This window comes from Archocentrus centrarchus, chromosome 13, assembly GCF_007364275.1.
Source record: "Archocentrus centrarchus isolate MPI-CPG fArcCen1 chromosome 13, fArcCen1, whole genome shotgun sequence".
In the NCBI taxonomy this organism is placed as follows: domain Eukaryota; kingdom Metazoa; phylum Chordata; class Actinopteri; order Cichliformes; family Cichlidae; genus Archocentrus; species Archocentrus centrarchus.
In genome coordinates, this window is record NC_044358.1 from 42282038 (window position 1) to 42570395 (window position 288358).

A 288358-nucleotide genomic window follows, 5' to 3' on the forward strand; every position below is an offset into this window, starting at 1 on the left:
TGAGCTTCTCCCTGAAGAAAGACAAATTTTTTTGGAAATATCTTAAAAGTAGCTTTGGAAAAAAGAAAAAAACAAAAACAGCTGCACTCTCAGCTGTAAACATTCATCGTGACTTTCCAAAATGGCTCATTGCTATTAACAGTCAGTGTGATTTATGTGTGAGGGTGAGGATAAAAGGTAAAGGTAACAGAGTCCAGGTTGAGAGACTCCTGCAGCCGAACTTTGTCTATTAGCGCCACCTGCAGCTCAGTCTGAATGTTGCGCTTTTGCAGCCATTTGACCAGAAAACTCCTCTGAGCCTGAAAGACACGCAGAGATGTAAAAGCTGTGTTTGTGTCTTTGTCTGTGTGTGGAGTACCTGTACACTCTCTGCTGTGAGTGAACACAGGGCAGAAATGAGCTGGATGAATGACTTTGCTGTTTCACAGGTCTTCTCTGATGATGAGATGTTAGCATGTGAAGAAGAGCATGGAGGGGAATTACACTGCACCATAATTGATTTTGCCAAAGGGGCTCGTGCTACTGCACTGATAAATTCAAATCAATTTTATTTTCTTTTAGCTAAATTGATCTCTAATCACTCATATTTGGGAACCTTTCTAATTTTAAACATTGCAGCAGGGAGAAATTATGGTCTTAAGGACACGTCCACAGACGGTATTAGTGGACGTGTCCTTAAGACCTGCGCTGACCAGCTGGCACCTGTGTTTACACTGATATTCAACCTCTCACTGAAACTGTGTGTGATTCCCACCTGCTTTAAAAAGTCCATCATAGTCCCTGTCCCAAAGAAACCACACCCCAGCAGCCCCAATGACTTCAGGCCCATAGCGCTCACCTCTGTGGTGATGAAGTGTTTTGAGAGACTCATCAAGACATTCATCACCTCCTCACTGCCCACCACCCTCGACCCACTACAGTTTGCATACTGGCCAGACAGATCCACAGATGACGCCATATCCTTCCTCCTCCACAAGACCCTTTCGCACATAGACACTGGTAAGGGGAACTATGTGAGAGTGCTGTTTGTAGATTACAGCTCAGCATTCAACACCATAGTTCCCTCCAGGCTGGTCTCTAAGCTGCTGGACCTGGGCCTGGGCCCATCCCTGTGCAGGTGGGTTCACAACTTCCTGACCAGCAGACCACAGGTGGTACGAGTGGGTCACCTCACCTCATCCTCCCTCACCCTCAACACTGGATCCCCCCAAGGCTGTGTGCTCAGCCCTCTGCTGTACTCACTGTACACCCATGACTGCGAGGCCACGTCAGAGTCCAACGTCATCATCAAGTTTGCTGACGACACTGCTGTTGTGGGACTAATCTCCCACAATGAGGAGACAGCCTACAGGAGAGAGGTCTCCCGCCTGGAGAACTGGTGCCAGGAGAACCACCTCCTGCTCAACGTCAGCAAAACAAAGGAACTGATTGTGGACTTCAGCAGGAAGCAGCAGAGGGACTACCATCCACTTGTCATCAGTGGTGCTGAGGTGGAAAGAGTGGACACTTTCAAATACCTGGGAGTGACCATCTCACGGGACCTGTCCTGGACTCATCACATAAATATCACTGTGAAGAAGGCCAGACAGCGTCTCTACCTCCTCAGGCGGCTGAGAGACTTCAAGCTCCCACTCAAGGTGCTCAGGAACTTTTACACCTGCACCATCGAGAGCATCGTGCGTGGGAGCATCACCACCTGGATGGGAAACTGCACCAAGCAGGACTTCATGGCTCTAAAAAGGGTGATTCGCTCAGCTGAACGGACCATCAGAACCACCCTCCCCAACCTGCAGGACATTTACACCAAGCAGTGCAGGCTGAGGGCCATGAAGATCCTAAAACAGCCCAGCCACCCCGGACACTCTCTCTTCTCCCTGCTCCCATCAGGCCGGCGTTACCGCTGCCTGAGGACCAAGACTGAAAGGTTGAAGAAGAGTTTTTACCCACAAGCCATCCGTCTGCTCAACTCTGAGCCCTAACTGGACCATTATTGCACAATGTAAATAGAAAAAGAAAAGAAAAGAAAGAGCTTTATTTGTCACATACATATACATGCAGTGAAATTCATCCTCTGCATTTAACCCATCACACACAGGGAGTATGTAGTACACACAGCACAGCATGGAGCAGGGGGCAGGGGGCAGCCAAAGGGCGCCCAGGGAGCAATCTGGGGGGGTGGGCTTGCTCAGGGACCCACAGTGATGCCAGCCCGTGGATTCGAACCAGAGTCCTCTCAGTGATGAACCCTCTTCTTCTCCCCTAGGCCACCACTCCAGGCATATTATAATCTATAATTCCATGTAAAAGTGTGTATAGTGTATAGTATATAGAGTATAGTGTATAGTGTGAATTACTTATTTTTATTTTTATTCTTCTTATTTATATGTGTGTGTATATATGGTTGCAGGTACAAAATACATTTCACTGTGCATTGTACTGTGTATAACTGTGCATGTGACAAATAAACACTATGTTATCGATCTTATCTATCTCTTATGTGCTGGACAGGCTGAGGACAATCATCACCATGTATTTTAAAGAGTTTTTTTTTTTTTTAACAACTGAAGGTACTGGAAAAGCTTTTTAAAAATTTAACATTAGCTTTCAGATCTTACATTTGGGTACGATGCCACAACAGCTTCCAGGCATTCCTGTGAGTGATATGTTTAGAATAACACCATTGCCATTAAAAAAAAAAATCTGTGATGATAAAATGGACTTTCATTTGAGACTACAGAGAAGCACATTTGATAAATGCTGGAAAGGATGAATTGGGTTTATTGAACTGCTTAAATCAGACTTCAAGTAAAAACGTAATTGCAGAATATGTACTTCATATCTTGGCTTCACACACTTCATTCTCTGTGTCTGCTTTAGTGTGAAGTGCTTGGATCTGTGAGGTCTAATAGAACTTGTACAATGTTGTATGCATTTTAATGTTGTGCGTTTTTCTCTAATAAAAGGAAAAAAGGAATCCGCTTGGTGTGAATAATTGCTTTTAGTCATAAATCTGTCCATCCATAAATCCAAGCTTGGAAGACTTAATGCAACTGTAAGCCTGTTTGTTCATGAAACCACAGACAGATTAAAGTGGGCAAATATGATATAAAGAAACATGAATTTGGTCATCATAGACCCACCCACCTGCCATTAAATTCTTCTATTTATGAGGGGCAGCGATTCAAAGGAAATGTAACAGCTTGTTTCAGAGGATGAACTGAGGGGCAGCACCAAGCCCCAGAATCAGATAAGTAATAACATTATTATGAACTGTGAATCATGCAAAGCTGCTCTTAACATTTAGGAACTAGAAATGATCATAACAGGTAACGGGTAACGCTGTCGACACGCACAAAAATTACTCACCAAAACATAACTAGTATATGTGTTACCAGCTGCAGCTTTCACACCTTCTGCTTACTTTCAGTTTAGTGTTCAGCTCAGACAGCAGGGAGTCCTTCATAGCTGCAAACAGTGACAGAGCAGAAGATCATAATTCATGCAGCATTTAGGCATCATCTGCAGCAATGTTTCAAAGATTCATTTATACAGTGCACTGCAGTCCTAAAACTACTGAAAATATCATCCATCATAGCTTTTCCCTAAGATACACAACAACATGAAGGCAGGCTTAAAATAATCCTTTGACATTTTGAGGAAATACACTCGTGGGATTTTTGGTCAGCAGTTAGAAAAGTCTCAGCGCAAAACCAAAAGAGCGTCACTGATCTTATTTCAGGGTCAATGGCAGAAATTCATTTGGGCAAATAGAGTGTGTGAACTCGACTAAGGCTTCAGTGTGGAGTGTTCACAACGACGGAAAAAAAAGTTCTGTGTTTGCTGATGTGGAATGCCGGGAAACACAGTAATGCATCTTTCAAAGGTGGAAAAGGTGGCAGGAAACAAAATGAAGACATTTGTGTGCAAACATTTTGTTTAGAAGAAAATTCCACTGAGAATTTTGTGAGTGTTACAGCTTAAAAAAAAAGAAGCTGTCTGATCCTAAATTACCTGCTGTAAGTTTCAGGGATCTGCTCCTGGGTTAAATTTTCCAGGGAAGCCATAATTATTAGAGTTTTTTTGTTTTTTGTTTTTTATTAGAGCCACAATCCAGACTCACAGGCATCCAAAAGCATACAGAAAACCAACCCCCAGCTACACATTTGTTTAATTTTTTAGCTTTTGGAAAGAACTCCATTTTTCTGGTGGCGCTGATACTGAGCCAAAAATGATGAATCAAATGGCACCATTACCAGTAAAAATACAAACAGGAACAGCTCATCCTTTCATTGTGGTATTCAATCACCCCCAGTGACTCCCGCATCCTCTGCGCCTCTGTGTGAGCTTCGTCTCTTGGTGAGCTTCCTGGAGTTTGTTCTGGAGTTTAATTCCCTCCATCCTGGAGGCCCGCTGCTCTTCCTGTCTCTCCTGCATCAGCGCTGCCCGCTGTCATTTCAGATGAGCTGCACAGGGAAAATATAAAAACAGAAAAAATTAAATGAAATACAAATATCTGGTTCAAGCATGAGCTAAATCTCTGCTTTTGTTTGACTTTATAAAAACACCCACCATTGTAACAAATTGGTATATTTTACCTTGCCTCAGATATTTAACAGGATTATCTCCATTACCTGCAGTTTCCTCTCAGGCTCCAGGTGGGAATTGGTGAATTTTAGGATCTGCCAATGTGACACACTTGATTCACTAAACAGCTGAATTTCTGCCACAGCATGCTCCCCTCCCCAAAGTGCTTCTTATGGGCACTGGGTGGGTTGTGTCCTCTTTGGAGATCCCAAGATTTGGTCCCTGGATATTCCCAGTTTGGCCATGTCTCAAATAAGAGCTTCAGCGCCTTCCTCAGGCAACAGCAGTCACAGCTGCAGAACAGCCAGAACATCTGTATTCTGTTTGAATGTGACCATGAAGGCTGACATTTTAACCATCTTCCAATATAAAAACACTTCAAGATACTGTGAACGTCTACTACAGCCAGCCACTGCCTTTAAAGCCAGCCCACACTTTGTTCTGCATTATGTGTGTATGCTGGGTACCACTGTAAGAGAAACTAAGACCCAATTTCAAAATAAAAGCAATCTTTAGGCATATGTGTTTTCAACATTAACCAACACATTTGGTTCTAAAGTCATTAATAATATAATAAATCATGAAATACATAACAGCACATAACTTAGTATGAAAAAATGTAATTACAGGAAACAGAAATATTAAAATATGACAAACTTACTCAGAATTTAAAAGGTGTATATAGACAAATAAACTTGCTGTTCCCACAGAATAATTTCACTCCAGATCAACAGTAAACACTCTGGCAGTGTTTCCCACTCAGTATCAAGTCAGTCTGATTTTGGATTTCAAAATTATAGCAATTTGCTAGTATTTCCTGAGAGAAATCCCAGCAGTTGTGTTTCCTCTCTCGTGCACGAGCAAAACAAAACTTTATAACTTCATTCTGTGTTACAGTTCAGCAAAGAAGCAGATAAAACCTGCTGTTCTCACCATCGACAGCAAAAAACACATAAACCCTTTAACGGTTGATGATGTGGACTGTAGAGACGGTAAGATTACAGAAAGGGAAGTTTTGGAGTTTTTCTCTAATCAATATTCCACTCGTTAATCAAGAGGAGACACAGTGTTGTTGTTTTTGTTTTGATTTGATTTTTGTGCAAATTAAAAACTGTATTCCACCCATTGAGGATACTTTTAAGGGTTTATGTTCTCCATTACTGTTTATAATGCCTGCACGGATGTTTATATTAAAAGCAGTGATATAGAAGGCATCAATGCAAAGGCAACGACTACCCATGACTGTCCTCTGCAGCTTAAAGTAACAGAAGTAAATTTTAAATGAAATTTATCCAGTGAACTATTTTATTAGATTGGCAGAGCCTTCAGGCCCCTCTTCTGTGGAACCAGCTCCCAGCTTGGATTCAGGAGACAGACACCCTCTCTGTTTTTAAGATTAAGATTAAAACTTTCCTTTTTGATCAAGCTTATAGTTAGGGCTGGATCAGGTGACCCTGAACCACCCCTTACTTACACTGCAATAGGCCTAGGCTGCTGAGGGCTTCCCATGATGCACTGAGTGCTTCTTCTTCACTCACCTCTTTTCACTCTCTGTTTATACCCCCCTCTGCATTTAATCACTAGTTATTATTAATCCATGTCTCTCTTCCACAGGATGTCTTTTGTCCTGTCTCTCTCCCCTCACTCCCGACCAGTCACAGCAGATGACTGCCCCTCCCTGGATCTGCTGGAGGTTTATTCCCATTAAAAGGGAGTTTTTCCTTCCCACTGTCGCCAAGTGCTTGATCGAGGGTCATTTTGACTGTTGGGTTTTCTCTGTAATTATTGTAGGGTCTTTACCCGCAATACAAAGCACCTTGAGGCGACTGTTTGTTGTGATTTGTTGTGAAATAAAATTGAACTGAACTGAACTGACTGTGGAAATAGTCAAAAGTGGAATCTGTCCAATGAATAGAAAAGTGGAATTTTAATTTTACTTGGAAATTTCTTTATTCGAGTTTTTCAAAGCTGAGCCCATAAATGATTCTCGGTCATTAATAACTTAATATGACTGCTTGCTCTGACCTCTTTTACTTCATTAAAATTGATTCATTCAAGTTGAATTTGTTGGTTTATATATAGAGACGTTGCACGCTGCCTGCTGCATTCATGAACTACCGGAAATATTGCAATTGCCACCAAGCAACGTGAAGGACAGCGCCATTCATAGGAAAATAACAGACTAAAAATCATATATAATTATTTACTGTAATGGGATATAATTATGTAACAGAATGAGATATTATAATTCACGTGAAAAAAGCATTTTCACAACAAAACAATAAAGTGTAATAAAGTCTGACTGCTCCGTTTACAGTTTGGTGCGGTCACACTCCTGCCGGCACTAAACCGAACATGAAGCAGCCACAGGCTTCATATTCAGACGTATTGGGCGCCCCCCTGTGGCAGCAGTCCACAACAGCAACAGCTGTTTGCAGCGGATGTTTTCACTTTCTGTTTTGGGGAAGCGCAAGTCTGAAAGCTTATCAGACATTTCAGATTCATCTTCTACACTCAGTGGATCATTTTCATGGAAAACAAGGAGGAAACTCGCACCTGCGGCCAGTGGTGAGTTCACTTCATGCGACAGCTTTGTTTGAAGGGGACGCACCAAAGTTCATTTAAGGTCAGCGTGTGATCTTTAATTTGATATCCTGGCAAACGAAAGTAAACCAACATGGGAGGTTGAGAATGTCGGACTCACAATTCGACATTAAGAAAACAGAACGAGTGTCATTCTCACTTGGATGGTAATTATAACAGAAACTAAGTCCTGTTTGGTTCACGTGTGGAAGGTATTTAAATCTGCAGACCAAATATGGTTTCCGTGAATATCAAACTGAAAGGCGATATGAAACTGTTTTAAAATGTTTTAAATATGCTTATCGGAGCTGTTTAAGAATTAGAGATCATTCACAGGAGCTTAAAGTCCACTTTCACCCAGTGCAGTCGAGTGAGCCCTCATATGCAAAGTCATGGTCAAGCCAGCCGCACCTAGCATTTTGTTGCCCCTTTCTTTTATGAAGTACGGTAATTATAATACACGCTCGTCTTTACACACTAAAGGCTGAAGCCCTGGATTTACAGGAGTGCTGTTAGAGCTGACACGACTATTTGAGTAACAGTTTCAACATCGAAGGAAAACAAGATGAAAGATGAACTCCAAATATGTGTTTAATAACAGGAATTATATTGTCTCAGAACTCCCAGATCATGGAAACGTTGATCTTTGACACAAAGGTTCACAGCTTTGAAAAATGAAGGACTGTGGGAAAGCAGAGTCAGAACACTTTTGAAAATGTGGGAATCTGAGACAATATCATTTTTGTTAGTAAACATATTTGAATTTTATCTTTTTTGTTTTCCTCCTATGATGAAATTGTAACTCAAATAGTTGCGTCACCTTGAACAATAGTCCTGTAAATAAAGTATATAAAAAAGGCACTATTAGAAACACAGTTTGAGTGGATTTTGCCTTTATTTATTTTTTCAGAAACTGGACAGCTCAGTGAGATGTAACTCATCTATATGTACATGAGCAGAGAATTAACCTGGACTGACACATGAAACACTTGAATGTAAAAGTGCAGGCACCCATTAAATAATGTCTGTAATGACAGAAATGATGAATAAATAACACATTATAATAATCTAAATTATCAATTAGACTGAGTATTTAGAGGCTTTGCATTGAATTTATGCCTGAAATATGCAGCAATATTACAGGAAAGTAATTGGATAAGGAGTTGGGAGTCAATCTGCACTGAAATCCATTAAAAAGTTTGTGTCACCTCTTCAAGAATTTGTGTAAGTTGTAAACATTTTTTATAGTGTGTAAGGATGATCATAGCAAAACCTCTACTGGACTGTGGAGCTAAATGGTCAAAACTGCAAGACTTGTGATGATGATGATGAGGATGATGATATTTCTGGGTCCTTCCACCTGTACCGTATTCTCTGGAAGAAAAGGGCAGCAAAATGCTCGGTGCGGCTGGCTTGACCGTGACGTCGCACACGAGGATTCACCTGGCACAGCACACTCCTGTGCTTCAGCAGTGTTGGCATGTAGCAGACAGTTGTCGAGCTGTAACAGAGGCAGGGGAAGGCTGTGGATGTGGAGGGCTGTACCTGTCACAGTCGGACTTTCCACAGAGCACAGAGGCGTGAGATGACCCTTTGCTCCTCTCGTTCTTTAAGCCACAAAGAGGTCGCTGAGGCCAACTTCGCTCTGCATGAGACCCACTGCAGCCGCTTCCTGTGTCTCTGTCCTGACTGTAACGAAGCAGTTCCCAGAGATCAGCTAAAGGAGCACAGAGAGGAACAGCATGCAGAGGTATACGCACAATTAAGCAGCCTTTCTCAGCAGTTTGTTCACATACATCAACCTCATGGGGTTCATTTCAGCCATCAGTGCAGAGACACATAAAGAGTGATGTCAAGGGGTTAGTGGGAGGGAAATGCTGTAACATTTTGTACCCGTTTGTGTAGTGGTTTACACATTTGCCTAACAAATGAACAATCCCTGGTTCAATTCTGCGAAGGAGATCCTCCAGTCCTTTAGCGGCTGTCAGGAAGCTACCTGTTGTCTAACAGCATATGATGACAAGCAATTACTTTTCTCATTTATTATCTCTGACTGCACACTTACAGACATGATGTACTCTTTTGTGCTCTTTTGGTTTTGTCTGGCTCCAGACTCAATGTTGCAGTGGACAAGTTGGCAATTCTGTCTAATATCAAGAGAAGTAACCTTAAATGTGCATGTCTCACCTGTTCACATCCATAATTTAATGAGGTTGTTTTGTTTTTTATCTAAGTTATTCCTATGCTTCTTTCGTGTTTTCATAGATGGGCACATATTCAGGGTTACATGTCCCCTGCATCCTCCTGAAACTTCCACCTGTGTGTTATTAAGATGAATTAATTTTCTAGAGACTTGGCCAAACCACAGACAGAAAGAGAGCACTGACCTGTAATCAGTTTTTTCAGCTGCTGAATCTGTGTGATATCAAACAGAGCAAATAGTCCTTAAAGGTAAGAAAGGAGTTTTAGACCAGATGTCCTTCCTGACACAACCTCAAAGGAATTTGTGTCTCCTCCCAGGACTGAACCAAGGATCTTTTGCTTGTCAGGGGACTGTATAAAATGTTACAATTTGGAGCCACTAAATAACCCATAAAGGTATATATATATTTTTTTTTATATACATATATACATTTATCCTTTTCAAATTCTAATTAAAACTTTCACCAGAAAGGGACAGCACCAGTGGGTGTGTTTTTTTGCCTTTTGGTGAAATAATGGTTAGATTGACTCAGTGTAATGCACCATCTTGTGGGTAAAAAACAAAAAGGTATTTCACAGAAGTTCAGCTGGTTTGTTTTCCTCATAAAGGTTATTTTCTGTTAATCATTTTGTTCATAAGTGTCAGCCAATCAGAAGAAAGTTTGCTTTAAAGGATTACTTTGGGCTGGGAACCATACAAGGCTGCTCTAGTTGTCCCAAGAATAAAAATATGGAGCTGTAAATGGATGAGAAAGCTTCCTTTTAAATTAAGTCTTCATATTAAAACTGAATATTAACATTAAAGGGACTCTGATCCCTGAAAGGGAGGTGGTGTTCCTACAGTGTGACTGTACAAACAGATTTAAGAGGGAAAAACATAGATGATGCACAGACACAGCATCATATATTCTATGTAAGTGTGCGACTTTTGTTTGTTTGCAGGTGAGATGCTCCAAGTGTAACAAGAAGATGGAACGCTGTCAGCTAGAGGATCATGAGGTGAGTCCAGAGTACCATTTAGCTTGACATGAGGTGCATTCAGACACATCAGAACATTAGGGAATGGTAAATTGGGGCTTTTAAGGTTTTCTATGAACTGTTCTTGTCCCAGCTTGGAATAATTGTTCAGCATCTTTAATGACTTTAAAAACAAGAACTGGATGCACAAGTTTTAATTTAGTTTGAATTTTCTCTGATTTTTTTATTCCACACAGGGCCAAAAAAAAATACATACACTCTTACTAATATTTGGTTAAATGTCCCTTAGTAAGTTGCACCTCAACCAGATGCTGTTAGTAGCCATTAACAGGCTTCTGGCATAATTCTGGGTGGGTACTTGACCACGATTCTTGGCAGAATAGGTTTGTCCTTTGAGCACAACTGTAGCTTAATGCGAGACAGATGTTGCTGCAACCGGATCCTGGGTTTATTCAAAGTTGGCATAACAAGCTCACTGTTGCTATGATTTTAACCACACTTTAAAAGCATCAGAACACTGAGACCAGATTTGAAGCACTTCTACACTTAAGACTGCCCCAGTTCCCCTATTTAAGCCTGCTTCGTGCTGTCTCCCAGGCTGATGAGTGTGTGGAGCGTCTTCAGAAATGCCAGTTTTGCGACCTAGAGGTGCCGTGTAAGGACCTGGACAAACACTGCCTGGTCTGTGGCAGCCGCACCGAGCTCTGCAGGGACTGTGGCCGTTATGTCACACTGAAAGACCAGCCCGAGCATGGCTTGACCTGCTCAGTCACTGACAACATCACAAGTCCCCCACAAGTGACCAGCAGCACACTCAATGGGGGTAAGAGAATGGAGATTCAGCAAAAATCTCAAGTAAACCTCAGTGTGCTTTTACCTCCTGCTGTTTAACTCTTGTGTTTGTCTCAACAGCAGGAATGACAGTGAACTGTAGACGATGTATGGGATCATTTCCAGCTGATGATATAGACGAGCACGAGGTATTTACAAGCATTATATTAATAATCAACAGGCTTAACATTTGTGCATAGCAGTAAAAGGAGACATTGTGAGTTTTTAAAATATGACCAAGTGGAAGCATATAAACAGAAAATAAAAGAGGGCCAAAAATTTAGCCTTGTGGTACACCACAGGTAATGCAGATAATATATAATTACCAAAAAGATTCTAAAGGGTACAAATGAAACAACCAAGTGCAGCATCCCTGACGCCAACCCATGTGTTTACGTCCCATCTGGGGGGCTGAGACACAACAAGAGATGGACATCTACTTCAACAAGACCCAAGCAGCCACAAAAACAACTCTTCAAAATCAATTGTTGTATTTATTATTCAGCAAATTGACTAATACAGGAGCATTAAATCCTCAGTGTGAGCCGAGGCCAAAACAAACAAACAAAACAGAACTAAGCTTCAACACAACTCCAATAACCTACCAAAAGATAACAAATCAAAACAAAGTTCAAGGAAGCAAATGATCCTCTCAGAGGTGGCCGGCTTGGTTTCTTATAAAGGGCGTGGTCCTCTGACCGGAGCCGCTCAGCTGCAGCCGGGCACCTGCGCAGTCAAATTGGTGTACACACAATATATGGACATCTTCACAAAAACAAAACATGACAGCAGGTGTAACACCCCCTTCCCCAAGAATGAAACATCCTCTATCATGTTTAATTCAAACACCTAAAATAAAGCATCTACAGTCACATATTTGGTGCCTTTTGTTTATGGTTAATTTGCAGGTTAAAATCCTGCAGAAGAAAGGGAAGTACTAATGGACTAAGACAATGAATGAAAATGTCTGCTAGCTAACATAGTAATAGGTGTAAATTGGTCAGGCTCTAGTTCCTGCCATGATGATACTGTTGAGCTGTTAGCGCCTACTTAAATCATGCTAGTCTGGTGAAACTGTTTATATGGATGATTGTTACACCTCTTCTCATTAAGGAAGCTCACTGTACAGTATTTATACTGTAAACCTGCAGTCACTAATAATACCTTTGTAACACCTTTGTCTGTATTCCCCACAAACCAGCTGGAGTGTACTGTAAGACACGTACCGTACTATGACGTGCCAGAGGAAGAGTCCGAGGATGAGGACGATTACTTGACACAGGTGACCAGCACTGACAAGGAATTAACCTTCTCAGGCAGACCCAGCCATGATCCCTGGATTAATGGAGGTGACCCTAACCTAATCAGCACCTGCCCGTACTGCCATCTGGCCCTTCCCTTCTCCACACTGCAGTGGCACAAGGTGACATTTCTGAAGCACAGAGGATTTAAATAAACATTGCTTAAATTTCTAATGTAAGAGGTTCCCCTCCTGTCTTGTGTGTCTTTAGGTGAAGTGCCAACGTAGCAAGCTCTTGAAATAGACGGAGCTCCTCGGAATGGAAAGAGCTTTGATCGACGTGATCAGAACATACGGGCTTTTCAATGCACCTTTGAAGCTGATCTTTAGAGTTTTTTTCTGATGTTTAAATTAATGTTTACATTTTTTTCTTTGTTTTTGTGTTTGAATTAGGGTAGTTCAAATATAATATTTTGCATCTAAGTAAATTTCACACTCCTGCTGCATACAGTCTATTACAAGCACGCCTCTCCATCATCGTCACAATTTCCACTGTAAAACAGATCAGTTGTTGCAAATAAATTCCAATAAGAACTCTTAAAACAAAAATGTTTTCATGTCTAAATCATGTCAGTGCTAATAAATCAGGCGGCGTCTTCTTCATTTTAGGTGTGCGCAAAACAGAGGAGGAAGAATGGCCTGATGGGATACACGTGGTAGAAGCTGTAGAGATCTGTCTGTCAGGAGAGTTAATGTGACTGTGCATCACTAATGCACTTAGACAGCTACTGTGTGATGCATTCACTGACCTTTCCATCCTGATGAATATTTACATTTTTGTTCAGATCGCAAGCTTGAGGACTTTGGGCTGTGTCTTTGAAGCACTGCCTGAATACTGATTGGTGAAATATGTTTGTTGATTAAAAACAAACAGTCCTGTACAAACTCACATAGACGATGTGTCCTTAGACGATATTCTGCTGTGAGATGTTTTACTTTTTTAAACAAAGGTTTAGTATACAGGGTTGCCCAACTAGTGTTGTTTTGGCAAATGCAGATCAAACAGCCAACTCCTGGGACTGCCGCCCAGTCACCGGGCACTTGCTGGTGAACCCCTCCCCCAGGCCCCTCACTAAACCCGTCCTGGGTGAGGTAACATAGTGCCTTGATCGCTTCTTCATGGGGTCTTTTCAATTACTCACTGTGACGTGACCCCTCACACTGGATTACTTCTATGCAACTAGACTTAGTAACTATATAGTTATAGTTTCCCATTAGAATGAATTCATACCTGGAAGCTAAGCATATCTTTGTCATTTAGGGAAACACTACTGACATATGTGGAAATATGGATTCAGCCAATGCACTTCACCTGTCAGTAACTCCCTCTCACCGCAGATCAATCTTCTGAGTTTGTGTTCTTGTTATTTTTAGATCTAATAAATTTATTTTAATTATCACTTGTGTGGGCTTCATTCTTGTCACTTATCTCGGGACAGTTTGCTGCACAATAAAAAAAAAAAAGATTTTGTTGCAGGTCATTTTGTAAATAAAAATAATCAGCTGGGATAGGCTCCAGCCCCCCCGCGACCCTGACCAGGATAAGCGGAAGCGAATGGATGGATGGATGGATGGATCAATATGAAGTCAAATGTAAGCTTTTTATGAGAGTACAACAAAGGCATAGTATTGTGACCTGTATAATTGTTATTAAACATTATAATTAATCATTTTTAGACAGCACAAAAAAAGTCAAACAGCTCTCAAAGAAAAACTGTGAGAACTACAGACAGAGAAACAGCCTGACAGATATTCTAATTTTGTATGACTATTTTGAAATACATTTGAAGTACATATTCCAGTCAGAACATGTGTATCATGATGGGCTCCCTGTGCTGACTGCAGATGACTTCGTCAATGTAGAGAGAGCTGGTCTTCATATCGATGTCTTCCTGCAGCTTTAGCTGGCAGTAGACCAGCGCCCTCTGCTCGTCCTGTGACTGGGCTGCTTCCTCACGCAGTCTGACAGCACAGAGATAAACAGATACCCCATAAGGATGTGCCCTGTGCAGTAATTTCTCCAATTACACACACTCGTGGTTAGAACTGCACATTACATTAAATCTTAAGCATTTTTCTATCTATTTGTTGCAGGAAAGTATGTGCTGGGCCTTACTTGTTGATGTGAGCAGAGAGGTGCTGGATGTCAGCGAGGAGCTGAGCCTGGACTAGATCGTGGCATTGCTCCTTGCCGGGCCTCTGGAGACGCAAGGCTAGCCGGGTCTTAGCCAGGTCCAGGAAGTGCTCATTCTCTGTGATGGCCACTTGGAGATCCTCTCTGAGCCTCTCCTGGCTGGTTATCTCAGACAGAATCTAGAGGGAATACAGGTGTCACACCAGGATTTACACAGGAGCTTTGCAGTGAAATGATTTCAAACTTACTTGATACTATAAAGTGAAATACATGTTGAAAGTCAATGGGAATTTAATTTCACACCTATGGAAAATTTAGAATCACCAATTAACACAACTGTGTTAACCCTGCAACAGGCTGGCGACCAGTACAGGGTGTACCCTGCCTCTCACCCTATGACAACTGGGATAGGCTCCAGCCCCCTGGCGACCCTGAAAAGGATAAGCGGAAGTGGATGGATGGATGGATGGATGGATGGATGGATGGATGGATGGATGGATGGATGGATGGATATTTAAGTTCTGAATGCTATTGTTCTCATTTATGGAAGTCATATTTCTGTTTTTCATTCTGCCAGTTGGGTGAACCAAAATAACATTAATAGTCGGATGACTTGTATCCACCAAAGATGAAGAATGAACCATCCATCAGCACTCTCTCTCTCTCTCTCTCTCTCACACACACACACACACACACAGATACACACACGTCACAGTCCACGGTTCGGTTGATGTGCACTGCTAATCTTTGAACTGCTGGGGGAAAGGTTTGATATGAATCACATCTGGTAGGAGGTCTGTCCAATTATAGCCTGGTCACTCCCTGATACACTCCCTGAGTGCGTATGCATAAACAAAGACAGATACACCTGCTAACTTTGAAGCAGATGAACAGAAAATGATTGGAAGACAGTCATTTCTTCACCAGCACAACCAACACAGCATTACATCTGCTTCCCCATGTCTTACAGCTTATTCTCTCCATCAAACATACAGCCTAACACACCTCCTGCCCTACCTTGGGCAGTTTGTCCTCCATCTGGCTCTTGGCAGACTTGATTTCCTGGATATGCATCTGGAAGGCTTTTGTTGTAGCGTCTAACTGCTTCTGCATGTCAGCAGCTGTCTGCTCCAGAACAGACTCCACCAGGGCCCTCATGGACTGAGAATTGGTCTTCTGCTGCTCTGCTTTAGCTATGTTGATGTCTGCGATGTTCTCCCACTGCTTTGGAGTCACTGCCAAACTAAGAGATGCATAAAACCCTATAAAGCAACATGTCCTGATTTCCCTGATCTTTATAGAAAACTCCCAGCTGCCTTTTACACAACAAGTGAAAAGAATTAAACAAATCCAAGTCTAAAAACTTTCTTTGGAGCTGTTGGAAATGTTGTCTGTGACTGTGGCGCAAACAGGAACATGGAGGTTCACCTGGGCAGACTGCTGTTCTTGTTTGTGGACAGCTGCAGGTTAGTGATGGAATGGGTGGTCATTATGGCACAGGAGTTGTCGATCCACTGGGCCTCAGATTTCTCCTTCAGATCATGCTCTAAATGGTACTTGGCAGATCGGTTCAGTCTGGAACAAAACAGCAGATTTTCACTCGGTTTGCTGATTAGAAAGCCCAAAGGATCTGCATATTTTTATCAAACTCAGCCCCACTTTCTTACCGTATCTGCTCAGTCATCTGCTCCACTATACGCTCCAGGAGGGAAGCAACTCCCTCCAGAACTTCCCTCTCCTTCAGCAGCTCTCTTTCCACGTCGTCCTCCACCCTCTCAGAAGGGGCACGTTTCATCCTGCAGATCATCAGTCTGATATTAGCTTTAGCTGCAGAGTGCATTTTTACACAGAATGAGGGCAAGCCTTATGTGTAATATGTGTAACATGTATGATTTAATAATTTTTGATTTTTTCACTGATTGACACTAATTGGAAGAACATGGATGGATGATGTTAATACACCTTTTCACCCTCTTCCTCACCTCTCCTCCAGACAGAGAACAGTGACTCTCAGAGGCTCTTTGATGCCCTCCAGGGCCTTCAAACCTCTGCTCTGTAATGCTGTAAGAGCATCAGTCTCCAGAATGACCTCCTCTAGCTTTAACTCCAATTCTTTTTTCAGAAACTGGATGTCCCTGGCCCGCTGACCTGGACAGCAGCATTTAAAAAAAAAAAAGAAAAACATTACAATCCATCTCAGTAGTTTTTCATTCTGTGCTAAATGTTCATTTTTGCTAACCGAATCGCTTGCTGTCATCATTTTGCATGCGTCTGCATGCTTTGTCGGCCTCCAGGATCAGCCTTCTGGACTCTGCCCTGAAGAGCTCGGAGTGGTTCAGCATAATCTCCATATTTTTAAGATCGGGTCGCCCACCCTGCTGGGTGCTGTAGTCCGGGACCGACATCGTTCTCCACTTGGCAGCCAGTACAAGGAGGAAAGAGGAAATTTAAGAAGGAAGTGGGAAGAAATGTGGTTGCTGGTTACAGAAATGAAAAACTTAAAACACTCGAATACCAGACGGAAATGCCCACTGATCACCTAACAGAAATATCAGAGAGAAACAGGAACACGTAATCCCACCCCCACACCCCTAATTTATATATATATGTGTATATATATATATATATATATATATATATATGACAGCTGTGTCATGTCATATGTATATATATATGAGGCACGACACTGATTAGGCACCCCTGTGCTGCTTTCCCTCCCCTCCTCCTGCCCCCCCCCCCACACACACACACACACACACACACAAACGCACACACGAACACAAAAGGTGCTCCAGCGCACGCTTTTGAGAACGCGCTTGATCACAAATGTTTTCATTTGTATCAAGAGGAGGCTTTTAAATACTCAGATTAGCTAAAGTTAAAAGTAGTAAAATAACAAGTCGCTGTTCTTCAACTGTGTGCTGTAGTTACAATATAAGTTATATTGAGAGGGTGGGTAGGTAGATTTGGATGGGTGCAGGGGGAGGGGGGTGCCTAAAAATGTGTCTACATACACCTCAGAAAGTATATAGCTACGCTCCTGCATCTAGCTGCCCAGATGACTGAGAAACTTCATTAAAGCAACCCTACGAAAAGCAAACTCATGCATAAAGAAATGAATAAGCTAAAGAAATGGATCATTTTGTGATGGCTCAAACTCTGCCTCATGGACGAGCTCCTGGATTTTAGTTCTTATCCATGACTGCTTTGGTGGAGCAAACTCCTCGTGACTGGAGCTAATCTGAGCAAGAAGTGTGTTGTGTCATCCCTCCTGGCTCCCTCCTTCTCTCTCTCTACCTCCCTGACTTCCTTCCTCTTCAAATACTCCTCCATCATCTCATCACTACTCTTCCTCTGTGCCTTGCCTCATCTGGGGGTCACTGCAGTCCCCTCTCCTGCACTCTCTGCCTGATCAGATAGCTCCCCTGCTGCTTCTGCCTCTGTCTCCTCCTCATCCTGGCCATGTGGATTGCTCTGTGTGGCCAGGATGAGGAGGAGACATGATCTTTCTCACTGTAGCGTGATGGACCGCAGAGCAGCTAACTGCCAAAACATCTACTTTCATAGGGCTGCTCACGACTTCTGGTGAGCAATTCATCAAGTGTATTTGATTATCAGCTCCTGACTGTCACTTTCCCACTTAATTGCCATGGAAAAATTAAGGCTAGACTTATTATGACTCTGCATTTTAGCTTTGTTTACTAAATAATGACACAGTCTAATGTCAGGCTGTTAATTTGAAGAAGAAGAAGAAACAGCCTTTATTGTCCCACAGAGGGGAAATTTGGGTGTAACAGCAGCCGCAGTTATTATAAATATAAATAAAGATATAATAATTCACACTATTAAGAAAAGAATATATATAAAATCAACAAACAATATTAACCTTAATACTACTAATAATAACACTATATACAATGTACATGATGTGCCTGTGTGTTGAACCTTAACAGGCCGGACTATTTACAGTATATTATATATTATCCTACATTGTGTAGGCTATTGTGGTTTTTGTTGGGAGCAGTGATGATTATAAAGTCTTACAGCTGCTGGGAGGAAGGATCTACGGTAACGCTCCTTTGTGCATTTAGGATGCAGCAGTCTGTCACTGAAGGAGCTCTCCAGCTCAGCAACAGTTTCATGCATGGGATGGGAGACCTTGTCCATCAGTGATGTTATTTTGGTCAGAGTCCTTCTGTCTCCCACCACCTGCACTGAGTCGAGAGGACATCCTAGGACAGAGCTGGCTTTCCTGATGAGCTTGTCTATCCTCTTCCTCTCAGCTGTAGACAAGCTGCTGCTCCAACATACTGCTGCATAGAAGATGGCTGATGCCACTACAGAGTCATAGAAGGTCTTCAGGAGTGTCCCCTGCACTCCAAAAGACCTCAGCCTTCTCAGCAGGTAGAGTCTGCTCTGACCCTTCCTGTAGAGCGCATCAGTGTTATGAGTCCAGTCCAGTTTATTGTTTAGGTGAACACCCAGGTACTTATAAGAGTCCACTATCTCAATGTCCACTCCCTGGATGTTCACCGGTGTCCGTGTGGTGGGTCTGCGCCTGCGGAAATCCACCACCAGCTCCTTGGTTTTAGCGGCGTTGATCAGGAGGTGGTTCCGCTGGCACCAGTCCACAAAGTCCTGAGTCCACTGTCTGTACTCTGAGTCATCCTCACCTGTGATGAGGCCAACTATGGCAGAGTCGTCAGAGAACTTCTGCAGATGGCAGCGTGGGGAGTTGATGGAGAAGTCTGCAGTGTAGAGGGTGAAGAGGAACGGTGCCAGCACAGTTCCCTGTGGGGCCCCCGTACTGCAGACCAGCCTGTCAGAGACACAGCCCTGTGTCCTCACGTACTGTGGGCGGTCAGTGAGTTAGTCCAGTATCCACTCGGAGATGTGGTGGTCCACTCCTGACAGTTCCAGCTTGTCTCTCAGAAGTCCTGGCTGGATGGTGTTAAAAGCACTGGAGAAATCAAAGAACATGATCCTCACAGTGCTTCCAGGCTTCTCCAGGTGGGTCAGAGCTCGGTGCAGGAGGTAGATGATGGCGTCATCCACCCCGATGCCAGGCCGGTAGGCGAACTGCAGCGGGTCCAACGAAGACGACACCATGAGGCGTAGATGGTTGAGGACCAGCCTCCCGAGGGTCTTCATTAGATGCGATGTCAGGGCTACCGGCCTGTAGCTGCTAAGATCCTTTGGATGTTTGGTCTTTGGTACCGGTACCACACAGGAGGTCTTCCACAGTTGTGGTACTTTCCCCAGCTTCAAGCTCAGGTTGAACATGTATCCCATGATGCCACACAGCTGATCTGCGCAGCACCTCAGGAGCCTGGAGCTGATGCCATCTGGACCAGCAGCCTTTCGCACCTTGATCTTACGTAGCTCCTTCCTCACATGATGAGTTGAGAGGGACAAGATGGAGGTGGGGGATGGGGGTTGTGAGATGGAGTCCTCAGAAGTGAAGGGGGTGGGTGATGCCTGAGAGCTGAGAGGTGTGAGGTCCCAAGAAGAAGAAAGGTTGGCAGTCATTAAAGATGGTGGGGCTGACAGCAGGGGGGACTGGGCTGGGGGAGGGGTGGGGTGGGTGGCTGGTCAAACCTGTTAAAGAACTGGTTCAGGTTGTTCACCCACTCTAAGTCTCCCACAACCCTAGGGCTTGGTTTGTGGCCTGAAATTGAGTTCAAACTCCTCCAAACCCCACTGATGTTGCTCTGCTGTAGCTGGTCCTCCATCTTCTTCCTGTAGATGTTTTTTCCATCCCTGATTTTCCTTCTCAGATCCTTCTGCACGGCTCTCAGCTCCTCCTTATTTCCTGATCTAAAGGCTCTCTTCTTCTCCTTCAGGAGAGCCTTTATTTCAGAGTTGATCCAGGGTTTGTTGTTTGAAAAACACCGTACCCTCCTGGTGGGCACAGTGTTTTCCACGCAGAAATTGATGTAATCAGTGATGCAGTCCGTGATGCTGTCGATGTCCTCCCCATGAGGGGCACAAAGCTCTTCCCACACAGTGGAGCTAAAGCAGTCTCTCAGAGCTTCTTCAGTCTCCTCAGACCATTTCTTCACTGTGTGTGTCACAACTGGTTCTCTGTGTACCAAGGGTTTGTACACAGGCTGGAGATGAACCAGGTTGTGATCTGAGCCCCCCAGGGGAGGCAGAGGTGATGATCTGTATGCCTCCTTGATGTTGGCATACAGTAGATCCAGTGTGTTGGTATTCCTGGTGTGGCAGGTGACATACTGGGTGAAGGTGGGGAGAGTGGAGGACAGGGAGACGTGGTTAAAGTCCCCTGAGATCAGAAAGAGGGCCTGTGGGTGCTGTGTTTGGAGTCTGCTGGTAGTAGCATGGAGGACATCGCAGGCTGCAGCAGCGTTAGCAGAGGGCGGCACATACACAGTTATCACAATAACATGTGAAAACTCCCGAGGAAGATAGTGCGGTCTCATACTAACAGCGAGCAGTTCAATGTCCTTACTGCAGAGCGTCTCTTTGATGGTTAGATGTCTGGAGTTGCACCATCTATCGTTCACAAACACAGCCAGACCCCCGCCCCTCTTCTTACCACTCTCCTTGGTTCTGTCGGCACGGATCAAATGAAAGCCGTCCATGTTTATGTGTGAGTCCGGGGTTAGCTCGGTTAGCCACGTCTCCGTCAGGCACATGAGGCTGCTCTCCCGGTAGCTCCTTTGATGTCGCGTTAGCGCCGCCAGCTCGTCCACTTTGTTGGGAAGAGATCTCACGTTTCCCATGATGATGGACGGGATGACGGGCCTGTACCTTCTCCCCTGGCAACGACGACCTATGCCCGCACGTCTCCCGCGTCTCTTCCTTCTCAGTTCGCGGGGAATATCGAGTCGTTCTGCAGGAGTAGGCACAGCGGAGCTCCCGATGGAGATCAGCTGGTCCCGAGAGTAAACAATAGGAGCGTGGCCACTCTCGCAGTCTCCAAACATAAACACCATAAATAGGGTAAAAAACAATAACAAAGTTTTCCAGAAAAAAGTCTGCTCCATCATGAGGAAAAAGAGCAGAAGATACAGAAACACAAAAACACATCTAATACTAAACAAAATGAGAAAAAACACGGAATTAGTGCGGAGCTGCTGAAACTGGCTGCCTGCTCGCGCGGCGCCGGAAGTAGAAAATTTGTACTTGGATCTAAAGAAGTTTACAACCTGAAAAAGACCAGAGGATTTTTTTTAGAATATACTGACATGTAAAACCTTTGAATTGAAAGAGGACGTTTTTCTTATTTCACATGAGTATCTGTGGCAGCATCGAGCTTCAGCACTGCATCGATCCAGCTTTGTTTTGTGTTTGTTTTCTGGCTGCAGAAAGGATCATGCCCGTCCACAGTGAACACCTGATGGTTAACACGGGTCTGCAAGCTGAACTGGTGACCACACGCGGTTTAAGTTCCAGCTTCATGAACATCATGTCCATGTGTGACTCCATCACATCCTGAGTACACTCTGCAGTCATACCTGGACTCTGACACTCTTGATCAGCCAGGCAAGTGGCTACTTTTTTCCTGTTTGTTCAATGCACCATGGATTTTATTCATATTTATGTGGACACAAACTGTTTTACAGAAGTCTCAACACTGCCGTACCTTCATACTGGACGAGTGATTGGATCAGTTAAATGTTTTTCACAAAAAGGTTTTTGAAAGTTTAACAGTGTGTCTTTGTGTGCACTGGGCTTTATCTGTTATTTTCTTCTTAATTAACCAGAAGCAGTTGTTGATTGTAAAATGTAAGCAAGCCAGCTGTCATTTCTCATGTGTTGTACCATATTTTTTACAGTGAAGTTCTGGCAACCACAGCTGCCAGTATTTTACCATAAAACAGTATATGCAGTATATATGAAAACATTCTCACAGATACTTTGATTTTCTTTTTTTTTTTTTTTTTTATTAAATTTGGTCTCAGGGTCCTAAAAGTCATATTTATAAACAACCAAACGTGACTCAGCAAAGATGTTTTAAATGGATGATTCCTGACATCATGACAGTGTAATGTCATGATTGTGAGGAATCATCCGTTTACATATTTGCTGAGTCTGAAATTTAATGCCAGTGAATTGATCAGTGGTTGGTTTAAAGAGCCCCCCCAACAATCAGAAGATCCCCTCTGAGCAAGCCCTTGGCAACAGTGGGGAGGAAAAACTCCCTTTAATAGGAAGAAACCTCCGGCAGAACCAGGCTCGTGAAGGGGCAGCCATCTGCCGCGGCCGGTTGGGGTGGGCGTGATGGAAAAAAAGGAATGATTTGTTACCTTACCACTGAGAAGTTCACTGACATATTGAGTTATGTATAAATGTGATTTTTAGGACAAAAAATCCGATTTTTAGGACTTGTTTCTGCTGAATAGCCGAAGCAGCCAATTACGCTTCTTCTTCTTCGGTTTGGGTTGTTCCTCAAGGTTCTCCAGCTTGGTGATGAGGATGTTCTCATTTCCTTGTTTTGTTTTCAAAGACTCCTGCAAGGATCTCACAGTTTCCAGCAGTGAGTCCACTTTTCCTGCCTTTTCTTGCTCCATGCCTTGCTTCTCTTCAGCAGGCTCCTGCAGAGACAAGGAAGTCTGCGGCACCAAGTCCACTTTTCCTTCCTTTTCTTGCTCCCTGCCTTGCTTCTCTTCAGCAGGCTCCTGCAGAGACAAGGAAGTCTGCGGCACCAAGTCCACTTTTCCTTCCTTTTCTTGCTCCGTGCCTTGCTTCTCTTCAGCAGGCTCCTGCAGAGACAAGGAAGTCTGCGGCACCAAGTCCACTTTTCCTTCCTTTTCTTGCTCCGTGCCTTGCTTCTCTTCAGCAGGCTCCTGCAGAGACAAGGAAGTCTGCGGCACCAAGTCCACTTTTCCTTCCTTTTCTTGCTCCGTGCCTTGCTTCTCTTCAGCAGGCTCCTGCAGAGACAAGGAAGTCTGCGGCACCAAGTCCACTTTTCCTTCCTTTTCTTGCTCCGTGCCTTGCTTCTCTTCAGCAGGCTCCTGCAGAGACAAGGAAATCTGCGGCACCAAGTCCACTTTTCCTTCCTTTCCTTGCTCCATGCCTTGCTCTTTCAGCAGAGGCTCCACAGTCTGCGGCAGTGATTCCTTCTCTGCCTCTGCTTTTTCCAGTTGAGTTCCCATGCTGCTCTTTTCTTCCTTCTCCTCCATCATCACTTTAATGTAGGAAGCATTAAGGTCCTTGTAGTTAGCGAGCAGGGATTTTACCTCATTCATTTCAGACTGGAATTTCTCTCTCTCCTGTCTGTGTTGGATTGCCTGCTCCTCCAGTTGACTCTGAGATTCCTGGAGCTGCTGCTGGAGCTGTTGGATCTGCGCTTGTTGTTTTTCACACTTGAGCTCAAGGTCAGCCTCTTTGGCAGATCGGAAGTCAGTCTGTGAAGCCTTCGTGGCTTGGTGAGAAGGCTCTGCACTCAGTTCTGCAGCAGGTTGGCTACTTTGTGCCTGCAGGTTTTGTGGTAAACGAGCCTCTTCCAGCTGTTTCTTCAGGTCATTAATGGTGCTCTCTGAATTCATTTTGTTTGTGTAGAATTTCTTTGCAAGCGTATGATGTTCTTCTGTCCAATCATGAATGTTTTTCTCTAAAATTGTTTTGTTGGCTTCGAGCTCCTTTATCTTCTTCTTAGATTCGGCCAGTTGGTTTATCAGATTGTCCGTGTTCTCTGAGTTATTGGCGCCAAAGTAACAAGTCTGAAGTTCTTTTAACTTAGTCTCAGTATTCTTCAGTTTCTTTGTGAGACTGGTAATTTGTGCCTTTGTTGCTGTTGTGTAGTTTCTGTGAGTATAGTACAGATCACTGTACTTCGACTGGGAATTGGCTACATTTTTAATGGAATCGCTCCATTTATTGTCAAGATATTCAGCCCTTTTCTGAGATTCCAGCAGCTGCTGCTTCAGAGCTGCGATCTCCTCCCTTGCATTATCGTTTTCATGCGTCTGCATGTTGCCTTTCTTTGGTCTTTGTGCATCTGACATCGTAGGTGCTTCAGAGTTCTTCCCTCTCAGGTTTGCTTCTGTGTTTTTAAGCGTCTGATTGCTTTGGCTCTGACAACCTTCTTGTTTTGTGTTGCGCCGACGATCACTAACTTTGTCTGAATGTTAAGCCTATTTATACCTTCTAAGATCAAAGACATCATCTCTTTATGCCTTTGATGTACTCTGGAATGTATCTTTTTGATGTGATTCTTTATTCATTTCAAAACAAAACACCCACAGACCACAGAATCTTCTGATTCTGACCTACTGTAAGGAAGGGCCTTTATTTTGTAGTATATGCTGAATTGCCACTATGAAAACCCCTCTACCAGAATTATAGTAAAAAACAAAATCAAACCATAACACTCAATAATTGGTTCTTAAACAAGCCTAACCACAGTAGAAGAAGAGTGTTTAGTGGGGAAAAAAAAGAAATCAAGATTAGGGTTGCCACCCGTCCCGTAAAATACGGAATCGTCCTTTATTTGCAATTAAATGTCCAATACTCGTGTCTGTCACACACAAATCAACACTAAATGTAACAATTAAGTACAGAACAAAATACAGCAAAACTGTCGTGGATCCTCTTAGGACCCCCAGCCTACTACTGACCGGTGTTGCCAGCTGGCGCTGCCATAGACAAATGTCTATGGGCGCTGCTGTCACCGTTTCCTAGCGACAGACGCCACACACCCGCAATGTCCGCTACTACACCCGACACTCCACCACGTCCCCAGAAACGAGAACGTATGCAGAGATACAGACATGAGTGTGAAGACGCACATCCATGGCTGAACAGCGTCAGTGGGGATGAGTTTAAGGCAGACTGTAACATTTGTCGGCGAGTATGTTGAGTGCGCACGGCGGGCTGTCTGATATAAGGCTGCGTGGATCAGGAGAGCAACACGCTCAGAAACATAAAGGCCCAGAAAAGCCAGGCATCAGTGTCGCAGTTCTTTATACTGCAGTCATCTCCGGACACTGATATGGTACAGGACATTGTTATTATTGATTCCGTTTCCTATTGTGCTTTGGCAGACTATCGTAGTTTGATTGATTGTTTAGGGTGTTGAGCCTGAATGATCATAATTGAATATACAGTAGTATTAGTATACATATATATGGCCATTGAAAGAACAAATCATGCCAATAGATTAACAGTAAACCTCTGATTCTTGAGACTTTGCAAAATCATATCCCACCAAATTGTCACCACGTCACGACATGGTGACAATTTTAACAAATATGTAAAAAGCAAACATATTTTTTATAAAAGTTACATGCTGCAGCTCTAAGAGTTACATTAATTTCTCAACTTGTTTAGTTCATTAGTGCACACGCTACACAAACAGATCAGATTAGGTGCTACTGTCATGTGGCAGATCATACAGTATTTCATTTACTAGGTAAATTGTGCAATAACTTGTGCATAAGTTGTGTTTCATTGCACTTTGTTATATATTTGCATGTAATGTAGCCTTATTTAACAGCACTTTATATGCAACAATCTTTCACAATAAAGTCTTCATTGCTAAAAAAAAAAAAGTATTTAATTTTATGTATGTTAATTGCTTATTTTCATTTGTGAAAGGTGGCAACCCTAATCAAGATTCAGACATCAGAGAGAATCCTACTCATAATAAGTCCTATCACAATATAACCTAGGAAACAGAGGCACGGATTAGGGGCTGCTGTGCTCCTTCACCTCCCCTCCTCATGTCGCTGCCCCCTCCCCACCACCACACACACACACACACACACACACACACACACACACACACACACACACACACACACACACACAAAAGCCCGCTCCAGCACGCGCTTTCGAGAACACGCTCGATCACGACTATTTTATTTGAATCATCTCTAGCTACCTAGAGATGGTTCAACAGGTAGATGGGTAGCTAGAGATGGAGAGGCAAAAAGAAAGGGCACAAATCAGAAAATGGAAGAGGGAGAGGAATAAAAACGTTGTTGAGATGACAAAAAGCTTTTCAAAGTGGTTTACAGACAGTCGGTATGTTATGTCAGTGTATCAAGAGGAGGCTTTTAAACAGTGCCGGCTCCATAAATATTTTTCTGCAGGTGTTAGGGGGGGCAATCATTCTACTGAGGGTGCTATGAAGGATCATTTGTCATTTCAGTTCTCAACAAGCTATATTCTTGGGAGTGCTATGACTTTTCCAGGGGGAGCTATAGCACCCCCTAGCGCCACCACCACCACCACTACTTTTAAATACTCAGTTTAGCTAAAGTTACTAGTAGTAAAATAACAGGTCACTGTTCTGCAATTGTGTGCTGTAGTTACAATATAACAGATCAAAACAAGAAAAATAAAATAAAATAAATAAAAAAGACTGTGTGTGTGTGTGTGTGTGTGTGTGTGTGTGTGTGTGTGTGTGTGTGTGTGTGTGTGTTCGGGGGGGCACCTAAAAATGTGTCCGCATACACCTCAGAAAGTATATAGCTGCGCCCCTGTTTGTTAGTCATTCATGTTCACTGAATGACTAAAACTTTCACTTCTTTAACGGATATTTCAAAGTTCCAGTGAGAAATTCCTCAAGCCACCTACACAGGCCATTATTTTAAAGCATCGCCTAAGTAACTTTAATTTTCACGGTCAGCACCACATAAAAACTACATGTATAGAACCACCAGTCAAAAAGATAATATACTAATTAAATAAGGAAAGTAAAAATGTTTGCTGACTTTGCCTCAAAATAAGCTTGTTTTAAACACTTCTAACTCCATCTTTTAAATCTTCCCACATTTCAGCTCAGGGTTCTCTGAGTGCCTCTACTGATGTCTCAGCTGTGGGGGGCGAAAGCGCAAAATGACAGGTCGCGTTTCATTTGGAGCAACACAGGCTTAAAAACTCCTCATTAGCAAACGCTGGTGTCAGCCCCAAAGATCGCTTGGACGCTGCTGAAACTTCATACCGACATTGCACAACAGTTTTGTTCCTCTCAGGTTAAGCTGCATGCACAGCGGGATTTTGACTTATACCTTCTCTGGCGCCGCGGAAACCCACCAAGAAACTCCGTGTCGATGTCCTCTGGGATGGAGTTACGATGTAGCAACACAAATGGTTCCTGTAGCAACGGCCAGTGACACGTCACGCGTCAAACCGTGAGCGCTCAAGCTACACGAATGAGCGCGCGCTTCGTGGTTACACATGCTTTTCTGGAGCAACCCTCAGGATTCAATTCAGTTTTATTTATATAGCGCCAAAATCACAACAGTCGCCTCAGGGCGCTTTAATAATAAGAATGACTGAGCCTAATCTCTTATTCTGTATCCTTGTATCTTATTTGTTAAGCTTTTTAATTTGGAAAATCCATAAAGCTGAAAACTTTAATTCACTCAATAAACTGTATATGAAACCTGGACGTAGCCACTGTGACATCATCCAAAGGTTCTGGACTCAGCCTCTATAGTGTTTTGGTCTTTTTGAGGTTTTGGAGGTTCAATTCAATTCAATTCAATTCAATTCAATTTTATTTATATAGCGCCAAATCACAACAAACTGTCGCCTCAAGGTGCTTTGTATTGTGGGTAAAGACCCTACAATAATACAGAGAAAACCCAACAGTCAAAACGACCCCCTATGAGCAGCACTTGGTGACAGTGGAAAGGAAAAACTCCCTTTTAACAGGAAGAAACCTGCAGCAGAACCAGGCTCAGGGAGGGGCAGTCATCTGCCGCGACCGGTTGGGCTGAGGGGAGAGAAAGACATGCTGTGGAAGAGAGCCAGAGATTAATATCAATTAATGATTAAATGCAGAGTGGAGTATAAACAAAGTAAATAAGGTGAATGAGAAACAGTGCATTATGTGAACCCCCCAGCAGACTAGGCCTATAGCAGCATAACTAAGGGATGGTTCAGGGTCACCTGATCCAGCCCTAACTATAAGCTTTATCATAAAGGAAAGTTTTAAGCCTAATCTTAAAAATAGAGAGGGTGTCTGTCTCCCGAATCCAAGCTGGAAGCTGGTTCCACAGAAGAGGGGCCTGAAAGCTGAAGGCTCTGCCTCCCATTCTACTCTTAAGTATCCTAGGAACCACAAGTAAGCCAGCAGTCTGAGAGCGAAGTGCTCTGTTGGGGTGATATGGGACTATGAGGTCTTTGAGATAAGATGGTGCCTGATTATTCAAGACCTTGTATGTGAGGAGAAGGATTTTAAATTCTATTCTAGATTTAACAGGGAGCCAATGAAGAGAAGCCAATATGGGAGAAATATGCTCTCTCTTTCTAGTCCCTGTCAGTACTCTAGCTGCAGCATTTTGGATCAGCTGAAGGCTTTTCAGGAAGCTTTTAGGACAGCCTGATAATAATGAATTACAATAATCCAGCCTAGAAGTAATAAATGCATGAATGAGCTTTTCAGCATCACTCTGAGAAAGGATGTTTCTAATTTTAGAAATATTGTGCAAATGCAAAAAAGCTGTCCTACATATTTGTTTAATATGTGCATTGAAGGACATATCCTGGTCAAAAATGATTCCTAGATTTCTCACAGTGTTACTGGAGGCCAAAGTAATGCCATCCAGAGTAAGTATCTGGTTAGACACCATGTTTCTAAGATTTGTGGGGCCAAGTACAAGAATTTCAGTTTTATCTGAATTTAGAAGCAGGAAATTAGAGGTCATCCAGGCCTTAATGTCTTTAAGACATTCCTGCAGTTTAATTAATTGATGTGTGTCATCTGGCTTCATTGATAGGTAAAGCTGAGTATCATCTGCATAACAATGAAAATTGATGCAGTGCTTTCTAATAATACTGCCTAAGGGAAGCATGTATAATGTAAATAAAATTGGTCCTAGCACAGAACCCTGTGGAACTCCATAATTAACCTTAGTGTGTGAAGAAGACTCCCCATTTACATGAACAAATTGGAGTCTATGAGATAAATATGATTCAAACCACTGCAGCGCAGTACCTTTAACACCTATAGTATGCTCTAATCTCTGTAATAAAATGTTATGTCAACAGTATCAAAAGCTGCACTGAGGTCCAACAGGACAAGTACAGAGATGAGTCCACTGTCAGAGGCTCTAAGAAGATCATTGGTAACCTTCACTAATGCTGTTTCTGTACTGTGATGAATTCTGAAACCTGACTGAAACTCTTCAAATAAACCGTTCCTCTGCAGATGATCAGTTAGCTGTTTTACAACTACTCTTTCAAGAATCTTTGAGAGAAAAGGAAGGTTGGAGATTGGCCTATAATTAGCTAAGACAGCTGGGTCAAGTGATGGCTTTTTAAGCAGAGGTTTAATTACAGCCACCTTGAAGGTCTGTGGTACATAGCCAACTAATAAAGACTGATTGATCATTTTTAAGATTGAAGCATCAATAATTGGAAAGACTTCTTTGAACAGTCTAGTAGGAATGGGATCTAATAAACATGTTGCTGGTTTGGAGGAAGTAACTATTGAAGTTAACTCTGAAAGATCAACTGGAGCAAAAGAGTCAAAACAAATACCAGCAGTGCTGAAAGCAGCCGAACATGAAGAATAATCTTTGAGATGGTTATGAATAATTTTTTCTCGAATGTCTAAAATTTTATTTGTAAAGAAATCCATGAAGTCACTACTAGTTAACGTGAAAGGAATACTCGGCTCTACAGAGCTCTGTCTCTTTGTCAGCCTGGCTACAGTGCTGAAAAGAAACCTGGGGTTGTTCTTATTTTCTTCAATTAATGATGAATAGTAAGATGTCCTAGCTTTACGGAGGGCTTTTTTATAGAGCAACAAACTCTTTTTCCAGGCTAAATGAGCATCTTCTAATTTAGTGAGACGCCATTCCCTCTCCAGCTTTCGGGTTATCTGCTTTAAGCTGTGCGTTTGTGAATTATACCACGGAGTCAGGCACTTCTGATTTGAAGCTTTCCTTTTCAGAGGAGCCACAGTATCCAAAGTTATACGCAGTGAGGATGTAAAACTATTGACGAGATAATCAACCTCACTGGGAGCAGAGTTTAGGTAGCTGCTTTGCACTGTGTTGGCACATGGCACTGAAGAACATAACAATGAAGGAATTAGATCCTTAAACTTAGTTACAGCACTTTCAGAAAGACTTCTAGTGTAATAAAACTTATTCCCCACTGCTGTGTAATCCATTAAAGTAAATGTAAATGTTACTAAGAAATGATCAGACAGGAGGGGGCTTTCAGGGAATACTGTTAAGTCTTCAGTTTCTATGCCATATGTCAGGACAAGATCCAGAGTATGATTAAAGTGGTGGGTGGGCTCCTTTACATTTTGAGAGAAGCCAATTGAATCTAATAATATATTAAATGCAGTGTTGAGGCTGTCATTCTCAGCATCTACATGGATGTTAAAATCACCCACTATAATTATTTTATCTGAACTGAGCACTAAATCAGATAAAAAGTCTGAGAAATCAGACAGAAACTCTGAGTAAGGACCAGGTGGATGATCAATAATAACAAATAAAACAGGTTTTTGAATTTCCCAATTGGATGGACAAGACTAAGAGTCAGGCTTTCAAAAGAATGAAAACTTTGTCTGGGTCTTTGATTAATTAATAAGCTGGAATTGAAGATTGCAGCTAATCCTCCTCCTCGACCTGTGCTTCGAGCATTCTGACAGTTACTGTGACTCGGGGGTGTTGATTCATTTAAACTAACATATTCATCCTGCTGTAACCAGGTTTCTGTAAGGCAGAATAAATCAATACGTTGATCAATTATTAAATCATTTACTAATAGGGACTTGGAAGAGAGAGACCTAATGTTTAACAATCCACATTTAATTGTTTTATTTTTTGGTGCAGTTGATGAAGCTGTATTATTTATTGTTTTTGAATTTTTATGCTTAAATAGTTTTTTGCTGATTTTAGCTTTGGTTTTTGGTGGTCTGGGAGCAGGCACCGACTCTATGGGGATGGGGTTTTGGGGGGATGGCGGGAGGAGAGAAGCTGCAGAGAGGCGTGTAAGACTGCAGGTTGCGGTTACTGTATTTAGATGAGTGGGTGAAAGTGCTAGAAAGCTTCGTTAGCAAGCAAACTATACATGTCCAGGGCACAGACACACAGATTTGGTAATTAGCACTAAGTAAGGGACAAACAAAATACTTGCAAAAACTGAAGACCAAACTTCAATTCTCCATCCATCCATCCAACCCTTTTTTTTTTTATCACCCACATCCAACACTTATCTGGGGCCAGGTCACAGGGGCAGCAGCCGAAGCAGAGAAGACTAGACCTCCCTCTCCCCAGCCTAGTGTTGTAGTCAAGACCACCTAACCCGAGGCCGAGACAAGACCAAGACCAGAGTGTATCGAGACCGAGACAAGACCAAGACTTTTAGGGCCCAAGACCAGTCGAGACCAAGACCGAGGGAGGGCGAGACCGAGACAAGACCAAGACCAGTGCCTGACGCTACGTGACCCAATAAAATGTGAAACATGATCAAAATCACTTCTCAAATTGATCTGAAAGATCCACATTCCCATAAAATCATCCTGATATTAAACACTCACAGCTCAAATAAATATAACCATCGTTATTAATACTCCTGGGTGACTTCCATCATTTATCACAGAATGTAAAACAATTATTCATAGTTCATCACAATAGTCTTAACTTTTCTCTGCCTTTCATAAACAATGCATAAAGTTGTGCTGTGTTTAAACCAACAATCTTTGTAAAAATGGGTGCTTTTTCAAAACCACATAGCTAAATGTGTAAAACTGAAAAAATGGCAAACACTCATCGACAGTAAGAACTAAAGCCCTTAATCTTATACAGATTAAAGCTGCAGGATGTAACTTTTATAAAATATCTGGTTTTTACATATTTGTTAAAACTGTCACCATGTCACGACAGTATGAGACAGATAATCTGCGAAAAAAAATGGAGCTCCTCCACCTCCTCCCTGAACCGCTCCCAGTCAAAAACAACCAATCAGAGCCAGGAGGAGGGTCTTAGCACTGTCCGTCACTCCTCGTGTATGCTGCTCAATGTAGTTGTGTGAGACACTTCAAGATTTGGTATCGATCCTATGCCAAGTAAACACAGGGCCATTATCACCGATACTGATACCAATACTTTTTAATAATGATGAAGAATTTCCATGAAGTTTAACTGGTTTGAGATTTTTTTCCTTAAAACCCAGGATAGAATTGGGCAAAGTTTATATATAAGTAGACAATACTTTATCAAAAAAAAAGTTATTGTTCTGAAACAATAGAATATTAACAAAACAATTTTCCCCATACATGTCTGGAATTTTTTTTTTCATAAATTAAGTGTACAAAATCATCACTCAAGAACAAATGCAAACTTTTTTCCAGGTAGATCATTCAGAAAGTATTATAAAAACTTTAATAAAAAATGTTCCTTCATTCACTAATTTTCTACAAATTTAAATTTAAATTTGCTTTAAATGTTTCATAGCAAAATCCTTTTTTTTTTTCCAAATAAAATATGTTATGCGTCACATGACATTATAACAAAACACTGTGGGGAGGGGAGGAGCAAAGTGCTCTGTGCTGTGACAGGAGCCACACTTAGACAGTCAGCTCGCATCATTAATGAAACCGCAGCACTGCATACAGGAGAGAAACTGAAGCCAAAGTATCGATCTCATTACACTGATACTGATCAATACCAATACCAACGTTTGCATCCATATTATCGATATTAGGATCGATCTGCCCACCACTAGCTCAGTGTACTAATGGCAGAGAAACAACTTACTTACTTCTCTGCCGTTAGCAAGAAATATTTCTCACCCCAGCGTTAACGCTAATGCTAATTAGTAAGCTAATGCTAACAGCTAAATGCTGCTCCCACTTGTTAATTGAGTGATGGGGCCTAAGATGTAACTGGAAAGCAGTAATCAGTGTTTTTGGACGTGTAGTTACATTTCTCGAGGTGCATGTCAGGTTAGGTTCAGAGAGGATTTTCAGTTATACACAAAGGATCAATGCAGAACTCTAAATCAGGTCTTATTACATCGATAGAATGATCATTTTTGCATATAATCCAGAAAAGTTACATTTATATATCAAGCATTTAATGTGTCCCAGAGTGCCGTTTCCTTCCACTAATGTGTTTGCAGAAATCACATAAAAAAATACAAAACAAAAACATAATCCAGATTCCTCAGCTGCTAAAAGCATTTCCTACATTTGAATATCAGCCACAATATTGTGAGCATAAACTATCACGTTTTTAATGCAACAATAGGAAGTGACATCATCTTGCTGGGAACTGTAGTTATTTTATTCTTATAGGCCTCTCTACTGGTGCTGAAAACTCATGTTTGACTATGGCTTTCTGAATACAAGTAGGGCTGCAACTATCAATTATTTTAGTAATCAAGTATTCAATTGATTACTCCGTCAATTAATCAAGTAATTGGATAAGAAATAATTTTTCATTTTAACAATTCATCAGCATATTTTAACTTCCGTACTGCAGATGTTTCTCTGTGTGAAACAAACAGGGTGGATGGAGCAGCTACAAAGTTCTCTTTTCTTCATGTTGCTGATCAGGTGGATGATAAAAAACATTTTGACGGATCCCCTCTGTACTGAAGGGGGGGGGGGGGGGGGGGGGGGGGGGGGCACCTAACAATTGCTAGTGCTAATGGCAGCCCCCCTTTCCCCAGTACACTGTGGTTATAGATCTGTTCTGTGGCTACAGCTGACATACAGAAAAAATAACAGTTGACATCCTCTGCACGACATGTGCGCACATTCAAACATGCGCACTCACAGCACAGAGAAGTGGGGGCGTGAAAAAACATCTCAGCGATCCACTCGTGTTAAAGGGTCGTTTTTGTTTTTTTGTTTGTTTTTTCCAAATGACGGAAATCTGTTACAGCGATGGAGAACTAATGTGGAGTTAATGCTCCGCTTACACGGAGACACCTGAGCTGCAGAGTTGAAACAAAACATCAAGCAACAAATTTGTGTCGAGGATTTTTAATAATCGAATTGCGTTACTCCAAGAATCGTTGCAGCCCTAAAACTTGCATTAAATTTTCAGTTTGTGTATCAAAATACATGAAGGTTGGTAGACCTACAGCACAAACACAGGGGGGGGGGGGGGGGGGGGGCGTCCAGTTCAGCAACGGTGAGGCCTTGCAGGCAGCTGTCAGCTAGCATGTCAGTCAAAGCAGCCCAGCTTCTAAGATATTCAGAACCATCCATCCATCCACCCATCCATCCATCCAGCCATCCATCCATCCATCCATCCAGTCTATTTCAGGGTTGCAGGTGGGTGGGTGGAGCCTATCCCAGCTAACACAGGGCGAGAGGCAGGGTACAGTATAATAAGGACAGTAAGGCTTATTTTAATCTGTGCATCATGCTAAACTACCAGAATCCAAGAATAAAAATATGCAGCTGGAAATGAGCACAATGGATGCAATTTGAAAGTGAAAAGACCCAACAAACCACACAAGGATAAAGGTACTTATTTAATACTGCATTTACAAAGCTATACATTTGTTCACATTCTGTTACAGTAGGTTTCATTGCTATTTCAGAACATAAGTCACCCTTCAGTTAAACAAAGCATATATTTATGTGTGTGTGTGTAGTCTTAATATAACTGATTCCAAGAAGTCAGTAACAGCAACGTTGCAAACAAACGTTTGCGTAGCTCAAAGTTTAGAACAGCAATATTTAAAGGGACCCTCTAAAAATCAAATGTGCATATTTAGACATATTTCCTCTGGTGTGAGTGGCCTAGTTTCACAGATGAGAAGCTATTGAGTTTCCTGCCTGCTGTTAAATACAATGGAACTGGCCTCATGGTGGTCAAAAAAATTCACTGTGATATTATAACTCAGCAGCAACATCTCCTTCCAGGAATTATGACCTGGTTGGTTAAAACAATCCCCAAACCTCACTGTGAACAGTTCCACGAAGGAACTATTTTCTTTCTACCGTCTACATCCGCCAACTAAAAAGAAGAGCGCTGCTAGCTAACACTGCTGCTCTGCTGAGACACCATTAATGCCCATATGCTGTTACACTGTTAGAAACCCTAATCATGACTCATTTGCAGAGTGATACATTTGGTAGAAATAAGATGGTTCCTACATGAAACTGCTCAAGATTTGTGGATATTTTCAAGAAACTGGGTCATAATTTATAGAGAGACATCGTTGCTGAGTTTTTCTAATCTATGTATGCATGTATTTGCTCATTTATTAAATATCTTTTTGTTTTAGGTTTTCCCGGTGCTTTGAGAATCACAAGTGTCATTTTGTTCATTTGAATCCACGAGGAAGCAGACATTTCCACAGCTCATATCTGCAAAGCTTCAAACCAAAGTAATCTAGATCAGTACATAGAACCACAGGCCAAAGCAAAATATGTATTTTTAATTCTGAGGTAAGCTGTTGCTTTAAAATCAGAAAGATCTCCAACAGGGCACCAACATTTTGCTATGTTATAAATAATCAAATCAATACGACGATACATGTATCAAAGTTAAGCAGCACAGTACAGTAAATGTAAAGCGGCGTGTCAGAGGCACTTGCTGAATCCACAGAGTTCATCCATCCATCCATTCTCTTCTGCTCATCCTGTCCAGGGTTGTGGTGGTGGGGGGTGGGGGGCTGGAGCCTATCCCAGCATCATGGGGCGAGAGGGAGGGTACACCCTGTACAGGTCGCCAGCCTGTCGCAGGGCTAACACAGAGAGACAAACAACCTTTCACACATTTGGGCAATTTAGAGTCACCAATTAATTAATGTAACCCCAGTCACTGCATGTCTGTGGACTGTGGGAGGAAACCAGAGTATCCAGAGGAAACCCACGCAGACATGAGGAGAACATGCAAACTCCACACAGAGAGGCCTGAGCCAAGGTGGAGTCGAACCCAGACCTTCTAGATGTCCTTCTAGCTGTGAGGCAGCAGTGCTAACCACCTCCACAGAGTTCAATAAAAACTAAATATTTAGATATATTTGATCACACTAACAATATTGTGAGAGCCTATAATCACTTTACAGTGCAACATTTCTTTAAGGTCTGCATTTCACTTTGATGCCACAATCAACCCTAAAAGGAATCACTTTTTTTTTTTTTTTTTTTAACTGTGACCTTCCAGAAGGCAGAAAACTGAAAATGAGCCACAGCTAACTCACTCAAAAGAAGGTACTGTATATTATACAGCTATGTTTTCAAGTCTTCACGAGCAACTGAAGTTCATTAAAACACTACAAAGCTACAAAATCATCTCATCTTTCACAGGATATTCCATGAGCCCTGGTAATACTTTAAATAACTTTAAATAACCACGACTAAATCCAGCTTACAGACCACAGCGATGCTTTCAGGACAGTACAGACTAAGATCAGCCCCTCACAGCTAACAATTCTGTGTATATTTCAAAACTGCTATAAAGATAAGTGGAAAGGAGTTCAGTTTGGTGGTCCTGCAGACTTCTACAGAGTGACACTTACAGTGACTGCAGAAGCAGGGCTTGTCCTTCTGACTACTGCCTCCTGAGGGTTTGCTGAAGTCAGACTGACACGATCACATAGAAAATGCAGCTATTATCTAACTATAAATTAAGACATTAAGCGTGTAAGCTCCAGCATCACACTGGCTTTGCCATTAATGTGACCATGATGCCTTGTAAAACAAAAACGGCCACTGGGCTTTGCTAACTTATTCCCTTTTCCTTTTCTGTACAGTAGCAGTAAAGTGAAGCTAGACTTGAGCCTATTCTTCAAAGTAGGTATAAGGATTTTGCCTCACGCCGGCGTTATGGTGTGTTCAGACCAAGGATGAAGCAAAGGTTTCATGTGCCAACATTTAGTCCATGCAAGGACCTAAACTGATGCCAATTTGATGTGTAAAATATTTTCATTTCAGTGAAAAGTTCTCGACGTCGACACTTTATCGCAAAAGCCAGTCAGCTGAGATCCGCCCGGAGACTCTTGACAGCACCCACAATCAGGAATCGACAACAAGCTTATTGTTGCAGTCCGTCAGCAGCCAGAGCGGTGTGATTAACCGATTCTACGCCTCCTCCTCCTTTTGAATGTCACAATATTTGTGTGGTGCATGACAGTTCAAAAACAGTGGCATGATGTGAAACTTTGCTTCACAATGGCTCTGAACAAACACCATCATAGTTTTTACGAGTATGCAAGCGGTCCACCTGGGTCAGTGATGTAAATTTGGAGAAAAAAAAAAGTACAACTAATTGTCCATTGGTTGTATCTACAGTGGGGATAATTCTGACCTTTGCTACTTCCTTCCATATCCTTCCTGATCACAGAAAGCAGCAGGCTTGTACACACCCTAAAATATTCTTCACTTTCATTTATCAATTGATCCAACCTATTCATCATGAAACAAACATATACAATAAAATCTAGGCACAGCACTCCATCTTATTTCACTTTACTTTTTTTTTTTTTTTATAAAGAGTAAAATAAAACATTTCTTTGCTTATTATAAAGCCAATTTAAATGTGAGCATCCATTCTAATACCTTCATGCTATTTTGCCCATTCTGAGTTTACAGGTCAAACAGAACACGTACTGACTGCTGAGCAGTAACAGTCCCTCAGAGAGGTCAGTGCTGCAGCTGTGGGAAAGGAAGAACAGGCGCAGGTCCCTGACCTGCTCTTTCAGCAGCATGTTAAGAAACCCAGCAAAAAAAAAACAATTTGGAGTTCAGGCTTTTCACTCCTAAATCTATGATGTTTGACTCATCAGTTCCAAAAGTCATCACCAGATACAGCTTTGTCAAGTCCATTGATCCTTTCAGGCAGCATGCCTTCCTCAATGGCCACCTTGGACGCCTGGACCTGAAAGACAGCAGGTAACACTGGCACTTACTTACATCCCCAAGAACCTTACTGCATAAAACCAAATTAAAGAAAATAATATCTTGTCATGCATTATTTTTGATTAATTACCTGGAATGGTTCACTTATTCCAATGATGCACTTCAGAGCATTACAGTAGTAGCACAGTACACAATCCCCTCCCTGCACGGGGATTTCCTCCTTACTTACATACACCTACAAAAATGAAAAAAAGATTTCAATCACCTGTGGATTACATGTACTTTTACTTTGGCACGTGTTAAAACTGCAGTCCTGCAGAGACTCGAGTTACTACCTGTATGATCTCCTCATTGAAGGCCACCTCATCGTCTTTGACCCACGTGTAGGTGATGTAGTCTAACACGCTGCTGAATCCAACCTGAAATTCACACAAACATGAAGACTCTCAACTAGCACATTACAAAAGCCAGTGGTAAAACAGACGCTGTTGGGCCCACCTTGTAGAGGCCAATCCAGTCCCAAGTACTGGAGGGGAATGGCTGCAGAGGGCTGTAGACCACCATGGCATCAATGTCTGCACTCCAGTCACCCTCTGCCTGCAGACGCACTAGAGGAGTCTCGTACATTTTCCTCAGCTGGAGGCGTGCAGAAATCAACAGTACAATATGAGTCAGCTCTTATTTTAAGACAAAACACACACACACACACACACGCAAAATGCCCTCTCTGGTGGCAGTGTTGGATTTGCTTGTATTGAGCTAATATAGAAACCACACTCTGTGCACAAGAGGACCCACACCTATGGAGACTTTCAGATGGGGGATAAAAGACTCACCCTAACATAACAAAAACAACAATGCATAGTTACAGGAGATTGTAACAGACTGTATATAAAATGCAACTTCTAGGTCAGAAAAGTGAAGCCAGTGTTAAAGTGTCTTAAGCCTGTTTTCCATGTAATGGCCAGCAGGGGGCAACTCCTCTGGATGCAAAAAGAAGTTCAGTTGTATAGGTCACTGGTCCTCATTGACCTCACGCAGGATGGTTCATTGGTTTCTTTTTATCTATAAATCTGTTTTTGGTTTAGTCCCTTCCTATTTATCAGACTACATGTTATGTAAACAAAATAGTCACAATCTACGTTCCCAGAAAATTATTACCTTCATTGTTCCATCAGTTCGTACAGAGCTTGGAAAAAAGGCTTTCTCCTTTTCTGCTCCATCTTCATGGAACACTCTACAGAAGGACCTGCAGCTCTCAGAAATGATCTCACCCACTGACTTCAAAATACTTGTAAATGATTTTGTCACATTATCACTGGAACCATGTTCTTGTTTTGTATGACTATGTAAACATTTGGCATTTTTATTTACTATTTATTGAATTATTTTATTATTGTAAATTTAGTATGTTTGGAAACAGGTCTCTCTTGCAAATGAGACACTGAGTCTCAATGGGACTACCTGTATAAATAAAGGTTAAATTAAAAAAAAAAAATAGAAGTCTATGGGAAAATGACCCCTCAGCTTCCTTGGCTATGAGTACTGTTAAGACTTTTCTGATGAGTTTATAGTCACAAGTGTTATCGTCATCATTAGACCCCCCCCAAAAATGAGCATAAAGCATATTATGCTTTAGGGTGGGCATGATTTATGACTAACAAGTCACTGCCATATGAGTAGGGCTGCAATTATTCATCGAGTAACTTGAATAATTCGATTATAAAAAATTCTCGACACAAATTTGCTGCTTCGTTTAAACTCTGCAGAGCTCAGGTATCTCCGTGTAAATGGAGCGTTTCACCCACAACAGCACCATTACAGCTTTCCGTAGTTGTCGTCTTTTTCTTCTTGTGGACAAACCAGCTTAGAGCTGCATTACCGCCACCTACTGATCTGGAGTGTGTATCAGGCGTTTAAAAAAAAAAACCCTTAGATTCTAAAAACAAAAACTCAGTCGCTGTGACAGATTCCCTTTGACACTTCATGTGGATCATCACTAACATGTTTTTCCACTCCTCCACCGCTCTCTAGTGTTTGTGTGTTGCGCTCGCTGTGCTGAGAATTTCAGCTGTTATTTTTTTTCTCTACTTCAGCTTCCAGTTTAACCGCAGTTTACTAGCAAGTGCCGCCATTAGCACTAGTGATCGTCCGGTACCGGAAGGACCCCTTCCCCGTCAAAATATTTTTTATACTTTAATCCCTGAATAGTGACTAAATATAGACCTGCAGTAGAAACGTGTTTAGGATAATGCTTGTTAATACAAAGCATTAAAACAATGCGCTCTTGCAGCCCCCAGTTTTTCAACATAAACACTGATAATGCAACAACAGCAGTCAGCTGTTCTAGCTGTTTTCTGCTAGTAGACCCTCCCCTAAATAAACACACTGGCCCTTTAAAAGAGACAGAACAGGTTCTCAAAACTTATTTGCACATTTTAAAATGTCATGCATGCACAGTGTGACCCCGTCATAAAGTGATTTACATCATCTGCATGTGTTGGTATCTACAATAAATATGTAATGCAGTCAACTCACAACAAGAATAATAGTGTTACAGTCATATATGAGAGATCATTTAGGTCAAAAATGAACGACTGAAAGATGACTGCATCTGCACAGACACATTTTCCAGTTTCTCACCTCTAGTGTGAAGACACCAATGACAGGCTTGTGGTCACTGATGCTGTACTCCATGATGCTGGTGTACAGGTCCTGTCTGATCTTCAGGGGGTACTCCACATCCTCTTCCAGCTGCTTCAGCCTCTTTGCATCCAGTCCAACGTTATTTTCGTTTTCCTCATCTGGGGGCAGGAGTTTGGGTCGGATTCGCCACAGAATCCTGTCGGTCCAGGCAGGTTTACGCTTCTTACCGCTGGACGGGTAGTTACAGATGATGGATGGACAGAGAGCAGAAGCAGGTTTAAGTTGCCAGACAAGGTCAAGCATTTAAAGCAAGAACCAGCTGCTGGTATAAGGCTCATGACTGCGTGATGCATCTTATGCCAACATGATGTGGGGCTGGGCAGATAAAATGGCAGTGTGTGACATGCCAGGGCCTCAATGATGGGGCAACTGGAAAGCACTTTGCAGGTACAAGAATACTGGCACACCAATCTGTACTTTTTGTAAAGACTATGACTCTATGACTAAATGCTGCAAAGTTGAGCACTTTATCATGGAAGTCTATGGAGATTGACTCTTTTTTTGGAGTCAGCTTCAAGTGGCCATTAGAGGAACTGCAGTTTTTAGCACTGGAAGTTGCCCCTTGTGCACTCAGTTTTGCAATATTTTGCCTTCACGTTTGTGCACATACATGAAATTTAGTCTAGATGCCAAGGTTGTAAATTACATGAAACCCACCACCCAATCTGCCTCACTCATGTTCTCCATTAAACTGTTCTTCACACGTGGAAACAAATCTTCAGTTTGTTTCCATCTGTCTTGATTGCACTTGTCTTCATCCATCCTTTGTGTCACATTAAAGGAACCTCCCAGTACCTTTAATTTACACTACAATGCAGTGTTTAAGGCCACCCTACTTTTTTTTAGTGGTAAATATCTTTACTGGAAGCTTTCAGAAAACAGTCATTGTTAAATGGAGCAAAAAACATGTTTCCAGACCAAACATCAGCCTGCAGCTATCAGCCAGAAACCCCCATCATGCAGACTGAGTGAAACCACATTATAATCAAACATACTACTATCCACACACAGTGTCTGTATTACTAAGAAATGCATTTTTAGCCATGCATGTTAGACGACTCATAGGTTAAACACACTCATATTTATATAAAAATGTTATAAAAGCATTAGAATGATTTTAATAGTGTAGATTAAATGTGGATCAATGCAGACACAACATTTAAAGGTACCCTGTGGACAGTTCATGTTTTTTACAAACTCGTTTTCAGTGCATGCTTGAAGCCTTACAAGCAGAATGTTATTTCTTTATAAATACTTTCTAAAGCTTATCTTTGAAATACATTAATTTTTTCTCATTAAAACACTTGTTATTGTCAGCTTTCACCTCCACTGTGCTAAGTTGGTTGGGTCATTATTACAATCAACTGCCATTTACTGGAATAGCAATCACCTGTCAGCAGAAATATGTATTCTTGGGGGCATGTAATGCAAAAATATAAACTTTCCTCTATAGCGCCACATCCACAGGGTACCTTTAACAGCTGCAGTAATGAACAAGCATTTTAGTCTTTTCTTTGCAGAAACAAACCCGATGTTTGTCTTGCCAAGACTGTTAAGCCCATTTCAGACATGGGATATGCCACATTCCTGGCTAATCAACTTTAATGTTACTCACTGTATTCAAGCGGTCTAATAACACTGTATTCAAGCGGTCTAATCAAACTGCTGATGTACTATATCCAAGATTTCACAGTACATCACAGAAATCATGCATTAGGTCAGCAACTTCTGATTATGGTGCTCACATTTTGACGGACACTTTGACAATTATACCACGTTTCCACTGACAAGGAACTGGTGAACCGCTTAAGAACAGGCCTGTGTTTCCACCGCGCTTTGCGAGCTGATCCTTTACATATGAATGTGGGCAGTTCCTCGTCTGGAAACGGAAGCCAAAAAGCACAAATGTGGCAGAACATGCTCCCCTTTTGGAAACTTTATTTCTTGTGCTGCGAGCATATTTTACAGTTTTATTTTACAAAACTACTGCAGCATCTGTGTGCGGTACAAGGTGTGCACAGACAGCGATTTACGAGCAAGACAACAAGTACGCACTTCGCTTCCTTTTATCTGTTATGAACTGATACAAAGCAGAAAGTTCAGCCTTAGGACTGAACCTAATTCACGGCCGTGAAAATCGCATCGCTTTTCTTGTGTAATACACACCTTGCAGTGAAATGGTGGTGGAAAAAACTTTACGTCAAGATGGCAGAGTCACGCCCTTATGCCGCTTGCATCATGGGTTCCTTGGTTCTAGACCAGCTAGTTTACGAGGCTGGAACGGAACCCATTTTTCTGCCGAGCACCGCGTGAGTTCGCAGTGGAAAAAGTGCTGAACGGTTCAAGCACTTGGTACGTATCAGTGGAAAAGGGGCTTTAGAGATGTCACATCCTACATGTAGTTTTAAGAACTAATCTATGCTTACTTATTAAAATCTAAAAAGACAGCTAAAGTGTAACTGAAGTACATAGTATTTACTGTTAATCCTGGAGATAATTTGTTAATACTACTTAATAAAGAGCTGCCTGTGTAGATACATTCAACTCTTCTGCTTTGGAGAAGCTTGCAATGGTTTGTGCTGCTGTCCACGATGCAGGTATGTGATAAAAATCAGAAGAAAGACTCCCAGGATTAGCTGAAACCAACAGCTAAAAGATTATGCACAGTTTTAATCTCACAAACTTAGTCATAGTAAAGACGTTCCCAGTGTATTTTATCTGTAATGAATGCAAAAATATAGAGCAAAATAAACGAGGGGAAACTGAATGGACGTAAAATGTGTGTTTTTTGAGAGAGGCACACTAACTGTTGTTAATCGGACTTGCACTTGAAATGTTTAAAATGTTTATCGTGTATTGCTGTTTTTACATAAAGGAGTGTATTTAAGCCTTCTGCGATATTAGTTTGGCCAAAGATCATGAGTCAGAGGCTAAGAGCAGGTGTGCCAAACCATTTTTTCCTCATGCTGTTGCCATTAAGGAACCGGAGGTGCAGGAGAAACACGCACAGCAGACATTTATTTGCAAGTCTCTTCAGCCAGTGTGACTGCATGCACGTGCCGTGTTGAAAGTTATACATAAATCTTATCAGAACTGAGAAAGCAAGACTGCCGTCACAACTTTTAGGAAAAACAGGGTGTTCTTTCAGACGTGAAGCCGACACATTCCGATGCCAGGAAAGGAGTGCGTGTCCGAGAGGAGCTTAAGTACCCCTGCGTGTTTGTTTAACGTGCAGCATGTTACACATGGATATAATCCTCAGTAAGCCTTTAAAGCATGAGTAGCATTTTAAGTTACTGCATTAAAAAAAAGACTTTTACTGCCTTGTTAAAAGTAGCGTGTATACACACAGTGAAGTTCAGTTAGGTGAACTACATTCTGTATACTAGTGTATATTAAGAGGAAAGAGGGAAATGTGGACACAAATGTATTTTGAACTCTTACTTAAAGCCAAACCATGTCTTGTAGAGCCTGTAAAGTTGAAAAAAGGTACAGATAAAAAACATACAACATACTGCAAGCAAAGAAAAGTGTGAATATGATTAACTGGGACTGTTCATGGTGGTATTTTCTTAGGTTTTACCTGCTGTCGTAAGTATCAGAGTTAAGGTCAAATTTGTATGTGGGCTGAAAGTCCAGCGGCCCTTCCTCAAACTCCTGCAGCAGCTGCTCCTTCTGCTTCATCATGGTCAACTGAAAATGACACCACACACATTTCACGGCCTTGGTCAGATCACTGATCACTGTTGTGTGGCACAGGGAACAGGAGCTGTGAGACTCTTTAAGGGTCACACCTGGTCTTTGCTCCACAGAAGGTCGTAGGTCTGCTTGTTGATACAGTTGCGGACAAAGTGCATTCCGTGGTCCTGAATTCGAAAGTTGAGATCTCCAAACCAGAAAACTAATCTAGACCAGGAGAGGAACAGAAGAGAGAGGGAGAACAGTGAGAGGACGTGGACGACAAAATGAAAAATAAGAAGTAAACCAAATGAAGGAGTGATTTTCTGTGAGATAAATGAAGCTTCAACATTATTATTTTATTACAAACGGTCAGGTAAATTAGAGTTTGTATCCTGTGCACCTTCTCACCTGTGGTCAAGAATAGCTGGAGCTTTTTTACAGTCAAAAGTCTGCGTGTCTGTGATGTACTCAAACTCATCCACTCTCTCTGAGGCGTAGTTCATATGAGCAGCCAAGTGGCAGTTAAGAAAGCAGAGCGTGTGGCCACAGAAAGATAATCGGATGGAGACGCCGCCTTTATTACCCTGAGGGACAAACAGGATTGAGAGAGATGAAAACCAGCAAATCTGTTGAACTGCCCCTCTGCACTCTTTATTCACTTTTTAAGCTATGTGAGAGACACAACTCAGCTCGATCAGCTGCCGACCCCAACATAAATTCAGAAAACATTTTGACATGTTGAAAACCAGAAAAAAATATTTCACTTCAGTAAGTGCAAGGTTTACTCCATTCCTCATTTCAAGGGGAAGTGTGCAAATTTTACACATCAGAGGCAGTGAAACCTTTCACAAAGCCTAGGGAAGTCCACGAAGGAGCCAAAATGTGTTTTGGTGAAGATTAATTCTCCTGAATGTGTGAGCTTTACTCTGCTTAATGATTTGTGTGTGCAGAGATCAAACTCATCAGCTGAAAGCAGACTGTTCCTCTGAGCTGACCACAGATCTGCGTTAAAGGGTAAAATCTGGGGGCAGGATTTGTGACGCCAGGATGAGCTGTGATTCATTTAGGCTCCCACTCAACAGGCATCACACAGGAACAGGAAGGAACAGGAGCAGGAAACCTGATGCCTGCATTGCTCACAGTGAGGACAGACTCACAGAAGAAAACTTACATCCAGTAATTAAACCTTTGGATTGAAATACAATTTGCATAGTAATAAACTGAATATTTCAAACAAGGCAGAAGTTTGGGAAAAAATTATTTTGCTTTGAATAATAATTTAAATACACATTTAAACAAAGAACCAAACAGAACTGAGTTGCGGATTGATTTAAAGTCTATTACTTAAAGTAAGAGTAAAATAATTAAGGGTCAAAGTTTATCCTTATGGAACTGGGCCATAATCTCTGACCGAGGCTAGACTTGTGGCCTCTACTAACACAGCTGATTGAGCTGCCTTGATTTAGATTCTTTTTTTTTACTTTGATTTTGTCTAGCAGGGCTTTACTTAGATCAGCTAATAATCTCTATGTTTGTGTACATTTGCATTTCTCACCCAGTAACCATAAAGGCCTGTGCGTGTGTACGTAGCCTGGATGTCTCTGATGAAGGGGACGTGCTCCAGCTTGGAGAAGAAAAGCAGCAGCAGGCCCTGCATTCTCATGGACGACACCTGAGAGACACACACACACACACACACACACACACACACACACGTGCGCACACAGAGCAAATCCGGCTCAATATAATACAGTAACAGACTGAATCAGAAGCAGTTTTCTTTTTTTACTATCAGCTGTAATTATGTGTTTGAGGATGTTTTGAGAACATTTTGTACCTTGATGTATTTCCGTGGCGCTAAGGTCGACATAAACAGATGACTCCAAGGGTCATCGAACACAACGTCTGACACAAATCTCAAGGGCCCAGAGTACACTTCCTGCAGACTAACACACAGTTTTGATTGTAAGCTGGCCCCTGTGTCAGTTATACAAATGGATTACTGACACAGCCACTGCATATCACCTACCCAATGACATAGAGATCAGGGCTCTTTGGGGAGTTCAGGTGGAGAAGTGAGGTCACATCATCTGGAGGATCAGCTGTAGCCACGTTCCATGTCACCATGTGCAGCCTATGGGCACAAAAAAAATAATAAAATAAAATAGTCTGAACTGAAGAGGTGTGAACTCTTTCGTCATTATTTTATAGTCTCAAGCGCAAATTTTACATTTTTAACCCAAAATTATGTTCATTTTGTAAATCGTCCACCCCATTAAGAGTCACTAAAACCTACCATGTGAACGGCAAGTTGCTACAATAAAACGTGCCACTAGATGATACAAATGCTTTGTCTGTTCAGTGAGCAAGAATCAACAGTGTCTTTTGTTGGCCTCTAGTTGTTGCCTGAATACACACAACCACAGGTCATGTACCGATGGGATCACACCAGCCGCGATGCGACCAATGAGCTCTCAGTTTTGCTTACTGCTTTATTAAAATCCGTTCACAGTAACAGAAAATGTCCTCTGTGGTATTTCAAGCATTAAAGGCAACCAAAGAATCCTGAACTGAAATGTAAGGGAGAGCTCTGCTGCAGTAAAGATGGTGGTAGAAGTAGCAGCTTTTTAAAACTCTATTTGGTGGCAAATCAGATTTGACTATTGATTTCCTATGTGCAGTTCTCATATGCCAGGGACCACTGAAATTTACATAATTTAAAGTTAACTGCTCAAATAAAACCATGGAGGCATTTCAAGATGACGGCCAAGTGACAAGACATGAGGAGGTAGCATCAGTGTCCACCTGAAGCGGTCCTTTTTCGGCTTGTTGGCTCTCTTGCCGCAGACGAGGAAGGCGTTATCCAGGGTCTTGACCACCTTCTTGTGTAGCTCGTCTCTGGGGTTTAAGTCTTCGACACAGGTCATCAGCTGGTGAAGCCGATGGAGCAGGGCCAGTTTGCTGCCTGTTGACTGCGTGGAAACACTTTCAGTGCGCGTGCGCTCTATGGTGCCCAAAAGCCGACTGATTTCATCCATCCTGCTCCGAGTCCGTTCAGGTCGTCTGCCGGCTTGAATGTGGAGGTGTCGGAAGTAACGAAACAGAAAAGTAAAAGGGAATCAAAGGAGTCACGGTCCTTACTTCTGCAAAATCAAACCACTGAGTGAAGTGAGTAAAGTCCCGGCTCGAGGATTTAGGCACTCCACAGTTGAACAGACTGATTAGAGAACTGGTTCATTTTCCTACAATTTGTCTTTGTGTTCTAAAAACTGTTTCTAATCTCATTGTTGAATGTCTACAGATTAGACTTATTAAAAATTGAGAAACCAACTTGTATGGGTGATTGAAGAAAATCAGTTTCCCTTTTGCAACCTGTTGGTCACCCAGCTTTTTCAAATCCGCATTAGGTGTGTATTGTTGGGCAACCTAATCCACTTGCGAGAACACAGTCACATTTGTAGACTGGCAAACAGTGCACTAGTCTTGGAGCACAATTAACCCACAATGAGACAAATAAACTATGTGCTTCTGTTCTGAGACCAGCCCCAGGCAGCAAGTCAAATTCTATTACTTGAACCCTTTAGCAAAGAGCAAAACAAAAATATTAGTTATTGTGGGAATGTATCATGCAGTATGAAGGAGAGAGTACAGAATAATCATGAAATTCTGAAGTCTTGACCAGCTTTACCACTAAACTTGGCAATGTCCAAAAAAGGAGACGTTAAACTGGCTAAAACACCACAACACACAATAAGTATTTGGTGTAAACACCAATAAGAAGACGAGTAAAGAAAAGCTCTGAGCAAACCGCTAACATCAAAGTAAACTGAAGTCACAATATTAAGATGCAACAGGAGCAAAGAAGCATTTATGAAGCACAACTGTGAGCCAAACAACTGTGGCACTAATCAGCATATCATCACATCCCATCAGACTGACTCACTTTTGGAGCCAGGATCTTCACTTTTTGTACAGCTTTGGACTTCATTTGTGCATCAACAGTGGTATGCAAAGGTTTTGGTTCAAATTACAGTTAATGTGAACAGCTGAGCAAGTCTAAGATGAAATGAACTGCAAGAGGCATGAAGTAAATTAAAGATTTTAAGCAATACAAGCATATTATTTTGGTTTTGTACAATTTTAGAGTGAATTAAAGGAAAAGAATAACTTACTGAAAGATGAAAATAAAATGTTTACTTAAAATATAAAAGGGAACGCTTTGGGAGATAATGTCATCTTCAGGAGAGTTTAAGTTTCTGGAGCTTTTTAATGGACTTATTTGATAAATAATAAAATCTTCTGTGAAGTACACAATTCAATGCATTCAATTTTATTTATATAGCGTTAAATCCAAACTGTTGCCTCAAGGCGATTTATGATAAAGACCCTACTATAATTACACACAGTCCAAGAAGTCTGTGCTCCATTATGGTGAGTGACCTAATGTTTTATAACTGTATTATTTTGCACTAATTAGTATGTACCCTAATACTTTATGAAAGCAGACTGCCAATCAAGCTTACTAGTTACCTTATAACTTACCATCGTGCTAATAAAGACACTTCTGGCTCCCAAAACAAAAAGTTGGGCCAAGCCAAAACTAACACTGCGTCCATGCATCAAAGAGACTGCAATAATGATTACAACAGGAGAGTCTAACCTGAAGCTTTCCTCCTCGGAGTCCCCCTTCTTCTCTCTGGGGTCTGACTGCTGGGTGTCCGACGGCTCCTCGCTGTCCTCCATCGTCTCGACACCTGGCAGGCAAGGAGGCAAATTCGCGGTAACTTCATCAAACTCAAAGATCGCCACGAAATGAAAAGACGAACCAATGTAACTGTTAGCTGACACTAACTTACCAACTCAAGTAGGACTAAGGTTTAACTACCCTGAGTATGGAACACTTTTGCCCCCCTGGCTTGTTTCTACCAGGCTGGTAGCATTTATTTACATTCAGCTAACCACTGCGCATCCTGAAAACACAGCGCTAGCTGCAGTGCGCAGTTAGCTAAAGCGTTTTTTTCATTCAGCACCGAGCACTTCACTGAACAAGTACGACAGATACTATCGTATACTACCTGATATGCTTACTTGTGAACGTTGTTTTATCTGCTGGCAGAGAAGCGTACAGTGTATCAATAACCCCAGCCCCCGGGTGTACGGCAGTTACAGTTTCTCCCTCATATGCGGAAGACCAATACTTTCAAAATAAAAGCATGTATGAGCCGTTATAAACGAGATCAGATCCATCATTATGTTTTCGGTCATGCCTGTCCGACTTTTAGCACGATAACTCGGAAAACAAATTTCTATGAAAATCTCTGGAGTTGGTACAAGAAACAATTGATTAAATTTCGGTGGTGATCCAGATCACCATTTGTATTCAGGAACTTTTGAAAGGACTCTTTACTATTGTGAGATAGGGACAATATTCACATTTGTGCGATCTCAAAATGTTTTGAAGCAAAATTTATGTTTTGTGGAAACATTCCTTACGAATCCAGGAATATATTATTTTATTTTCAAGCTCAATGTTCTAAAATGTAAAAAATACCAATGAATTTTTCATCTATCACAATGAAATGTGGTACTCAGGTATGAACAATTACTATGTCTTTTTCTATTTAAAATCAAAATACTTACAACGAAGTAAAGTCAACTACAAACCACAAAAATCACATTAACATATAGTTACTGACGCCACAAATGTTTGCCTCAATTTAATTTTTTAGAGGATGCTATTAGGATCGATAAACTATATATAGCCAGACTATATATCCCATTAACTGTTCATGTGGACCTCACTTTTACATAAAAATATAAAATAATTTTACTTACTGTGTTTAATTTATGATGGAGTATGATAACATTGGGTGGTATCGATTGCAGCACAGAAAATTTGGGCTGGAGGAATTACGGGCTCTACTGAGGGTCCTTCTAGTTACCCCCCCCCCCAACCTCATGAGCTTGAAAAAAGGTGACTGGACTTTAAGTTTTTTTGAAAACATCTGCACCTAAAGGATAACGGACACTCTTTCAAGGATACCAGTGTTCACCTTTGGGACCGGGATAGCAGATGGTTTGAAAGGAGTTAAAGAAGCCAGTGGTTGTATGCCCCACACCCACACCCACACACACACCTGAGTGTAATGACCCACACCTTTTTCACTAATACTCATGTGATTATGCACATGAATAGTGGGTCAGTGATCACCTCCAGGGGACCACCCCCACATACCTGGGACTCTCTAGAAGCCTTTCGCATGAAAGGCAAAACATCTTCAAGAAAGAAGTCCAGCCGCTTCTTTTTAAGCTCCAGAGACACTATTAGTAATGTTAAAGTGAGGGCAGAATGGGGTGGGAAGCATTCTCACAGACTGCAAACTAAATATTGAGTGCCTCATGAGTTAACGCTTGTGGCTGTGCTTTTATTCTGAAGGTTTCAGGTGTAAATGGATTAGTGACAGACTTACAGCAGAGGTAAAATGTACAAATGCACCAAAAAAAAAAAAAAAAAAGAATTTCAGTGAATAATGGCATTGCCTTTAATGTACACTAAATCATAATTCATATTTATATCCAGTTCAGTACAGTACAAGACTTATAGACATCTGAACAACCATCAAGGCAGAACTGCTGGTAGTGTCAATCATTTTGAAATCTACTTCGAATTCTTCTTGCATGTTATCACAACACTCAAATTGCCATCCCAATAAAATAATTGAAAGGAATTTTTTTTAAAAAATCCCTCAATATTAAATGCCCTGACTCATTATGTAAACCATTAGCCATGTTTCTAGTGTCTCCAGCCATCCTGGCATGATTGATCATTTGAGGAAACTTTCAGCACAGGAAGGTGGAGGATCATCCACCCTGACCTCTTTGTGAAATCAAGAAATTAACAGAGGTTTTTTTTGTCTTGTTTTTTAAAAGAACTGGTGTCCACTTGATTTATAGTCAACAAGAAACAAGACAATTTATAGATAAGAAAAATATAAAATCACATTAACACTGGAGATCTTGCACTTAAACACTGGTGACTTACTGTTTGTGTAAGTCACTGAGAAAGTAAGAATGAATCTGGACTGTTGCTTCAGAGACAAACCCCCCCCCCCCCCCCCCCCCCCCCCCCCCCCAATGACCAGAAGCATAAAGAAATTCTCCCTCAACCTGCAACCCACCTGTTTAAAAGCACTAAAACCTCCTGTAATTGTACTTCAGCATACATAACTGTCTACATAAATACACAACAGCTTTACAACAATGACATCTTATTAACAGTGTTTTTATTGGGATGTAAATGGTTCCAGCAGTGCCAGCCAGTCCAGGGAATGGAGCCGAGTGAGCTGAAGAGGATAACACAATAAATACATTTAAAGAGAAACTGAATAATAATGGCATTTCTCAGTACAGCAGTTTAATACTCACCTAGTTACTCCTCAGTAGTTGTACTGCCTTTAGCTGGACCTTTGTCCCTCATCTGTGACATGGAGACACGTTATTTAGAAGTGTACAAAACTGCATTAGTGGACTGAAAAAGGTGACGTGAAATGCTGCTCAATTCCCAGTTCTTGTTTTAGAAAGATCATTTTTGCATTGTATCAAAATAATTAAATGATCTTTTGTCAAACGTATAAGCAGTGTTTAGGGTCAATGATGCCAAAAGTAGGTATGCACTATATGCAATGCGCCGCACAAAAAAAAAAAAAGGGGGGGGGGGGAGGGGGGCTCCAAAGCGATGCAGGGAAATTATTTCTCTGGTCGGCATTTTCTGTATTTAACAGCTGTGCATGTATGATCAATAACCGAGGCATGACGCTGATTAGGCGCCCCTGTTGAGCTGATCATCTGCTGTAATATGTGACGTAAAATAAAAGCCTAAGAAGGGTCTCCCGACTACTCCTGCGACCCAAGCCCAGATAAATAATGGAAAATAAAAGCCTGTAATAGAAGTCTGGTATTTTCTAAGTCCATGAATAAGTGAGATCTGCACACATGAACACAGTAACCCTTGAGAGGGTGCGGTGTGTGTGCGCGCACGGGGGGCGTCGGGGGCACCTAAAAATGTGTTTGCATACACCTCAGAAAGTACATAACTGCGCTCCTGTTCAGGGTTATTCTTTTTTTTTTCCCCCCCCTGATTGTTTTCAAGCAGAAAGAGAGGGAGCTACTCAGTTCAGTGGCATACACCATGTAATGGGTTAGAGCAGGGGTGTTAATAGAGAGGCAAGGGAGTAGGGCTAATTCTGGGGGGGCACGACGCTACCAAGATGATTTATCGGTCGGGATACAGGAAAAAGAGGAGACTCAATTCTTCCAGTTGCTGGCCTGCATTCCAGTGGTGTTTATTGATATCTGAGCAGTTAGTCTGTAACAAGTAATCATAATTAAATACCACTGTTCTAAAAGAAAAGGACATAAACTAACGTAAATCACAACTAATGTAAGAATAACCTAAGTTCCATGCATATATCTGCCTATTTAGCAAGGAACAAACTTAAATTAAAGCCACAAGCAGCGATGATCGGGCCCTCGCACCCGGGTGCGCGTCGAGCAGTGCCACACTCGGAGGTTGGCGCAGTCAGGAGCATGGCGGGCTCACCCAGGTGCTGTCAGTCCTGTAGGCCACTTGTACCTTCTATCTTTCGGCCGCTGAACGTCTCCCGCGTCCACACTAGGTGGCACCAGCAAGTACCCACTAATAACACCTGCTACCATCAATGAAAATGTAATGCTTGTGGGATGATTATTATCAGTGTACTACTGATTTCCTGTCTCCACTTGGTGGTGCTATGAGTGCGATGCAAAGCTGGTAAATGTGTGTGTCCAGACTCACTCACACTCTCAAAGCATTTTAAGATTTGGACAGATTGGACAATGTATATTTGAGATGTGGCAATTTGGTGTCCTGTGGTATATGCTTTAAATCCCAAAATCAAAGTGCTGCTACGGCAGCAGCGTTTGAGATGTTATAAAACCTTGGATAACTTTGAATAGGCTACTTGTAAAGATGATTTGGAGCAATTTTGGTCTCACTGGGTGAAATGCCCTAGTAGGAGTTAATTCAAATAGAGAATGGCCAAAAAAAGAAATTACACCTTAAACAGAAGATGGCTGACTTCCTGTTGGGTTTCAGGTATGGCTCCAAGAGACTCTTTGCACATCTCAGGATCAGTGATGGCATAGTTACCTTGAAAATCCGATTACTGATTACTTAATTTTAGAAATAACTAAGTTAGATTACAAGTTACTTTATTAGTTACATTCAACAGCTGCCAGTGTTGTGCCAAAAAGTGATCCATAAAGTGATTACAATGTTTCTATGTGCTTTTATGTGTAATGTCTTTGCTTATATTGGTAAATAGAGTGCAGTCAACATGATTTATGAAGGGCTTATATTGCAGTGCAGCTTTTGATACTGTTGAGCATAACATTTTATTACAGAGATTAGAACTTGCTATAGGTATTAAAGGTACTGCACTGCAGTGGTTTGAATCATATTTATCTAATTATGGAGTTCCACAGGGTTCTGTGCTAGGACCAATTCTATTTACATTATACATGCTTCCCTTAGGCCAGTGGTTCTCAAATCCAGGCCTCGTGGCCCACTGTCCTGCAGGTTTTAGATGTGTCTCTGCTTCAATACACCTGAGTCAAATATAGAAGTCATTAGCAGGACTCTGGAGAACTTGATTGCATACTGAGGAGGTAATTCAGCCATTTGATTCATGTGTGTTGGATCAGGGACACATCTAAAACCTGCAAGACACTGGGCCACGAGGCCTGGATTTGAGAACCACTGCCTTAGGCAGTATTATTAGAAAACATTGCATCAATTTTCATTGTTATGGAGATGATACTCAGCTTTACCTATCAATGAAGCCAGATGACACATCAATTAGTTAAACTGCAGGAATGTCTTAAAGATATTAAGGCCTGGATGACCTCTAATTTCCTGCTTCTAAATTCAGATAAAACTGAAGTTCTTGTACTCGGCCCCACAAATCTTAGAAACATGGTGTCAAACCAGATACTTACTCTGGATGGCATTACTTTGGCCTCCAGTAACACTAAGAAATCTTGGAGTCATTTTTGACCAGGATATGTCCTTCAATATGCATATTAAATAAATAAGTAGGACCGCTTTTTTGCATTTGTGCAATATTTCTAAAATTAGAAACATCCTTTCTCAGGGCGATGCTGAAAAGCTAATTTAGTACTTCTAGGCTGGACTATTGTAATTATTATTATCAGGCTGTCCTAAAAGCTCCCTGAAAAGCCTTCAGCTGATCCAAAATGCTGCAGCTAGAGTACTGACAGGGACTAGAAAGAGAGAGCAGATTTCTCCCATATTGGCTTCTCTTCATTGGCTCCCTGTTAAATCTAGAGTAGAATTTAAAATCCTTCTCCTCAATACAAGGTCTTGAATAATCAGGCCCCATCTTATCTCAAAGACCTTATAGTACCGTATCATCCCAACAGAGCACTTCGCTCTCAGACTGCTGGCTTACTTGTGGTTCCTCGGATACTTAAGAGTAGAATGGGAGGCAGAGCCTTCAGCTTTCAGGCCCCTCTTCTGTGGAACCAGCTTCCAGCTTGGATTCAGGAGACAGACACCCTCTCTATTTTTAAGATTAGGCTTAAAACTTTCCTTTATGATAAAGCTTATAGTTAGGGCTGGATCAGGTGACATTGAACCATCCCTTAGTTATGCTGCTATAGGTCTAGGCTGCTGGGGGGTTCCCATAATGCACTGTTTCATTTCATTCACCTTATTTACTTTGTTTATATTCCACTCTGCATTTAATCATTAATTGTTATGCTGTGGAAGAGAGCCAGAGATTAATGTCTTTTTCTCTCCCCTCAGCCCAGCCGGTCACAGCAGATGACCCCCCCTCCCTGAGCCTGGTTCTGCTGCAGGTTTCTTCCTGTTAAAAGGGAGTTTTTCCTTCCCACTGTCACCAAGAGCTGCTCATAGGGGGTCGTTTTGACTGTTGGGTTTTCTCTGTATTATTGTAGGGTCTTTACCCACAATACAAAGCGCCTTGAGGCGACTGTTGTGATTTGGCGCTATATAAATAAAATTGAATTATATATAAAATGAAGAAATAACCTGTTTTTCAAGAATCTTTTGAGTCTGTGTTATTGTACCTACATTATAATCAATCCAAAGCTTTTTGATGTTATATTTGTTGCAATTTCTGCAGCCTTCTGAGCCAGATTTCTGTTTAAGACATTTTTAATGTCAATGACAGTTTTTACCTTGATTAAAATATATAAAATATATAAAAGTATATAAAAGTCACTTGCCAAAAACTGATTGCAGCGTCTACCTTGTGATAGAAATGCTGTTTCTCTCTCAAAATGACCTGATATCATTAATGAGAGATATATTTGACATGTTTCACAGATTTTAGGTCAACAAGTAATTTACAGCCGTTTAAATACAGGCAATCATTTTTTTGGCAAATACTGAAAATCGCTTTTTGACAGACGGTCGCTTTTTGGCACAACGCCTGCAGCCACATTAAAATTGCGAAATGAGGGTGAGTCAACTGTGTTTAAGGGCAGCATTTCCTCTACTACATACTGTCCGACCAACTTCTTCAACTCTCCCCCACTTACTGGTTTTGCACCGAAGTCCAGCTTTTGCTGTTTGGGTGCTGGGGGGCCTCCTGCATTAGCAGCAAAATTCACCGTGGTGTCACGGCCATGCCCCCTGGTGAAAACTCATCAGTTTTTAGATTTCGATTCCCCCTGGTGTGTAGATTACACTGATCAAATATAAAGTTGATAACATCCAAAACCTATGAGTTATTAGAGAAAGTATGAGGGCAGGAAATCACTAAAATTGCCCATTTAATTAAAAATGGCAGACTTCGTGTTGGGTTTAGGGCATTGGACCCAGTGGTCTTTTTTGTTCCTCTGGACATGTTACATATGTGTACCAAATTTCATACATGTATGTGAAACACAGCAGTGGGAATTGAACTAAAGGTGGCACTGTAGAGCCATTTTGAAAGAGCCATGCCTGAAATACGTAAATTTTTCATCAGACCTGACGTGTGCAAAATTTCATGACTTTTTGAACATGTTTAGGCCCTCAAAAATTATTTGCCTAAATAATCAAAAGCAGATACAATATGGCCTTCACACAGGTTGTGCTCGGGCCCTAATAATCTATTTACTGCACTGGCGGTCACATACAGTGTGTATCACGTCACGTGGAACTGAGCTGAGCATATAATGGACATTAAATATTACAGCATACAATGTAAACATGGCACAGTTTTCTGTGTGATGCAAACTAAACTTGAGCGTACCCGCAATGCTCGAATGGGGAAATTTAAAGTGAGAGTGAAGCGCAGTTTAGGTTAGGGCCTTTTCACTGAATTTTAGATCACACTGTGTTACCAGTCACTGAACTGTTCATTTCACCTAATCCATTCATTTTACTGACAAAGACAACACAAATGGGCTGCTGTAACACACCAGGGTGAGGAGGTAAAGCCAATGAGCTATGCTGACACGTCTTTGACAGTGAATGTGCGACTGGAGTTTTGTCGTCATGAACAAAAATTCAGATATTTAGATTGCCTTGTTTCTTCTAAAGATGTCTCAGGCTGTTCCTCTTTTATAAATGCTTCTCTGATTCAATTAATGTGAATGGCAACAAAGAAAAACTGCACCACCCTGCAGCAGAGCTGCAATATACAGTCCTTAGTCACCTCATTAAGCTCCTTCTGTGTCTCCTCCTCCATGCGTCGTATGTCATCCATCGTCAGATCAATCCATTTGTCTATCCAGCAGAACAGCTGTCTGTGGAATTTGGTGAACAAACGCTTCTCTTGCTGGACAGAGGAGACATGTGAAAGACCGTGAGGACAACACCAGAGAGTTTGTTGCTTTTTGGGCAAAAATGTGTACAGTAGAAGGCGATACACATAAAAATAAATGCAAGAAAACAGAGCACAAAAAGCATGTATTTTATACCTTATGAATAAAGTTTTCTACTTTGTTCTGCAGTCCAAACCACTTAAAGTTAATAGTGACTAGCTTGTAGGCACACATGTGTGGACAGTCACTTTTGTCTGGGAGTTCTTTCTGCAAACACACAGAGGCACAGACAACAAACCATAAACATAAACCCCATCAGTTCATATCTTTAATGAAGTGAGCCACAGCGAAGAACAACAGGAGGGGGGTGTACCTGCCACTGAGGTCCCAGAGGCCCTCTGCCCGTCTTTACTGACTTAAACTTGGCTGGATCCTCGTCTTCCTTGTAATCCTAAAATAAATGCAAGCAATACAATGTAACTTGTAACAGGCCACAGTATACATTCATTAATTACAGTTCTCTATATAGCACAACAGAGCAAATGTTTAAACATTTTACTGACTTTTTACATGGAGACATTAAAATGTTTCATAAGTGCAAAATAAGCCAAAAACTTTTTTTTTTTTTTGAGAGTCTAATTTTAAACCGGCCCATAGTCGGTCATTTTTAAAAAGTGACACCCCCCAGTACAAATCAAGTTGCACATCTGTGATGTAGAGTGTGGCAAACAGCAAAAGCAATGTACTGAATGTTTAGGAGGGCATGTGTGATAATTCCAATCAGTTTCTGATGGAGGGGAAAAGATCACATCTAAAACTTGTTTTCCTTAAAATGCACATTTGTTCACGTACCTTTGAGTCTATTTGACTTCTGTCAGCAATGTCAATGTAAACAACTTCAACATTCTTCCATGTTTCTTTGTCTAGTCCATGTACCTGTTGGGGGGGGGATCATATCTTCAAGTTAGGCTGGGTGCTCGGTAAAGGCAAGGAACAAAAAAAATAAAATAAACCTGTGCTTTATCATCTAAGACAGCATCAGCGGCACAGTTTTCCCCCCTGCCATGTAAGGTAACTTCTTTGACACAAGGATAAAATAAATATGTGGCATATGAAACGCTGTTAAAAATGGCCTGTTGGTTAATGACAAAGAAACAATCACTGGCCGGTAATGCAAAGATATAAAAGTGCAGTAGAGCCTCAGCTGTCCTCTCATAACACTAGGTAACAAATTTCCACTTTTGTCTTGTCTTTTGGTTTAAACTATGTTTTTCTAGATCTGTACATATAAAACTAAAATATATATGTTTTTGATCCCAAAAGTTTATTTTTGATGTTCAGACAGTGATTTTACAAATTTGTCATTTTCCCATATAATGCCAGGTACCAGTGGTTTTCATTTAGATTTTAACCTTTTTTCAAGCTGTTTTCTCTTCAAAAATTTCCTATAAAAAAATGGTAGAAATGTTCAACTAAAAGAAAAATTAATAAATTTAGGTAACAAAAATTTAATTTGATCAAATCTTTCTGTAACTGTTCAGATCGGACACAAAATTTCTAAAGTTTAGAAGAATTTGCTGTGGTTCCAAGTATCTTCTCAAAATATTGCACAATTTTCAACCAAAAATTAAATGAGAAATTTAGGGTTAAAAAAAAAAAAAAAAAGTGGGACAAGGGTGTAAAGTGAGTGCCCTTTGCCCAGCCCCCTTAGCTTAGACAGACTGCCCATGTCTGTATAAGATTTGATGACCAAGCCATCCACCAGTTTCTGTTATCTTTTGGTCATGACCGAAGTGAAGAGTGTAGACTGATTGAGGCCAGGATTATACCAGTTTGTGGAGAAGCCCAGACAGCTGTGAACACCACGGTAGTCCTTCCTATTGTACTTTTTTCAAGTGTATTTGAAACATGGATGCATTTTTGTTGCATTGCAGTCTGTCAATTCTGAGTGGTGACACTCATCCTGCAGCGTCGGCTGCAGGATGAGTTAAGGGGGGGTGCACCTGCTGTCACTTTCTTTTACACAAAAGCAGGTGAAATTGAAACACAATGGTTTATGCTTTCTAACTGATAACCCTGAAGTTTAATTGACTTTGTGTTATACTGTGATGATCGAGTGCCCCATTAATTTTTTTGGAATAATGCAAAACATTCAATATTATGTACGCTGCCCTGCTCCAAATCTGTGAGGAGATCTCCCAGGACACCATCCACGTTCTCCTCAGGAGCATGCCCAGAAGGTGCCGGGAGTGGATACAGTGTGATTCTGAATACAGCCCTCATTTTGTTTAATTTTGTTATCAGTATATTTTCAACTTGAATATTTCATTCATCAAGATCTGATGTAATTGTGAGCATGTGTGGCAGATAAAGTGTGACTAAGTGGTTAGTACTGTTTGTACTTACATTCTCCTGCTGCCCCATATCAGGCTTGTGCCACGTCTCGATCTTAATCATGAAATTGTCTTTCATGTATTCATTCTGTAAGAACGGGTGAGGTATGATCAGGTCAGTTAATCATGTTTGGCACTGCAGTTCCTGTACAGTTTAATTTAAACTCTTATCTACAAAGTCCAGAATAAAATAATACGTACAGTGAGGACTGGATGAGACATGGCAGACCGTGTTGGGAACAGAATGCAGACAGAGGGAAAGGTTATAAACAAGTCAGATTTGAGGAATCACATTTTTTTCCATTTGTGTAATTTCACAACACATTTTAGTGTGCCATGTGAGCATGAGGCACCGGCTGTCAGTGAATGTGTGTGTGTTTAAATGCACGCTTTAGGACTCACTGGTTCGACAGTATGGATATGCATTCCAGGCCTTCTCATGAATAGTTAGAGAACCTTTCGGAGCAATTTTAGCGACGAAACCTGAAACTTTACTGCAGAGACAAACAGACAAGTGCTGATGTAGTCACATAATAACAAAATTATTTGTAAAGTGTCCAGTTTGACAGTTTCATTACATCACACTCTGTTTTTTGGGAAAACATTTTCATTACAGAGTAACAAACAGGGGGAGGAATCATTCCTGTCTCTGTTATGCTGAACAAAGCAGGTAATGTCAATGTTGGAGCCTCTACAAGGCAAAAGTGTTTCCAATGCTCCCTAGAAATTGATCTGAGATTAGGGAAAATAATAAAAGTGTTCCGACGACTTTGTGTAGTACTTCTACTATATTCTCTGTAAATCAGTGTAAACTGTGCTGAGCTGCTTACGTCTGCAGGTGGTAGATCTTATGGGTGTACTGTCCCTTCTCTCCATCTTTTTCATAGGGCTCGTTCTTCAGCACCTCCACACCATCCCCTCCACCCGTCTCATTCTTACTAGCCTCTGCTACTGCGTAGAGCTGGCCCACTTGGTACTGGAAGGACAAAAGTAGAAAGAATGGTTATAGCTGTTTATAGAGGCATTTTAATGAAAGAGCATCACTTGTGAAATCTAGGTCTGAGTCCAGAAGAGTGATACTCAGAGCATGCTCATCACCATCTCAATATTTACAGAGTTGGGAACTATGAACTGATCCCCCAGGGGCAAGACTGTCAGCGAAGACTTCTACCATAACTTCCTGAGGTTTCTGAGGGAGAACAGTCATCAGACATGGCAAACTCTAGAGCATGCCACAGTGGCATCACGTGCCAGCACAACAGTGCATTGAGAACTTGGGAGTTTTTGGCCACACAACATAATTGTTGTTCACCACCTGCCCTGTTTGCCTCCTTATAAATGTGTCCACTTCCCAGAGATAAAAATTAAAGTTGACACTGTAGATTCAGAGCCCAATGCAAAGATACAAGTGCAAGGAGACTTGCAGAGATATGCAAACAATCCACTAGTAAATGAGATGATGTAGTGTGGGAGATCAGCCAAATTTAAGTCAAGTAAGGTGTTTTATTTCATGCAGCACAGTGTGAAAAACCACAGAAAAAGAAAGAGTGAAAAGATGAGTTTAAAAACCTCTGTTTTGAATCCTATCGTGACCAGAGTTATACATTTATGTAATATGACCGTGAGTTAACAGTTCTCCAATATGTCCTCACACACAGACTTCAATGTAAAACAGTAGAGTAATCCTTTTCATGACTCACTCTCCCTCACCCTTCTTGAGTCAGGCAAATGTGTGTGACTCACTTCACTGGGGGTGTCAGCCACACGCAGTGCTAACACACAGAAAACCTTTTTGACAACCAAATCATCCAAAGCTGGAAGCTGTGGTTCACTGAGGTGACTGCTGGATGTTTTTCATGTTTGCCTCTTCCTATAGTTTGTGGATTTGGGTTACAGTTTCAGACGTGTTCCCACGCCTGCTGCCTCCTGCAGACTAATTCAATCTAGCCATGCCCTCCACTCCTTAGACCAAACAAGTTAGTAACTCTTTATTTTTGGTACGGATACTCAGCCTTGCTACTGTGAGCAGGAACTCAGGAATGTGGTTTGCCATGTGTAACCAGTGCGCCTCGTCACTGTTATTGATGCAATACAGGCTTTCACAAGAAGCCAGGGGGCAGGAACAATGTTAGCTGCAACCAGCAATCAAACTGGAAAACAAGTTCAGGCAAAGTGCTCAAATTGGAAGGTTAGACAGGGGAAAAAAAATGAACCTGCCAGCTTGCATCATGCCATTTGTTACCAAGAACAAGGCGCAGACTATGACTAAACAGTTTACGGCTTTAATGAGAACAGGAATCCCGGGATTAAAGTCTTATTCAGCGTTCAGTTAAGTGAACAGTTGTGAGAATGGCTCGACCGGTTGCTCATTAAAACAATCAGGACATATTGAGCTTTGTAATTTAAAATGTATAATCTGATTGTAAATTAAAATGAAAAAGTAAATGACTAAGCAATTTTCCATTAGCAAACTTTTGTGATTCTGAAAATATATTTCAGCATTTCCCCATTTTCTTTTTTTTTTTTATAAAGGTGACATTTCCTCAAATTGAAAAGGAATACATCAAGTTCAGTATCCTCATCACAAGTACATGAGTATTGCTCAAAGAGATTCAGCCTCACATCAAGAAATATCAATGGACTGAATGGAGAGAACCAGTCTCTGTCTATGAGGCGACACAGAAGTCCTCCCCCAGGTCCAGCACATCAGTGCAGAGTTGTTCTGTTGTGTTGCCACACCAACACAATCCTGCACTCACACCCAAATCTGCCTCCCTGACACTCGGCATAATCTCCTAATTTTACAATCACACCTTGTAATAAGTGAAAGGATACACATACCTCTCATGTTTCAACTTAGACAAAAACACCACACAAGAAAGAGACGGAAATAACAGAAAACACTAACGAGTAATCCCATAGCACAACTGTAGTTTACAACCTGTAACCCACCCGACATTACTCCTAAATAGTATAGCAGCCTCATATATGACAGCACAAGTGGCTCAGCTACACAGAACAGAGAAGACTCACTGCAGTTACACCTGAGCAAACTATACAGCGACTGTCACACACACAAACACACATTACTCAACCAACATCGCAGAGGAAATTGAGCACTAAACCTGCAAAGTTTCACACTGAAAGGGATCACAGACCAAGCCGGTTATACAGCTGTGATTATGTATGTGGCTTAGTGAAATACTGGCTTCTGCTTTCCATAAAGAAAAAGAAAAACAAAGCACTCTGTGTTCTATGAAACATGTGGATTAAAACATAGAATGAGCCAGTTGCAAAAGCAAGGCTTAAGAGTAAGTGTATAAAGGTGGCTGGGTTCATAAAGTGAAAATCTGTTGAGGTAGATATGTAGTTACTGGAGATATTCGGGGGGGGGGTTCATATCCTGGACCTGCTATGAACTGTTTCAAGTGCAAGGACATCTAAGCTAGAGTCCTGAGAGTGGCAGCCACTTAGTTTAGTATGTGAAGAGTTGTGCCTTTAATAAAGTCCATGCATCAGTAAATAACATTTACTGATCAGCAGCCTGGAGAATTTTAAAAAGCATCTCAAAACTGAAGAATAGCTGCAGTTGCTGAGCAGTGACAGCTGTCACCACAGAAGGGAAACTGTAGTTAGTAAATGAAGTGCATAAAACAGTTCTGTCAAATATTTAAAGTTTAATTACTTAAAATATTTATGTTTCGAAGATAAATAAAGTAGATATTCCAGGTAGTCATTTTCAGCTGTGTGAGTCATCACAGGAGTGTAGTGTTGATCACATACGGTCACTGACAAGATTCGAGTGAGTGAGTGAGTGAATCCTTACCTCCTCCACTGAAATGGGCAGGATTACCCGGCTACAAGAGAGAAAAAACAGATCCCAGTCAGAAACCACAACAATGAAAGCATAGTGTTTACCTGCCTCTGTGATTAATCAAACATCAGATTCCTCTTTACATAAAGTCAGCTTATCAATGAACTGATCCAAAACTGCTTCCAGAGCAAGTGGCAACCTCCAGGGCAGAAAAATGAAGCCAACACAAGGAGGAGACCAAAAAGCTCAATTCAGTTCACTTTTGTTTACATAGTATTAAACCACAGTCACCTTAAGGCACTTTATATTGTAAGGTAAAGACCCTCTGTCCAAATGAGTGCAGTGGTAGGAACGTTTCAGCATGGAATCAGTTAAACTCCTGGCATATTGATCTGGTCAGCTAAGTAGCAGAGGGGGTTGTTAATCAGTTTCAGCTCCTTTGGTGTTAATGAAATTAACAAGCAGTAGAGGGGCAACTCAATTTCAATTTTATTTTCATAGCATCAAATCACAACAAGACACCTCAAGGTGCTTTATATTGTGAGGTAAAAGACCCTACAATTTCTTTTGAGTGCCACCTCTGTGGTAACATCATGGTGGCTACACCTTTGTTTCTTGGACTTGCCAAGTGACTTCCTTGAATGCCTGTGGAGTGTTCCTATAATGGAGAGCTGAGGAACAGTGGTAGTTCCCGTGTCCATCAGCTGGCTGTAAAGCTCACACTGACAGGAAATTTAGATATGGCAGTTCAGCAGAGAACTAACAAAGTCTGAACACTCAGTACCTGGAGGTGCAGCCATAAAGACAGCAAACATATCATACAATGTTCCCTCTCACGGAGGCTCCAATGTGCTCAAACCCTGCACAACAACATGATTTACAGGGATGCATCATTATCATATAGGAAGTAACGTGGCAGTCAGTTCTGCCCCATCATAGGAACTCAGACATGAGGAAGAGGAAATTATGAGGCCGTATTCAAGACCGCTGCTGTGTGTATCCTCCTCTGGTGTGTCACGGCAACCTGTTGCCAGATCAGCAAAGTCTGAACACTTCGAGCCGTGAACGTGACTAAGTGTGATAGACAAATATCAATGTTTGCGTACGTTTCTGGGAAGATAAACTGAAAGAAAAAGCGGCACTGGCCAATCCTCTTTAACACCTGAGCCTCTGGCTGTACTTTGCACCGCGGTCAAGTGACGGCCAGCTCGGAGCTGTCATGCCAGCCATGATGGGCACATGATATTACAGCTATAAAACCACCCGGCAGCTGATACTGAACAAGCCCGGTTCTTGATAAATGTCCCCAAACTCCACCCAATCTAAATGGTTTTCCTGTAAGTTCGAGGCTAAGTATGAAGGACCACATTTTACATTCAGAACATCTTGCTTAAGTTTTACACTTCGGCTTGTATAACTTTTAAAAGTAGTTTCGCGGCACTCCCTCTTCCTACTGAACTGCACTGTAATGTCAGCACTTCATTCTCCCGGCTGGGAACGCCTAGTATAACCCAAGATGTGACGCTGGACGGAGAGCTTCAAACCCTGTGACCAAATTATTTCCACAGCGGCCCCAAAGCTCCCTACTTTGTACTCCTACCAACTCCCAAACAAAACTTTAAACTGCCAACAAGTCCAGTAAAATTCGCACACACAGCCCAGTACAGGAGGCCACCAGAGTCCAAATAAACCCTCCCATGCATACATGTTGAAAAAGCCTAGCATCGTTCTGTAAAGGTTAATATTCCGACAACAGTTTGTGTTGATAAATGAAGCGTCGCTACAAAAGTTAAGATACTCACAACTCTTTAATCAGCATGTTGATTGTGGGTCCGTGCAGACAGCAGCATATGAGAGGGAAAACCCTGGAAAGCGTCCTTAAATGTGACAGGAGTGGCTCATTTACCGCCCGCCGCCGCGCTCCACTCCGGGAAACTCCGGGTTTCCTTCCTGCGTGCGCGAGCGAAGGGAGGGGCGTGGCGCAAAAAGAGGCGGAGGAGGCGCGCACCTTTAGTTCAGGTGCCTCCACGTGACGTTCGCGTGCAGTCGTTACATCTTCATCCAATATGCCAATATGAGCCTTTAAGTGACTTTTTCTGTACTCTCTCACAGTGTCATTAAATTTTGTCGTAACTAGTCGTTTGTTGCCAGTGTTTCTGTTCTCATACTAAAACCCGTCAAATGATAATCATGATTTGGTGAGAATAACAATAATTGTCTAGATTTAACAGCTGTGGTGGAAAGCAGAGACCACAAAGTCTAAATTTTTATACATTTTGCATCTCACATGACACCATCTTTTACACAGTCTGCGCACGATACAGATTTTTGTGAACTTCACACACGTGACCACATGTGTTAAACAGACTGTGCATGAATTTAAATTTGGTAGTGAGTCTCATGGTTGCCCGCATATTTATTTATCCCACATCAAACTGGTGATCCCAGCTCAGTGAGTAGCGGTTGGTCCACATAATAATGTACATTTCTGTGTCTTCTTAGTGGGTGGAGTGCCTGCCAACGCCTGGTGTGGTCTAACCAGTACAGGAGAAACGGTTAACTCAGGTTGGACCTGTTGTGAGATGACCCTGCTTATGTCTTCCTTTGTTACTATTCACTGCTGCTGCTGCTCAACAGGTTTCAGACTTGGCTCTGTGTTCTGTTACTTGTGAACTGGGCAGTTTCATGTTTACTAGCTGCAGATACCAACAGCTTCCTTAATATAGTAAGACTCTGACCCCTGCAGCTCTTGTTTTTCCCTCTACTAGCTCCACCTGTACATCTCTGCCATTAGAAATAAGACACACAGCAGTACAAATTATTGTTTATTTTGTTTCATATATTGATTTTTTTTTTTTCAGTTGAAACAGCATGTCTTGAAAAGTCAAAGACAATGGCTATACTGTGGTACAAGACAAAAGAAAAACAAATGGACATTGTTGGACAGTACAGACATTCTTGTAAACATGAGAGGCAAAGAAGCTTAATAAAAGACAACAAAACTAAAGTGAAAAATGGTAGGTAGATTAAAAAAAATGGCGGGTCAAGGTCTGGGTGTTTCATCTCAAATCTACATTTCCTATCAATACACAGTGCCATAAAAACACAACACAAGCAAATGCTGGGGTTTAATTGTGAGAAAGAAAAAAAACAGTTCATCAATACATCAATCAATAAACCAATTCCAAATACTGGCGATTTGGGTTAAGTTGGGAAGGTGAGGATGCTGGGATGGCACTGAGGACAGGGTGAGGCGTTTAAGGTACACCAGTGAAGGAAAGTGCTGACTGGGTCACAGTTTGGAAGGAACAAACACTCATTCACTCACCAAAGTGTCTGTTTTCTCATGACATTCCATGTGACATCAGTCCTACACAAACAAGCTTGTACTTAGCATTACGACTGTGAGTTCAGGCTACAAACAATCGATGTCCATCTTCACTCACATTCACTGCGCAGCATCTGCAGCAGACGCTTCTTTTAGTTACAGGAAACACGCGCACGCTACCAGAGGCTCCCTATGGGGTTCAGTTAGTGCCTTAATTATATGAAGAACAACTGTACCAAAAACAAAAGGTGTACATTTGTAAGTGAAGATTTGAGCACTGAATTAGATTTTACATTTCTTAAAAAAAAAAACAAAAAAAAAAAAACAAACCCTCCATTGTATTGTATACCACAAGCACAAAACAGTTATTAAGAGATAATCTTGTAGCCATGCAGTGGGTTCTTAGTATGAGAATTTCCCTGGTTGTCTTTTTTTGGGTTCGACGAGATACGTGGATGCATAAACTAAGATCTGCATCTACAGAAATGCAGTCAGGACTGTAATACTGTAATCATGACCAAAAACAGCCATAAACACTATGCAACATTCAATTAGATAAAGGAAGAGCTGCAAAAATCTGCTGTTACAAATGTACACTTTCCCCCCACAATGCTTCATTACATTTGTCACCCAACTGAACACATTTAAATAATCTTTTCTGCACCAGTTTTAATCCACAGTTTTAATCCACACCATCGTCTCTTGCTTCTTCAAACCTGTGTTAGTTAATCAAGTATGATATTGCTGTGATTGTGAGGTTCCTGAAGTGAGAGACAAGACTCTGCCACACTGTCCAAGCACATAAAGACAATAAAAGGGACACCTGTAGCATTCATTTTTTTTCTGATTATACAAAAATAACTCAGTCGTGAATTACAAATCTATATTTTAAGCTCAGAGTCTACATTCTTTGCATCACTCACCACCAGTAAGCAGCCATGCACTGTGTGTATGATACGTGGGCAGCAGGTCCATTTTAGAGGGTCTAAAGTGCATCGTGTGCCGTTCTTGTCTTAATTAAATCATTCGCTGGGAGCGCGTGGCAGCAGCAGAGGCTCGTCTCTCAGTTCTGTCAACAATGAACATTTCAAGGTGTGCTTGAGGCCAGTGGGGTGGATGAAAGGATGGGTAGATGGAGGAAGAGCGGGACTAAATCCTACCCAGATCCACTCCTCCCATCACAGTGAGGCACTCTGAGGGTCACGGCAGTCTTTGGAGGTGCCTCTGTCACCTTACTGCATGGCGGGGAACACAAATTAATCAGAGGAGCTTCACTGTGTGGCATTTAACACAGCAGACTGAATTATTATCTCCCAGCATCACTGTCTACACACTCCACGCTTCTGTTTCAAAGACAAAGACTCCTTTATTGTCTGTTCTTGGTCTAATAATGCTGGTGTCTTCTCTCAGAAGCTGGAAGAGTGCGCCTTTTCAACTCTGCTACCTTCCAAGCAAAATCTCCCTTTGTCTGTAAGAGGTGAATTGAAGAATCCCAGAGTTTGTGTGACAGAGCAAAATCACCATAGAAGTGATAACAAAACATAATCTGACTGGTTCTTTGGAACATATGTTGTTCAGAAAAACTCTTGTTATTATCTGATGACCGCAATAGTGCCTTAAAGCAAATGCAAATGACACATTTCTGTGATTAAACTAGCACCTTTTTGTGATTTGGAAATACAGTCCATTAAATGTACTGCCTGTCTGTGTCAGCGTGTTATACCTCGCTGAAGACTTATTGCTACAACCAATCAGGACTCTAAAATTCACGTAGCATCCACTCCAACCTTTGAAAACACGCTATGTCTAACATCATTTCCACCTTGACATCTTGAGAACATGCAAAAGAAACAAACGTTTAACACATCTGAGATCATATTGCAACTAAATATAAAAAAAAGGATAAGTATTTCAAATATATGGACAAACAAACAAACAAAGATGGCGAGCTGAGTGACTGAGTGAAACAGTTATAAGGGACCAGCACCATCACTGGCATCATGCAGTGTCTGTCTAACCCCGCAGACTGATCCAGTCACTGCATCATGGCACACAATCGTGTACTGAGCTCAAAGTTTTCATCTAAACTGCTACCAGTGCTGCTGTCTGTGGGTTCTTAGTGAGTTAATGCCCTTGAGCACAAGTAAGTGTGTGTGTGTGTGTGTGTGTGTGTGTGTGTGTGTGTGTGTGTGTGTGTGTGTGTTTTCCTCACAGAAACAGAGAGGTAAGAATTGATTGGGTAACACAGAGAGGTAAGAATTGATTGGGTAAGACAAACCTGGGCAATCAGAAAGCAAATGTCTAAAATTTTTTACCACACTAACACTGTCATTGGGATTTTTTTTTTTTTTTTTTTGGCATCTTCTCCTGTGCTTCAGATGCAACAGCATGAAATGAAAATGTCGAACGTGAAGAAAAAAGTAAAAGAGGAGCCTTTGGGGAGATTTGAGCGGCTGCTTCTTTTCTCTCCCTTTAGTCAGTTTTGTCCTCAGCTCAGAGGTGCAGTCGAAGGACCATAAGCTCCCCGTGTGGACCGTGTCTGTGTGAGCTTCTTCACAGCGCGTACTGTGAGAGAGGGTGAAGGTGGGTGTCACAGTGGTGTTCAGTCACGTATGGGTATCAGTATGATGGTGGAAGTGTGTGTGTGTGTTCATGGGGAATGTAAGATCTGTGAGTCTGAGGTGTAGCAGCCTCAGAGTGAATTCATTCATCACATGTCCCACAGGCAAGTGACCTCAGCCACCTCCCTCTTTAGTGTAGCTCATCCTGTTGTGTAAAAACTCTTCTTCCTCCTGGTCTAGACGCAGGCCTCCGGGTTGCTGCCGTTGCTCATCTTAACGTAGATCTTGGGGTCCTCGTCACGTTCGTCTTTGAGGCGCTGGAGTTGGCGGCTGTGGTGGAGCAGGTAGAAAGGCAGGCAGAATCCCAGCATGCTGAGCACCAGCAGACCCACATTCACCTGGATGCAGCAGGTAGATATGATATGCTGAACAGTTATATTACACTCTTTAAAGCTGGAACCTATATATTTGCATCATCTTACCCATAGGGGGTCGCCCTCCAGAGGTCCCACCATGGCCATAAAGAGAGGCTGCTGGAGCAGGGCGAAAAGAGCGCTGATCAGAGACTGCATGCCTGTCAGGCTGCCAAACTGAGAGGATGGGTACCTGCAGGGGAAAACAGCATGAGTCACATGGGAAATTACTGCACTTACTGGTATGCCATCATCTTTTAACCATATCAGAAACTTACACAGCAGCATAGAGCCCTCCAACTGCAGAGTGGATGAAGCCTCTCACAATAGTGTGCAGGATGAAGGAGACAACCTGAAAGTGAAAGAGAAAAGGAAGGTGGGGGGGGGGGGGGGTTCCAGTAAATAAATGGTCAGGTCACACCTGCTTGGTCATCACTGAAAAAAAAAAAAAAAAGGTTTTGCTTTTGATAAATGAGAAAAAATAAACTGCAACAAAATCTTTGTCCAGTAGGTGGCTCCAGAGTACTGAGAAATATCAGGAGCTGCATTGCCTGGTGTTTGAACATCATGTACATCTCTCTCTCTCTCACTGCAGTGTTAAGTCTCCCTCTAGGGGAGACCTACAGCAGCAGCACATGCAGAGGAGCGTGAACTCCCACCTCCTAAAAACCTTTTAATAAAATGGCTCCCCCAACAAACGCGCATGTCTGCATACCTGAAGTGGCAGGTTGGGCACAATGCAGGTGACTCCAAAGCCAACCAGGAGTATGTTGGTGAAGATAAAAGCTCTGGTGGCATTGATAATCTTCTGGATCCGTTTGCTGGGGCGACGAGGCTGACCAGGCTCTCTAACAGAACAAAACACAAGAGAAAAAATAAGGATTTATATTCTTTTTTTTTTTTTTAATTTATTTCTTCCCAGGCATGCAGCCTCACCTCTTGGTGCTCTTGTCATTTTCATCCTCACAGTCTTTAAGCTTCCAGTCCATGACATAGCCAATCACAGGGGAGGTGACCAGACACAGAAGCTGGAGCACGCCAAAGATGGAGGTGTACAGGCTCACTGAGAGACAAACAACAGCAGAGGCAGGCTTATTATGGTTTCAGGGTTTACATACACAGAACAGTATGAAGAGCTCAGAGGGTGGTGCACACTGACAGGAATGGAAAAACAGTTTGTCCATGTAGTGAAGCTTTTTTTTGGTGGTGGTGTGGGGAGGTGGGGGGGACTTCATGCTCTAGACAAAACAGCTAAAGTGGACAAAGAGTTGAGGGTGGGGAGGGGGTAAGGGGTTGCCTCAGATCTCTTACCCACTTCCATCCTCTCCACTGCAACAGCAGCAGGAAGCCAGCATGACAGAGATGTCAGAGAGGTGTTAAAGATAAAAAAGCAACCACTCTCAGAACATGTACAGTTTGAGACATGAACTTGATGCAACCACACACACACACACCTGTGCTGAGGTCTCCTTCTGTTAGGGACTCCAGGATGGTGTTCATGGCTCCCATGTAGAAGATGAGGCGCAGCTGAGTCACACACATGGTGATAAGGCTCAACAGGAAGATGGGACTAAAGATACTCTTCATGAAAGTCTGAGCTGCAGAGGAAATGAAAGAAGTCTGGGTGAGATCACATCAGTGTATTAATATATCACAAAGATATTAACCAAAAATATTGGTTAGGGAGATCCCCCCCCCCCCCCCCCCCCCCCCCCCCATGCATGGTTATATGAAATCTATTCAGGGTATTATTCAGTATCTGAGAGTGAAAAGTTAGGTTACTTTGCTCTTCTGCGCTCCATCAGTGATTCAGTTACAGAGCTGCACAGCACTCAAGGGAAACACCCGAATCCTGTTTACCTGTTATCCAACAGAAATGTCTATCATCTGTTTTCATGACCTCACAGATACAAGCTGTCAGCAGCAGAAGATGCAAAATCAACTGTATGTGTGCACGCTGTAGGGAACGCTAAGAGCAAAAAATCCAATGCATGTGCCAAGATCAGCTGTAGACCATTATCAGTTACTATTTGATCAATATCAGGTAGTAAGTACACTGCTGCTTCCCCGAGTGTTAGCATTCAAATATTTGCTGATCAAACCAGAACACAGCTGAGGCTGATGGGATTGCCATTAGATTTGCCTATACTGGACTTGCTGAAATGTTGCCCTGCTGATGGCACTGCATGGAAAGTTAATGGATTACCATTTGCTTGCTATGGTGAAAGGATGAGATTGTCATCTAAATATTACCAGTGGCCCCCAGATGCCATGGTAACATCTTCATCTGAATGACCTGCAGGGTGTCTGCAGGATTCAGAGAAAAGTGGGTTCTAGGAAAAGTTGATCATTAATGGATGCTGTGAACAGAAGTGGAAAATGGAAAGAGCTGTCCATATGGAGAAGCTCTGGACTGACCAATTAATGATGGGTGCACAGATGGCGCAGATAGGTTTATTGTCTTGAATAACAGGTGTCTATCCTGGACTTGATTAAGGGAATTGCTTAGTAATGCTCATAAGGCATGGAAATAATTCATAAGAGAATAAAAAATAGTTTATAGTTAATTAAATTCTTCAACCTTTATTCTCTATCTACAGTATTGATAAAAAAAAAATGTACTTAACATACCAAACAAGTACTGAATGTGCCAGCCCAGACACACGATTTAAGGGCATTCCCAACAGAAAATACAAACATTTGAATCAGACCTTCATCTTCATATCTGAGGAGGCAGGATGAAGAAGCCAAGATCTAAGATACAAGGACTCGGCAACCTTCACAGCCGCCTTCAACTTACAGCAAATAGAGGGGAACGATTTTGTGCGTGAGGGAGTAATATGGGTCTCTAAATGTCCTGACATGCCCAGCTGTTATGAAACCAGCCATGGGCATCCTGAATGCACTCCAAACACACACAGACAGAAACACATTCTAACGGGCTGATACTTCACTCCACAACAATGCTTCTCTAGAGCTCCCTGACAGCGCGACACACACCTGCCGAGCGGATTTCTAAGAACAGGGTCCGAACCGATTCCACGGTCCATTTGGTACCAAAGAGACCGAGAGAGGTGTGACAAGACTCACCCACTGGGAGTGCCTGACCCTGGTGGGAAAAGCCAAGAGGGCCTGAAGAGGCCTGAAGGCACAGGGGTAACTGAGGTTAGCTTAGCTTGGATGTGGGGCAGGGATAAAGGAGCAGTGAGGGAAGGCCTGCTGGTTGGGGCCAGTTGGGGGGAAAGCTAACCTAAAACACGACATACAGTGTTATCACATTTTAAGGTGTAAAAAAAAAAACCCCAAACAGTTTATTTACACAATTTGCAGATACTTTGAAGTTACATTTATGGTTCTCTGCAGGTTTTAAATCTAATATCCACTCCTTTTCTGCCCCGTTTTATCCTCAACTGACTTCAGAATACACAAACTACATCTCTTTAGCTGCTAAATGCTCCACCACGTGCAGCCAGTACCAGATAACTTTGCAATTTTTAAGTATGCAGGTAGTTGGAGTGTGTTTACACTTAAAAAAAAAAGAATCTGCACAAAAAAACTGCTTTTTGATGCTGGAAAAAAAATTATAGTATAGTATAGTATAGTAAAACAGTAACTGAAATGATGCTAACACGCTAAAAGAGATTTAGCATTTTTCTTATCAAATTTCTGGCAACCAGACAAAATATTTCATTTCAATCAGGCATGTTTTTTCATTCCCTAATAAATGTTGTGTAAGTATATATTGTCTACATGGAGGGTTTAAGGACTGCATTTTGACTTGGATTTATGATTCAAAGTACACAGCAAGTACACTGATGACAAGGTTTTTTGTGGACATATATAAACGCTGTTCTTATGTACAGCAGAATTCAAGTCTTTACTTTTCATATCAGTGTGATTATTTTCGTATGTGGGATTCCACCTGACACCTTTCCATTCAAAGAGAAAGATTTACACGTATGACTTGATTTCTGAGAAACCAAACATACGGAGCAGCTCTTTTTCTCAGTTCATTCTTGAGTCCAACTGCACCAGCTGACTGACTTTTCAGTTGTAAGTACTACCTCCATAAGCTAGAATCTCCTCAAGACTGACTCATTTGATCACAAGGAACACTTATGCTGACTTCTGTGTTTTTTTTTTTCCTTCTCTCTCTCAGACAGCAGCCACAGTCTGTCAGCAGCTTGCTGGGAATTCCAGTTTTGATGAGCAGATGGCAAAGAAAGCCATGGCTAAAAGCTGTGAACAAGTCTCTCAAGAAGCGTAAATTCTGTTACACTTCAACTTTCAGGAGTAGTTTCTATTTTTAATTTCCATTACATCTTCCTTACATAACAGAATCTAGATGTTAGAGCTCATTCAGACTTACTCTTCTCCTGGGTCTTGCAATTGACCTCCAGCTCAACGGTGGACAGGCACAGCTTGTTGGCCTCCTGCGTGGACAGCTCTTTGGACGGTGGCTGCTGCTGCTTTATGGCGTGGCCTACGCTCAGACGGCGTCCCACTGTGGTCACCTGCTGATAAAACTGCTTCCCAGTGATCTTATGGTCAAAGCCCAGCCAGCTGAACTTGATCTTCACCCTGAGAGAACAGAGGAAATAAAGGGAAAATTGAGGATAAAAAAAACACTGACAGGAAAATAAGAAAGAAGGGAAAATGGCAACAGACACAGAAAGGAGGAGGGAAAAGACTATGGGAAACATAAAAAGATCCAGGTGACTGAGAGCAAAGCAGGCCGATCATTCGGTTTTATGGTCTTTCCCCTTCAGGGCTCACTTGATCGCTGCTACATTATATTTGGGATTTACTGCCCGTAAGTTTGTGGGCTTGTACGTGTATGCAATCTTGCGATGTGTATGTGGTAAAGCATGGATCTCTGCAGTCTGCCTAGGCTCAGTCAGAATCAATTTAGAGCGGGTATAACCTGAACTTAGCTAATAACATTGCAATGGCTTCTTAAAAACAATAGCTGGAAGCTACGCAGATGTTTATGGGGCTTTGTGTGCATGCCAGACAAAGTGTGCCTATTTGTCTTACGTGAAGTCCATGTCTTCTGGGCCAGGGAAGGGCTCCAGAGGCCAGTTGACGAAGCAGTTCAAGAAGACGAGGCAGGCACAGCCGGCCCAAACCAGAAGGATGGAGATGAATGTGGCACCCAGTTCATAGATCACCTACAGGCAGGAGGACATGACCCACACAAAACATCATAATGAAGAATCAATAATGCATTCTCCAGTCCTAGTGTTATTCTTTCTGAGTTAACGTTGGCCTTTAGGAAGAATCCTTTAGTCGTCATTGATTACAGATGGATGTTTGTGGGTAAATGAAGTAAGGGATTATATGTTACCTTGATGCCAGGGAAAGTAACAGCAGAGGAAGCATAGGATCCAATCATCAGGGCGATGAAGGTCGACCTCAGGTCTCCAAACATGTTGGGCAGCTGTGAAGAGAGAGAAATACTTATGTAGTAAAAGATTAACCTGTGGGGGAAAGGGGTCTTTGAAGTTTATTTTGGAACTGTTGAAGCACTCTTAAAATAATATTTGATTTGTCAAGTTTATACATCCCAGTGACCAAGATAGTCAGCTAGTGCTAGTTTTAATTATACACATGTACAGTACCAGTCAAAGATTTGGACACTCTCCCATTCATATGAATGGGAGCAAACTGGTACTATACATATATATATATATATCATAGATGTTAATATATTTCTGTAGAGCCTGTGCTCAGCTCTATCATCCTGGATCAGTTTGAAAAGACCAATGGTTAAAATCCCAAACTCAAGGCTTAAACTGTAGTCCACAATGGGAGGGCTGTTCATGTGTTCTCCTACAAATGAAGTCGTAACAGCACACCCTCAATCAATTAATACACTCTGGAGTTCTCTTGCTACAGCCTTATTTGTCCTACTATGACCAATATTAGCACATGTTGTACATAATGCTGCATTTGCTGCTTTATCCTTTAATTGCTGCCTGGGGAAACAGTCAGTGCTGTTTAGGAAAAGTTGTAGCATTAAACCTTATTCACATGTGTCAAAGCCTGTTAACCTACAGCAGTCAAGCTGCTGCAGCCAAAAATTACATCTATTATCCTTCTGTAATTGGATTACGTTCATTTCTGCTCTGTGGACAGCATATTAGGTTGCAGACTAATTTTTGTTGTCATATTTTAGACCTGCAAATGTCCACTTAGTGTGAAAGAATGTAGCATACTGCATACATATGGTAAATTGTTTACCCTGCAGTTCACATTATTGACTACTGGTAATCTTGTCACCACCAAGTATTTCTACACCCTGTGTTTTTGTTCCAGGATCTGAAGATGAGCAGTGACAAAAAAAAAACCCCAGTCTTGCACAATGACACTCAACTCTTAATATGAGACAAGTGCACACACTGTTCCTTTACTAGGCAACTTCGGAGTGTAAACAGACATCTTCAGGAAGTGAAAAACAGAATGAAAAATGAGAGCAACATGCAGCTGACAGGTTTGATGTCTCCAATGTAGGTCAGGGTTCATTTGTGCCATCTGGATTCAAAGTGTTATATAAGAAGAGAGGAAATCAAACTCAACAGCGTAGAGGAAGCTCCCCGGTGAAAGGCAGGGGCAGGGAGTTCAAAACTGGACTGTAACTCCCCACTGAAAGCATTATTATGGGTCATAAATAGCAGAGGTGATCTGAGAATTCCCTTCAGTCCCCCTCTCATTGTCCTCATCTGTCCATCCACCCATCCATCCAGACGCTGTGTTCGCCACAGGGGTGAAGCTTGTTAGCCAGCTGCTTGAACCTCTTCACCCCATATGGACGTCACTCAATGGACTAATTGGAGCAAAGGTGAGCCACAAAAAAAAAAAAAAAAAGAAGAATCACTACACCCCAGCCAGGTCATCCAAAACAACAAGGTCCCCCCGAATTCCTCCACTCCAAGAGAGCAAGTTGGCTGACCTTTGGCCCGGGTGGTGAAGAGGAACTAGAGGAGACGCTGATCCTCGTCTCAGATTCTGTGTCATGATGACGGAGGACCGCTTGCTAAATCTATGCAGTCAACAGGTTCAGATTTCCCTGCTGACGCTGCAGCACTTCCTCACCCTCTATCCTGTGATGATGGTCTTTTTATGCCCAGCTCTGCAGGAGCTCTATTATTATATTGTAAATCATGGGAAGAGCTTCAATGCAAGCAACTCAATGGGAATTATTAAGGAAAAACATTCATTGTAATCCTCCCTTATTTCATTACAAGCAGGGTGTTTACAGACAATATAGATCACTCTGGGGAGGCGTTTCTAAATCCCCATTAGAAATGAACAGGTTACCATTCAGTTACCAAATATTCAGTACAGTTAAATGAGGAACAAGGCCACTGCAGCATTGATAATTCAGTCCCTAATCTCGCTGTCATTCACCTTCCTGTCTCTCAGGTTGATAATCAGCACTGGCAATCATTTCTGTGAACACACTGGCGAATGGGAGGAAAACAACAAAAATCACATGAGTGAACAGTAGCATGCCTGAAGCAGAGGGGGGGGAAAAGAGAGAGAGAGAGGAATCTAGTGCTTGTGATACTGCTGAACAAAACAAGCTTACGTCACACTGGGAGTTTCTCTGAGCAACTCTAGCTCTTAGTCAGAATGAGCTGCTGAGACCACTGTTTCCCAAAACCATGTCACAAACCGGTTTGGTCCGCTAATCATGAAAGGAGAAGTAGGGATTAATGCGTTCAGCAGCGTGAGGCTAAAATGTGGGCGGGCGTGCGGATGGGAGAGGCGGCTGTCGGGAGGAGAGGGCAGAGTCAATAACACGTCAGTCAGGTGGTCAGGTGACCGTTAAGCAACAAAGAATCACCTGTGGCTTCAGGTGCTGACAGACACACTGTAAGCAGCTGTGACTGTAAACGGCCCCCAAACAATAGACATAATTATGCTACTATGATCAAATATTTATGAAATGTGGTATAAACTGCACATTTATCCCAAAGGTGACTCACTGAGTCTGTAAACATGAGTCAACTCTCAACTGAGTACCTTAAAATACGACTCTTCATCCAGGCTGACAGCTCTGTGACGCTGCGCTCCAGCACCGCTGTGACTGAAGTACATCCAAAGATGTTGCAAATAGTCATAACAATGCTAACATGGTAAGAAAGGGTAACACCTTGTATTTTGTACTTTTGTGTGCGTAAGTGTTTTGTGTCTACCTGCCAATTTAAATGAGCTACTAGCTGCAACTAGTACATCTCTCTCCTTCAGATTAATGTTTTCATACACGGTACACCTCATAAATATGACATGACCACACCATATCTTTTAGATTTTAGCCCATTTCTGGCTGAGTTAGGCCAAGTCTTTCCTTTATTTGCAGGCTCATATGTTTTCCCCAGATTTATATGGCACATAATGGGAACCTGACAGCTCTAGGGGGTGGATGCACTGGTGGAGAGACTAGAGCAATGTGGTGACCAAAGGTTTTGGTCAGTCTCAATGAAGCCACATTGGCAATTATGGGTTGACTAACACTCGACTATGCAAAGTCAGTGTTGGAATAACAAAGACTTGATGACTTGCATGCTCTAGTTTTGTCGGATGAAGAGCGGTGGTCTTGCAATGCCATGTTCATCCTCATGCAACAAATAGGCCAATCTGAAAGCCCACAGCGTGACTGCTGTCAAATCTTTTCTCCTGTCCCACCCCCACCTCCACCTCCCAAATGTGACTATGACTCATAATTGCAACTTGGATGTTGACATTTATACATAATAACTTGGAAACCGTATTTATACTCTCCTAAGCTTGAGCAAAGAGATATCTGCCCAACACTTGGCAATCCATCCATTAGATGTTTGTTAAGCTAGCTAAAAATCTGTGTGTGTTTTCTGTTCCAGACCCCGTAAATCTGACTTCAGAGAGCAGCAGCTTGTTTTGGTGATTTTTCTAATCATCAAAGGAATGTGTTCCCCGTGTTTCTCAGCCTTCAAGCCACAGTATGTAATCACGTAATTCCAGATCCAGTTCATTCCCAGTATTTGTTCTGGAAATTTCGCCTCTTTCCTCACCTTTCTGCTTCACTAAATACAGGCTTTGCTAATCCTTTACTACTTCTGTGAGTTTTCTAATCTCCACATCATCACAAATGTCAGACTCGCTGTGTTCATTTCCAGTGGGAATGGTGAAGTGACAGACTGAAAGCAGCATTATACCGCTTCAAAATAATAACACCCATCACCAGCCACTCTTGTTGCTTATTCCCTGAAAGGACCTTTTGTTAGCTCTATGGTCACAGTGTATCCATGCACAAAGTACACACATAGATGGGCCCTGTATTTGAACAGCCACTGAAGGTCTGTTTTAACTTCAGAGCAGTGACCTGGAGATAAGAGATCAGGGATTGGTGACGGGGTTCAGCGGGTGTATGTGCCGACTTTTTTATGGAAATGCAAATGCTTGCTAAATGATATAAATGTAAAGATAATAATATTAATAATTTGTCAATATAGTATCAAAAAGTATAAAAGAGCAGCTTTAAAAAGGACTTTACAGAAAACAGAAGTGCAGTGAAGGAGGCTAACCTCGTAGCATCCAGCAGGCCACTGCCATCCCATCTAGAGTTATGGTTAGATTAGAGAGGTCTCCAGAACCAATACTTTGGAGACAATACTTGTTATTTTTAGTTCAGTAGTTACATAATTAAGTGTTTTAGTCTCTCCTTGCATCCTGAAGAAGGAGGAGAAGAAAAATACCCACAAGTACAGCAAAAACTCCACATGGAAGATGGCAACTTGTACAGCGGCCACGTTAGCTTCGCACCATTTTGTTGATAAGAAAGGCAGAATCAGTTTGGAAGTACTTTATTTTGAGGCAGATGACCAAGGAGTGCTAATTGATTTTAAAAAAGCAGTATGCAAACAATGTTATTGAGCTTTTCAGAACAAGGGAGCAGATATTTCCAGTTTAGCGAAACACCTAAAGACCAGCAAGCACATCGGTTCAAAGAATTCAAGTTGAATGAGTTTGCAACAGTTAATATAACAGTTATATAAATGCTTAAGCTAATGGAAGCTAATGCAATGCAACTAACACTGTACCTCACAGTATAGTCAGAAAGCTACATTTAAGTCTGTGTGCTGTCAAAAAATATATGTAATTTTAACATTTAAAATAAACAATCTGGAGCATATCCCAGCTGTCATAGGGTGAGAGGCAGGGTACACCCTGTACAGGTCACCAGCCTCAACACAGAGAGACAGACAACCATTCACAAACATTCAAACCTATGAGCAATTTAGAATCATCGGTTAACCAAACCCCACTAACTGCATGTCTTTGGACTGGGAGAGGAAACTGGAATACCCGGAGAAAAGCCACGCAGACTCGGGGAGAACATGCAAACGCCGCTGAGAAAGGCCAAGGAGGATTCAAACCTAGGACTTTCTTGCTATGAGGCAGCAGTGCTAACCACCACGCCACTGTGCTGCCCTCAGCAAATATTATTTTAATAAATTGGCTGACACTAGCATTTAGCTCTACCTGACAAGAACACAACAGAGCTGCTAGCATACCTGGGGGCTTTAGTCAATACTGTAATACTAATACTTACTTCAAACAGTCGCACAGCAGTTGAAACCCGGTGCAATGTAACTCACCATTATTTGGTGACAGTCCTGAATGTAATGAGTGCAAACAGAGAAGATGTGACCTACTTACACACATGGTAAGTATATGTGTTTGCTGATGATATATCAGAATGGTTTCAGGCAGGATTGACTCAGACAAGGGATAAGACAACAGTCTGCATCTACTGTCTTACTGCTTATCTCTAGACTGTGCACATGTTCTGTGGCTGCGACTTTGTGGCCATCACGTGCTTTTGCACGTAGGTTATAAAGTCACCCTGGATAAGAGCGTGTCTGTGTTTGCTGAGTGTTGAAAAATGTAATGGAAAAGGCAGAGCGTGAGGTGACAGAGACCTGGGGAGTGGGAAAATGCTGAGTCTTTCGAGCAAAAAAAAAAAAAAAAAAGAAAAAGAAAAAGAGGAAACTGGATTCAGCCTTCTGAGAGGAAAGAACAGAGAAATGAAAGGAGGAAGAGGGTTTTGCTGCAGCAAGTGGAAACTTCAGCAGCCTGATGGTGCTTGACCATTGAGAACCAGCTCTGACTGGTCCCGTCTAGACGCACGGGATAGGACTGTCATACAGAGCAGCCAAATGATCCGTAAGCTCAGCAAACACCAGCTGACGAACACCACAAGGCATACCTCCAGTAACCCGACGTCATCTTGTTTTCTCTCATTAGAAGCGGATTTCTTTCTAAATATATTATGGATTGAAAACAGCGGACAAAAATAACCCATCTGTGTTTCTGCCAGAAATACAATCTTGAAAGGGTGGAAATGTCTCTGGGCTCACATTAAGATCCTTCTCTGTCTGGCATTTACAGTCATTCCAGCTGCTCTGAACTAGATCCCACAGCTCCATCAGGCCAACTTGCATCTCACATTACTGAATAACTCCTGACCTTTGGCATTCACTCAACCTTTTTCCCCCCTACTTGTCGTGCTGTAAACAGCACATACATATACTGTAGCTCCTCCATCTCACTCCAGCCTGGTCACAGTGCTTTTTGTTTCAATGCTCATCCCTTTGGTGGGTGGAATGGAGTGCTGTGTTTGCACTTTATACATTGTCCAGCTGACAATCTCCTTCAGCCGTAACTCAAAGTCAGAAAGTTATTCAGTGAAAAGAACATTTGAATTTTTCTTCTAAAAGTTGCATCAATGACCAGTTTGTCAGGCGAAGGATCAGCAAGTCAGCAAGCTAGTGTAAGAGCGTTCCCAGATAGTGGAAACATTCTGTACATTACATGGCATCAGACAACAAGCAGATTAGGGCCGTGAGCAGAGCTTCAAATTCAAACCCAGGAAGCAGGGTGGGCTACAACACGTGCCACCGACCAGACAAACAAGACAAGAGGAGGAGCTCCATGTGCGCCTGTGGGTGTGGATATCCTGTATGTATATGTGTATGTAGAGGGGCTCTGTAACATGAAGTTCCTTACAAGTCAAGACTGCGAGGAATGAAGAGCAGAGAGATAGGCATTATTAACCACAGCTACCTCCCTCGTTTCTGCCTTCCTATTCTCATCCTTCACTCTCTGTTTTCCACCAACAGCTAGAGACAAAGAGTTTGGGTAGAATGTTGGGATGGGTCACTGTGACCTGAGAAGTTTCAGTGACCTGTGATACTCGAGATGCAGCTTTAGAGCGTTCCACACCCTGAAAAATAAAGGTTCAGGCTTTTTCTTTTTCAGAAAAAGTTGTTTGCCTCTCACAATCATTGACAGAGTTTCAGGAAAAGGCAAAGGAAAGGGAAGAGCCAGAGAAAAACATCCTCACAACAGCACTTTTTGTTTGTCCCTTCCACAGTTTCTGCAGTGTTTGCTAAATTTCAATTCGAATTTTAATGATTATGTTATTTTTCAATGCTTCCTAAGAGGATAGAACAAAAAAAAAAAAAAAAAGGTTAAACTGAAACTTTGAAAAACCTTCTACAACTTTTCAAGACCTGCAAATACCCTCACACACATACACAAAGACACACTGAGGCAACTGCATAACTGAAAAGTTTGTCTGGACCTGCAGGGAGCAGTAACTCAGCTTAAACACAGCTAAAATAATATACACACACACACACATACACTCACACACAGTTTTGACGGTTGTGTGAGAGCAGCTGAAACTGGAGAAGATGAAAACAACCGAGCTCAGACTGAAAACTGGTGGGAGGAGTGCAGCGCGATATAACCAGCTGAACAACTAGTGTATGTATCTGGGTCTGTCAGTCAGGATCTGAGTGCTGCAGCCTGAAAAGGAAAGGCAAAGCATGGGTGGGGAAGCACACACACACACACACAGCCCTCCTGCTGCTACTTCCTGTTTGTGTCTTTTGAGAAAGTCCATCTCTGCTGCTCTAAAGTAACAGTATGTTCAAGCTGCAAGTGACACTTAGAAAATAAATACTGTAGCTACTGGCAACAAAGTGACACACACACACACACACACACACACAAAACAGTGATCCATGTGTCCTTGTATGGATGAAATAGTAATGAGGAGAGGTCTTTATTTGGCTCCCAGCCAAAGCAGCAGAGCAGGAATGAATAATAGATCACTACTCTGTCTTGTAACGGCTCTTGCTCACGTGTCCTCTCCTGTGATGCAGCACTTTCTCTGACTGATGAGGTCATCCTGACCACTGGCCTTTCTCAGCTGCTCCATCCCTTCTCCTGTCTGCACACCACCTCTCATCCCTTTCCTCCAAGCAGCCTCTTGTCAGCTGCCCAGTTGTCTCTCTCACTCTGTCTCCTCCTTCAGCCATCCTTTCAAATGTTCTCTCTGTCTGCTACTTCCATCTTTCTGCCCCTCACTTCTTCTTTGCACCAGCGTCTGAAGTCATCACTCCACCATACTCTAATTTTTCTGCCTTTGAAATCTTCCCTTCCTTTTTATATGCTTTCATTTCTCCAGATATCGCGCTGCTCTCTTTCGCTGGTATTTTATTAGAAGCTGTCATTCAGAGATGAAATAAACTACATACATGTAAATGCCAGCAAAGTGGAGGATTTTAGTGTTGGGTTGTAGAGAAGCTGGCAGCACCGCATTTACTTGAAGAATGAGATTGTTGTCCTAATAACTGAAAAGCAGTGAGCCATTCCAAAATACTATATTTCACAAGACTAAAGGAATTCTTCAGTGAGCTATGACGTTATCTTGATAATATGACTGCAGGTTTCATCTTTCAAACTTTGTACACTGTTCAAATCATAAAATAGATACTGTTTCCAGGGTTTGTCTCACCTTAAAACAACACTTTTGTGGAGAAGTAGAAATGAACTAGTGATATATCTGCTATAAATGGACAAAAGGTAAGTATCCCCGAGATCGTGACCTTCGTAAAGCGTCTCTTACCGTCAGAGAGGTGAAGGTCATGCACATGCCTCCAAACCCATTCATTGCCAGTGCAAAGAAGATCAGGATTGATAGCTCTACAGGAGAGAGTAACACAAAGAGCTGTTGTTACTAAGCTGACACAAGACAACAATCACATACTGCACCTGAATGATTAGCATCAATACACCATATGAGCCTGTGCAAATGGCAACATGACACTGCTCATCTGGAGAAGCAGCATGACTGAGTAACAGAACCTTTAATGTGATGCATGTGACATGAGCAGAGCTACATACTATTGGGATTGCTGGCGCCGTAGGCGATGAGGAGACAGGAGAAGGCAAAGCAGCCACTGGAACGACAAAGCAATGATTATGAAAAAGAGGAAGAAAAAGGCTATAAAAGAATAAGATAATCACATCCAACAGACAGCAGGTTTTACAGTCTGCAATTTTACACTCTCACCTGCCCAACAGTCGCAGCTTCCGCGGCCCATATTTGTCCATGATAATACCCAGGGGCAGAGTTATGGCTGATAGCAAGAAGGAACCCACAGTAAAGGCCAGGTTCAGCATCTCATCCTGGTCTTTGCAGATGGGCCAGTTGTTCATCTCCAAGTACTCTTCTTCCACGTCGTCTGCCACAGAGGTGGATGTGTTGGAGAGGTTGTAGCTGGAGCTGTTGTCTGGATGGAAATAATAGGAGAAAGACCTTTATGTGCACTATATTGCCAAAACAAATATTGACCCACCCATCCAAATCACTGAATTCCAGTATTCCAGTCACTTCCATGATCACAGGTGTATAAAACCAAGCACCTAGGCATGCAGACTGCTTCTAGAAACATTTGTGAAAGAATGGGTCGCTCTCAGGAGTTTAGTGAATTCCACCGTGGTACTGTGATGGGGTGACACCTGTGCAACAAGTCCAGTCATGAAATATCCTCGCTACTTCCACAGTCAACTGTTAGTGTTATTATAACAAAGTAGAAGTGACTGGGAACGAAAGCAACTTAGCTCCAAAGTGGTAGGCCATGTAAAAATCACAGAGCGTGGTCAGCAGATGCTGAAGCGCATAGTCCACAGAGGTCACCAACTTTCTGCAGTCAGTCACTGCCAACCTCCAAACATCATGTGGCCTTCAGATCAGCTCAAGAACAGTGCTTAGAGAGCTTCATGGGATGGGTTTCCATGGCCAAGCAGCTGCATCCAAGCCTTAATTCGCCAAGCGGAATGCTAACACATCAGATGCAGTGGTATTTACACACTGCCACTGGACTCTAGAGCAGTGGAGACATGGAAATCATGCTTCTCCATATGCCAATCTGATGGGCAAGTCTGGGTTTGGTGGTTACCAGAACAGTACTTGTCTGACTGCATTGTGCCAAGTGTAAAATTTGGTGGAGGGGGGGATTGTGTGGGGGGGTGTTTTCAGGAGTTGGGCTCGGCTCCTTAGTTCCAGTGAAAGGAACTCTTAATGGTTCAGCATACCAAGACATTTGGACATTTTCATGCTCCCCACTTTGTGGGAACAGTTTGGGGATGGCCCCTTCCTGTTCCAGCATGACTGCGCACCAGTGCACAAAGCAGGTCCATAAAGACATGGATGAGTGAGTTTGGTGTGGAACAACTTGACTGGTCTGCACAGAGTCCTGACCTCAACCTGATAGAACACCTTTGGGATGAACAGTGGAGACTGTGAGTAAGGCATTCTCATCCAACATCAGAATGGTCAAAAAATCCCATAAACACTCCTAAACCTTGTGGAAAGCCTTCCTAGAAGAGTAGAAGCTGTTATAGCTGCAAAGGGTGGACCAGCATCATATTAAACCCTGTGGGCTAAGAATGGGATGTCACTTAAGTCCATATGCGTGTGAAGGCAGATGAGTGAATTCTATAGTGTAGCTGTTTTTTTAGACACTATTTCCATGTTCTAACATAATACTAATAATGCAGTAGGATCCCTATTGTGCTTCAAAGTCCTGGTGACATAGTCTTGGTAGATATTTCTAGAGGTGTGATCTGAAATTAATACGTCCTTGCTTTTTCAACAGATCTCATTTCTGATATTGCTCTGGGAATACTGAGCTTCTGCAGGTACCCCTCCCCTCTCAGAGCTGAGCTGCTGAATAAAAAGCCAGCAAACTCATTCAAGGGTCAAGTAAACAACCCAATACAGGGTAAACAAGTACCGGAAATAGTCACAAACTGAACCCCCCGTGTGGTGGAGGGGGAACTCTCTGCAACAGTTTTAATCAGTCTGCCTCCTCTGCAGAATGGACTGGTAAACACAGTCCACTGAGTTCATGTGGAGTCTATTTTTGTCCTTGTGCTCGATAAGACTGTTGCTGCTGGATAAACCCTGCTGGTATCAGACAGAGGACAAAGAGGAGCAACGATTGAGGGGAAACAACTTGTTTTTGATTAAGCTAGGAAAACAAAGAAGCCAAATCAGCAGTTACCACATACTTCACATGTGGAGGAGGGAGCTATAAACTACTTAGTCATCTGAGTGGTTTCTTCATTTGAGTCCTGGGGGCAAGCTGTCAACAGCAGCTAAAGTCTCTGCAAGCTTGGTGTAAACAGAACTGGAAATCTGCGTCCCTCTTGAAGGCTGTGATGCTGGGTTCTACCTCTACTGATGCAGCTCAAGGGAAAGGGGGGCCAGGGGGGATATGTTCTAGGTCTCACAGCTATGGGGTCAGTGGTCTGAAGAAGGACAGGAAGCTGTTATTTGATATTAAAGGCAGACTGGTGCAGAAAACTGATGTGCCCTGTGATGGATGTAGGTGAAGGGTAACATGGCTTAATGAATATCTGATGACTGCAGTGTTGTTCTAATGCTGGTGCATCAATTCACTGAGGGAAGTGAGGACACTTGAGGTCCGGAGGCTGCTTTTAACCGAACAGATGCAGAAGAGCTTGATTATACATGAGGACACACATATGTAATGATCTGTGGGATGCTAATAAATGCCCTCCACCTCTAACGTGATGCATTTCATTCAAGTGCATCCTCAAAATAATCAGACTTATGAACCCAGTGGTCACCACAGTCAATAGAGTCTTTTATATGAACCAGAAATTAATTTTTGGTACAGGCCTAAAAGTTAGTGGCCCTTTTGTCTGAGTTTATTGTCAATTGTAGATTATGTGCTCTCCCTCCAGACTGGTATTCATCATGGACTGGAGCATTAAGTGCTGACTGTAACAGAAGACAGCAGCGTCTGTGACGCGGTAGGCTGACTGCTGACTAATCAAATGGCCACAGCAAACACGAGTCAATAACAGAAGAACCCTGTCCTGCTGAACTCATAGGAAAACTCTGTCTTGACATGTCATTTTGTTTAATACGTTTCTCCTATGGATATAAATCACTGAATACATAATCACTCAATCAGCAACAGTAGTTGTTCTAGCAAAATTTGACACCTTGATGTCAACTAACTGAAAAAGTTGAAGCCAACACAACCTCTGCTGTCGGTTTGTAGCATTCTATCATCCTATTCTCCACTTGATGCTAATTAGCACAGTCCTTAATCATCTTTGAAGACATTTAAATCTAACAGCGTGATGCAGACATCTCCACTGCACTACCCTGACACACAAACACACTGACTACATTGTGAGTAACACATACACAATGACTGTGTATGCTGCCCCATTTGCACCTCTTTACACTCATTACAGACTTCTCACAGCTAAAATAAATTTTTTTAAAAATGTTGCTTTAACACTGCCCAACACAAAAAAGTGGAGTTGTTAAGAGTGCGGACCTGCAGTGATACGGCAGAGGTCGGGTCACTGTGGAAGGAGCTGCGCCAACAGCGAGAGATACCTGAACCTAATCAGAACTAAACATACAGATAAGGAAATGAACTGAATGAAAGAGAATTAAGAGAGCTGAATTGGATTAAAAAGGCTTTCTATGCACAAATTAACCGTGCGAGGCTTTCATGGCTGCTCCTTTGTAGGCTACAAAGAGAGAAATACACAGGCTGAGATACAATCAGAGGATCAAAGAGACAGACAGAAAGCAGTCTGATGATCACTGCAGAGAATGAAGGGATGAATGGTCTCATTCACAAGCAGGCTGCAATGGATAAAAACTCAAATCCTGATGAAGATGAAGCAGCCCCTTCTTTTTGGGATGTTGTTACATTTTACTTGGCCTACATTGCTGCTGCTAAGAGCACTGATTACAAAACGCAAGCAAGGAGGAAACGGTGTCCTCATCTGGATTCTTTTCAGACAGGGAAATCTTCCACAGCCCTCTGAGCACAGCTGCTCACTGCATCACCTTTGATCGCTGAGAGCAGAAGACAGAGTAACAGCAAAATGACCCCGTGTGATGAATCTGTTGCTTTGTTGTGTAGGAGCACTTTATGGTTGCTTTTAAAGCTTGTTTAGGGACCACCAACTGCTGGGATATTGACTTGTTTTCCACAAGGAAATCCCAGCTGTTGGATCAATAAGAATCCTTTTTGCCGCTTCTCTCAAAGATCGCTACTCTTGCTGAGGAGGTTACACAGTGTGCTGAGGAGGAGGCGGCAAAGTAAGATAAAACCTGTACGGTTTTGGGGGGAAAAAAAAGTTTGCACAGTGATTTGCATGTTCATAAATCTTCATAATTATCGTCACACACAACTTTGGATTTAGAAAGAAGTGACTACTTCTACTATCAGACATCTGGATCAGCCTTAAAAGCTCCCCCATGGAGTCATGTTGTGAATAATGTTGAAAGGAAGAGGAATGTATTTAATAAATAATAATAAGATTTGTCAAAAGGCCCTGAGCAGATATTCATCCACTGAAGTACGAGCACCTGAACCCACATACAGTAAAGTAGACCCACCTCGTCCTTTGCACAGGTAAGAGTAGAAGCCCTCTGACTTGAGCATGATGAGCAGGGACGACCAGCCAAGCAGCACAGCAGAGAAAAGCAGGTTCTCGATTACTGCTGTGACTGCCATCCACCAGCGGCGGGAGAAGGCAGTGGTCAGGGTGGGAGCCATTTTGGATGGATCAGAGGTAGCAGTGGACTAGACCTGACTGTATATGAGGAAGGCTGTTTGAGCCTGGAAGACAAGAAAGGGACAACAGTGACAAGATGATAACCAGAAATTATACTCATAGTGAGGTTCTCCTTGCTTGGTTTATTTATAATTACTTTGATTAGTTCATTTTTTCATCATTATGAAATGTTTGAACAATATGATCTCCTGGATGGGTGATTCTTGGAGCCATACACGGTACAGGTCTTTGTTCTAACCTGCTGATGCTGATGATGATTGTGGTCTACAAGACTATCACAAACTGAAAACAGCTGAGGCATCTGAGGCACAAACCCCTCCTTTAAATATTAAACATTCAGCCCCCTGACATACAGTGTCTGATTGGTTCCAGGGCTGAACAGGTCTCCTGTTATTGGCTGATTGTGTAGCAGCTACACTTGGGTTGATGTATTCCACCCCCATAGGAGACTGCAGAGGGTGTTTACAGGCTTGAAAAATGTTGTTTGACTTAGCTTTGAGATAAAAAAAACAAAAAAAAACAACTTTTTTTTATCCCCCCATCAGATTGATTAGCTACAGCTTTTAACATTTTTGATTAAATTAAAAATGAGCTCATATCTTAATGTTGCGTTTTAAAAAGGGGGGGAAAGAATTACGTCTGTATTTTTCCACGTGAGGTATTTTTGTGGCGCAAGAACCCCACACTTCTGTCAAAAATAATAATAGTGAGCGCTACCCGAAAATCCCACTTCACCTGAATGCAGCGTGAGCTCGAGCCGGTTCGAACCAGCGCGGCGCGAGACTCCCGCGAGCGCTTCATAACAAAACCTGGGTGCGCTACCTGCAGAGTGCACCGTTACAGCGGCTGATTTCAAAACGCATACACATAAAATACACATATATAAAAATGTATTTATAGCCCACATTTAACCATCAATACTGAGGGACATGAATGTTTAACGGTTCTTTAACCTCCGGTAAAAACAGGGGTTGGCTGTCTGGGATACACAATCGCATTTGTTTCTTCCGCTTTGTTAATTTTAGACATTCCCCTTTGAAAGAATTAACGTTTCACAGCTACTGTCCGTGTTTTTGTCTGAACATGAACTTTAAGTAGCCCAACTCGACGCCCCCGCACTGATTACCGTGAAAATGAGCTGCACAGCCTAAAATAACACACGGTGACCAGACTCCATTTGAAGTTTGTGTACTTTTAAGCGGCGGCTCCGCTTCTTCATCGCACCGGACAATAAGACAAAGAGTACTGCGGTGGATGAGGAGAAGCCTTAGAACTGGTCTGAACTGGACTAAAAGCATCCGCACAAACCCCCCCCCCCCCCCCCCCCCCCCCAACCACCACCTCCACCCCCCCAGTCTGCATCTCTAGCCCTCTCACGCTAAACAAAACTAAATATTCCTGTTCCGGTTGAGAATTTCAAAATAAAACGTTAGCGCGAGTACTCTCAGCACTCGATGCAGTCTTGCTGCTTTTATTTTTGACCACCGCTTCGCTTCGTTTCCGGAATTGTGTGGCATCTTGACGCAGAGCTCAGCCAGAAGCTCTCAGCTGTTTCAGTGTCAACAACAGTGCAGTACCACCATCCTGCCCAGACAAAGACAGTTAACTACACACCGCAGGCGCCCAAAGCAAAGTGTCTCTACCCTCATTCTGCTTTATGACAGCAGCTCCTGTCAAATTATTTAGTTTAGAAATCAAACCATTACTTCAAAGCAGCGCTGAATAACCATTTGGCAGCAAAATGAAAGGAGGAAGATGAAGTGAGGGGTCCCTGAAAGGAAAGAAAACGTTGTAAATATGGACTGGGCTCTGAGAGTTTGCTGAAAATGCACAGAAATAACTGCCAGCGGGCGGAAAATGACATGAAAATGACACACACTGAAAGGCTGAAGTTGGTAACAGTGTGACAGGCGGCTGGAGCCTGAGCTTCCACTCAGCAGCTTTAAAACAAAGGGAAACAGTGCGAGACTCAGAGTGCAAAAATGCTGCCCGTGACAGATCCCGTCCCACAGACTCTTCTCAGAATATGAGTCAGCCTCTCCTCCGGGTGAGCAGCGTCTGCGGAGCATCCTCACCTGAGCGTGTGGATCCTGGGAGGAGGGAGACCCGACAGAGCAGCTCCGTCCTCGAGTCAGTTCAGCCTCTGAGGGTGCGAGCGTCCTTCGGTGGAAAAGACGCCGGGCAACGGTGAAAATTCACACCCGGGGTGCCAGCTGGCTTTCTTTTAGTCACAGTTTGTCCTCTCATGTCTCATTGCTGCCGTTTTATAGAAGCGCAGCAGCGGCACACAAACAACAGCGCCTCCCTATTGGCCCATGGCTGAGCTAGAGACCAGCCACAGCCAATCAGAGCGCTCTGATGTTACACATGTGTGCTGTTTCACAATATATTAAGAAAACTATTCTGAGGCGTATTTGCACACAGATTTGAACAGCTGGTGATGATGTAGCTTTTATTATGAAACAAAAACAGTCATAAAGGGGACAACAGGCCTTTGTCCATCAGGATCAACAGTGTGACTACCTGTTGTGACTTGACGGTGAACTGGTTGCTCACCTTTTGAAAATCCCTGTTTTTTGTTTTGTTTTTGTTTTTTGTTTTCTTGCGTGTCTGCAGGGCTAATGTAAGCGCTGCTACAAGCCATAAATCCACCAGAATATGAGGTGACACCCTGTATTTGTTCTGGAAATTTCGCCTCTTTCCTCACCTTTCTGCTTCACTAAATACAGGCTTTGCTAATCCTTTACTACTTCTGTGAGTTTTCTAATCTCCACATCATCACAAATGTCAGACTCGCTGTGTTCATTTCCAGTGGGAATGGTGAAGTGACAGACTGAAAGCAGCATTATACCGCTTCAAAATAATAACACCCATCACCAGCCACTCTTGTTGCTTATTCCCTGAAAGGACCTTTTGTTAGCTCTATGGTCACAGTGTATCCATGCACAAAGTACACACATAGATGGGCCCTGTATTTGAACAGCCACTGAAGGTCTGTTTTAACTTCAGAGCAGTGACCTGGAGATAAGAGATCAGGGATTGGTGACGGGGTTCAGCGGGTGTATGTGCCGACTTTTTTATGGAAATGCAAATGCTTGCTAAATGATATAAATGTAAAGATAATAATATTAATAATTTGTCAATATAGTATCAAAAAGTATAAAAGAGCAGCTTTAAAAAGGACTTTACAGAAAACAGAAGTGCAGTGAAGGAGGCTAACCTCGTAGCATCCAGCAGGCCACTGCCATCCCATCTAGAGTTATGGTTAGATTAGAGAGGTCTCCAGAACCAATACTTTGGAGACAATACTTGTTATTTTTAGTTCAGTAGTTACATAATTAAGTGTTTTAGTCTCTCCTTGCATCCTGAAGAAGGAGGAGAAGAAAAATACCCACAAGTACAGCAAAAACTCCACATGGAAGATGGCAACTTGTACAGCGGCCACGTTAGCTTCGCACCATTTTGTTGATAAGAAAGGCAGAATCAGTTTGGAAGTACTTTATTTTGAGGCAGATGACCAAGGAGTGCTAATTGATTTTAAAAAAGCAGTATGCAAACAATGTTATTGAGCTTTTCAGAACAAGGGAGCAGATATTTCCAGTTTAGCGAAACACCTAAAGACCAGCAAGCACATCGGTTCAAAGAATTCAAGTTGAATGAGTTTGCAACAGTTAATATAACAGTTATATAAATGCTTAAGCTAATGGAAGCTAATGCAATGCAACTAACACTGTACCTCACAGTATAGTCAGAAAGCTACATTTAAGTCTGTGTGCTGTCAAAAAAATATATGTAATTTTAACATTTAAAATAAACAATCTGGAGCATATCCCAGCTGTCATAGGGTGAGAGGCAGGGTACACCCTGTACAGGTCACCAGCCTCAACACAGAGAGACAGACAACCATTCACAAACATTCAAACCTATGAGCAATTTAGAATCATCGGTTAACCAAACCCCACTAACTGCATGTCTTTGGACTGGGAGAGGAAACTGGAATACCCGGAGAAAAGCCACGCAGACTCGGGGAGAACATGCAAACGCCGCTGAGAAAGGCCAAGGAGGATTCAAACCTAGGACTTTCTTGCTATGAGGCAGCAGTGCTAACCACCACGCCACTGTGCTGCCCTCAGCAAATATTATTTTAATAAATTGGCTGACACTAGCATTTAGCTCTACCTGACAAGAACACAACAGAGCTGCTAGCATACCTGGGGGCTTTAGTCAATACTGTAATACTAATACTTACTTCAAACAGTCGCACAGCAGTTGAAACCCGGTGCAATGTAACTCACCATTATTTGGTGACAGTCCTGAATGTAATGAGTGCAAACAGAGAAGATGTGACCTACTTACACACATGGTAAGTATATGTGTTTGCTGATGATATATCAGAATGGTTTCAGGCAGGATTGACTCAGACAAGGGATAAGACAACAGTCTGCATCTACTGTCTTACTGCTTATCTCTAGACTGTGCACATGTTCTGTGGCTGCGACTTTGTGGCCATCACGTGCTTTTGCACGTAGGTTATAAAGTCACCCTGGATAAGAGCGTGTCTGTGTTTGCTGAGTGTTGAAAAATGTAATGGAAAAGGCAGAGCGTGAGGTGACAGAGACCTGGGGAGTGGGAAAATGCTGAGTCTTTCGAGCAAAAAAAAAAAAAAAAAAGAAAAAGAAAAAGAGGAAACTGGATTCAGCCTTCTGAGAGGAAAGAACAGAGAAATGAAAGGAGGAAGAGGGTTTTGCTGCAGCAAGTGGAAACTTCAGCAGCCTGATGGTGCTTGACCATTGAGAACCAGCTCTGACTGGTCCCGTCTAGACGCACGGGATAGGACTGTCATACAGAGCAGCCAAATGATCCGTAAGCTCAGCAAACACCAGCTGACGAACACCACAAGGCATACCTCCAGTAACCCGACGTCATCTTGTTTTCTCTCATTAGAAGCGGATTTCTTTCTAAATATATTATGGATTGAAAACAGCGGACAAAAATAACCCATCTGTGTTTCTGCCAGAAATACAATCTTGAAAGGGTGGAAATGTCTCTGGGCTCACATTAAGATCCTTCTCTGTCTGGCATTTACAGTCATTCCAGCTGCTCTGAACTAGATCCCACAGCTCCATCAGGCCAACTTGCATCTCACATTACTGAATAACTCCTGACCTTTGGCATTCACTCAACCTTTTTCCCCCCTACTTGTCGTGCTGTAAACAGCACATACATATACTGTAGCTCCTCCATCTCACTCCAGCCTGGTCACAGTGCTTTTTGTTTCAATGCTCATCCCTTTGGTGGGTGGAATGGAGTGCTGTGTTTGCACTTTATACATTGTCCAGCTGACAATCTCCTTCAGCCGTAACTCAAAGTCAGAAAGTTATTCAGTGAAAAGAACATTTGAATTTTTCTTCTAAAAGTTGCATCAATGACCAGTTTGTCAGGCGAAGGATCAGCAAGTCAGCAAGCTAGTGTAAGAGCGTTCCCAGATAGTGGAAACATTCTGTACATTACATGGCATCAGACAACAAGCAGATTAGGGCCGTGAGCAGAGCTTCAAATTCAAACCCAGGAAGCAGGGTGGGCTACAACACGTGCCACCGACCAGACAAACAAGACAAGAGGAGGAGCTCCATGTGCGCCTGTGGGTGTGGATATCCTGTATGTATATGTGTATGTAGAGGGGCTCTGTAACATGAAGTTCCTTACAAGTCAAGACTGCGAGGAATGAAGAGCAGAGAGATAGGCATTATTAACCACAGCTACCTCCCTCGTTTCTGCCTTCCTATTCTCATCCTTCACTCTCTGTTTTCCACCAACAGCTAGAGACAAAGAGTTTGGGTAGAATGTTGGGATGGGTCACTGTGACCTGAGAAGTTTCAGTGACCTGTGATACTCGAGATGCAGCTTTAGAGCGTTCCACACCCTGAAAAATAAAGGTTCAGGCTTTTTCTTTTTCAGAAAAAGTTGTTTGCCTCTCACAATCATTGACAGAGTTTCAGGAAAAGGCAAAGGAAAGGGAAGAGCCAGAGAAAAACATCCTCACAACAGCACTTTTTGTTTGTCCCTTCCACAGTTTCTGCAGTGTTTGCTAAATTTCAATTCGAATTTTAATGATTATGTTATTTTTCAATGCTTCCTAAGAGGATAGAACAAAAAAAAAAAAAAAAAAGGTTAAACTGAAACTTTGAAAAACCTTCTACAACTTTTCAAGACCTGCAAATACCCTCACACACATACACAAAGACACACTGAGGCAACTGCATAACTGAAAAGTTTGTCTGGACCTGCAGGGAGCAGTAACTCAGCTTAAACACAGCTAAAATAATATACACACACACACACATACACTCACACACAGTTTTGACGGTTGTGTGAGAGCAGCTGAAACTGGAGAAGATGAAAACAACCGAGCTCAGACTGAAAACTGGTGGGAGGAGTGCAGCGCGATATAACCAGCTGAACAACTAGTGTATGTATCTGGGTCTGTCAGTCAGGATCTGAGTGCTGCAGCCTGAAAAGGAAAGGCAAAGCATGGGTGGGGAAGCACACACACACACACACAGCCCTCCTGCTGCTACTTCCTGTTTGTGTCTTTTGAGAAAGTCCATCTCTGCTGCTCTAAAGTAACAGTATGTTCAAGCTGCAAGTGACACTTAGAAAATAAATACTGTAGCTACTGGCAACAAAGTGACACACACACACACACACACACACACAAAACAGTGATCCATGTGTCCTTGTATGGATGAAATAGTAATGAGGAGAGGTCTTTATTTGGCTCCCAGCCAAAGCAGCAGAGCAGGAATGAATAATAGATCACTACTCTGTCTTGTAACGGCTCTTGCTCACGTGTCCTCTCCTGTGATGCAGCACTTTCTCTGACTGATGAGGTCATCCTGACCACTGGCCTTTCTCAGCTGCTCCATCCCTTCTCCTGTCTGCACACCACCTCTCATCCCTTTCCTCCAAGCAGCCTCTTGTCAGCTGCCCAGTTGTCTCTCTCACTCTGTCTCCTCCTTCAGCCATCCTTTCAAATGTTCTCTCTGTCTGCTACTTCCATCTTTCTGCCCCTCACTTCTTCTTTGCACCAGCGTCTGAAGTCATCACTCCACCATACTCTAATTTTTCTGCCTTTGAAATCTTCCCTTCCTTTTTATATGCTTTCATTTCTCCAGATATCGCGCTGCTCTCTTTCGCTGGTATTTTATTAGAAGCTGTCATTCAGAGATGAAATAAACTACATACATGTAAATGCCAGCAAAGTGGAGGATTTTAGTGTTGGGTTGTAGAGAAGCTGGCAGCACCGCATTTACTTGAAGAATGAGATTGTTGTCCTAATAACTGAAAAGCAGTGAGCCATTCCAAAATACTATATTTCACAAGACTAAAGGAATTCTTCAGTGAGCTATGACGTTATCTTGATAATATGACTGCAGGTTTCATCTTTCAAACTTTGTACACTGTTCAAATCATAAAATAGATACTGTTTCCAGGGTTTGTCTCACCTTAAAACAACACTTTTGTGGAGAAGTAGAAATGAACTAGTGATATATCTGCTATAAATGGACAAAAGGTAAGTATCCCCGAGATCGTGACCTTCGTAAAGCGTCTCTTACCGTCAGAGAGGTGAAGGTCATGCACATGCCTCCAAACCCATTCATTGCCAGTGCAAAGAAGATCAGGATTGATAGCTCTACAGGAGAGAGTAACACAAAGAGCTGTTGTTACTAAGCTGACACAAGACAACAATCACATACTGCACCTGAATGATTAGCATCAATACACCATATGAGCCTGTGCAAATGGCAACATGACACTGCTCATCTGGAGAAGCAGCATGACTGAGTAACAGAACCTTTAATGTGATGCATGTGACATGAGCAGAGCTACATACTATTGGGATTGCTGGCGCCGTAGGCGATGAGGAGACAGGAGAAGGCAAAGCAGCCACTGGAACGACAAAGCAATGATTATGAAAAAGAGGAAGAAAAAGGCTATAAAAGAATAAGATAATCACATCCAACAGACAGCAGGTTTTACAGTCTGCAATTTTACACTCTCACCTGCCCAACAGTCGCAGCTTCCGCGGCCCATATTTGTCCATGATAATACCCAGGGGCAGAGTTATGGCTGATAGCAAGAAGGAACCCACAGTAAAGGCCAGGTTCAGCATCTCATCCTGGTCTTTGCAGATGGGCCAGTTGTTCATCTCCAAGTACTCTTCTTCCACGTCGTCTGCCACAGAGGTGGATGTGTTGGAGAGGTTGTAGCTGGAGCTGTTGTCTGGATGGAAATAATAGGAGAAAGACCTTTATGTGCACTATATTGCCAAAACAAATATTGACCCACCCAACCAAATCACTGAATTCCAGTATTCCAGTCACTTCCATGATCACAGGTGTATAAAACCAAGCACCTAGGCATGCAGACTGCTTCTAGAAACATTTGTGAAAGAATGGGTCGCTCTCAGGAGTTTAGTGAATTCCACCGTGGTACTGTGATGGGGTGACACCTGTGCAACAAGTCCAGTCATGAAATATCCTCGCTACTTCCACAGTCAACTGTTAGTGTTATTATAACAAAGTAGAAGTGACTGGGAACGAAAGCAACTTAGCTCCAAAGTGGTAGGCCATGTAAAAATCACAGAGCGTGGTCAGCAGATGCTGAAGCGCATAGTCCACAGAGGTCACCAACTTTCTGCAGTCAGTCACTGCCAACCTCCAAACATCATGTGGCCTTCAGATCAGCTCAAGAACAGTGCTTAGAGAGCTTCATGGGATGGGTTTCCATGGCCAAGCAGCTGCATCCAAGCCTTAATTCGCCAAGCGGAATGCTAACACATCAGATGCAGTGGTATTTACACACTGCCACTGGACTCTAGAGCAGTGGAGACATGGAAATCATGCTTCTCCATATGCCAATCTGATGGGCAAGTCTGGGTTTGGTGGTTACCAGAACAGTACTTGTCTGACTGCATTGTGCCAAGTGTAAAATTTGGTGGAGGGGGGGATTGTGTGGGGGGGTGTTTTCAGGAGTTGGGCTCGGCTCCTTAGTTCCAGTGAAAGGAACTCTTAATGGTTCAGCATACCAAGACATTTGGACATTTTCATGCTCCCCACTTTGTGGGAACAGTTTGGGGATGGCCCCTTCCTGTTCCAGCATGACTGCGCACCAGTGCACAAAGCAGGTCCATAAAGACATGGATGAGTGAGTTTGGTGTGGAACAACTTGACTGGTCTGCACAGAGTCCTGACCTCAACCTGATAGAACACCTTTGGGATGAACAGTGGAGACTGTGAGTAAGGCATTCTCATCCAACATCAGAATGGTCAAAAAATCCCATAAACACTCCTAAACCTTGTGGAAAGCCTTCCTAGAAGAGTAGAAGCTGTTATAGCTGCAAAGGGTGGACCAGCATCATATTAAACCCTGTGGGCTAAGAATGGGATGTCACTTAAGTCCATATGCGTGTGAAGGCAGATGAGTGAATTCTATAGTGTAGCTGTTTTTTTAGACACTATTTCCATGTTCTAACATAATACTAATAATGCAGTAGGATCCCTATTGTGCTTCAAAGTCCTGGTGACATAGTCTTGGTAGATATTTCTAGAGGTGTGATCTGAAATTAATACGTCCTTGCTTTTTCAACAGATCTCATTTCTGATATTGCTCTGGGAATACTGAGCTTCTGCAGGTACCCCTCCCCTCTCAGAGCTGAGCTGCTGAATAAAAAGCCAGCAAACTCATTCAAGGGTCAAGTAAACAACCCAATACAGGGTAAACAAGTACCGGAAATAGTCACAAACTGAACCCCCCGTGTGGTGGAGGGGGAACTCTCTGCAACAGTTTTAATCAGTCTGCCTCCTCTGCAGAATGGACTGGTAAACACAGTCCACTGAGTTCATGTGGAGTCTATTTTTGTCCTTGTGCTCGATAAGACTGTTGCTGCTGGATAAACCCTGCTGGTATCAGACAGAGGACAAAGAGGAGCAACGATTGAGGGGAAACAACTTGTTTTTGATTAAGCTAGGAAAACAAAGAAGCCAAATCAGCAGTTACCACATACTTCACATGTGGAGGAGGGAGCTATAAACTACTTAGTCATCTGAGTGGTTTCTTCATTTGAGTCCTGGGGGCAAGCTGTCAACAGCAGCTAAAGTCTCTGCAAGCTTGGTGTAAACAGAACTGGAAATCTGCGTCCCTCTTGAAGGCTGTGATGCTGGGTTCTACCTCTACTGATGCAGCTCAAGGGAAAGGGGGGCCAGGGGGGATATGTTCTAGGTCTCACAGCTATGGGGTCAGTGGTCTGAAGAAGGACAGGAAGCTGTTATTTGATATTAAAGGCAGACTGGTGCAGAAAACTGATGTGCCCTGTGATGGATGTAGGTGAAGGGTAACATGGCTTAATGAATATCTGATGACTGCAGTGTTGTTCTAATGCTGGTGCATCAATTCACTGAGGGAAGTGAGGACACTTGAGGTCCGGAGGCTGCTTTTAACCGAACAGATGCAGAAGAGCTTGATTATACATGAGGACACACATATGTAATGATCTGTGGGATGCTAATAAATGCCCTCCACCTCTAACGTGATGCATTTCATTCAAGTGCATCCTCAAAATAATCAGACTTATGAACCCAGTGGTCACCACAGTCAATAGAGTCTTTTATATGAACCAGAAATTAATTTTTGGTACAGGCCTAAAAGTTAGTGGCCCTTTTGTCTGAGTTTATTGTCAATTGTAGATTATGTGCTCTCCCTCCAGACTGGTATTCATCATGGACTGGAGCATTAAGTGCTGACTGTAACAGAAGACAGCAGCGTCTGTGACGCGGTAGGCTGACTGCTGACTAATCAAATGGCCACAGCAAACACGAGTCAATAACAGAAGAACCCTGTCCTGCTGAACTCATAGGAAAACTCTGTCTTGACATGTCATTTTGTTTAATACGTTTCTCCTATGGATATAAATCACTGAATACATAATCACTCAATCAGCAACAGTAGTTGTTCTAGCAAAATTTGACACCTTGATGTCAACTAACTGAAAAAGTTGAAGCCAACACAACCTCTGCTGTCGGTTTGTAGCATTCTATCATCCTATTCTCCACTTGATGCTAATTAGCACAGTCCTTAATCATCTTTGAAGACATTTAAATCTAACAGCGTGATGCAGACATCTCCACTGCACTACCCTGACACACAAACACACTGACTACATTGTGAGTAACACATACACAATGACTGTGTATGCTGCCCCATTTGCACCTCTTTACACTCATTACAGACTTCTCACAGCTAAAATAAATTTTTTTTAAAAATGTTGCTTTAACACTGCCCAACACAAAAAAGTGGAGTTGTTAAGAGTGCGGACCTGCAGTGATACGGCAGAGGTCGGGTCACTGTGGAAGGAGCTGCGCCAACAGCGAGAGATACCTGAACCTAATCAGAACTAAACATACAGATAAGGAAATGAACTGAATGAAAGAGAATTAAGAGAGCTGAATTGGATTAAAAAGGCTTTCTATGCACAAATTAACCGTGCGAGGCTTTCATGGCTGCTCCTTTGTAGGCTACAAAGAGAGAAATACACAGGCTGAGATACAATCAGAGGATCAAAGAGACAGACAGAAAGCAGTCTGATGATCACTGCAGAGAATGAAGGGATGAATGGTCTCATTCACAAGCAGGCTGCAATGGATAAAAACTCAAATCCTGATGAAGATGAAGCAGCCCCTTCTTTTTGGGATGTTGTTACATTTTACTTGGCCTACATTGCTGCTGCTAAGAGCACTGATTACAAAACGCAAGCAAGGAGGAAACGGTGTCCTCATCTGGATTCTTTTCAGACAGGGAAATCTTCCACAGCCCTCTGAGCACAGCTGCTCACTGCATCACCTTTGATCGCTGAGAGCAGAAGACAGAGTAACAGCAAAATGACCCCGTGTGATGAATCTGTTGCTTTGTTGTGTAGGAGCACTTTATGGTTGCTTTTAAAGCTTGTTTAGGGACCACCAACTGCTGGGATATTGACTTGTTTTCCACAAGGAAATCCCAGCTGTTGGATCAATAAGAATCCTTTTTGCCGCTTCTCTCAAAGATCGCTACTCTTGCTGAGGAGGTTACACAGTGTGCTGAGGAGGAGGCGGCAAAGTAAGATAAAACCTGTACGGTTTTGGGGGGAAAAAAAAGTTTGCACAGTGATTTGCATGTTCATAAATCTTCATAATTATCGTCACACACAACTTTGGATTTAGAAAGAAGTGACTACTTCTACTATCAGACATCTGGATCAGCCTTAAAAGCTCCCCCATGGAGTCATGTTGTGAATAATGTTGAAAGGAAGAGGAATGTATTTAATAAATAATAATAAGATTTGTCAAAAGGCCCTGAGCAGATATTCATCCACTGAAGTACGAGCACCTGAACCCACATACAGTAAAGTAGACCCACCTCGTCCTTTGCACAGGTAAGAGTAGAAGCCCTCTGACTTGAGCATGATGAGCAGGGACGACCAGCCAAGCAGCACAGCAGAGAAAAGCAGGTTCTCGATTACTGCTGTGACTGCCATCCACCAGCGGCGGGAGAAGGCAGTGGTCAGGGTGGGAGCCATTTTGGATGGATCAGAGGTAGCAGTGGACTAGACCTGACTGTATATGAGGAAGGCTGTTTGAGCCTGGAAGACAAGAAAGGGACAACAGTGACAAGATGATAACCAGAAATTATACTCATAGTGAGGTTCTCCTTGCTTGGTTTATTTATAATTACTTTGATTAGTTCATTTTTTCATCATTATGAAATGTTTGAACAATATGATCTCCTGGATGGGTGATTCTTGGAGCCATACACGGTACAGGTCTTTGTTCTAACCTGCTGATGCTGATGATGATTGTGGTCTACAAGACTATCACAAACTGAAAACAGCTGAGGCATCTGAGGCACAAACCCCTCCTTTAAATATTAAACATTCAGCCCCCTGACATACAGTGTCTGATTGGTTCCAGGGCTGAACAGGTCTCCTGTTATTGGCTGATTGTGTAGCAGCTACACTTGGGTTGATGTATTCCACCCCCATAGGAGACTGCAGAGGGTGTTTACAGGCTTGAAAAATGTTGTTTGACTTAGCTTTGAGATAAAAAAAACAAAAAAAAACAACTTTTTTTTATCCCCCCATCAGATTGATTAGCTACAGCTTTTAACATTTTTGATTAAATTAAAAATGAGCTCATATCTTAATGTTGCGTTTTAAAAAGGGGGGGAAAGAATTACGTCTGTATTTTTCCACGTGAGGTATTTTTGTGGCGCAAGAACCCCACACTTCTGTCAAAAATAATAATAGTGAGCGCTACCCGAAAATCCCACTTCACCTGAATGCAGCGTGAGCTCGAGCCGGTTCGAACCAGCGCGGCGCGAGACTCCCGCGAGCGCTTCATAACAAAACCTGGGTGCGCTACCTGCAGAGTGCACCGTTACAGCGGCTGATTTCAAAACGCATACACATAAAATACACATATATAAAAATGTATTTATAGCCCACATTTAACCATCAATACTGAGGGACATGAATGTTTAACGGTTCTTTAACCTCCGGTAAAAACAGGGGTTGGCTGTCTGGGATACACAATCGCATTTGTTTCTTCCGCTTTGTTAATTTTAGACATTCCCCTTTGAAAGAATTAACGTTTCACAGCTACTGTCCGTGTTTTTGTCTGAACATGAACTTTAAGTAGCCCAACTCGACGCCCCCGCACTGATTACCGTGAAAATGAGCTGCACAGCCTAAATAACACACGGTGACCAGACTCCATTTGAAGTTTGTGTACTTTTAAGCGGCGGCTCCGCTTCTTCATCGCACCGGACAATAAGACAAAGAGTACTGCGGTGGATGAGGAGAAGCCTTAGAACTGGTCTGAACTGGACTAAAAGCATCCGCACAAACCCCCCCCCCCCCCCCCCCCAACCACCACCTCCACCCCCCCAGTCTGCATCTCTAGCCCTCTCACGCTAAACAAAACTAAATATTCCTGTTCCGGTTGAGAATTTCAAAATAAAACGTTAGCGCGAGTACTCTCAGCACTCGATGCAGTCTTGCTGCTTTTATTTTTGACCACCGCTTCGCTTCGTTTCCGGAATTGTGTGGCATCTTGACGCAGAGCTCAGCCAGAAGCTCTCAGCTGTTTCAGTGTCAACAACAGTGCAGTACCACCATCCTGCCCAGACAAAGACAGTTAACTACACACCGCAGGCGCCCAAAGCAAAGTGTCTCTACCCTCATTCTGCTTTATGACAGCAGCTCCTGTCAAATTATTTAGTTTAGAAATCAAACCATTACTTCAAAGCAGCGCTGAATAACCATTTGGCAGCAAAATGAAAGGAGGAAGATGAAGTGAGGGGTCCCTGAAAGGAAAGAAAACGTTGTAAATATGGACTGGGCTCTGAGAGTTTGCTGAAAATGCACAGAAATAACTGCCAGCGGGCGGAAAATGACATGAAAATGACACACACTGAAAGGCTGAAGTTGGTAACAGTGTGACAGGCGGCTGGAGCCTGAGCTTCCACTCAGCAGCTTTAAAACAAAGGGAAACAGTGCGAGACTCAGAGTGCAAAAATGCTGCCCGTGACAGATCCCGTCCCACAGACTCTTCTCAGAATATGAGTCAGCCTCTCCTCCGGGTGAGCAGCGTCTGCGGAGCATCCTCACCTGAGCGTGTGGATCCTGGGAGGAGGGAGACCCGACAGAGCAGCTCCGTCCTCGAGTCAGTTCAGCCTCTGAGGGTGCGAGCGTCCTTCGGTGGAAAAGACGCCGGGCAACGGTGAAAATTCACACCCGGGGTGCCAGCTGGCTTTCTTTTAGTCACAGTTTGTCCTCTCATGTCTCATTGCTGCCGTTTTATAGAAGCGCAGCAGCGGCACACAAACAACAGCGCCTCCCTATTGGCCCATGGCTGAGCTAGAGACCAGCCACAGCCAATCAGAGCGCTCTGATGTTACACATGTGTGCTGTTTCACAATATATTAAGAAAACTATTCTGAGGCGTATTTGCACACAGATTTGAACAGCTGGTGATGATGTAGCTTTTATTATGAAACAAAAACAGTCATAAAGGGGACAACAGGCCTTTGTCCATCAGGATCAACAGTGTGACTACCTGTTGTGACTTGACGGTGAACTGGTTGCTCACCTTTTGAAAATCCCTGTTTTTTGTTTTGTTTTTGTTTTTTGTTTTCTTGCGTGTCTGCAGGGCTAATGTAAGCGCTGCTACAAGCCATAAATCCACCAGAATATGAGGTGACACCCTGTTTACTTTCAGCTTCATGGCAAATGTATGATTCCTCGGAATACAGGAGAGGAGGGTTCACATGGTCCAGAGGAAAAGGCCAGCTGAGAACTGGGGAGGGATAACACCAAGGGCTGGCGAGGGCGACACCTGGTGGCTGCTTCAAGCCACGACACTGATGGCACAGGTGCTGCATGTGAATAACTTATTTTAATACATCACTGTTCAGAGAAAAGGCCCATATCCTCTATTAAAGCTGGTTACTTTCATGGGTGAATATCAGTGCAGTACAGAGATCATACAGTAAGAGAACCGATACTCACTAAACAGTTTGATAGCAAACTCGCAGGATGAGGATCCACACGGCCAGCTTTAAAGGAGGCTGTTGAATCTGACTGCTTTTTTTTTAACATCTGGCCATCAGATAATTGTATCCCTGTTTCACCTTCTCACATTGTGCTGTCCATCAGAAGAATATCAGCAGATTTCAAAATGGTGCTAATGGTTTTCACTCCATGTTTCACGTATTCTGTATATACGTATACTGACTCAACAGCTCCTAATTTCTTTATGAGGTACTATGGATCAGATCTGACTCCTGTGAAGCTCCATCAGTCTTGTTGTCTAAATGAAGACTATGACGAGCTGTTGTGGCTCTGTCGGCTCACTCCCTGTGGGGTTTAACAATTGATCCAGACTGTCGGGGGTGAACCTTTTCGGGAAGGCCGTGCCAGATCGTGAGGCTCAACGTGCACACTTCATTTTGCATAAACTGAAACATGAATTGAAAACTTTGCAGTTTCTGTTTATGAGGTAACAGAAACCTTTAGAAGCCACAGTGTTACCTGAACTCTTCTTTCCTGTCCTGCTACACGACAACATCTGTTTAACAAAACGATTAGGAGGGTCTTTAAAAAGAGAAAACATGTGACCCAATATCTACTGAGTGTGTTTGCACAGCATATACACTTAAACCATGAAGTGCATGCAGTATAAGCAGTAAAAGGAAGTATAAGCTGTGCTGTTTCCTTTTTATTACTTGTCAAACAGTTCCTCCTAGCAGTGTGTTTAATTTAGCCTCATTTCACCCCCAGCATGAGCATCACACCTATGGTGTAGTTCCTAATAAACAGATTAAGCAGGGAGGTAGCAGGCAGGGAGTGTAATGGAAAAAATAATATCTGCACTGTTAACCACCAATTCTTTAAAGTGAGGGCGCTACTCACACAGCGACAGCCTGTAGATTATAAAACGGCGTCCTAGCAGCCTGAACTAGTTGGCACTCATGAGGTTTGTAACTTTCCAGGCTCCTGTTGCTGTAGGACCTCTGTGCATCGTTGGTCCTCTTCATAACAAAGCGGTGCAAAGAAGGGAACCATTAAATATGAAAACACCGTTTTCCTTCTCAGACTCCTTCAGTGGCATTTTTAAAACACTGCGACCTTTCTTCACTCCATAGACTGAGTCACCTATACCAGTGACTCTGGATACACCCACATCACTCTCCATAAAGGATAATCAGCAAAGCCCTCTGCGACTTTAAACAGATCAAACAAAAGTCATTCATACGCTTTGTTTCTATTATTTTTGATTTTGAATTTCTTTGTTTTTGAGACATTTGTGCAATTTTAACAACCATTTCCACCTCTTTACCATTTTTGTTGATCTCAGAGTAGCTTTCCGTGTTTCACAGTTCAATAGTGGGCCTTGGCGCAGTTCCTCAATTGAAAGAACTCATTTTAGCTTTCTCCTGATTTCTGCTGTCAGCTACAGGAAACTCACACAGGCTCTTCAAAGATGCACAGATCCAGTCTGCTTTACATCAGTGGTTCAGGCTGCTGGTAGTTCAATTATGTGGGAGATGTTTTGTTGGCACACTTTGTGCGCCTTAGCACCGAGCATCATTTAAACACCACAGCCTACCCGAGTGTTGTTGCTGACCATGACCATCCCTTTATGACCACGGTGTACCCATCTTCTGATGGCTGCATCCAGCAGGATAACAGCCCGTGTCACAAAGCATAAATCATCTCAAACTTGCTTCTTGAACATGACAGTGAGTTCACTGCACTCAGATGGCCTCCACGGTCACCAGATCTCGATCCAGTAGAGCATCTTTGGGATGTGGTGGAACAGGAGATTCACATCATGGACGTGACAGCATCACACAATTGTTGCCCATTAATATGGACCAAAGTCCACCAAGTATGCCACAAATAATGAAGGCAGTTCTGAAGGCAAAAGGAGTCTAACCGTGTACTAGCACCTGACCAGAAATATCACAGGGATAAATATAACAGGTTAACTTGCTTCCTGTTTAGCTACAAGTGCTAACTGTTTATGTGAATATGAATGTTCTCTTGAAAAGGAGGTCTCAATCTCAGTGACAATCCTTAACTCAGTAGATATACATGTATTTTGCCTTATTTACATTAACACACACACACACACACACACACACACAAACAACAAGTAGCAGCTAGTTTGTATTTATTTTTCAAATGTATTTATTCTTCAAATCCTAGGTATCTCATTGTTTAGTGTGTTGGCATAATTATACATGGGTTTGGTGGATACAGTAAGTCAGGACTGAAAACAGGAGTGCATCTGATGATCAACAGACTTGGTTTACATGAAGCTTATACAGAGAGAGGGAACACCCCCCCTGGCAGTCAAACTCTTCCCCTCTTTCCTCTTCCCACACAGATCTTATATTGCTATTTTAACAAAGGCACATGAACAAGTTTGCGTTAACACTAAAATGCGTCTTCTCCCCGAACGTTTCACATCATCAAACCTCACTTGGCTTGAGTCACTCATTTAAAACAAAAACAAAAACATGTACATTTACACCTCCTAAATCATTAATAACACAATCATGTCATATTAATCATACAACAGAATCACTAGAAATCAACAGGGCCTTTGGCTAATACTCGCAGCAGCAGCAGCAGCAGCAGCAGCGTCCTGCTGCACCCACCTCACCACCCAGAGCCACGCACAGAAAAGTTCTGATATCAAACAAACATTTTGGAGCTCCTCTCAAAAGTTTTTGATAGCACAACTTTTCCTCCATTAGTTTTTGGTCTCAGCTTCAGGGGTCAAAGGTCAGAGTTAGGGCTAAACAGACGTCTAAACTGAACTACAGGATTATTAAATTTGAACAACTTTTGCTGTGAGAATTTGTGTCAGACGACATTTTCTTAGAATTTCAGATGAATTCTTGCTCAGAAAAGTTTACCTGTTTTTGTGTGTGTATGTGTGTGTGTATAGGGGGGGGGGGGGGGGCATGTGTGATTACATTATGAAGCTACAGTAAGGAAGCAGCTTGATTTCACCTATTAGCCAAAATCTAGCCATTCAACAGGCATTATTGGAATGTAAACATATATACATGCCTATCAGCATTTCTAAAGCTCAAAGTTTCATTTTAATTTTCATTTCATTAACTTTTATAAAACCAAGTCATGAAGAAGGATTTAAACAACAACAACAACTTCTGGATGCAGGTTTCCTAGAAATTTCTCATAAATCAAACAAAAAGTCTTTCCCACAAATCAAGCGATTCATTTCTCCTAAGCCTGCAAATTTATTCATTTATTTTTTTGCAACTCAAGCTAGCTGCTTCCTGAATGTAGCTTCATATGTCCTATTAAAGTGTAAGAGCCTTCTCCACAATGCCAACACCCAGCCATTAACAGCTTAACCCAACATTAAAGTACAGCTGCTACAGCACCAAATACAGTTTTAAAATGTTTAGTTTGACACAACGTTTTGAATTTAGGCCTACAGTTATTAAAAAAAAAAAAATACAACATGCTTTTGGCTATCAGGACTGGTGAAGCTCTGATCAGCTGTGAGACCTGTGTAGTTCAGTCTAAGAGGCGGTGAGGAGGCAGGGCAGATGGCACAGAGAAAGAAGGCGGGACCCTGCGGTTGTGAACCAGTGAAGTGTGCTGTAGGTGCAGCTGCTGCTGCCGCCGGTCCAACATTCATTCAGAGGATGGTGGGTTTCTATCTGCACTTAACTCGACTTGTTTGAGCCTCGCGGTTCTCACGTGTCGGCGAAGAGCTCTCGAACTGTTGTAAATAAATAGTCAAGGAGAAAGGCACAAGCACCGAGCGTCAAGGCGAACCACCACTGCGTTCTCGCGCCTCTCTTTTTATCTTTCTCTTGCCTTTACCACAAGCCCGTCTCACTTACTTTGTTCTTTTCTTGCAGCATTTACAGTATATGCCGTGGTGAGTCTCTCACGTTTAGCTCTCTTCTTCCTCAAACACTGTACAAATTTCTTTGAACGTATATTCAGTAGTAAATTCAACTATTTATTCAGATATTTTCAGCCACAGTCTGACACTTCCGGCCTCTTTGGCGTCAAATCTTTACTGTATGATTGAAAAGTTGCTGTTCCTCATCCTCAAACCTCTCAACAGCCGTCCTACATGCTGTCAATCCTTGTTCTTAACACTCCGCAAGAAGCCGCCTGCCCCAGTTAAAGTAGTGTCAGGAAGACAAACGAGCAAAAAAAAAGTAAACAGGGGGAAAAAAAAAAAAAATAAGAGGCAACAGCTAACCCTGACTTTCATCAACAACAGTCCCCTTCTAACTTGTCCCTCATTGTTTTCTTGGTCATGTTCCCATATAAAGCACAATAAACACCGCTGGTGCAAGAAAATTGCACCAAATATATTTGTTATCCCTTGGCCTCATATATAAAAATCAGAATATTTAAACAGCAATGTATTAATCCCAAAAAATATTATATATAAACATAAATATATCAATTAGTTTAGCTGGATTTTTATAGTTTTGTTTGTTTAAATCGGAAATGCATGCCACCCATGTACTGACAGCTTGCATCTGATTGGCTTAAGCAGAGCCGAGTCTGCAGTCATGTGATTGGTGGATGGCAGAGGTCAGGAGTACATGGGTCCTGGTGTGCGTGGTCAGCATGGCCATCATCTGGAGTTCAGTCTGGGAGCCGTCTGAATGGAAGCCAGAGGTAAAATGTATCAGCACAGTATTTTTTTTTTTTTTTTTTTTGGTCAAACCATGATACAAAATGGTCTTAAATGCTATCCAACAATTTTTAATAAATTAATAGCCTGGATCAATAAATAGATTTGAATCAGTCAGTAAAACTGTAAAGCTATTAAAGCTGCAGTAACTTTACTTTTGGCCACTTGGGGACAGTGTGGGGAGCAGGACTCTAGACACTGACACATTTGACCACGAAGTTTTTAAAACTAAAAATTACTGGTGTAAATGTTTAGGAGCGCAGAGGTGGAGCAGTATTAGCAATTATTATTGGCATTCTAAAAAAAGTTTTAAAGTGGGCCTCTTATACTCTTAATTCATTTCTATTGTACTGTTGAAATGGTTCGTGCTCATATTAAATATGGATAAAGTTTCAAAGACTAAGGTCAGTGTATGTACAAGTAATGCATATGAGCCAAAATCCCAGGTTTCAGACTGAACACCAGATCTTTGGATCTTTTCACATCTTTTGTTGGGAAGCCAATCAAAAGAAAGTTGATGAACTAAAACAGCTTGTTTTGAATTGATTTTGCACAATCACGTGACTCATGCATAGCTAGTCTGTTACAGTCCAAGAATAATTAAAAAAAAAAAATGAGTAAGGAAAAAAAAAAAAGTATCAAAAGCCCCCTTTAAAGCTCATTAATGCAGCTTGAAAAAAAAAATCTATGCCAATATAAATGTATATAAACAACTACTGCATTATCCTGTCAGTTTGGGTTAAAAAACAAAAACATCAGTAACCACTTAATTGGGAAAACATATGACTGATAATGACGCTGAAGATGATGCCTAGCACACTCACCACAGACAAGTGTCCATTCTTTGCTTTGGCCACCAGTAATTCTGATCCAGGTGTGAAGTCTATGATCCCCTCCTTCCCCTGACCCAGAGCAAACTTTATACTGCAGGAGCAACAGAGGGACAGTTAGACTCATAAAAGCAGGAGAGCTGCTTTGTCCTCTTTGCACACTACAAGTACGCTTTAAACTTCGGGACGAGCTACCTGAGAAGAACCAGAGGCTATCAGTGCAGACTTTGCACAGTTTTGTGTCTGTGTTTCTGCCTCTCACCTGCCCTGGTTGATGTTGATGCTGTTGATTTTGTCAGCGCAGATGGCGAGCTTCGTCAAGGTCTCGATAACGTGGTCGCTCTGCAGAACCACATCTCCCTGCGAGGAAACACAGGCAGATGTGAATGAGTTTTCACTGTGGGACTTTTTACGGTAGCAAAACAGTTACGTGTCCTCATCTTCACCTTCTGCTTGTTGTCGTCACTGGGCACGTGCAGGACAAATAAGCCGTCACTGAGGGAGCTGACTGAGATGCCTGCAGGGCAATGGCAGCATTACAAGAAAAATCGGGTTTGTTTTTCTACTGACAACCACTCAAACAATTCCAAATCATGTCATAAACAACTGCTAAAAGCCAGGAAGACATGACTGCTTATTTTTGACCTCTGACCTTTCAGAGCTCCGTAGTCAATGCGCTGCTTGAGCTTGCCCTCCTCTGCGATAACGGCACTGTTGGCAGTGAGCAGCAGCTGCCGGTGGCGGGGTTTGTAACCCCTCCTGTCGTACTTGGTGACTGGGACTGCATACTAGAGACAGAAGGGGAGGAAGATCAGCGCATGCTAATGTTGAACCTGCAGCCTCAAACTGCTTAAAGCTTCACTAACCTTCATCTTCTCACTGCCCAGGGCCTGCACCACTTTGGGGTTGAGGTCCTCACCGTCTGAAAAAGAGCAGACATGCTAACTTATCGCAAAGCAAACAATTTCTAGCTCCTTTGTTGGGGAAGGAAAAAACGCCTTACTGAGCCTCGTGCTGACAAACAGCTTGGGCACGCTCTGTGGGTAGTTGTCCTTCTTGTCCTTGAAGATCTCACTGGCGATCATCTTCTGCTCCATCTATCGATTTAAGGAGAGTGAGGAGAATGAAGGAAGCAGCAAACAAGAAAACTGACAGTCTGATTACAGAGAGCGTGAGCTGCCTGGTGGTGGGGCGGTTCTCACCTGATGTTTCCACTCAGGACTGATCTTCTTGCAGTAACTCCAAACCATGTTCTGCATGCACATCTTACGTAAATGCTCAGACGCCTACCGACACAGAGGGGATTTCACAATACTTTAGGCCTTACTGGACCGCATTTGCAGGTAAGTGTTACAGAATATTTACAGTTTTCAATTAAATCTGAATTCTCACCTCAGTGAGAGCAGCTGGAGGTGTGGGCCAGCTCTTGTCCAGGACGTTTTTGGGCAGGTTTTTGTGGAGCTTCATGAGGAAAGAGTAGCGCACATAATCCAGGAAATACTCGTTCTCTGGACAGCGCTCCTTGTGACGGTAGATGAAGCCTTTGATGAACCTGAGGGAGAGACAAGAAAGGAAAGGCATTAAAAAAATGCATCGCACTCAGGTGGAATCAGCAACTTCAGGCTGGCTCCAAAAGTGAGTCAGTTATGAAAACAAAAACGTCCGCAGCCCAGTACACAAAAACTCTTTTGGTCTCTCTGGATAAATGCTCTAGAAACCAGTGGGTGACGTGATGCTGTTACATCCATCTATATTGCACACTGGTTGTCACATGCTGGTGTTTTAATTAGTGTATTGCACCATCTGCTGGTCGACTCCTGTACCTGCGGATGGTATTTGCTGCCTGTCGCCTACGCTGAGCCCTCCTTCTGGCCAGGATCCCCCTCCACCATGCCTGGATCGCAATAGCTGCCGGGGACAGCAAAAGGCACACAAACAAATTAGGTTGATTCTAAATATGAGTTATACATGTGGGCAATTGTGCATGTATAACTGCATATGCAACCTCCCTACCTGAGGTTCTGAGTTTTTGGTATTTGCACTTCTGGCTGTAGCCTCTCCATCCTGCCTGCAGCTTGGTGGCTGTGTGGAAACAAAGAACAAGTTCAAACCTGCAGCGCATTTGTCAACAATATAATGGCACAAAACACGCGTCATGTCAAGACTCGCTGACTCTTACAGAGACTGTGTTTCCTGGTCTCCAGTGCATCCTCAGTGGCAAACAAGGTCTTTGGAAAGCGGATGAAGATTTTGGATCTATAAGGTAACGAAAGAAATCAAATTAAAGACATGATAATTAAGTCAAAAATGTTTTTTAAAATAAATAAAGGACAGCCCTCCTTATACTAAATGATCTGTGACATCTATCAGATATGACAGGGTACATTTTGACACCTTCAGTTGACAGTGCTGTGCTGCTGACCTGCCCATTTTGTACTCCTCAGGCTTGTACCCCAAGTGTTTGACCAGAGTGGAAACTCCATCCGAAAGCTTCCCATTCCAGTTGGGCCACGTCTCTGGACACAGGGACTTGTATCTAAACAGAAAAAGGACAAGAATAAAGTAATCATTTGAACTATGTCCAAAAAAAAGTGTCTTACGGGCTGAGGAGATCATCAACATCATCTAACTAAAAAGGCCTGGCTTAACATCCCCAACACCTTAATGGATTTTCTCAAATAGTGTGGGCCAGTCTTTACCTCTACTCTACAAAGGCGAAAGACCTTTATTCCAAGCAGGCGTCTAACAGAGTAACCATTGCTGAATTTTTAGAATTAATGTGGAAGAAATGTACATCATGTTTTACTGTCACATACTTTTCCTACAGTTTGTATCTGGTGGCTGGCCGGGATACCGGATTCATTTAAAGATAGACAGCAGTTCAGTGATGACCCTGAGACAGGGATATTTAAACTAAGATAGAGTCCTGGAAAGCAAATGTCTCAGGCTGAGCACAAACTACCAATCAGAGAAGCAATGTGCAATACTCCAATAAGTTTTCTATGATTTATCTGTAGCAGGGTTATTATAGTTAATGAAAACGAACGAAATAATGAAAACTGAAATTGAAAAAAACATTGTTAACTGAAATAAATAAAAACTATAATTAAAAGGAAAAAATGATAACTAATTAAAACTGAATTGTGAGTTTACAAAACTAACTAAAACTAACTGAAATTATCGATAAACTGACTTTCATTTACTTGTTTGTTTTTTTTTAAGCCTTGTGGATTGATATGAAATCATTTTTTCCGCTCTCCGAGTTTAAGCTGGGAGCACCATAGGACAACTGTGCGAGTGCGTGCGCATGTGCGTGAGTAATGGCTGCGGTCTGCCGAGAAAGCGGCAGAGTCCCGTATGGAGGTTCTTTGAGTACAAGAGCACAGATAGAATCGAAAGTCTTGTTGTGGATGATGAAAAATGTGTGGAACATTTCTCAGTCAGGAAAAACCAGCAACATCAAAGTCCAACTGAGAAGCGCACAACAGAAACCGCTCTGATCCTACCAGGTAACCTGGCCTGCGCCTCTGAGAAACGGGACTACTTGTCGGGTCCATGCAGCCCAGAACGTTGTGACTAAACTGTTTAGTTCTTGTGCGTTTCCGGCTACTTTATCAGTGAGAGAATAACAATCAGGAATAATAATCAAAGCATCAATATAAGGACTCACAACTGTCAGCAAATTCCTGGTAGGAGACGGCTGAAACTGTCAGGATGGACGTGAAGGAATGAAGAAAGTGGAAAAAAACAGGGACAAATATGTTTGCAGCCAAAAAACTGAGCACAAAGAGCGAGGACCAAAAAAGAAGTCCCAGCCTGCGCCGCATATAAAACACCTGCACACGACCACAAGGTAATTAACACACACAATCCAGCTAAACAAGCATAAATGCGGACATGAGGTCGGCAACTTCCGTAGGTTATGTACAGAGGCTGCAAAGACCCTGCAAGTTTAATTAGCGAGCATCTAACCAAGCTAGCTCCAAAACAGAAGCAGCATCAGGTGGTGAGAACATCAGGATGCAGCTGGATTTGAGCTTTGACTCCTTCAAAGAGTTTGTTTTTGTTTAACACCACATGTAGGCGTTATTAATCTGCTGCACTGATGCTGAACTTTATTGTGGAGTTTATTGTAGAATTTATTGAGTTTGGGAGTTCATGTTTTTCTTTGTTTCTCCCTGTTGATGTTCATGTGTGGCCTTAATATTACACACATTTGTCTTGTGAACAGTTGGTTGTTGAATATATTTCTTTAAAGGGTATCTTTTGGCAAGTTTTCATTAGACAATAGTCACTTTTGCGCCTTGAATCTTGCACCTGATTAGGTATGAAAATACTAAAACTAATACTGAAACTAACTAAAACTAAGCATGAAACCAAATATAAGAACTAATAAAAATGAGAAAAACCACTCTGAAAACTAATTAAAACTAACTGAATTAGAGAAAAAAAAAGTAAAAACTAACTAAAACTAAACTATAATGTAAAATCCAAAACTATTATAACCCTAATCTGTAGCCAAACTGCCCAAAACAATCCCTGACTGTGAACTTGGTGCTGTTGTCTAAGGTCACACCAAGTATTTATTTTTAGACTTGGTCTGTTCCTCAGACACAACAAGGAATTTTTTGTTTTCCCTTTTGGCTTCAGGAAACTGTGAGGGGGCTTTTCTTCACTCTTCATCCCACATTTAGAAACAAGCGACCTGTTGGCCGACTGAACTCCACTGTCAAATGTTTTACTTGTACTATATGTGATATACTGGAACAGAAAATAATTGGGCTGTAGGTTATTGAGCTGATATTTTTTGAAATTATTTATTTTTCACAAGAAATAAAAACTGTCTAAAACAAACAAGACAAAAAAATAAATAAATAAATAAATCATAAAGAAAAAGAAAACCTGTCTCCCCTATTTTGTAGAGCCTTACCCAAAGAGTTTGTGTCAAGTTTAGAAGCTTAATGACCGAGGAGTAGCGAATTTAGCAAAAAGTTGACAAGACGCCGGGCGGCTCACCGGATCCGCTCACTGTTGTCAACAGCAGAGCTAATAAATCTCAGAGCATTTAGCATTAGCATTGTTGATAGCAGGTTAGTGTCTGACTCAGGACCCTTTGGCACAAAAGGTTGCTCACTTGTTCCTGTTGCATTTGAAAGAACAATAATATCACTGCAGCAGAATGTGTTTTTAAGATTTTAGGGGTTCATTCACTCCTACAGAGTTTAAATATCTCCACAGCTTTACACATCTTCGCATTTTCTCAGTCAGTTTTATGAGGCAGTCACCTGGACTGGCTTTCAGTAACAGCTGTGGCTTGTCGAGAGTTAATTTAATTTGCCCTCTTAATGTGTTTGAGACCATGAGTTGTGTTGTGAAGAGGCAGAGTTGGTGAATAGCTCTATATGAGTGGATAGCTCTATATGAGTAATGTTCTGATCCATATTATGGCAAAAACCACTCAGCTAAGTAAAGAAAAACGACAGTCTGTCATTACTTTAACAAATGCAGGTCAGTCAATCCAAAAAAAAAAAATTCAAGAACTAAGTGCAGTCACAAAGACCATCAAATGTTATGATGAAACTGGCTCTCATCAGGACCGCCCCGGGAAAGGAAGAGTTCCCCCTGCTGCACAGGATCAGTTCATCAGCGTTACCAGCCTCAGAAACCTCAAGTTAACAGCACAGATAAGAGCCCACCTAAATGCTTCACAGAGTTAAAGTAGCACACACATCTCAACATCAACTGTTAAGAGAAGACTCCATGAATCTGGACTTTATGGTTGAATTGCTGCAAAGAAGCCACTTCTAAGGAAGGACAACAAGAGGAAGAAACTGACTTGGGCCGAGGAACATGAGGAATGACATTAGACCAGTGGAAATCTGTCCTCTGGTCTGATGACTGGTACTGTCATAATGCTTGTGACTGATAGCTGTGATAAGCCAAGGTGTATGTATTGTGGAATTATGTTACTGTAGAAGGAAAAAAATAAATAAATAAATAAAGACGTGGCAGATCACCTCTGCAGGAAGACTTCATAGCGGCGTCTGTAGGCAAAGCCAGCCCTCCTCACCCTCAGATTCTCCATCAGTCCCAGATACTTGACCTGATGACGGATCAATACCTCATCAAATCGACCTGGGAGTGGAGAGCAGATGCAGAGCAGGGTCAGTGAGAAAAATGTGAAAGACAGCAGAGCAAAATGAACCAGAGAAAACCAGTAAATGCTAAGCAGCAGGAGTAGGAGTGACACGGGACAGAGAAACAGTGTGGAACGAACAAAAGGGCGACTGTGGAGAGAAACAAAGGGCCGGTCCGATATACTGACCGCCACACGGAGAGCTCCACTGCAGCTACTGATGAAGCAAAAAATAAAAAACCCACCCAAACTGCTTTGGTTGGAATTAGTGGAAGAGCAGGATAATTGTGGGGTTTGTGGGGAAATTATTAGCTTGTTGAAGCCACTAAGCTGCTTTTACAAGAAGTATTACACAAAGCTGGCTTAGATCCTGTGTGAAATACTAACAGTCAGTGCAATGTGAATCAAACTGTGAATCCTAACATTTACAGCAAATAACTGATTTAAAATGCCACATTTCTTTGACAGAAATTTGGACTTTTTACTTTAATACTGTGATATTTACATTTTTAATCAGTTAAAAGAAGTATTAGGGAAAAAAGTCACTGCTCCCCTTTCAATTCTCTCTACAACCTCTCTCCAAATATCCAGTAAGTTTGTTTTTGGTCTTAGTTTTAACAGGATAATGTGTTCTGTGAAATGTTTAAACTGTGGTAGATTTAGATTCTCCCAAAGGACTCTGATTAAAAAGCTCACATCTGTCCACTGTTTTTACTGCTGTCACTTAGAGCAGTGATGGAGGTGGAGCCACTGCCAGCAATAAAAGCAAAAATACCATTATTATTAGTTTTTACAGGGAGTAATTGGTAACAACATATGGGGGAGAGTCAGGTATATGCAGGGGCACACACACGCGCGCACACACACACACACACACACACACACACACACACACACACACACACACACACATCCAATTTACTCAACATCTGACACCTAACATCACCTTGCCTTCTTCCTGTTGTGTCCTGCATTTGTTATTTCTGTTTTGCTTGGGAGCAAAGTCTTGTTAATGTTCTGACTTTTACTTTTACGATGAAAAAATTAAGAACTTAAAAGAAAATATTGATGATGAAATGAAATTCTGAGGTTAAGTTATTAAAATAAGTTCTGCCTGTAACTGAACAACATTTGATAGAATGCCCTCCATCATGTTCTGCACTATATAAACAAACAAACAAATAAAAAAACAGGACTTGAAGTCATACCTGATTGCTTGGAGTCATTGGGCTTGATGCAGCGCACGTACGACGGCTCCTTGGACATGAGGATCTCCATGAGTTTCGCCAGACTGGATTTGAATTGGGTGGCTGCCTGGAGGGGCAGACACAGAGATGCGATGGATGAAAGGAGGTTAACGAGGGATGGAGAGATGAAGGGAAGAGGACGGCAAAGGTTTTTAAGAAGGTAAAAACTGAAGAGGAGAAGAGCAAACTAAAGCCTGCAGACAGGGAGGATGAGCTAAGAAAAGCGACGTAAGCCGAGGGGTGGCTGGTGTGACTGGCAGTCCAGCTGACACTGAACACTGGGCCCAGTGTGGAGGACTGAGACTCTTAACCCGCCAGCCTGTGACAGGTCCTGTGTGAGTGAGCGTGCATGGAGGGCATACAAGTGTCAGGGCATTCCTGAGGGAGTGGGCAGCTGCAGAGAATCCCCATCAGACTGCCCACTCAGCACTGGAGAGGGGGAACACACCACTGTTTGTGTTGCTGTGGGAAAGCATGCTCGGACGCATGAGGGAGAAAACAAAAAAACAAAAAACAGCAGACCTCAGAAAACCTCAGAATATAAGGAGGGAGAATGAAGGCATCGCGGTATCTCACCGTATCAGGGCGCTTCTTGTCACTCAGCTCTTCCCGGTCAAAGCACTGCGTCAGGATCTTGTTCTCTGACATACACATAACCTGCAGACGTACACAGAGGGCACATTTAACCTCAGAGCCAACACCGGGAAAGAAAACACTGTTCATCTAAACTCGGTCTCACCTCTTTTAGGTTCCTGAACAGCAGGTCGTTGTTCTTGTCCAAAAATCCTGAGTGAGAGGAGGACGAGTTTAATTTGAAAATACAAAAATGCAGTACTTCACAACAACACTTTCTGTTATATAAAATACTGTTACAATAATAATACTGTTACAGACACCACTGACTGACAGCCCATGTATGAGCATTAATGTGAACTGTGAATCATGCAAAGCTACTGATTTAGAGTTTAAGAATAAAAATATGAAGCTGGAAATTAGCAGAACAATTAACAGCAGCAGCGCACGTAGACCACATCACTGCTAATGGCTGCAAAGGCTAAAGCTAACAGGCCTGATCAATGTGTCATGTGAAGTATTAGAGTTTATGCAAGTCTGCTCAAAGTTTCCCCCCTCTGCTGGGAGTATTATCAACAGTATGTTATTTAGTACTGGACAGGAGTCTGGCATGCCTCACTGCTATGCCAGAGACGTGAGGTCACACTGCCCTTGGCTGCAACGTTTTATCTGTTTGTTTCCACTTACCAAAAAAAAAAAAAAAGCAGCACTATTTTGATGTTGACACTGTTCACAACAGTGTACACACAAACCCACACAGACACATATACACACCATTGACATTGTAGTTGACCTCTCCTGCGTAATGCAGCAGTCTGAATTCATCACGGCCCATTACCTTCCGGGTCTTTGCATCGGCCAGTTTGTGACTGCAGGGAAACAAACACACGTGCGCGCGCACACACACACACACACACACACACACAATATGAAATTACCAGGAAATGGCCTGGATCCATTTAACAGTTCAAAGTCTGGTACAACAAGAAACAGCTGAAGTTGAAGTCGGTTCAAACTGGGATTGTACAAGCTGCAGATGAGGAGAGTGAATATCAAACTAACGTGACAAAGTGTGGGTGTCCTCCCACTGTGTCCTCCAGCTTCTCTAGGAAGGTGAAATCACTGGCATCCCCAGGCCTCAGACACTCCTCATCCTGTGACACATGAACAGAAAGGGCAGCAGTCAGCCATAGCCATAAAATACAAATAATTTGATAAACTGACTAAATTATGTGCATTCAGAGTTAGCATGTGTGGCTTTCACAGTTGCCTGTTCTGTCCTGTGTATTAAAAGTTCTAGTACAACTTGCTTGTCTAACAGAGGTAAACTTAACAGTTATTGGTCCCATGGGGTGGCACAGGGGTTAGCAGCACTCGTCCCGCAGCAAGTGGTTTATGGGTTTATATGTGCTGGTTTTATGCAGTAAAGCTGCTTTCACACTTAAACCAAATTCACATTACTTTTACTAGATGGATTTTCAGTGTTGTTTAGACGTCCGGCCCAGTCGTCTCTCAGCTTAGTATGAGCTCCTTAATATGTAGGAAAATGTCAAGTAGCAGTTTTCCAGGTTATGTGTTGGACTGTTTCTGGGCTGGTCACAGTGACATGCTGGAGTCGTCACTGTTTGTCTGTCTCCCTCTGAAAATGTGTAACTATTCTTTGCAATACGCCACCTGACCTTACCATACATCCTTCAAATATTTTCTGGTCCTCATGAGCAATGAGGGAGAATGAGCATAGCATCATCTCCTCACCAGAATGGAGATGATGCCTTTAAACTTCTCCTCCACCAGGTCACAGATGATTTTGTTGTTGAAGTACTGCACCGGCTCCCACTGGAAAAATACAAACATTATTATGGTTAGGAGCTCATTTAGAGAAAAAAAAGACACTGATTGCTGAAGAGGTCAAAGATGTGCTGGGCAGACAGGAAAAATAAACAATTAAATAGATTTTTCTCACTAAAAATCTGACCTGCCATCAGTGGATGAAGGACTTATCAATTTCTGAATGACTAATAGAAACAAAAACAACCTGAAACCACAAGAATTAAAACAGTCATCCCAGGAATCCTGGCAATCCCTCTTCTGTTTCCACCACAGGCTTTAGGTAACATTAGCTCTCAGCATGGTCAAAAAAAACATCCACTGAGACGACAGAGCGAGGGGACAGCCCAAAGTCCTGATATCAGATGAGAATGGGCTCTTTGAGAAGACAAGCCAAGTTTCTCCCACAACCTGTTTGCTCTCTGACCAAATGCATATTTACATTAGACTGAAAACAAGAGGCTCTTGTTCTGAAAGGGCCAAACAAACGAAGAAGGCACTGAATACAAATGGGGTTTCATTTCAGTGCAGACCTGTTTTGACTCGTAATCTTCTTAAGAGGTTGAAATTTTTAATCCGTGAATAAAAAGAGTGACCTTGCAAAGTCCACTAACAATCCATTTTGTTATATATATATATATATATATATATCTCCAGACGTTTGATGTAAATAATAGGGGGGGAGGTGGTGGAGGAAGGTTGGGGTATACGGGCCCTGAGATAGGAAGCAGCGTCTGACCGTGATGCCTTCGGCCTCGTACTCGTCCTGCTCAGACTTCAGGGTGAGCTCAATGAAAAGCTGCTGCAGCTTCTCGTTACAGTAGTTGATGCAGAACTGCTCAAAGCTGAAATGACACAAATAAGAAAGCGAGGTCACATGTTGATTCTGGTTTATGAGGTCACATTGTTCACAGAGTGGATGACTCCAAATAGCAGGTACTGTAATATCTTAGAAATATTTAATAAGGGGAGTAGAACACATCCAAATGAGTGACCTTGTTCATGTAATTTGTTTGGCAGAGGGGGGAAAATGGTTGTTGATTTGTGTGTAGTTATGTTTGTACCTGTTGTGCTGGAAGACCTCAAAGCCATAGATGTCCAGCAGGCCGATGACAGAGTAATTCTTGTAAGAGTCTCCCTGTTAAACAGGAAAAACAAACTTATCTGTAGATATATGGAAATGGAAAAACTTGTTATACATGAATGAATAACATGTAATTTATTGAAAAAATAGATTATATATTAATTCAATTATTTCATATAATTGGTATGAATATGAAAAAAAGGTGTATATGCATAAGAAAATGTGAAAATAAAGACATGAGAAATCACTCAGTGTATATGTGCACTGTCAAACATATTATTCTGTGTTTATGTTATTAATGTGTTTTTTGATATGACTTGAAACAGGAACACCTTTTTTCTTTAATTTTACACAGTTAAAGTAAGAGCAGTTTTGAAAAAACAATTATCAAATTTAATAATATACATTTTATTTAAAAAAAAAAAATCACAAGTTGAGTATTAAATCGATAAATTAAAGTCTCACTGTGGGATTTATAGAAGGATTTTGGGCAGCTCTAGTGGGAAGAAAAAAAAAAAAGGAGAGATTTTGTACATTTATTTAATTTGACTATTTATTTGGTGCAGTTTCCTAAACTAGCATGTAATAAACTGTCCTGCACAAAGGTCCGTAGTGTCACAAGTTATTCTCAATAATGTAATATAAGATAATATCAAGCTGTGCCCACAAGGTGGCGCTGCACTGTAACACAATACAGGAGAAACACTGACATGCTCTGCACCACAGTGATCAGTGTGACAGTGACTGACTCCATGTTTTAGACAAAAAGAATGAATTGAAAACATTTATTAACAGAGTAATAAGTGTGTGTGTGTGTGTGTGTGTGTGTGTGTGTGTGTGTGTGTGTGTGTGTGTGTGTGTGTGTGTGTGTGCGTACCGTGTATGCCAGAGACGTGTTGATCTTGTTAACCAGCCAGGTGAAGGTGCGTCCGTACACCGCTTTGGCTAAAGCGTCCCGAGCTGACGATGCCTGCTCGAGATTCAGCGGGCTCATCAGCTGATGACGAAAACACAGTGACAGGAAGGTGAGAGGCAAGTACAGACCAGCAGAGACCGACAACAGCAGAGCTACACGGGGCTCAGCAGGGACACTTAGATGAGCTACAATATTATTAGTGTGCAGCAAACCAGACATTACACAGACAGGAAGGCTCTGTAAACAAATGCTGATCACACAGTGAGAGTGTGTATCCAAACTTACCTCCTCTCCCTTGGCAATAATCTTCTTGTGTGTGAGCGCCTCCGTCAGCATCGACCCATTCACTCCTAACAACTGGACAAAGCACCACAGCATTAGGAAGCTCCACAGAGACACACACACACACACACACACACACACACACGGCAGTTTTTTTTGTCAATACTCGATTAGAATAATGGAAATAAATACCAGGAAGTTAGTTTTGACAAACACTGAATGACTTTTGTGATTTAAGCTATGCTGCACCTACATGGATCAATCATTACCAACATTTAAAATGACAGCCGATGCAGACACTGATGTTCCCCATCTCTCTTTCTGTTGCTCAGTTTTAATGCTGCATAATAGCCAAAAAATGTTTTTTCAGAGCATTATGATAGCCTTTGATCTTCATGGATTTTTTTTTTAAATAAATGAAGCCTCTTTATTTTACCCTGGTGGACATGTGTGTGAAAACTTACATTATTATGCACATGAATGAAATATTGCCAGAAAGGTTTCGAGTGGTCACAGTGACTTGAACCTTTACAAACTCCCCTGAAGGCAACCGTAATACAGAATGGGATGGACGTGAAGTCAGTGACTTGGACCTTTGTCCCCATAAAACAGAATCAATTCAACCTTGAATCCAAGTTAAAGTTTGTGTCAAACTTACCCATTTAGGGAGAGATGAAAAATCTGAAAACAGAATGCCTTCGGCCTTGACTGCCGCCTGTGTGGAGGCACGAGCAGCTATCAAGTGAATTGGACAGACTAATTCTACCAGTGTCCCGGACAGGCAGCTGAAATATTCTGCTAAAGGACCTGAATAGATGGTTGACACAGTCTGTTTGAAAGCTGCAATTGGCTAGTAATCCTTCTCCTTTTTCCTAATACATGAAGCCTTAAACGTAAATGTCAATACTGACTTCAGTTTTCATTAAGATTGTGCTTTCCAAGAGGGACTTTAAAATGTTTGATAAATTACGGGTCAGGGCCTTTTATCTGATGTTGGGTGTGTTCATGGACCTAACTGGTGCATTGTCTTACCCTGGACAGGTACTTTATCTGAAGGTCAGAAGTGATGCAGGCATTGCTTTCTTCGCCATTGTACTGCACATTGCCAAGGTGGAGCACGCTGGCGATTATGTTCAGCAACTCCTACGCAGAGACGAAGGGAAAGAACAAAGGGTGGCGACATGATAAGATTAACCTAAAGTTACTGCTGACGCTATCTTTATGAGACTGATACGAGCCGCTTTGATTAAAGTTAAGATCTGCAGAGAACAGGAATGTAGTGGTTTGCACTCCAACTATCAAACCCCACACACACCCACACACACACACCCACACACTCACACCTGTTCTTCACTTTATGAGCAGTGTGGGATCTGAAAGAGCTCTGGAGGCGAGCCTAGATTCACGAACATGTCGGAAGACTCCCACGCTGAGCACAAGAAACATCTCACTTTAGAATAACAGCCCCACACACACACACACACACACACACACACACACACACACACACACACACACACACACACACACACACACACACACACACACAAATCTGTATAACAAACACTCTCATCCACAAACACCCGCAGTGAGGCAGAAACAACCCCCTCAGGCACACACAGTTCAGTGTTTGCAGCACAGCCTGTAGTAAAAACTGTTACACATGCCCAAGTGTTTATTTAGCTTTATCCAGGGTAAACTTATATAAACTTACATGTTCCCACACAACTTTATCAAAAAAACAACAACAAAAAAAAACATGTCAGTTTGGTCTTTGTCCTCACCTCCACCTCGTCCTGACTGAAGCCAATCACAGTCAAGGCTTTCCTCACTACCTTCCAGTCACTGCGATCGTTGATGGAGCTCACTTTGGGACAGTTTCCCTGTGGAAATAATAAAAACATGTGAACAAGTTAGAGCACTCTAAACATGCTGCTTATTTATCATCCGGTTTAGCTTTTGATCCCCTTTATTAAACATGTCTGGCAAAATCGACAAAGCAGCTGACGCGCAAATTGCTGTTTACAGGTAAAGTAAACACCTACTTATATGTGATGTAAACACCTAATTAGACAAACAAATGTGAAGCGTTTTGCTCAGTAGCTGCTGGGAGTGTGTTTCACAGAGGAGGAGGGTTCAGCTGGTGCCTTAAGGCAGACCTCTCTCCTGAGGACAGCTCCTCGCCCTGCACTGCGGGCCTATTAGCCAAACTCCCACTGGGACAGACGCACAGCACAGGCCAGTGACTTCTGGCTGGTTACAGAGAGAGTGAATCTTCACAAATAATTTATTCATCAACATGTTTCTCTTCGGAGCGCACCTTTGCCCCCCCCACAGCGGCTCCAAACCCCACATTTTGAGAATCATTCCTGGACAGCACACTGGACCACAGCATTGAGGAAGAGAGACTGACCGTTCCCACTCCTCACTGGACAGCACGACTAAAGGCTGGACTCAATGACTCGTGTGAGCTCAAACATATACAGCATGAAGGTTCTACTTTACATTTCTGACTTATTTTCACAAGAATCTGCCCTCTCCTAACTTTTTCTAATCAGCTCAAATGATGTCACAGTTCAAGAATTTTTCACCACTAAGGCCTTATAAGAAAATGCATACTCTACAGGTTTGGCACTAAAAAGACATAAGGCAGCACACAATACACAAACAGAAGCCTTACTAGCATGTAAACCATGGCTACTTCTAACACTGAGGATTATCATCACATCCATGCAGATAAGACGCTTAATGAAAACATACTTGAACTGACCAGCTGCTGTTATTATGGCACAGACACACAAACTCAGGTACTGCATTCTTACTTTGATCAGGTACTGGTACTGTTGCAGGTTCCTCTCCAGGCCCAGGTGTCTCAGAAGGTCCTCCTCCCCCCCCTCGATCAGCTGGTAGAAAATGTGGAAGTTTCTCTCTCCGTGGTTCTGGTGGACCACACGAGACTTCTCCAGCAGATAGTTGATGATGTGACCTCCTACTGGGGCTCCCTGCCGACGGAAAAAAGGCCAGCAAGGGAGGGGGGAAGAAGGGCAGGAGAGGGTGAGGCTGGGGTACTGAGGTGTGATTTAGGATTGATATTAACGTGCAGGTTTCACAGGGATTTTGTGGTTCATAATAAATATGGACCCACAAAAATGGATACATGAAAACAATGAAGCTTATTATTTATTTAGGCTTATTTAAAAAAATATTACATTATAACATTCCCATGTTTTGAAATGTAGAAGCAATATTTGAGAATCCTGCTGCTGCACTGAGATTGCTTAAAGTAGCTGTCAGTGTAAATCAGGCTGTTGCGCTCACCTTGAAGTCAAACTGAATGTCCATGTACTTGCCAAAGCGGCTCGAGTTGTCATTACGCAACGTCTTGGCATTGCCGAAGGCCTGGAAGGAGGACAGAGTGGGATAAGGAGCGGAGCGGTGATTGATGGATTAAAGAGAGTAGAGATAACAGGAGAATGGAGAGAACAAGCGTGATAAGGATGGGATGACAGATGAGGAAAAAAAGCAGTAAAGCAAAGAGAAAGCCACAGCCATTAGAATCACTGCAGTGTTTGTCTAGGACAGTAGCACAGATTACAGGGTATGCACACATACTTAAACACATCTGGAGCACATCTGGCTGAGACGAGGAGACACTTAAACGAGTGCGTTTTAAAGCTCCAGCACTTGTGAATTGCCTTCATCCTCCAAAATAAAAGCTTTTATTTAAACACATCATCATTCAGCAAGTTCTTCAACATTTAGAACAAATATCATCAACTGTTATTTTTAGCCAAAATGCAGTGGCGACTCACCTCGAGCACAGGGTTGGACTGCAGCAGGCGGTCCTTGACTGTCTGCACCTGCTCGCTGGCTGGACAGGTGATGGCGTAGTACTGCAGGATCTTCTTGGATGCCTCCGTCTTCCCGGCACCGCTCTCCCCTGAGATCAGGATGCACTGGTCCTTCCCCTCTGTCCTCATGGAGCGGTATGAGTTGTCTGCCACTGCATAACTGGAGGAATGGAGGGAGAGACATGATCATTTGACCAAAGGCAGCCAGGAAAATAAAAACACCCCCATATATGCATATACTGTGTTGCAAGTTTATTAGGTACATGTAGCTGAAATTAAGTCTAATATCAGTGCCACACATTAAAACCGTCATCGGTGTTGTACAGCATTACTCAACAAGGAGTTTAATTCATTAAAACTGTACTTGTTGGCCTGAAGACTTCACCATAACTTAAGACATTTTGGGATGTTTTTTATTTTCAGCTTTGAGAAGTTTGAGACACCAAAGAACGTCTTTGACAACCTCATCTTGACGACAACGACAACGACAACAGTATAACAAATAAACAGTCCTTTTTTTTATGCTTTTGTATAATGATGATCCAACTCAGTATCGGTCATTTGCCAAAGAAGACAACAAACAATAAATTAAGTTTTATATAAATATGACTAACAGTCTTATTTCTACCCCCCCTAAATGTTTAAGAGTTACTGTAAAATATACCAAATAAAGTAATAAAAACTTGTAATAAAAAGAAGAAAATATGCAATTTAATTTTTTTTTTTCCCCATTTTATGAATTCTGTCCTTCGAGCTGCAAACACAGCTTAAAGCTCAACAATAAAAAAATCAAAGTGAACGAATAAGTCAAATGGAAATCTGCAACACCAACAAAACACGGTTACTGTTCAGTCTCGATGGTGATCCATTTAAAAATGCTGCACTCGGAATGACTTGGAAAACTCGCATTTGGAATGTGACATATGACGGCGCCTCGTGGCATGTGAGGGTGGAAAGATACCGGACTACCAGTCTGAATCATAAAGGCCAGAGTGGAAAACAGCTTGTTTCAGTTACAGTATAATCTGTCAGCCCTGCTCTGCTATCACCACTGCTATGTTGTTTCAGCTTGTTTGGATGCATTAAAAACAGCCACGAGAGAGTAGCTACATCATACTGTGTGCATACGTTGAGTATACTGGGGAGAGATTGGGGGGGGGGGGGGGGGGGGGGGGGTCAGCTTCAGGTCAGAGGAATTCCCATTCAATGGAGGAAATCTCTCTCTGGTACCATCATTTGCTTACTTTTCTTTACGCCTCTCCCTCCCATCCACAACTCTTTGCCAAAGCACATCTTTCTTTTCGCTCAGGGGCAGAGAAAACATTTGGCCATATGCTCAAGAGTTTAAGCCAAGAGAGGGTGGGGTGGGGGGGGGGACTACCAGTGGTTACAGGAGAGAGAAAGTTCACGAAAGATTCTGAAATGTTTCGATGATGCCACTGGGAGTCTTTATAATGCTCTGCATTGTTTCACTGCTGACCTACAGGGTCTGCGAGGGTTCAACAGGGAATTCCCTGACCATTCCTGTGGCAACCTTTCAAACGACCCCTCAGCCGTATGCCGTGAGATCAGTTTGACTGATAGAGAAAAGGACAGTCAGGCCTTGACAGCATTATATAGCTAGATGACTCCATAAGGCCAGTGCTTACGGCAAATATTCCAACATGCACTGTGGCAATATTTGGAACACATTATGTCATTAACAGGAAAAAGCTTCATAAAGCTTCAACAAATTCCCTCTTTTAGGGTGTAGGAGCAAAAACATGACCACAGTAAACATACTGTCCACCATGAATGATGCAGTCAGTGTTAGTGAATGTGTTTCACCTGTAATAGCAGTGAATCATCCCTGCAAGCGTTCACTCAAATATATTATTTATATAATCCCGGATTTACAGAAGGCACAAAAAACACAGGTCTTTCAAATCATAGTGCCAAAGAGGAGGAACATACTATTTGTTATGATTATGTTATTTGTTATGATTGCAGACTGTGAAGAAGGGGCCACTTAAAGAGTTTCTCATGAAATTACCATTACATTCCTACAGCACTGTCCACATCACGATAGCTTTAAAAACAACCCAGTGAGCACATTGCTCACAGTAAAATCACTATGAACAGATCTGCGGGCAAAAGACAAGATTTCTGGTACTGGAAGCTTTCTGTTAGTAGTCCTGTTGTAGTTTGACATTATTAAAACAATCAGGTTTGAGCAGACTCTAGCTGCATGAAGTGTTTGCATTTGCCAAACTCAAACTCTCTCGCTTGACAGGCACAGGGAACAGGAAGTCTTAAACTGGATATCTGCTGTCTGCACCAGAAGACTGGATGCTGGTTCCCAGGAAGCAGAAACCCGCAGGAGTGAAAAATTAAGCCCAATGTCAAAAACTGCTGTTCCTCTAATGGCCACTTGATGCTGGCCCCCCAGAGTGAGTCAATCTCTGCAGTCCACCACACTTCAGGAATAAAAGCAACAAGTTTTCAAACCAAAAAAAAAAGTTTATGGTCTTTAAAGCAAAATCTCTGCTTCATAACAACTGAGAAGCCTTTTTTATTTAAAAAAAATAAAATAAAAAAATACCACTTTTTTAAAAACGTTTTAAGGCTTTATTTAAATTAGTGGCATGGCTGTTTTTCACCTCATGTCTGTTAAAGCGAGTCACTGAACTGGACCTCACCAGTACATTTGTGCTCTTGGTGGATTTTAATGCAATTATCTGACAAATATTATGGCCTCTGAGGTTTCAAAATGCAGAGGCCACAAACCAACGGGTGACATCACAGATTCCCAGGCTACCCAAAATGCACCTTAGGAATCTGGATGCATCGCGTGTGCTAATGCAACACTGCACCTCAAGTGGAGTCATCTGCTGAGGCTGATATTACTTACATGTGTGGTGAGACCTCGTAGAAGTTGACCCCACGGTATCGCTCCATGTGGTTCTTGGTATAGATCTCCAGGTCTTTGTATGGGTTAACTGACACCAGCACTGAACCAATGTAGGTCTGAGGAAAAGGAAGCATGAAGTCACATAACATGAATATTATGAACTTATAGTACCACTACTTTTATTAGTGAGATATTGTGTGTGTGTGTGTGTGTGTGTGTGTGTATTGTGTGAAAATCACACAGTATCTTTATTAGACACATGTTTACTGCATGTCATTTAATTCAGACCTTACTGCCCAACTTTGCTTTGCTGCGTGAGGGCAGAGGAAGGAATAAATAAATAAATCCCAGGAATCTCTGCATCACTCACAGGTCTTTGTCCTCTTCCAAGTGTAACATAATACTGCTTATTAGACTGAAATCAGATGCAGACTAAAGAGATCCAATAAGATGCTCTCGGGCCGTTGCTTTGTTTAACTCATTGTCAGCCCTCGTTACATCAGGCGTAGAATACTCACATAGATAAGGTTCTCTTTGAAGCGTTTGCGCAGATTCTCTATGAAGGCTGCCTCACTCGTGTAGTTCTCCAGCAGGACAAAGTCCTGCACGCCCACCCGGTCTCTGGCTGTCAGGGCCGACTCCATCATAGCCCGCACCCCGTCACTACCCACCACCTGCAGGAGCAGAGAGGAGGAGGAGGAGGAGGTGCGGTTAGTGAATGAACATACTGCTACAGAGAAAACACTTCATAAATCACAATCTGCCCGTCCCATGCAAGGAGAAATAGAAACTCTACAGCATGCAAACATAATCCATCTTTATTAGGGAAGGACTGAGAGGACTAAAGCAAAACAGCAACCAAAATCATAAACTAGAGCAGCACCAATGACATCTTCCTGTGAATTATTGAAAAATCAAACCCATTACATCCAAGAGGTGTTTGACTTTGATTTAATGGAGCTGCTAAATACTGCAGCATGTCGGCTGGCCTTAAAGCCACTCTTTGTGAATACTGAAATAAATCAAACTCTTTTTCTTCATTCATTTGACCTTCATCAACAGATATTTATAACTCCCTGCTTCTTATTCTGATTACAGTTTTCTAACTTTTCTTTAATGGAAATGGGCATTTATAAATGTTACAAACAATTATTTATTAACTCTGACATTAACATTTTCTCCATATTGACAGCAAGTTGCAGGACCATCTATCACTCCCACCCGAATCTCAAAATAAAATGTTCCAGGTTACTGCACTGAAAAAGAAAATCCAAACTGAACTGCAGTATATCCCACTCTATCTTGCATTTTCCTTCTCCGCTTTGCTCTCCAAAACACCAGCTGGTGGTGGGGATATTATGCCAACGCATCCTTAATCTACCAGTTATTTTCTGATTGATCTGTTGCTTGGTCCGCAAAATGCCAAATCAGCTAAACCACAGTTTCTCAGGCCTCAGTGTGACAGCTTTAAATATACTGTCAAACAGTCAAAAAGAAAATTAAATATGTATTACAATAACAATACACAAAGAAGAGCAAAGATGTGGAAACAGGTGCAGAATTATAACCATTTTTATGTAAAAGCTCTTATTACAGCTTCTAGAAGAGAGTCCCAAGCCCCCCCTCACAGCTTTAAACCTGGAAGAGAAAACAGTCGGCAGTGCTGAGACGCTCTGTTTGAAGTTCGTGAGCCACTCTCAGACCTCACATTTATTCAACACATGCAACAAAGAGTTTCTGTTTGTGCAGCATCCAGAGATTTCCTTAGAAATGCATCAAAGAGCTCCAACCACCTCTAAGAATCAGGCAGAGATAAGCCCAGATGCAGGGGTGTGAGAAGTTATCACTTTAACCAAAATGTGCCAAATCGCACCCAGGTTTCACATATTCAAAAAATATACTTAGAGTCAGATGAGAAGTTAAATTGCACACTTACATGTTTAAGTTCATCAATGCCTTTGACCAGGAAGCCATTTTCTAAAATACAGGTTTGAGTTTTGCGCATAAAATTGCGAATCTGACCAACATCCATGTTTGCCGAGCCAGACAGACACAAACCCTGAACAACTTGTTCTTGAGGGTAGAGGCAAAAGGTGGCCGGTGCAAACACAGGGAGCAAGCAAAAATAAAAAATAAAAAAACAACACACACACACACCGAAGTACAGCAGGTGTTGTTGTTGTTGCGTTATGTAGCACAGCAGTCTTCAGCCCCCAAGAGACCACAAAGAAGAGCTGGAGACAGATAGCGAAGCTGAAGCTTGAGGGTGGAGAGAACATATTAATTAGTGCTAGGTGAGACAAGAGGGAAAAATACAGAGGAGAGAAAAAAGCGAAGAGGAGAGGAGAGGATGGATACGAGGTTATGACTCCAGTCCTTCACCATCACTCCATTTAAAGTGTGATGGAAAGATAGCAATACTCCCTGAAATTCCACACATTTCAACAACCCAACACCAAACCCGTTAAATCACTGCAGAGCACACACACATGCACAACATCTTGCTTGGGCATTGTATATAGTGTTATCATTGTATATAGTGTTATTATTATTAGTAGTATTAGGTTAATATTGTTTGTTGATTTTATATATATTCTTTTCTTAATAGTGTGAATTATTATATCTTTATTTATATTTATAATAACTGCGGCTGCTGTTACACCCAAATTTCCCCTCTGTGGGACAATAAAGGCTGTTTCTTCTTCTTCTTCTTCTTCTTGCTTGAATTTCACACAAGTATGCATGAATATGTTTGATCCCTGCTTTCAAAGCAGAGTAGTGATGTCCCGAGAGCCTCTGACACGGGATGCTTGTGTGGACTTTGGTCCATGTCCGCAAGTCCACAGTAAAACAGAAGTGACACCAAAGCAGGTTTCTATACACTTAACATTAGCGAGCGCTGCCTGTTATGTTGATGCTCTTTAATTACGTGAACCACCTCTGCACTTTATCTTTACAGCCTTTCAAAGAGGCTACGAGGCAGGCTATTAGAGCTGATTCACTTAAGAACTTTAGTTCACTTTTCCAAGCAAATTAAATGTGTGTTTGGGCACACATCTGATCATAAGGACACAATAATGGCAAAAATCCACAGTGCAGAAGAGAATCACGTGGGAGTTGTAGTGTAGTCACTATCTAGTGACCATAAATACAACGTGTACTTAATAGCAGTGTCATGTTCACTTTAGCCATCTTCAGTGCCCTTAAAATGTCACTGATTTCTCTGAGCCACACTTTAGTAAATGCAGCTTTAGAGCACATCACACCTCAAGAGTGGGAAAAGGAGGCTGAGACTAACAACTGGATAGGGAAGGTGATATTCAAATGAAAACGGATGTGTTTAAGCAAATAGGAAGGGAAGGAGAAGAGCAAATAGCTCTGGATTGCATATGTATCTAACTACTGTGTATAGCATGATTTGATTACAGGCACTGACATTTTTCAGTAAGCATCAAGTCTATTAAATTAAAGCTAAAACTCCAAAGTCAGGACCAGTAAGTTACAAGTCTAATTAAAATCAACACCAAGACACTCCAGTTCATCACACACAACATTCAAATCCCCAATCAGGGCCAGATTCTACCCTGAGACAGTTTCAAGTTAAGATCTTTAAAAAGGAACAAGAATCAAGCTGAAACCAAAGTCGAGCCCAGGGTCAGGTTCCTCCATAAGATCTGATGAGGTCTGAGTGTCCCAAGCCAAAACTAAAACATTCCAGGTCTGTCACTATATGCTTCCAGTCCTGAATACGTTGATGTGAAATTAATGACATTTTTCTGAAAAACCATTAAAATTTTTTTAAAGCAGTTTATGCACTTTTTAAAATAAATTTGCTGTAATTACATTTGCTTTGTCCTTGGTTACCAAGCAGCTAAAGTTCATACAGTGTGTCATCTAAACTGACCAAAGCTTAGGCCTACCTGCTTTCCTAATGTCTGAATGTGATGGTGTCCTGGTGTCTGTGAATGTGGAAAAAGTGCATCCATCTGATATGATTAACCCAACACTTTGTTCTAATTACCTCGTCTACCAATAGGTGGAGGGACGTAATGTTTTAGGTAGCAGTGGTCTGTCTGTTAGCAGGATAACTCAGAAATTTATGAATAAATTCAATGAAAATGTCTGGAGTTGTTCGGGTTGGTACAAAGAACAACTGGCTAAATTTTGGTGCTGATCCAGATCATGATGTGGATCCAGGATTTTGTAAAAGGATTCTTTACCAGGCGAGGTGTGCGCTCTGAGTGCCCTTCTAGTTTTCCTTGGGGGAAGTCCAAGGTCACAGGACTCCAGCCTACACCTCTGGGTATCATCATTATTTATTAATACAAGCGTGTATGCACATGTGACCTTGTATGTGTGGTAACTGTGCCCTATATGTCTCTCCCACCCCTCAGCCCTCCCTGGATGCCATGAGCTCTGACCTATTGTTTCACACATCTCTTCAAAAAAAAAAAAAAAAAAAAAAAAAAAAAAAACAAACAAGGAAACTGCAGCTGGGAGTGTGTGTGTGTGTGTGTGTGTGTGTGTGTGTGTGTGTGTGTGTGTGTGTGTGTGTGTGTGTGTACTGTGGCAGACTCTGTTCTCACTCATTGCTGAGTTGTTCTCTTCTCACCTGTAAAGTAAAGTAGGCGTGGTATTTTGAGTTTTTAATTTGGATTTTATTGTTTATAAGACTTTCTGATCTCTGCTAATATTAACTATTAACTTAGTTTTCTTAATGCAAACAGACTGCTGTTACTACAGCTGCAGACAAACTTCCTGCTTAGAGGATTTTTCCTGGGAAAGACTCAGCAGACAGCGGGTGTTCAGACCAAACATAGGGGAATATTTCATCTGGGAATGGCTTGAAATCACTGTTAGGTACTGACATTCATTTACATTAAGGAGCCATGGTTCATTACAACACCCTCCAAATATGGTGACGCCTGGGAGAACAGAAACCAGAGCCTTACTTCCTCATCTCTCCCCTCCTCTATACATTCTCACCTCTCATTCACTTTCTGCCCTTGTTTCAGTGTCCCGCCCTCTCTCTCCATTACTTCATTGTTACGCAATGCTTCATTCACTCTTTGGTTTTCCTGCTCCTGGGTAAGGCTGCACACCGGACCTCCACCCGGTCTCAGGAACACACCGAGTACGTGCCTACCCAGTTCCTACATGTCGTCATGTTTTCCAAATCCTATGTTGCAAAACAAGGCAGCCTGGAGCCAGGTTAGCAGGAGGGAACCTGAAAAGGTACGCCACTCTGCTAAGACTTCTCTCTCCAAGAGTTTGCTGGGACAGCACTGCTGGTTGGCCAGTCCACTGCTTTGGTGCAGATTTAAATATTTGAATATCTACTGAACGTTTTGTGCAGACATTCAAAACTCTGTGATGATAAATTTTACTTTGGTGATCCCCTGACTTTTATTCCAGCTCCTACATCACCCCATAATGAGAAAAATTAAAAATTAGAATAAAACAAATTAATAATAAAGTTAAAAAAAAAATCTTTTATTGCAAGAGCAGCAGACATTGCCTAATACTTGGGCCATGTCTGCTAATACACTAATACACCTAACATCCACACCATTCCAGCATTTTTGGGCCCCCTGTGACATGATTTAGCCTTCTGATCTGCCTACATTTAAAGTCATCCATATCAGTGCTGCTAAGGTTTAATGTTCAGTGCTCCACCCTGTTGTCCAAATATGGTTACTTCACTTTACTACACTGCGCCCAGCCAAAAAGCCAATGTAGCTTCGTAATGCGTGATCCAGAAACAAATGTCAGCACGTTGGCAGCATCCATCTTTTATATACAGTGTATGGTGTGGACATAACCTTTAAGTGTGTGTACTACAATAAGCACCTGTTTAAAAAAAAAAAAAAAAAAAAAAAAAAAAAAGACTGATTTTTTTTTTCAGTTTCCAAAATGTCCACTGTATGAACTAATCTTATTAAAGATTAAGTAAGCCTTCTAGCCTATAGAAAATCCAGAATATCAGTTTTTTAAACCAACAATTTCATTTCATTTCTCTTCTTTTGTGTTCTCTCCTTCAACTTGTATCTCCACCCCTTCTCAAACTACAAACTGAAAAAGCAACCACATCTAAGAGAAACAGAGAAAGAGGGATTTGATCATCCAGCCAGCCTGTGAACAATAGCAGCTCTCTTCTTGACCTTTACATTGCTGCAGGCACACTCACAGAGCTCAGATGTCACTCTATGTAAACCTCATCTAACCTGCTGCTTTTAAACGCACCATACAGTGCACGTCATGGAAGCAGGGATGGATAAGGAGAATTTTAAGACCGTGAAACTTTTCAAACCAGAATTTGAAATAAGACAACTTTGAGTGTTTGCACTCCACTGGCTTAACATTGCTGATACTACTGGCTGATATCAAGTACTTAATCCATTAGCTTTACTACCTGCCAAAGAACAGCAGCTTTTCAGTTAGTGTCCAAAAATGAATTTCAGTATTTAAGAATTCTTTAAAAAGGTTTCTTCATGCCAACCAATAAAAAGATGGCTGTGGATCCTGCAGGCACGTCAGTTGATTCTGAGTGATTACACAGATATTAACCATGTTTAACTCATGATAAACTTCTTACTCAGGTGACCTGCAGAGTGTTAGGGGAAAACCACCCCGTTTTTAATGGAATTTCCATCTGGTTTGCATACCCAAATGGAAAACTCACAAAAGGAGACCGACAAGCTTATAAGAAGAGACCTGCTGGCCTATAGAGCGCCGCTCACATTTTACTTGTACAATATGGGATTTACTGGAACATAAACTAATTTGGCTGTAGGTCAGCCATCATTGAGTTGATTATTTTTTAAAAATGTCAAAATATAAAAAAAAAAAAAAAAAAAAGTAAAAAAAATTTTAAATTATGTCTGGAACATGCAATAGACCTTTGACCAACGAATACTCATACCAAGTTTCTGAAGAATTGGCCAACAAAATAAGGGTGGAGTAGTGATTGAAGTTAAACATCACTCGACAGCATTTCTTGAAAAATTTGAAAATTTGTAAAAATTTATCTTCAAAATTTTAAAAATCTGTAAAATTTAAAACATTGAAAATACACCCCCCCCCCCCCCCCCCCCCCCGGAAAAAAAAAATCAGTTTGAAGTGTTTTGTAGCACATTGAATACTCATATCAAGTTTCAAAAGAGTCGGCCTAGGAATAAGGGAGGAGCAGAGATTAAAGGTAGATGTAAAATTTCAAAATTGGTATTGGATAAGCTCCGCTGACTGTCATCGGTCATTGACAGCGGCGCTAAAACTGTGCTTTAGTAGCACGCTTCTACAACTACAACAAGACCTGACACTAAATGGGTGGCAACCTGGTGATTGAACAAAATTTAAAGCTTGGAAACTTTAAGAATTCAGTCAGAAGTGCTTTTTTTTTTTTTTTTTTAAACTACTGTGGGTCAAATTCAGGATCCTACATTTCCCATAATGCACTTAAACAGCATCTTTCACTCAAAATGCATACTTGAAGACATCTGGAAACTGTTTTTACAGGCTGAGATGTTCTTGTGACGAGTAAACTGAACTTCTTGGGTAAGTTCAGTTTAATTAAAGACAAAAGTTTTAGTATAGTATAAACTAGTCTTCTTTCTGACATTAGATGACATCACTGTTTGCAAAAATATTTTTTTTTACACTGTAAAACAGGATTATTCCACTGAAATGGCCTGCACATAATGTCTTTCTAATGTTTCTCAGAACAGATGGATTCAAAGAGATACTAAACAAATCAGGCCCCAGAGCACTTAAAGCTCAGTATTTTGGCATGCAAAGGATCCAGGTTAAATATGCAAAAAGGGAGAATAGAGGAGTGTAGCAGTCACGTCTGTTAGAGGTAAAAAAAAAAAATCATTATCAGACTTCTGTTTTACATGATTTGTTAAAGTTCTACAATGACAACCAAATGTGTGGTTCTGATGGAGTCTGCTACTCACACTATGTTCTGCCCTTTTCCCACATTTTTCCACCATGAATCACCTTTCTGGCACCTGTCTCCCCTCTGTCCTTATCTGCTCTGCAAAAAGGGGCATGAAGTGAAGAAATACTGATTCACCTTAGAGACGTGGATGCTGCTCTTGTTAAATCATAGCAAAGCCACAATGATGCTGATGTGACATCAGTGGCCAGGCGAGCGCTAAGGATTACTTTGTTGGGATAACTGGTGCTCAGGAAATCACAGTAGCAACCAGACCAGTCAGCCGGCTGGTAGGTAAAGTGATGGAAAGGGCTGGGACTAGCTCGTTAGCAGCATCTGAGCCTTCAAAATAAGAGCGAGAGGATTGTTCACTAAATTAGCAAACAGATCATAAATGGGGTTGTTCTGTCAGATGGATAAAAGATACAATTCATCAACAAATATACTTAGATGGCACACCCAAGTAAAGTCTGTGTGGGAAACAATGAAATGACAACAGGTGGAGTCCTTTTACTGTGACGGCGCATATAACCAAGTGGAGGTGAAGCAGACCCTGCGTTAGCACAAACCTGTGCAGGTAAAACTCAAAATGACATTTTCCCACTGCTCACCTGTAAAGGATCCGAGCTTATTAAAGTTTTGATTGCCATCGCCATGGTGACATACCTGCAGGCCTCTTATTTCCATTTAAGAGACAGTGAGAGACAGAGAGCAGTCAGACAGGCGGGGCAAGCTACTGAATAAAAATAAAATGAACCTGCTCATCTGAGGACATGTGGGCCAAAACACAAGCAGCTCCTGAGAGTCCACGACTAATGAACAACATTTCCAGCCCCAGGTACGCCTTTCTACAGCTTTCCCTGAACTTTGGTCTCGCTGGAGCAGACAGAGAGGCAGTGTAAGGACATTTTCTACTCTATTATCGATTATTTTGTGACCAAGGAACAAATGTAATCTTGTGTAAGACTGCCATAGTGTAGTGCTAAAAGAAACAAGAGAAATAGCTGCTGAACACAAAGTGCTGCAATATCAGAAACTTTCCAACTTTTGGGATAAAGTACATGTTCTCATCTGATATCCAAAGCAGAAACTCAAATACCTAAAAGCAATGACACGAGACCCTGTGTCCCATATTAATGCAAGTTGATTCCTGTTTATTCTTCTGTAAATGGGACAAAGCACATACTTTCCTCTCCTGCTTACAGGTTAACCCTGAAACTCTGCCTGTGAACTTCAACATGACCTTTACAAGTTCCTATTTTGCCATTAATTAAAAGCCACTGGTCAGTCAGTATATCACAGTTAGGTAAATCAAACTTACCATATTATCAAGATTGTCCATTGAGAAACAGCTCGGTTTTTAAGTCATTAGCTACGTGTTCGAAGTACAATAGGCTGGTTACTGAGCAATTTCTGAACAAAGTGAAACCAGCCCTACATAAACTACCTCTTGAACTAAGAGCAAATGCCCTTTAGGCAACAATGACAACTGTGTCAGGAATCTGGGTGCATTACACTATCCTGACATGTTCCACACACACGCACACACACAGGGTGTTGTAAGAGAGAAGGCTGCTGAAATCATCAAATCTTTATGCAGGCGTGCATCTAAACACTTCTTAAACTTCTCTTTGAGCTCGTTCTGTAACTTAGAGAAAAAAATCACGCTGTGCACAAAAGATCATTTAAACTCATTCATTAACATGTTGCCTCTTAGTTTCAGAGAATGCTAAAGAATGCCACACAACACCACCATGTGAGAGCCTCGCCCTGGGGCAGTGCAAACACACACACACACACACACACACACAATGATGAGGACACACCTCTACAGATATCAAATAGACCTGACATCGATCTGACGAATACAGAGGAAAGATGTGAGAGGATGAAGAGAGCAGCGAGGAGGAAGAGTGAGCATGAAGCTCGACCTGCCTCACCACTGAAGGATTTCACTCTCACCTGGGTCCCTGAAGTTCACATTATTACACAGTCTGAACGCTGGTGTGTGAAGGTAGTCCCCCAAAAACTTCCACTCCAACTTCAGCTGACCAAAATGAAATCTTACAGATATTTTCAGCCTTTAATGCAGATCTACAAGTCAAAACTTCACCACCTCACAGGCAAAAAAAAGTTCAGCATTTTCTTAAGAACTTTTTCTGCATGAAGGATGTGTGTCCTTCTTACCAGAGGTCTGTACTTCATGGCTCCTGCCCTGCTCGAGTGATTGTGGACAGGGTTTTTAATCCCTTTTCTCACCGCTGCGATAAGAATGTGGGCTCCAGCGCCGCGTCACAACCACTATTTAGCCGAGAGTTTGTTTTTAGAAGCTCTCCCCTCCGTCCTGAGAGCCAGCTGCCATAGCTTCTCCTCTTACTGCCGCTTGCACACGCTTAACACACACCTCATTCTGTCCTCTCTCGCTCGACACTCGTTCGTGCACTTTTCTTCTCCCTCCCCTTCAGAGGAAATAGTCCCTGTGTTGGGTGACACACAACGCCCCCTCCTTTGCCCCCGCTGTGTTCTCTTTTTCCCCTGTCGCCTTCTCTGCAAAACACTACTTGCATGCTTAAAAAAAAAAAAAAAAAAAAAAACCCTTATCCAGTGCACAGACACACATCTGGCCCTAACCACCCCAGAGAGAAAAGGAGATGAGAAAGGAAAAATGGGTTCTGCTGCCAAATGGGTAAAAAGAGTTTGTGTGCATCATAGTGTGATAGAGTAAATAAAGGGAAACTCTTTAGTAACTGCAGTGCGAGCTGATAAATAATGATCTATTTGAGCCTCCTTTTCCTCCTCCCCCCCCTCCCCCCTCATCCTTCACTCCCTGCTCTCCTCCACTCTCAGATTTACAGGCTGAAATGGAAACCAGACAGACTGCCAGAAATATGGCTCCTGACTCTCACTGCATCGACCTGACACACACACACACACACACACACACACACACACACACACACACACACGTATGCAGTGATACATGCATGCACAAGGACTTACCATCATTAGCCCAATGTCATTATAGGCTGGGTGATTATTTCAGAGCACACACACACACACACACACACACACACACACCCTGCAGATCAAAGGCATCAGCAGTTTAATGCATCTGCTTGTTAACAACAACAACTGACACGTAACAAGCGACGGGTGTGTGCTGCTGAGAACAAGGAGGAAAACAAGTTTCTGCTGCACTTGCTGGACTAATAGAAACTAACACTGGGCAGTTTGAAGGTCAGGAAAGATCTGAGTCTTCAATTACAACCTAATGGAAACTGAACTTTTGAGGTCAATACTGATGTACAGAGAGCCAAAAAAAAAATACCTGTTTATATATACACATTTATGTGCCTATAGTATCTTAGGTTAGGTATAAAACAGTTATATAATGCATTTTAAAAATAGAACTCTCATCACAGTCTGCTCAGCTGTGATGCCACTCTGCTACATGTGCCGCACACAGGGCTGAGAGGATGCTGAACAATGGAGTCAGCGTGCTACTACAACATAGCTGAAACTCAGCCGTTCATATGTGTCTGTGCAACAATATCATTGGCTCATATGTTTCCTGGTCTGGCTGTTGACCGGCTCAGTACATTTCCATTCAAGATTCTTGCTATCTTGCTTACAGTGTGTCTGCTGTAATTTAGATGACAAGTGTCTGAAACACACGAAAGCTGAAGCAGCAAACAGTTAGCCACGTTTAGCATTACGAGAAGACAGAAATACAAACTGCTTGTTATATTTGTACAAAAACCCAACAGGTGAAATGACAAGTTTTTATTTTATTTATTTAGCAATTGGACAGAGGCTTGGCATTTACCTCAATCTTCAGGTTAACCTAACCCAAGCCTCTCTTGAAAAAAATCCTCACATTTCTTTTTCAATTCTTAACAACTAGCAGCATCAAAACAATTTAGTTCATGGTGGGAGAGATGACAAACTGCAGCTTCAAAGAGCAGAGTAGCAGCAGCAGGAGGAAAGCCGGGGTTTATAGGCCTCATTACAATGACTCGCTCCTTCCGGCAAATCTAAGGAAATAAGCCCATAAACTAGTGCTTGAAGCAAGAACTGGAGCTTGCTGGTACTGTGTGTTACATGGTTCTAAGTCTCCTCATATACTCCATTCACCTCATCGAGCTTAATCAAAGTCTTGACCAAGGTCATCCTATTCATGCCTCTAATTACTTTTCCTTGAAGCTCTTCAAGGCAGAGATTTTGGGAATATTTCAGTAAGCACAAAGACTCTTTTCAGGGACAACAGAACAAGAAATTCAAAGTTTCATTTACTGCTATAGCACTAAACATCAGTAGATACTGTCATCACATAAATAATAATGGAGTGGTTGGTTATGGTAGCACTAATGTTCAGTATGCTCATCCACAGATGCAGAGGGTCTAACCAAGGTCTCTTATCAAAGAGCACTGCAGAGATAAAGTAGGAGAAGACAGAAGACTAACTTGCTCTCTTTCAGACTGCCCTCTACTGGTCACCTCCATTTAATTTAACTAGTAGGTTCTTTGCAAATGTAGGCGATAAAAAAAATGCTCAAAAAAAAGCCTGTGCGCTAGTAGTGTCTATGTCAGAAATTGCACACCTCATCTGATGCCTCTTTCTCGCTTTCTCTCCCTCTCACTCATTGTCAGAATAATCAAAGCCTGTACTGCAGGAATCTGAGCAATTTTTCCCAGACTTGCCCTTTCTCCCTCTCACCGGAGAGGAAGAACATGCTGGACGGTCAGCAGGACACAGGCAACAATTTGACCAAAGATACAAAATATCTGGTTGGATTTATGCATCTTATTGCTGTGCGCTAATGTCTGTGGTTCATATTTTCTTTTGGCAAATATGTGGACAGTAGAGGTGTGTGTGCGCGCCTCTGCTTGAATGTGTGTGTGTGTGTGTGTGTGTTTCTGCAGGCTCATGCTGAGGCAGCATATTTGGAAGGAATTGGAAGGAGGAGGAGCTGGATCTCACCAGCAGTGCTCAGCTGTCACATGTTTAACTCTTTAGGATCCACACTGTCATTCCCACTTTGTTTGGGGACACTGCATGGACTGGCAGAGGATTCGTAAACACCGAACGCCCGGGGCAAACGTAGCCTACGTGGCACCGTGCAACAGATGGGACATAGCGCCTGAAAATCCCATCCTGCTCCCACCCATTACACCATATTCAGGCTCTTTTATGACTCTAGATCCATAAATGATGTGGTATAAAAGGACTATGAGGGGCATAAAGCCATGGAAACAATACAAACATTGTGTTATACCTGCTATTTCACTACTCAATTACAGCCTCATTCTAACTGATTACCACCAGCATACAAAGACTATCAATTGATATTTTACTTATGCAACACTGTGGTTGTGCCGTCCAGCTCTGATGTCACCGGTTAATCATTACAGGGTTTGTCAATAAATGTGTGTGTGTGTGTGTGTGTGTGTGTGTGTGTGTGTGTGTGTGTGTGTGTGTGTGTGTGTATGAGTGTGTGGGTGGGGGTGGGGGGGGTCCTTCTTATTGTGAGGCAGAATCTGCACATTTTAGACTGAAAGTTTAAAAACAACTGAAATCCCACAAAATGCTTTTAGGGAAATGTGTATGAGTTCAACTCCGTGGGAAATCAGAAATGGGAACTTGACTTTCCCCTCGATCCCCCCCGCCCCCCTCTCTCCTGCTCCCCTCCCCTCAACAAATTGTTCCCTCCTTTCTCACTTCCTCTTCAAAGTTTGTTCAGAATTATCTTGGATATATATAGAGACAGAGAGAAATTTTCCGCTCCCTCTACATTGCCCGCAAGGTCCAAAAATATGGCTTGGGAACATGTTATCACGTAACATCATACCGCACTAGTCTGTCATGTTTATTGGAGAGCTAATGTTGCACCGTTGAATGGTTTTATGCATTACTTTCCTCTGCGTGCAGATTTAGTTGCTACTATTATAGGATGTGCAATGTTGCTTAATCTTTCCTTTTCTAATGTTACTCTGTCTCAGCTTTGGCTGATTCATTCATCACTGGAGGTGAAACTATAATGCAATCAGACTGACAGCCATAGCAGCAGCTGAAAGACAATTACTACCATGCACGGCCGGTTACACACAATGCAACATGCCTAACTTGATGGGTTTGATTCACTCTGTGCTCACATTATGATTCATATGCACCATGTATTTCTTTATAAAGCCAAGCAGCAGATTACAGAGTATTTCAACAGGTGCAACATGCCTCAGTTTCCATTCTAATGCTGAAGGTGTTGTTTATGCAAAGTATGCACTCTCGCTGTCCAGCCAATCATAAGCCTAATCAAGCCTTTTGATACTTATAGGGGCTCATAGGGGGTCGTTTTAGACTGTTGGGTTTTCTCTGTATTATTGTAGGGTCTTGAGGCGACTGTTTCTTGTGATTTGGCGCTATATAAATAAAACTGAATTGAATTGAATTAATAAGGGGAATAACTGAGCTCATCAAACAGTGTTTCCCTTCCATTGCCCTAACCTTCCAATGGAGCTCAAAGGAGAGATCGATGAATAAATAAAAATAATAAAATCATGATCTCTTTACTTTTTAATCTAATGTATTTAATCTCTTACTAATTTAATCTCTTACTTCATTTCAGTGCAGTTTGAAAGTCTGCAGCATTTTGCAGCCGTTCATGGTCACACTAGTTTCTCTTACAGTTTCTGTCCTCTGCTGCCACCTGACTTCAGTCTGTGGTTGTCACCAGGTGTGAGAGGGGAAATGGGTGAAGTTAATGACAGGGTACACAAAAGTTTTCCAAAAAGTGTTATTATATCTAAAAATCAAAGATGAACATATTCAGACAACCATGTATGTCTATAAGTCTGATAGAAGGGGAACTGGTCCTGGTTAGAACATGAGCTTTTACTTCTGTTATGAAACCCGGAGTTCAACATTTTGAGCATACTGCTAATTTGAAATGAGATGGCACAAGTGAGGGTGGACTCCACCGAGAAGTTGAGGACACTGCACGCTCACAAAGTAGTGCCTTGGTAATCATAAGCTAGCCTAAAGCCCAGCTATCCTGCTTTATCATCCATTGTCTCTAAATGTGACCATAATTTACAAAACCAGCATAATTCTATATTAGAAAGACTTTAAAAATAGTGACTGTCCCCTAGTGCAATCAGCTGACAGAGCAAATGTCTACAAGATGCAATCAGCACTATTTTATGCAATAAAATTGTCCTGCCTGAGGACAGAAAGATATAAAATAAAAAAAACAAACAAGTCCTCATTTATAACATGCTCTACAAACCCGAACATCCCAGCTAACAGGTGGATTTTACCATTTCACTGCAGCTAGCCAACAATGAAGAACCACTTACTGCTTAAGGGACAGCGTGAAAGTGGGCCCTGCATCCTTATTTTTAACATAAACTTATTGCTGCAGTCACGGGCAGTACAAACATGACTCCTTAGACTGCCTTTCAGTTTTTGTTTCCTTGTTTCCCACTGAGCTATCGGTTCTGTCACTAGTTAGCTAACATAAGTTAATGTGAGTCTGTTTGCACCAACCAGATGGTGCTACACATCCTCTAAAAACTTTAAACACTTATTTCTTAAATCCAGCTTCACAGATAGGCTTAAGTCCATGAGCGTTTTTTTAGAGCAGAGCTCCATGGTGTAAATTAGCCTTTATACATGTAGTGTTTCATGTCCATTGTAAGGCACTTCCATTCTTCCACACTCTTCCATCTTTTATATACAGTCTATAGCTGATGTAGACTGACTTTTTTTTTTCTTCTTTTTTTTAAATGCAAATGCTCTTATGTCACTTTACATAAAGATAATTCATTGACCTCTACAGTGTAAAGCTGCATGCACACTGGAAGCGATGTGGCAACCAGAGACCACAGAAAGTGAGTGACACTCCACAAATTCAAGCAGCTGTCCCACACCTTCACATTTCATTTGTTTATTTAAAGGTTGCCTGTAAAGGTTTCAGTCTGTATTCCTTTGCATCGTAAGTTTTTTGCATAGGCCACATGAAGGATGCAGATAGCGTGCAAGCAAGCACGCATCCTGCTGTCTAAGAATCAAAAGCTGTTGTAGGTAACAAGGCAAGAAATGTTTGGTTTTTTTTAAAAAAAAAAAAACAAACAAAAAAAAAAACCACAGTAAATATAAGTAAGCACATTTAAGATCTGTATCATCAGCCACAGCTTTAACATTCCTCCCAAGCTCCTGCTAACATTTCTTTATCAGTGCTCCACTGTTGCATCATGATGAGCACACCCTTGATGGAAAGGTCACACAGTTCAATTTCAGCCTGTGCTGTAAAGGTTCCATCATACTGGTGCACCTCAGGCATTAAACATGTTGATATATATGAGGCTACAAGATCAGTAATGCAGCTTGGGATCGGTCCGTGTTGCTAAACAGCACCATAAACCAAAACCAGCTTTAGTGCCAGAAAGATTAGACTGGAGCTGAACAAGGGTTATGCAAGAGTTAGTTATTAAAGTTTAAACTGCTGAGACAAGACAGAATAAAAATAAAATCCAGATGTTATGATTAAAATAAAAAAGACAGACATTCAAAACACAAATATCTTCTACATTAATGCTCTTTATATACACACAATCCATACGCCCTATGAATTCCCCACTCATCTCCATCATAATAAGTTCCAGAACATATAAGGAAACTCTGTTAGTGGAATCACTGATGAAAAATTAGGGAAGATATCATTTTTAAAGCCAAGTGCAGATTTGGTGTTTCTGTTCATCCTAAAGCATCATGAACACACCATCAGGCTCCATCTGTGGATTGTAGCAGTCCATCAGGCCTGGCTTTCCTCCTGACACTCCACAGGTTCTTCCAGCATTACAAGAACAAAGCTGCTCTTGTAATCATTACTAATATGAGTCATCACAATAGTTTGAACAATAAATATTACATGAACTTTTGGCCTTCCTTTGCTGTGGGCTGAATGCATGCTATGAGAGGAGGATCAAAGCTCACTGGCTACAAATCCTAAAGAAATCCAAAGTTCCTCCCTGTGCTTCTTTGGACCATAAAGTTCCTGCTTTAAGTCACTGGAAATCTTTGTGTTACTGCCCAACCAAGACGCATCAATGCAAACAAGATCTTGACATCAGCTGGACAGTAATTCCATTACCATCTCATGCTCTCAACATTTCACTTGTCCTTTCTCGCTCTCTCTGACATGATTCTTCCCACTTTTTCCCCTCATTTTCATCAATCTTCTACATATTTCATACTTAATTTCAACATTTCATTCTGAATAGTGATGTAAAATATCAAATACTTACATTAAAGTCATGCATCTACCTTTGGGGCAATTTTAATACCAATGTTTGTTATTCTTTTCATTCCTTCTAAAATATAAATAGCAAGTCATCATAACCAGCCTGCGTGTCCCTTTATATATAATTTTACCTCAGTTAAGAAATATATGCTGTGGATGCATTTCATTATTTTCTCTTTTACTGTTGGATTGATGGATGCTCATATTAATCATGGCCAAAGTTTCAAATAAGTTAAAGTAATCAGTGTGGGCAAAAAACCCTCAGACTGCACTTTGAACTGTAAATCATGTAAAGCTACTCTATCAGAGTCTAAGAATACACATATAGAGGTGAAAATGAGCATAAAAAAATACAGTTTAAAAATGGAAGGTAAGTGAGGGATCCAGGGCGAGCAAAGGAGTCAAGAGACCAAACACAGTAAGAGAGGGGAAAAAAAAGAAAAGAAAAAATAAATGGCAGTGCTGGGCGGCTGTGATGTCAGAGTGAAAGAATGCAGGCCAAGTGGGCGGCAAACAAGAGTCGGGAAACAGAGACGAGAGGGCAAAATACAGAGAGGCAGAGAAAGAGATGGTGAAAGACAAGCATTAAAAAAAAAAAAAAAAAAAAAGAGGATGACAGGCAGGAAGTTGATGACAGATGGCGAAAGTGTCATAGTAAAGAGGAATTAAGACATTAAACCAGGGTGAGCGTGCGCATGTGTATTTTCTCAAATAACTGGTGGTCTGTCAACTTATGGTGGCCAAGCACGATATTGACACAAGGGGGGTTTCCCAGGGGTCAAATACACTCAGACTGTTCCTGTTTCTCTCCCTCTGCCACCTACTTAGTGTGCCTCTCTCACTGGCCTCACTCCTCTGGGTTAAGTGAATCACCACAGTGGGTGTGTTAGTGTGTGTGTCCATGTGTACCAAACCATAGCATAAGTGAGATGTTGCCAGTAAGGGCAGATGTGAAACCAAGTGACAAAAGATGAGCAGCAGGCTTGACAGTAAGTTAATGGGGCAAACTGGGCTGTGCGCACACACACACACACACACACACACACACACAAACCAAATATGGAGACACTCCCTGTCCTTCACACACACACACACACACACACACACACACACACACACACACACACCCCACACTTCCACTGTGGCAGCACTTTGGTCATGCAGGCATTTCCTAAAGTGTCTAGCATCCTCCATAAAGGCATAATCCTAGACTGAACTAAGCTGGCAGCTGAGTCTTGCAGAGAAGGTTTGTGTGTGAATGGAGGGAGGTGGTTTGTTAATATAAGCCAACACTAAGGGCCTAAAGTTTCAGCTCTTCAATCTAACTTTTGGACTGATGAGAATTTCTGAGAGGCTGCTCTCTAACTGTAAAACACCACCCCAGCTTAACACCCCATTTTAATCTCCGTTTTTTTTTTCTCTTCTTTTTTACGGTTGGTGTTGTCAATGTGATACAGGCCATGAGGAGGTCAATGGGTGTGACACTACGTGACAACTCTGCCTGCATACACAGAAATGCACAAGGAGTTCCATAATATCATAAACACTTCTGAGCTTTCCTAAAGGGTAAAAAAGGAAAAAACAACAAAAACAACAACTAGATTTTGAAATGTGGAAATAATTAAAGAGGATAACTAATCAATGAATGAACTGTGTCTTTCCATTCAATGTCCAGTGTTTTGCCTAAGAGAAGAGGTCAAGCTGACAGCATCTCATTAACACAAGTCATCTAGTAGATCATTAGCTTTAGCATTCCAGATCAACACTTAAGTATACAAAGCCTTGCTTATTTCAGCAAGACGGTGTCAAACACTCCATTTTTTTTTTTTTTTAAAGAAATGAGCATGCACTGTATTAACTGAACACACAATTTCATTTTCAGTGTTAATCCCAATTGCAGGTTTTAAATCATTTGTAGACCTTTGCTTTCTGTTTCTAATTTACATTTTATAAAGCATTTGAACTTTATGAAAAATGCCATCATGGCTTCAATATTTCCTCACTTTCTTTGCTTCATTTTAGTATCTTATTTGATGCTGATCTTTCATTTTATCCACTTTGTATACCTCTGTAGCCAATTTATGCTAATGAAAATAGAAAAAAAAAAAAAAAAAAAAAAAAAGGTTGTTGATATAATAATGAGAATCATGGTGAAAAATGGTATAGCCAGGTCCACTGGTAGCACCACTGAGTGTCCCCAGCATCAGAAAAACACAGAGATTTCAGTTGTTATATTTACTATGACTAGAAATTTTTTTTTCCTCCTGACAAGACAACTATGCTTAATTTATTTCTAAATCCAAGGAATGACACAAGTCTCCATGTGTATGACTGCCTATATGATCTCAGGTACAGAGGTTACAAAATATTCAGACAGATCAGTCAGACCATTTCAACAGCAGGGCAGGTGTTGACTTGTTGAGGCACAACTCCACAAAACAGTACATCCTCTGCCTGTCCAACCCCCATTCACACATTTTTTTTTTTAACCTTGAGCACATCTATCCCAATACTCCTTCAAGTTTGTCCTTCACAGTCTCTTGCTACATCATTCTCCATCTGACTCTCAAGTCTCCTGTTGCTTTGTATGCATCTCCTTTCCACCCCTCTTCACCTTTTCTATTCTCTCTCCTGCTCTCCTATTGATAGAGCCTCTTGGTCTTATTTATATCCAGCAGGCCTTATATGGAGTGGGGCTTTAACTGTAGGTTAAAACAATGCAGCCTGCAGACCGTCCCAACATACTAAGGAACTGATGCAGACTTACACCAGTTCTACTGATTAGTCTGGTGTTTTAATTGCTCACATTTAGGCTTCCTTCAATACTGATTAGTCTTACAGACAAATTTTTCCTACTAGATTTTTCTTCATTCTTGTGATGCTGCACATGTTGTCAAATTAAAGATGTTTTTCCTTGTTTTGTCTATTTGCCTGTGCCTGAATATGTGCTTTGTGCTCTGCAGCTCACCAGGCACAGGCAAAAAAAAAACAATACACACAACAATGTTTAGACTTCACCAAATGAATAAGGAAGTATTTCATCAGATATGACTAACTGCAAGAAAATTGGGCTGATCCACATGTATGCAGTCCACAGTATTTGTATAAGATTTAAACTGACCAAGTTGCTATGTTCCCAAACAGTGAACTTCCTGTTTACTCTGAGCATTTCCTCTTTGCTGATTAGATGTTAATAAACAGTTCAGCTGTGAGTCAAAACAAAACCAGATTACAGTCACAAGACTGTCACTTTCATCTGCAATAATTTCCACTGGATGGTACAGCTCTGTCCTTCCACACACATAAGAGAAAGGCATCGGGGGAGCTCAGTTAAACTCACACAAGAACTCTGTAGGGGGCGAGGATACGGAAAACAGGGGAGGTTCCCTTTTCTGAAATTTTGTGAAAGAGCATGTAAGAGGTGACCTTGTGGCAGTTTGGATGGATGGCTCCTCAGTGGCCAGAGGAGGTATAAGGTACCACCTTCTGTCAAATGCATGTCAAGATCTTATCAGTAATAGATAAAGATCTATAGCATAGATAAGATAAGCAATTTTCATATAGATGACGTCATATTTTTAATTGAATGTAGATTATAAAAATTGATAATATTATGTAAGGGGTATATGGAAATGAATGTCAGGGTTGGTGCTTATGTGTCACTATAGGGGAGGTGGGTGAAAGTATACATAAATATATATATATTTATATATTTATATATATATATATATATATATATATATATATATATATATATATATATATTTATATATTTATTTTAATTGGGTATTTTATTTTTATTTTGTAAAACATAAATAAATAAAAAGGCACAGGACTTGTCATTTCATTTGTGTGAGACATTACAGCATGTATAGTTTGTTTTTTTTTCTTTTCATTTTTCATTCAGCTATGACTGAAACATTTTGCTGTGGACCACATTGGAAATCTTTACTTAATTTTATTTGTATATGTTTAATTCCGTCTAAAAAAATTAATGAAATCAAGATTCGTTTTACCCGATTTTCGCAAAGACAGCACCAGGACACCGTTAGTGAGCCTACTGAGACCTCTGTGTGCCACCACGAAAGTGATCATAAAATAAGTCAGACAGAAAGGTCGGCAAGCCTGAACTTTCGCCCCTCCTCCCTTCCTCTCTGCCCCCGCCTCTCTCTCTCTCCTGCTCCTCCTCCTGTTCCTCCTCCTGCTCCTCCTCCTCCTCAGTTAGGGTTTTGTGTTTAATTCTTCTGAGGAAAAAGAAAAATTAAAAAATGAAATTGTAAATTAAAAAATATAATTGAAAATAAAAGCAAATAAAATAAATAAAAAGAAGAAAAGCAAATGAAAATATATAAGCAAGAAAAAATAAAAGTAAATGACAAAAACTAAAAAGTAAATGAAAACTAAAAAATGAAAGCAAATAAAATTGAAAATTAAAAAATAAAATTGAAAATTAAAAATAAAATTGAAAATTAAAAAATAAAATTGTAAATGTAAAAATAAAATTGTAAATTAAAATTTAAAAAGTAAACTAAAAATTAAATTTTTAAAAAGTAAAATAAAAGTAAATTAGTGAAATCATCTGTTTTTTAAAAAAGTTTTCTGTTTTTCTAGTTCCACTAAAAACCTACCCCTCCCTCCTCCCTCCTCCCTCCTATGTTGAGCTGCTTTGAGATGTCGAGCCGCTTTGAGATGTTATCCACCTCTCTGTATTACAGTGTATTACGGTATTGAAAAAAGAAAACCAATAATTTAGACTTCAGTGGGGCCCCACCTATGCCCCTATTCAGGGCCTCTCTTTTGACGGTAACACCTCTGTTTGCTTTAGGTAAGATACAGAAAAATAACGGTCACCGAACCTCTTTAGCTTGCTGGACGCATCTGTTTTTGTAAGATAAGAACCCCACACCCCTTTTCCAAAAAATTGAAAATTAAAAAATAAAATTGAAAATTAAAAAATAAAATTTGAAAATAAAAAAATAAAATTGAAAATTAAAAAATAAAATTGAAAATTAAAAAATGAAATTGTAAATTAAAAATAAAATGTAAAAACTAAAATGTAAAAATACAATTGAAAAAATAAAAGTAAATGAAAAAATGAAAGCAAATGAAATTGTAAATTAAAAAAAATAAAATTGTAAATTTAAAAATAAAACTGTAAATTAAATAATAAAATTTAAAAAGTAAACTAAAAATTAAATTTTTAAAAAGTAAAATAAAAGTAAATTAGTGAAATCATCTGTTTTTTTTTTAAAAAAGTTTCTGTTTTCTAGTTCCACTGACCTGTAACAGAAAATAGACACTAAAAACCTCCCCTCCCTCCTCCCTCCTCCCCCCTATGTTGAGCCTCTTTGAGATCTTATCCACCTCCCTGTATTACAGTGTATTACGGTATTGAAAAAGAAAACCAATAATTTAGACTTCAGTGGGGGCCACACCTATGCCCCCTATTCAGGGCCTCTCTTTTCACGGTAACACCTTTGTTTTGCTTTAGGTAAGATACAGAAAAATAACGGTCACCGAACCTCTTTAGCTTGCTGGACACATCTGTTTTTGTAAGATAAGAACCCCACACCCCTTTTCCATAAAATTGAAAATTAAAAAATAAAATTGAAAATTAAAAAATTAAATAGAAAATTAAAAAATAAAATTTTAAATTTAAAAATAAAATTACAAAGTAAATAAAACTAAACTAAAAATTAAATTTTTAAAAAGTAAAATAAAAGTAAATTAGTGAAATCATCTGTTTTTTAAAAAAGTTTTCTGTTTTTCTAGTTCCACTAAAAAACCTCCCCCTCCCTCCTCCCTCCTCCCTCCTATGTTGAGCCGCTTTGAGATGTTATCCACCTCTCTGTATTACAGTGTATTACAGTATTGAAAAAAGAAAACCAATAATTTAGACTTCAGTGGGGCCCCACCTATGCCCCCCTATTCAGGGCCTCTCTTTTGACAGTAACACCTCTGTTTGCTTTAGGTAAGATACAGAAAAATAACGGTCACCGAACCTCTTTAGCTTGTTGTACGCATCTGTTTTTGTAAGATAAGTACCCCACCCCCACCCCACCCCTCTTCCGATCAATCAGTTTCGTAAATGGTCCAGACTTTTACCGTGAGCACATCAGAGCCTGTCTCGTTTATGAAAAAAACAACTGAACCTACTAAATAGAATAGAATAGAATAGAATAGAATGCCTTTATTGTCATTATACAGGATGTACAATGAGATGGGAGGGCCACTCCTGTTCAGTGCCATACAACAGAAAATCAAACTCTCTAAAATAAAATAAAAATATTATAACCTATTATAATCAAGAAATATACAGAAAAGAAACAATGTATAAAATATACAAAAAATAGAATGTATAAAAAATATATACATACATTGGTGCATCTGTACATTGTAAGAAAAGTAAATAAGTGTATACATATAATAATAATGAAGATGATGAATATTGCACTTGGCGAATGAATATTGCACTAGTGAATGAATACTGGATATTACACAATATAGGAATGTTAGATATTGTTCAGTATGAATAATCTAATATTGCACAGAGATGTGGGTGTTGCACAGTTACGGTGGGTGAGTGTGAGAGTTCAGGGTGGTGATTGCTCTGACGAAGAACCTGTTCTTGAGTCTGTTTGTTCTGGCAACCGTGTAAAACAAGTGATTGGCAACTTTAGTTAAGGTAAGTTATGTTTATTTCCCCTTTGTATGTATAGTTCCAGCCTCATAACTCAAAAAAAAAAAAAAAAATATATATATATATATATATATATATATATATATATATATATAGGTTATTATAGATCACAGACCTGCCTTAGAAAGAAGAATGATAAAATCTGCCATTTGGGTGTAAAAGCTAACTGTCAAACACACAAACCTATAAAGAGCCTCAGTGTAAATATGTTGTTAGTTTGTTCCTCTAAATGTGACTCTTGGACGGTCGCTAGGATTTTTTGTAAAGACATGGTTTATACAGGTATATCAAACTCTGTTTTTAGGTTGTAGGTCATTTAAAAAATACTTTCTAAATTTTTTATTTTTTTTTAACTTTTGTGTTAGATCACACGCTCATGGGCTCCATTTCAGATACAGATGTCAGTAAGTTTTTTTTTTTTGTTTTTTTTTCACGGCATGTCTTGATGAATAAGAGGGTCATAGAACTTTTTTTTTCTTCAGATGCTGGATTGATTGGGGAGGCGGATATTGGTATGTTTTGGGGTTTTTTGAGGGTTTTTTTTTTTGTGGTATTTTTGTTTTTCAGACAAAAAAAACAAAATGCTTTAAAAATAAGAAACTTTTTAAACCATTTCAGACATATTTGAGTTAGACCTCTATCTTCACATTCAGAGACCTTTGTCCCCTCAGTAACAGGACTGGGCTCAGCTTCTAAGGGCAGCAAGCTAGTGGAAAGCCAAAGATAGAATCTCCGTGGTGCAACCTCAATAGGAAAACATCTCACAGTTGACAGAAGTGACAACCCTGCCCCAAATTTTGTCACATAAGTTATTAAAAATAGGTGAGTATGTTTACTATGTTTGTTTTATTAATTTAAAAAAATCTGTCTTTCAGGAGGTAAAGGTGTTATTGGAGCTCGCATACCAATACGCAGAAGGACGTGGAGAAATGAGAGGAGGTGCAGGGGCCTATACACTAGGGTTCTTTTGTAAAACATTTACACCTGTGTTAGAATTATTAACCTTAATAAAACATTTACAGTCATGTCAGAGTTATTGACCTTAATAAAATAAGTTTTTTGTTTTTTTTAAACTGGATTTTATTGAACAATAAAATGTCTAGTAATGATTATTTTAGAGATTTAAATGCAGCTTTAGCCTTGTTAGAGGGTGAAAATAGAGAGAACGCTAGTCAATCCAATCCTGAAATCATCTCTTTGACTCCTGTTATTGATGCTGTGAACTCTTTCAACTGGCTACAACTATTGGACCCCCAACTCTCCCCGTGTTGATAATACATGAGATAACCCTATTGAACCCCCTCAAAATCAGACACCCAGTCATGATACATTTGATGTTTTTGATGCTATCGATAATGTTCTAGCTCAATTACAGTCTAACCAACAACCTATACCGTCTGAATTAATAGCCTGTTAAAGCAGAGACCCCGTGAAAATCCCTGTCCTTACTGTAAGGACGGCAATTGCAGTGAGATCAGCAAATGCACTGGGCTTGACATGCATGGAGTTCTGCTCCTGATTTATACTGTGTGTAGTTAAGTTATAGTTTTATTAAAAAGGCCCATCAAGGCCAAACTGTTATAATCTCTTGTGGTTTTCTGTCCTACTCTCTTATCTCTGCTGATTTTACTAGTACAGTCTACTATATTGCAATGAAATGCAGTATATTCTTTCATTTGGGACAGATCACATATTTTTAAATGACTATGCATAGTATATTTACATATTTGGTATTGCTGGATTTAGAAAATAAGCACATTAATTCAACAAGCCTACTGTGTTATATGACAATACATGCGACATAATAAAACTTGGGACTGAAGACTCAATTTTGTCAATACTTTTCAGTTGGGGCACTTCATACATTAAGTGACTTAACACCCTGATTATGCAGGCCATATTTACATATGTATTGATGGATTCAGCACAACCTCATCTTTCCAACAAGCCATCATATATGTTTCTATGACAAACCCTGGCAAAGCAATTACAAAGTAAATAAAAACATTTTGCATAGATATATTTTTTCCATGTTTGCCTATTTTAGGTATGTGTTCCAAGGTCTCTATCTACCATACTTTAAGATATTTCCATCCAGTTTTTTCTAGTGGGTAAAGCGAAGTCCTGACTACATACATGTCTATTCTGAAAGCTCTCAGGCCTTATGTTATTAATCTACATCGGTTTTGGGGGTTAACCCCATATGGACAGGCTGTACTTGAGTTCTTTTTTAGTTTTGGGTATATAACAATATCTATCAATTTAACCATCTTGGCAGTAAAATATTTTTGGCCAAGAATCCATTTCGTATAGGGAAGACATCAGAGATGAGGAAAAACATGGTTGGGTTTAGTTCTACCTCCAGTAGGTGTATGTCAAAATTTGGGGGGGGGGCATTGTCACTAGCCTAGTGGATACGACGCCACATTGAGTGGGTGGGCCCCGTTTCTGTGATACGTCAGTGTATATGTCTATGGATTTACTGAGCTAGCGGAAATCCTGCTGACTGAAGGATGGAAGTTTGTTCATTCAGTCTGTTTACATGTTTTGTTATCTTACACAGGAGGAAGCACTTTTGGTGAAGTCTACTTCACTGCAGACTGTCTTTTTAAAGAATAAGTCAGCCTTTAGCTGTTTTTGCTCTGTATCTTTTCTGTTTACATTTTAATAGCACAGCTGTTAGTCTTTTCTTATGAAGGAAAAAAGCATTAATTTATTTGAGGAGCATTATTATTTAAATATGCCAGTGGTTTATTTTTCAGCAATCCCTCATGCACATCTACAGCTGAATGTTAATAAAAGTGTCTGTGTGACATTTGGGACATGTAGCTTTGACTCAGAAGTACCTTTTTGTTTATACCTTTGGGAAGAAAAAAATATCAAGATATATTTCTTATATCGCCATTCAGATAAAAAAATTTTGAGATATTATTTTGGTCCATATTCCCCAGCCCTAGTAGTTCTAAACATATTTAGGGTGTTTTTTCTTTACTTTTTGTCTCTTTTTCTTTAATTTTTGTCAGCTGGTTTACCAAAAGAAGCCATCTCATGCCATGATATGAGCTGTAAGAATCCTCAACATAGCGCTGAGTTATGCACTATGTATGAGAATGCTGTGACGCCCCTTCTTACCTCAAGTAAGCCTCTGTATAAAACCAGCTCACATGGTATCAAGCCAGGCTGGAATGACTATGTAGGAAAGCTTCATGGAGGGTCCAGAAGGGCTCTTAAAGCATGGGTTGATTTGGGTAAACATAGACATGCCCCTTTGTTTGAGTATTAAAAAACAGGCAAATGCAAATTTTAAATATGCTTTAAGATTTATAAAGAGAAACAAAAACACTATGAGGTCTGACTCTTGCAAGAAAGTTAAAAAATAATGTCTAGGACTAGAAATTAAGAAAATAAATAATTGCAAAACATCACTTCCAACTACTATTGATGGTGTCAGAGATGTAAAAGAAATTACTCAGTTACGGCAGGAACACTACACTGAGCTGTTTAATTGTGTCAAAAGTAACGCTTATGTGGCGGGTGACATACATAGTAATGAGAATGTGATTGTCTCCCCTCAAGAAATACATAATGCAATCATGACACTGAAAGACAATAAGGCATGTGGTATGGATAACATTTGTACTGAGCATCTGAAAAATGCAAGTAGAAAACTCTGTCCACTACTTTCTATGTGTTTCACTGGCCTTTTAGTCTCCAAAGATGATATTCCTTTCCCCCGACAGCCTTGATTGCAACTACATGCAAATAATCAATTATGCACATTAGGTGATGGCGTCATATAGCAACTTCTAGGGGATGCTGCTTGGGCTGCTGCACCTACAGCAGCATCCCCGACATCACCGACATCCCCGACATCCCCGACATCACCGACATCCCCGACATCACCGACATCACCGATGTCGTTGTTGATACTAAACTAATTCCAGATGTGCTGACTGTTAATTATCATCCTATTGTCATCTCTGACCATGCTCCTCTCACATTAGATATCAAATTTCCCATTCAACATCGATATGTAACACCATGGAAGTTCAATCTTTTAATGATGTAAACGGTGATGTCGGGGATGTCGGTGATGTCGGGGATGCTGCTGTAGGTGCAGCAGCCCAAGCAGCATCCCCTAGAAGTTGCTATATGACGCCATCACCTAATGTGCATAATTGATTATTTGCATGTAGTTGCAATCAAGGCTGTCGGGGGAAAGGAATATCATCTTTGGAGACTAAAAGGCCAGTGAAACACATAGAAAGTAGTGGACAGAGTTTTCTACTTGCATTTTTCAGATGCTCAGTACAAATGTTATCCATACCACATGCCTTATTGTCTTTCAGTGTCATGATTGCATTATGTATTTCTTGAGGGGAGACAATCACATTCTCATTACTATGTATGTCACCCGCCACATAAGCGTTACTTTTGACACAATTAAACAGCTCAGTGTAGTGTTCCTGCCGTAACTGAGTAATTTCTTTTACATCTCTGACACCATCAATAGTAGTTGGAAGTGATGTTTTGCAATTATTTATTTTCTTAATTTCTAGTCCTAGACATTATTTTTTAACTTTCTTGCAAGAGTCAGACCTCATAGTGTTTTTGTTTCTCTTTATAAATCTTAAAGCATATTTAAAATTTGCATTTGCCTGTTTTTTAATACTCAAACAAAGGGGCATGTCTATGTTTACCCAAATCAACCCATGCTTTAAGAGCCCTTCTGGACCCTCCATGAAGCTTTCCTACATAGTCATTCCAGCCTGGCTTGATACCATGTGAGCTGGTTTTATACAGAGGCTTACTTGAGGTAAGAAGGGGCGTCACAGCATTCTCATACATAGTGCATAACTCAGCGCTATGTTGAGGATTCTTACAGCTCATATCATGGCATGAGATGGCTTCTTTTGGTAAACCAGCTGACAAAAATTAAAGAAAAAGAGACAAAAAGTAAAGAAAAAACACCCTAAATATGTTTAGAACTACTAGGGCTGGGGAATATGGACCAAAATAATATCTCAAAATTTTTTTATCTGAATGGCGATATAAGAAATATATCTTGATATTTTTTTCTTCCCAAAGGTATAAACAAAAAGGTACTTCTGAGTCAAAGCTACATGTCCCAAATGTCACACAGACACTTTTATTAACATTCAGCTGTAGATGTGCATGAGGGATTGCTGAAAAATAAACCACTGGCATATTTAAATAATAATGCTCCTCAAATAAATTAATGCTTTTTTCCTTCATAAGAAAAGACTAACAGCTGTGCTATTAAAATGTAAACAGAAAAGATACAGAGCAAAAACAGCTAAAGGCTGACTTATTCTTTAAAAAGACAGTCTGCAGTGAAGTAGACTTCACCAAAAGTGCTTCCTCCTGTGTAAGATAACAAAACATGTAAACAGACTGAATGAACAAACTTCCATCCTTCAGTCAGCAGGATTTCCGCTAGCTCAGTAAATCCATAGACATATACACTGACGTATCACAGAAACGGGGCCCACCCACTCAATGTGGCGTCGTATCCACTAGGCTAGTGACAATGCCCCCCCCCCAAATTTTGACATACACCTACTGGAGGTAGAACTAAACCCAACCATGTTTTTCCTCATCTCTGATGTCTTCCCTATACGAAATGGATTCTTGGCCAAAAATATTTTACTGCCAAGATGGTTAAATTGATAGATATTGTTATATACCCAAAACTAAAAAAGAACTCAAGTACAGCCTGTCCATATGGGGTTAACCCCCAAAACCGATGTAGATTAATAACATAAGGCCTGAGAGCTTTCAGAATAGACATGTATGTAGTCAGGACTTCGCTTTACCCACTAGAAAAAACTGGATGGAAATATCTTAAAGTATGGTAGATAGAGACCTTGGAACACATACCTAAAATAGGCAAACATGGAAAAAATATATCTATGCAAAATGTTTTTATTTACTTTGTAATTGCTTTGCCAGGGTTTGTCATAGAAACATATATGATGGCTTGTTGGAAAGATGAGGTTGTGCTGAATCCATCAATACATATGTAAATATGGCCTGCATAATCAGGGTGTTAAGTCACTTAATGTATGAAGTGCCCCAACTGAAAAGTATTGACAAAATTGAGTCTTCAGTCCCAAGTTTTATTATGTCGCATGTATTGTCATATAACACAGTAGGCTTGTTGAATTAATGTGCTTATTTTCTAAATCCAGCAATACCAAATATGTAAATATACTATGCATAGTCATTTAAAAATATGTGATCTGTCCCAAATGAAAGAATATACTGCATTTCATTGCAATATAGTAGACTGTACTAGTAAAATCAGCAGAGATAAGAGAGTAGGACAGAAAACCACAAGAGATTATAACAGTTTGGCCTTGATGGGCCTTTTTAATAAAACTATAACTTAACTACACACAGTATAAATCAGGAGCAGAACTCCATGCATGTCAAGCCCAGTGCATTTGCTGATCTCACTGCAATTGCCGTCCTTACAGTAAGGACAGGGATTTTCACGGGGTCTCTGCTTTAACAGGCTATTAATTCAGACGGTATAGGTTGTTGGTTAGACTGTAATTGAGCTAGAACATTATCGATAGCATCAAAAACATCAAATGTATCATGACTGGGTGTCTGATTTTGAGGGGGTTCAATAGGGTTATCTCATGTATTATCAACACGGGGAGAGTTGGGGGTCCAATAGTTGTAGCCAGTTGAAAGAGTTCACAGCATCAATAACAGGAGTCAAAGAGATGATTTCAGGATTGGATTGACTAGCGTTCTCTCTATTTTCACCCTCTAACAAGGCTAAAGCTGCATTTAAATCTCTAAAATAATCATTACTAGACATTTTATTGTTCAATAAAATCCAGTTTAAAAAAAACAAAAAACTTATTTTATTAAGGTCAATAACTCTGACATGACTGTAAATGTTTTATTAAGGTTAATAATTCTAACACAGGTGTAAATGTTTTACAAAAGAACCCTAGTGTATAGGCCCCTGCACCTCCTCTCATTTCTCCACGTCCTTCTGCGTATTGGTATGCGAGCTCCAATAACACCTTTACCTCCTGAAAGACAGATTTTTTTAAATTAATAAAACAAACATAGTAAACATACTCACCTATTTTTAATAACTTATGTGACAAAATTTGGGGCAGGGTTGTCACTTCTGTCAACTGTGAGATGTTTTCCTATTGAGGTTGCACCACGGAGATTCTATCTTTGGCTTTCCACTAGCTTGCTGCCCTTAGAAGCTGAGCCCAGTCCTGTTACTGAGGGGACAAAGGTCTCTGAATGTGAAGATAGAGGTCTAACTCAAATATGTCTGAAATGGTTTAAAAAGTTTCTTATTTTTAAAGCATTTTGTTTTTTTTGTCTGAAAAACAAAAATACCACAAAAAAAAAAACCCTCAAAAAACCCCAAAACATACCAATATCCGCCTCCCCAATCAATCCAGCATCTGAAGAAAAAAAAAAGTTCTATGACCCTCTTATTCATCAAGACATGCCGTGAAAAAAAAACAAAAAAAAAAAACTTACTGACATCTGTATCTGAAATGGAGCCCATGAGCGTGTGATCTAACACAAAAGTTAAAAAAAAAATAAAAAATTTAGAAAGTATTTTTTAAATGACCTACAACCTAAAAACAGAGTTTGATATACCTGTATAAACCATGTCTTTACAAAAAATCCTAGCGACCGTCCAAGAGTCACATTTAGAGGAACAAACTAACAACATATTTACACTGAGGCTCTTTATAGGTTTGTGTGTTTGACAGTTAGCTTTTACACCCAAATGGCAGATTTTATCATTCTTCTTTCTAAGGCAGGTCTGTGATCTATAATAACCTATATATATATATATATATATATATATATATATATATATATATATTTTTTTTTTTTTTTTTTGAGTTATGAGGCTGGAACTATACATACAAAGGGGAAATAAACATAACTTACCTTAACTAAAGTTGCCAATCACTTGTTTTACACGGTTGCCAGAACAAACAGACTCAAGAACAGGTTCTTCGTCAGAGCAATCACCACCCTGAACTCTCACACTCACCCACCGTAACTGTGCAACACCCACATCTCTGTGCAATATTAGATTATTCATACTGAACAATATCTAACATTCCTATATTGTGTAATATCCAGTATTCATTCACTAGTGCAATATTCATTCGCCAAGTGCAATATTCATCATCTTCATTATTATTATATGTATACACTTATTTACTTTTCTTACAATGTACAGATGCACCAATGTATGTATATATTTTTTATACATTCTATTTTTTGTATATTTTATACATTGTTTCTTTTCTGTATATTTCTTGATTATAATAGGTTATAATATTTTTATTTTTATTTTAGAGAGTTTGATTTTCTGTTGTATGGCACTGAACAGGAGTGGCCCTCCCATCTCATTGTACATCCTGTATAATGACAATAAAGGCATTCTATTCTATTCTATTCTATTCTATTTAGTAGGTTCAGTTGTTTTTTTCATAAACGAGACAGGCTCTGATGTGCTCACGGTAAAAGTCTGGACCATTTACGAAACTGATTGATCGGAAGAGGGGTGGGGTGGGGGTGGGGTACTTATCTTACAAAAACAGATGCGTACAACAAGCTAAAGAGGGTCGGTGACCGTTATTTTTCTGTATCTTACCTAAAGCAAACAGAGGTGTTACTGTCAAAAGAGAGGCCCTGAATAGGGGGGCATAGGTGGGGCCCCACTGAAGTCTAAATTATTGGTTTTCTTTTTTCAATACTGTAATACACTGTAATACAGAGAGGTGGATAACATCTCAAAGCGGCTCAACATAGGAGGGAGGAGGGAGGAGGGAGGGGGAGGTTTTTTAGTGGAACTAGAAAAACAGAAAACTTTTTAAAAACAGATGATTTCACTAATTTACTTTTATTTTACTTTTTAAAATTTAATTTTTAGTTTAGTTTTATTTACTTTGTAATTTTATTTTAAATTTAAAATTTTATTTTTTAATTTTCTATTTAATTTTTTAATTTTCAATTTTATTTTTTAATTTTCAATTTTATGGAAAAGGGGTGTGGGGTTCTTATCTTACAAAAACAGATGTGTCCAGCAAGCTAAAGAGGTTCGGTGACCGTTATTTTTCTGTATCTTACCTAAAGCAAAACAAAGGTGTTACCGTGAAAGAGAGGCCCTGAATAGGGGGCATAGGTGTGGCCCCCACTGAAGTCTAAATTATTGGTTTTCTTTTTTCAATACCGTAATACACTGTAATACAGGGAGGTGGATAAGATCTCAAAGAGGCTCAACATAGGGGGGAGGAGGGAGGAGGGAGGGGAGGTTTTTAGTGTCTATTTTCTGTTACAGGTCAGTGGAACTAGAAAACAGAAACTTTTTTAAAAAAAAACAGATGATTTCACTAATTTACTTTTATTTTACTTTTTAAAAATTTAATTTTTAGTTTACTTTTTAAATTTTATTATTTAATTTACAGTTTTATTTTTAAATTTACAATTTTATTTTTTTTAATTTACAATTTCATTTGCTTTCATTTTTTTCATTTACTTTTATTTTTTCAATTGTATTTTTTACATTTTAGTTTTTACATTTTATTTTTAATTTACAATTTCATTTTTTAATTTTCAATTTTATTTTTTAATTTTCAATTTTATTTTTTATTTTCAAATTTTATTTTTTAATTTTCAATTTTATTTTTTAATTTTCAATTTTTTGGAAAAGGGGTGTGGGGTTCTTATCTTACAAAAACAGATGCGTCCAGCAAGCTAAAGAGGTTCGGTGACCGTTATTTTTCTGTATCTTACCTAAAGCAAACAGAGGTGTTACCGTCAAAAGAGAGGCCCTGAATAGGGGCATAGGTGGGGCCCCACTGAAGTCTAAATTATTGGTTTTCTTTTTTCAATACCGTAATACACTGTAATACAGAGAGGTGGATAACATCTCAAAGCGGCTCGACATCTCAAAGCAGCTCAACATAGGAGGGAGGAGGGAGGAGGGAGGGGTAGGTTTTTAGTGGAACTAGAAAAACAGAAAACTTTTTTAAAAACAGATGATTTCACTAATTTACTTTTATTTTACTTTTTAAAAATTTAATTTTTAGTTTACTTTTTAAATTTTAATTTACAATTTTATTTTTACATTTACAATTTTATTTTTTAATTTTCAATTTTATTTTTTAATTTTCAATTTTATTTTTTAATTTTCAATTTTATTTGCTTTCATTTTTTTAGTTTTCATTTACTTTTTAGTTTTTGTCATTTACTTTTATTTTTTCTTGCTTATATATTTTCATTTGCTTTTCTTCTTTTTATTTATTTTATTTGCTTTTATTTTCAATTATATTTTTAATTTACAATTTCATTTTTTAATTTTTCTTTTTCCTCAGAAGAATTAAACACAAAACCCTAACTGAGGAGGAGGAGGAGCAGGAGGAGGAACAGGAGGAGGAGCAGGAGAGAGAGAGAGGCGGGGGCAGAGAGGAAGGGAGGAGGGGCGAAAGTTCAGGCTTGCCGACCTTTCTGTCTGACTTATTTTATGATCACTTTCGTGGTGGCACACAGAGGTCTCAGTAGGCTCACTAACGGTGTCCTGGTGCTGTCTTTGCGAAAATCGGGTAAAACGAATCTTGATTTCATTAATTTTTTTAGACGGAATTAAACATATACAAATAAAATTAAGTAAAGATTTCCAATGTGGTCCACAGCAAAATGTTTCAGTCATAGCTGAATGAAAAATGAAAAGAAAAAAAAACAAACTATACATGCTGTAATGTCTCACACAAATGAAATGACAAGTCCTGTGCCTTTTTATTTATTTATGTTTTACAAAATAAAAATAAAATACCCAATTAAAATAAATATATAAATATATATATATATATATATATATATATATATATATATATATATATATATATAAATATATAAATATATATATATATTTATGTATACTTTCACCCACCTCCCCTATAGTGACACATAAGCACCAACCCTGACATTCATTTCCATATACCCCTTACATAATATTATCAATTTTTATAATCTACATTCAATTAAAAATATGACGTCATCTATATGAAAATTGCTTATCTTATCTATGCTATAGATCTTTATCTATTACTGATAAGATCTTGACATGCATTTGACAGAAGGTGGTACCTTATACCTCCTGTGGCCATCAGTTTCTCATTAAAGTGTTTTTGACATGTCAGCATCCACCTACATTAAATCTGACTAATGACCAGGAAGTACTGGAACAGTGAGGCCAATCCTTTTATTTCTGCTGTAGACTGAGAACATTTGGGTTTGATATTAAAAAGATGAATATGAGCCAATGCACACGCTGCACAGGAAAAACCCAAATCAGAGACTGAGTGTAGACATTCAGCGCCATTTGTTGTTTGAAGCACAAAGCACACCTGTCAGTCACATGTTCCAATACTTTTGCGCACAAGAAAAATGGGTGGGTTCAGATCCAGTTGTAAATACCTGGAAATAAAAGCTGAGATGTTGATCTTTTGTCTCATGTTCATCTTTTAATGTCAAACCCAAATGTTCTCAGTCTACAGCAAACATAAAGGGATGAGCCTCACTGTTCCTCTCCCCTACAAAAGTATTGCATTTGTGAACAGCTTGAACTCAGAGCAATCTCTTGAGACAGTAACGTAACACAGACCTTCTCCCAACACAAGGACTAGCTCAGCAGTTTGGTCACACAAAGTTCACTGCAACAGCTTCAGAGCTTTCTGCTCTGAAATTTACGGCTAGGGGTAGGGCTGCTGAGGCAGAGAATGAGACATACAAGACATACATATTTATTCACTACATAATATACAAACTTCAGCTACGTCATCTCTCATTTCATTTCACTTCATTTACATATCATAATAAAAAATAAGGCACAAAGCAAAAATATTGCCCCAGTGCAGACCAGGATCAGGATGTTGCAGGTCATTTGGTTACAGTCAGCAGGCGGTGACTAGACATCTGCACGTGCATTTTCCTCTGAGCCATCCCCACGGAAATGATGAAATGCACTGACAGACGTGACTGGTGTCTCCCGAGACAGAAAGATAAGCTTAGAGGCAGAGAAGCATTTTCTGAATGAGGGTGGGGATGGAGATGGGAATGGGGGTGCGGATGGAGATGGGAATGGGGGTGGGTGGCAGTATGTAGGAGACAGAGGGACAGAATATGCGTGGAAGATGAACCCTTTAACCCAGCTGTAATATCACTGACATCAGCATAAACATTGTACAAGCCTATAGAGCCTCCCAGGGATGTTCTGAGCTCAATATTCCCATGGTCTGTGCTGATGTTAAAAAGATAAACAAAACAGCACCCATAATGACCAAACTGATATGAAGCAGCAAATGCAAAAGGCAGAAAGTGGTGACAGTCTGCCTGAGTACACAGGAATGGTATAAAACTGTAGGATTTCCATTTAGATTTAGTCAGCGTGGTTAAATTTCTTTTTAAGAATGTGTTCACCCCACTGCCACACCCATAATAATTCAACCCTGCTGGGGATGGACCTAAACGAACAGCTGTTCCAAGTCCAGCTTTAGAAGTGCAGAGAAGTCTCTCTCACACACACACACACACACACACACACACACACACACACACACACACACACACACACACACACACACACACACACACAGCCATCTAAAGCACTTGTTAGACTGGGCAGGGCTGTAGAGATTTAGATAGTATGGTTGCTAACTTCTGTTTGTGAAGCAGGAATGCAGCTCAGAGCAGCTGAGATGATGTGACAAAAATACTGTACATCTATTAAAAGTAGGAAATCCTGGTTGTCTGCTGGTCCTTTTTTTTTTTTTTTTTGTACTTCAACAACTTTTTAGTGCCTGAAAAGAAGTTTGTAGTTTTACATATAGGGTTTAGTTTAGTCTGTTTAACATACACTCAAGCATGTTTGGTGCCCCCCTGGCAAGAGCTTTAGCACTGAATATAGTAAGCCCCTTATATGAAAGATGGGAGCATTAGAGGTCTAGAACAATAATGCAATATTTGAGGACAGTTTAACGGCACTAACACGGCCCCACAGTGTCAGGATTTTACAGACCAAAACAGTGAGACTAACAGGTGAACAGTAACCTGGTTTCCTTTGGTCACTAATGAGCACTACATGGTTGTCTGAGGACATTTTACATTCTGTAACAATGAACAGGTGAAAACAAGTGAAGAACATTGTACATACGTACTACATCAGAAAAAAAATGAAAAAAACTTGTTTGTGCTGCCATTCTAATCTCATTCATCAGCTGTTTGCATTCCCTCAGACTCCATAGGCTGATTTAGTTTCATCTTTCTTTCTGCTGCTATTTGGCTTTTCTACTAGGCCACATCAAGTTTTACTTATCAAAGAATAGATTACTTATTTGTGCACTTATAGTTCACACGTTCTACCTCCTCCTTCACAAACACGTCTGTGATAAAAACCCTTTAATTCCACTTCTCTTGGTTCAGATGCAAGGCAGCACCTGCCTGTACTGGTCCAACCTTTAACCAAGTCGCTCCGTGGAACGACTTGGTTAAAGGTTAACAAACAGATACAGAGAGAGAAGCCTTCCAAGTCTTAACCAAGGACACCCTATTGTCACCATAGTCAAGGCAAAGAAAAACACACGCACACACACAGTTTCTTTCCCATAAGTTGGGCTGTCCCATAAGTCCTTCTGTCCTGTAACATTTATATATAAACTACTGTTTAAATCATAAGAGATATGAGACCATACTATATCAATCACTCAATTTGGTGTTTTATTGGTGAACTTTGATACCTGAACTTGGACTAGCACCTAATGATGAGCCATCTAGACAATGCTGAACCTTAAGGGAACAGAGACTTGCAGAGGCTGTGTTGAGCAATCCGTCATTAATATACTCTCTTCAGTTAAACTGCTTTCACAGGTCAGAATCAGGTCAGACATTGTCCACAGTTGCTCTCTTTCAACAGCGCACAAAAGCGGAGTCTCTGGAGTCAGAAGTATTCTAACTACTTGGAATACCCTGTTTGCTTTAGGCAAGACTAGAGACTGAGTCGAGCATGGAAGAGGCAGGATACATGACTTACACTCACTCTTTTTGAATTTGCCAAATAATTACCTGCACTATTCCCACACTGCACAGTAGGACAATATTTTATACTTTAGAGCTGGAAGGTTAAAGGCCTGATCCACTGTGCAAGGTCAAGAAAGGTTCAAAGCTGCAGTGCATGTGTGGAAAAAAGGCTAGAGAGTAAGTTGTTTTCCAAACAGACTTTACAATGGAAAGACATGCAGGTGTATTTAGGAGCATTTTTTTTTTCTTTAAAGCTAGGCCCAGCCCTCCCCATCTTGCATTTTCCTCATCAGCTGGTTCACTGGCCAGGCTGATGTGGTGGTCATTGATTTCATTCAGCTGCTTCCCCAACGAGGCTCTCGCCCGATGATCAGACATGCTCCAAACAAAAAAAACCAAAGTGATGTCAGGTGATACTGAAAATACATGGCATCTACGTATGTAGCCATCCTCCTTGGTTCCAGGCTTGACAAGAGAGTTTATTTTACCACAAAACCTCATGTCAAAACACCAGAAGTAAAAAAAAAAAAAAAAAAGTCAATTAACAGTTTAAGGCAGATTTAAAATATGGACCGAGGGAAAACTGTAAACATCAAAAGAATCTTAATAATTATACATTTTACTGTAAAGTTTAAGGGTTATGCCCAAAACTGCTCAAGCATGAGTGTTCCTAATAAGGCAGCTTACTAAACTAAAGGGCAGTAACTGTGCTGGAAAGGAATTTCATCCAGCTCTTTTTATATAACTCTCTTTTCCCGTGCGTTTTCCAGTCACCAAAATTCCAGTTTCACCTGACAAACATGCCTCTGCCTCATTCAGTGCAAACACATCTGACTTGAATGAGACATGCAGTGAGCTAAAAATAGTAAACCTGGATCTTATCATAGTTAAAAGGGGGTGTAGAGTATTGAGGGTCTAGAGGAGGGGCTAAGGAGAGCAATTTATTTGAAGATTATTTCAGCCCCTCTGAATTCAGCACAGCTAGGAGAAGCTTTTCTGATATGCTCCAGAGAGACTATGAACATACAGAATTACTGGCACACATTGTGAACCCTTGTTTGAACAAGCACTGAGATTTGCCTTTGGTGTCATATCACAGCAAATACAGAGCAGGTGGCCATTTCTTTACAATGACAGATGAAAATGAAAATTACATAAACAGGAGAGGAGTGGACATAATTATGTGTGAGTTTACAGCAGGAGATCTGAAGGGCTTAGGCTGCTTGTAGAGTGAAGAGGGTGGATCTCTCACTCACACACACACACACACACACACACACACACACACACACACACACACACACACACACACACACACACACACACACACACACACACACACACACACACACACACACACACACACACACACACACAAAAAAAAGGTGCATGTACAGGTGTTTTAGGCCAATTTTTGGATGGTTTACAGAGTTTGAATTGCCCAGTGTGAAGACAAGAAGAGTATTCTTGTTCCTCAGACCACCTACCTTCTTTATATGTGGGAGGCAGAGCTGGAGTACAATTCAAATAAACATCTATTTCTGAACATGGATTACTGTTGTATTTAACCTGGAGGTAAGTGTGTGAGCCATGTCCAGAGGGGTTCTGGAAACCAAACAGCCATGCTCTATTGTCCCAGTAAAATACCCAAAATGTTACAACAGGATTAAACAGCACAAGATCCCCAAAGCAGAACTGCACCGCACACAAACACCCACAGAGCTCCTCTTGTCCCAGCCTGCCAGTACACACTGAAGAAGTGCAAGAGCAGAGGAAATGGGATTACCTTTTATCTTGTATCATCGGGTTAATCTGAGTGAAGTTGTGCAGGTGAGGCTGTTTACGACAGAACAGGATTAGGAAGCAACTTAGTCAGCACTGCGGTAAGTAAACATGAATGAGCAGTTCTTTACTGGGCTCAGTTCACCCTGTCAGATGCGACTGAGGGAGGAAGCCTGTCAAAAACACTTAAAAAACAACAAAAAAAAAAAAATCATGCAATGACAAATTCACACATGCTAATATTTCATTTCTGTGTGGGTTAAATCTCTGGCACTGCATGGCTGCGTGCTACTTCACTGACTGTTTCATCACATCAAATACACTTGAGCTGTGAGCAAGAAGCAAAACACTCAAACATTCAACTTTCAGTCCTGAGGGCTTCCCATCTTCTGCAGGCACACCACATGTACAAAAATGGCATTGAAGCTGGTGTGGACGTTGACTCATTTCCAAGGTGGTTTCCAGTCCCACACCAGTCAAGGCTGTAATACTGCAGTGAAGCAGGATGTAGTCACTCATAGCATTTATTCCCAGCAGGGCGGGGCTCGCTGTACCGCTGGGTAAGCTTTGGGATGTGGGAAAGAATTACATGGAAATGCTAAAGCAGCTGCCCACAGCTAAAACTAACCAGGCACACACACTGTACCCGTATACTCTCCAAGACTGCGAGTCATCATCATACAGGTAACACATACTCTGACTCACTGTCAGACAAGCTCTCATTACTCCCATTCAGCTACAGTGTTTCTGCATTATTTCCAACACACTTTGCATCTGGACCACCTAACAGACAAAGGTTCCCTCAGAACCAACACACTTAAACTGGAACGTGGGGCAGCAACAATAAAGAGTGATGCTGCTCACTACTGGAGATGTTGGAGATTCATTCTGATTAAACTACAGTGATAGTTTTAAAGAGACAGAGGTTCACCTTTTTTAACCAATTTTGTCTTATCGCTTAAACAAATATTACAACTTCATTCCTCTTTTGGTCCCTGACTGACATTTTAACAACAAATGACTGTTTTTGTCTCTTTCGTCTAAAAGGGGATCAAGTCTGCTCATTTCTTGCTCCATATTTTTCCTCTCAGACTCTACAGGAGTAGGTTTACATGACTCGCAGTTCAAAATAATCCCAACTTATCCTAGAATGGGCTCTGGTGCAGCCCTGCAGTGCATCCCTTTTGAATCAAGCCCATTTTTTAGCAGCCCTACCTTTCTTCTGATTGGCTGGCCCTTACAAACATACACAATCTGGACAACAGGTGGGTGGAGCGTCTGGAATACTGGTTTGCCCATACTGCTCTATCCTGACATCACACAGAGCCAAGAGTAGAAAAAAAATCTGTCCTCCCACAGATAATGCTTGAACATATGAAACTCTAGTTGTACTTTATCTGTGTGCACACACACACACACACACACACACACACACACACACACACACACACACACACACACGCATAATAGGCCAACTTTAACTATGTCACAGGCACTTTGAAACCTTTCAAATGTAAATGTTTGGCAGCAAGCACATGGAAATTCCTATCTGTTCACAGATTGTTTATGCAGAAATCAGTCCTGGTGAGATGAGATACAGTACAAAAAAAAAAAAAAACAATTCAGAAAAACAAACTGTATCAACCCACATGCCTATGGTCTCTTATTCTCTCTGTCTCCAAAGGTCTGTCTGCCCAAGGCTAGATCAATAGTCATTCCCATTTCAAGGTCTGACTTAATTTCCCACATGCAAACAAGCAGGAGTCATCTGAACAACCTCCCACAGACTGAATCTGCTAACTGAATCTGATTATATTTGCTCAGTTTATCACTTACACTGATCTGTGACTTATAAGTAGCCAACACACTATTACAGTTACACACATTGTGTAAGAAACTATAGCTGCCCTGTCACAAGAAGAGAAAAAGATGGAGGGGAAAAAATACCACCACTGCCTCCCATTATGTGAACTCAGTAACATCTTTATCTTAAAATAGAGCCAAAAAAAAGTCCACTCTGTGTGGACATTTCCAGTGTTGTTGATTAAAAAAACTCAGTGATTCAAGTCAAGAATTTCTTGCCTTAAAAAATTAGTCCAAAGGCAACACAAACTTTAAACTGCTGTTATATATAAGACTTTTCTCAGGTGATATCTGTACTTTCTGTTTTTATAGAAAATGGTCAAAGCCCTGGCAGTGTCCTAATTTTGCAGCCACAGATATCAGGTTTAAGGTAGGCGTGTGAGGCTTAAAGTAGCAGTTTTAGACTTCATGACTGAACACTGACCTGCGCAAGTTAACAGGTGGATGGCTTTTTTCTGTCTTACTAGAGATTTATTGATTGACCTGTGCCGTGAATCAAACAGTTCTGTACTTATTGGCAATGAGCTCAAATATAACAAATTTTGTGCCAGTCTGCCACAGCCTGACAGTCACCTGGTCTGCATGGCTGCCCTATCACCATATACAAAGCAAACTGAACTGTGCAAAGATTCCTGAAACAAAATGTAACAAATTATTATGTCCAGTGCCTTCTTAGTGCTAATGCTAACACTGTAGCATCTGCTGGTTGCCTGTTTTCATGTCTTTCAATCATGCCAACACATCTACGAGACCTCACAGCCATTAATATCAAGCCTCTTGACTGTGTTGGTGTCTGTACGTTCGCACTTGTACAATTGATGGAGCTTGCCAACCAAGCTCACCAGTGTTAGCTGTTAACTTAGCACTCCACCTTCTCGTGCAAACTATGGTTGTAAAATTAAATAACATGCCGACTAACTTTGAGGCTCCAAAAAAAAAAAAAAAAAAATACAAAGTCCAGTATCCAAATTTCACTGTGTCTACAGCCATCTTTTATATACAGTTAGTGGTTAAACTAACAATTTCTACAATATAAATATGGCAGTTAATCATAAAATTCCTGACTAAACCCAAACCTCTAAGCGCAGGCAGCTCAGTCACCTAGGAAGCATCAGTCGTGCACAGGCCCTGACAGTCTTCCCACCCACAAACGTTCCCAGTGTTTTGTACATTTCTCTCATTCACATCAAGCGTGAATACTCCCTTCAACATGACAACAGTGTCTTTAACAGTCATCGTGTTTACTGACATCAGCAAGTATGACACAACAGGTTTACATTATAAGGTCAATAAAGGGAAGTCCCCCCCACTGCCCCGAGGGCTTGTCAGCACACATGCATGCGTTACTCTCCTTTCCTGTTGTATGCCAGACAGTAGTGATCGGGCTAAGAGCCAGGCTGTCAGGTGTGTCCTTTGCGTTCCTCTCAGGATTCATCTGGGAGACTACAGGGCAGGGAAGACCTTCACCCTGTCAACAGCAGGCCCTGTATCTGCCAAAACAAAGTGCTCAAAGTGGAAGTCACCACTTTTATCTTTTATATTAAAGTCATTCAGCTCCAGGCAACCCCCTAAATCCATCTGGTCTCACTGCAGCGTATTGCAGAAAGTGGTTTGCAGACAGAAGAAATCTGGCATGAAGGAATCCACTAACTTTCATAACAATGCAGAGGGAAGCATGACTGGTATTTGATCAGATAAATAGGCAAAAGGCAAGCCAGGACCAGCTAACTTTTTTTTCCTCATGTGAATCCATGCAAGCATTAGAAGTAAAATGAAAAATGAGAATGTGGGAAAAATGAGCTCATAACATTATCTTAATCATCTAAAATACACACATACCCATTTCACAAACCCTTGCATTGTGTTTGTGCTTGCACGGGGAAGGTGAAAATACCCAACCATGCAGAAATAGGCACACATCCAGTGAAAAAGCCCAACCAACCTAACCCTAAACTACCAAACATCACTCTCACCACAACTCAGTCTCAGCCATGAACCAAAATATCTCCAAAAACCCAGCCCATTAAAATAAAATAAAGCCTGCAGCACAGCACTAAGGGAAGAACTGCCTTCAAGCATCTGCCCACACCAGCCCAATGGAAACTGCAGCTAAATGAGGCTAACCACAGAGTATACAACTGGGGGAACTGCTTTGGAAAAATGCATTGACTCCAGCACACTGATGTGTGTTTTGTGCCAAGTTGAATAATAGTGCAGAGTGTGCAAGCTGAAAATTCTGCAATGTGCATTTTCTTTAAAGAGCTACAGAGCTAACTAAATTAGACCTCCCTGCAGTTCAGTGCAGCCCTGCTTCAAAGCTAACCATCTCCGGTTACAAGCTGCCATTTAAAGAGGAGCTTATATCAAACTTAGAGCACTTTAACAGTACACTGATTTGCAGCTGCAGCCTGCCAGTCAGCACAGGGAGGCCCTGCCCTCCAGGTGACCTTGAAGCAACTGGTCAACTGCTCTTGCTGCAGCGTGACCCCTAAGGACTATCCCACCCATTCTGGCTCAACTTGTCTCAACTTCTTTCTTCTGGTTTCAGCCTACATGTGCATTTATTTAACATGCAACACAGGGCTATTTTTCTTTCCCCTTCCTGCTGGGTGGGTAATCTACTTCTCTCACAATCGAGATGAAGGTCAGCAGATTAAATGCCCAAAAAAGACAAGTTCCTCAAAGATAAAAACTGCATAAACTGCATTTTTGATTTCTCACCCTGTGATAGCCATCAACACCGACAGGCTGCAGGTACGTCCCTTATCTTTTACCTCTTTTCCAAGTACACATTAACAGGTGTACAGGTTTGTTTACTAAGCCTTTCGCAACCGGAGACACTTTCTCAGCCAGCTTCTCAAACTCACGCGAGGTCTCATAAAGAGACGTTTATTTAAAATGCGCAAGAAGCCTCACACTGCAGCACTTTCTGCTCACATCAGGTGTGACAGCCTGTGACCTCAGCTGTGTAGTTAACTGTCTTAATCTGTGTCTGTCTTGTGTCTATAAAAAGCCAGCTCCAACCTGAAGGATTTGATTTTGCCGGCTCCAAGTCAAATCACTACGTGCCTACAAGGCCACGCCACTGCCTTTCAGTGAACGCCAGGGAGCCAATTCCCAGAAAATAAAGACAAGTCCCTGTAAGTGGACACATGTCACACCAAACTTCATTTAAAAAAAAAAAAAAAATTGCCCTCATGCTGGATTTCCTTTTCCTTGCTGTCTGACCAACGAAAAACCAAGCAAACACTTAAATAATCACATTCAGTGTTGTATATATGCAGCACACAACACAGCGTGTTTCAACACTTTAACTTAAGCACTGTTGGCTAACTCACCTTAAATCGCACCACAATTTAACATTTCAGCAGTGGCAGACTACAGCATACTGCCAGTACTACAGAGAGGCTCCTGCCGCTCTATTACAAGGCTTAATGTACGTTTAATTGTGTAACATTTATTACCAACAGGCTGCGTCGCGTTTAAACGTCACTTTTTTTTTTTTTTTACTTTTTTCTCCATATGGCACACACGAGGACTTTGAGCCCACTCGCTCAAACATGCCGCAGTGTCACAAATTACTAAGCAGAGACTGTCCAGTATTAGAGGAGTCACAGACACAACAGCGGGGAGCAGCCGAAAGTTAACCGAACAGCACAGTAATGGACGGGAGCGCGCTGAGGTACCTAGCTTAAAATACGCGTGTTTTCACTGGAGGACAGCATACCTTAAAAGAGCCGTCAAAAACGCTGTGCCGCTCTTCTCTGACTGACTTCTGCCGGTGGAGACTGTGTAGTTGTCTCTCCGCTGTCAGTGAGTGACTGGTCTCTGTGCCGGGTTTCTCCTGATCCTCCCAGCGTAGACCAGCGCTCCCACTGTGGGCTCTGCCTCCACTGAGAGCTTCTCCTGGACTGCAGGACTCACCAGGACTGTTCAGCGGCAGGCATCAGTCATACTATCCTTCGTGAACTGGTGAGGTAGTACGAGACAAATTGCCAGTGTGCGGTTGTAGCTGGGACTTAAACCCTCTATGGGAGTGGTGTGTCAATTTCTCCCTTCCTTTTCTGTCATTAAAGGAGAGCACAGCCCTGTAGTACCAGGAAGTCCACCAAAAACCCACCCCACAGCTCCTGTAGGACTGACTCGAGTTTATTTCAGCCGAGACTCGCGCCTAATACCCTTCCTGGGGAAGTAACCAGGCGGTATTGTTATTTTCTTATCTCTTGGAGAAAAAAAAACCCAAAATCTACTTTTGCGAACCCCGGAAAATTTATTTCTCAGGGACTGATAAATGGAAGCGTGCCAGGTGTGCTGACAGAGCCCCGAAGCAGCGGGGTTTTGCGGAATAACACACAGTTTTCCTGAGTGGGAGATAATAACCAGCCCCCTTCACTTCAAAGCCAAACTCCCTGAAAGATTATAAACTACATGTCATTGATTGTTGTCCGCACACTGGCACACCTATCTGAACTCTGAACTAGTTAAAAGTGCATCCATCGGCACTTCTAACGGGTGAGGAGCCATACAAATACTCACAGACATAAACGAAAACATTAAAAAAAAAAAAAACAAACCTCAATATATGAATAAAGTGCAGCGATGTCGCTACCCAGCACCATTCAGCTACAAATGACACCACAGTAGGACGACCGAGAGCACCACGGAGCGGTGATTTCACGGGGTTCTCGTTCCCTCTACTGTCAAAAGAGGCGTCATTGCACCTTCACGCCATCACTGCACAGCTCTTCCTCACAGCAGGAAGCGCTCCAGTCTGCTGCTGCTGCTTCCTTCTTCTCTGGGAAATGTTAAGTATATTGTGACGGAGAGAGGATCTCACTAATGTGGTCGTCGCAGGTCCATTTTAGAGAAAAACTGGTTCAGCTTCACTATCCACAAATCTTTTAGTGGCTTAACTTCTTAACTGAAAGAAAGGAAAATTCACATGTCGTCATGACTGATTTATATCATGTCGATATAAAAGGTGTGAAATGTAATGTTTACTCACAGTATCACATAGAAAACGTATTAAATGTTTAAACTGAGAAAACGAACCATTTTAAGAAAAAAAATGTCATTTTGAATTTGATGGCAGCAAACACGTCTCAAAAACACTGGGAGAGGGTCATGTTTACCACTGTGTACCATCTTCTTTAACAGTCCTGGGTTGTCGTATTTTTCGTTTCATGATGCTAATATTTCCAAATGTTTTCACTGGGTGAAAGGTCTGTAGATTATTCTACTATGAAGCCATGCTGTTGTAAAATAAAAAATAATTAAAAAAAAGACATCTGGATCAATGTTGCTCTAAAACCTGTAGATATCATTACAGATATGTAAGCTGGATGCAGGCCGTTGAACTGAGCACCGATAACAAGCCAGATGGTTCCTCTACTTTTTAGGAAGATACAGTGTTCATTTTTTCCCTAAAAGAATTTGCACATTTGAATCTGAACAGTTTTCCACTTTGCATCAGTCCATTTTAAACGAGTTTTGGTCCCGAGAAGATGGCAGCATCTCTGGATCGTGTTCATGTTTCTTCTCTGCATGACGGACCTCTAACCTGCATTTGTGGATGGCACAGTGAACTGTGTTCAGACAGTGATTCCTGGGAGTGTTCCTGAGCCCATGCAGTGATTTCCATGTCAGAATCAATGCCTGTTTTTATTCCAGTGCCGCCTGAGATCCTGGAGATCTTGAGCCTTGCACACAGAGATTTCTCCAGATTCTTTGGCTGTTGTCTTTTGTTGCCCCTGTCCAAAATTTTTGAGACGTGTTGCTGCCATCAAATTCAAAATGAGCTAGTATTTTTCATGAAATATTCTTCTAATTAAAAGGGATCGCATAAGTCGGATGAGTTTAGCGCTAAAGCCCTCTTCAGCTCCCGCCCACAATAACAGATCATTTGAGTGGCTACACAGTCACGTGATGTCTGGATTGGCTTCATTGGGCGAATCAGTTCATTTCACCGGAGACAATCATGGCAAGCGCAGGAGTCAAGCATAAGCTACAAACTCACACTTACGAGCCAAAATATGAGATTATAAAATTTGCGGAAGCAAAGAAAGCCATTGCAGCGAATTTCGATATTGGACCCCAAACTGTCCGATATTTGGAAGAATTGGATTTTATCCGACTTACGTATAAGACGGATTTTTTTTACAAATCGGATAAAATTCCAGGGGCCATCTGAATCTGACTTTGGCGATTTCTACTGTATATAAACTGAAATGTTTTTTTTTTATTGTAATTAAAGTTTTTATTGAATTTTACAACTTTAAAAGAAACATAAAAAGAAAAAAGAAACATAAGAAACAAAAAAAAAAAAAAAAAAAACAGTGAGGGACAGGAACACGTTTATAAATTAAATAACTTATTGCACCATAAAACACTTCAGGTCCTGAGAAAATTCACAGTTACAATGTTGTAGACATATAAGAATGAAGACTATGCCGCTGTTCTATTACACCCTCATTTCTACCATTTAATTTTCCAAGCATCTTCTCACATGCTGCATTTTCAATCAATCTTTCTTTCCACATTTTAAGGGTTGGAGTCCGAGGTTCTTTCCACAGTATTAAAATAAGACGGATACAAATCCAGTATTTAATACTCTGAAAGCTGCTTTATCCAACTGTGGCACCTCACTTCTGTCCCCCAATAAGCACAATCTTGGTGATTCAGGTACTTTAAACTTTAGCCAACCCCCCCTGAATGATAATACACTGTTCCATATTGAAGAAATTCATTTTGAAATTTTGCTGACGACACTGTTGTAGTGGGCCTGATCTCTAACAATGATGAGAGGGCCTACCTAGAGGAGATTAAACACCTGGAGGACTGGTGCCAGGACAATAATCTCCTCCCTAACGTCAGCAAGACAAAGGAGTTGATAGTGGACTGCAGCATAAAGCAGGAGAGGAACTATCACCCCGTTACGATCAGTGGCACCGCAGTGGAAAGAGTGGACAATTTCAAGTACCTTGGAGTTCACATCTCTGAGGACCTGTCATGGTCTTGCCACACCACTGCATTGGCAAAGAAAGCCCATCAGCGTCTTTATCACCTTAGATGCTTAAGGGACTTCAAACTACCATCCAAGGTGCTTCGTAACTTCTACACCTGCACCATTGAATCGATCATTACGGGAAACATCACAACCTGGTTCGGAAACAGCACCAAGCAGGATGGGCAGGCTCTACAAAGGGTGGTACGTTCAGCTGAGCGCATAATCCGGACTGAGCTTCCTGACCTGCAGTCCATATACAGGAAACGGTGCTGGACAAGGGCCAGGAGGATATTAAAGGACCCAGTCATCCCAGTAATGGACTGTTTTCTCTGTTACGATCTGGGAAGTGGTTTCGTACTCTACAAGCCAAAACAGAGAGGATGAGAAGAAGCTTTTTTTTTTAGCATTTAGGACTAATTTACACAACATCAGACTTATATGTATACGTATGTGTATATATGTGGACATAATGTATGTGTATATAAGTATATGCATGTATACTGTTTTTATGTGTATATGTATGTATATGTATAGATTAGTACTTGTATATTTATTATTATCACATCTGTATAGAATTATGTAGCATCTGCACTGCTGTCGCTTTACGCACTGGTTCACTCTAAATTGCCCCTTGTAATTATATTGTTAATTTTGTTTACTTAATTTAATTTGTTAATTTGTTTAATTTGTTCTTTTTAATTATATTGTTAATTTTTCTAATGTTTATGTACTTATACTTTTTAAATACATTCTATTTCTGTATAATATATTTTTCAACTATTCTGTAGTTTTGTAATCAGGGTGGCGGAGCAGTCACAAAAGCATTTCACTGCCAGTTGTACTGTGTATGACCAGGTATGTGACAAATAAACCTTGATTTGATTTGAAATTCGCGGACACTCCCACAAGGCATGCAAGAAAGTACCCTTTGCTTCTCGACATTTCCAGCATAGGCCATCTTTACCTATGCCCATTTTATAAAGCCTAGATGGAGTGAGATAGTATCTGTTAAGAATTGTATATTGAATAAATTTGCCTTTGGCTTCCCTGATATATAGCCCATTATCAGAAACAACTGTGTCCCAGGTTCCTTCATCAAATATGCAATCAAGATCTTTTTCCCATATTTTTTTAAATTTTTTTTTAGAGTTTTACACATACTATTTCTGACCCATGGGTACATAGTATACCATCTTGATGCCTAGCTAAGCATAGGAGGTAGTCAAAAAACACTCTATTGGGTTTTTCTCCTGAGGGAACTTCATTCTAGCAATGCAGTCTCTAATTTGTAAATATCTCCAAAAGTGACTACTTCCTTCCAGCTTCAACTTTTCAGTGAAACCCTTATATGACCTAAATGGGTTTTCTTCAAGTAGATCACCAATTATTCTTATATCCTTTTGCAACCATTGTGGCCAATAAATCGCTTGTTTGCCAATTCTGATTTTTGGATTGTGCCACAAAGATGAATATTTTTGAAAATATGGGGAGATATTACATTTTTTATGTACCTCTTGTCATACCTTCTTTGAGAACATCAGGATAGGATTATCCTGCTTATTCCGATTGTTTCCTCAAAGGTGAGTTCTTGCTCAATTAAAACCCAGTCTAAGTCTGTTTTTGTCCTCGTCCAATGTTTACTTAGTGTAGCCATCTCAAATGAGATACTATAATGTTCTACATTAGGTAGGGCTAGTCCTCCTTCATTTTTTGGTTGGCATAACCTGCTAAAACTAATACGAGGTCTACTGCTCTTCCAAAAAAAATGTTTTATCATATTATTGTATCTTAAATGAATTTATGGGGGAATGCACATTGGTATCATTTCAGTGTAATAATTAATCAAAGGAGCCACAGTCATCTTTATTATATTTATCTAGCCCCATAATGTCAGATTTTACATATTGTCCAGCATAATTTCATCAATATTTGAATTAAGTACTATTCCTAAATATTTCAATCCTTTTTGTAACCATTTAAAATTGAAGGCAGATATTGGATTGGCACTGCAGGTTTGGGAGACTGGCATTACCTCTGACTTATGCCAATTAATTTTATAACCTGACAGTCTGGAAAAATCTTCAATGACTTCCAGCAGTATTGCTATAGAGTAGCTGGATCTTGACACAGCACCAGTATATCATCTGCATATAAAAATAGTTTGTGTTCCCTCCCCCTCCAATCAAACCCCTGATTCTGAAATCTTCCCTGATCTTAATGGCTAAAGTTTCTAAGAAAATAGTGAACAAAAGTGGACTAAGATTGCAACCTTGACGGGTAGATCTAGAAATACTGAAAAAGTGGGATAGCATTCCATTAGTAAAAATGGAATGCTATGGAAATTTCTGGCTCCTGTCATGAATTTTTTACAACCTCAATTCCAAAAAAGTTGGAACGCTACATGTGTGTGTGTGTGTGTGTGTGAGTATATATATATATATATGACAGACACACACACACACACAGTCATATATATATATATACACACACACACACACACACACACACACACACACACACACACACACACACACACACCTTGGCCCAGGCCTTTCTGTGTGGAGTTTGCATGTTCTCCCCATGTCTGTGTGGCTTTTCGTCGGGTACTCCTGTTTCCTCCCACAGTCCAAAGACCTGCACTTACTGGGGTTAGGTTAATTGGCTACTCTAAATTGCCCATAGGTGCAAATGTGAGTGTGAATGGTTGTCTGTCTCTCTGTGTTGGCCCTGCGACAGGCTGGCGACCTGTATAGGGTGTACCCTGCCTCTCACCCTGTGACAGCTTTTCTTATTACACCACAATTTCTATGCCTATCATAACTGCAGTAAGTGGTGAGCTTAGAGCCTAGATGTAAACTCTGTATTCTCCTTCTCTAATAAACTAACCATTTCAGATGTGAGTTCCCTGACTGAACTTTGTATCACTGTGTTTGTATCACAGATGTTATTGCAGTTATGCAATGTGTGCTGCGCTCATGTGAAGGTGACCTCAGTCCCAGCTGGGTGACAAAGCAAGAGCTGAACTGTAATATGACTGCACTGCCAGAGGGGGGAGTGATCGATTCAGCCACAAACGACCTACGACTAATGGCATTCACTCACACACATACACACACATGTTGTATCCTGTTGACATTCAGTGTTATATGGGCAGAAGGGCTGACACTGTCCCCTACCTCCAGGCCCAACCCTCTTCACTTCACTTCCAAAATCAACAAACAGCAACACATGTAATCTTTTCTTTGGCTCCAGGGTCAGTTTACACCAGATTGTTCTGATTTCACTTAACAAAACTAAATGGACAACTTTGAACTGTATCAATATTCTGAATATTGTCGCACACCCTTCATCAGTAAAGTCAGTGCACAGCTGTTCCTGCCAGTTTATGCTGAATTAATTAATTTGAAGAGTCCTGTAAAATCGAGACACAGCACCTTTTTAGTAAAGTGTGCAGATTTTTGATGCTGAAAGACACACATATGTTATAGGTGAGGGAACCTAACACACACTTTTCACATGTACCCAGACACAGGGTGAGTTGACCTTTAAGGAATGTGGGAAGGGGAACAAATGAAGCCGTGTACTGGAATGTCTTTGTCGTTTCCTCCCATCCAGGCTACAGTACATTCCAGGCCTCCCCAGTCATTACTAACCAGCACACAGCAGGCTGCATTAACCACACCACATTTCTCTTACTAGAAAACCAAAACCTGCGTCTGCCAGTGCTTACATTTTACCAAATGTACCTTATGCCAAAAAGGGACTGCTTTTGAAAAGCTCATTCCATTCAATGTGTAGAAAGCTTTATTGAGATACTGTATTACACATTAGCTTAGCACATGCAGTATGCAATGCATGTGAAATGTGTTAAACCAGTAGGTGGCTCTTTTAATTCCTGTGTGGAAACATAAGCAGGGCAACAGTTACAGAAATTACTAGCTCAGGCAAGAAGATCCCAGCAGGACATTAACATTTAGACATTTAAAAAATGGCGTGATTCAAATTTAAAATCTGTACTTTAATGGGATTTTGCATTGTAATCATAAGAAACTTGTGATTTCTCAAGAAGCAAAAAAATAAAAGAATAATAAATAAATAAAAAGTTGTCTTTCAAAGCTCATGCTCCCAGGTTTTAGTCCCTGTAAAATCACATTATTCAACTATTTCAGAGCATGTTTCTTTACCCTTCTGTACCCTGCGTCTCGCCCTGTCTCAGCTGGGATAGGCTCCAGCCCCCCACAACCCTGAACAGGATAAACGGAAGTGAATGGATGGATGGATGGATGGATGGATGGATGGATGGAAGGAAGGATGGATGGATGGATGGCATGTTTCTATAAACTGTGTACCCAGACTAGCCTTTATGTGCAAAATTGGCCTCCTGTGAGCTGGAAAGCTATGGCTACTGCCAAAAACTGCACTTCCTCTAATGGCCACTTGAGACTGGCTCCACCGATGAGTAACAGTCTACCATGTTAAATGTCCAACTTTACACCATTAAAAAAAAGCATGTTTAATGCCTGGTACAAAAAAATCCTTTTTGTTCTCTGTAGATAGTGTACCACTTCCATCCGTGTGGATACTGCTAAGGCTTAAAGTAAAGCAGAGACGCTTTCCCTGACAGCTGTGTCTGCTAAGCCTCATCTTTACTAATTCAGTGCACTGAACTGGACCTCTTTTGTGTTTGTGCTGTTGGTGCCTTTTGAAGCATTTGAAAGGATTAACCGAGTAATATTATGGCCTGGTGTGTGGTACAGACAATCTGAGACGTTTCAGTTGTGGTGAGTGGCAACATGGTGGCAGCCAAAACACTCACACAGAGATTTCAAAATGTGGAGTCCAAGACCAGTAGGTGTAATCACCATTAAGTCCATCTTTTATATACAGTTCATGATATGAACCAACGTCAGCATTAATTTGGAGATGTGTTTTCTGCCACCTGATAAACCAAGTTCAATATTTTTGCTTTCTTTCAGCTTGGCCCTGGATCCTCACCAACCTCTGCTGTAAATACCCGTCTATGTTCACCAGTAAATATGTAACCTTTCTATCAAAATGTTTGTGTGGCACAGCAGGAGTTTTGTAGAGCGTTTGAGAGCATTAACCAAAAGAGTAAAACATGTGGCCTTAAAACTGAAACAGATTAAGATGTTTAAATTCTGAGCAGAACTGAAGGGAACTGGGAGCCTGATAAAAATTATCTATAAGCGACCCTCTGCTCTATATTAAACTTATTGTTAGCATGTAAATATTGCCTGTAGCAGCTTTAAAATGTATTCTATCCAGTGTGGCTTCTTGACCCACAATGTCCTCTCTATAATTAAGTGGGGGCTGACTTTACAGTTAATGCTGCACGTATCTGCAATCATGCAATGTTATCGCTACAGTGATATTTTCTGAAAATATCCAAAAATGCACTTTGCATCACCAAAGAATGTTTTAGGGTAGACACCATGAATTTCACTTTGCTACTTAAAGTACTGTGAATTCTTTAAAGAGGGTTCTTATTCACTCTAATTAACACTTAGTAGCATGAATCTTGTTCTGTAACACAGTACAGATGTCTCTAACGTGTCCAGAAATTACAGAGGCGGCCTAGACTGACATGCATAATTACCTCTGAGTAATGCATTTTATAATTCTGAGAGTACTGCTCAGGGCCAAACAGGATTTAAATGCATTTACTAACCACATATCATTTGATTTATCACCACAGACAGCAAATTCTGAAGCAATTTACAGTTCTTAAATTATGTAAAAGTTTCTCAATGTCAGCCCTGTGGGAGATGAACCCTATAACCTCGGCTGTGTCAGCACCAATTTCTACCCACTGAGCTGCATAAAACCCACTGGAATGAAAGCTGAGTGGAAAAATCTGACTCCAAAGCTGGCCTCAGACGTGGTCAGTGTGTATGTGAACTGACCTTGCAGTTGTGGCAGTAGTTTTCTCCGTTCTTCCCCGGAGGAAGGATGATTTCCCCTGTCGGGATCAGCTGGATCTTCAGTTCCATCATTTTATTCTTTGTTCCTTTACCTTCTGTTAAAGTGATCCTGTCTTCTTTTGTGCTTGCTGTTCCTCTCCAAAAAAAACCAAAAAAAAACTGCAAATCTTAAGACTGGGTAGAAAGCAAATGTGCACAGAAGATCATCCCAAGAGATTCCTGAAGAGCAAAAAATGTCAGTAGATTTCAAGTCTCTCTCTGAAATGAAGAGAAACCACTTACATTATCTTTCAGTGGGAGCCCTTACCTGATAGAGAAATGTTACTTCCTGGCACAAGGATTTATAGGCATACAGCAGTGGTAGTAGATTACAAGCATTGGCACAGAGATTTGAGGTTTGGGGTGTTACCTGTTGCAGAGCGGAGAGTCACAGTGAGGCCAGCTTCCTCTCATGCAGCCAGAGGATGTTGCCTCTCTGATTTAGGGATCATGGGAAGGATATAGTGCGAAGCCTGACTCAAGGTGGATGTCACTGACAGAGGATATGTGTCTTTTGTCTTCATGCGTACATGTCTGTGTTTTGTCAGATAAAAATGTGTGTTCTCATAGTGAGAGGCAAACTATGCATAATCTAAGCTATTGATCTATTTTTTTTAAATTTATGATATTGCAGAGTACTAATAAAAGTCTAAGTTGCTGGGTTTTTTAAACATTTTTTAAGCTGATTTTAAACTTTAAACTATTTAACGCCATTCATTTTAGAAAGATGAATATTGTTCTTTTTTTCCATTCAGTTTTTCAAAGTTTCCAGTTGCAGGATACTGCTTGGAGTTAAAGAATTTTGGGACGCTTCAACAAATTATATATTACCTTTAACTAACTTTTACTATGATTTATACAGCACTTGTGACTAAATATTTCAACCATTTATCTGTTTTCACAATCTATTTAGCTTATCTTTTTAATTTCTGAACTTTAAGGAGCTATGTTTCAGCTGCTTAGTCTTTATGCCTTAATTTTAGCTAGCTAGTTAACTATTTATTTAACCTCATTACTAAATTATTTTAACCATTTAGCCTTCACTCATTCAGCTAATATTTAGAATCACTTATCTAATCATTTTTAGATTAAATTTTAACAATTTAGCCCTTTCTCATATCATTTGTACCATTTAGTTACTTTTAGTGTGTGTATGTAATGTTATTACTTATAGATATATTTATTAATTTAGCTGCTTTACTTCTAGCTAAACGTTCACCTGTCTCTCTTTTAGCTAACTACATATTTAACCCATCACCTTTAGCTAACATTTCTCTGTTGCTAGCATTTTAAATGTTTATCAATTTTGAGCAAAATTTTAAGTTATTCATTTCAACCAGTCACCTTTTACTTTTAGCTAAACTTTTAACTGTTTACATGTATCTTTTATCTATATTTAAATCCTTACTTTTAGCTAATATTTCACCAGTTTGGCTAGCAGTTATGTTGAGCTATTTCTTTCTTAACTGGATATATTTATCCATTAAATATTTGCTCAGTATGTAAGTTATCAACTACTTCTGGCTTTTTTTTTTTTTTTAAACTATTCATCAATTAGCTAGCAAGCTATCTATTTTTAACCATCTATCCAGTACCTGAACCAGGCACTCTGGTTTGCAATACTTTGTAAGGTGTTGTGACCTCCACGTGTGTATGTTTATTCATTTATTTCTCTTAAAAAAATATTTTTTTAATCAGCTATGCCATATCTTACCCCCAAATTGCTACCTATGGTTTTGAATCACTAGTCAAGTTTAACTGTTGTTTTGGCTCCTGTTACATAATTAATGGTACTGCTTACAGGTTTTATCATTGCATGCACACACAGATACAGGGTTGGTCTAAACACGGTTTCCTTCGAGAACCAGCATCCTGCCTCAGACACTTACAGCACCCACCCAGATGATTTAATGTGTGTGTGAGAGAGAGACATATGTGTGTTTGAGTGTGTGGATGACAGAACCCACTTGTGATTCCCTTAGGATATACAATACAAGCATGTGGCACGCGTTTGCACCGCAGGCTTTCTGAAAACAAATAAGGGACTTGTGCTCTCATAGTGCTGCGCTTCCTGTCCCCAAGGATTGTCCTAACCAGGGTCTTGACATTCAAGATACACACTCTGAAACAAACACACCATACTGACAAAATGAATGCTTCCGGGGGTAAAGGGGTAATGTGTGACGCGGTCAGACACTGATGTGTGTGAGACAGAAAAATACAAACAGCTTTGCTCTGACAGGTAAACATGCATCATTTTCATGAACTTCCTAAACTGTCTGATGACTCCAGACCCCCTCCCTGCCTGTTTGCTCACTGTCGACACTGCAGGTCACATCCAGTTATACGTGCACATCGTAATTTGTGCAGTGAATAGCAAGCAACAACAACAAAAAAAAGCTTTAGTGCTCATAGAGGGGTCTGTTTTGAAAGTATGCTGCTTTTATGTTTCACAGTTGTGCACTATAATGGATTTTTTTTTTTTTTGATAAATAATAAATGAGCAGTAGAATTTAAAAAAAAAAACAAAAAAACTTGTGAATACCTTTCAGCATGAGCGTGACACATGTCCTGTGTTTTGTGAGGGGGCATTTCACACTGGTGTTGAGAGAGGGGAAGTGACAGAGACACATACATCCTTTGACCTCTGACCCCAGCTGGAGGCATTCCTGACAGCCTGGCATCAACAGGAAACCTGTAGCCTTAACACACACACACACACATACATTCCTACACAGACTCTTGGAGCTGAGACGGCTCTGCCCAGTTCTATTTTAAAATAAGAACACATAGTTTCAAAGTGATTGACTTCCAAGAAAAACACACTGTTGTTGCTTAATGGAAATTGAAATGGAAAGGACTCAGCACAGTGGCCACAAACACAGATTATTTATATTGAAGCAAGATGAACAGTAAAATAATGCAGAATTCCCAGTCATTTCATGGGCTGTAATTACATAGTCACAGATGAGGATATGCATTTTAAAAAAACTGTTATTGTAAGTCTAAGTCACAAAAGAGTCGTAAGCATTTGTTTTCCTATTTTCCTGCCTAAATCATCATATCCGTTTTCAGACTGTGGAGACTACACTTCCTTGCTTTCCTTTCCATTGCCATGGAGAAATACCTCACGGGTAACAGTAGGGAAAGGCAGTGTCCAAAGCCACTTTTTCCATCTTAAATGTGTTATCTTCTTTATACATAGTGTTTATTGCATGTGTCATAGTGTGTTTCCTTTGCTGCGACAGTCTGATGGTAAGTCATGATATGACTCTGAAAGACTGTAAAAGGTGGGATTTTTGAGGCCAAGGCTTCTGACTCGACCCACCCGAAGCTGATAAAAACAATCATCTTGACCCTTTTAATTAAGGGTTTTAATTAGTCACATCTTTATTTTGATAACTAATCATTCTGTAGTGCTACTGTAAGTAGGTTATCAACTAGAGGTAGTTTAAAATTGATTTGATACTCCAGGTTAATCCCACAGTCCAAAGACATGCACTTAGCGGGTTAGGTTATTTGGTGACACTAAATTGCCCACAGGTGTGAATGTGAGTGTAAGTGGTTGTCTGTCTCTCTGTGTTAGCCCTGCGATAGGCTGACGACCTGTACGGGGTGTACCCTGCCTTTTGCCCTACGACAGCTGGGATAGGCTCCAGACCTTCTGTGACCCTGAAAAGGATAAGCGGAAGAGAATGGATGGATGGATGGATGGATAAGTGTGTATTTCTTACATGTCATAGAGTCAAACTATTCACACAGCAGCACAAATGGGTTCAAATCCAGTGACTATGCTGGCCAGTTCAATACTGAGAGGAGAACAGTTTGCTTCTGCTTCTTTCTCTGAAAAGGTCTTCTGTGCTTTTGGTCTTTGTCATGTTGTAGGAAGACTTTGGCACCAATTAAGTGGCATCCACCGAGTATGGTATGGCACTGCAAAATGAAATAATTGTTCAGGTTATGTCCCCTCTTTATCATCCATCCATCCATCCATCCATCATAGGTGAAAATTGGCATCTTTGTATGCTAACCTAGATAGATTGTTAACAATAAAATGTTAACAATTATGGTTCTATTCATCATTGTCATTGGTAGCATTCTTTTTATAATGAGGTTTTATTTTGGTTTACCCAACATCATTTCCTGCAACCAGTCCTATTTGTGAGTCAATGCACTCACATTAACATCATTATTACGCATGTGTTTGTTGCAGTGTATTCGTAATGCACGCACATTACAAATGCACTGTAACAAACACATGTGTAAATGTACAGTATTACAGCTGCATGGAGCAAGGGCATTTGGGTACTGCAGGGCAAGTCCTGTAACAAGATCCCACATGGAGGCTCAGCCCAGACCAGGACTGAGTAAATCTCACAAGTGTTGTCTGAAAATAGCCCTAGCTATTTATAACTGCTGTCTCTGCAGTCAAAGAGGAAGTTCATAATATTTCATTGACGTTTGTTCCCCAGGTCCCACTCTGCGAGCAGTAATCTTGCTCCGACAACAGAACACTGGCAGTTTCCAGTTTCCACAGGAAGGCAGAGGAAGCAAGAGGACGCCGATTAGGCTGCAGATGTAGAAGAGTCGAAAGCCAAAACACTCCCTCTGGAGAACAGTGACTGGAAAGTTAAACTGCTGCAGTTTGTTCCTTTACAGCATCTTCATCTCCTGTGTAAATGTGGAAATTATTTTAGCATGAATGATGTATTTTCAGATTAGCTGGAACTTGCTGCCCTCTTGAGGTTTCATGTTTCAGCAGGCAGCTCTCTGGAAGACGAATAATAAGGTGCCGTGGTAAGCTGACACTTATCTGATACCAGATGTTAATTAGTATGATTTTTTAAAAAAATGTTTTTACTGAACAGATAGTGCTGCGGCAGTTAGCATGTCACCTCACAGCAAGAAGGTCATGGCTTCAAAACTGCCAGCTGGCTGGGGCCTTTCTATGCAGGGTTTGCACGTTCTCCCAGATGCATGCACATCAGTTTAACTGGTAATTCTAAATTGGTCACAGGTGTGAGTGGCTGACTGTCTGTCTGTGTTAGCCAGGGTGTACCCTGACATCTGTAACACCCCACCCACACCCCACCTAGTGACTCGGATAAGTATTTAAGTATAGCTTGAGTTTTGTTAAATACTACCTAAAAAAAAATATTTTTTTTTTAATGTTTTTAGCTAATAAATTATTACTTTGAATTTATAAATTTGATTAGACTATTAATTCAATTCAATTCTAATTGTTTACGTAGTGCTAAATCAAGAGTCACCTCAAGGTGCTTTATATTGTAAGGTAAAGACCCTATGATAATTACAGAAAAAAACCCAACAAACCTAACGATCCCCTATGAGCAAGCACTTGGCAACAGTGGGAAGGAAAAACTCCCTTTAAACAGGAAGAGTTTGTCTGTCTCCTGAATGCAGACTGGGAGCTGCTTCCACAGAAGAGGGGCCTGAAAGGCTCTGCCTCCCATTCTACTCTTAAGTATCCGAGGAACCACAAGTAAGCCAGCAGTCTGAGAGCAAAGTCCTCTGTTGGGATGATATGGTACTATGAGGTCTTTAAGATAAGCTGGGATAAGATAAGATTTAAGATATATACATATGGTGTATGTAAGAAGAAGGATTTTAAATTAAATTCTAGATTTAACAGGGAGCCAATGAAGAGAAGCCAACATGGGAGAAATCTGCTCTCTCTTTCTAGTCCCTGTCAGTACTCTAGCTGCAGCATTTTGGATCAGCTAAAGGCTTTTCAGGAAGCTTTTAGGACAGCCTGATAATAATGAATTACAATAGTCCAGCCTAGAAGTAATAAATGTTAATGGTCAACAGTACTGAATGTTGCACTGAGGTCTAACAGGACCAGCACAGAGATGAGTCCACTGTCAGAGGCTGTAAGAAGATCATTTGTAACCTTCACTAATGCTGTTTCTGTACTGTGATGATTTCTGAAACCCGAAACTCTTCAAATAAACCGTTCCTCTGCAGATGATCAGTTAGCTGTTTTACAACCACAATTATTATTACCGTGTAAAAGTGACCGTGACATTTATGTTAACCAAATGTCTATATTTTGACTAGTCAATAACATTCCTTTTAGCTAACCAGTTATAGTCTTAGCTAACATTTTAGTGATTTATTCTTTTTTTCTGTTCTAAAATGTTTTTGTTCATTTTAGTGACTTCATTGTTTCCACATTACATTTAGCTAACAATTTAACCTCATTTATTTTGATTTAAAAATAAATAACTACTAAAACAAATGTTTTAAAATATATATCATGAAGTAGAAAATGATGAGTACACTAACACCTCTGAATACAATAGATTTAACCTATAAGTAGCTAGATTACTAATATGTCACCATATCTATTTATCCATTTTTGATCCCTTGATTGATCTTCATTGGTTCCAATGAAACACTTAAACAAGTCATTAATAAACAACACTATGAAGTGATTTGTGAGAATTTCTTGTGAGTGACAGATTTAAACTGCAGAGGGCACTAGAGGAGCTGCTGCACTACCAACCTGGATGGTTCTTCAATCAGCTCTCAGACACACACGCTGCATTGTCCCAGATGTGACACACATTACAGAGCTTCTGTCATGTTTGTGTGACAAGGCTGGAAGTGTTAGGTGGTCTGACTAAGCTAGACTTTTAATTGTTGTCACATTTGGTGCTACTACTCCCTGCTTGTAAGTCACACATAATCACACTTTTATTTTGAGAAAAATACAAACACAGCGATTACAATGAATAGGTTTCAAAGAAAGTCCCATTACACCTACTTCAGTGGCTCTGTGAGTCTAGGAAATTTTACAGTAATATCCTGAGTGATTAAAAGTTGGGATCCCTAAAGGTGAGTGTGCACTAAATCTGATTGAAATTTATTTCAAAATCACTGATCTCAAGGGATTCTCAGAGTCATTAAGATCATTCTTCTGAAGATCTTGATTGTCAGCCTTGTGGTGGTGCTAGATTATCAAGATTTTCCATCTAGTAGACATGGCTGAACTACTTCAGTATGGATCAATGTGGTGAACCAACCAACAACCTTATGGTTCATGGTCTTGGGTTCACAGACGCCTTTGTTTGAAAATATAAGCCAGTCAATCACAGCAATAAAACCACACACAAAACAGAAACTGCTCAGGAATGACAAAGACTGCAAACCACTGACCTAGCTACCAAACTCCCCAGATCTCATCCAAATGAACATCTGTGTGATCCATCGGAATAAATCCCACCCCACAACCACCAGTACCCAAAGGATCTGCTGCCAGTGTCATGAAACAAGACACCACAGGACACCCCCAGAGGTCCATGTCCGTGGCCCAACTGGTCAAACCTTGAGGACATCAGCATAGGTGGAAAAGGTTCATCTTCTATGTATTATGTACATTTCAGGGCAATGTGCTCTTAGGACTTTAACCCCTTTGGTGACTTAGACCCAACCCTAACCCTAAATCTCACTGTAGGCAGAATCAGAATATAACATTTTTGTTATTGTTTTTGTTGTTCTTCTGAGTCTTTAATTGGTAAACAACAAAAATAATCAGTCACTAAATTCAGTCACTTAAATTTGCCATGTGTTTTGCCTTTTTCCAAAATATAGGGTTAGTGTTATCAGCACAAGGCTAATGGGTTCAGAAATTTCTGTCCTGGTAGTTTTGCTAGTTAAAGCCCAGTGGGGCTAGAGCATTAAAACATTAGAGTGGTATGCAAAAGGTTGGGAACCCCTGATAATTTTCATGATTTTCCTTTATAAGTCATTGGTTGTTCAGATCAGCAGTTTCAGTTAAATATATCATATAGCTGATGAACACAGTGATATTTGAAAAGTGAAATGAAGTTTATAGGATTTACAGAAAGTGTGCAATAATTATTTAATTTGTTTAAATAATTATAACAAATAATAATTACGCAGGTGCATAAGGTTGGGCACCCTTGTTGTTTTATTGATTTGAATACCTTTAGCACTAATTATTGGAACACAAAATTTGTTTTGGAAGCTCATTGACCCTTGACCTTGAAGGGTTAAGGTGGCCAATTGCAAGTGTTTCTCCTCTTTGCATCTTCTCTGAAGAGTGGCAACATGGGAGCCTCAAAACAACTCTCAAATGAGCTGAAGACAAAGATTGTTCAACATCATGGTTTAGGGGAAGGATCCAAAAAGCTGTCTCAGAGATTTCAGCTGTCAGTTTCCACTGTGAGGAACATAGTGAGGAAATGGAAGACCACAGGTACAGTTCTAGTTAAGGCCCGAAGTGGCAGGCCAAGAAAAACCTCAGATAGGCAGAGGTGAAGGATGGTGAGAACAGTCATATTCAACCCACAGAGCAGCTCCAAAGACCTACAACATCATCTTGCTGCAGATGGTGTCACTATTCAGCGCACTTTGCACAAGGAGAGGCTGTATGGGAGAGTAATGCAGAAGAAGCCTTTTCTGCGCACACGCCACAAACAGAGTCGCTTGAGAATCAGAATCAGAATCAGCTTTATTCGCCAAGTATGTTTTCACACACAAGGAATTTGTTTCTGGCTGTTGTTAGCTCTCTACAATTTACAAACAACACAATATGCAGACAAGATTATGTACACAAGGTAAGGTAAGGTGCAGTTCCAGTATTATACAGCCTGTATTAAGTAGTGTGGCAAGTAAACAGTAAACAGCAGTTCAGTTTTTGTTATTAATAAGTTTGATGGCATTTGGAAAGAAACTTTTACAGTGTCTGTTTGATTTTGTGTTCAGGGCTCTGTAGCGCCTGCCAGAGGGTAGGAGGTTAAAGAGTTCATGTCCAGGGTGTGAGGAGTCTGTGATCATTTTTTGCACCTGGTTTGTTGTTGTGTATAAGTCCTGGAGGGTGGGCAAAGGAGCACCTATGATTTTTGCTGCTCTATCCACCACCCTTTGTAATCTGCATGTATCCTGTTTTGTGGCTGAACCGAACCACACTGTGATGGATGTACACAGGACAGACTCAGTGACTGCAGTGTAGAACTGTTTCATCTGAGCCCTTTTGAGGATGGAGTTGGTGTCGGCCCCCCATTTTAGGTCACTGTAAATAATAGTTCCCAAGAACCTAAAGGTCTCCACGGTAAACACGGTGCTGTTGAATATGGTGATGGAGAGCAGTGTCGAGGGTTTCCCTTTAAAATCCACTGTCATCTCTACAGTCTTTTGTGTGTTCAGCTCTAGGTTGTTCTGACTGCACCAGAGCACCAGCCGATCAATCTCCTGCCTATATGCAGACTCATCTTCGTCCTGGATTAGTCCAATGATCGTACTGTTGTCTGCAAACTTAAGAAGGTGTGCTAAAGCACATTTGGACAAGCCAGCTTCTTTTTGGAATAAGGTGCTGGGGACTGATGAAACTAAAATTGAGCTATCTGGACATAACAAGGGGCGGTATGCATGGAGGAAAAAGAACACAGCATTCCAAGACAAACACTTGGCACCCACAGTAAAATTTAGTGGTGGTTCCATCATGCTGTGGGGCTGTGTGGCCAGTGCAGGTACTGGGAATCTTGTTAAAGTTGAGGGTCGCATGGATTCCAGTCAATATCAGCAGATTCTTGAGAACATTGTTCAAGAATCAGTGACAAAGTTGAAGTTGCACCTGGGCTGGATACGTCAACAAGACAATGACCCTAAACACTGCTCTAAGTCTACTAAGGCACTCATGCAGAGGAACAAGTACAACGTTCTGGAACGGCCATCTCAGTCCCCAGACCTGAATATTATTGAAGATCTGTGGTGTGATTTAAAGCGGGCTGTCCATGCTCGGAAACCCTCAAACCTGACTGAAGTGGAGATGTTTTGTAAAGAATGGTCCAATATACCTTCAACCAGAATCTAGACTCATTGGAAGCTATAGGAAGCATTTAGAGGCTGTTATTTCTGCAAAATATTGATGTCATTTTTCTGTTTGGTGTGCCCAAACTTACGCACCTGCCTAATTTTGTTTAAATAATTATTGCACACTTTCTGTAAATCCTATAAACTTCAATTCACTTCTCAAATATCACTGTGTTCATCTCCTATATGATATATTTAACTGAAACTGCTGATGTGAACAAACAATGATTTATGAAGGAAAGTCATGAAAATTATTGGGGTGCCCAAACTTTTGGGCGTGTGTGTGTGTGTGTGTGGGGGGGGGGGGGGGGGGGGGGGGGGGGGGGTCACCTGGATGGATCCAGATCACACATTTTATTCAGCTTCTGTGCTCAGCAGGAAGTGCAAAGAAGCATCAGGAAACTGGAAGCTCATCAGTGCTACAGAAAGGATGTGGCGTTGCTGGTGCTCTGTGGAAGCTCTCTGTCTAACAGGCTTCTCCACTTTCACCTGGGACTCTAAATTTAGGCCAGGCACGTAGTTCAAGCTAGGCTCCAACTGTTTTCAAACAAGCAAAACGAGGGAGGCAAAAGGTTAAGGCCTGAGGGCGTGCTCAGAATTTAACATGTATGATATGAATGTTAGTAAAAAAAAAAAAAGGGGGGGGGGGGGTACACACAACTAGTATTTCAACACATTTAACTCAACAATCTGTCATAAATTATGGCAGCAACACAAAAACAGTGAGACTAAGCACCTTTGTTTCCAGCCACAAGAAACCTGTTAGCTGTGCGCTGCACTGCTGCCTATCACCTCCATCAGCTGCTCATACAGCAGCAGCAGATACCTTGTCACCGCAGAACCACAGGCATTAAGATTGCATTTGTCTCTCACACTATAAATAGAAAGTATAAATTTATGATCACATTCACAGTTGCCAACTCAGATTCCAGTAGCAACATCTGCTCAGTGTGTGTGTGTGTGTGTGTGTGTGTGTGTGTGAGATGAGACAGCTCTGGGGGTTTAGAAAGCTAATATCCACTCTGCAATTTTCAGTTTTGAAGAAACATGCACAGAACAAAGCCAACTGACTACAAGGAGACTGTACACATATTTTAAATGCCTGCAGACGCTGCATGAAGCATGAAAAATTGACTTCAGCCATTACTTTGTTACTGACGTTGAACAATAAGGGACACAAAATTGTGATTTGTTACCAGGGGAACAAAAAACTCAATGATCAAATGTTATGTAAAGTAGCTAATGTTTCCTTTATGGTTATTAAACAAAATAAAGGAAAATAGTTAAAAATCACCGGTGGTTTCACCTCCTGGTTAAACAAAGGTAAAGAGAGAGGATAATATTTATATCTCTCTGCAACAGAAAAGTGGCATTTCAGTATTTAATATTGTGCTGAATGTTTTTTAATAGTTTTTTGCATTATGACATTTTTTACATATAACAGATGTGTTGTTTTTCTTTGACACATTATGACCTGTTAGAAATGGGCCAGCTTTGCTCAAATTTGGGTAACTACTGCGCAGTTAGTATTACTTTAAACACCACCCTGTAATACACAGATGAAATGCCCTTTCTTTCATACTTTTGCTTGCTTTCTACCACTGTGTTACTGCAGAAATACACCACACTGTCTGTGACACTACAAGTCCTACACTACAAGTTTTGTTCGATCCTTCGACTCAAACAGGGAGGGTCTCAGGTTTTTTATTTTGAAAAACGACTGGCCTTTCTATGCTGTTCCTGTGTCTGACCTCCTGCCTTCTTAATCTACTCTGTGCAGCTTGATGTGGTTTCCTTCCTAAATAGTCTTGGTGCTGTTTTGAACAAACTGCCTCTGGGAGGCTTCTGAAAATTAGCACCCAGTGCTGTGAAAAAGTATTTGCCCCCTTTGTGATGTCTTTTTTTTCTTTTCTTTTTTTTTTTTGCATATTTCATCCATCCATCTTATCCAGTTGTCACTTAAATGTTTCAGATCATCAAACAAATATCAGCATTAGACAAAGATAACCTGAGTAAATACAAAATGCAGTTTTGAAATGATTTCATTTATTAAGGGAACAAAGCTATCCTAACCTGTGTGAAAAAGTAATTGCCCCCTAAACCTAATAACTGGTTGTGCCACCATTGGCAGCGAGAACTGCAATCAGCCATCTGTGATAACTGGCAGTGTCTTTCTCATTGGCGTGGAGGCATTTTGACCTGCTCTTCTTTGCAGGATTGTTTTAATTCCACCACATTGAAGGGTTTTTGAGTATGAACGGCCTGTTTAAGGTCATTCCAAAGCATCTCAATCAGATTTAAGTCCACACTTTGACTAGGCCACTCAAAAGCCTTCATTATATAAAGAGATTGAGCACTCAACTAGAGTAGAAAAGCACTATATAAGAACTAGTCCATTTACCTTTTTTTTTTTTTTTTGTCATTCAGAGGTGGGCTTGCTGGTGTGTTTCAGATCACTGTCCTGCTTCACAACCCAAGTGAACCTGAGCCTCAAGGAACAAACTGACAGCCGGACACTCCCCGTCAGCATTTTCTGGTGGAGAGCAGAATTCATGGTTCCAGGAAGTCGTCCAGCCCCAGACCATCACAGTACCACCACCACGATGGTCTCATGTTCTTTTTATGAAATGCTGTGTTAGTTTAATGCCAGATGTAACGTGACGCAAACCTTCCAAAATGTTAAACTTTTGTCTTGTCTGCTCACAGATTCTTTTCTCAAAAGTCATCATCAAGCTGTTTTATGACAAATGTGCGACAAGTCTTTGTCCTCTCCATCTTTGCAACTCTCCCATGGCCACCTCAGGCCCTGCCCACTTCATGTCATCAGCAGTTGCTTCACCCATCCTGAATGTAACTGACGTACTCTGGTCTCCGGTTGCCATGTTGATGCAATTGTTTCCTGAGTGGCTGCTCCTTAACACTTCCTGCACCCTCGTGTTTACAGTTTGAGTCCATTTTTGCTGAAGAATCCTACAGATTTCACCTCTAAGTAACAGGCAGGAAATGACTCAGTACTAAATAACTGCTCAGTAGGATACCCCACCTTACTCAGTAATATAATGATAAAGCAACAATAATACAATACTTGTTATGCTACAAATCTTAACTAATCATTATAAAAGCAGCAGTGAATAAATTTTGCACTGCCCACCAGCTGGTTTCAAGTTTATCAGGAGCCACTCATGAAAGATGGTGAAGGATTGATTGACAGGTTTTTAATAAAGTGGCCATGATGATCCTTCAAGATGTCAGATAACTCATCACTACTATTTAGTTTTAGCAACCATTATTCATCAAATAATTCCTGATTCTTCCCTGTTAATTTTCAGTTGGGTTCTTGACAGGAACTTTATATTAGATAAAACTTCATCAGCAGTCATCAGCTAGTTTCTCAATACCCAATTCCCTTACTGTACAGCAACAAAATAAACACAACATCAGTTTCTAATGTTTAATTTAGATTGTTTAATGTTAATTCCATGCTGTGTTTCAGTAAGAACAATACAGATTCCCTGTCTGTGGCTCCAGTCAGATATCCAGTAGTACAAATCAGCTCCAAGTTACACATAATGAAGCAAAACAAGAAGAAACTGCAAAAGAAAGACACCCTCTGAACCACAGAGGAGCTCTAGTGAAAAGCAGGGGAAAGCAGCAGAAAAGAAAAATAGAATATTAATTCTTATCATTAACTCATGCAAGTACTGACCTTCTTCATTTAAGGGTGGGGCCAAATTAAGTCTACTCTTTCACACAAGTTAAAGATCTCCCAAGTTTTTTTGTTTTTTTTTTTTAAATTCAAACCACCAGCAAGAGGAAAACCTTCAGAGCCAGAACGTGTGCACAGTTACAGTATTTCAGCACAAAGTACAGTCCAAAGACAACTACATAAACATGACAACAGAATCACTATGGTGTAAAAGTTAAGCACTTCTTTGCCCCACGTGGATATCGCGAATATTGCCAACTTCCTCTGAACTACTAAGTTAACAAAAAGGGCACTTATACTCTTCCAAACTGCCCCTAAAAACGGTCAAATGATCTGCATGACATTTCAGTAAAAACAGAGATAAAATAACTCCCACAACTAATAGTCAACATTGTCAGTAATAAAAGTTAATTTCTGTAATTACATTAAGAAAAAAAAAATTCTCAATACATCCAGCAACTGATAAAAATATTGAGGAAAAAGCAAAAACAAAATACAATAATGAAACCAGAGATAACGTTTTCAGAACTGCTTGTACCGGGACAAAATGAAACAAAAACAATCCAGGGACCGCTTTCTTTACCGCTGCCTTTCTAACATTGTATTTCCTGTCTCAATTAAGTGGTATTTACTTGAATGATGTCAGGGCTAATATAAAAATAAAAAAAGAAGAGAAAAATTAACTTGTTAACTCCGTGGCCCTGTTGGGTCTTGGAGCTACAGAGGTGGAAGAAAAGGAAAAACGAGGGAGAGACAACGAAGAGGAAGGTGACTTGTAGAGGGATGGGTGGGTGGTTGAGTAGGAGGAGGATGAAGGTGGAGGGACGAGGAGCGTGGGGGTGGGGGTGGGGTGAGGGTCTCAAGTTGTTGGCTGTTGGTGGCATAGTCTCACTGGGCCTCATCCTCAGCATCCTGCAGTGCCTCTTTGTTCTGTTCTTCACCTGGGGGAGAGACCATTCACTGTTAGCGCTGTTTAAAGATCTCACAAGGCATCCATGTTTGTGTTGTGAGGGCGTGGCAGGCGTGTCTAACATTTGGTGTAAAAGAAAGTGAACCCAAGCACTAACTAAAACCTCTGGGAGTTAAAGTCCTGCCACTTAACCAATTTTAGACTGAAATGCTGACACCACCCTCTTTGGACCCCTTTATGTGCTCAGCATAAGTTAAAATTGTGATCTAGCCATGTGAAAAGAAGCTTCATGACACTGAAACACTAACCTGTTCCTGCCACCTCAACGGATACCCTTCAGGGGAATAACGTTTCAATATTTTTTCTCCAAATATATAACAGTAGCGATATTCTGAGGAGTCTTTCCTACAATAGGTCCTTGTTTACAGTGACGTATGAACCAGGCTGGATGAGAATTAGTAAAGGCACACTACAGACAAAATACTTCAATGAATACAAGGTCAGCATTTTACAGCACCACCCAAGTTGAAGTACAGTAGTAGTATCAGTGCCAATAATGACTTATAAAAGCATGCACAGTGACAGTATTATTATGATTACTAATGCATTAATATGCAAGTAGCCTGGTACTGGAGGAGGTTGAAGTAAAGCGTATTTTAATTATCTGGTATACTGATGGTTAATCGGCAAATACAGATTAATCTTCAAACAGTCCGTTTCAGCAAAATTCGACCCATTTTTCATTTCAACCAAACTGAAATAACCGCCTGCACGTTGAGAACACAATGAAAAAGAAAGTCTAGGTAGCTTACCACTGCTACTAAAAACTGCATTTACCAAAATACGTGAAACAAGTTGATTTGTATGGAAAACTGCTTGGAGGACTTTTAGAGTCTTTTCTTAGGGAACAGGGGATTTTAGAGGACTACAGACTGACAAAACAACTGCAATAAAGAGAACAATACCCAGAATGTAGAGAGCGGTGAGGTAGAAAAATAAAGTGTCAGGAAACATCAACAGCCTTGAGAACAGCCACCTGAAAAAGGTACTTAAAGACAATTCATTTCATTTCCTCATATTTATCTTTCTCTTTTTCCCGATTAAAAACAAAATTTAAAAGGAAGGTGGGTGGGGCTTCTGTGCTTGCAGCCAGAGATAACCATATTAGGCATATCCTCTCTCACTGACATCATACAGAGCTAAGGCTGTTGAAAGGAAAAACAAAAAACAAAAAAAAAACACACACACCCTATGAAACCCTTTTTGGACATGAGACAGGGATTCTAGTGGAAAAAAAATTCCTCTTCTGCCTACCGAATCTTTTCAGGTAGGAGATGGGAGAAAAATGACATTACAATTACAGTACAATCCAACTATAGAAAGTGATGTACACCATTGTGACTGAAGGGGATAAGCATCCACCACTATGTTAAAATATAAAATAAGGAAAAGCATAATGGGTCCACTTCAGGTTCCTGCAGTATTTAATAATGTACTGTAGTTCTAGTCTTTTCCAGTTCTGATTTTTTATATGTGGGAATTTAAACTGATTATCTGAGTGATGCATTTTAACTGACTTGTTTTAAAACAAATGAAAACTCAATTTTTGAATCTAGCATAAATCTGTAAAGCAAACCTGCATGCTGAATGTGAACTTTCACCAGTTTCGGGTGTTCGCTGAAATGGTGCAAATGTGCCATTCACTTACACAGCTTGGAAAACAGTGTAGAAGAGTTTGTGTACCGGTGGTGGGGGGAGTGAGTTTCACATAAGACTCGACACCTTTGGTGTTACCTGAGGTTAACTACCACCTGTAGAAAGGCAATGGTGGTGGTGGTGGGGGGGGGCATTAAACCAATTTTAACCCTGCCCTTAGAGAAGGTCAAATATTGCATTACTGCTTTAAACATGAACATTTTTCTTAGCTGGGTCTGCATGTCTTTAAATGGCTGACTGACTGTACCTGTCCACAATGTGCAAGCATGCAAATAATATGACACTACTTGGAGCACAGGTTCGACAGGCAACTAGTCTCGTCACACTATCTAAACTCAAGTGAGCCAGCTTTCAGACTGTGGTGGGAAGACCAAAGATTAGAGCATGTCACCAAAAGTTAATACAACATCCAAGTGAATGAGTAACAAAGCAGTGCGTGAGTGGACTGAATTATTAAACCATGAGTGAGCTAGTGCAGAGAGGTTAAAAAAAAAAAAAAAAATAGTCACACACACACATAGAGCAAAGGCGTGGGTGAGCAACACTTACAAAGTACAGTTAACATGGGAAATGAACAGGTTTGTTTCCTTTAGGACTCTACAGCAGAGGGAATGAGAAAAAGACAAGAGAGGCGATGAGTCACTGAAATAATAAAGAAAAGGTTTCGATGGATGCTCTGCAGCGTAGCTGATGCAGACTGCTGGACTGAATGGAGGAAGAGAAAGAATGAATCAAAAAGGGCTGAATGATGTATTATTTTTAAAAATTGAAATTTTAAAACCTTTTTACACCAAAAGTGACTATTTCACTTTGGATGATTAGATTACTAAGCTGCAGCTTGTAGTGGTAACAGCTGAGCAGCTAAAAGAAAATCAGCTAAGGCAGATTTACTCAGCTGTAGCTTATTAATCATGCTGGGACTTGGTGAACCAGGAGAAAGGTTGGTTGTTGTCAGGTTAATGTGTCATCTGTATGCCGATGACTACACTCTTTACGCCGTATAAGACAACACACGGCTACGTATAATTCGTGAGGGTTGAGAACGTTGACAATTTCTTTCTGCTGATGGTGAGAGAAAAAAAAAAAAAAAAAGCAAGCTAGAGTTATGCCATTACCAGGTGGTGGTTTCAGGTAACTAGCCACACCTCACTAATCAGGTAGTAGCTTGGCAAGTAAAAAAACTTTAGACGCAGCTGTTGGAATCTCAACCTCCAATTAAACATTTGAGCTCAACACACTGTTTTAAGCTCACAATTCTTCCACCCTAGGTATATTAACAGCTAACAGAGTGAATTATTTTAGCTTTAAAAAAGTCCAAGAGAACAACACTATCCACAACTATCCAAAATCTCCTCACTCTTATTTTGAAAGTACTGTCTCAGCTAAACAACTAGCCCCAGGGATTTGCCCCTTTGGCCAGCTGACCAGGATGCTGGAATGATGATTCTCAATATGCTTCAGCTGCTTCTCCGGAATGTCTGTCCGATATATTCCAGCTGTATCATCGTGGACTCCGGTCAACTACTGCTGCAATCTGGATAACTACATAAACCAGAACCTCCAACAGGTGGAAAACTGGTCCATGTGGCTGCTACACTGAGCTCTGAGGCTGCAAAGCTGAACAAGAACTACCACCAGCTGCAGTCCAAAGTGGTGGAGCTGGGAGTCTGAAGACTTCATTTTGATAGAAATAAGCCAGAGTACTCACGCATATTACCAAATCTGTAATTGTGTATTTTGCTCAGTGTGAAATTGAATTTACACAAAATCATTAACATTTTAATTACAGTATTGGAGAAAAAAAAAAAATCCTAATTGCATGTTTTTCTTAAGTCACTCAGCCCGAGAATCTAATTCTGTGAGACAGGAACACAGGTTAGATGGGATGACTCCAGCTCAGCCTTACGTGAAGACAGCAATTATGCAAAAAACTACCTCTGTACCAGGACATGCACACTGTGAGCACCATGATTGGAGTTAAAACTGTCAACAAGAGGTGCATTACCACTGAAAACAATCTTTCCAAAGTAAATGGCAACCTTTGGAGGAACTCTGTTCTTCTATGTGCATCGTTGTTGCAGAAACAACTTTCAGGGTGGGAATTTCATTGCTGAATGCTGCACACTGACCAACTAAGTTACAGTTTTGTGCAGCATAATTACACACCCTGCATCTCTGATTGCTGGGCCCTTCTGTGAAAACACAAAACTCAGTGTACTTGAAAAACCTTTGGTCTTAGAAAAATTCCTAGATATTACTTCTTGGGAAAGTTCCTAGAACTTTCCGTGGAATAGCATCTTAAGATTAAAGAAGACGTTTCCCGATCCTTTTTTCTAGCTTTCTTTTGGTTTGTTTTTTGCTTAAATGCTGTAAAAACAAAGTCTTTCTGACATTAAACATTTCACATAATATACAGAGCAAAGCCCAATAGCAGCATTTCTCATTAGTTATAACTGGACTGTTAACCAGTTGATTTTCTAATGAGTCTGCTTCTATTATTTTTGCAAGCTGTCAGTGTGACAAAACCAAAACACTCAAGATGCTCACAGCATGAAGACACATAATAAACCCAATGTAAGAAGGTTTTTAGGTGGAGATGAGTGAGTTAGTCAGTGTCAGCAGCTAGTCCTGGAAAAAGAAGTTCTGCAGTAAGAGGCATACACGGGAAACTTTGAATGCAGGAAATGGACCATGCTATGGGACTCTTACCTTCTCCCTGCATATCTGAAGTCCATAGTGTCAGGTTGTCACGTAACAACTGCATGATAAGTGTGGAGTCCTTGTAGCTTTCTTCACTCAGTGTGTCCAGTTCTGCGATGGCGTCATCAAATGCAGCCTTTGCCAACCTGAGCAAACAAATGTGTGTTGAAATAATTTACACTTCAAACAGAAACTGACAGGAAAAAAAAAAAGAAAAAAAAATCATGTTTTTATTGATTATCTTTAAGAAGCATTAAGGTTCCAGTCGTATCCAAACAGAGGTATTCTGCATTAACCCCGTGTCCCTGATTGTGTGTGAAACTCAGTTTTATTTGTCCATTTTTGTTAAAGACAATCAAGAATGGCTTATAAACTACAATGTTAATGCTAAGTGAGAGTCAAATCCTCAGTCTACGGCGCGCGTGCGTGGGGGGGTCAACTTGAAAAGGAGTTGAGTCATTGTTTGTCCGGCAGTTCACTCAGCAGTGAGGGGACAGTCTCGGTGTTATGTAATAAAAAGACTACAGTCCTACTTTACAGTGACAGTGAAGAAACAATAACCTGCATGCGCGGTCAGGTGAGTTGAGGATCTCATAGTAGAAGACGGAGAAGTTAAGGGCAAGTCCAAGGCGGATGGGGTGTGTGGGTGGCAGCTCCGACATGGCTAGATCAGTAGCAGCTTTGTAGGCCACCAGACTGTTCTCTGCTGCCTCCTTTCTGTCGTTGCCAGTGGCAAACTCTGCCAGGTACCTATGGTAATCACCCTTCCTGGAATTGGAAGGAAACAAAGTGGACATCAATTCATTTTTGGTAGTGGAAAAAAAAACATTTACAAGTACATCTTATTTCCTGTGAAGTGTCCCTGATAGTGACAGTTTCCTCTGAAACTGTCTGGCATACTTATAAATATTCTAAAGCATGTAACTGTGTCCAGCCCAAAAACATAGATGTAACAACTGAACAGCAGCAGTTACTGTATTAATCTGTTAATTAACATCAAAGCTCTTACATTTTGTTGTAGAAGACCTTCGACTCTCCTATCTTAGCAGAGGGGAGTAGGTGCCTTTCGAGTGCTTCCAGAATTTCATTACAGATATTCTTCAGCTCCTTCTCCACCTGTCAGCAAACAGACACGCTTTCAGTCAGAAATAACATTTGATCCCCTAAATTTGAAGCCATCTCTAAGTTCAAATTTGGATTCCTGCTCCTGTCCATAATCACCATCCATTTGAAACCCATACTGTCCACTGGGGACAATATGCATGTCCACATGTCCAGGTTTACCTGTAGCCTCTTTAGGACCTTTATCAGTCCCTTTACACCCCCTGCTAACAATATTCATAACAGCTTTAATATCTGACAATTACTAATCCAATTAGGATGTTGCTCAAGGCTTATCAGATGCTCTAATGTTTCCCCACACACAGCAAATGTATTTAAGCATTTTTGACTTTCATCCCTTCTGTTGCTGCTGACCAAACAGTCACACTGATCCTAACTCAGGTTTACTATTGGCTGGCTCACTGTTCATCAATATCACTCAACCGCTTTTCCAGTGAGTCTCTTGTCTCACCAGCTAACAGGCTCCAACTCCTCTGTCTGCAACTGCAGCTTGCAGCTGGAGTCTACACGAAGCTGTATTTATTTGTAACACAGTAGTTAGTTATTAATACTAACACATACCAGGCCTTTCTCCCCAACAAAAAAATCAAATCTGTGGGAAACGCTGCCATATTTGTAAACTGATTCCTTGATTTTTATGGTCCATTATGGTAGCTTTAATATTTGATATTTACTAAACAATCAGGATGATGCTCAAGGCTTGTCGAATGCCGTCTGCCAGGGAATTAGAGGACTAACAAAATCAAGGTGTACTCTCCCTGAATCCAATTATGTCATTGACTGCAGTCCAAGTGCCTCTCCCATCTCTGACACACTCTGGCCTCTCCCATTATAACAGCAGCTCTTATTTCCTTCATAAAAAAGCAAGAGAGCGGAGGACTTGCCAACTATGACTCAGATGCAGTCTGTCCAGTAGCTGCTCAGCGTGTGCATCATTAACATGAGTTTGTGATCTCGCACTAACACAGCTAGTCTGAGACGCTTTACAATGAGAACACATTATGGGACATTATAGAACAATCTAAATACAAACATAAGCTTGAGTGTCTACTGAGTGCTGTACCTTTTGCCTGTATTCCCGGATCATCTTCAGCTTCTCTTCTCCACCCTTGTTCTCTTCCCTCTGTTCGATACTGCTGATTATCCTCCAGGAGGCTCTCCGAGCTCCGATCACATTCTTGTAGGCCACTGATAGAAGGTTCCTCTCCTCCACTGTGAGCTCCACGTCCATGTCTGCCACCTTCTTCATAGACTCCACCATCTCTGTTAAGGAGAAATGTAAAACTCCTTCGAACACCAGGATTTTCCAACGGGTTTTATTTTTGTCATGTTTCTAATTAACTGTGCATCTTGAGAGAATGCCTTCATTCAAAAACCACTAAACGATTAATGCTTGACTTCTTAAAACTACATCCATCTTTGCTAGCCCCAAATTTACAGAAAAACAGTCACAATCACAGTGGCAAAAATCAGATGAGCCTCACAAATTCATGGGTTTTAGGCTGGGCAAAAACTCTCATAATAAATGAAACACACAGGCGCCTGAGAAACAGCGCCCAGAGATCATATGCATCTCTGGGCACGACAGGCATACAAGGTAAATGTTTAGGTAGTTTCCTCTCTTCCACATATCCCTGGCACCAAATCCAGCAATCACATAGACATACGCATACACTCATTACTTGCTTAACTGATAAAGCAATGCACTTTACGTTGTATGCCATAATTTACCACTAGGGAGGAGTTAATTTAAAGGGTTAACCCTTTAAAAGTAAGGCCCAGCTCAGTGGGTTAAAGGGGCAGTATGGATGGAAAAGTGGCTGATGTAATTTAGCAAACATCTGACTGCGACCCCCCCCCCCCCCCCCCCCACACACACACACACACACACAATATATATATATATATATATATATAAAGCCTTAAAAAACACCCAGCCTTTAAATGACATGTTAGAATTTGATTAAACTAAAGTAACCGGATGGATCCGACTGCATTCCGGTAAGGCTACCATTTAACCAGTAAACCATAAATCACTCTGTAAATACACTCGGTCCAAATCCCGTGAATGAGTCATGCTACATTCACTGAACGTTACTGAGCAACGTGTGACCGGGTGGCAAAGGCAGCCGTCTAAAAACAGCCTCTGCACGGCCTGTAATGGTATGACAGTGTTACAGAAGTGTACCGGGGAGGGGCGGGGGGTCGTTTTTTTTGCCAATCGATCTGTGCAGCCTGCTCGCACGGGAACACCCCACAAAGTGAACATCTGCCCTCCCACTCTCTGCTAATACACACTGGCTTAAAGGTGCTATTCTTGCATTTTGTAGCCTTAAGCCTCGATTATTGTTGAAGCCAGCTAGTATCTGCAAAAGAATCACGTAAAAGTTGCTAGGTTAACACATGCGGCAACGAAACGAAGCAGTAGCTCGTGTGTAAAGTTACACTGCTAGCATGGTGCAGGGGAGGCAACTCCTGACAGCTCACGCTCCAGTAATCCGCCATTTTGTTGTAGCCCCTCCGCTAATGCTAGCCAGCGTCTGTGACATCCGCTCGCTCTGCCCCAAACAAAGAGGTTCCATGCTCACGGACTGTTTTAATGTCGCAGCATTGTTATTCAACAAAAAGCCACATGTCACGCCAATAAACATCTAAAAATCTGCGGCGGTAGCCGCGTTAGCCATGTAGCTTGCCGCGGCTAGCGTTGCACTCCCAGGTTGAGCGGTGCTCGGGTAGCGTTAGCTAGCTGTGGAGGAAAAAGGCGAACATGTCCCAGTCCAAGCCGGCCCCGAGAGCGCGCCTTACCGTCATATCGCTCTGCCTGCTCGGCGAGTTTGGCCTGATAAACTAGATCCTCTCGCTCTCCCATCGTGTATCAAGATGCGGGTAACGTAGCGAACTGACTGATGAAAGTGACGGATCTTCAGTGCAAAACACGGTTGCGTGCCAGGTCTGTCTGTGGCTCCGTGAAACCAACTGGGTAGATGACTGCTGTTCCGCCCCACCGGCAGCGCTGCGCTGGGATGGAGTAAAGATGGCGACCGGCTTCATCCGGGTACTGCGCATACGCACAACACTCATCGATTCTGAGGAGTCCTGCTTTTATTTATTTATTTTAAGCAGAAAAGCAGACTCTAACCTTTTTAAAGAGTAGCTAAGGTTAGATAGACGTGGTAAATTACACCTGCGTTTTAAGGCGTTAATGCTGCCAGCCGTTTCTGCTGCTGGTCTGTGATATTTATAGCACTGCAGTCCTGTATGTTCAGAACTACATAAATAATAAAAATGTTAGCTTGTACTCCAAAAATACATTAGACTGTGGAGCTCGAAGTACAGCAGACAAAATATTTCTTCTTTGTTTTACCTCAGCATTTTCACAGATATGAGCTAACAATTCAGATAAGGTTTGGGAAGAGATGATGATGATGATGATGCCACCTGCTACACAGAGGACCACACAGTACTCATGTACTGACAGCCTAATGTTGATCCTTCACATGCCCGCCAGTCAGCAGTGATGTCATATCCTCATTTGAATACATAAATTAAAACAAGATATTATACTAATTATTTTAACATGGACATTCCCCCAGAGCCTATTTTACTAAAGTACACATTTAATGTACTTTAAGTATTCCCCAGCCTTGTCCTTTGTCCACCCCACCCCATTTTAAAAATCCTGGAAAGGCCCCTTTTTTGAAGTGACGGTGGTGATACCGTTTTCACAAACATATACAAATTCAACACTCAAAACAAATAATTTGTCATGGGTTTGACTTTATTTACTAGTATATTAACACATTACATGCTACTGAAAATAAAAAGGTAATTTCAATTGTCTTGAAAGAATATAGTGTTATAATAAAATGGCACATTTTGATATTAACACAATTACCGCTGCTGTTTTGCCACCCCTTCCTTTATATGAAAGGAAATGAATGACTTCATGCAGGGCTACTAAAAAAATACTTCTTGATGGTTTTATTGGCAACAAAATTTATAAGCTAATGATTTAAGTACCTGCCATAGGCAGCATGAGTGACAAAGAAGTCGGATTTGATCAGAATTACAGATAAAAATGGACCTTGTCAAAAAGCTGGCAGCAAACACAAATGTTAATTTCATCAACCAGATTTTTTTTGTCCCCCCAAGAGTAATATTTTTAAAACTGGAAATATTACAGTACTGAAGTAGGATATGGCCAACACAAAAATGAACTGTTAGCAAGACTGAAGTTGTTGAGGACAGAGAAGCAATGACGGGTAGGCTAATGACAACCTAAAAAGTAGAGCAAATATCAATGCACACTCAGCATGAAGGTAGTAAGTGCTGTTAAAAATCTAATTTCATCTCCTTTAATCTCAAACACTGGAAATCTTCCCTTTCAGCAAAGAGCCCCCTTCTGAATGCCGTTACAGTGCCACCTAAAGGCTGCTCGAGGTGCTGGTCAGAAACACAGTACCATGACATCTGAGAGGAACCCTTCACCTGATAGAGACAGCAAGTTCTCATGGATCAGATTCAAAGTTGAGCAGGTTAACTCTGGCAAAGGTCTAAGTCACACACGCATCCCACTTCAATCCAAGCTAGTCTGCATAATGATAAATGACAGGGATGATTGTCAGGTGTCAACAAGTAAATAACTGATTCAATGTCACAAAGAGGGGAAAAAGGCAATCTGGGCAATAAGGAAAACAGAGGAACAAAGCAGTAAAGCAGATTGAGCTCGTGCATTGTAACTTAATGGGCTTTAAATTAAAGACTGATAAAGGATTAACTGAGGAAGCACAAAGGACACACAGGCCCATAAGCCTGAGGATTAAAAGAGCACACTGGTGGAAGATGGCAACAAGCCTGTTAAAAGGTTAAAAACTAAAAAAGGGGCAGGTATCAAATATTTCCACCACTTTCTCTTTTCTGGGACACATCTGACAAGATCTGAACACAAAGTCAGTTCTGTTAAGGTATATTCTGTGAGCTGAATGGAGGGCGCTAACATGAGAAGACGGTACTAACTAGCATAGTGGACAGCCTACATTCACTCTGTTCAATCATGTACATCACACCCAGAATGAGAACACACGTGGCCCTGTGAGGGGCTGCGAGGACACAGACGAGCCTCCCCCCAAGTCAGTTCGTTCATTTTGCACCCTTCACTCCCTCCCAACATGCAGCAGTAAAAAGTGTTTCCACCCTTTGGGACTAAACCAGCTATGAAGAAAACTACAAAGATAACCAAAAAAAAAAAAAAAAAAAATCAATATTTATCATGTAATGATAATCACATAGTACATCATTTCATAACAATATGTTCTTATTTTTTTCTTACAAAAAAAAGACTACTTGGTGGTACTTGGTCATAGGTGATTGCTGGATGGGTAACTGAGGTGCGAGAATGTAGTGTTGCCTTTATCACCTCCACCTCCTCGACAGTCTCGCAGCTCCTCTGGTTTGCTGCTGGGCTAGAACTATGGCTATAGCTACATGAAGTCGCTCCAAGCTGCTGGTCTTCACTCAGTTCTCCATTTGACACCAGGCAGGAGGGTGAAGCGAGTGTTGGACTGTGTCTGCTCCTCGAGAAGAACTTTAAGCCTCCAAGTGACTGAGCTCAATCATTTCCCGCTGAGATCAGTTAAATCTGTTCTAAAATGCTGCTGCTGGATTTGAGCATGTTGCAGTTGTGGGTTAACACAAAATAATGCTGCATTCATGTCCAATATAAAGCAAAATGTCTAAACAACAAAAGGAGCCATGTGTGACTGTGCTGCACTGATCAGGCTTTAGCATCAAGACCGGAAAATGGACGCTCTAAAGCTCAATAATTAACACGTTACATGCAGAACCTGCACTGCTGCTGTATTCCCATCTGACATGAATGCAGCACGAGGGGGCCCCACAGTGTTTCGCGATGACAGATGAAAACATGACAGCAGTTATCTACTGGCTCTGACACAGGAAGAGGAAGTGGTTGAACTCTGCGGCGAGGAGTCTCCTGAGGAGTGAGTGTTGATAATGTGTCCACGATGGAGGGAGGGGTCTAAAGGGTGTTGCCTGATCTGTGGAACAGGCGATTCAGTTCTATCTGTTGCACTGTAGATGACTGAAGTCAGTCTGTCAGTAAGTGAGGGCAGGTGGAGCGGAGAGTAACTGTGATTACTTAAGCAGCTAGAAATGGAGGATGTGTGGGTTACAAGGGTCCAATGAAGGCCTGTTTTGTTCTCAGTGACTCTCTGAAACTGTACTTGGTGCAGGTAAAAGCTGGAGATGTGAGGGAAGGGGGGGGAGAGGGTGTGGAACGGGGAGAAGGGGGGGTGAGGAAGGGTCTACCACTAGTGTCCAGGTAGAAGCCCGGCGGTCCGCTCTCAGCTGAGCTCATCCTCGGCGTTGTGCTGGTCCAGCAGTTTGACGTGTGTGAAGGGGAAGTGGCCGCGCTTGCCTTTGCATTCCCCCTCCCATTGGCCGTTCACGTTTATTTTGGTCACCTTCACCATGTCGCCCACCTGCACAGGGAGGGAGGGGAGAGAAGCGGTGAGACATGTGCATAATCCAGTCCTCTCGATAACGCAAATGCCACACGCAGCTGAAACAGCTACAGATTAGATTGGATTAGATTAAACTTGATTAATCCCTTTGGGAGGATTCCGTCAGGGGAAATTAAAGTTCCAGTAGCACATTTACATTCATTGTTACAGTTATTTATCAGGTGACAACGAGACTGACTAAAAGATGGTTGGAAAAACATTTGATGCAAGTGAGAGTGATGTGGGAATTATCTGCAGGTGAGGGCATGCATGATTACAGGTGGCCTGCACAGGGAGGGGAGTGGCCGCTCCTGTCACTGAACCTGAGCAAACAAAGACCAGTAGACAGCTCCAAAGTTCAAGTTTGTATAGGAGATGACTTATCAGCATGAGATCAATCTGATAGCATTTACCAGACAGGCCTAGCTGTGTCAAAGAATTTGCAGGACATGTTTTCATAGCCCAGATATGACGCCTCTGAAAAGTATTCCATTCTTGTGCACCTAATATAGCTGCTCTAAGCATGCTTAAAATAGATAATGCAGTTTAGCCATTCCCAGCAACTCAATAGCTCTGCAATACAGTGTCTCAATTTTTTTGAATCACATGTGAGGTGATTAAACAACCGATGATGTTTTGGATAATTATTTGTTCCATAAAATGTAAAAAAGAAAAATCTTAGCTTGCTTGTTTTGTCCTAGCAGCGATTTGTAGAGACTGCTGGAGAATATGAGTAATCAAAGAACAGGAACTCCTGCAGACAGCTTTCATACTGCAACACAACCAGGTCTCACACAAATTGTGCATCAATAGAATAGACTATACTCTTCATGAGTAAACACCGAAAATAGTGGATACAATGCCTATCATAACTATTGCAAAATAGATAAAAGTCCATTTTCTTGACCTTTAAAAATTTTGTTTATGCCTAATGTTGGTTTACTGTCTACAATTATCCACAATTTAACACAACTACTTGAACCAGTTTGCAACAACATGCATTTATGTTAAATTTTGGTCCACAACATTACAGTAATACTGTTCTTTAGTCATGACGGCTGGGTTGTGCCATTATCTACCACAAAGTTTCAGCGGGTGCAATGCCTTCTAACATTTTAAGTGTAGCTTGAAAATGTGGGTAACAGATACGCACGCCTGCTGCCACCACGCTGTGTCAGAGCAGTACCTGTGGTTGGAAGATTCTTGCAGTTATAAAAAGTTAGTCGTCTTTGTTTTTGGGATTAGTGCTCGCTCTATTTGTAAAACCTTTAAGGGCGTTCCATTGTGCGAACCCTTTCATGTGTTCGGTTTGAGTTACCGCAAGTGATTGCTGTCTTTTAGCATCCTCGGTGCAGCACGAAGTGCCTCCGCCCAGAAACGACAGATGAAAAGTTGTTTTTAGCTATATCTGGTACATGCATTGGAAATAAATCAATAATTACACAAATGGAACTTTAACTTGAAATAGAATGTTTCAATGAACAGTAAAATCTTCACAATCATTATGCTGTTTAGCTGCCCTGTGGCACAGGTACACTGTAGACCCAAATGCTCAAAGTACCCTCATGGATCCAAAATCCTACTTTTGAATTCTGATTTTCTCCCTCTTTGAGTTAAACAGACTGTTTTTGATTAACTTGAACTATTTTGCACATTAGGTAATCCCAGTTAATGACATTACTTTCTGAACTAATTTCTATTTTATGTGTGCGCCATAGTCGCACTTGTTCACTAATACTGCAGTATCCAGTGTTGGCTTCTCTGGAGGAGATCTATGATTACACTATAAAAATGCTAGCTAAAATATCCGGCATGTTATTTCATACTGAGCTGTTTTATGTTTACAGTTCAGTTATTCATGATGTTTCATTTCCCTTCATGTTAGAACAGTAATGCTGTGGCACTATGAGTGCAGTGGGTTACTGGGTTTATGACGTTCACTGTAGTTCAAAGTTTGCACAACAACCTTCTGCTCACTGTGACAACAAGAAGATCTTTGTGACTTTTGAGTGGATAGTCGGTCTCTGTGAAAGCAATACAAATGTAATGATCTTGTCAGTATTTGTAGTATTCATTTGATAAGAAAGTTATTCACGCTTGCCTAAAGAAAAAAAATCATTAGCTGAAAATAATGGCGTTCACTTAATAAGCACTTTACTGAACACCTTTAAATGTCAATTTAAACCTATCACAGCAATCAGTGGCCTTAATATGGGTTGTTGTGTGCATACAGTGTAGTCCCTGCATTAGATATTCTGCCTGAACGCAGTACTTTTTCTTTACTTCTTCAGTGGGTCTCTGCCTGTGTGCAGAGGGTGAGCACACTCAGCATTCTCACAGTAGTCCATTTAGTTGTTACTGTTTTCCAAAGATGACAAGATCTACAACTGATTGTTTTTTTTAAACTGGGGATTGGAGAAGCTCAGAAGACCCAATTCTGAAACTACTGATGATGTAAAAGCAGGTGCAGGCAAGGACAGACTGGCTGAGCTGGTGAAGAAGAAAAGGTACTACTTTCACCCACAATGGCTAATAAAGTACCTGTGGTTGTGGTAAGAGGCGAATGCAATGAGGTTTATGTATTATAGTCAGTGTGGCCAACACTGCACACAACTCCAACCATGTTACCGGGTCAACACAGTTCAAGCTTAAAAAGCTGAAGGTGTTCAACAACAGTAAGCCACCTGCATGACATGAAACAGTGTGACCGTCAAAAGGAGGAGCTAAGAGGTATTTCTGACAGTCGTTGAAAGATAATACCAGGAAAAAAAAAAAAAGTCTTCATAACTTAAAAAATATAACTGAAAAAAAAAACAAAAAAAACAGCACTATGTTAAAAAGGTATAATGAAAACATTTTAAATTTAAGGCAAGATATTGTTATTAATATGCAAATTACATCTAAAAAAACGTCAGTGTGATATAATATAATGACAATAAAAGTAATCCATGTATAGATTTTTTTTTTGGTTACTAACACATGATTAAAAGAATAGCAGCCAATATTCACTTTTAAGAACTGGCAGCTAGTGAATGTTTGCAACATGTGCCTGAAAAATAGCTCAATTCTACTTTTGTCTGTCTCGTGTACAATGATGGTGCAAACTCAAAGGGACTGTGCTTGTTGCTGCTGCTTGTGGATATTATTTAAAACTGCTTGGCAGGTCACTCGCTCACAACACTGCTTCATTACAAAACAGTACCAGGGTTTTAACTGAGCAAAGGTAAGTGTTTATCCAAAGGGTCCACTGAGCAAAGGGCCTGCAATAGTTTATTACTGTGAGTGCTTATTATTATTTTCCTTATTTTCTATCATGTATATATACACTGTTACATGGCCAAAGTTTCAAATAATGAGACCAGTTTATGATCAGATCAGCAATCCTTCTGAAAACACTCTGTTTCAGGTCGTTTTTCTACTCTCGCCTCTTAAAGATGCCAGTAAGAGAGAATAATACCCTCTATGGTCATCTGAGGCAAAGACATCCCATCCACCTGCTGTTCAAACCTTCTGTTTGTGAGGAACAGCAAATCAGAAGAAGTTTAGGGGGAAATACAAAGCTGGCAATGAGTGAAACAGGTCTGCTTTGTTTATACAGAAGAGGCTACATTAGTTTAAACAAGCACTGGTTCTTGCTCATGCTGGTGGTGAAAGTGCTTTGAGACTGTTGTTTGCAAGTGACTCTATAAATTGGTAAAAACTGGATTAAAATTGAACTGAGGTTCAGCTGAGGACATCCATAAGCATTACATTTAGGATTCTTTAAACAAATGGCCTGAAATGCCTTTGAAAGCATTATGAACCTATTATCATTGCATAACAAGGCAGAGCCATAAATGCACAAGGCATCTGGCTCTTATACTTGTATAGTATGTAGGAGGGAGGGGGCACAAGCACCAATATTAAGTTTCTAAATGATCAACCTTTGTCATTTTTCTAGTCAAAACCAATGTACACACTCTGTGGCTCCAATTTCTGAAGTGTTCGAGTCCTGTGTGCTGTGTTTGATGGCAAACTCAATGTTTTCATTATCTCTGCGACATTTCACAGTCCAACTGATATAAAAATTTTATGCAAATAAGGTTTAGTATTTCAGAGAAGTGAAAATGATGGGGCTTTGAGAATCGATTACAACCATATTTTAATTCAAGTGTAATAAGAAATGCTAAATTAAAGGATAATGAAAATAATTAGCAACTGCAGCCCCAACTGATTCAAAGGCTACTGAAGGGGATGATTCAATCTGCACAGGTGTTCATGTTAATATACTCACTACTGTACCTTTATCTCCAGTTATATGGCTGGACTTTGAGCTTTACAACGACTGGTACTTCTATAATAAACTCCAGCTACAATGAAGCCTCTATTGAAGCTGACAAGTTTTGTTCCTCAGAATAGAGAAAACAAGATAATAAAGAGGCCCACATGCAGCAGGATTTACATACTGCAAATTAGCTGTTCAAGATAAAGAGTGATCTTTATCATCAAGCGAATGCAAGCTAATAATTAACTACCCAGTGTTGCCATGCTGAGTCACTAATGGCCAAATAGAGTGAAGAAAATACATTGCCTCACATGGGTCAAACCCAGAAAGGTCTTCCACAGGTGGGAGTGGCAGAAACCAGTTCATACAAAGGATGTCTGTGTCATATGTGAAAACAAATCTCAAACAAATGAAAGCTATTTTTCTGGCTGATGAACAACTCAGAAACATATCTTGTTCATCAGGCAGAATTAAAGCAAAATGTGGGTAGCGGTATCTTTAGACTTCCAGCAGCAGAGGAGCAGAGACAGAGCACGCTCAGATGAGTCTCCTAGTCTCATTTGTGGCTCAGTTGGAGTCCTGGCTTCAGAGAGACCAGAGGAAATGGTCCTGTTCCCAAACACAAACTATTTCCTTCCCCCGATGACCTGCTCCGTGGGAGCCCCGCTCTCACTTCCGGACAGTTTAACAGCCCAGCCGCCTGCGAGCAGCAAGCAGCGTATAATGGCAGTTTTCATATTCAGTCACCTATTTAGGTTCAAATCTGGGGGAAGGAACAAACGCTCCTAATCAACTAGAGCACTAGTCCATAAGGATGAAGCCAGGGTATTAATAACCACTGTGGAGAGCCTTAACGCAGGTCAGTCCGTAATGTTGTTGGACTTATTTCAGCAGAGGAGAAATTAAAAGAGCAGATTAACTAGAGAACCTAACACAGCGCTGCTTAAGCACTTTCTGACCTTGATTACTCTTCACCCAGCTCAACAAATACTGAGGAAGAACTAGCCAAAAGCACTGTGGGGAAAGAAAGCCAAAGAATTTGAGTTCAGTCTTGATTAGCTTGAAGAGCTGGTTCTACATCCGCCTTCCTAATTGTCTCCTAGCTTCCAGTGCATGTCATGCCATATTTACCTCTAAGGCCAGGGCTGTCTTGTCGTAGGCATTGGGTACCCTCTTCTGTATGGCCCTGGCATAGACGGGTCCGTTCTGGAGATTTGGGAGGGGTGTGGGCTGGGCATACTGGCTGGGGTCTCCCAGCAGCGGAGCCCCAGACGGGCCTGCAGCGCCGTCAGAGTTCCCCAGCATCCCCATCCCACCAGGCGCAGCCCCTGCCCCACTCGGCCCGGCCACCGAACTTGGGGATGCAGGTCGGTACTTCTCCACGTAGGGCACTGGAATCATCCCCGTCCGGCCTTCAGAGTTCTGGGCATTCCACCACTGCTCCTCCGGCTTCTCTAGAACTCTGAGGATGTCGCCCTTCCTGAACGGGAGATCCTCATCGTCGTTGCCAGGGAAATCGAAAAGCGCTCTGACGTATTCATCTTCCAGGCGGGGTGGGGGGCCTCCGCTGGGGCCGGCAGTCATGAGGGAGGAGTGTCTGGATCTGTTGATGGGTTCTATCAAGGTGGTGGTATCCAAGTAGTGAATTTTATAGAACTCTAGCAAAGCAGGTAGGGCATCAAACTCCTGGTCGCCGATACGGAACCTCGAAAGGGCCGAACCTGGAGATAAAGAGGGCAGGTGAAAGGTGAAGTAAGAAAGCAGAAAAATGAAATAATTTCTCATCTGAAACACTCCATTCCTTATCTGACAGCGCTCACATCTGGAAGATCTGAACCTAGCCTATTTATATACACAAGTATGATGGTGGTGATTTCCACAATGACCATCAAGTATTTTTGTTTCCTTATTTTACATTTTTCCCATACATGTGTTGGGTTTCTTCCAGTAAGTGTTTTGGCAAATGCACGAGGAAATAAATATTCTGAGAGAAGAAACCCAAGACGACGTTCTTGCAGATCAAAGTCTGCCAAAATAGGTCTATATGAGAGACTTTTTTAGACGATTTATTTCCAGTTGGTGAATTTGGCTCATATATTGGTGGTAGGCCGGACTTACGCTGATACAGCGTGCCATTTAAGAAGTCATACCGCCCACTCCTACGGAGGTACAGAGACAGAAAGCATCAATTTGTGATTTCTAGAAAACAATACGCTGTCTAGTGGAAAGAAAACTGTCCGTCTGCGCTTTGTTCACCTTTTCATGAGCTAACGTCAAACTAAGCGTGTTTCAGTGCGTCTGGCCTGCCAGGAAAAGGCACTATTGCGCATCTTCTTTGGTGCAAGTCATGCAAGAATGGTCACATCAGCATCTCTAAATACCGAGCCCCTACGCGCTCCCCCACCCCTACCTCTGCTGGCTTACCTGAACCAGATTGTCGGTTGTTGCTGATGCTGTTAATTATGTAATGCGATACTTTGGAGTTCTCTGACACCGACAGCACGTAGTCGCCGGGGCTGGTGATGGAGTCCCGGACCAGAAACACGCCGTGCCTCTGCCCCTGCAACAGAGATACAGCCTCCTGTCTGCTCAACCGACCCCAGTACCAGCTGCCACGGTCCTCCGCGTCAAAATTTCCGGCCATGATAACCACTCCAAAGCCGAGGCTTCACCGGGCCTTCCCTGCTCTCCCTCCCGTTATCCACAGGCAGAGCGTTCAACTCATACAAAAACTTTAGCGCCTAGAGCACGTTTAGTAAACAGGCGACATCCGCAGCCGGCCGTCTGCGCATCAACCCCCGATACAGAAGCTCAGCCGCCTTATCAAAGAGACCCTGGCTCGGTTTGTGGTTAGAAATTGGCTCTGTCTGTCATAAAACGCGTTTAAACGCCAGAAATCCAGCCGCCGATGACAACTAACTTCAAAAACTGAAATGGCGGATACGCGAAAACAAAAAAAAAGACCCCACTCACCGGATGTGACGTATCGCACTTACGGCGCACGCACCAGCGTCAAAGGAGGCCGTAATCTGAGCTGGGAGCACGCAGCTTCCGTTTCGAGCCGCGCGCTGCGATAAACAAGAATAAAATGTTAGGTGTCGTATGAAAATATCAGCAGCGTTTAGTGGAGCGTATGATATGTCGCCATATCGCTTATTTATGCATATTTTCTTGCAAAAGCTAAAGTTTATTGTGGCGATAGTCACTAAGCACTTTTCCTGCACTTGCTAACTTTGTTCGATGTCACGACCCTGTCTTTCATGTTGAGCTTTCCTGTGAAACTTAAAGCTTATCCCATTGTTTCACAGAGTACAGTCCCCTGCACACTAAGACTTCAGGTTTTTCTCCCACAGTTATGTAAATAAATAATATCATTTCATTTTAACCAGGTGAGCTTAAAAGAGGTTAGTTGTAATTTGTAACATTGACCACTAGGTGTCACTCAAAGACTCATCAAAATCCTGTCGCTGTTACTGTTGTCGTACCTAAATGTTGAGCTTTGGTACGTGTGTGACAGTAAAAGTAAATTCTGTCTGCTCATTTTTTCTGTGGTCGTTCTGTGGGCAAGAGAGCTTCATTTTGCAACCAAATGTAAACACAGACGAAAGCAGGTCATGTCCTAAATGTACCACCAACATAAAGTCACTTATTAATGATTACAGATGGGCCTGAGTAAATCAAATTCAGAGTGCAGCATTCATGCTGAAAACATAAAAACAAAAGCTACTTATAGCCTTCATCTGTGCATTCCCTGTATATGTCTGTGTTCCCGCTCAAGAAAGATCCTGTTTGAGCTTAAACCTTACTGTGTCTTTGGCTCAGATTTACTGTGCTCTACTGTTTGTTTGCCATTATACCATTTACCATTTAATCTTTTTAAATGTATAATTATCTGCATGTCCATGGAGCCCCAGCCCTACTGGGAAACACAAGCTGATGAACTACATATAATTACAAACAGTAATTTGATTTCAGCCAGAAGACTCGCATTTGAACTGACTGATTTATTACACTAGCAGAACACAGTAAGAGTCTAGCATCTAGGCTTCAAGCTCATCACCTCCTGCAACAATGTAACATGTAAAATTGGGGAGTGATGAGGAAACATCCCCTGGAGCCTGCAGGTGGATGCTGGGGGCTGAAACAGCAGGCGGTGATGCTGGGCAGGAGCTTTGGCACTGATGTATCAGAAGGACAGAAACCTGCTGCTTAAATAGTCCACCAAATTAATATGTTAGTCTGATGTGAGAAGTGTAACTTGTATAGCTGTGCAGCTCACATTGCCTGTCTGAATTAGCTCACAGGATTTGCTGCACTGAGTGCAAATTTCCTTTACGCTTGTATGTTGAACATAAGGAGTTCTCCATGTTCCGTTTTAGTGACTGGAGGGTGTAGGAGCTCACTTTTTAATTCATAATCACAAAAAATGAAAAAAACATTTAAAAAGCTGTTTTGATGCAATGCCACTAATCATTTCAGCTATAGTGAACTATCTAGTTTATGGGGAAAATAATGACACTGACATTGTGGTCAGTGGGGCCCGACAACAAAGTTTTGCCCTGTGGCCAATGAAGAGGTTGATTCAGCCATATAATTGTTATATATGGTTCATTCACACAAATAACAGACACGTGAATAAACAGAGCTCAAAATGTACAGTGTACACTGTGACATGGTCTAGTATACACATGTCAAACTCAAGGCCCGCGGGCCATATCCGGCCGGTGATATCATTATATTTGGCCTGCAAGATAATATGGGCATTATTAATGGTCCGCCAGTAAATAGCGCTCCCACCACTTTATACTATGCACTGCAACAGCTGCTGCGCATGTCAACACCTGTGCACTAACCCGTTTTCCCGCAGTGACAGTGACACATTGATCAGTGGTCCGCGGATAAAAAAATATTAATCCGTTTTATTTGTAAGCACCTTTCATGACACCCAAGGATACTTTACTCTAAAAACATCAGTCTGCACTTTTTACAGTGACATTTAAGCTATCCTGACCCCCCAGAATGGCCAAACCAAAAGTGGAAAACAGGGATTTTCAAAACAGGTGGGAGGGAAAGGATTTGTTTGATGACAGTTAGATAGTTAATTGGGATTAACTCCCAATTTTGCTGAGCAGGGAAAAGAGTGGATTGGTGGGACAGATGTGGGAGAAGATGCAGAGGGAGACCTGCATAGGTGAGTTGACAGTGCATCACTGCATCAAACACCAGGAAATGCTGCGCAGTAAATCAGTTTCAGTCTTTTCTGGAGGAAATACCTTCTGAATTTGGTGACGTGACTTATCACACAGGTGCGATGAGCTGCCTGAGGAAGTTTGTCAGTTCGTGGAAAGTAAGAAAGGAATGGAATAAGAGAGAAATCTAAATAGCTGTTTGCTCCTTGTTTCTGGACTTTTTGCTGATATCACATCACACTGTGTGTTCAATTTTGGCTGTTCTGTGATTGAGTTTGACACCCCCTGGTCTAGTACCTACCAGTACCATCACTAAATGTAGATAAATAGAACCCAGTTTAGAAAAAGAATTAGACTTGTTTAGGACAGATGTCCTCACATGTGGTGATGCCGGAGTTCAGTTTCCCTAAATGTGACTTTGTTCATAAAAACAAAAAATTTGATTTGGTCTCAGCTGTTTGCAAAACACAGTTCAAACACTCTTGTGGGTTGTCAGTTTGAGCTTAACAGACTGAAGATGGACAACAGAGCCCACTTGTGCCACCAGTACAACTGTGACCACTTAGTGCATGGCTATGGGACCTCTAGGGGTGTGCTGTGGTGTCTGGCAAATGGCCGCATAGGACATAATCTCCACTATCAGTCAAAAATGATGTGAAATACATGGCAATGTTTATCTAATCTTATAGTTTACATTACTGTGTAAAATTGAGCTACCTCTTGTTTTGTTACATTTTTCAAGGAAAATGGGAAACCGGTGCAGACATAAATGAATATGCAGCACAGAAGGCAAAAATAGAGTTTGTACAATTCTAAGGAGCTTGAAAGTCAGTATTTCTTATGACCACCTTTATTCTTCAGAACAGACTGAACTCTGTGAGGCAGCTCCTCATTTCTTTAAGTAGTCTTCAGGAATAGTTCTCCAACCTTCTTGAAGGACATTCGAAGCTCTTCTTTGGATGTTGGCTGCCTTTCATTCTGTTCTCTGTCACGATGATCCCACATTGCTTCAGTAATGTTGAGGTCTGGGCTCTGGGGAGGCCAATCCATGACTGATGTTTCATTGTGTGTTTTTCTATCTAGGTATGCTTCATTGTATTGGCAGTGTGTCTGGGATCATTTTTGTGCCGAAAAATTAAGCCGCTGCAAATCTGATGGTATTTTTCTGTGTTCATAATTCCATCAACTGTGAGAAGATTCCCAACATCACCGGCTGAAATGTAGTCCCAAACCATGACAGAGCCCGCATTGTGTTTTACAGATGGCTGTCCACACTCACTGTTGTACCGCTCTCCTGACCTCATAGTCAGTATGCACAGAGGTACATTTGAATTAAAAGTTTCAAATTTGGTTTCATCACTCCATCAGACCTGTTACCACAGATTTTCAGTCCTGCTGTTGTGTAATTTGGCATATGTCAGCCTGTTCTTCCTGTAAAGTGCCTAAAGATGCATTTTAAAATGCTTTATTTGTTAAGTTGTCCTATATGTGTAGACACAACACGGGTTCATCCCTCGAGTTTGGTGCCTTTTTTATGCTGGATTGATTCATAATCATAGCTCGGTGTTTAGTGACTTAAGGAACAATTCCTCTGAAAATGGTCAAGTACAATGACGGCACTGAAAATGAGTGAAAAAGCAGCCAATGTGCAAAGAAAGACTGTGAAAGACCTTCAAAAAGCTGGAGAACTATTGCTGAAGATCACTTTAAAATATTACAAGAAAGTCTGGCTGCTTGGAAGCAAAATACATATAAAGAAATGCGGGATGGCTTTAGGCTTTTGCACAGTACTGTATTTATTCTGACTTTTACTTAATTAAAAGTCAGAATCCGTCTTAAATGGGGCCTCGATGGGGTTCCACCCAGTGCTCCTCCTCTGGACATGTTCCTGGTTGTTACTGTGTTATTAAACTGTCATATTTTTTCTTTTACTTATGGATCAAAATGCTTCACCCAGCTTGATAGAAATATTTATTTAATAAAAAGCAATTTCGTGATGCTAGTGCAAATGGATTTTTATTATAGTGTCACTTATTAGCTTTTAATGCACCAGCTTGCACTTAGGCGTTATCTCCATGTTAATATGCTGCAGTGTTGTAGAGTTCTGCTGCTCTGTCTGCCAACAATCCACATTTTTGCTTTAGCAAACATTTGAGCAAAACACAAACGTAAAAGCAAGGCAGGATTTCTTTCCCTCAAGAGAATTTATTGGTAGGAGCCATGGCAAAACAACAGATGATTAGGTTTTACAATTTCATCTTAAATTTGAATGAATGCAAAGAGTTTTCCTTTAAATGGATCACCTTGATAAAATGGCAAACAAACGAACTTTGGGACAAATGGAACACAGAGAATATCATAGAGGTATGCTGTAGATTGAGAAATACATACAGAGGAAAGAATCATGAAAGATTCAAGGCTACAGATACCCATACCTTTAAATTCAAAAGAGTCCTTGAGCAAGACACACACATCATCTTCACATCCTGTTAGTCACTGGAAGCATTTATAGCGCTATAAGGTGAAAGCCACAATCAGTTTGTGTCAGAGCAGTCTGGTAGGGAAAATCACCGAACTAAAAACACACGGCCACTATTTGAATGAGCTTGCTTCAAGCTGCGCAGTACGTGAGTTTCTGACACAAGCAGGTAGCAAGTTTGCAGAATATTTAGACATGTATGTATTCAATCCCCCCCCCGGATCAAATACTTCAAATTAATATATCAGCTTAATTCCAGATGGGATCCCTTCACTTTGATTTCTCATGACCTTAACATAAAAGCAGACAAATGGATGTGCACATAGCTCTGATCTCCACTCTCTGCAGTCAGTTGCAGACCTGTTCCAGCCACTGTAAAGCTGAGAATAGAGTCTGCAAGCTTCAAGAATGGGGTCCAAACCACGAGCTGTACAGAAAGCCAGCGGATGGTTTACATACCACAGTCTGAACTCTCTGTGCAACAATCAATGTTTGACACCCTATATAGACAAAGAATTGCTAAAAATAAGTCCAATGCGGCTTTAGGGACAGCCAAGGACAGCCTTCAACAACATTGCTTCAGTATCCCACATGCCTTAGATCTGCCTCTGTTTAAAGGGTTCATATTAATGAGCTGCAGTTAAAGTGAATTTACAGGAACAATAGAATAGTTGCTCCTTGTTCAGGTGGATTAAAGGGATGTTCCTTTTTGCAATTAGATTAAACTTATTTACCACTGAATTTCTTTTACCTCATATTAATGAGGTAAAAGGGAGCTGTTAGCTGAATGTGTGACACGTCGGTTACCTCTAAGTATCATGTTATTATTACTGAGCACATTACGGTATAATAGTCTCTGACAAAACAGATACCACAGAGGGCAGGTCTATGCTAAATGGCTGAATTTGCTTATTTTAATGCTATTCATTGGTTTCTTGTCTTTAAAAACATCTGCTGGGTATTAAAGGGAAGCTGCACTTGTTTTGCACACTAATGTTTGTGTACAGGTCTTTTTTTTCCTTTTTTTTTTGGTTTCAATAATGAAGGCCATAGACTGTCTATATAAAAGATGGCGATAGCCACTGTGATGTCACCCATTGGTTTGTAGACTCTGCATTTTGAAACTTCAACATTAGTATTTTGGCTGTAGTTGTGTTGGATTTTTGGAGCAAGGAGTGACGAGAGGGTGGAGTGTTAAGATATCAGCTAATGCTAGCTAGCCTGTGCCACACAGCAACTCATTAATTTCCAGATAATTCCAAGAAAAAGGCTCCAAAAGGCACCAACAGCACAAACACAGTCAGGAGGTCCAATGCAGTGACGGGAATTAACTACAGTAAGGTGATGTTTAGCAGGAAGCTAATCTTTAGAAGCCACCAATGTTAAGTGGGGTTTTTTTGTACCAGGCTGTAAACATGCTTTCTGTTGTAAAGTTTAGCATTGGGGGCAAAGGGAACTGGTTTGCATTTGGAACCAGTTATCACTCCAGGAACTGTGGCTTCTGGCTTTGTTTTTTAGCCCTCAAGGTTTGCCCTTGGTGAAGGCTCATGATGTCCTCAGTTGATGTTGCTTGAGTTGGCAGCTGTTAGGTCTGAAGGCTTAAGGTCTGAAAATGAATCCAAGGGAATGAGCTCAAAAGACCCCTGTATCCAATTCCTCATTTCTTATTAAGGCAAGCTTCTAAAGGGTACCTTAGCTGCTATTGGCATGAGATACCTAAATCTCTGGGTAAACTTTTGTTGCTTGAGCTGTATTGTGGACAATACAACTGATTCAGTTTTTTTTTTTTTTTCCCCAGAAGGAAGATTCACAGATAATATCAAGAGTTCATAGTGAGTCTGACAAGGTTTCTGGTATAAAATGCTGAGTCAGAGGGGTATTCATTCAGTGAAAATGGCACAGTAAGATTTATTTGATCTGTATCGATATTCACTGAACGGCTAAAACTTTTGGATTATGCAGAGTAAAAATACTTTACTCTTACTTTAAAATATAAATGGCTATAATATATATATATATATATTTTTTAATAATAACAAGGAATCACATGGACCATCACAAACTCCTTTTGCTGTATCTCCAGCTTCTCAATTCATTGCAATTCATTCACAGCTTTACTGTTTCTGGCCATTCTCAAGAATCCCTTTTTGTTTTTGAAATGGTTGCTTTGAAGACTGGGACCAGGTCTGCAACCACTCACAGTCAGTTCCCATTTTCAAAGCAACTCTGGTGCATCAAGATGGCAATGAAACAGCAATAAGATGGAGCCAGTCTGCTATTGATTGAATGGGGTCAAGTTGGCAATTACATGTAATGTCCTTGTGATAATTCAGCAATTTAGAGAAACTGGCAAAAATTGAAATTCTGTTGCCATCTACATACACAGAAATTCACCTTAAACAGAAATTCACATTAGCTTCACATATAGCAATGCAGTTGCTGCAGTCCATAATTTTAACTGCAAAATGCTGTAGGTGCATGGCCACCTTGCTTTTATATAGGAATATAACCAGAATACAACCAGCTGAGATGAGTCCCTTATTGCAAAGAGATGTGGCGCAGATGAGTTGTGCCTGTCTGGGTTTATAAAATGGCAATTATTTTTAAACCTTCGCCAATCTGTCTCAGAGTGACTGCAATCAGTCTGGACTTGGTTGTTTGGAGACAGGGCACCTCCCACCAGGCAACCTGTGCAATAACCTGTGATCAAAAGTGGCTGCGCAGAGGTTGCAGCTGGGAGACCAGCTGGTCACCACAACTACTTGCAATTGGTCACCGAATGTGTAAAGATTCAATGCAATCACTGGGTAACTACCACTTTTTTGGCAATAATGTTGCCATACTATTTATTACTCTACAGCAGGGATCCTCACATCCAGGCCCTGTCCTGCAGGTTTTAGATGTGTCTCTGCTTCAACACACCTGAGTCAAATATAGAAGTCATTAGCAGGACTCCGGAGAACTTAGCTGCATACTGAGGAGGTAATTCAGCCATTTCAATCAAGTGTGTTGGATCGGGGACACATCTAAAACCTGCAGGACACCGGCCCTCGAGGCCTGGATGTGAGGATCCCTGCTCTAAAGTCACTGAGCCGTAAAACCCTGGCCCAATGACTGCATGAAGCATGGGTAATTCCCTCACGCAAAAAAACTGCAGATGTGTGAACTTATGGAAAGCATGCATAAGGGAAGCCAAATGCCTGGAAAGTCCTTGTGCACTTTGGGACCGCCCTTCAGGTGGACCTCATATGCTCATGTCCATCATCAGATTTTTATTCTTGGACTCTACTGTACTCTGTCTTTGTTTATCTTATACTGGGTCTCAGAGCAGCTGCTCAGTTCATCTGTCTGAAATAAGCCACTTTAGCGCCCTTCCTTGCTATTTACACTTTCTTCTTATTGGCTGGCTCTTACAAACATCTGACCTAAACAACAGGTGGGTGGGTGCACTCACAGCCAGGGTTGTGTGCCTGAAATGAGCATATTAGGGATATCCACTCTAATAGAGTTAAGTAGAAAAATGTCTGAATCTAAGTGTTTAGAGCAGTCTGAAGCCCAAGCTTTTTTTACAGGGATTACTTACATATATATGCTGACCTCATTATTTGAAACTTTGTTTAATATGAGTATCTATCATTGTATATATGTATGTAACAGTAAATAAGGAAAAGCAAAATCAGTCTACTTTAAGCCCTCACGCCCTCAGTGGGATACACTTCAAAGTTTAATAGTTTGGACATTGGGATTGGGTCTCTTCCTTCATACTTAACTGTCCACATGCTTCCTGTTCATCAGAGCCTCAGCCCAGTCTCATGACCTCATCAGTGTGAGCCTCTCTCACTTCTCAGAGCCTTTCAGATGAACACCTATATAAATAATACAAAGCATTAACAATAGAGATTTTTTGTGACCACTGCAGCCAGTTCTTTTCTTTTGTCAGGGAGCAGGGTTTCTGTTACATTATGTAGACCCCCTGCTGTTAGTCATTACTCAATACAGCCAGTGATTCAAGGTAGCTCCATCATGGTATCAGCAGTGTTTATGCTAACTTATGATGCAACTGCAAAGCCTCCATATATCACAAAAAGCCTTCATTTGCTGTGCTACACACGTAAACAGTTCCAGTTAGCGCCTAGAGCCACGGCCTGAGAACAAAAAAAGTTGCATTGCAATTTTGACTGCTTTAAGGTGAGACTTTGCTCCCATTTAATATTCTACCCCTAGACAGCGTCTCCTCCTTAAATAATGGGTCTTTAATGGTCTGTCAATCAGTCAGGCTCAGCTATTCCATCCCGCTTTGAACAGTTATTCATGTACATGAATACTGCTATCGCAAACCATTAAATATATTGAATTCAGTGATAGTACTCATGAAGGAGCTAATCTACAATCTAAAAAATTACCAGATAAAAACAATCCATTTATATATATGTACTGTACATCTAAAAATACAGTTTATTTATTAAAGCTTTGCAGGGATTATAAGTGACTCATGGAGGGAAAGCGCAAGCCGAGTGAGAGCTACATACTGCATAAGGATATTGTGTTGTAACCCAGCGGACAGCATAGCAGCGACCTATATACAGACACGGCACTGTAAGCATGCGATGCACTCTAGTGTACAGCACCGTGGTGCGAAACATGACCTGGATTATGAGGAAAAAGGCTACTAAATATTTCAGCACTTTGCTTTGGGACACATGGCAATGAGGTTAACGCTTCTACCCACTGTAGGGGGACAGCGGGGTAAGATGAGCCTGTGGAAGTTCACCTCCCACCTATATCTGAGCAGCTATATACAATTCATATGGTGTGTAGAGCCCAATCGAAATGGGATTTCTAAGACCAACAACGATATTGATATTTGGTGATTTAAAAATCCAATATTTCCAATATATTGGAACATTTTTTTTTTTCCTTTCAAGTACACAAAACATAAACAGCTTTCCCTAACATTCGTTATGAAGTTATTTGCCCGACTTAGAGTGCCCACTGGTGGACAAACTATGCAACATCAGCATACATCACATGGCTGAAGGGTGTTTCCTCCACATCCTCTTTACTTTCTAAAGTAACTTTTTTGGCTGTTGTAAATGCCAATACTAATAGATCGCCAAACAGCTAATATTGGCTGATGATATTGGCCCACTGATTTATCAGTTGCGATCTAGTCATGTGACCCCTAAATTTAGTTTTCCATTGTCATCTTGCTGTGGAGGAAGAATCAGGTAGATCAAGTAATAAATAAATAAATAAAAATAATTTTTTTTGCCTGTCAAAAATATCAAAATGTCCTTAATTACTTTAAATGAATGCATTTAACCTAATTTGTAATAGTTTTTGAGGTTTATTTGTTATGTTGAGCTGACTGTACTTTGTTCCAGCATACTGACAGTATAGTAGTGCATTTAGTTATTACCTAGTTACTAACATTGAATACAGAGCACAACTGCAATAAGAAGTGCAAAAGACTTATGGAAACATGGATATGATGTTGTGTTTCGATTTTGATTGGTTTGGACGTGTGTTGATAAAATCAGTGCTCCTGTAATTGTACGTTGTATGGAACACAGGAATATGTCAGAAACCTCAGTCTGTTTATCTTAAAATCAAATCTATTACTTTGTTATACTGTATAAGGAGCAGATAATTTAGTCTCCTGTAGTACTGCAAACTTAGAAAAAAAGGATTAGTGTTAGTATATCTTATTCAACTTAGGTTTGCATTACATAAACTGTTTGAGGCAGTGAGTTTGCATATTTTCTTTAAGTAACACCAACTTATCCAAGTATATAATCATGCTCACTTCAGGTTTCGGCAGTAGCGCAAAGTTTGTTTTTAGACTTTTTAGATTATTTTCCACATGTTTCAATGATATAGTGAAGAACAATCACAAGGTATTCATAAGTTTCAAAGTCTTTTATTGGCAAATTATTGGCAGTTGTGCCACTGCCGAAACCTTTGGCCACAACTGTAAAGCAAATGTGAAAAACAAAAAGATGCGTGGATGTTAATGCCCTCAAAACGACAAAACTTTCATTCAAATGTATTTCTTAAGATGGTTTGCAAAGCATCTTCATCTTTCAGAGCTACGGACTAATTAGTTGTAATGTCTATTTAATGACCACCACTCACATCTGCGGAATATGAGATCTAATTCGTAGTAATTTTCCTCAGATGGCTCATCATCTATTATCAGCTCAACTTGCCACATTTTGGGATCACATATCTGTTGTCTGTTTGAGTGAGCTGCTGCTGATAAGTTTTCAGTTGACAGATACTATCCTGAAGTTAATAATCCTCTTATCTATAGACTGACTCAGTAAAAAATGGCTCATCTTAGCCCACGCTCCCTTACACAGCCTTGGAAACAGGACCTTTTTTTTCCCGGTCTCACTCATTGCTCCACTAAAACACAGTGCATCTGTTCGTTTCTTAAGCAGCAACCGGTTTCTACCAATGAGATCTTCCGATCTGTCTGGCTGGCCATTGACCCATGTGGATCTTTTACACAGTTCAACCTGCAGTTTTTTGGCAAAAACATTTCTTTAAAAAGGCCATGATTAGTTTCTGCTTTAACCAGTAATGGGGCGTGTTACAGGCACATGTAGGTATTACTGGGATTACAAGGAAGAAGGACCTGAATATAGATTAACATTCTATACATAAAAGCCTCACGTGATATAATTTATCAGTCTATGCTATGAAGTAGCATCTGTGGTCTATTAGGACTTCAAACAACAGACAGCTATGATAAAACACACTTCCTGTTGGGGATTGGCTTCTTGAGTTTCAGTCCGGGTTCAGCAGCCTCTCCATCAGTGTCTGAAGGCTGTGGTTGGTCAGATCTGTGGAGGAGCATCGAGTGGCATGTTCATATGGATTCCATGCAGCACTGCAGCCTTTTAGCAGCAGAATGCGCTCGCCTCCTTTCACACAGAAGTTGACACAAGAAGTTAAACAGAAGCCGAGCACGGGGTACCGATCAGGTCAAGTGTTCTGATTGGTCGGTGAAGTCATCTTCCTCAACTCTCATTGGCTCCACGGCCCCAGACGAGTGTTGAGACTGGCTTGAACAACTCTGCGTGTCATCCTCGTACTCTGCCATCACTGCCCTTGTCCTCCTCCTTGGGCGCTCCTGTCTCCTCTGCACCACCTTCTCCTTCACCTTCTCCTCCTCCTCCTCTTCCCCTCCTCTCTCTCTTCTCCTTGCTCCTCCTTTCCTGTGCTCCCCTACCGTCCACATGCTCTCCTCCTCGTCCTCCTTCCCCTGCACCTCCCTGTCAAAGTCCAGCAGCTCTTCCATCATTTCCTCTATCTCCGTCTCTCCATCCATCTCTTCCTCCACTTCTGAGCGGAGCTCGCCCATGCTCTCAGTCCGGTTCGTGTCGTCTGTTTCCTCCTCTTCCCCAAGACCCCGCAGCCTTTCGGGAGGGTCGCTGGCCTGGCTCTCTCCGAACTCCAGGATGGTGGGCAGGTTGCCTTGCTTGGGGCAGCGCTTCCTCAGGCTGACCAGGAAGGGCTGCGGCAGGGAGAAGATGTCCACATTGTTGCCCAGGTCAATCCACGTCACACTCGGGAAACTGCCCGGATCCTAAGGAAGAAAATATTCACATCTTAGAGAATAACAAATATGTTCAATAGCTTTTTTCAACCAGCCTTTGCGCATAAATGGATCTGAAAGAAACTGTAGTTTAGTATAAAGTAAAGAACAAACAAAACAAAAAGTCAAAAAATTACCAGCAGATTGCACCAAAGAAATAAAAGAAAATATTTTTTGAATTCTTACTTTTTCTCAGACATTATTTACTCGTGTTTTGAACACAGAAATGAGATCCAACCCCAAAGGCTGTAGCTAACTGACAAATACAGCTTTGTTCTTAGGGACGAACCAAGGAATTGTTCAGGAACTACTGATGAACACTGGAGAAAAATACAAACAATGACATGTTCTTACTTTTCAGAATTTATTCCTGTTTTAGTAGCTGAAGATATTTAGTAAAAGGACTATTAGTGAGGTGGAGTTGATATTTTAGGGCTATTAAGGCTTAAAAGGAAATGTATTTTGGTTTAAGCAGCAGCTTCCACTTTTCTGGGGAGTTCTCCTTCATTAAATAAAGATATAGCATGTGGTTTCAGAGATACCTAACATCTGAGGGATCTCACCTTCAGGGCGTCAGTCAGCTCCTTCAGAATCGCTCTGGTCAGCCTGTTTCCATTCAGTGCCAGGGTTTCCAGGTGTGGCAGAGAGGCCAGTGTGGGCAGCAGCAGGAGGAAAGCCTCATCTGTGAGCTCGGTGAAGCCCAGCTCCAGGCTGATCACAGTAGACGCGTGGCGCTGCAGGTGTGCGCACAGACGCTCCATGTCCCGAGCTGTCAGAGGGATGCCGGAAAGATCCAACGCCCCGCTGGAGAGAGGAGCTGACAGCACTGCCTTCAGACTGGAGACAGACAGGAAATGATGTTTAGTGTCAGTTAAGAGCAATCATAATTCCAAAAAAGTTGGCGCACTTTTTAAAATCTAAATAAAACAGAATGATTTGCAAATCTCATAAACCCATATTTTACTCAAAATAGAACATAGAAAACATCAAATGTTTAAGTTGAAACATTTTCCTATTTCATGAAAAATATTAGCTCATTTTGAATTTAATGGCAGCAACACGTAAAGACGGGCAGAGGTTCACCAATCTGGAGAAAAAGCTGTCTACAAACTGTGGAACAATTTCAGAATGATGTTCCTCAACATAAAGTTGCAAAGACTTTGAATATTTAATCATCTACAGTACATAACATCACCAAAAGATTCAGAGAATCTGGAGAAATCTCTGTGTAAGGGACAAGATCAAAAATCAATATTGGATGCTTGTGATCTGCAGGTCCTCAGGCAGCCCTTCATTAAAAACAGATCACAGATCTGTGCCATCCACAGATGCAGGTTAAAGCTCCATCATGCAGAGAAGAAGACATACGTGAAGATGATAAAGAAATGGACTGAGCTTTTGTGACACTAATAACTCCATCTGCAGCCCCTGACAGAGAAATTGTGTTTAATATTCAGTCGTGATAAGCCATATCACAGCCACTTACTAGGATCCATCCAGATGCTCATGCATGTCCATCTGTTGCATCTGTACACATGATTAGATCTTCAAAATATGCTAGAAAACAACACGGCCACCCTGCATAAGGTCAAGTATGGATTGTACCTTGGAAGCTAATGGAAACTACAGAAAGAGCGCACTGGGGGTTAAAGGGATCTCTGGGGGCACACGGGCAAAGACACTAAGAGACACTAAGGGGATTTAAGGCTTAAGAAACTGAAGTATGCAGAATTTTAAAAAATTACCATTTAGCAGCAAAACACTTAAAGTTATACTCTCTAACTGCATGGTTGTAGCTAAAAATAAACCCGGTGGGGCGCCTGGATTTGGCTGAGAATTATGAAAACAGAGCACAAAAGGGCTCATCTGGAGTCGCGTGAAAAGCAAAGAAGAATACTAATCAGAAGTTTAATTTTTCCATCTTACAAGAGAAAACAATACTTATAATGCCCACTGGAGTCGAGAGCCAACCCCAATTATCACTCACAAATAGCTCACACTCTTCTTAGGATTAACCGGCTGGAGGTAAATCTGCTGTATGCACTGATGGAACATGAGACCTTCAGCTGTGAGCAGCACACAGAGGTTTCCTCAAAAACAAGTGGCTGTGAGATTTAACCGTTATCGTCAGTTAACAGCTGAGTGTGCCTGTCTACTCACACACCAAGAGACGTGAGAGGACTCAAAGGCAGAGCAGCCCAAAGCAAAGCAGCGGGTCAAGTTTAGACCTCTAAAAATGTTTTCCATCCCATAAATTCCAGAAAGTCTTCTGTCACGGGAATATATTTTTAGTTTGACTTGTGTGTGTGTGTGGGGGAACTGCTGTCAGTCTAACAAAGTCAGTAAAGACGGGTGTTGGAGTGAGTGTGTTCGTCTGTCTTTGTCACAGTGATGGTGGGGACATCGGACCCAGCATCGCATCTCTGGAGATTTCACCGAGTGGTCCTCCTCTGAAGAAGGACATATCAGTCACATATACATGCCGAGGCCGTACGGTACTACACAGTTCTTTGTAATTAGAATAAATGTGCTGATCTGCTGCACTGGCTCTATGTACAGTGTTACTGTAGTGTATTGATGGGCCTCTTGATGGGTTTGTGCGTCTCCCTTTTATTTTTGCTTGCCTCTTGAATATTTACCTGCTGCCAAATCATTCCGGTCCCAGAAAATCTTATTTTGCTAAATCTGGATGTGAAGTATGTTTCTGGCTAGTGGTCTAAGAGATGCTCCGAGGATCATAAGAGTTTGTGTCTGTCATTATATGTACAGTAATAGGTCTTGGGACACTGGGCATATTATGAGACAATTCAAAGTTTTAACTACAACCTGTGCAAAATGTAAATGAAGAAACACTATGCAATTATTTGCAAAAAACGTAAGCCCCACATTTAATTAAAAAAGGAGTTAAAAAAAAATGGTCTTTTTGAATTTTATGCCAGCAGCATGCTTCAAAAAGGCCCAACAGAAGCCTGGAAAAGTTCATGTTAAAGCTTAATGGTTATATGGTTAAGGCATGGGTGCAAATGCCCCAAGAAGTGACTTTGGTTCCCGGCTGGTCAGACCATTTGCTGCATGTCATTTTCCTGCAGTCTCTTTTCCCCCCTTTTCCTGTCTCTCAATTGCCACTATTGAAAAAGCAGCCTGAATCCTTGAATTAAGTCAGATACACTTCTGAAAACTGTTGTGAAATCCAGCAGCAACTACGTTACTGTGGAGGAATTTCTGTGTCAAATCTGCGAGGCTCTGACTGAACTCTAAGCAGTTAGTGTGGATTTCTGTTTATTGTGAATTTCAGATTTGCAACAGATGGAAACAGATTTATCACAGTTAATTGCCGTATTATCACAGGGATTATATGTAATTGCCAACTTGACTCCATTCAATTGCAAACTGACAGCAGATCAGCCATCTTATTACCATTTTATCTCTGGCTTGATGCACCAAGGTCAGCTTGAAAATAATAACTGACTGTGAGCGGTCACAGATGTGGTCCCCGTCTTCGAGGCAACGAGATTTCAAGTTCATTGCACATGGTTGCAAATATTTTGGCTGCACCACAGTCTCCAACCACTGTTTTCCCTAAAGTGACTGCAGCATAAAAAGCAATCTTTTATTAAAAGAACTTCCTGTGCCGCGGCTTTTTTTGAAATGTGTCAAATCAAAAGCGCCATAATAAAAATACAGCAGCATTTGGTTTCGATGTTGTCTTTCTACTTGTTTCAGTTAAAACAGACAGTTTGAATAAACAGAATATCACATTCTTTTTTAATTTACATTTTACCTTTTTGGGTGGTGTTATTACAAAACTGAAAATATTTTTAGCACTGTTTTATCCAATAAAAAAAATCTAAAGGCATTAAATGTCTGAAGCAGCTTATCCTTAACTTTAACAAGCTCAAACTTGGAGAATGTTTGGCATTTTTTCTTAAAAATGAATCCCATCACTTCCCTAGGCTTTCACAGGCTTGGACTTTGTTACTTAAGAAAATTCTCTCCTCAGAAGCTGCGTGGAGCAAAGAAGGTAACATTCCCGTAAAGGGAAAACTAGACTCAGATCCTTCAGGTGGATGTTGGCGTGACCGAAATGCTGACAGCAGCAGCAGCAAGCAGCCGCACGGCATTCAGATCACTGACAGCTCACATACACTGACGCGATTAAAGGGGCGCTTTGGATTCAAGCTATACTGAGAGAAGTGTCATCTGAGCAGAGCTGCCTGTAAGATCCATTCATCAAACGTCCATCAGATTTTAAAATGACAGACTTTTGGACAAAGTTGAAACTAAATGAAAACATTCAGACAGTATGTTAAGTTCTCTAATCAGCCGTGTGCAGCTGCATTTTCAGCCTCTGGCCTTGATGTGACGGACAACATGTTAACAGTGTGGATGGCTCTCATCTGGTCTGTGCCCCTTTCACATCCCTTCTGTTTGCCTGTAACAGACATTCCTTTTTGGGATGGGATTTGATGAGTTCTCTCAAGGACAGGAATGCAGTCTGAGATCTCAGGGGATCTTAACATGTCACTGCAATTTCTTTTTCAATTACTGACATCTCCAGATGTGACCAAAACAACACTCTTGTGGAGATTTATACAACACTTTATGGTCAGGTTAGGAACTCTAGTAAACCAAGTGTAAAAAAGAGTGAAATGAAATGAAATAGCTCCGTGTGTTTGGTGTGGAGCAGGTGAGAACTATATTTGGTGAGAACTATTTTATATACTTTGTAGTATCATCAAATCCCATTAAAAAATCTTACCAACAGCTAAATCCTAATGCAAATGCCTGGATCCAGTATTGCCCAGCCACAGTGGTCTATTTAAAGCCATCCACCATATCCCATTCTGGTGCCACATAAAATCGGTCTTGCACTAAATATGTATTAATCCACTGCTGAAAATAGTCCCTAGCAGTGATGCTATGCACTAGTGTGAGTAATGTCTGCTAAAACCCCACAGCAGCTGTTTTAGAAAATAACAGTATTAATAAGTTATACAATTACCAATCAAACGGTGAATTAGACTCACTAATGGGCTCGACATCCCAGCCAGGTGCAAGGTTTCACTCAGGTTTCCATTTGCACAGAGCAGACGTACAGAAACAGCTCATTATAGTGCACATGATTCCTGGTGTGGGTGGAGATGTCAGAAAGTCTGACAGAGAGCTGGATTAAGGCATCTTTTTTTCAGTTTTAGCACTGAGCCGAGTGTTGTTCATGCAGTTGATCAACAAATTCTTTAAAGCAGACTGGTGAATCACACTGGATTGGGTGTAATTATTTTTAATTGCTTTACCTTTGGCACAGAGGATTTTTTTATTTCTCCAAGCACTCCAAGGCTGCAGTGTGTTCCCCATGGATCCATTTTTGGACCTGATGACACTTGACCTCTGAGGCTGCTGTCTGACGTATTTTAAATATCAGTGTTTGGACAAAACCTTTTCCTGCTAAACCAGGATAACAACGAAAATTGGCCACAAAATAAAATTCTCCCAGTTTTACCCTGCAGGTATCTTTTTAAACTTTGAAACATTAGGGCTCATATAGCTTAAGAATGTCCATTCCTCTCAGAGAAAGTCTTATTTATGACTTTATACCCAGCAGCCCAACCTACACTGTCTTATCTGGTCTGCCATCATATTATGAGTCAGTTACCACTGATTCAGAACTCTGCTGTCTGAGTGCTGACCCCGACCAAGAGAAGAGCACACATTTTACAGAAGCCACAGTCTGTGTAATATTTTATTCTTTTTTTTTAAAAAAAATTTGCCTTTTAATTCTTTTATTTCATCTTTGCATTTCCATTAGTTTTTCTGTTTTTTTTTCACTGTTTCCTCATAAGAATATTTTCAAATTATTTTTTATTATTACTTCAGAGTTGCTTTCAGATTTTGTTTCTGTACAATTCAGTTTTATCTATATGGTACCAGTTCACAATAACAGTCACCCTAAGGTGAGTTTTATTGAAGGGTAAAGACCCTACAATACACATGTTAATGTATACTATAGGAGCACAATTTCTTAGTATACAATACTCCATCTGCATTTACCTTAATAACCAAACAAATATAGACTCTGTCAACTGCTCTTAATGCAAATATCTAATCAGCCAATCACACAGCAGCAACTCATTTGCATTTAAGCATGTAGATGTGGTCAAAACGACCTGTTGAAGTTCAAACTGAGCCTGAGAATGAGGAAGAAAGGAGATTTAAGTGACTTTGAGCGTGGCATGGTTGTTGATGGCAGACAGGGTGGTCTGACTATTTCAGAAACTGCTGATCTACTGGTACTTTCTCACACAACCATCTGTAGAGTTTATAGAGAAAATATCCAGTGAGTGGGAGCTCTCTGAGTGAAAATGCCCTGTTGATGCCAGAGGTCAGAGGAGAATGGCTAGACTGCTTTGAGAAGAAGGCAACAGAAAATCAAAAAAAACAAAACACAAAAAACACCACTCATTATAACAAAGGTATGCATCTCTGAACTCTAATCAAATGGCCTCCATAGTCATCAGATCTCAATCCAAGAGAGCATCTTTGGGATGTGGTGGAACGGCAGATTCACATCATGGATGTGCAGCTGACAGCAACCATGTGAGGCTATCATGTCAATATGGAGCAAAATCTTAGAGGAATGTTTCCAGCACCTTGTTGAATCTATGCCACGAGGAATTAAGGCAGTTTTGAAGGCAAAGGTGGGTCCATGTCATGGTCCACAGCCGGTTTGTTGTTGTTTCGGAGCTCCCTGAGTCCAGGAGGAGCTGAGCAGAGGTTTTTCCACCCCTTGGGTGGTGACTGGACTTTCCACGCCTCGGCCTGACCAAATGCATCTTGTCAGCCTTATCAGAGCCTGTACTTCAGGACCAGCTCAAGCACCCAGTCTCTGCCAGATTGTCTGTTTTCTCAGTCTGATAATTAGGCTCCTCCATGTTTTTCCTGTGAAGGTTACAGCTCTCTGTGTCTCCCTGTTTCCAGTGTGAATGCCTGTGGCTGAAGCATGGAATACCGACCCTGAATCACTTATGTGCCTCTGTCAAGCTGGTCCGCCTCACCTGAAGTCCCTCTCTGGAACGCTCACCAGGCTTACTCACCTGCCTGCTCACCCTCTGACAATCTCCTCTCCTGTGGGAAAAACAAACCGGTGGCCTCTCTCTCTCGGAAAGTACTCTCACCACACCAAGTACGCAACTGCATTCGCACTCACGCTCACTAATCACCCTCTCCTTCCTCCCATAGCCACCCCTCCTGTGATCAGACCAGTTACCCAGAGCCTCATTAACCTAACCCCACTAACTGCATGTCTTTGGACTGTGGGAGGAAACCGGAGTACCTGGAGGAAACCCACGCAAACACGAGGAGAACATGCAAACTCCACACAGAGAGAGGGAGGGGCCTGGGCCAAGGTGGAATCAAACCCACGCCTTCCAGATGGGATGCTAACTGTGAGGCAGCAGTGCTAACCACCGCGCCACTGTGCTGCAGGAGGTCAAGTTAGAGAAAAAGGTCCAGGATATCATAAAGTCATGGACTATAAATAAAGTGCACTATATTTTGAAGTAGCCTAGCAGCTGTATCTGTGTCTGTATAGACTCAACAACTGGCTGTCAGTATTTCAACCATGCTTATTATTAATTTTCACATTGTCTAATAATAAAATGTTCTTTTCTCATTTCAAGTAAAATGTCTGCATTCAAAAATAAAATCGAGTTTTTGAAAAAGTTGTCTTCAAATAAAGTGCCTAATTAAAAATAATGTGAAGGTGCAGTTTGAGTTTGCCCTTTTCTTCTTTTAGTTAACTACATTTCACATGTAAACCACTCTTCTCCTCTCCTCTCCTCTCCTCTCCTCTCCTCTCCTCTCCTCTCCTCTCCTCTCCTCTCCTCTCCTCTCCTCTCCTCTCCTCTCCTCTCCTCTCCGCTGTTTTCTGTTTTCACACATGCACTGAACAAATGATTTGCCTGTCTGAGTAAAATCATGTGGGATGATTTATAGTGCACACAATTGGTCTGACAAAAGACTGCACAGATTAAAACAAGCCTACTGTGAGTACAAGAAAAGTTGTGCAACGTAAAATAGAAACAGTCCGTCGAAATCTAGTAATAGGTCTGGGTCTGGATCCAGACTGCAGTCCGCCTATTGGTGACATAGGGTATAAGGGATTAGAATCAGCTGCCTCTCCGGTGAGTTTCTTGCCACACAGACTGGCTCAAGCTGCAGCTGCCAACAGCAGTGCTTGTTCAGGTCAATTTAATTCAATGTGATTTATCTAGTGCCAAATCATAACAGTCACCTCAAGGCGGTAAAGTAAAGACACTACTATAATTATGAGAAAACCCAACAGTCAAAACGACCCCTATGAGCAGCACTTGGCGACAGTGGGAAGGAAAAACTCCCTTTTAAAAGGAACCAGGCTCAGGGAGGGGCTGCTGCGAACAGTTGGGGCTGAGGGGAGAGAGACAGGACAAAAGCAGTTCAGGGTCACCTGATCCAGCCCTAACTATAAGCTTTATCAAAAAGGTAAGTTTTAAGCCTAATCTTAAAAATAGAGAGGGTGTCTGTCTCCCAAATCCAAACTGGGAGCTGGTTCCACAGAAGAGGGGCCTGAAAGCTGAAGGCTCTGCCTCCCATTCTACTCTTAAGTATCCTACTAACCACAAGTAAACCAGCAGTCTGAGAGTGAAGTGCTCTATTTGGGTGATACTATGTACTATTTGTTCTGCTCCGCAGCCTGGATGAGTTGACTGTAGCAGCCCAGGAGCCAGATCTTGAGAGGCCTTCAGATAAGACGGACAGGTCTGCCTGGTTAGCACTGCCTTTAAAATATCAAAGTAATCCTCTAGTAAATCACTTGGGTATGGCGTTGTTCTCTCTGAGGGAAGAAAAATAAGAATAAAATGGTAATATAAGTCACCAAATATTGTTGGGCAGCTAATATAATTGGGTAGCTTGCCCATGTAAAGCCTAAATGCGGAAAACAGTCACATGAGAAGCACTCAGGATTGCATGAACGTGCACAAGTACAAATGATTGTATTTTTTTAATGCCATTTGTTGACAATGAGAGAAAAACAGTCCAGCTCTAGTTACTTTCACATGTCCTTTGTATTTCTTTATTGGAAACAAACTTAGAAATAATGTAAATGGGGTGGAAAATAAACCTAAAGGCTGTTGTGGCCACCGCAGCAGCTCATTTCCTTCTTTCTAAGTGAAAGTATGCTAATTAGTTAACACAGTTGGTGATGCCCTCAGCTGTCCATCACATGTGGTTTGAGACCGCTGATCTAATTGTTAGAGCCCATATTTTCCTCCCATGCTCGCTGCTCCTCCCCCTCTCCCAGCTCAGCTCCGTGTTTTTCTGCCCCAAACAGGAAACAAACACACACACACACACGCGCGCGCGCGCACACACACACACACACACACACACACACACACACGCACACACAGCCTGAGGGTTATCTTCAATCACTGCACTGTCTGATGTGTCATCAGCTTGGACAAATGTTTCTGGACTACTTTCCCATGCTTCGCTGTCCTCCTCGGTTTAAAGCAATAAACAGAATAGACAAGCCTTGTAGTGTACAAAAAAAAAAAAGAAAAGCAGATAAGATGCTGAAAGAGCTCATGATGCTCACGACTGGCTTCAGATCAGAATCCCATGCTACAGAGTAAGAGACACACCCCTGCATCCAGCTGATGGAAAACAAACAGAAAGATGGTGGGATGGAGGGTGGGTGGGTCACTGGAGGCATATAAGAACATAAACTTTGACTTTTTACAGTACTTCTTTGGAAGCATTACATTAGAGATTCAACAGTTACTGTTGCTTTGCTTATCAGATCCTAGTGGAGTGCATTGCAAAGACCTACATTCAATAAATTTTATTCAATTCATTTGAATATTCACAGCAACAGTCATCTCAAGCCAACATATACTGTGAGGTAATACACAGACAGGTCACGCTCCCCTATGAGCAAATGTGGGGTTCACAAAAAGAGACCTCCAGCTGAACCAGGCTTAGGGAGGGGCAGCCATCTGCATGACTGGATGGGGGTTAGAGGAGGGAGAATGAAGAGAAAAGAAGTGCATAGACAAGTAAAAAGCTCCAAACTATTACTAGCAAAACATAGCCACAGTATGAAAAGTAAAGCTTATTTACAAGGGGTCGCTACAGCAGGTAGTGCCACGTGCTTTGATTTGACAGACTTTTTTAAAATGGACGTCCTTCCTTATACGACCCCAAAGGACTTTGTGTCTCCTCCTGGAGAAAAGCTGTCTTTCCCTTTGCAGGCAAATGTGCAAACCACTGCACTATGGAGCCACTGCAATCATAGCTTGCTAACTTTACCTCAAATTTTCACCCACAATCATAGTAAGAAACAATAACATGAAGTATCACTCTGAGACTGGGCTGGTTCACTGGTTACCACTGTAGCTCAGCAGCAAGAAGACTCTGGGTTTAAACTTCCTGCGTGGCTGGGGCCTTTCTGTGTGATGTTCAAAGACTTGCATGTTAGGTTAGCTGGTGATCTTAAATTGGCAGTAGGTTAGTATGTGAGAGTGAACAGTAGTTTGTCTCTCCGAGTTGGAACTATGATGGACTGACGACGTGTGCAGCATGCACCCTGCTGCTCATTGTGTGTATTAAGAAATGTTGGACAGTGGCTCTGAGGTCCCTCAGTGAACAGTGTTGTTTAGCTATGTAGTGTTAATCACATACAGCCACTGTATTATTATATTATTGTAAGCTGACCCCCACTGCACCTAAGCACCAGGGACTTTTTTTAATAGGCAAAATGAAAATCTTTAATATAAAGCTGCCGTTAAGTTAACATACACTATTTGCCTGTTGTTACCATTATTTATTGATAAAGAAAGGTAATTTTAAAAAGGAATAAATGAATGAATGAAACTAAATACTCAAAGCTATTTTACCTGCTAGCTGCCCATGCATGTCCACTAATTGATTATGGTAGGCTAAATCACCCATCACTATGTGAATGCAGTTAATTGGGATGTGATCCTTTTTCTTCCTGCTGAAAGTAGGAAATAATTTCCTTCTTTTTCTCTGACCCGCTGCATTTCCACAGATGTGGCAGAGCTGCTGCCTATACGTCTACACCTATTCTGTTTGGGCCACACAGTTAGCATCATAGCGAGCAGATTGTGATACATCACTGAAGTGCAACATTAAGCCCCACCCTTTTCTTCTTCCTCTTCATGTCGGCAGACTGAACACTTCACTGACTGCTACATTTACAAAAAGTGGAGTCCAGACCCATTTTAAAATTTTGTTAATATTGCTTCAGTGTATTACATAGATGCTTTGGATATAACTTCACAGCACTTAATTTTTCATATTATGTTGATAGCATTAGTTCATTTTGGAAGGTTTAAACTACTTTAATTGACAGTACCTTTTAAATCCCTTTAACTCTGTGTGATGCTATTTGCTTTGAACTCACTTCTCTTCAATCATTCTTGAGCATGAACTGAGTGTGATCTGGTGTGGTCTAATTGAATATCAAAATGATAATTATAGTATATTATATTATAATTAAATCTCTTAAAAATGACCATAAATCTGTTTGGAGGCCAACAGACCCAACGTTTCCATGCTGATAGAGGTCAGGTCGTCAGACTAATTATGACATTGTTACTCCTCCACTTTCCCCCCTGACATGTGGTCTGTATAAAAAAAAAAAAAAAAAAAAAAAAAAAAGGATATCATCATTGCCTGGATTTCATACCGCATATCAGAAAACGCCACTCTTGTCTCAGCCCGTCTTTAGCGGATCACCATGGGGCCGCATTTCACATCCATCTCTGCATCATCCTCTCCCTGTCTGTCCCTGTCTGACTGCATCTCTCAATACAATCTGTCCAGCCACATATATATCTCCACAAATCCATGTCTCACACACACACACACACACACACACACACACACACACACACACACACACACACACACACACACACACACACACACACACACACACACACACACACACTTCTCTGCATGGTCACTTCCTCTGAAAGATCTGAAACCACCCACTTGTTTCCCAAAAAAGACTCACAAGGTGAATCTGGGTGAACTTGTGGCATCCTCTTCAGACAGGAAATGTATATAAACTCAGCAGGGGAGGCAGTGATGCATTATATATTATCATATCGTATATAATCTGCATTAATGTTCTTAATACAGATTTAAATCCTGTCCTTTTTCCTCCTCTACCTGTCAGCCTCAGAGATCATTTATCACCCAGTCAGCTGGTGGGTGTGCTCTGTTCTGTAACAGAGAAGGTGAGACTCAAAACCTTCTTCTCTGCCTCCTGTGGAACGAGGTTTCCAAAGCTAGCATAAAAATTCTGAGTGATTAAGCTTTATGTATTTCTGCTGTTACATCACAAATGAGCAGGGAGAATTTTCATCTTAAGTGGAGGAAACATAATTCTCTGTCTGAATGATTAGTTTGTGTGACATGCTCCAAGAGACATCACTGACTCCTCTCCAGCTGCCTGGATCTGTAGTTTTATCTAATCATTCTCCATCAGGAGCTGCATTTATGCAGAGTCATTTTCCAAGCGATCACTACAACATCTGATTACACTGATTAGGAGGATTTCAACCGGAGAGAAGTGAGCTAGGGAAGTATGTATTATCAGCCACAACATTAAAACCACCTGCCTAATGTTGTGTAGGTCTGCTAAAGCAGCTCTGAGCTGTCAGTGCATAGACACGGGACCCATGGGAGGGTCCTTTGTTTTGCAGTGATGTTTGGGTGGGTGGTATGTGTCAAATCAATGCAAGGGCCCTTGGTTTCAAAACACATCACTGCATTGCAACAAGATGACGGCTGTAATTCACATGTCAGTGGTGTTAATGTTGTGGCTGATCATCACTTTCTCATGAAACAGTGTCATGACTGCTGTTCCATCTTGTTCAGGTGACGCACATGTGTATCTCCCTGGTGTATGTGTTCAACTAGCTGATTCACAAACACCCAGTGACTCGTGTGCAGCTCTCAGCTTCCTTGGATTCTTTCACCATTGTCAAATGTTTAATTTCAATTATTAAGCCCATGCTATCTATCTATCTATCTATCTATCTATCTATCTATCTATCTATCTATCTATCTATCTATCTATCTATCTATCTATCTATCTATCTATCTATCTATCTATCTATCTATCTATCTATCTAGGCACTTTAGTAGCAGAGGGGGTTGTTAATCTGTTTCAGCTGCACTGTAAACCTGGATAAGTTGAATCTACTTAAAAAACCAAGGTAACTCATTGCCTTAAATTTTTGAAGTAATGAAACAGTTTATTTAACTCAGCCTGTTAAGTAAGCACTACTCCATTTCCAATTGAACTAAATTGCATGTTCTAATTGACCAAACTTATCTTTTATAGTTCATGAAAAAAATAAAATGTCTTTTGATCAATCAATCCCCCCTGTCCTTTTCATGGTTGTGTGGGGGTGGTGGGGGCAGGAGCCTATCCCAGCTGACAAGGCAGTAAGATGCAGGGTACACCCCGTACAGGTCACCAGCCTGTTGCAGGGCTGACACAGACAACCATTCACACCTGTGGGCAATTTAGAGAGACCAATTAACCTAACCCCAGTAACTGGATGTCTACAGATTGTGGGAGGAAATCCATACAGACACAGGGAGAACATACAAACTTTACACAGCAAGAGTCCCGGGCTAAGGTGGAATTGAACCCAGACTATCAGATAGCTATTCCAGCTGTGATGCAGCAGTGCTAACCACCACGCCACCATGCTGCCCAGTAACACAAATATTTTTTACAGTGTTGAACTGTGTCTGTTTAAAATTTGGTAAATAAACATGATAAAACTCAGCCCTGCTGAATGCTGGTACATTAACATTTACAAATGACATTTGTCCATGGAACAATAAAAAACTATACGAGAGAACGTTGTGAACAAAAACACCAAATGTCTACTATTCCAAACAGGGAGACGCCTGGGCCAAGCCGGAATTGAACCCAGACCTTCTAGATGGTATTAAACCTGTGAGGTAGCACTGCTAACCATCATGCCACCATGTAGCTGCATGTTAATCCAGTCTGTTAAAACTGGTATAAACTAGATTTTTAGCAGGTGCAAAAATTTATGATATTAAGTTGTTTGAACTCAAACACATGATTACAATAAGATAGACCATCAAAAAGTACAGTCTACTCAGCATTAACAAGTAATGTTCACATTCTGGGTGGCTGTAGGTCAGTAGGTAGAGCAGGTCACCTACTGATCGGAAGGTCAGTGGTTCGAATCCTGGCTAGTCCAGGCTACATGCCAATGTATCCTTGGGCAAGATACTTAACCCCAAGTTGCTCTCCGACCGTTCTGTTGGAGTATGAATGCATGTGAATGCTAGTTAATTAAAAAAGCACTTAGCTTAATTAACGATGGAAGTGCTTGTATGAATGGGAGTGCATGGGTGAATGCAAACTGGTTGTATAAGCGCTTTGAGTGCTCTGATTGAGTAGAAAAGCGCTATATAAGAACTAGTCCATTCTAGGCAATTTTAAGTAATATGAACTCAATATTTTTAAGTGGAATGAAAATCTGGGTTTACAGTGTGCTTTGGTGTTAATGAAATTAATAACAGATGCACTAGAGGGGCAACAATGAGACAACCCCCAAAGCAAGATGGAGGCCACTGGCATTTTTTTCCTCCTCATTTTTTCTGACTTTTTTTTTTTTCTAGTTTTGCATTTGGCTAGGGTCAGTGTCACTCTTGGCAGCATGACACAATACCTGGAACCTACAGAGGCTGCACAGGTAGTCTAATTCCTCCAGGATGGCACATCAACATGTGCCATTGCAAGAAGGTTTGCTGTTTCTCAAGATTCCAGGAGAGAGGCAGTTACTTCTGGAAAGCTGGACAGGACCGTAGAAGGTCATTAACCCATCAGCAGTACCGGTATCTGCTCCTTTGTGCAAGAGGAACAGGATGAGCACTGCCAGAGCCCTACAAAATGACCTCCACCAGATCACTGGTGTGAATGTCATTCACCAAACAATCATAAACAGACTTCATGGGGGTGGCCTGAGGGCCTGATATCCTCTAGAGGGCCCTGTGCTCACTGCCCGGCACCACAGAGCCCAACTGGCATTTGCCAAAGAATACCAGACTTGGCAGCTCCACCACTGGTGCCCTGTGCTTTTCACAGATGAAAGCAGGTTCACCCTGAGTGCATGTGACATATGTGAAAAAGTCTGGAGAAGAAGTGGAGAACATTATGCTGCCTATAACATTGTTCAGCATGACCAGTTTGGTGGTGGCTCAGTGATGGTCTGGGGAGGCATATCCATGGAGGGATGCACAGACCTCTACAGGCTAGGCAACAGCACCCTGACTGCCATCGGATATTGGGATGAAATCCTTGGACTCATTGTGAGACCCTATGCTGATGCATATTTTATGTGGTATTTTTACAGTATTTTTTATTACTTTAAAGGCTGACTTGCAGCCTAATCAGAAACTATTTTTATTTCATATGCTAATCCTGACATAATCAGCATTTTTGAAACTACAAATGTTCTCATTTAAACAACTGTTGTGTCTAAAAATATCACAAAACCTTACAATTTAAAAAAATTGGAAGCACATTTGCTATACTACTTTCCACTTTTATTCCACTGTTGGAATCAAATGGTAAAGTTTGCACTGCAGTGAATTATTTTAAAGCCTTAGATCCTAATTTTTATTTTTCAGATTTAATAAAAGAAATCAACTATTTATTTATGCTAAATAAATACTATGATCCAGTTCTATAAGATATCTGATTGGGAAAAAGACTGGCAACCTGTTTACTGTGGACTGTGTCCAGCATCTGTAATGATAACCTCTAATCACTGTGCGACCTGAGGAAAAGGAGCTAAGATTATAAAATAAATAAACGATTGTTTTCTCAGCCAATTTTTAACACTGTATTCATTTCTGATTGAATTTTCTGTGTTTCTCTTCCTGCCAGTTTTATACTTTCCACATCTATAAGTATGAGTTTGGGCCTGCTGGTGTCCTAGCAATCTCTATAATCAGATAAACATGCAGAATCTGTAGGTAAGAGACCAGATTTCTGGTATGAGCAGCTTTCTGGTTTCATTAGGCTGATTGTAGTCTGAGCTCTATTGACCAATCACGTTTGTGCAGCCTTTGGTTGCATGCAGGTAGAGGCCATTTGAAGAAGGAAAGGGAAAATACGATGGCTGAAATGCAATCTCAAAACCACTAGCTATCATCTGACAGAGATTTAGATTTTCATAAGCTTTTTCAAACTGATCTACATTTGTAAATAGTGACTTGTGCAGGATATCCATTACTTGCTAGTGGATGTCCACTGGCTGCACCAGAGAAAATTGTCCTTTGTCTCTAGAGGGAAGGTCAGCAAAATGGATGATGGGTTCTGAGTTTGGGGTTCAAGTGACAACCATAAAGCCTTCAAATTTTTTTGACAACAAATTTTCCCACATAGCTACTAAACAACAAGGGCACGAACTACATGTATACAGTCACCCATCCAAATCATTGAATTCAGGGGCTCCAGTCACTTCCATGGCCACAGGTGTATAAAACCAAGCACCTAGGCATGCAGACTGTTTCTACAAACATTTGTGAAAGAATGGGTCCAGCGTGGTAACGTGATAGGATGCCATCTGTGCAACAAGTCCAGTTGTGAAATTTCCTTGCTACTAAATATTCCACAGTCAGCTGTTAGTGGTATTATAATAAAGCAGAAGCGACTGGGAACAACAGCAATTCAACCATGAAGTGATAGGCCACGTAAACTCACAGAGTGGGGTCAGTGGATGCTGATGTGCAGGTGTCACCCACTTTCTGCAGTCAATCACTGCAGACCTCCAAACTGTAGTCTTCAGATTAGCTCAAGAACAGTGGGGTTGGGTTCAGCCCCTTATTTCCAGTGAAAGGAACTCTTAATGCTTCAGCATACCAAGACATTTTGGACAATTCCATGCTCCCAACTTTGGGGGAACAGTTTGGGGATGGCCGCTTCCTGTTCCAACATGACTGCACACCAGAGCACAAAGCAAGGACCGTAAAGGCATGGATGGGTGAGTTTAGGGTGGAAGAAGAGTCCTGACCTCAACCTGATAGAACACCTTTGGGATGAATCAGAGCGGAGACTCTCAGCCAGGCCTTCTCATCCAAAATCAGTGTCTGACCTCACAAATGCGCTTCTGGAAGACTCGTCAACACTCCTAAAACTTGTGGAAAGCCTTCCTAGAAGAGTTGAAGTTGTTATAGCTGTAACTATGGATTAAAAATGGGATGTTGTTCAAGTTCACATGCATTTGAAGGCAGACAAGCGAATACTTTTGGCAATATAGTGTAAGTGCACAAACTAGTCTAATAAGAACATCAGCCGTGTTTGTGCACATCTGTAAAGATTCACTTATGCTGTATACAGGCTGTAATTGTGACATGTGGTGATGTTTCTATGGCCTCTCATGGCCAACTGTTGATTACTGCATCTTTAAGAGCCAGAAACTCTGAGCTGTCCTCACTGCAAGAACATCCTGTGTACGGTCTGTGTTTGATGTGTAAATAAAAATCCTGCAAAAATAATTTCACATCAATCTGATCTCTTGTAGAAAAGAATGTCAGACATAATCACAAATTAGAGATTTTTTTTCTTTAGCCTAATGATATCAAGAAGAAACAGTGACTGTAGCAGATAGTTTCCATTAAGTCATGCATCTAAAAAATAGACTGAGATCAACAGAGAGCGTTTCTGTACACAGAGTCTTTATCTGTGCCAGGCAGCAGTGAGACTCAGTGGGTAATACCATTATTCATGTGGCTACAAGAGGTCACTGGTCCACTGCGAACAAATATGAGTCACAAACAGATGACAGTGTTGAATCGTGGAGGAGGCCAGGCTGTGCATGAAAAAGGCAAAGCATCAGTCCTACTTTATCTGATTCCAGTGTACTTAAGCATGCATATTCAGCCATGCCAGTGCATTTAAAGCATGACTGGTGAGGTCTTATGCCACATTCAGCTGTGGCTTTACTTCATGGACACGAACAGCAAAGGTTACATTTGAATTTCTTGGCTTCACCACAGACTGAGCTACGTAATACAAAAAGAATGATCATTTTTCTACCAGTATGTGCTTTGTAGATGAGAGTGGACAGACCCCAGCTTTTGCTCTTTTTTTTTTTTAAACAAGAAGGTGCTGGGATGTAAGAGTTTTGGTTCATTACACCATCTGGCCTCAGAAATTCACAGTTTCTTCTAAGCCTTCTCAGAGCACATCATTAAAATCCGACTGAATCACCTTTTCTCCGGCTCTCACAGCATCGCCAATGGTTGTGTCATAATCTCCTATATTTTTAGGAATGGATGTTTCATTGTTTCCTCTTTTCTTTTCTGTGCGCTATTAGCAGTCATTGTAAAGGCAGCAACAGTCTCTGGGTGACCATGCTGTTCAGAGAGTACAATTTCAGAACCTGGTGTAGAGGGCAGAGAGGATGATTCATAGGACGAGTCGGGGGAATGAGGGGAAAAGATTAGGATTAAAATGGAGAAAGAAAATAAATCCAAGCGTTTTCAAATGTTGAGATTAATTTTGAAACTTCATTATCTCCTGATTGTACGTTATAGCTGGCATTAATATTTCAATGCTATTCTGATTAACAAATGGAAGCTCAAATTCAAAGAGCACTTTTTAAAGGTGGTGTTGGCAAGAGTGTCGAGACATGAGTTCAAATGTGAGCACAAGAGTATAGATCCACTCACTTGGTGGATACAGTCATAAAAATGCAGCACTGGCATAATACTGAACTTCACAGGACACAAATCAAATGGAAAATTATACCCATGGGGGATTTACTGCACACTGTCAATGGTACAGGGGGGAAAAGGGGGCAAAGGAAAGACAAAACCCAGGCAGTAGACAAATCTGGGCCTATTCTGGGCTTATGGCTTAGCTACAGTACTAACTTTGTGTCATGGTCACTGACATGTTTTATGGCCAGTGCTGTGGGGGCCCGATGTGGTCCAAAATGTCCCAACACACCTGACAGCTGGTGCATAAAAAAAGTAGACCTGTGGCTGAGCTGGTACATATAGACTTACCTTCAGTCAGCACCCCCAATCAAACCTAAATGTGGCCCACAGAACTGTAGTTGTAGAAATTTATTGCTTTCTTATGGACACCTGTTTCTGCCACAGAAAATTTTTTTTGCTATCCATAAACCAAAATTTTGACTTATTAGCTTAAAATGTCAAGTTATTTGTTGAACTGTTGGACAGCTGATGCCTTCAGCCTCCTGCTTCCAGGTAACAACGAAATGACGTACCTTAACTGAGCTTCCTGATTGGCAGAGCTAACTCAAAAACTTGAGTTAATGAGCCAAAATTTCAAGTTATTTTCTCAAAATTTCAAAAGAAAATAATGGATGGGAATTTATTTATCTGGATAGATGAGAGAGCACGCCAAAGCTGTGGTCCTCCCTGAAGAATAAATAAAACTCAAAAACTATTATACTTGTAAAAAAAAAATACACTCAAGTGAGTTTACAAAAAAAAAAAGCTGCATGTACTAGAAATATCAAGTTAAACATTTTCCAAATAATCAGTTCAATGAGAGTGGTTCAGGAAATGTAGAGTTCACAGCTGACTCAACTTCTATGAGCAAAGACAGTATAAAAGATGGAAGTAGGTTCCAGGTTTGAAAAGCTGAACCAGTGTGGAAGTACCTTAAATCTTCAGTCATCAGGAGGTGGTTGCAGAACGATTACTGGTCCTACAGAAGTCTATGGGAAAATGGCCCTCAGCCCTCACGGCTCAGTCACTCATTTCAGGTCATGATGAAAAAACATTAAGTCCATTTCCTTTTGGCTCATAACTTGTGATTGACAAGCTGTGAGCTACAATAATAAGCATGCAGTTTCAGATCCACCCCTCGCTCGCCACATCTGGTTATGCAAATGTTAACGGGAACCACAGATGGGATTCCTTTATTAAAAGGAAGATTTAAAGTACATTAGAAAAATGACAGAAATCAAGTGAAACACAATACAGTGCTCTCCCTTTGCCTGCCCCATCATGCTTATTTACAAGCTCAATTTTATTTTGGAGGTATCCTAAGATGGGTTTACTAGCTTTAATGTCCAAAATTCCCATTGATTTTTCCCTTTTCTGTCCATTGCTGCACCCCTATTTTCAAAAAGCATGATTAAATCAAAGTGGCATTGCTTATGTAAATAACTGGCATAGAGTGCTGCAGGAATGAGTCCTACAACATGGAAATGAGTTGGCATTTTTCCACTTCTGGTTCCTTTGTCTTAAAGTCAGTGGGTTTTTGGGGGGTGGGTGGCTGGGTTATAGGTTTGATGTCTAAATTAAAGTCTGTGATTGACAAAAACTATAAAGATGTTTTGTTCCACAACATAAAATGTACATGTTAATACATCACTTGTGAATTCTGAATCTATCACCTCTCTCAAATAAGGCATGTGCAAACAAGTGGCTTAAAGAGCAAATTCCATGTTGGTGACCTCAGTGTATAGTGTGTATGAACGGAGTTTATGCACACCCCCCCGCAAAGCTAGCAACATGCTGCCGAACATAGAGCCGCATTAGCAGTTAAAGAGCCACACATTTCCTCCAGGAGTTCACAGGTGACCTTGTTTTAGCCTTTGTAAAACTCCATCAACCTTCCTCTACAGTCAGAGCCTTTGTCATCAGTTCATCTAATATAATGCTTGCAACAAAAGCAACAATGATTGAGTGTGAAAGGATACAAGCTGGCAAATCGATGACTTCCTACAGGTGGGAAAATGGGTTAGAGACAAAGGCTGATATTTTCCAATAATTGCCTGCTTCTCTGTCTGATTCGGTCAAGTCATTGCTGGTCATTAGTGTCTTCATCATTTTCCTGAGCATTGCTCGTTGTCTGCTTCAGATTCTTAATTTTTTCCATCTCCTCAAAAATCTAAATATATGTAACAGTAATGCGCTCTCCGCCTGGTGAGGTGAAGCAGATGAAGAAAATGTAGGGGCCAGAAAGAGCAGGGCGAGGCACAGACAACCTGACTCAACAGTCAACTTCTCTCTCGGCTGGCTGTCAGAGCACAGGTGGGAGGCAGCCAATAAATCTGTTGGCACGGCAGCGACAGCCAGCCAGTCAGCAGGCGGCAGACACATGGACAGGCTGGCAGGGAGACCGGCACAGAGACAGACAGACAGGCAGAAAGAAGACAGAGGAAAATAGACGACATGACAAGGTACAAGATGTGCTCCTGTCTGAGGTTAACACCAATTGTGTGTGTGTGTGTGTGTGTGTGTAGGTTAGAGTGTGCCTTGAGTTTCCATGGCAAACAGTGTTGTGGTCAAGCAAAACCTCAGCAAGACCTCATTATTTCCCTTCCAACATCATGAAAACTAGATGAGCCATTTGGGAGAAACACAACAATGCAAGACCAAACAAATTCTGTGGAGGTCAAAAATGACCAGGACCTTAAAGGACACTGAAGGTCTGTATTCATTTTGTGCTCCATTAATTTTGTTTTTAGCTAGAGAGCTTAATTTACTCACAAATTAATGTATCAGTTTACTCCTGGTAGTAATGAGGGCCAAAATAAGATTTAATTAACAGAATGAAGTAGCTGCGTTAGTAATGTGGCCTTAAGCTCTGAATGTTTAGCAATGATATTTGTGGAGAGTGTTGGTGTGTCCTCGGGAGCTGCTGAGTTTTTCTTTTCTCCATCTGCTTCTCTGTGTCCTGGCTCATTCTTCCCACCCAGACTACAACTTCAACCAAACACAGCTGATGGGCATGTGAAGCAAATGTCTTTTTAAAGAATGATGTCTTGTTTAAATGTTGCTAAAAAAAGTAAGTAGACCCTGGGAATATATGCTGTCACATTGTTTACCTCACGGCTTTCGCTGCAGGGGTCCTAAAACCTCAGTGTAAAGCAGAGAGGACGTCTGCTGGCTGCTCCACACGTTCAGCTGTGCAGCTGCCTCATTTTAAGCTACTGAGAGGACTTATTGAGGACACTGAAAGGAGCTGTTGTTAAGCAGCCAGACAACTAACAGTAAGCCTCGATTCACAACTTCTCCTCTCAATGAATAGACAATAAAAAACTGCCAGCCGTGATTTACATTTTATATATGGTGCTTCTATAAAGCAGCAATGACTGCTGAAGTGTCTTTTTTTTTTATTATCAGATACCCAGAGCTGCGAGACCCGGCTGGATCTGATCACGCCCTCCTCCATGTCCAACGCACTCTCAGTGATGTAAGACTCAAATCTGGGAGCCGGACAGCTTTTAAGTCTTTTTATCTGAAAGAAGCGAACGACTGTGCACCGCAGAAGGCAGAAGTAGTCTTTTTTTGGAGGCTCACCAGCTTTTCAAAGTTTTCCTTCATTTATTAAAAAAATCTAGGCTTTACAGGTTAGGAGTTGAGAGCAAGTGAAAGAGTTAGTCACTTCTGAGTCATGATGTTGGCTGCTCAGTGTTTCTGTGTTTATTAGTGGGTGGAGATTACATTACAAGTGTTATGGAGATTTTATAGTCACCTCAGAAATTATTACAAATTTCTGCTGTAAACGTACATTAAAAAGCACGTTTGCAGCCTGGTACAAAAAGCAGAAGAGTGCAAAGAGCTTGTCCCTCGAAGTGGATCATCATGCACTGTTCACATTTAGCACATGTGATGCTAACCGTGAACAAATCGTGCAGAGCTGTGCCTGCATTAGTAAGCAACATAGCTAACTTCACATCCCTCATGCAGGTACAACGAATGGTGTGAAAGACTTTATTTTGTTTCTAGGAGACATGCTTGAGTCCGGTGAATAGACACCTTATTCTTCTGCAAAGGTGTTTTAATTAACAGGAATGTAGCACAGCATAAAGGTGATAACAGTGCCCTGTTGATTTAATTTTATGTTACTTTTTGGCACAGGTTTTTTTTTTAATAGGCTTTATTTTTCTTCTAAGTGATGCACTGAATTTAGGCAAAGAAGGAGGGCCAATTTTATTTTGATGCAAAGATTTGTGCATTAGTCGCACCGCATGGATGTGACAGAGGGACAAAAACATTTTTGGTTCTAAAAATCAATTAATAATTGTGTCAAATAATCACAATAATCATTTTGACCAGAATCCTGCAGCCATCCTCCAGCTTATTTTCCCGTTCATAACAGCTATACGGGGTTGATTTGAGTTGAAATCGGAGGTTTGGCTTCTTGACTGACATGTGTGCGGTCACAGGCAGCTGTAGCTGAACACTGTCTGCTGCACAGTGAGTTAATTGATTTATAACTCATCCATGTGGATGCTGGAGCATGTTTAACTGCTGAACCATACAGCAGACTCAGAAGCAGTCAAGTCGGTATCTCAGTTTTAATGGTCAAAAACTTGGGCCACCCGGAGGCAGACAGTTCAGGGAGCAACTGATCAATAGGTCATGCAAGAGACAGGGACAGGGCAAAAATAGTGGTCAAAAAGTGGTAGCAGGTCACAGACAGGAACATGCTGGAAATTTTGACAAAATTCTGAGACAGTCTGGCAGGGAACAAAGGGAAACATATGAACTGGGTGAGCAGAAAATTACCTGTGGTCCAGCCTGTGGGTGGATAAACTTGAAATGGGACCGGACCTCCTGGCTAGAAGCTACTGACTTTCAAAATAAAATACATGCAGCACATTTAAAAAAAATGGGACTGCAGAAATCTGTAAGGTCATTTGAAACAACATCTAATCTCAAAGAATCTGGGAAGACTGGGTTGTTCGCAGAGACTCACGTCAAAGAAGGTACTGTTAGTAGATGTGCTGTTTATTTCAATTTTGTAGAGTCTGCATGAAATATTGGTAAGGTATCATTCATAAGTTAAACATAGTCTAATTTCAGTGAGGTTTAACCATCTCTTCACTAAGAAACTATATATTTCTAATGTCAGGACTGATTGCTGCTAGATGCAAAGTGTGAAAAAAAAAGGTTTCTTCATTTTAATCCACAGGCAACCCTAATTATACATATGTATCTCTAGATTTTTCCATATAGTGTCATACAACTGCAGTATGTATCTTAAACCTGTAGTGCAACTTGTAATTTCTGGTTCTGTCACTCGCTCACTGGCGTCTTCAGCAGCTCCACTGTGCAACAGGTCAATTATGAATTTAAAGATTCCTTCTGGTGAACTATACTATTGTATTAACGATAAATTAATGTGTGTAAATTTACATTTTTTAGAGGTTTTTACAGTTTCAAGATTTAACATTTCAGTCTGACTTTCAATAAAAAAGCTGTTTAATATATTAACTTGTAACCTGTATTATTATTCCAACCACTGCTGAGTCATTTATAACTCTGAGTGTTGTGTTCATCCCACTCTATAGAAAAGAAACTGATCTAGCAGTAGCTACCTCATTTCTATGAGTCAGTTATGGCAACATAAACTCAGAATCTATATGTTGCGCTGTGATTTGAATCATTACATGCTCTAACTGACATAAAGAGTCAAAGAGTATATATGAGTCAGTTCACTGGCTAAACAGCCCACATCCACCCTTGAGCTGCTTAACCGCCTGTTGCTGTAAGAATGTAAGAAGCAACTTATAGTAAAAAGGGTTTTCAGGTTTGAGTTCCTTTCAACTGTGGACAGCTGAGAAAGACCCAAAACCAAAAGCAGCAGACTGACCAGGGTTTTACACAGCTGGAACACAGCTGCACAAAGCTGCTGCATGGAAAGATCACACACAGAGACACGGGTGTTCTTCACTGCCGTCAGAATTAACAGCCCGGTCTCAGAGCGAGTCTGTTTGTTCATGTTCATGGACACAAATTGTCATGTTTTTTTCATGATAGCACTCATTTTTAATTTTATTCCAACAGGAAGTATATTTCATGTCTGCAGACCATATGTTTTCCAGATATCTGGTTGCTCAGATAAAGGCAACCAAGAAAAAAAACGCTTTAAAAAGAGCAGCAACCCGAGCCGTGATCTGTTTCTAAACAGCAGTTTTAATGCCTGAAGCTAACCAAGACCTTTTATTATGCTAACCCCAACCAAATTGTTTCTAATGCCTAACTCCAACTGATTAATGTATAATGAATTAGTAACTTTTTTTAAAAAACAGTACAAATAAAAGGTAACTTCAGCTGCTCCATTGCCAAGGGGTCACCACAGTGGATGTATTAAGGACAGATTTGACGCTTGAGAGTAAGAGGCACTAAGAGTACCGTAGACCTGTGTACAGACCGTCTGTCTGCTAGGCCATACCACAACTAATTGTACTTGAGTTCTGGTTAGTGTAATTCTAGTAGTTTATTAGTCTGCACCCAAGCTAACACAGCAAGTATAATAACTTCTGACTCCAACAAACTAACATGGCAGCAGCCAAAACAATACCGTAGAGGATTCAAAATGCAGAGTCCAGAAACCAATGGATGACATCACTATGGCCACGGCCATCTTTTATATACAGTCTATAAATGTGACAAACTGATTGTTTCCAACACAAGGAGCTGAAGAATGATGCAAGACAGAGGCGGCAAGCAAAATAGTTAAAGTTACGTTCAGTTCAGGTTTACTTTGTGGTCATTTTACCAATATACAACTATACTGTACTGGCCTTACAGCAGGGATCCTCAAATCCAGGCCTCGAGGTCCAGTGCCCTGCAGGTTTTAGATGTTTCCCTGATCCAACACACCTGAATCAAATGGCTGAATTACCTCCTCAGTATGCAGTCAAGTTCTCCAGAGTCCTGCTAATGACTTCTATATTTGACTCAGTGGTGTGTTGGAGCAAAGACACATCTAAAACCTGCAGGACACCGGACCTCGAGGCCTGGATTTGAGGATCCCTGCCTTACAGCCATAACATAGTACCTGACATTCAGTAAATACACACACACACACAAACACACACAAAACATAGCATGTCTCATTACTGTTTTAGCCCAAGCTAGCTCATTTATGATTCTTAGTGACAGAGAGCCCGCCTTCTTGAACATCTCCTTTTGTTGAGTAAATTTGTCTTTGTCAAAACCACTCTGACTGTCTCATCTCTGATTATATCATTGTAATTACTATGATATTAAATTACAGTAACAGTTAAATATATCGCTTTGTATGATATTTACCTTTAATTTAAGGGGCCAAAATAATTTTTTACATTTATTGTGCTAAAAATACTTTCGGCTGCTCCCTTGTCACAAGGGGTCGCCACAGCAGGAAGCACCGCATGATTGATTTGGCAGAGTTTTATGCCAGATGCACATCCTGAAACAACCCCAAAGGGGATTTGGGTCTCCAATAGAATCAAACCAGTAACCTTTTGCTTGCAAAGCAAATGTATAAATTATTACACTGTGGAGAATTTATTGTACTAAAAGCCTAAATGTCCACTTTATTTGACCATTCCATGTGCTTTGGGACAATCCTGTTACTTTGTTTTGCTGTTGTTTGTTTTGGTTTTTTTGATGGCAGGTATCCCAATCTTCCTGAAAAGTTCACATTCAGAAGGTTTGATCAAAACTAAGGCTGGATTATGTAATGTCATCAGAGTTCAGAATTCATTTTTTTCTTTTGAGCAATCCATTTTTGAGCTATAATCCAATCCAGTTGTTGATTGGATTACTATGGCCCACTAGGCCTTGCGGGTAATATTAACATCACATAGAGATTTAAATCAAAATGGGTCTTAAGAGGCATTGGTCCTAGCTTTTCCTCAAAAGCTGTTGTGTGAGGTTGCTGACCAAATAATAATCACAAAAAAAAAACATGAACTAGGCACAGAGACACGAGGGACACCATCATTTGGTGGCATCATCACAGTTTTTCATCTACAGAGAATCCGGTTTTCATCCTTTTTGTTGACTTGGAATGGAATTAAAATGAAGGTGTGCGTGTGTGTGTGTGTGTGTGTGTGTGTGTGTGTGTGTGTGTGTGTGTGTGTGTGTGTGTGTGTGTGTGTGTGTGTGTGTGTGTGTTGTGTGTGTGTGTGTGTGTGTGGGAAGATAGGGAAGCTATGCTTTGTGCTCTGTACAAATAGCTGATTCAATCTCTACTCTTGCCCTGAGCCTCGGAGTAAATCGACCCTGCCTCTCCTCTGGCTAATCACTCTGACTGGAGTTCATGACAGCCTTAAGTGCCGTCTGTGCCGCTGTGTTATTAAATCCCATCCACCAGTCCAGAATTATTTAAGATGATTACTAAATTCATTTGAATTTTCATCTTCAGTGATCATTTGATTCCATTAAAGGTGAGGCACAGTGGCTTTTGGGCTCACTTGGATAAAAGGGGAGCAACAAAGCATTTCTGTTGACTATGAAGGCAATGACACACGTGTGTGTGTCATTGCCTTCATAGTCAACAGAAATGACACACACACACGCACGCACACACACACACACACACACACACACACACACTCTCAAAGACACTCACCAAGAGTCCAATCTTATGGCCCATATTGAATTACTTCTCCCTCTCTCCACTCCTGTGGTGTGGAAACTGCTCTGTAGAGGAGGTGACACCTTGCATTTATGCTAACAGTTGAAGAGGAGAGATTTCAATTTCCCACTGATTCTCCTTTCTCACAGCAGTGGGGATCCTTTCTGCAAATGTTTCCTGCTACAATGTCAGTCTTCCACCATCTGCTCCCACCAGGTTGCATTTTATAGCAAGTCTCAATTTAGGTTGTGTAACACGACACAGGGATCAAATTTATGGCGCAGGCTCAAGTCCAGAGACACACATTTTTTTTCAGGTTTTTAGAATACAAATATGAAATAAAAATGATTTGGTTCAATGATAGATACCAATATGATTATAGCGTTTTTTGTTTTTTTTAATTCATTCATCCATTTTCTACTGCTTCATCAGGTCCAGGTCTTGGGAGCAACAGTCTAAACACAGATGCCCAGACCGCCACCTTTCCAGCCACCCCCAGGTACAATCATGCTGACTACCATAAAATAAGGAAATAACAAATAACAAATCAAAAAATTGTTACAAATTATAGGATAAAATAATTACAGACACAATAATACATGGAAATTTAAATGGTTCAAACAGCTGTGCAGTCACTCGACTTGAGACTCCTCAGCACAATACTGCTTCCTTTCAGTTTTGTGCGAATTAGCCTTTTAGGATATTGTGGGCTGAAATGAGATTGCCCTTGAGCAGTCTGAGTGCTTTACAGGCAACACATGGCCCGAGGCTCTAATAAGACCCCGCAGAGGCAGCTCATTTGGGCCATGTTTGCTGCAGTCTTATTCTGTCAGTCACTACCAACAGTTTGCAGCTATAGGTAAAGAAAGTTATAGATCAGCCAGTAAATTGACAGTTTCACCTTCACACTCAGCTCCATTTTAAAGGTACATCATCCGCACCACTGCTACAATACATCTGTCAATCTCTTGTGCACCCCCCATTTGTGAGCAGTACCCTGAGATACTCAAACTCCTTCACTAGAGGGAGAAACTCATTTTCTGTCCACCCTTTTCCAGCCGAGATCCATTGTCTGGAAACTGGAGATGCTAATTCCCATCCCAGGCCGTGCACACTCGGCTGCAGGCCTAAGGTCAGAGCTACGTGACAGTGTCAGAAGTTATTTTGCTAGTCCGAGCACACAGGGGATTTCTCAGTGTCAAATCCTGGACTCTGAAGACACTGTTGGAACATTTGGAAACTAGATCACAACCAGGGTGGCCGAAGGTGATCACACCTTCAGAAGATATATACATCACTTTTTTGCACTGAGACAGAGAAAAAAATCAAGTAAAGAATTCCCAGTTTTAAAGTTATTACGGTAACATTTATTTTTGCATAGAATTTTAGTCTAAAAGCAGACCTAACCTCAAACAGCATACGGACATGGTGCAAGTTGACTAAAGGTCATAAGTTGAGAAAACTAGAGAAAGCTGCAGAAGCTGGGGGTGCTGTGAGCTGCCAGCCAAGAGCTGCGAGTGGTGGCAACAATTTGGTGAACTGATCCAAGAAACTGAAACGCAACCCACTGTACGTGTGTCAGTGTCTAAGCGATATGGTCACGCACTTCTTAGTTACATCCATCATTATATAATGCCCCTCCCTCTCTTCTAATGTCTGATTTTCATGTTATAGTTGTAATTTCTGCTGTCTCTGTGTGTCCTGTAATTACAGAATTGTCACCAAAGCTGTGGTACATGTAGACTTGCAACCTACCCAGGCTCTAACCTGCCCTTTGTGTTAAATGAATACGCTGTATTCAGGAGAAACTGGCAGGCTATATAAGAATTACAGAATTGGTATTTCTTAGTAAAATAATTATTGACAGTGGAGTGTGAAGAGATGCAGAGAAGGGACAATTAAAGTAAAAAAAAAAAATATGAATCAAGTTGATAATTGAACAATAAAAGCTTCCCAAGTGTTACTAAGAAGTGAGAGTGAGCTTGGAGGAAGTTCAAAGGGAAACATTATCGCGGGAATGTTTCAGCTGTGTTAGTGAAATGAGGGTCTTGCTTCTGATTTCAGCTTGGCTCTTATAGACATAAAGACTCAAGCCTTGGTCTTGCCCTGCTACATCAAGTCAGACTCACCAGACAGTTAAGAAAGGGCTAAAAATTCATCATATTCCTTTTTCCTCTGAAAACAAGGGCATTCAAACAACTTTTTCCCACCTATGCAGTAGTATCCCCACACACCTATAAACAGGCTTGGATTTATGAAAGCGGGTTTTCTCTTTGATTCCTTTCTTTGACGACAAATCATTTTATCAGTACAAATGTTCAGACACTGGGGATAGGTCTGTGCTGATGCTCAGCTTGTAGCATAAGTATCACCAGCACACCAGAGCAGAGAAGTACAATTCTAACCATCATCAGGTAAAGCGTTCATATCTAAGTGTTCTGTAGAGTTCATTAATTATCTTGAGTGCTTTATATACAACTACTTTGGTAATGCAGGATTTTGTTTATAGCTGAGCTGAGCAGAAGAAGCATATGGATTAGTTATTTATATGTGGTGTTGATAGCTGATTTGCATATTGTGTAACACTGCTGTATATATGGGCTTTCTGCATAATGCAGGCGCAAAGAAGAATGATGAGAAAGCTAGCTGCTGAAATGCAAAAGGAATAAAAATTATAGCCACAGCTCGCTGCTTAAACTACAAATGCTGACTCATAAAGCAACACTTAGTCTTTTAACTGGGACTGAAAGTCACACTGAAACCCAGGGAGAAAAAAAAATGCACAAAAATACAGCTTAGGAAACATGTATGCATAAAGACAGGGATTATCTGACAGTCATAGGGAGGCCAACAGGGTAAGCGAGTCAGTGAAGGTGACACAGAGAGGAATGATTTCATCTCCAAGTGTGTGTGTGTGTGTGTGTGTGTGTGTGTGTGTGTGTATGGGAGAGTGAGAAAATAAAGAGGCACAGACATCACAGGGCTTTTCTTTGGCATCCAAAGGGGCAGCAGATGATGACACATTGGTGACACACCAGGATGTTAACAAAAACAGAGATACGTGCTCTACCACAAACACACGCACACTCACTCTCACACACACACATGCACACTCACACACACGCATTCTCACCAAGCCTGAGGTTTCCTCTTGAGCAGGCCCTGTCTCCTCCATCGAGAGTGGGGGCTGAGATGGTAGGTCAGCTGACGACAAACCTTCTCCATCGCCCCAAGAGAGTCTCCCTCCTATTGAACACACGCACACAGAGATACAAAATATCAGCTGAACTGCAGAGGACTGCCACAAAATAAGGAAAACCTTCCTGTTGACCGCATTGATTGTATTCAGCAATGAGAGCAGCTGGCTGTGTGCCAAGTTTCACCTTTTCTCTAGTTCACTCCCTTTACTTTACTTACAAAAAGTGAAAAAAAAAAGGGTTTCAAGGACTCTGGCCAGTATGTCCAACTAAATACATTTAAATAGTATATACTTCCCTAAATAATCTATGTGTTTAACTCCCCATGTTTGAACTTCACAAGCTTTATTTTAACTGACATCAGTGTTGGTAGACAGTGGGTAGTTACCTGCCCAGCAAATGACAAAGTTGTTTACTGATCAGTGAAATAGACCCACAATAAGTGACAGATGTAGTTTCTGGGTTTGAAAAGTGACAGCAATGTGGAAGTGACTTATACCTGCATTATTTTTAACGGCCAGCAGGGGGTGACTCCTCCAGTTGCAAAAGAATTTGAGGTGTATAGAAGTATAAGGGAAAACAGCCCTGAGGTTCCCTGCTCTGTGACCTATAAAAAGATTTCCTTGATGACTTTATGGAAATCTTAAAAGAGGATAAACCAGGAAATTCTCATAAGCTAATAATTTATTAGTCACAAGTTGTTTGGGAATGAAGGTGCTCCTTGGTTTCTCAGTCAGTTCCATTATCCGGCCATCATGGTTTCAGAATGTCAAGATAGCACCAAAATACTCACTTTGAGGCTTCATAACTGGATGTCACTAACCAATAGATACAACAGAGGTTACGTCCATCTTCAATATACAGTCTATGATTGGCAAAGGAAAGAAATATCTGAAGCCCCACTTACATAGGACAAGAGACCTGTCGGTGACCCCACGGCAAACACTGGATGCTAGGGAAGAATGTGTATTCCCCGACAACAACCATCAAGTGAAAAAAAACAAAATGTGAGTTTCAGTGTATCACAAAAGTGAGTACACCCCTCACATGTCTGCATATATTTAAGTATATCTTTTCATGGGACAACACTGACAAAATGACACTTTGACACAATGAAAAGTAGTCTGTGTGCAGCTTATATAACAGTCTTCATACAGAGCAACAATTCATCTTTTAAGATCCTCAGAGTTCTTTGCCATGAGGTGCCATGTTGGAACTTTCAGTGACCAGTATGAGAGAGTGTGAGAGCTGTACTACAAAACTGAACACACCTGCTCCCTATGTACACCTGAGACCTAGTAACACTAATGAGTCACATGACATTTTGGAGGGGAAATGACAAGCAGTGCTCAATTTGGACATTTACAGGTGTAGTCTCTTAGGGGTGTACTCACTTTTGTTGCCGCTGGTTTAGACATTAATGGATGTATATTGAGTTATTTTGAGGGAAGAATAAATTTACACTGTTATATAAGCTGCACACAGACTACTTTTCATTGTGTCAAAATGTCATTTTGTCATTGTTGTCCCATGAAAAGATATAAATATATGCAAATATGTGAGGGGTGTACTCACTTTTGTGATACACTGTGTGTGTGTGTATATATATATATATGCATTAAATACATGCATGTAAACTGTATGCAACAGGTATATGGTTCTGATGTTGTCAGTTAAGGGTGCTGCCATGAACACAGCTGTATACACATTAGAGTGAGGCAGATGGAGGAAACGTCATATCTGACATCAACACAGAATAAAACAGGGCAGTGAGGAGTTACAGCAGCCAACAGGAACCGACATAATTCAAGGATACAAGGACCACTGGAGCAAAGAATTAGTAAACACACCTTCTGTCAGCGTCAGGTTTCTGATATGACAGGACACACACACACACACACACACACACTGAAAGTCTGGGGAATAGAACTCTACATTATGTGCTGATTGGCTGTCCATAATCACTCTCCATTTGGTGTACTGCATTACATTCACATTGTGCCATTAAGTCAGTGTCTGAATAGCACGTTTACATTCATATTACAATGAAATAGAAAAACGTTATGTATTACACATGTTCATGGCTTCCTTGCAAGGATGCTGTTCTCCAAGGGCAGTGAATGACATGTAAATGAGTGACATGTAAATTTTCATCTGTTGGTCCTGATACAAAATAATGATGACTCATAAATATACAACATCTCAGAAATTGCTTCTTAGTTTTTATCATGGAAACTAGGAAGCAATTTGAGAAACAGCAACTGAGATACTGATTCAGTCACCCTAACCCACCACCATATCATAACTTTGTGCATGTGTGTGTGTGTGAGAGGGAGAGAGGCTTCCACCCACACTGAAATACATTTATTCAGGTGGTGAGACAGGTCTCCTGGTATCCAGTACAAAACAGATGGTGGTGGTGGTGGTAGTGTGTGTGTGGGGGGGTGATATTAACAAAGCTGTTCCGTGTGCCCCATTTGTGAGGTGAGGACTGGGTATATCTGACCTACCAGGTAAAATACTGAAGGGCAGAAACTGGCAGGTAAAAATAAAAACAATTTCCTAGTAGAAAGAGTTTTTGAAAGTCAATGACTTTCTGCCCAGAGGGGAGCGACAGAGAAATTCATTTTTCAAATTACATGAAGCGATAATGACTTTCTTAGAGAAACTGTGAATATGTTCTTGCAAATGTATGTGTAGTCAGACACTGCAAAACAAGTTGAGAAGACATATTTACTGTGTAAATTCAGATTTTTAGATTCCCACATGTTGTGAAAAAGCAAAGTGCCAGAACACAACAAGCTCTTATTTTTAGATTCCCTATGATGAATATAAGTTACTGTAATTTTATCTCCAGTTTTGTTTTGATTGACTCCTGTTTGTCCTGTACAGTCAGAGCATTATGCTGCCAATACGACACAGAAAGCACAACTGCTAACCTGACATGAAGATAAACAAAATTAAAAATGTTTTATATTTTAGATTCGTCAGAGTAAGAACCTCTTGCTTAGATGACAGCTTTGCATATCTTGGGAATTTTAACTTCAACCACAGTTTTTAAGCCTTCGTCACCTTTTCTGGTTTTTACTTTGGAGACAGCTCTTCTTTAGACCTGAATTTTCTCCTGCCGTCTTGCCTTAGAGGTGCAGGTTTCTGTCTTGAAATACCATCACCACTTTATCTGCTTCACCTGGTGATAATATGCAAACTGTGTGCAGATTGCACAAACTTGTTAGTTCTGAAGGTTTCTGATTTAGTAACATAGGCACAGGGGTAAGAACAAAATAGGCGTGAGCACTGTATGCATATTTTAACCCTAATTTGTCCTAGTTGTTGTGTGGTGTTTTTCTGCTGGCACTCTTGGTACGGTGCGGTAAGAGTGCTCTCATGATGTCAACAAAGTGTGCTGAAATGAAAGAGAGAGAGCCTGTGTCGATGGGAGCAGCAGCAGCAGCTTTTCGACATATTACTGCTGCACTTATCACCATTTCTTCATTTTTTTAATTTCTTTCCTTCAGTTTCTCCTCTGCTGATTGTGCTTTCTTTCTTTTCTTTATTTCACCCTCTGTTCTGCTTCTCTCTGTCTTCTTGTTACATTATCGATACAGAATGCATCTATGAATCTTTCCAGTCTCCAGAGAACTAATGACCTCTCCATCCTTTTGCTCCCCCTCTCTCCTTCTCTCTCTCTCTCGCTTATTTATCTGTCTGCTTCATCTCTACCTCTTCCCCTCCAGGCTAGCCTCAGATAAAGTTAGTTTACACGGCACAAATGGAACCATTACTTTAGTCTCATTTTTCATGCTGCGGTAAATTACCGTTTCCTCTGTTCTGCAGATGAATTGTTTGGATAATTCAATCTTTTTGCTCTTGTTTCAGCAGCCAGGAGGGGCAGGGGAAGACCTGGCAGATATCTGACCCAGAATCATGGTCTGATCTCAGGGAGGAATCACTGATAAGACATCACAGATAAACTAACAGTAATGTGCATTCTTGAGCCACCCCTCATTTCTTTATATTTTGCTTCCAATGAGCATTTTTCACTCTCAGTCTAGTCCTTGTACCTGACCATTTTCAGAGGAATGTTTTTGGTTTGCTGCGCCACTAAACACTGACCTGTGAATCATTCAAGTGCAGAAAAGGCACATAATTCAAGGGATGAACCAGTGTTGTGTCTACACAGAAAGGACAACTTAGCAAAGAACCTTTTTTTAAAATGTATATTTAGGAGCTTTGTTAGCAGTCAGTCACAAAAACACATCATGTGTTCACAGTTCTTCAGCTGAATCTATTAAAAGTGCCTCACTGTTGAGTTACTGTTGCCTTCCTATCAGCTTGAAGCAGTCTGGCCATTCTTCTCTGACACGAACTGGATATTTTCTATTTCAGACCATTCCCTGTAAACCCTGGAGATGGCTGTGTGGGGAAAATCCCAGGAGATCAGCAGTTTCTGAAATACTCAGCTCGTCTGACACCAACAACCACGCCACGTTCAAAGTCACTTAAATCCCCTTTCTTCTTCATTCTAATGCTTGGCTTGAACTTCAGCAGGTTCCCTTGACCGTGTCTACACGCCTAAATGCACTGACTTGCTCGCCATGTGATTGGCTGATTACATATTTGTATTAACGAACAACTGAATAAGTGACTCAAGTGGTCAGTGAGTGTCGTTCACTTGTATGGAAAACTAACATACTAGCATGCGTCTAGGTGTAAACAGCTCACATGCTAACCACAGAAGCACCATAGCATCTATTTAAGCATCTATTTAACAGAATAGATGAGGAGAATGTGAGTTTAAGTCTGTGAGACTGATTTTAGACATTTTCTCAGTTGCTGTCCTCTAACAGATATTTAGCTACAAACTAAATATTATCAGCAGTAACTCTTACTAAATGTAGTGAATCTTTTGGGCTTGGAAATCATCTTTAATATCACCCATGTGCAGGGTCCATGCAGACACTCTTGTCCCCTACTCTGTCTTTCAAACTGCAGATTCCTGGCGTTACCCTATTGCCAATATTTCACAGGATGCTGGTAGAGGCATGAGAAATCAGTGTCTGGTGGTTTCGTGTGAAGATAAAAGCTCTCCATCACGAGATCCACCGATGGAGACTCTGCAGGGTGGTAGTGTGTGTGTCCAGGTCTGTCTGTTTGGCACAAAAACAGTGGTGATTTATGTGAACTCTGTAACCAGCTTCATCCATTCAGACACACACACACACACACACGAGCATGCCCTGTGGTTTGAATCCAGTTCAATTTAAATTACATTTTGACTTCTTTTCAGACAGATCCTAAAGAGATCCTCCTGCAAATGACGCATCTCAGCTGCAGCAGGAATCAGACTGGATGCAGCTGAAGTGTAATGTCAGTGTGCACTCACAGTGTCAAAGAAGAACCGGAGCGCAGATGATGCAAGATAAATAAAAAAGCGGAAGTAAATGGATGGATGGACGTAATATTTGTAATTACACCGCACATTTAGTTACCAAAAACACACTTAATAATCACATTAGTCCTGTGTGAAATGGAAAGTTCAGAACAGAAACTATAATTTCATAAACTATAATTTTCTTCTGACTGTGACATTATGTTCTCTGAGTCATTCTTTGTCAGACAGCGTAACTTCATGCTGAGAAATAATATCGTTGGCCATTACTAATTATCTCTCATTCAGTAATATGCTCTGTGTCTTTTAGATGCTTTCTAGCATACACAGATAGTTCTGTCCTAGGTCTGGTAAATGTTATTTACTTAACTTTGATGTTTTTACATTAATCAGTGTTTCTAAAAAAAAAAAAGCCACATTTACATATCTCTCAATTTCTCACTCTCGGGTGTCTTTTATTATGTAGAATGGTGACAAGTGAAATATGTTCGAAAGTAAAAACATATTTACGTCATTATGGGAACAACTTGGGAACAATTCTGTGAGGTACATTGCCTACCTGAGTATTGTTGCTGGAATGACATCATGAATATGCAGCCAAGGGACATCAGCAAGTGTGTGATACTACTGCATGACACTGTTAATTGTCAATATTTACAGGAGATTAAAAACATTACTGAGTGGTAGTAAAGTAAAAAACCAGGTTAAACTTCCTACAGTCAGTTGATTTCTCGTAGATGCTAATTTGAAAATCCCTGGTGGGGTAGTTTGTATGTGTTGAACTTCCTGTTTTCTGAAACCTGACATGGCAGGAAGTGATGTCACCCCATCATGATTTGAATCTTCTCTGTGAAGGCTTTCCTGGCTAATTAGCTAAAAAAAAAAAAAGGTTAGACGTCATCGGCCAAAATTATAATTTTTAATAACTCAAAAACGAAAGCAGCACAAACGCTAGTTTTAACGGCACAAACCAGCACAAACGAAGCACTAACCGCTCAGTCTATTTGCTGGAATTTTTCACGTGGGTGGGGTGTCAGCTTCACTCAGCTCCTTCAGCTTAGTCTCTAACTCCTCTAAATCACACATGTTGGCCAAAGTGGTTACTGTAATGTCATCATGATCTGTGAAATCATGATGACATTGACAGGTTTACGCCACAAATAATTCAGTTGTATGAGAATAATTTAAAAAAAAAAGCTTGTTGTCTGCTTTCAGTCATTTTTAGTACATCCACCAAAAGGAGTGATGAGCTCATGCTACGATGAGCCGTCCGTCATCCGTCCACATGTCATAAGAATTGCTCCTCCTCCTAGAGTATTGGTCAGAGTTTAACCAAACTTACATACAATGATCATCTAATGGACCTTCTGCAGTATTGCGCTGAAGGTCAAGGTTAAGGTCATATTTGTTGTTTTATAGACACAGTCTCACAAGAATTGCTCCTCCTACTACAGTGTTGGTCAGATTTTAGTGAATCTTGCACATAGTGATCACCTAATGAGTCTTCTTTTGTATTATGAGAAAGGTCAAGGTCACATTTGTTGTTTTACAGAAATACCTAAGTAGTAAGTATGAGCTGGACTGCTGCTACATCAGTGTCATTCTGGTTGGTTAATAATTGTTGAGATCTGCTGTAATAGTTTTGCCGTGGTATATGCCTTCTCCTGTTCTGAAGTCTGTTCACCTTCCAAATGTGGTCATTTTGTTTTGTGAGCGAGTCTGCAGGCAGCACTCAATCTCCTGCTCTGCTATCAGTCTTCACACCTCAAAACCATCCATAATCAAGCTCTGCAGTATTTGTTCTCTTGGTTTAAGAACTACAAACCATCTGGGCAGCTCTCAAGTCCATCTCTGCACCTTCCAGTCCACTTAGTCCAGTCAGTCTAACCTGCCACCACCAAAATAAAATAAATACTTTACACTTGTACACAGCGTTCTGCTCTTTGGTCCCTTTGCTTGACTGTGAACAATAAGAGAGTGAATGTTTTAATAATTCATGGACTGGTAAACTATGTGAGGGCTTTTGAAGCAAAGGAAGAGATTGGTAAACAGCAAGAAGGAATTGATCAACTGATGGATCAGAGTGGTTAATAGTGGCTGTGATTATATGCATAGAATGTCTTATTCTTGCAGAAGACTTTGGGTTAACTGTTTACATGGGATGTGATTATATATGTCTGGTGTTTCCTTGCACTTAACTGAAAATCTCTGACGTACATACACATAATGAATGAGTAACGTAAACAGTAGATACTGATAATCCCCATCGACCCCCACGTTAAAAAGCTCAACTTGGGCACTTGGGTGGCTTAGTGGTGAAGCTGGTGACCACATACATATGCTGCGTTGTGGTGTGGGTGGCGTGGGTTCGAGTCCCGGCCACTTGCCAATTTGCTCGCGTGTCTTCCCCTGCATCTTTCCCCCATGTCCTGTTTCTCTCCACTGCCCATAAAAGCTGCTGTGGCCAAAAAAAAAATGCTCAACTTAACAGCTTTGAAAAGCATGTTTACAGCCTGGTGCATGAAACTGTTTTAGTGTCTGTACCTAACATGCTCCTTCATAACAGCTGTGCAATCATAGCCAAAGGGTTTGGCAGTAGCACCACTGCTAAAAATACATTTTTATTAATTTGCCAATAAACATTTTAAAACTTATGAAATCTTTGCAATTGTTCTTCATCATCTCAAAAAATATGTAAAAACAAAAATCTGAAAACTGAAGAAAAATGAAGCAGCAAAGTGCATTAAAAACAAACTCTGTGCCACTGCCAAAACTTCTGGCTGCCACTGTACGGTCTGTGCTTTGAACCAGCGAAACAGATGGTAAAAAATATTGCAAAAGACTAAAGGAATTAATTGGCAGACAGGGCCAGCAGGTTAATGAAGCCAGGTAAAAGACTGCTAAACAGTGCATGCTCAGTGTGTGTGAGCAAATACCCACACACTGACCACAACCCTGCTGGATGTGAACTAACAAAGGGGAAAAATAAGTAATTCAGTTAATGATACCAATTACCAGTCCATGTGATCCACATAATCGGGTCATTCATTTATATAGATTGACACTTTTTTTTTTGTCCATATTACCCCTCTGGGGCTATATAGTTTAGTTATTTTTTTATTATCTGTTATAGGTTGTTCTTATAAAGATAGACAGGCTGCAACACTGGTCTCCCAAATGAGTCACTTATGGTACATTTACTATACAACCTGTAGGTACAGAATTGTGGTGTGTGGATGTAACTCCCAATCATAAAAGGCTGAGATCAATGCATTTGAGCCACAGGACCTTCTCAGTGATGAAGGTACCTCTATTGAAAGCCTTGGGGTTAGTCATGGGTTCAATTAGATGAGAAGGGTCAAACAAATCAATCACTTTTTCATTAGTTTTGGTGCACCTTGAATCCCCTCTTCACTACTGGATTTCTGAATTGCTCCCAGCTCCACAATGTTTAATACTGACAAATGTAAAAGGCACCTTCAGATTTTTATCTCCCCCTGTGTTTGAATTAGCACGGCTGCATTTGACATTTTGAATGAGTAAATGAAATTGTTCAAATCAGATAATGTGATGAGATGATAGACTGGCAAATATCTGACATTTGACTAACTGCAATATCAGCAGAGCTGAACCCGAATATATCCAGGAACAGATACTGTTATTCTGAGCGAAGTCAAGCTGAGCTGTTGGCTTCACAGCTCAAGAAACATTGGAGACACAATGACGAATGGATTGAACAACACATAGGCAAATTAGAAATAAAGAGAGGAGACAGAAGAGGTGTGAAATATGAAGAATAAAGGGGTAAAAGAACAGAGAGTAGAAAGAGTGAGTGAATCAGACCAGCTGCAGTGCCAAAGAAGCATGTAAAGATCCACTAGCTACCCCGGTTAGCTGGAGTCACACAGCAATTAATAGACCTTTCACACGCTGGAAGCTGCTGTGCTGCTGTTTGTGATGCCCAGTGTGTGAGAGCAGATGTGTATTTGAGCAGCTGCACATATGTATACAGCGTGTGGGTTTGAATATTTTTTGGGGTAAGTCACGTCCTTCAGCGTGTCTGCAGGCCTGTGTCAGTAGGTGTGTGCATGTGTTAATGATGGTTGTTTCTTAACCTCAGATACGAATATGTGTATTGGCCTGTTGTGGTTGGTCTTCACCAGCGGTAGTGTGTGTCTGTGTGCTTGATATCTGGCGTGAAGGATTAGCCAGTTAGCAGAACGTGTTGAAAAAAACAGATGAAATGGATTTTTGCTCTTTCCTGGAAGCCTGCAATGGCAGAAGTGGGACCGTCAAAGATGGCATAACTGATTTATTAGTTGTCATTCAAGGTTCAAATATGGGGGATGGGTTGCAGTTTTATTTCAACATACAAACCAGTGAAATGATTAGGCTATGCTGTATAGAGTACACTAAACTACCTTTCAGCATGAAATAGGAATTAAAATCAGGGACCTATGGTGCGTCAACCTTGTCCCACTAGCCCATTCATCATTCTGTCAGCACAGTTAACATTCCACAGTTTCTGCCATCTACTGATCCAAATCCAAAGTGTGTCTAAACGGAGCTCACAGCTCCGGGTCCTGAACTCTCTCTCATTATTTCAACAGTTTGTTGTTGATTTGTTTCAGACCTAAATTTCCTAAGGGCCTGAACCTTAGCACCTTTAACCTACTGCAGTTCAAGGATTTTTGCATTTTTAAGAGTTTTTTTTTTTAAACGGAAGCTACAACCATGAAGCTTATTAATAAACTTAATTAGCCAGCATCAACCTATTGGGCTGACAAATGAAGCAAAGGGTAAGAGCTGATCCCACAAGTGAGTCATTCATTATAGACTCAACTAAACTGCCCAACTAAATGGAACAGAAAGCATGTTTACAGCCTCAAACAAAAAAGATTTAAGCCTCCTTGGACAGGTTCCCCTTCATAACAGCTCTATGGGGAGTGGAGCGGTTGGGGGTTCTACCTATCCATCTGGATACTGGACTTAGGGGCACGGACATTTTGATTGACATTTGTCTGGACACACAGATTTGTCTCCTAACCTAAACCAATGGATGACAGTACAGTGTCTATGTCCATCTTTATCTCTGTGGCACTTATCCTACTGTTACTATTAACTTTTTAAAAGTTTTACAAATATAAGAACAGACAGGACGAGTTGAAGAAAAAGAAGGAGGTTTTGACGTAACACCTTTACAGGGTTCTAGCCAGAAAACCTTCCCAGCCCGGCAGTATTGGAGGATCGGACGACTGCTTGCTAGTGCTAATAGCTGCAACCGCTTTCTAATTGTGGTAATAGCAAACAGTTCAGATAGCGTCGGGTAAAATCCTCAGCCCAGTATAACGGTATGTCTACCCGGCACAGCGCCAGGCTAGAACCCAGCTAATATCTGTCCCCATTATTCCCCAATTATGGCGGGCTACATAATTCACTGCTTCTGAAATCTGCAGCAGTAAAAGCTGCATCAATGCCTATGCCACACAGCATGTGGTATTAACTGTGGATAGTTCTCTTTTATACCCACTGCAGCTCTTTGTCTTTTCTGGTGGAAATCCAGCTTTGTATTATGTGCAGCTCTGGAGAGAGACAGCTGCTGGTCATGGATATCCCTGCAGCTCATTAACTTTTGTCTTCTCTCTCCCGTAGATTGCTTTTTTTGTCCTTATCTCTCTATGCTCTCTTCTACCTAAGCCTGGATCTGCTGGAGGTTTCTTCCTGTTAAAAGTGAGTTCTTCCTTCCCACTGTCACCATGTGGCATCCCCATAGGGGATCGTCTGATTATTGGGATTCTCTCTCTAATATTTACCTCACAATTGCGCTGTTTTTACAATCAAATCATGACTTACATAATCAAACTGTCAAACTAAATGACAGTTCTCACCCGCTGCCACACAACTTATTTAACAATTTACCTACAAGTTTTCCTTACAGTTGTTAAATTAGTTGTGTGGCAGTAGGACATAGATTCTCTATGAAGTCTGCCTCACTTATTACTGTACCACATGTGGATTACACTAACACTGTACATACATCAGCAAACAGATATATGACACAGACAGGCTTAGTAACTGTGTTGTAAACCAGCCTCTACTTAGGAGTAATGTTCCAAAGCATTACTATGCTGATTTTATAACCACAATATTGTCTAACAATATCAGAGTGCACACATGTGAAAGAAAACAACTATGTTTCATACTATGAAGTATGACTGCTTACTATGTCTATGTCGAATTTTTAACAAATAATCCAAACCCAAGATATTAGTTTAATTCCATTCCGTTTAATTTACTTCCAACTTAACTACAGACAAAATTGCTAGTAATAAAGCTATGACTATGATGTATCATTCTGTTGTCTGACTATAGAAATAGAGAGTATGTACTGAACTGCTGTATTGAACACAGGGAAAAGCTAGCTGAATCTAACTATTCAAAGTTTTCACATGACTGAATGATTGCATGAAAACCCACATCGAGGTCAAAACAAGGCTTTGCCCTGCTGCCTGACAGTTATTTTGGTTTGTTTAGCTAAAAATTTAGATACTTGGTAAATTAGATTTAAATAAACCCGTCTGTTCACCACTGCTGTAAAGTACTACATGAAAACTCGTGTCTCCTAACTCTGTCACACAAGATCAATAACAATATTGCACCAATCTGTCCTTCACCACAACATTCTTCACGGGATAAAACAAAGAGATGCTTATACGAATGAACTTGTGCCATAATGATGGGAAGAGCAAAGCGTGGAGAAGAAAAGAAAGAGCTCATGATCTGAAGCACACCTCATGTCAAACATGGTGGAGGAAGCATTATGGCATGGGCATGTATTGCTGCCAGTGGAACTGGGCCATTAGTGTTTACTGATGACGTGACTGCTGATAGAAGTAGATGAATTCTGAAGTGTACAGGGCTATACTCTCTGCTCAGATTCAGCCAAATGCTCCATAACAGAGTGGGCAGAGCTGCACGGTGCAAATGAATGATTTCTCAAGGCAAAGAAATGGGATATTCTTCAGTGGCCAAGTCAGTCACCTGATCTCAACCCAACAGAGCATGCTGTTCAGTTACTGGAGGTAAGGCTGAAGACAGAGAGATTTAAAACAGGCCTTATATTTAAAATTAGGTCAGTTTGTCCAGTTACTTTTGAGCTTCTAAAACTGGAGGAACATGTACAATAATGGCCAAAAGGTTTGGCAGTAGCATCGCTGCCAAAACAAATTTTTTTTATTTATTTTGCATGAAAAACAAACTTTGTGCCACTGCCAGAATGACTGTAGTTTCTAAACAGATTTCCAGGCACATTTTCTTTATACTGGCAGCGCACTCTTCTCTGTGATTAAGCATCTTCATAATTTCACAGAATTTATGCAACACCTAGATCTGCTTTATATTAATAAGAATGTCATCTCATTTTCTTCATTGTGAGCCTTTAATGGTATTACATGAAACATGCACCAACTTTTATTAAAATTGCTTTCCATTTTTTTCTCTCCAGTGGAAATACAGCTCGTGCCATCTGTCTGGGAAATTAACACATAACATTAATATTTACTTGCTTCTTTAGATTGATCTTTAATGAAAAGTCACTTTGCTCCACATTTGATTTGATGAACAGGATGCAGTTTGATTGATCTCACATTTACTGTAAAATCAATACTTCCTCAGCCTGGATCGACTGTAATATATTCATGTCCAGTTGTGTGGGAGTTATTCTTGACAGTGGCAGTACTATCCAGGGATTATCCAGGAGTGTGTTTTATGTATGATAGCCGCTAATATCACTGGTTAGCTGATAACTCTATATTTATTTCAAGGTCTGTTTCCCCTTTCATCCACCTCACTGATCCATAAACTTATAGAGACAGCTTATTAATGTTATGCAATCAACAATTACTTTTGTGTTTACACATCATTGCCCTAATCTTTTTATCCTGACCTTAGCAAAACAGGTTCTCGGTCCCTTTTTGTTTAGTGATAAATTGCGTGATTAATTCTCCACTGACTTTACAGGTTTTTTTCTACTCAGCAAGTTTCTTCAAGAACTTTGATATTTGTTCAACCAATGCTTTCTGCATATTTGTGGCCATGTTGACAGCAGCAGCAGCCATACCCACAACCACAGCTGTATAAAATAACAAAGTGGCAAGTGGAAGCGAAGCCAACGGTGTAGAAAAAGTGCAGCACTCAGTGCACATTGTGTTGAGGAAAACAACATCCGTCTAACACATTCAGGCCGCATCAAAGTTGTGTTATCAGCTGGCTTTAGGCAGAGCAGGTTGAGTGTTGGGTGTAAGGGGTCTCTGGGAATACTCTGTGCTTTTATGGTGCTGCTTGATGGAAATTTCCTCTGTAGAGGGGAAGGTGTGGAACAGTGTGTGGAAGTGCTCGGGTAAGAGTTCACAATTCTGAGGGCTGCAGTGATGAATACAGGGAGAAAAAGGAGAGTAACAGAACTTTTAATTTGATTCTTTTGTGGCAGATTTGATTCATACAATCAAAGATCTGCAAAATATTACATTACACTGCAGTTTACTCTGCTTTGTCATGTAATTTTTTAGATCACTTTTTTGCTTCTTCTTCTTGAGAATTTTACTGTTTTGGTTTGACTTTCACTGAACTGTCATTGCTCATATTTGCTGCTGCTGTGAGCAGATTTCTCCCATATTGGCTTCTCTTCATTGGCTCCCTGTTAAATCTAGAATAGAATTTAAAATCCTTCTCCTCACCTACGAGGTCTTGAATAATCAGGCCCCATCTTATCTCAAAGACCTCATAGTACCATATCACCCCAATAGAGCACTTTGCTCTCAGACTGCTGGCTTACTTGTGGTTCCTCGGATACTTGAATGGGAGGCAGAGCCTTCAGCTTTCAGGCCCCTCTTCTGTGGAACCAGCTCCCAGCTTGGATTCGGGAGACAGACACCCTCTCTATTTTTAAGATTAGGCTTAAAACTTTCCTTTATGATCAAGCTTATAGTTAGGGCTGGATCAGGTGACCCTGAACCATCCCTTAGTTATGCTGCTATAGGCCTAGGCTGCTGGGGGGTTCCCATAATGCACTGTTTCTTTTCATTCACCTCATTTACTCTGTTTATACTTCTGTCTGTATTTAATCATTAATTATTATTAATCTCTGTCTCTCTTCCCTCAGCCCAACCGGTCGTGGCAGATGACTGCCCCTCCCTGAGCCTGGTTCTGCTGGAGGTTTCTTCCTGTTAAAAGGGAGTTTTTCCTTCCCACTGTCACCAAGTGCTGCTCATAGGGGGTCGTTTTGACTGTTGGGTTTTCTCTGTATTATTGTAGGGTCTTTACCCACAATACAAAGCGCCTTGAGGTGACTGTTTGTTGTGATTTGGCGCTATATAAATAAAATTAAATTCAATTTAAAAAATTGAAATACCTGTCCAGTGGCAAAACAATTCAAAAATAAATATCAACTTACATATGCCTAACCAATTGTTTTGCCCTTAGGAAAGAGGCTTAATGAAACAGAAGAATATAGAGGACTGAGCTTCTGACAACATATAACGTGTTGTTAAGAGGCTCAAATTAGATTTCTGTGCAGCCAAAGACAAAACATTTATCCATAACAAGGTGTGAAATTGTTTTGCAATAAAAATAATTAGCTGTCACATAACAATACTGAAGGGAATTCAGGGAAGCTGTTTTAACCAAGCTCTATGGCTGAAAAAAAAATTCTTTGGAACAATAAGTTGGGGGTTCTAATCCTGGCCAGGGCATGCATTCAAGTAAGGGTCCCCAGACTAGGGCCCCATGCAGCCCAAGCCTACCTCAGAACACGAGCAAGAGACTGAAGCCATAACGGCTTGGACATTGCTCAGATTAACAGGGCCCCCGTCAAGTGTTGAGGAACCAGGACAATTGAAGAGAAATGGGCTACTGGAACAAGGCATACATGGACAGGGACTGAAAAAATGGAACTGATACCGTGCTACTCTGGCAGCCAACCCAATGAGAGGGGTTACATGCAATGCATGTGGGAACTACAGATGAGGAGAAAGTCAACATCCGCACTGACCAAGAAGCACCAAGTCTAGTGGCTCAGAGTGATAACATCAATAGGAGACAGCTACTATCAACAATAATGAGCAGCATAGAAATAATGAGCCAACCGTGGTAGAAGACAGCAGTGTAATTCAACTAGATGATGCCTAGCCACCTGCAATGGTAGCTGCATGTACTGAGCTGAGAATGAAGATTTTGCCCACACTCAAGATAGCCAGCCAAACAAGAGCATGACACCCCTGGCTCATTGGAAGAGTCCCATCAGAGGAGATGCTTGCAGATGTGAACACTGCTCTATGCACCATCCCTACTATCAGTATCACTGAAACAATGATACACCACATTGACAGTAATCCTAGAAGTACTTGGGGTGGCGGGGTGGCTGTAGCTCAGTAGGTAGAGCAGGTCACCTACTGATCGGAAGGTCAGCGGTTCGAATCCTGGCTACTCCAGGCTACATGCCAATGTATCCTTGGGCAAGATACTTAACCCCAAGTTGCTCTCCGACCGTTCTGTCGGAGTATGTATGCGTGTGAATGTTAGTTAATTAAAAGCACTTAGCTTTGTAAAAATGGAAGTGCTTGTATGAATGGGAGTGCATGGGTGAATGCAAACAGGTTGTATAAGCGCTTTGAGTGCTCATACTGAGTAGAAAAGCGCTATATAAGAACTAGTCCATTTATGGGATAAAAGGATACAAGTAGAGGAAGCCCCCCCAGTAGAGAAGAAGGCCAGATGCCAAAATCAGGGAAGCACAGAAGCACAAATAAGGGGGCAGCTAACAGCAGGCACTCATCCAGAATGGCTAACACAGGGAAGAACAATCCTGCACATGAAGTATCCCCAGAAGGGTTCAACATCATCAAGGGTTCACCATCATCAAATGTTGATGTTGAACTTGTCTCTCCACAATATAGAAGCGCCTTTCAGGCATTGTAGCAATGAAGCTGAGTAGGCACACGAGTCAGTACATTAGCACAGTTCAGAGAGACATTGGAAATAACACCAGAGGGCCAAAGCACCAGCTCCTGAATAAAGTTTTGGTAAAGCAGTACACCAGGACTCTGAGACCAGGCAGACCAACCTGCACACTGTCTGGACTGACTACAAGATAGCCTACAGCTCGCTTTGTGTTTGGGGTCTCTGTTTTGTTGAAACACCTATTTCAAGGGCATTTCCTCTTCAGCATAAGGCAACATGACCTCTTCAAGTATTTTGATATATGCAAACTGATCCATGATCCCTGGTATGCAATAAATAGGCCTGACACCATAGTAAGAGAAACATTTGAATATCATGCTGCTTGCACCACCATGCTTCACTGTGTACTGTGGCTTGAATTCAGTGCTGGGGGTCATCTGAAAAACTGTCTGGGACCCTTGGACCAAAAAAGAGCAATCTTAATTTCATCAGTCCACAAAATGTTTCTACATTTCTCTACAGGTCAGTCAATGTGTTCTTTGGCAAACTGTAACCTCTTAGCACATGCCTTTTTTTTCCACAGTGGGATTTTATGGGAGCTTCTTGCCAGCAGATTAGCCTCACACAGGTGTCTTCTAATTGTCACAGTACTCACAGGTAACATCAGACTGTCTCTGATCACCCTGGAGCTGATTATTGGCTGAGTCTTTGCCATCCTGGCTATTCTTCGATCCATTTGAATGGTAGTCTTCCGTTTTTGTCCACGTCTCTCTGGCTTTGCTTTCCATTTTAGAGCACTGGAGATCATTTTAGCCGAGCAGCCTATTGTTTTCTGCACTTCTTTATATGTTTTCTCCTTTTCAATCAACTTTTAAAGAACGCTGTTCTTTTGAACAATGTCTGGAACGGCCATTTTTTCTCAGGTATTCATTGAGAAATGCATGTACATGTGTTGGCTTCATCCTTAAATAAGGGCCACCTGATTGACGCCTGTTTTTTCACAAAATTAATGCCCTCACTGATTGGACTCTACACTGCTATTTTTTTCAACACACCCCTTTCAATTAATTATTCAATTACACAGAACCCCCTCAGGAGCATGCATATCATGAATGTTGGGTCTGTTGGTTTTCTATGACTCTACTACACCTACTGGTAAATTGTTTGCCATGTAGTAATATGATTTCTACCAAAAATATTGATTGATCTGGTTACTCATGTTGGACTGCTATTATTTTGAACACAACTGTACCATCGACAGATAAAGGAAAAGGCTGAAAAGGCTAGAAAAGGCTGGCTTAAAAAACAGCACAAGAACAGGCCTTAAGTACCAGCTCCATAGAGGCAGGCGCCTACCACAGCCAATAGGACTCAAGTTGCAAATTGTGCAAAGGTGCCCCAGAGACTATCCAGTACATAGTAGCAAGATATAAGATGCAAGCTGAGAGGCACCACCAAGTTGCTGGGATAGTGTACAGGAACACCTGTACATATGGACTAGAAATCCCCAAGTCCTGATTGGAGACACCGCCAAAGGTGGTGGAGAACAACTGGGCAAAGGTCCTGTGGGACTTCAAGTTCAAGACAGACAAACAGCTGCTGGTCAACCAACCAGAGATAGTTGTGATTGACAAGGAGCAGAAGACCTGCTGAAGTTCAAACTGAACATCAGAATGGAGATGAAAAGTGATTTAAGTGACTTGTTGTTGGTTGGTGGTGTCAGATGGGCTGGTCTATGGAGTATGGAGTATTCAGTTTCTGAATCAGATCAACAGAACCCCCTCAAGGATTTACAGAGAATGGTCCAAAAAGAGAGAAAATAATCAGTGAGTGGCAGTTGTCTAGGTGAAAATTCCTTGTTTATGCCAGAGGAGAATGACCAGACTGCACTGAGCTGATAAAAAGGCAACAGCAACACACAGGGTATGCAGAAAAGCATCTCTGAAAACACAACACGTCCAGTCTTAAAGGGGATGGGCTACAGCAGCAGAAGACCACACCGGCTGCCATTCCTGTCAGCTAAGAACAGAAAACTGAGGCTACAATTTGCACAGGCTCACCAAATTTGGACAATAGTAGACTGGAAAAACATTGCCTGGCCTGATGAGTCTCAATTTGTGCTGCAACATGACAGCATGTTATCCATACATACATACATACATACATACATACATACATACATACATACATACATATCATATGTACATGCATGTACATACATACACACTGTGGCTCTCTATCTATTTAGATGGATAAAAGTTCATATAAATGATCTTTCAGTTATCAATTTTATCAAAAGAAATGAATAAACACTCAGCTGTGATTGATAGCCAGCTCAGAAAAGTAAAAGAACAGCAATGTAATGTGTCAGACCAGAATGGCTGGACTGAAACAAGCGGGATAACACCTCTCTCTGCTTCCGTCTGTACTGTCGTGTTTCTCTCTTCACTGTGAAGAGTTTCTCCCAGGATGCACCTTATTATGGTGATATGAGTATTTTACAGCTCCCACTTTTTCTCAGACCACAGATAAGTGAACACAATGCTTTCATAAAAAAGTACATTTATAAAGCAAGCTCTATCCATTTTTCGTCTAGTTGTCTAATCCAGTTTTACTTTTTAGCTGATTTTGATCATTCCAAAGCTGCATCACGTCTTCATTAAAATAGAGTACCTGGTTGATTTAACCCTGAGATTAGCAGATAAAATTGCAGCCAACATGCACACAGTTACAGTACATTTCTGTAGCAAATATCAATAGGAAGATTTAGATGCATGACCAGCAGCAATATGAAAGGCTGCCATTACTGTACATCTACAGCTGTTGATAATGCTATGCTAATATTAGTTTACTTTTTAAAATAATGCTAACCTTCATATTTTAGCACTAAGGGAAGGGATATGTGTTTGTGCGACGCACGTGTTTATGGATGCAGCTAACTAACCAACCCTGCTAGCTTTAGCTGATACCTTACCACTTTACACTCTTATCCAAATAGTGTCACTTAAAACCAACATGATGGCAGTTTAAATGCTAACACTGAGGCTTTCAAACAGGGCTTCACAAACCAGTGAGTGATGCCACACATCTTTGTTTCATCAATGATCCTTGTCCAGTTTTCAGCAGTATTATTGATACATTTAGCTTTGTATATTTACATTATGTTACAAGCATGCTAGTTATTATTATAAAAAAAAAATCTGTAAAAAGCAATTGTATATTCATGAGACTAGAGACCATCTTGGCGCGATCACATGAAGTGCGACGCCTGTGAGCAGGTTGTCTTTCTGACCAGTTAGTCCTGACTAATCAGAAGTCACTGCTTTTTTGAGTTGTGACTAGAGTTGGGCTGTATTGCACTATTTCAAGGAAATTAGTGATAATTATATTTTTGACAATACAGAAAAAAAAAATACTGAGCAAAAGTTTTACTGCTGACTGCAGCTTGCGTGAAGAACAAAATGAGGGCTATTTTCCATCCTTCTTTTCCGACGAGCTGCTGTCATTGATGACAGACTGCCAGATTCAAAGTGTGACGGTGCCAGCAGCAGCATTATAATGCAATATTAGTGCTTTCCTTTAACGTTTAAGTGAAAGTGCAACACAACTGCTTTACAGTTTAACCAAAAAGTAACTTAACTGTTCAGCAGCCTGCACAATATTGTCACATAATAAAACAAACAGAAATAATCTACCTGGGATGTTGTATCTTGGGTTGAGCTTTTTGACCAGTAAAGCCCTGCTTTGCCACTGTGTATACATTTGGGTCGCACATCACCAGCTGCTTGCCCGGTTGCACTCAACAGGGTGTTTTTGCTTCAAGTGGCGAAACAAGTTTGTAACAGTTTCCTTGCATATTTTGTAAAATATTGCGCTTTGTTGGAGGTTGTCGAAGTAGCCCCTCTTTCCACGGCACTGGTCTCAGTTTCAAGCGTGCCTGGGCTCATCTTGTTGTGTGCACTAGGGAATGTAAACGCCTGGCATCACTATATCACTGATCTCATAGTAAAACATTTTTATATCACATAAAAGTTGTGACACTACCACATGTACAAGCTGCCCACAGACAGACATACTGACACTTGGCAAAGTACTTCAGACTGCCCTTGCTGTGGTTCCTCCTATTGCAGGTGTCTCCGTGGGCACATTTTGCCATGATGACACACAGCTGGTAAAAATGCTGTAATGACTCCTGAGCAATGACAAAATGACCTCTACCTAAAGACTCATTTTTTCATAAAGACAATACTAAATATTTTTCATTGTAGTTTTTCTTTTCATGTTCTCTGTGGAGGTTTTTTTCACAGGAAACACATCAGATTAATGTGGAAAGATGTTGTTAGTGAGGTCAGGAGGAAGATATAATTGCCACGCATCACTTACATATAGATTAGTTAGCTAATCGTTTCAGTAATGTCTCTGCATCACAGGCAGGAGGAAGAGTTTTGAAATGATCTGATAGCCAGTTCTCGCATGCAGATGATTTTTTATAGTAGCCAGATTGAAAGGATGTCAGCATAAGCCTTTTAGCACAGCCAGCTTTGGGGAAACAGTGTTTCATAACAGAATGCACTGAAATTACACATCAGGGCTCTGAATTCCTATCTTCATCTCCATTACTCCTCCTTCTTCCTTGCATTATTCATCCCGCATCACTGCTGCCACGCTCTCTCTCTCGCGCTCGCCTTCAGTGACACACTGGACTACATGAATGAACAAACACAAGAAGCAGTCGTTCCCTCAAGGACGCACAGCCACTTTAGAGCATTTCCGTAACCAAACAGTATCAAAGAAATGAGTCAGGAGATCATCTGATAGCAGCAATGCAATGAATAGCATCAGTCAGTGACAGTGTGTGTGTGTGTGTGTTTATGTTAGCGTGTCCAGGAGTCTTTACAGTACGCGGCAATAGGTTTTATTAGTATTTTTCACTCTGTGTGTTTGTGTGAGTCTTACCGTCTTGGGGCAGTGGACGTATCGTGCCAGGCTGATAATCAGGTCGTGGGTGATGGGATCAACCAGGTTTCTGAAGCTGGCGTAGCGGTACAAGACATCATCCAGTGATGTTGACTCCATGCCCAGGTCCTACACACACATACATTAAGACCATCAGATCCTCACTTATGCAACTGTGCATATGATACTTAGTGTATATGCAACAACTGTATTAGCAATCTATTTATGTAGCACATTTCATACACATGTGCTCTACATTAAAATAGCAGAAAGAAAATAGAGGAAAATAGCCAAACCAAAAACAGGACTGCTGATTACAATCAACCATAAAAGCTACAAATTCATTCATGCGTATCCCTTGTATGTAAGTCCAAATCAGTATTTCAAAGGCTTTTAGATTCTGAATGCAGCTTTTTAAACTTGCTGACCCCACAAAGCATGAAATTAAAGCCTTTTGAACTGCTTCCTGCTGTCTGACTGTGTGCTTTCTGGAGAGGGGGGTAAAAAACAAAATTTGTCACATCTCGAGGTCCATCAAAACCGCTGAAGCATTAACCTGTTGGCAGAGCCTCACGCATGAACAGCGGCCTTGTTAAAACTTAAAAAGTCAACATGAATGACAACGCCACATGAAAGTGTGCAGGAGAGGATTAGACTGCTGCAGCTCAAAGTATTTTGAGGAATCCAGCAAAGCTCCTGTCACTGACTATAAGATGAAGTCTAAAGCAGAGCACTGGCTGTGTGTACTGAATGTGGTACAACTGAGCTATACAACCATATGCTATTTAATTGAGCTCAGTTCACTGATGACATTAATAATTTATATTATCCATCATGCTCAATTATAAGCCAAAAAAAAAAAAAACTTGATTATTTTGGGAACAAATCGGGTTTTTGCACCACAAAAACTACGTTTTTTTTTTTTTTTTTAACAACAGATTGCTCTATCCAACACATATATTACTGTCAATCTTGCTGTTTTTAGAGCCTAACTAGCAGTGGGACAAAAAATGTAAAGTTGGTCCTGAGCGTGGGAGTAAAGGAAAGGTCACTGCCTCCCTTGGTAGCATGAATGTGCTCATTTCATGGCAATCTGCCAATTAGATTGTGAGAAATCCTGACATTTTGCTCTAGCTCATGCAACGTGCAAAATGGAAAGGGTTAATCTGTCAAGGGACATGAATTTGGTCTGCAAAAGTCTGGTGCCAACTTCCAAAAACACAGCTGTAGTTCTAAAATACTGCATCCATGTACTGCTTGATCTTTGCACAACAGAAAAAGTTGGAACACTAAAATATTCGGCATTTACCCTCTGGACACCATGAACGAGCTCTAGACATGTGTGCTCATTTTTAGCCATGCAGCTGGCAGGGGTCTGTGAGTGCTGATGCCCATCTGTTACCACCAAAAGCTTTAGCCTATATATTGTACACATAATACCTGTGGTAATAACAACTTTTCCTCTAGCGGCATCATCAGAACAACTTTTTAATTTGTGCAATGCTACACTTTCCAAGCTTAACTGCAGTTTAATGAAAAATGTCGGCAAACATCAGCATGCTAACACAAAGCTGGTATACTTGGTCAATACTTTCATACTTGCTATGTAATGCTGTACACCTCTCACAGTGACATCAGTGTTCCCCATCTTGCTTACACAGCAGAAAGGGAGGGGCCAGCAAACAACTTGCAACCAGTTATTTGGATGTTAACTAGTTAGCTAAATGCAAACTATCTTTTTCAGGTATTTACATTACATGTCTTTTGGGGTTGTTTCCCACTTATGTTAAATTGCCATTTTTACAGTAGAATAACTTGATAATAAGTGTAGTTAGAAATGATTATTTACATTATCTATTTGAAACAAAAATACCTGTTCATGGACTACACCAGTAAGCACATGGTGTGCATGTTCTACATGAAAGCCTGCTAACAGAAGTAACCAGACTGAGATACAGTGCTAGACTTTATAACTAATATCTACCCAATTTACAGTTCTTATTCCTACTTATTCACGCACCACATGCATCTCATGGTTAAACTTTTTCAGATTACAAATATTAAACTGTCCTTAAATCTGCTGCTTATCTACTATAAAGGAACGACAAAGCCTCAGCAATCGAGGCTGAAACCACGTTCACTGGCTTACATTTTTCTATAGTCTTCTATACATGAATGCTATAATATAGTTAATTTTTAAAAAGCTGCAATAAATACAACATGTATTAGAGGTAAAAAAAAATCATCTAATACACTTTTGACTGCAAAGGAATCTAATTTTTTTTTTTGAACTGCAAAGTTAACATTGTTATTCTAACAGAGTGCCAGGAGGATTTTCTGTTAGCTTCTAGAAAATAAAGGATAAAATATTGGGTAAGAAATGTGTGTTCAGATTTATCGTCTTGATTAATGCACTTCATAAAGAAAATGTTTACATTCTGTATGTATTCGTTACACAGTGCCCTTAAAATTTCTACAATGCAACCAAAAAAGTCTGAATCTACTGCTTACTTCTGAGTAACAGAACCATATCGTCTCTGTTATTTAGGGAGTAGCGGTTATTTCAACAGCCCCACATGTACACACAGGTGGCTGTATATGTCCCTTTTAACAGGATGCATATCATATACACTGCATATACAATATGTAAGGGGTTTGCTGTATGGGCTACACCATTATTATTTGTGGGGATGCTAGTGCATTGTTTAAAAGAAGTTCTGAAAGAATGAATGTGTGTAAGAACACGCAAACACATTTTAGCCTGTAGGTACGTGCAGATATATTTTCATGTGTGTTTGGATTTGTTTTGCAGGCAGTTTACCGCCAGCTGAGTGGCATCAGGACCGACCTTTTGAAGAGAGAGAAAAGGCAAGAGGGAGACTGATGGATGCTCAGTCTCCTAGAGAAGGCTATGACTCACTGAGGTTTCCATGCTGCTTATTGTTCTGCGTAGGAGTGGCAGCAAATAATGACAGCAGCCTCAACTAAATGACACACACACACACACACACACACACACACACACGTACATGCATGCATATTAATCAGATAAGAGTGGCATTAATAGCAACACACCACATGAGAGAAACCTATGATTAGTTCATCAACAGGTGTATGTTATTTATGATGGCAGCGACCAGGATGCACTCACACTGTTTCCATTTGAGATCATACAATCATGCGCCCGAACCCAGGTCCCACTGGGACTGCATACCCTTCGTGGTGGTCATCAGCCATTTGAAAAGCAGTGACAGCAGCGTGAAATTAATTGGTTAGTTTTTCTTTTGTAAATCTTTCAATAACATCTGAATTATGCCTTACAAACTAGTGACAATAGACTGTGAACAAATGATGAGGTCCAGTCTCTGTTGTATAATAACGTGACTACATGAGGCAACAGGAGGTGATCAGACACTGCTTAAGTTCAGGCCTCCTTCATGTGTTACTAGGTATTCAGAAGAAGCTGAGTTCAAAATCTGACAATGGAACTGTTGTTGGCAGTAACTAAATGGATTTTAACCCCTTACACCCTGCAGGTCCCCGAGTCCAGGCCTTACCAGTAAAATGGTGAACCAGCATCGACTTACTGAGGAGGCTGCCTTGTATAATGAAGACTAAAATGCATATGGCAATGCTATGCTTCACTTCTTTGCATCAAACAGCTGCAGCTGCAGCTACAGGTTCAATAAGAGAATTTAACCTGTGTTAAGGCCGTTATTCAAACAGGGACAAACAATCATTTAAAGAAAAACAAAAAACAAGTTGGGTCAGACATTAGGACAGGGTGATTATGGGGAAGGTGAGTGTGTGTGATGTGCAGCATGTGACAGGAAAAACTGCAGGTGTGTGTTACTTTTGTTAGTTCCAAGTTTGGAAAAAAAAAAGATTTAATAACAATAATAACAATCATTACAGAATAAAAATAAAAATAATAATAGTCATTATCGTCATCATCATCATCATTATTATCATCATCCTATTCCCATTGTCATTTTGGAGCCATTACTGAGTAGAGCCCGACTGTTTTCTCAGTTAAAAAAAAAAGAGACAGGAGAACGATCCTTCAGTGCACTGAAAATCTGAGTTTTTTCTGATAAAATAAAAATTTGGTGACTCTACACTCCCTGAATTATATATTTTTGTAGCATCTCAGTTTTTTCAGTGTTCCACTTTGCAGATGGTTCCCATATGCCCACGAAGCATCCTTCCACTTGTGGCCAATGAGGTAAAACCATTTTCATCAAATTGTCCAGCTTAGATAATTTGATGAAACAGGTAGCAACTCATTGCCTACAGTTGGAAAGTGGGATCATTTTTGTTTTTAACAACATCAGCTGAGCCAGCAGGTAATTTATTCAGCTACTCCACAGAGATTAGCTGCCAGGTTGCAGTGGCAGATAGGCAGCAACTGTATTTAGTGTGTGTAGACAGTGTTTCATAGAGAATCCGGCAACTTGACTTTTATTTTTCTGGGAGGAACAGCAAAGTCAGAAGCTGGCCATCGGGAGATGATCTTAAAGACAGGAGAAAAGGGGGAAACTGGGAGCACTGGCAGGAGTGTTGTACAGTATCTAAATTTTGGCTATGATCAGACCAAGTCTTGTTCCCTTTTGTTTCCAGCTTTTACCCTGAGCCAGACAAACTGTGCACACATGACATGGTCTCAGTCTGCTCATCTATTAACATTTGCTAAATGCTAAAGTGCATTTATTTAGTCCAGTATAAAGCACAGAGTGACAGAAAATACGAGGGGGGGGGGGGGGGGTGCTTTCTGATATATTTTCTTGCCATGAAAAATATCACTGGCACTCAAATCTGAAGGAATACAAATCATTTGTATGTGTGTGTGTGTGTGTGTGTGTGTGTGTGTGTGTGTGTGTTTGTGTGTGTGTGTGTGTGTGTGTGCATGTGCATGATAAGGATGCAAAGCAAATAGATCAACCCTGAATGGAAATTTATCTTCCAGCTTCTTCTAATCTGAACCCCAACGTGCTGGGGTTTATGCGCTAACAATTAGCATATCTGCAACAGAGCACTGACATTTTGTGTGTCTGTGCGGTGCAGTTTGCCATGGTTGAAAAAAAAGTGGTCAAAAGTATAAAAAACAAACAAACCCTGTGCCACATATTGTGTGTATGGCTTTCACTTGTATTCACCCTCCACAAAGGTATTACATCAACATTACCCATTTATGAAATATACATGACAAAGCATAAAAATGCAAAGTCTGAAATCTTGACCTCTGTGTGGATGTGTGTCAAATACATAAACACTCTCTCTCTCACTCACACACACACACACACTGAAAACAGTGCGGGCTTTCTTTTCACTAGAAAGCACCACCCACACTAATTAGGGCTGGTCAACATCAAAGCAGTGGTTGGAACCCGGCTGAACATGAACAAAGGTGGAGCTGCGGAGAGACGAGGCAAACACAATGGATCAAGTACAGCCCTTTGGCAAATAAAAGGAAATAGCAACCGCGGCAGGTGGACCCATATACGAGGCAGATGTTGACCCTCATCAAAAATCACACTCTGACCAAACAGTGCACTCCACCTCTGAGATGATGGTGCTCCCTTTTTAAAATTTTTATTAAAGAAATTGGACCGACTGCTCGCAGTCTTGAGCTTTGTTCATGCATTTTGTTAAGAAAATAAATGCTATATTTAAGTGGTGTCCATTATTGTGACTGATTTGTGCTCTACTTAGTTTCAAGCTGGGTAGACATGAAGCGGCATGTGGACCAATCATAGTTGAATAAGAGCAGCTGAATATATCCATTCATTCAAACACACACGTATTAATTTGTTATTAACCTTTATTTACCCTGGAAGTGAAACATTTGAGAATCACTTTTTAGAGAGTGTCCTGAGTCATTAACCTACTACGTTAATATAAAAAAACACTGCATACTCATATAATAGCAACTTGTTAATTACAAGGTAGGCTCACCCTAAATCACGTCCTAATTTATTGTCCTTAAAACTTAAAACTGACTCCATAAGCCCATCGCAGAGGAAGATGATGCCTGTTGTCTCAATGCAAGACTCAATGCAAGATTGAGTCACTTTGGCATTTGCTTCCAGAACTGGAAGCTACAACCATCTTTTATATTCAGTCTATAAATAAAAGTCATATGCTGTATATTCAATTCAATTCAATTCAATTCAATTTTATTTATATAGCGCCAAATCACAACAAACAGTCGCCTCAAGGCGCTTTGTATTGTGGGTAAAGAGAAAACCCAACAGTCAAAAACGACCCCCTATGAGCATATATGCTAGTCATATGCTGTTGGTACTCATGTAGTCATACCCAATAAATAGATTAATCTGGCTAGTTTGTCCTGATACATCCGAGGGAAAAGTTTTATCTTTTAAATGTTTTTTTCTGTTTTGTTTTGTTTTTTTAGCTACTCTAAAAGGTGAATTAAAATTTTATCCGGATGTAAATCCCAGCAAGCGTGACTCTGCAGGAAGTTCACATTTACATTTTTCCAGTATAGCTGCCTGTAATTAGTGCTGAAACACTAAGATGGAAATAGTCTATCTTTAAAGCAAATGTATTTGTCGCTGCATTTTTGATGACGTCCTGCTAACAGAGCAGGATGAACTGGAA

At 41.1% G+C, this 288358-nt stretch overlaps 10 protein-coding genes and 2 long non-coding RNA genes across 29 annotated transcripts in view; 2 read left to right on the top strand and 10 right to left on the bottom strand.

Annotated features, from left to right (window-relative positions):
• The first annotated feature begins 7020 nt into the window (after window positions 1-7020).
• On the top strand, window positions 7021-13841 carry xaf1 (XIAP associated factor 1). 2 transcript variants are annotated; one of them, XM_030744519.1, is made up of 7 exons: window positions 7021-7152; window positions 8782-8917; window positions 10312-10368; window positions 10945-11170; window positions 11263-11327; window positions 12380-12601; window positions 12690-13841. In XM_030744519.1, the coding sequence occupies exons 1-7, from the start codon at window positions 7115-7117 to the stop codon at window positions 12720-12722; spliced, it is 777 nt and encodes a 258-aa protein (XP_030600379.1). In that variant the 5' UTR covers window positions 7021-7114; the 3' UTR covers window positions 12723-13841. The 2 variants fall into 2 exon arrangements, with proteins under 2 accessions (XP_030600379.1, XP_030600377.1); XM_030744517.1 differs by having other exon boundaries at window positions 11260-11327; window positions 12690-13840.
• Window positions 13842-14069: 228 nt separating this feature from the next.
• Window positions 14070-27728, bottom strand: tekt1 (tektin 1). Of its 3 annotated transcripts, none has more exons than XM_030744980.1 (8): window positions 27596-27702; window positions 16852-17035; window positions 16595-16760; window positions 16280-16408; window positions 16041-16187; window positions 15618-15855; window positions 14595-14791; window positions 14070-14440 (listed from the first exon to the last, which is right to left on the bottom strand). In XM_030744980.1, the coding sequence occupies exons 2-8, from the start codon at window positions 17015-17017 to the stop codon at window positions 14281-14283; spliced, it is 1203 nt and encodes a 400-aa protein (XP_030600840.1). In that variant the 5' UTR covers window positions 17018-17035; window positions 27596-27702; the 3' UTR covers window positions 14070-14280. The 3 variants fall into 3 exon arrangements, with proteins under 3 accessions (XP_030600840.1, XP_030600839.1, XP_030600841.1); XM_030744979.1 differs by having other exon boundaries at window positions 14072-14440; window positions 16852-17026; window positions 27596-27728; XM_030744981.1 differs by having other exon boundaries at window positions 14077-14440; window positions 15630-15855; window positions 16852-17026; window positions 27596-27728.
• Window positions 27729-35029: 7301 nt separating this feature from the next.
• Window positions 35030-50694, bottom strand: inpp5ka (inositol polyphosphate-5-phosphatase Ka). Of its 7 annotated transcripts, XM_030744358.1 has the most exons (15): window positions 49855-49880; window positions 49427-49520; window positions 47572-47836; window positions 46796-46900; window positions 46604-46712; window positions 46322-46438; window positions 45175-45350; window positions 44880-44991; window positions 44669-44778; window positions 44530-44556; window positions 41023-41254; window positions 38878-39015; window positions 38715-38798; window positions 38510-38614; window positions 35030-38398 (listed from the first exon to the last, which is right to left on the bottom strand). In XM_030744358.1, exons 3-15 carry the CDS (start codon window positions 47802-47804, stop codon window positions 38303-38305), a joined length of 1644 nt encoding a protein of 547 aa, XP_030600218.1. In that variant the 5' UTR covers window positions 47805-47836; window positions 49427-49520; window positions 49855-49880; the 3' UTR covers window positions 35030-38302. The 7 variants fall into 7 exon arrangements, with proteins under 7 accessions (XP_030600218.1, XP_030600223.1, XP_030600220.1 ...); XM_030744363.1 differs by lacking the exons at window positions 47572-47836; window positions 49855-49880 and adding an exon at window positions 50602-50694; XM_030744360.1 differs by lacking the exon at window positions 47572-47836 and having other exon boundaries at window positions 49855-49982.
• Window positions 50695-51896: 1202 nt separating this feature from the next.
• On the bottom strand, window positions 51897-65777 carry LOC115790290 (phosphatidylinositol transfer protein alpha isoform-like). Its single transcript, XM_030744092.1, has 12 exons — window positions 65610-65777; window positions 63820-63850; window positions 60824-60969; window positions 60396-60487; window positions 60195-60202; window positions 60007-60081; window positions 58453-58536; window positions 57974-58051; window positions 57757-57867; window positions 57492-57614; window positions 52192-52243; window positions 51897-52109 (listed from the first exon to the last, which is right to left on the bottom strand). The coding sequence occupies exons 1-11, from the start codon at window positions 65624-65626 to the stop codon at window positions 52196-52198; spliced, it is 813 nt and encodes a 270-aa protein (XP_030599952.1). The 5' UTR covers window positions 65627-65777; the 3' UTR covers window positions 51897-52109; window positions 52192-52195.
• A 2181-nt stretch (window positions 65778-67958) lies between these two features.
• On the bottom strand, window positions 67959-91309 carry LOC115790221 (large neutral amino acids transporter small subunit 4-like). Of its 2 annotated transcripts, XM_030743970.1 has the most exons (15): window positions 91163-91309; window positions 88909-89131; window positions 84520-84739; window positions 84351-84406; window positions 84073-84149; window positions 75457-75549; window positions 75147-75280; window positions 74479-74690; window positions 71564-71707; window positions 71421-71438; window positions 71046-71172; window positions 70825-70957; window positions 70388-70461; window positions 70179-70302; window positions 67959-70094 (listed from the first exon to the last, which is right to left on the bottom strand). In XM_030743970.1, exons 2-15 carry the CDS (start codon window positions 89066-89068, stop codon window positions 69933-69935), a joined length of 1734 nt encoding a protein of 577 aa, XP_030599830.1. In that variant the 5' UTR covers window positions 89069-89131; window positions 91163-91309; the 3' UTR covers window positions 67959-69932. The 2 variants fall into 2 exon arrangements, with proteins under 2 accessions (XP_030599830.1, XP_030599831.1); XM_030743971.1 differs by lacking the exon at window positions 71421-71438 and having other exon boundaries at window positions 69933-70094.
• On the bottom strand, window positions 89096-103935 carry slc43a2a (solute carrier family 43 member 2a). Its single transcript, XM_030744314.1, has 7 exons — window positions 103789-103935; window positions 101541-101763; window positions 97151-97370; window positions 96982-97037; window positions 96704-96780; window positions 89805-89909; window positions 89096-89131 (listed from the first exon to the last, which is right to left on the bottom strand). The coding sequence occupies exons 2-7, from the start codon at window positions 101698-101700 to the stop codon at window positions 89096-89098; spliced, it is 654 nt and encodes a 217-aa protein (XP_030600174.1). The 5' UTR covers window positions 101701-101763; window positions 103789-103935.
• A 2913-nt stretch (window positions 103936-106848) lies between these two features.
• On the bottom strand, window positions 106849-184080 carry myo1cb (myosin Ic, paralog b). 3 transcript variants are annotated; one of them, XM_030743967.1, is made up of 33 exons: window positions 183962-184080; window positions 183637-183873; window positions 129539-129694; window positions 129021-129136; window positions 126092-126290; window positions 125598-125678; window positions 125102-125281; window positions 124064-124162; window positions 123312-123422; window positions 122283-122354; window positions 121959-122078; window positions 121062-121135; window positions 120737-120842; window positions 119926-120006; window positions 119233-119324; window positions 118945-119039; window positions 118337-118383; window positions 118174-118254; window positions 117559-117664; window positions 116232-116349; window positions 112637-112750; window positions 112394-112470; window positions 112228-112296; window positions 112038-112122; window positions 111607-111766; window positions 111417-111500; window positions 111218-111311; window positions 111081-111136; window positions 110867-111002; window positions 110661-110731; window positions 110477-110574; window positions 110209-110308; window positions 106849-109351 (listed from the first exon to the last, which is right to left on the bottom strand). In XM_030743967.1, the coding sequence occupies exons 2-33, from the start codon at window positions 183724-183726 to the stop codon at window positions 109325-109327; spliced, it is 3195 nt and encodes a 1064-aa protein (XP_030599827.1). In that variant the 5' UTR covers window positions 183727-183873; window positions 183962-184080; the 3' UTR covers window positions 106849-109324. The 3 variants fall into 3 exon arrangements, with proteins under 3 accessions (XP_030599827.1, XP_030599829.1, XP_030599828.1); XM_030743969.1 differs by lacking the exons at window positions 183637-183873; window positions 183962-184080 and adding an exon at window positions 174434-174760; XM_030743968.1 differs by lacking the exons at window positions 183637-183873; window positions 183962-184080 and adding an exon at window positions 139144-139355.
• Window positions 152798-154856, top strand: LOC115790222 (uncharacterized). Of its 3 annotated transcripts, none has more exons than XR_004020769.1 (4): window positions 152798-152940; window positions 153321-153355; window positions 153438-153467; window positions 153831-154856. It is a non-coding gene; the product is annotated as an uncharacterized LOC115790222 (long non-coding RNA). The 3 variants fall into 3 exon arrangements; XR_004020768.1 differs by having other exon boundaries at window positions 153321-153359; window positions 153627-154855; XR_004020770.1 differs by having other exon boundaries at window positions 153627-154855.
• On the bottom strand, window positions 159003-161066 carry LOC115790223 (uncharacterized). 3 transcript variants are annotated; one of them, XR_004020773.1, is made up of 4 exons: window positions 160924-161066; window positions 160501-160539; window positions 160392-160421; window positions 159003-160028 (listed from the first exon to the last, which is right to left on the bottom strand). It is a non-coding gene; the product is annotated as an uncharacterized LOC115790223 (long non-coding RNA). The 3 variants fall into 3 exon arrangements; XR_004020772.1 differs by having other exon boundaries at window positions 159004-160028; window positions 160505-160539; XR_004020771.1 differs by having other exon boundaries at window positions 159005-160232.
• A 12924-nt stretch (window positions 184081-197004) lies between the features above and the next one.
• ywhae1 (tyrosine 3-monooxygenase/tryptophan 5-monooxygenase activation protein, epsilon polypeptide 1) lies at window positions 197005-206755 on the bottom strand. Its single transcript, XM_030743681.1, has 6 exons — window positions 206514-206755; window positions 204772-204971; window positions 203596-203702; window positions 203148-203354; window positions 202596-202732; window positions 197005-198201 (listed from the first exon to the last, which is right to left on the bottom strand). The coding sequence occupies exons 1-6, from the start codon at window positions 206575-206577 to the stop codon at window positions 198149-198151; spliced, it is 768 nt and encodes a 255-aa protein (XP_030599541.1). The 5' UTR covers window positions 206578-206755; the 3' UTR covers window positions 197005-198148.
• Window positions 206756-207465: 710 nt separating this feature from the next.
• On the bottom strand, window positions 207466-217458 carry crk (v-crk avian sarcoma virus CT10 oncogene homolog). Of its 2 annotated transcripts, XR_004020804.1 has the most exons (4): window positions 216918-217458; window positions 215625-216214; window positions 209514-210208; window positions 207466-207792 (listed from the first exon to the last, which is right to left on the bottom strand). XR_004020804.1 is itself a non-coding variant. In XM_030744611.1 (3 exons), exons 1-3 carry the CDS (start codon window positions 217135-217137, stop codon window positions 210071-210073), a joined length of 948 nt encoding a protein of 315 aa, XP_030600471.1. In that variant the 5' UTR covers window positions 217138-217458; the 3' UTR covers window positions 207799-210070. The 2 variants fall into 2 exon arrangements, 1 of the variants encoding a protein (XP_030600471.1); XM_030744611.1 differs by lacking the exon at window positions 207466-207792 and having other exon boundaries at window positions 207799-210208.
• A 4437-nt stretch (window positions 217459-221895) lies between these two features.
• The window catches only part of lrrc75a (leucine rich repeat containing 75A), a gene marked incomplete at its 5' end in the record, with an annotated part of 76041 nt that continues 9578 nt past the window's right edge, over window positions 221896-288358 (bottom strand). Inside the window, 4 exon segments of the mRNA XM_030744315.1 lie at window positions 221896-229755; window positions 230328-230601; window positions 260370-260482; window positions 281738-281866. Of these exon segments, the coding sequence (XP_030600175.1) occupies window positions 229147-229755; window positions 230328-230601; window positions 260370-260482; window positions 281738-281866 (1125 nt within the window).

Excerpts from the sequence above, each read along its gene's own strand:
- xaf1 (XM_030744517.1), top strand. The coding sequence starts at position 7,115 with ATGGAAAACAAGGAGGAAACTCGCACCTGCGGCCAGTG. Across the intron at positions 10,369-10,944 it reads GTCAGCTAGAGGATCATGAG|GCTGATGAGTGTGTGGAGCG; the intron begins GTGAGTCCAGAG and ends GCTGTCTCCCAG. Across the intron at positions 12,602-12,689 it reads CCACACTGCAGTGGCACAAG|GTGAAGTGCCAACGTAGCAA; the intron begins GTGACATTTCTG and ends GTGTGTCTTTAG.
- tekt1 (XM_030744980.1), bottom strand. The coding sequence starts at position 17,017 with ATGTCGGTCCCGGACTACAGCACCCAGCAGGGTGGGCGACCCGATCTT. Across the intron at positions 15,856-16,040 it reads AAGAACAGCAGTCTGCCCAG|TTTGGCAGTGACTCCAAAGC; the intron begins GTGAACCTCCAT and ends TGCATCTCTTAG. Across the intron at positions 14,792-15,617 it reads TGCCCAAGGTAGGGCAGGAG|ATTCTGTCTGAGATAACCAG; the intron begins GTGTGTTAGGCT and ends TATTCCCTCTAG.
- inpp5ka (XM_030744358.1), bottom strand. The coding sequence starts at position 47,804 with ATGGATGAAATCAGTCGGCTTTTGGGCACCATAGAGCGCACGCGCACT. Across the intron at positions 46,439-46,603 it reads CGCCACGGAAATACATCAAG|GTGTCGTCCATGAGAATGCA; the intron begins GTACAAAATGTT and ends TGTGTCTCTCAG. Across the intron at positions 45,351-46,321 it reads CAGGCCTTTATGGTTACTGG|GGTAATAAAGGCGGCGTCTC; the intron begins GTGAGAAATGCA and ends TTTGTCCCTCAG.
- LOC115790290 (XM_030744092.1), bottom strand. Across the intron at positions 57,868-57,973 it reads CTCTGGGACCTCAGTGGCAG|AAAGAACTCCCAGACAAAAG; the intron begins GTACACCCCCCT and ends GTGTGTTTGCAG. Across the intron at positions 57,615-57,756 it reads TAGAAAACTTTATTCATAAG|CAAGAGAAGCGTTTGTTCAC; the intron begins GTATAAAATACA and ends TCCTCTGTCCAG.
- LOC115790221 (XM_030743970.1), bottom strand. The coding sequence starts at position 89,068 with ATGGCTCCCACCCTGACCACTGCCTTCTCCCGCCGCTGGTGGATGGCA. Across the intron at positions 84,740-88,908 it reads TTACCTGTGCAAAGGACGAG|ACAACAGCTCCAGCTACAAC; the intron begins GTGGGTCTACTT and ends ATTTCCATCCAG. Across the intron at positions 70,303-70,387 it reads GGAGGGCTCTATGCTGCTGT|GTACCCATCCTCTCAGTTTG; the intron begins GTAAGTTTCTGA and ends TTTCCCCTGCAG.
- slc43a2a (XM_030744314.1), bottom strand. The coding sequence starts at position 101,700 with ATGGCTCCCACCCTGACCACTGCCTTCTCCCGCCGCTGGTGGATGGCA. Across the intron at positions 97,371-101,540 it reads TTACCTGTGCAAAGGACGAG|ACAACAGCTCCAGCTACAAC; the intron begins GTGGGTCTACTT and ends ATTTCCATCCAG. Across the intron at positions 89,910-96,703 it reads TGACCTTCACCTCTCTGACG|GTAGCGCACCCAGGTTTTGT; the intron begins GTAAGAGACGCT and ends TGCACTCTGCAG.
- myo1cb (XM_030743967.1), bottom strand. The coding sequence starts at position 183,726 with ATGATGGAACTGAAGATCCAGCTGATCCCGACAGGGGAAATCATCCTT. Across the intron at positions 122,355-123,311 it reads AGATAAAGTACCTGTCCAGG|TTGTTAGGAGTGAATGGGTC; the intron begins GTAAGACAATGC and ends TGCTTTGTCCAG. Across the intron at positions 110,575-110,660 it reads GTGACGACAACAAGCAGAAG|GGAGATGTGGTTCTGCAGAG; the intron begins GTGAAGATGAGG and ends GTTTCCTCGCAG.
- ywhae1 (XM_030743681.1), bottom strand. The coding sequence starts at position 206,577 with ATGGGAGAGCGAGAGGATCTAGTTTATCAGGCCAAACTCGCCGAGCAG. Across the intron at positions 202,733-203,147 it reads TCACCTGACCGCGCATGCAG|GTTGGCAAAGGCTGCATTTG; the intron begins GTTATTGTTTCT and ends TTGTTTGCTCAG. Across the intron at positions 198,202-202,595 it reads TTCAGATATGCAGGGAGAAG|GTGAAGAACAGAACAAAGAG; the intron begins GTAAGAGTCCCA and ends TCTCTCCCCCAG.
- crk (XM_030744611.1), bottom strand. The coding sequence starts at position 217,137 with ATGGCCGGAAATTTTGACGCGGAGGACCGTGGCAGCTGGTACTGGGGT. Across the intron at positions 216,215-216,917 it reads CAACCGACAATCTGGTTCAG|GTTCGGCCCTTTCGAGGTTC; the intron begins GTAAGCCAGCAG and ends CTTTATCTCCAG. Across the intron at positions 210,209-215,624 it reads AGACAGCCCTGGCCTTAGAG|GTGGGCGACATGGTGAAGGT; the intron begins GTAAATATGGCA and ends CTCCCTGTGCAG.